We start from the raw sequence: 259,182 nt of genomic DNA, 5'->3' as shown, positions 1-259,182 counted from the left end.
AAGAGTTCTGAGTAAGTGGGCTGTTTGAATTTCTGTCCCTTAATCAAAATAAGACAGAGAGAGAGAGAGAGAGAGGGAGGAAGGGAGGGAGGAAGGGAGGAAGGAAGGAAAGGAGGAAGGGAGGAAGGGAGGGAGGAAGGAAGGAAGGAAGGAAGGAAGGAAGGAAGGAAGGAAGGAAGGAAGGAAGGAAGGAAGGAAGGAAGGAAGGAAGGAAGGAAGGAAGGAAGGAAGGAAGGAAGGAAGGAAAAGACTATTATACAGTTGATAATTCATGTCATTTATAAAACTCAAATTATTAAAAGCAGCAATTTTAGAAGATATCTTGACTACTGTTATACTTTTGAGTCCTAACTCAACCAAAGTGAATGACAAGACTTCCACTGACTTTACAAAGTGAGTATTTCCATCCTTAAAAGAAAAGGGCCAGTGTTTTGTCTATATATGTATATGTACATGTATGTCCATACTAATGTTATTATAATGACACTAGTACTTACACATTACATATGTAAGAGTAGATAGCACCTCATAATATTCTTCTGATCCAAATATTCAAGCCACTTTTGGGGTTCTATTTTATTGTGCAATGCCCTTTTGAAGATCTGGTAGCCAGATAGCTTTATTTCCTATACAGACACCAAGGAATCCTAATCTAAACGATCTTGTATTGGATGAATTAATTTTCCCAGAAGACTTTGTGATCCAAGTGAAAACTGCCATTTCTGATGTCATCATGCCATTAAGATGTTTCTACACCTGACATTGCTTTCTGCAATCCCAATATATAAATTATAATCTAGTGGAATTAAATACTTAATAGAATTACATAAAGGCTGTTTTCTAAACATGGGTCTGAAGAGATTGAAAAATATAGCAGAGACAACTAGACCATCCTGCAGCTAGCAGCCAGGATGCTGCAGTAGCAGAATAGGAACAGTTCTTGTCACGTGTCCATGCAATCACTGGTTAGCTGATAGCTCATAAAATCAGTGGTTGGCACATTAGAAGAAAGCATCATCCCTTGTCACCCTTGTCACATAAGGCATACAGAAGTTTGAACAGACAACTCTATTTGAAATAATAAGCTTTAAAACAGCACCTGAACTCATTGGTAAGGATTCTCATAGGATCAGATTACTGACTTCTTAGCTTAATGGACCGAGCGGTACATCGCTCTGCAACAGATCACAGACTTTTGCTGAATGACAAGCATGATACAACTGTCACAGAGAGACACATAGACACACTAGATAATTTCTGCTACAGCTGTATGTAACATATGTTGACACATATATGATGACATATGATGACACATATGTTATTGTTGCCTGTGTCAGAAGATAATCTACCACTATTTGTATTATGCTCTTAGCTGACGAGACTGGAAACTGTTTTTGACCTAAACATTCTGATACGTGAGAGAAAGTTTTTTATTTCAGAGCTGCTACAAATTGGACCAAATATAAAGTGAAACTTAGTCTGCCATGGCCTTCTCCTACCTTGGAGTCATAATTGTATTCTAGTTTACTCCAAAATCTTAACCACAAGTAAGATTCAAAGTTTCTTACCAATATGACAATTGCACTCTTCAATTACGGAAAGGGAAGACTGGAAGACAAAGCTTACAGTGAAAATTATTTAATGTTTTTGTGGATCTGAGTGATATCACTTCTGCCTTAAAAAAAAAAAGGTTCTTCTGATAGGTTAACTAGGAGATGTCCCACACAAAACCTTCAATTCTACCCACTACAGGTGAGTCGGTTGACCTGAAGTTCCTTTTTCAAGAATAATCTGGAACAAATAAGCATCCAAAGTTGTTCTTCTTAGAGCTACTGCTTTCTGTTATTTACAAAATCTAATCCTCTTCATTTTTGCCCATTTAACATTTCATTACTTGTTGCTCTGAGATTTTGACATGTTCATCTTCAGTACTGAAAATATCTGTGTTATATCCAAAAATTAATTCAAAGAAATTTAGTTTGACTCTGTGTCAATTGGGCTGTGAGCCTTGAGGCTGCAGCTGAGTGAAAATTTAACTTATGTGGCATAAGAGAATCATAGAAGTGGTTATGTCATCTAGTCCAGTCTCTGAGGAGTTAGCTGACAAATCCAGGTCAGATCAGGGTCAGATCAGATCAGGTCAGATCAGATTCTGGCACGATGGCAGGATTCACTTCTTTCCATACATACACTTCTAGGTTTCAAGACTACTTTCTCTGCTCACCAAAACAAAACCTACCTTCCTGGCAGAAGGTCAGGAGAGGTATCCACAAGAAAACATTCCAAGATCCTGTCATCCCTGATGTTGTGATTTAACCTCCTCAAATGGCTAAGAACCACAAAGCTGTTTGCATAGTTTCCCAAAGTAGGATGTGAGAGAGAATTGGAAAGGTGAGTGTGAGAATTTACAGGTTGAAATAAAGACAGTTTTTCTAGGTGGAGCAAAAGTTGTGCATACAATCAAAGCAAAACAAGAAATTCATTCACTACTTCTCTTCAAGATGTAGATACTCAGCCATTTCCCGGAAAGCAGAGCTCTAGTGGTTACTTGGCAAGATGAACAGCATCACTCCAAATGTCTCCCTTGTATCCCACCCTCTTTTCACCAGCTTTATTACTGAGCATGACATGGCATGGTATGGAATGCCTCTTTGATCAGTCTAGGTCAGTTATTCTGGCTGTGTCCTCTCCTATTTTCTTGTGCCTCCTCACAGGCAAAGTACCATTAGACATGGAAAAATCTTTGCCTCCACATAAGCATTGCTCAGCAACAACAAAATCAGTCATGTGTTATCAACACTGTTTACATTACGAATTCAAAACTTGGTGTTGTGGTTTAACCAGGCAAGAAGCTGAACAGCGTACAGCCTTTCACTCACTCTCCTCCCACTCAGTATGATGGGGGAGAGACACAGGGAAAAAAAAAAAAAAAAAAAGTAGAAAGCTTGAGATAAAAACTATTTATTAGGACAAAAAAGGAAAAGAGAAATAATAGTAATGATAATAATAATCATTATATATATGTATCTCTATATATCTCTATATATGCATAAAACAAGTGATGCACAAAGCAATTGCTCACCACCTGCCAACTGATGCCCAGCTGGTCTCTGAGCACTGACAGCCTCTCAGGCCAATTCTCCTCAGTTTTACAGTTTTCTTTCACATGATGTCATATGGAATGGAATATCCCTTTGGCTAGTTTTAGTTCAGCTGTCCTGGCTGTGCCCCCTTCCCAGCTCCTTGGGCATTCTCAGCCCCCTTGCTGGCAGGACAATACAAGAAGCTTAAAAACTGAAATGTCCTTGGCTCTGTACAGCACCGTTCAGCAACATCTAAAACACTGGTGTCTGATCAGCATTGCTTTTCTTCTAAAGTCAACATACGGCATCAGATGCAATGGAGAAAATCAACTATGTTCCATCTGAAAGCAGGACACACAGAATTACAAAATATCTGCAAAGAAAATTAACTCTGTCCTGGACAAAGTCAGGACATCTGGTGTCTAGAGGTTTCTACAAGATCCAAGAGCCCAGACTGCAGGGAGGTATAGTGTGGTATGCCTGGAGAAGGGTGAGACAGGACCAGTTCAAAAGTGGAATAAAGTGTTGTGCATATATTAATCCTCAGAGTATGTGATAGGAGGGTGTTTATTTGGAACTAATTTTAAAAACATGGTCTTTTTTGCAGTGCAGAAAATGCTAAGGATCTCTGGGCTCAAGTGTAGCCTTCTTGATTCTTAAGAATCATTCATAATGAATGATTTTCCCAGAAAGAATGACACTCCAGTGCAATAGGAACATATGCCTTATTCCTTATAACCTTTGACTTATCTTGCTACATGAAATACACTACTCTAATGTTCTGCAGAGGTGGTGGTAGCTACAAGTATGATCCTAATAACAGGCTTTAAAGATAAATAGTCTTTAATTTCTTTAGCTTTAGCCAGCACTGCAAGGAGCTGTACTAGTGGCACTGATTACGTAGCCGTTTTGCAACACTTTCATATGTGGACAAGGCTATGAAGTAGTGAATTCTGCTTCCCAAAAGTCTTTACCACACAAACAGATGGACTTTCCTCTAGGGGTTTCCACTCCTTCTGAAGCATTACTGATTCTTGAAACATAAAAAATAATGTACCTTTTTTTTCTAGCCCTGTTCCCTTGCACTAACACCTGCGATTTTTTAGTATTTTCATTTAATGCTATGCCTGTGGATGCCCTCTCCCTGGGAGCATTCAAGGCCAGACTAGATGGGGTCTTGAGCAACCTGGTCTAGTGGGAGGTGTCCCTAGGCTGTCCCTGCCTAGGTGCATTGGAACGAGATGATCTTAAAGATCCCTTCCAAGCAAAACCATTCTAGTCCTAGAATTCTATGATTCTGTGTGAGCATATACATGACATACTTTCACAACAAGGTTTTCTGTCAGGGCAGCAGTATCTTTCCACAATGCAGCAACTCAAATGACTTTGCCTCTGCACTGCCAGTTACTCTGCTTTCTGCTGTAACCACCCCATAGGCTATTGCCACAAAAAAAAAAAAAAAGAAAAAAGAAAAAAGAAAAGAAAAAGAAAAAAAAAAGAGAATATAGAGATAAACCTCATGTATTTTTGCCAGCACACCACACCTGTGGAACTACAAGAGATGAATCACTGCCACTGTCACCACAGCTGAAATGTACCACTCACTGCCCCACTGCACTCACATTCATTGCTTGGTCTCCAGAAACATTTGGCAAGAGGTGATGAATGTCAGTAGGTGCCATTGCCACTTTTTTTCTGCAAGGAGGTATTCTGTACACCTTCACTTCAGAGGCGCTTCCATGCCAGATGCCATTTTGTCGGACTGCTCCTCTGCTGCCATGTGTTGTACAACAACAAAATGTAACAATACTGGTGTAAGGTTCAACCTCTACAACATCGTCAACATCGATCTCTGACATATTGGACCAACAGAATAAAACAGGAGGCATTACTTTTTGACCAGCCCTCATAGAACATAAAATATAGTTAATGTACATAAATAAAAAAGCTTATTTTATTTTTTATTATTTTTTAATAAAACGTAAATGAGCGAGTAACAAAAAACATATAACTAGTGGGATATTTGACCTTGCTTTTGTGAATCTAGTGCATCAGGTTGGTTTGAAGGAAATGCTTGCTGCTCTTAGTGAATTCTCGTGGTTTTGTCAGATTTTTGATGAAATATCACTCTTCCTGTACTTCATTCTTTAAAATTGTTTTTCACAGATGTACCTACTGGCAAAGAGCAATGACATGAGTAAGGAATTATTGTGAATCAAGAGAGATCTTTCTCTGATAAGACAGATCTTATAGAAGCCTAATGAAGAGACATGATCAGATTTTAGAGTTAAATATCTGATTGCAAATATATATAAATCTCATTGAAAAATTTGCAGGTAACGTATTTATGCCAAATGAAAATGGAGTCACAATTATGCCAAAAATTGATGATTTTTCATCAATATCAAAACCTATCCTTTATCAAAGAGGAAAGCGAGATCAAATATTCTTTGCTATTCACAGGGCCGTGTTTAGTCAGTGTTTCAAAATGCATAAAATTATATGCCAAAACTTGAGTTAGCATTGCACTTCACCCTCCCACTTCCTGGTTTCAGCTCAGACAACATAAATACACTACTGATTTGGTTGTTGCTGAGAGACAGGTCGGTGCCTGGAGCTGGGCCGTCTCTCAGCTGGGAAGTGGATGGTGTCACATATGGCCTCTGGGGCAAAAGTTGAACATGTTTGTTACATGTTGGTAAGACAAAAAGTGAATATTATCCTAGTTTAGATGAGATGGGGTTAATTTTCTTTCAAGTAGCTGATATGGTGCTGTGTTTTGGATTTAGAATTAGAAGACTGTTAATAACACACTGATGTTTTTGTTGTTGCTGAGAAGTTCTTGCACAAAGTTGAGGACTTTTCATCTTCTTACACTGACCTGCCATCAAGGAATTAGGGGCACATAAGAAGTTGGGAATGGACAGAACCAGGATAGCTGACCCTAACTGGCCAAAGGGATGTACCATGTCATATAATGTCATACAGAACAAAAAACGGGGGGACTATGCCACTGCAGAGAGACTGACTTGACAGTAAGTGTTGAGAAACTGCATTGTACATCACTTCTTTTGCATATTCTTTTATTATTTTTCCCTCTTTTTCTGTCCTATTAAACTGTCTTTATCTCAATTCACAAGTTTTACCTTTTTATTCTATCTCCCATCACGCTCTGGAGAAATGAGTAAACAGCTGTGTGGTGCTTTGCTGCCTGATGCATTAAAACACAAGAAAGGATATGGTCTTGAGTGCAGAGAGGGTATTATGGAAGTCAGGATGCAGCTGGAGCTTAACTTGGTTAGAGATGTAAAAATAGCAAGTGTTTCTTCAAGTACATAGGGAAACAAAATGAAATAAAAGAAACTGTATGCGCTCTAAGGAGTGCACTCGGTACACCAACATGAAGAAGGATGAGGTTTTCAACAAATTCAATATTCAGCAGCAAGTTCTCTACTCATACAACCCAGTTAACAGAATTCAAAGACAGGAACCAGGACAACTACGTACCACCCACCAGAGAAAAACATAAGGTTCAAGACCATCTGAGGAACCAAAAGGTGCACAGATCCGTGGGACCTAATGACGTGCATCCAAGTATCCTGAGAAAATTGACAGATGAAGTTGCTAAGACAATATCCTATCCATCATATTTGAAAAGCTGTGGCAGTCTGGTGAAGTTCCCACTTCCCACTGTGGCAGTCTGATGAAGTTCCCACTGGAAAAGGGGAAATATAAACCCCATAATTAAAAAAAGAAGAAAAAAGTAGACCCAGGGTCTATGAGGCCATTCAGTCTCATGTCTGTGCTCAGCAAGACCATGAAGCAGATCCTTCTGGAAATTGTTCTAAGACACGTGGAAATTGAAGACATGATTGATGACAGCCAGTATAGCTTCACTAAAGGCAAATTATGCTTGACAAATTTGGTGGCTTCTATGAGAGGGTTGTAGTTTTAATGATTAAGGGAAGATAAAATCATGTTGATGGCTTTGATGTCCAGGTAAAGATGAGTAGTATCCTTTAGAGGTTTGTGTTAGGACTGTTATTAACACTGCCGGTATAAATAGCTTTGTCAGCAAGATGGACAGTAGAATTGAGTACATCCTCAGCAATTCTATGGATGTCAACACGCTGAGTGGTGCAGATGACATATTGTAGGAAGAGTAGGTACTATCCAGTACGTAATGGAGGCTTACAGGAAAGATGTGGAGAGACTCTGTCAGGGACTGTAGTGATAGCATGAAGGGTAATGGGTTTAAAATAAAGGAGTATAGATTTAGCTTACATACTAGGAAACAACTACTAACTATGAGGATGGAGAGGCACTGTAATATGTTGTTCACAGAAGCAGTTGACTGCTCAAGCCTGTAAGTGTGCAAGGCCAAGGTGGATCAGGATTAGGGCAGTCCATTTATGGAGCAGAGAGGGTTGGAACTAGGTGATATTTAGGGATCCTTCGAAAGCAAAGCATTCTATGATTCTATGAGCAGAAGACAAACATTTGAAACTTAGCAAATGGTTATTCATTTAATGCAGATTGCAAGAGTTTCCCATGATTATAATGTGTGCTGGGCAAGCTGTTCCTTTTGCCTTCCACTCTCATTCTTTCTGTGGAGCTTGAAGAAATCTTTTATGAAGTCATAGTAATCATTAATTTGGGCATCTTCTCTCCATGGTAGTACTCCACGGGGAAATATTTGTTTCTGTCTGTGCTGATTTCAGTATCTGAACTCTTACAACTTTGCTGTTAGCCCATTATTACAGAAATTATCTTTTATCACATATCAAAGAAATTGAATCAGGTAGATATGATGTTAGCATTATTTTAAGGACAACCATACTTAGGAATTTTTTCTATGGAAAAATGAAATATACATTACTACAACTGCCTACATTTACAGAGTATTGGATGTAGAAGCAGTGATACCTTATAGGGAAAAAAGTTTCCTAACTTTAGTCATTGATTGTCCTGCTGATGTCTGTTTGAAGAAAACACCAGTGCAGCTACAGTTTAGAAAATTTCCCTAAGTCGGTATGCAGTCTTACTTTTTTTCTTCTTTTAACTGAAAAATAATTTAATGATAAAATTAAATTGATTAGTAGAGAAATAGGAAGGACTAGAGATTTGTCACTCCAGTTATTACAGTAACTACAGTCTAGTAATTATAGTAATTACAGCCTAGTTCCTCACTTTATGAAAATGATATAATCATTGCATGTTGATTTTATAGTTGCTTAGGGAACATAAATTAGCAGCACTTCATTTCTGCTAGTTCTGCAGAACAAGCAACAGAATCTGGGCAGTAGGAAGTATTATGGATTTGGCCTCTTATTTGCTGAAGCCCAGTCAAAAAATGAGCAAATATGCACATCTAATTATTGATATAATCGAAGAGTGCGTAAGGGTTCAGAAGCAAGAGCTCAGTGATCAAGAGCTGTTGAGGAGACGGTGAAGTTTCAATTACGTCATGGAAAAAAGGGAGGTGGGAGGTAAATGGATGAGGCCAGGCTCTTCTCAGTGATGTGTAGTGATAGGACAAGGAGCAGTGGCCTAAAGACTGAACACAGGAAGTTCTATACGAGCATGTGGAAAAACTTCTTTACAGGAAGGGTGACGGAGCACTGGAATAGGTTGCCCATAGAGATTGTGGAGTCTCCATCTAAAGAGATATTCAAGACCTGTCTGGACACTGACCTCTGAAAACTACTGTAGGGTACCTTCTTTATCAGGGGGAATGGATTTGGTGATTTCTTGAGGTCCCTTTTAATCCCTGCAGTTCTGTGATTCTGTGAAATTGATATTCAAGGATGCAATATAAGCTCTTTACAACTGTTCCTTTGCTGCTCACCTGGTTTTCATGCCACAGTTTTTTTTTCACCAGAATAGCACGTGACCAGGAAAGCTTTAACACCTATATCTGTACTGCACTGGAGCTTGTAAGATTCAGATCTGAATCAAAATCCCAGAGAGTCCAATGCTGTTCAATATATTTAAGAAAAAAATGAATTGTGGAAGTCGTGCCTACCCTAAAATGCTTCTGCATGTACCACATATGAGCAGTGAAGTGCCTAGATATGCTGTTTCTCTCTGGAATTGTATGTTTGCACAATGAAGAGGTAACTGATTTTTTCAGTTATCTGTCTGGAACTGAAAATAGTTCTAACAGATTCACATTGCTTTCTTTTAATCAATAGAGCAAGTGCAGCCCTGCACCTAGAGCAACACATCCACATAGCGTTGTACCATATCTCCCTATTCAGCTTTCAGCTCTGGAGTAGGCATAATCTCCCATTCTCCTTCTTTAGACATAGTGAAAATAAAGCAGCCATCTGTAAAAACATTGCTATTTTCTCTTAGTTAAATTTGAAAGAGCAAGGGCAGGTGCAATGTCAGGATGAGTTTATTATTTGCTATGAAAGGAAGAAGCATTTGAGATATATCTTCCTTTTAATAAGTCATTTTCTTCATTAAAAGAAGAAAGGCTATATGTAAAAATAGTCAATCACAGTGAAGTAAATCCTCTTGTTCTGTTAGGGGAATGTGTACACAATGATCCCTTCTCAGAAGCGTTCCCTGAACAGTAGTATTTGGCTCTGAATTGCATTATGAGTCTTTTTTTTTACTGTTATTATGCAAGGGAAAAGATATTAAGCTGCTGTATTTTCAGGTTTTGGAAAAGTTCTGAATAATCAAAATATGCACATTTTATTTATCTGCATCTTAAGTGCAGATAAGTTACAACTTACTATTGCATGTTCACTGTAGTTTGTGGATTGTTGTTTGCAAATATTTTAACACATGCTTAAGTTAAGAGAATATTTAAACTGCTGTAGTGAATTGAAGAGTTCTGCAGAACCAGAGTTGTTTTTGTACCTGTGATGCCAGCTGTTATATCTTCAATTTATAGAACCTGAATAGTGACTGAACTACTATATCCTCTGTTAGAGACTTGGCTTACCAAATTCATTTACATCTCTGGTCACTAAAGGATGAATGCTATCTATCAGCAAGATTGCTGTGTCCTTGCAACTTTCAGAAGGAAGTTGTGCAAGACAAAAACTGCTGACTCTTGTGAAAACTAGTTTTCAACTAGAAGCATTTGCAGGTTCGTAGCCAAGAAATCCAGGTGAGTTCTTCCAATTCAAATGTATGAGCTGAAGAAATCAGTTCTCTCAGTTTGTGTTAAATATTGAATTATTTTGTATTTTTCAGACTGCTGGGGTTGGGGTGACTGTGAATGTGGTCAGAAGTTTGAAATTTACTTCTGTAGGAGAAGATCATCTCAGGACATGTACAACTTTCAACTGAACACAGCAGGAATTAAAACAACTTGTCTCTTAGGAGACAGGCTCTGAGAAAATCAAAGTCTAAAAAGATGTTTTGGTAGGCAGTTTATTTTTGTAGGCAAGTAGACTGACCCATCCAGACTGAAATAAAATCTTATGCAATTTAAACATTAGAAATCTTCAGGTTAAGCAAGGCACACTGGAAATTTGTAAAGTAGGAGTTCAATATTACCACACCAAGCCACGACCCTTGTTAAAGAATTTAACATATGTCTTATGTAAGCTGCAGGACCAGAAGTTGATCTGTTCTCTTTTACTTGATTGTAAGTTTTCTCTCAAAACTTATTTTGGAGACAAAATGTATCAACTGACTAAAGTGAGAGAAGTACCTGAGCTTCAAACGTCCTACCATGTAAGGTTTTGTTCTCTCCTTGTATTTCAGATGTGGTAAGTCTTTCCCTTGTTATCTGAAAGCCAGAGATTTAAATATTTATCAGTTTTGAGAGTAAGATTAGAAAAGAAATCTATCCTGATAAAGCACTTGCTTCTCTTTGTCCTGCTACATTTTTCACATTTCTGTCACTCTACATACTCAATATTGCTGCTCTTCTGACTCCTCAGTAAACCACCACTTCTTTACTTGACAGACTGATTTTCTATTGCCTTAAGCATGTTGGAGACGGCACCTTGAATGTCTCCAGGAAAGGGTATCTATCACCTCTCTGGACAACTTGTTCCAGTGCCTCTCTACCCTACTGTTGAAAATTTTTTACTCATATCCAGTCTAAATCTTGCCTCTTTTAGTCTGAAAGTATTTCCCCTCATCCTAACACAAAAACCCTGCTAAACAGTCTGTCCTTTCTTACAGCCCTCCTCAAGATGCTGAATTTATAAACAAATTCTCTCTTATTTTATTCATAGTCTCTCTATAGTATTGATGACACCTTAGTTCTTTCTGTTCTATAGTCATGTATAGAAAGGAAATATTATTTAGAAAAACAAAAAAGGAAAAATCTGATTTAAAAAAAATCATATATAAATTATATGTATTACATGAACAAGGAAAATGGAAACAAAGTTCTTCTTGACTTTAAAGCCTTCTCTGCAAGCAGTAAGAAAACAGTTAACTTTTATCATCACAGACAAGCTGTTGCATAATTGGGTTGGGCAGACAGTGAGGTGGATTGAAAATTGACTGGATGAACAGATGCAGAGGCAGTGATGCAGACTAGTTGGAGACTACTGAGTGGTAGAGTACCCTAGAGGTCAACAGTGGGTCCAGTCCTGTTTAACACCTTCACTGCTGATTTAGCTGATGGGGCAAAGTTTGAAGCAAGACTGAAGATGAGATAAAGCTTGCTGATTGATCAGAGGGCCCTGCTGACGTTCAGAGGCAGGCTAGAGAGACAGGCTGACAATAACCTCATGCAGTTCAACGTACAGTGAAAAGTCCTGTATCTGGGGAGAACAACCCATGCAGCAGTATATGCTGAAGGCTAACCAGCTGGGATGCAGTCTGGTAGGAAAGGATCTGGGAATCTTGGTGGTCACCAAGTTGAACATGAGCCAGCAATTTGCACTTGCTACAAAGAAGATTGCAAGGATATTCTGGGCTACATTAGGCAAAGTGCTGCCAGCTGGTTGAGGGAAGTGATCCTTCCCCTCTACTCAGAAGTACCTGGAGTGATGTGTTCTGTTCTGGGCTCCCCTGTATTAGAAATACAAACATACTGGAAAGAGTCAAATGAAGGGCTGCAATTATGGTAAAGAGTCTGGAGCATCTCTCCTATGGTGAAAGTCTGAGAACTGTGACTGATCATCTTGGAAAAGACAAAACTCAGGGGAGTGTTATCAGTGCCTTTAAATGCCTGAAGGAAGGATGCGCAGAAGATGGATCTGGGCTCTTTTCTGTGATGTCCAGAGGCAGTACTAGAAGAAACAGGTACAATCTGAAACACTAGAGGTTTTGTCTGAACATGATGAAGCACTTCTTTATTGTGTGGGTGACTGAGCACTGGTACAGGTATACCTGAGAGGTTGTGGAGTCTCTCTTCTTGCAGATAGCTGGCAAGTGGCTTTAGGTAGCTCTATTTGAGCAAGGGATTGGACCAGACAACCTCCAGCCATCTCTTTCAACATAAATCTATTTTGAGATTCCATACCTTTCAGAAAAGCAACTGTTGATTAGCATTTATGTATTTCACTCAGGAAAATAAGAATACTTCCAAGGGATTTAAGGTGCTGAATCCTGTTGGACTAATATTTCCATAAGGTTAGTGAATGATAATATTCATTTTTTATTCTTCGTCTCACACTGTCAGCATCGTATCTACTCATAAATAAATATACATCAAATAGGATTTAATGATCCTTATTTTCTAGTCACATCATCCTCTAGGTTCTATTTTTAATTAATTGTTATTTTAAAGATGATATAAAACTTTTGTACTTACTTATGAGACTTTGTAAAGTTTTAGTCGAACCTAGCCAACTAATTTTTAATTGTCTGTCCTGAAAGTCACCCTAAAAATTTTAACTTGCCACAACTTGAAAACGATCCCATCTATTTTCACCACTAGATGTCATCATTGCTTTAGCTGCCTACTTTGCAGGGTTTTTTTTTTCTGATCTGCTGAAGAAGCAGCTGCAAATTTTTATTCCTGTTGACTGAAACTAAAGTTGTAGCTTTATGCCTTTTGGTGATCTGTGTTACAATGGCCACTTAATAGTAAAGGTGACCATTGACCTAATGTTAATATATAGATAGATAGATAGATATAGATATATACAGATTATATATAAGATTATATATAAGATTATTGTTCTTTTTAAATCCAGATTCTACAGATATGTACTAGTTAAGTACTGCAGGATCAAAACGTGATCTCACAAATATACCATCTTACATATATGAGAATTTTATTTACCTTGTTTTCTTCTAGAGGATATAAATAAATGTAATTAAAGGAGCTAAAGGAAGGATAAAGTTAGGTGCTAGAAGATTCATTGAAGTCACTGCAGTTAAATCACAGTAGTTTCCATTTTATTTTGCAGTTTTCCTTTACTATCCTTCTAGGAGCAAAGTTAAAGAGTCTCAGTTCACAACAGGAGCAAATGTTTTTGGTGAGAAAACAATACATGAAACAGAAATGAAATCATATATTCAAAGAGATGTTGAATCAATATGATAATGATGTGGCTTTTTTATTTTCTTCCTTCCATCCAAGGAGATTCTTCCAAGTGGTAACCATATGGATGCTTCTTCATACCTTTGTTGAACTTGGTATTCTCCAGGTCTCCTCCAACTGACAGTGTGTGCACATGATGGCAAATGCTTGGCATTTTTTTGGTCACTTTCTGAAACCACTGATACCATCTCAGTTGCCAGTCTTGCAGCTTTTCAATGGCCCTGCACATCTGATTGTGACACATCCTGCCAGGCTTTGTCCTCACAATAAATTGCTTACGTTTCTTATTCATGGAAGAGATTTCAGAAAAGACTGTACTCATTTGGCTATGTATGAACCTGGGCCAAATAAACTCTGTTATTTACCTTACTAACAGCACCACAGCATTTCTGAGGTTTAGAAAAGAGGTTTGTTGGCATTCATGCACCACTTTCAGTAGATCTTTTGTGTAGCATTCAAGATGTATCACTACCTCTCAGTAACAGTTTTAGTACAAATTCTGAAATGAACATTACTTAGGGATAAGTCCAACATTTGAGTATTACCTTTGATTGGATGAAGATGATGATTTCTACAAAATTCAGATCAGCTGATCAGTGGAAAGTAATACCTTGAACATGGACAAAGCTGTAATGGGAAAAGTCACCACGGTGTTTTCTTTTGAAACTAGTCTGTACCTTGCTGGGAGATGACAAAGCAAGTTTGTACTATGACTGAAGTAATTGAAAAGACAGTATGAGCCAGAGGGAAGAGACATATCCTTGAAATCTCTTCTGTGTTTCTGAAGAAAATAATAACAGAAGCATTGAGTTTCAGGAATATTTGTTCTGTATTTTGTATTTAATAAAACTGTTATGGAGTAAGGCAGTAATTACCTATAGGAAATACCTGATAGTTTAAAATGTTTTTCATGACTTTTGTTGAAAAATTTGACATAATAAATCATCTCAATGCTGACTGCAGTTTGGAACAGCTTTTGAAACAACCTATCCCCCCACTGAAACAAGACTGTTTGGCAGCACTGGGCTTTATGTTCTATCAGAGCTGAAGATTGGAAGAGCAGTTCTGTTAAAATCCCTGAAAATCAAGTGGACATTATCTTCTAAACACACACTTCAAGCTGTCAACAGAAAGACATCAGTGCAAGGTTTGTTCTCTGTTGCACCAACTCCTAAAAATCCCAATTTAAAACAGGGCATTTCTGTCTGTAGAGCTACTTGTGCCATTTAAAACATTTCTGTGCCATTCAAATAGCATTTATATGCAAGTGAAAAACACCTTGTCCACTGGCACATGTGTAGTTAGTTACATGAGAGAGCAAAAAAAAGTGAAACATGTCATAATTAAACAAGATAAGCAGATAAAATCTCTTTAGTCTGGAGGATGATGACTAAAATATGAATAAGGGGAGGCCTGGCAGGTAGATTACATCCTAATCTCATAAACTTACCATAGCAAATGCCATGTGCTTATAATGGTAGAATCAGCCACCAGATGGCTAGAAACACATCCTGTGCCCCATGCCACCACCCAAAATACTGTCCTGGCTGTTGATAAGCAAGTCTTGTGGTGACATGGCATCCTAGAAAGAACTGAGTCAGAAAAAGGTACAAATACCTGAAAAAAATACTCATCCACCTGGGCCAAAGAGTGTGGCGTTCAGTGGGTATGTCACACCTGCTATCGTGCACCAGCCTCTAGAAAAATTGAAAAATGCAATGGACTGTTCAAAACTATACTTAGAGTAATGAGTGTTGGGACTTTCAAACTTTCGAGAGCCTGGGTGGTTAATGCATATGGTGGTTAATGTGGAAGGATAGGGATATCCATTGTGTACCTCAAAGTGATTTGATGTTGTGTGAGAACAGCCAATGATTTAAATTGTAAGATGTTAAATTACTTCATAATATTGTATGCCATCAATGATATTACGGTCTAGTATGACAGATGGAGCTCAAAGTTAGGAACTGAATGAATACCATGGACCATGTACACGGATAGCCCATAGACTATGGGAATAATATGTGTGTATATGTATCTCAAAAAGCAAAATAGGTGATGGTAGTTAGTTAGGATGTGTAGATGCTGTGGGAGCAGAGAACATGCAAGTGGTATGGAATAAAGGGTGGATATTGTCTTAGATTTAGCTGGGACAACATTGTTTTCTTCAGAGTGTCTGATATGATGCTATGTTTTGGTTCTAGGAGGAAAACAATGTTGGTAAAACACACATGCCTACAGTTGATGTACAGAGCCTGAAAGGCATGAGGAGCTGAGAGGAAACAGAACTAGGACAGCTGACTTAAACTGACTAAAGTTATATTCCATATCATATGAAGACATATCAAAGGAGAGTTTTGAACAAAGTGGGAATTCAGCTGGCTCTCTTCTGCTTCCTGGGGGGACAGCTGGACATCAATAGGTGGGTGATGAGCAATTCTTTGTGCTTCACCTTTATATACATATATATGAAAATATACTGTCATAACTACTATCCTTGTCCTTTTGGTATCCATGCTCGTAAACAGCCATTCCCCCTCCTGTTTCTACGCTCCCTCCAAGCACTGGAAGGCCACCATGAGGTCTCCCACAGCCTTCTCTTCTCCAAGCTCAACAAGCCCAGTTCCCCCAGCCTTTCCTCACACAGAGCTGCTCCAGCCCTCTGCTCATCTCAGTGCCTCCTCTGGCCCCGCTCCCAGAGCTCCACGTCCTTCCTGTGCTGGGGCCCCAGGCCTGGACGCAGCGCTGCAGATGGGGCCTCACAAGAGCCGAGCAGAGGGGGACGATCACCTCCCTCTCCCTGCTGGCCGCCCCTTTTTCATGCAGCCCAGAGCACAGCTGGCCTTCCGGGCTGCAGGCGCACACTGCTGCCTCATGGCCAGCTTCTCGCCCACCAGGACCCCAAGTCCTTCTGCGCAGGGCTGCTCTCAAGGAGATCTGCCCCCAGTCTGTATCGATACCTGGGGTTGCCCCAGCACAAGTGCAGCACCTTGCACTTGGCCCTGTTGAACCTCATTAGGTTTTCATGGGCCCACTTCTCCATCCTGCCCAGGTCCCTCTGGATGCTTCCCTTCCCTCCAATGCATCGACTGCACCGCTCAGCTTGGTGCCATCTGCAGACTTGCTGAGGCTGCACTCGATGCCATCGTCTGTCACTGATGAAGATGTTGAAGAGCACCGGTCCCAAGACCGACCCCTGAGGGACACCGCTGGTGACCGGCCTCCACCCTGACACAGAACCATTGATCACAGCCCTTTGGCTGCATCCAGCCAGCCAGTTCCTAATCCATCCAACTGTCCATCCTTCAAATCCACACCTCTCCAATCGAGAGAGAAGGATGTGGTGATGGACTATGTCAAAGACTTGCAGAAGTCCAGGAAGATGACATCCGTTACCCATCCCTTGTCCACTGATGCCATCACTCCATCATAGAAGGCCACCAGATTGGTTAGGCACAATATGCTCTTGGTGAAGCCGTGCTGGCTCTCTCGGTTCATCTCTTTGTCTTGTATGTGCCTTAGCTTGCAATAGCTTCCCTGTATGAAATTAAGAGCCATAAACAGCAGAGAAAATGAAGAACTTCAGTTTAGAGTCTCTTCCTACATTGAGAAAGCTTATCTTAAAATTAACTCTTACTCTCAATTCATAGATGTGATTTGGAGAAGTCTTACCTTCTATGACCTGAGCTGCTGAACAAGCATGGATCGACAAGCCTAAGAACAGTAGCAGCACATTCCAGCTCCACCAGGCACGACTGAAGCAGGTGTGCAGGAAAAAAAGAAAAAAAAAGAAAAGAAAAAAAGGAGGAGGGTAGGAAAAGAATGAGACAAAAAACGTAATACAGAAGCATGAGGGTTAAAAAAATAACGTAGAAGTGAGAATTCTTACCATGACAGCATTTTTTGAAAGTCAGTTGAAAGACCTCAAGGGCGGAAAATGTTCAGTGAACATGAATTTTATACTTCTGAAAATAAGTTACAGAAAACTGGAGCCTGCTGTTTCTCCTCCAACGTTCAGACACAAGTGGAACAAAGGCAGCTCTCAGGCTCTCTGTGTGACTCACTGCAATTCAGGGCTCCAACTCTGAAATTTGACTCCACGTAGACTTTCCGTCAGACCACAGCCTAAAACTTCCCACCTCTGCACTGTAAGGATGGATGGACTCCCCTCTCTGCCGTTCACCACCCCAGGGCCGTCGCTCTGTGGCACTGCCTGAAGTTACTGCGTTCCCTGAGAAACAGCAGCACAGCATTTCTCTGGTTTCAGAAAACTCGTTGACAAAGGAAGCGACATCTCTGCTGCTCCCACAGATGTGATGCTGTTGTGCAGATGATCCTCACAAAGTGCTGCTGAAAGAGCCGTTAATGTGGTGTGGGCACATCAGTGGGGATTTCTGACCAGTGCTGCATATTTTTAACACCGCTGGATAAAAGAAGGCAAAGCAAAGCATTTCCCCTGCATTCCGTTAGTTTTAAATCCCTAAATGTAAGCAGTCTATTAATTCACTCTTGCTGGATCTTGAGATTCTGAGAGTTTCTGATGGTCATTTGTAGCCTTAAGAGCCAGGCAGTACTAACAGGTCCCTGATGTCAGCTAGTTATACCCTGCTCTCAACGCGGGCAGTAAGACTGGTACGTATCCACTCTGATTTAACTTAGCTGCTTGTCTCTTTTTTTTAGATCCAGCAAGTCTCATTTGAATGAGGACACGAGTGTGTAACTTGTGTACCGTTTCCAGCTGTCTTCATCTATGCTGAGTTTTCCTGCTGGTTAAAAACCTCTGTCTTCCAGGCAGAAGCTCTGTTTAATTTTCTCAGCTCTGCCAACTCTTTGCATTCCTTAACATTTGAAATGGAAGACTACAATTCTGCTCTTGCAGTTCTTGTTCACTGAGTTTGTCAGGCTGGGTGTTCTTACACTTCTGGTCATCTCTCTGTTCAGCAGTTCAGCTTTTCCTCCTCACTCTGCAACACAAACTTTTTGCTGCACACTTTCAGCCTCTATATTCGTAATACTAAAGAAGCATGAGAATATTCTCTTGTAGGAATGGCATTAGAGAAGCAGTATGCACCAAGGCTCCAGGGAATCAAGAGCTGTGCTAGACAGAACAAAGGGTTTTTCTTTGGCCCAGAGCACAGGTAAATAAACGTCTGACATTCACAATATCCAGCCACAAGGAGGCCCACTGCTCAGTTAGGCCTTTCATGAAGAAGTCCCCTCTGTCCTGTTTCAAACTCCTGCCCTGCTGATGTTCTTTGATGCCCCCAGTTTTTAGTATTAACAAGGGATTGCCTGTTCACTGTCACTTCTCTTTTCTTTATGCTCTTTGTGCTTTCAGAAACCTCTTTCCTGTGCCTCTTTCAATTGGTTGCTTTCTGTGCAGCAAGAAATTACAAACTTTCTTGGTCATTTCTTCTCCTGCAGCCATTCTAATACCGCCAGTCACCTTTTTTGCCTTCTTCACAGTTCCTTCTGTTGCAGTACATCATTTTTGATCTTTGGTGGAGATGGAGTAATTATGATTATACAGATGCAAACAATCTCAGGATTGATCAGAGGATCAGAACGTAGCAATGTTCCCTCCTGATAACAACAGTTTGCCTCCTGATAACAACAGCTTTACTTTCTTGACTGCAGTTGAGATGAAGTTTTCACGGGATACTCATAAGCCTAACAATTTACTCTTGAGAAGTAACTTTGTATGATTAGCTTTTTTCTTCCCTCTGTCAATACATTTATAACAAATAACAGGAATGAATTTCATCCACCATTTGATTTTCCGTTTGTTTACACTTAGAAGTTCCCTTTGTAGTTCTTTGCAAACTTCCCCTGTCACTGTTGCAACAGCAATGGCAACTACAAAACTGGTATAATCCGCAAACGTAACTGCACTCCCTGGAATGAGCGGACAACGTGCTGGTGTCCTTTCTTTAGGGCAGGGACCGACCGTTTATTCTTCATTGTTTTATCTCTCTTTTAATCAACTGTTCATATGTAAACCTTACTTCTTGTGACATGACTTCCTGTACTACTATAGCTTTTTCCTACAGGAAAAGCTATTTCCTGTCTGGTTTTCAATGGATGGCAGCACAGCCTTCTGGTTTGTCTGCCACTCCTCCCAGTTTTGTGGCATCAGCAAACTTACCGACTGTGCACTCTCTTCCTCCATCCATGTTGTTGATGAATATATTTAATTGTACTTATCCCAGTACTGAGGGACTCAACCAGACACAGGCTGCCAACTGGACTCTGTCTCATTGACCACAGCTCTCTGGCTTTTTTCCTTCCAACAATTCACAGTCTACCTCACTACCCAATCGTCCAGACCACACTTCCTCAGTTCATCTGTGAGGATGCTCTGGGATGCTGCCAGATGCTTTACTAGAATCAAGATAGACCACACCCACTGCTTTGCCATCATCTATCCACCTGATTATGTCTGCTTAAAGTGCTATCAGGTTGGCCAAGCATGATTTCCCTTTTGTGAAGCCATGTCGACTGTTCCTAATGGCCCGCTTGTCCTTGATATGCCTAAAGACAGTGCCAAGGAGAAATTGTTCCATCATCTTTCCAGGGATGGAGGTGAGGCTGTCCGGTCTATAATTATCCAGGTCCTCCACACTTTTATAAGCATAACAACTGATTCACTACTCCACTTCTTTGCTTTTCCCTCCTTTAATCAAGATATCTTTTAAGAAAACAAAAATTTATAAATATTGTTTTTAATATACACTTATTAAGTAGTAAGGGAATACATTCTTGTAACTGAAGCTTATACCATGTCATATCTTGCAATGGGTTCAGATGAAGGTTGTTGAGGCAAAGAACTGTGGCATTTTCTTGTCCTTTAGAGCTTCATTCCATGTAACTTGAATCTTTCTGCCTCCCCTACCACTCTGTCACAGTACTATAAAAAACACTGGGAAAAAAAGGTAAAATTTTTCACGTGGTCAAGGCTAGCAAAGATATCAAAGAGGAGTCAGGGACTTGAAGAAGAAAGGGATCTCCTTCCACTTCTTATATTGGAAGATGAAGGGTTGAGACCAGGTCTGCTTGTCTCATGGATGTCTTCGAGGGGAATCAGATGAGTGAGGAGAAGCCTGCATGCACCACTCATAAAAATCTGCACCACAGATGCAGAGGTGAGCCATGATCACTGTCGCCATTGTTGAAAAGCACCACTCACCTCACTGTGCTCACATCCACTGTTTGGTCTCCATAAATGTTCAGCAAACATCAGGGAATGTCAATGGGTGCAGTTTTTCCCACAGATGGCTCATCCAGAAAAAATCATCTTCAGTACTTTTGCTGTCTGTTTACATGTTCAGCTGAGCTGAAGAACTATTTTATCCTACACACACACACACAGGGCATAGTAAGTAAAAAACCCTCACAAGTATCTCCCTATTCTGTGTTTGATCCTCTGTGTTGGAGAAATTTACTTCTTCATAAAATGACAATTCTGAATTTCTCTCTTGTAACTTGCCAGAAGTAAATCTGAAAGCCAGCTATTTTATCATGAAATACATTTTGAATTCACTGTTTTTGAATTAAAAGCCAATTAAAATCCGTGTTTTTTACAGTGCTCTGATTAGTCTTTCTGAAATCACTGCAAAAAACATTTTATTCTGTTAATTGAATGTATATTTATTGCCATACAAGCATTAAAACAGCACTAAAAGACCTTGAATGCTGGAAAGTCATGGAACTTACTTTAGTCAAATGTTTCTAAGTGATCTGTCATGATTTCCTCTACCACTAAATAAAGTATTAAATATTTAGTAAAATATTTTTGACATCTCTGAATCACATGGTAACAAATCCTTTCTTCAAACTTTGCTGTGTCTCCAGCTAATCCTGCTTTCCTGTGGAGAACCAGTGCCACGGTTCATGGATTCAGGCTTTCTTTTTTTTTTTTAAGTAAATCCATTATAGAATATTTTGTGAATAGCAAAATAAAATTCCTAGGTATATTTCATGCAAAATTTACAGGAAGATATATTCAGGAAAGGAATATATTTATTAATCTGTATTATTCTGATTTTACTTTTGCAGGTTTTTTGTTTGTATTAAGTTAGCTTTACTTTCAAATATATGAGCAGCATTACTAAATTACTAAAAACTGTGCAAGGTTAAATAGATAGAACTTGCGTACTTTAAGTATTTTTCCTCTTTTTTTAACTTATGTTCACATGTGGCATACAATGATATCTATGTTTCTGTATTTTGTGCAGTTTTGTAAATGATGAAAACAGAAATATGTACCCGGTTCGTGTCTAACAGGAAAAAGGCACAAATAGCTTGCATCTTGCATCATTTGTAAGTACAGTTCTACTGTATTTCAACATTTGAACAGGCAGTTATTTACATAAACACATTTTAAATCTGCTTACCTAGTTTATTCTAACACTCCGAAAGTTCCAAGATAAACTGCTGTATCAGTGCAATATGATGTAAAACATGAAATACCTGTAGCAGTTTTAAAATATGAAAACACTATTGCTTGTCTGCTGGGGAAGAGAGTTTGAGATTTATTTATTTATTTATTTATTTTTAAAGAAACAGAATACAAACTTTTTGCTGCGTTACATTTGTTATTATCATCTCACTGGTGCTGTAAGTTCCCAGTGCATTTCTCGGTTGAAGTTTAATCTTTCATACTGGCCATTTCAAACAGCAAGGTGAGGCATAGCATGGATCTCAGGTCAATAATCTGGATATGAACATAGCTCAAGACAGTGACAGTTTCACCAGCCAGGCTTATTATCTCAGTTAGTTTGTACAGGTAGCATTAGAGAGATGGAAAATGTGGAAGATGCAGAGATTGCAGAGGGTGGAAGGTAAAGATAGTGGCTTAGGGAAGAGAAGGGATGGTGGATGTGAGTTGGGATTGCAAGCATTTGCAAACTTTCTAATTTTATTGTATTCAAGAATTTTTCTAAGTGACAGAGGAAAAATGTAGTTATTTACAGGATTTTTTTGCACAGTTTTCAAGATATCCCAGTAGATTTTGAAATCACACAGACAAAAAAGAGGAGGGAATAAAATACACAGCACAAAACATCAAGTGTAAGGCATTTATGCATATGCATATATGTAAAGTCTATTCTATAATGTTTGAAGTAATTCCAAGCTATGCTCATACCCTTCTTCGCTGGTTGCCCAAAAAAGGCAGCATAAATGACTGTATGTCAATCAACTGCCAGGTGGAAAGTAAGAACCTTCATCTCTGCTATTATTAACAGGTAATAGACTTCAAATATTTTCCCTTTGTGTATCATAATGAAACCATGATTTCTCGTATAATAGGAAAGAAAAGAACATCTGTTGCTCAAAGTAACAGCAACGGCATGCTTGCCTAGAAATTGAGAATGTTTTCAATTTGTGCTCTGTCTCGTTCACTTTATCTTGTTCTTAAGCCTAAGTCTCTCACCAAGGCAAGTGTTCTAGTCACAAAAAGTCTGGGCTCTTCTAATATCTCTCTTCTTTTTGCCTGGAATCACCCTATTTAACTATTTCTTGCTGAACAGGACAGGCAAAAAAGAGGGTTATTTTGTAGCTCAGTGACTGTAGCACCACAGTTTTTCCTTACAGCTATAGTTTTGAGGAGGAGTACAGTGCTGAGACATCTTCTCTGTTGAAATCAGCATGTAAAGGAAACACTTTGTTTTTATTCATCTTAGTGTAGCATATTTCATGAAAGGAAGTGGAATAAAGATCGCTTTGTATAAGTTGGAACCCCAAACACATTTTGCATGGCATGGGAAAGATACAGAAGTTTTCTTATATATATACCTTGTTCTGATCTTAACATTATGGCTCGTTTATGCTTAGTTGCTAGTTTTGTTATAAATATGAACATTTAAATGAATTAATGCTCTCAAAAAAAAGGTCTCTTAGAAGCTATGTGCTGCAGACTCGGAGTAAGAGCTCCAAAATAGAAAGCAGAGGATCAGCATGTGATTCTTCATTCTACATTCCCAACAAGGCTTCCCTCAGTAGCAAACAGCAGCTGTAGTTAAAAATAGAAAGTGATAAGCAACTAGGATCTTTAATTAAACCCAGAACTCACCCTCCGTAACAGCAAGAAGTTCAAAGAAACAATGAAGTCTCTCCAGTTCCTTAGTGCTGAGGCGTTTGTGTCAGATGCTGAGTTTGCAAGGAAGAATCTTGGCAGCGTTGCCCATAATCTTTTTCCTCTTCTTTTTAAAGCCAGCTATTTACTGGAGCAAACGGAAGTGATTCATGACTTGGTTGAGACCTGGCCACTTGCTGACTTTAATATAGGAAAACTTTTGGGAACTACTGTGGACTACCAGGAAGATCTGAGCCATAGAAGATGCTCAGTGTGCTTGGAGAGCTGTCTAACAGGGCTGAGAGACTATGTATTGAATCATCCTTCTCCCTGTGTGAAAAGGTTGAAAGTGGTGGACCTGACAGGTATAAAGGATGTCGAAGTTCAGCTTTGTGAATGTAAGAAGACAATGGGGAGGTGGGCCAGGACTAAGCTGCTCTCAAAGCTTTGTCTAGAAGTGCTGGTCCACCTGCAACAAACGCAATGTAAGCCACGTGCCTTTGAAATCAGTATTGATGTGCTAATAGACTTGTTTGTCACAGAACGCAACTATGAGCTGGTGGTGCAGGCCCTGCTGCAGAAACGTTATTGTCCACTGAAGATCTGCTGTGTGGCATTTAGAGCTGACAACCTGGCTTTGCAGAAATTCTTCTACATCATAAAGCTCACTGATCCTTCTTTGTTGCGCAAACTGGAAGTAGTTCACAATGTTCGCTTGGAAATGGAACACTTGGAAATACTCTTCAACAGTATTCACTTCCCTCTACTGATGTCTTTGACCTTGCCAGCTCGCACATTTAATGTGCGGAGGCTCACAGCTACAGATGAACTGATGCTTACTGCCATTGGAAAAAAGATGGGTGAAATGACGCAACTGACTGAGCTCAGTCTGGCATTTTCTATACTCACAGGAAGAATACGGAAGCTGCTCAGGTAACTTGCTTATCTTACTGTCAGTCAAAATGTAAAGAACAGCAACGAGTGCCATCAGCAATTTGAGAGCATTATAGAATATGTGAAGTGAGAATATCTCATTTCAGGTGCGTGAGTATGAGAAGCAGAAAACTAGGAAAGAGTATTTTGGGGGGAGAAGTCAATATATTGTCAAATGTAATCAGAAAAGCTGATTGCTCTTGTTAGTCTACCAGAGCCCATCTGATAAGTATGATTTGAATACGCTTTTGGCTCCTAACACAAGATAGAGATACACCTAGGTTTGTCACAATCAAGCTGATATCTCAGTTAGCTTGGGCTGGCCTTTGATACAAGATCTAAGTCATACTTGGTGTTTTTTTCAGGATTTCTAGTGAATGTTTTTCCTCTAAAAATTGGACAGTAAATACAGATTTCACAGATAATTTATTTTTACACAGCTAGAGGAATATTAGACTGATTAGAGACTGATTTCAATTGTTCATTGCATTTTCCAGTCTCAGGGTAGGAGAGATCTGATGCCTTTCTCTACTGCAAATTAAGCTAACCCATGAATATTCATAATTATTTCCATAAAAGAATGGCCATTCCTAAAAATATAACAAGCTACCAGTGAACTGTGTTCATATCTGAACTGAAAATCAAGTTGAAAATGTGCTTTCCAGGGCATCGGAAAAAAGGACAGACAGAAGTTTTGAAACAAATCAGCTTGGTCTAAAATTCCTCCTGTACAAAGAACACACTTCACTTAAATGTTGGTAAGAGATCCAACAGTGGATATTAGCAGAGGAAGGTGGTGGTATGTTTCAGCAGTGGCAACAACGATGTGAAAAACAAGCCATTTTCCAGACTTCCATGCAGATTGTCATGGTCACAGCATGCAGACTATTGCCCATTACTGGTGAAAATGGTGGCGACTATGTTGAAAAAATAATTTTTTGGAGCTGAGAATTTACTCACTATTGTGCTCTTTGTAACTGTTGTAGTTTCCATGGAAATAAATAAGATGCATTACTTTTGGAGCGACATGCATAAATGATGAGTTTCTAATCTTTTTCCATTAGAGACATGTGGAAGAATTCTTGTTGAGGTTCTTTTTCCATTTTCATCAGTTAATATTATTTTATATCCAACCAAAACATTTGCATACAATCCCAGGTACACTTTTCCCAACCATCTTCTTCATCAGAATGTCTGTTTGAAAATTCAGAACAAAATTACATGTAAAACTCTTGGGCAGTTAGACATAAAGTAAAAACAAAACTAGAAATAAATACCGATATGTTAGAATGCTGATTGGCTTTCCTCTTGGACTGAATCCTTCCTTAACAGACATGATTGAAATCTCATGAATGATAACATCTTCGTGAAAGAAGTCACTGATGTTTTTATTGTAGTAATGATCTGTTATTAATTCAGCAAGTAATGGAACCTGACAACATATAAATGTTTACAAAATATACACATAGATTGTTACAAAATCAATTCCCTTTAAACCAAAACATTTGGAGTTATGAAAGGCTTGGGAAGCAAAATATGTTTCCCATTATTGGCATATGCTTCATTCTAAAAGGAGATTAAAAAAAAAATGATTGCAGCTAATAGCTGCACTCATAATACAGAGTGTGAAATTTTGTGAAAATAGTTTTTCAGAGTTTCATGGCATAAAACCTTTTCTTTTTAATTCTACAGCCCACTAAAAACTCCACTGAAGATGCTGGATGTTTCTAACTGCTCATTGAACCATGCTGATATGATCTATTTAGCCAATAGTATCCATTCTTATCACTTGGAAACACTGGACCTGAGCGGGCACAATATTCCCGAACTTTATCCATCAGCATTCTTTAAGCTTCTTAGCCATTCCTCTCCAGTGCTTAGGAGTCTTGTCTTGGAGGACTGTAACATCCAAGACACTCATGTCAACATGTTGATCATAGCATTAAGCCCTTGTCAGAAACTGCAGGAGTTTAAGTTTCTTGGAAATCCACTGTCATCCCAAGCACTTAAACACCTTTTCACATTTCTCTGCGAGTTGCCAGTGCTGAAAATTGTGGAGTTTCCAGTTCCAAAGGACTGCTACCCTATTGACATCACCTACCCAATTGACGATGCCAGTCTCTGCAGATTTGATCATCAAAAATATGACAGTATAGCAGAGGAGCTTAACTTCATTTTACTACAAGCAAATCGGGAGGATGTGAAAGCTTCAACTCCGCTCTTTGGCAGTTATGATGCAGCCGTTCAGGAGACAAATGATGAACTGGGAGCTTATTTGATCAAGTCCTTCAAAGAGACTTTAGAAAAGTTAACTACTTCTCTTAGCAAAATGAGTTAAATGTGTAACATGTTTTCAATGTTGGCCTGACAATCAGAAGGTAGTTTATTCTTTTCTGGAACAATGTCCTTCATTGATCAGTCTTCAGTTTTCTTTAGTTTCTGGGCTGAATTTATGTTGTTTTAATAGCTCATGGTCATCAGAGGTTTTTTAACTGTCCTACTGCATAATATTTATGTAAATACAGCTTGTTCTCGAAAGAGGGGAAAACCCTCAATGGTTTAGTATTTTACACAAAAAGCATTTTGTTTCTTAGTAAAACAAGGTGTCTGAAATTGGCTACTTTCTTCTACAGTTTTCTCCAGACTTGAGAATGAGGCTTGCAGCTAAACAGAACAGACAAGAAAGTCTTTCCCCAGGTCCAGCAGGATCCCTCAATGACTGTATATTCTCGTACTGAGGGCCCCAGGCCTGGACGCAGCGCTGCAGATGGGGCCTCACAAGAGCCGAGCAGAGGGGGACGATCACCTCCCTCTCCCTGCTGGCCGCCCCTTTTTCATGCAGCCCAGAGCACAGCTGGCCTTCCGGGCTGCAGGTGCACACTGCTGCCTCATGGCCAGCTTCTCGCCCACCAGGGCCCCGAGTCCTTCTCCACCTGGCAAATTGAATGACTCACTGATAGCAGAGGATTCCCCTTCACCTCGCTCCAGCAATACAAAGTAAATCTGGCAAAACGTATTTTACAAAGAAGTTCTGGCACAGTTCTGCACAGTTGCGCTTGTGATATCAACAGGCAAGCACCTCAAGATGCTCCCTTTGTGGAATTTGTGGTTTTGGCCATTAGAATATACCCGGCTGCTCTCAGCTGTTTTTCAAAGATAGCCTAGGAGAACAGTAGTAATAGAAAAATGAGTCGTGTGGAAAAAAATGAATCAAAAGACAGTTTAGAATTGTGGAAAAGGGGTAGGGAAGGCTGCTAAATAAGTACATAACTTACATTCTTCTTTTTAGTATATTTGATCCATTGAATGTATGATGGGAAGACTGCAATGAATGGACTTGAACCATTTGTGTTTACATAGTGCTAAAAAAAAAAACTAAAGGAAATCCAAGTTGCCAAGCCAAACATTCATGGCATAGAAAAAAGAAAAAAGTCTAGTTTATATTTGCACAAAGTTCCAGATCAGCCCTTTTTCTTGCCTCCCTTTGACCTTTTGTATGAGGACTGACAGCTGACCTAGGCAACTGACTACTAATCTTAACATTTTCCTCCCTCTGATCTTGCTGTTCTTTCTATCCTGGTCTAGACTCAAGTTTTCTCAGCCAAACCAGTAGATGGTTTGAATTTTGTGAGACCGAAGATCTGCATCTTTGGTGTGAGAAGTAGCACATTTTGTTGATCAGAGAGATTATTCCCTTTAGAATAGATGTAAACCTACAGGTAGTAATTTCTGCATACTGGCAGCAGGCTAGCTAAAATACTGTGTCTGAAAGTGAAGACTGTTTTAGAAGCATACTGTGCTCCAGCAACCTGGCCCTGCCTATTTCAATGCACACAAAATAGTTTGTTCATAGATTACTTCTTATTTAGGAGTATTTATATGCCTTATGAGTACTGCAGCTTTCTCACTGCTTTCTTCTTGCCAAAAAACAATCCTTACCCACACTTTTGTTTACTTATTTATCACAAACTTCTCCCCATTTTCCATTATCAATAATACGCACACTGTGCTGTCAATTTATGTCTGTCTGGGCCAGAAGGATGTGGAGACACTAAAAAGTTTCAGTGCCCATTCCACACTGAGGATTAGTAGTTGTTAAGTCTTTTTCAAATATTCCCTTTTAGAATGAACAATGGGGGACACAGCATTAAAGAAGTAATGCACATGCATCACTACATGCAGAGTGGTTGCGAATGACTTACATGTGGTGGAGCACATGGATCCATGTGTCCAGTATCCTTGGATCCTGTTTTTGTGAAGCCATTTGCTCTGCAGCATCATTTTCAAGGCTTTGTGAGTTTCTACATGGGCTGTTCCAAAAGTAATGGCTCCTATCTTATTATATTGGTCTACAACATCAGAGGTGGATGTTCATGGTATGGCAGTAGAGGTCAAACCTTCCCACAAAGATTCCATTATATTTCATTGCAGTGCAACAGATGACAACAGAGGAGCAGTTTAACAAAATTGTGACTGATGCAGAAGTGCATATGAAGATAAGAATTGGAACTTAGTTCCTTCATGTGGAAAAAATTGCAGTTGTTTACACTCATTCATTGACACTTGCTGAATATTTATGTAAACCAAACTGTGGACGTTAGTACAATAAAGCAGTGGGTGATGTTTCAGCAGTGGCATCAAGGACATGACAGACAAGCCATGTTCCAGATGGCAATGCACAACTGTCACTCCATGAAATGAAGTGTGTCTCAATCAGCTAATCCATGCAAATAGGTGGATTATGACCAGGAAACTGTATATGGAGCTGAATATTGGCTTCAATGCATTAGAAATGATGGCGGCAACACTGGGATATTGCAAAGTTTGCACCAGGTTGTCCCATGAACACTCACATGGGGAAAGAAAGAACACCATATGCAAATTTGTCAGGACCTATTGAACCAGTTACAGACTAAAGGTGACAGTTTCCTGGAATGCATCATTACTGGTGACAAGATGTGGTGTCACCACTACAAGCTGGAGTCAAAACGGTAGTCCATGGAGTGGTGACATGTGAATTCTTCATGGAAAGGAGCATTTGAGATGCAGTCCTCAGAGGGTAAAGTAACATGTAACGTCACTGGGGACAAAAAAGTGGTGACCCTTTCAGATTTCCCAGAACCTGGACAAACCACTTCTGACCACTTCATCACAATGCTGACTAAGATGAAGGCTCAAACTTGCAGTCAGGCCAGAGATGGATAAAAACTTTCTCTTGCAATATAATAATGTCAGGCTCCGTACCAGTTTGAAGACTGTGGAGCACATTGACTCTCTTGTTTGGACTTTCCTACCACACCCACTTAATAGTCCAGATTTAGTACCTTGTGATTTCCATCTTTTCAGACTGGTGAAAGATGTACTCCACAGGCAGCATTTTCCTATCATGGCATCTGTAAAACGGTGTGTCACCTCTGCTGGTGCAGATTTTTAAGAGTGTAGCTCTTGTTCATTGCTGGTGATTAGGTTGAAAAATAGTGTTTTGTCGCTGAGAATCAGCTCAATCAAGTAGTACTATGTTGCTCTCTGAATCAATTGCAGTTTCCATGGAAATAAATAGGAGGCATTTTTTTCAGAGCAGCGACATGAAATGCATTCTGATAGGACCGAAGCAAAATTTTTATTGTTTACAGTTACATGTTAAAGTTGTAGTCTATGAAGTGTAGTATTAACTAAAATACCTGCTTTGGTAGTGTAGAAACCAAAAGGCAGAACTTCAACAACCGTGAGACCCTGCTAGTCTGATTTCCACCGTTATGGAATGGAGTCGGTTTTGGCTTTGTTTTGTTTGCTGTTTGTTTTGGTTTGGTTGTTTTTTTAAATTTTGTTTTTTTAAATTTTGTTTGTCCCTTTACAGCTAATTTTTTTCCAAATTTTGAAAAGCTTCTACTTTTGCTTTGATAACAGTTGCTTCTTTGCAAAAATCCCATCTTTAGCTCTCAGGCATTTAACTTTCATTTCTTCAGTTTCTTCCTTAATTATGGTTATTAGTGATGCTTTTAAATACAAACCAAGACGTACATTTTCTTGCTGACCAGGCTTACTGTAACAAGAACGTGTGCTCTCTCCCAGAAGGATTCCTGTGTATCTCCTGTTCAAGAACTGCTATTTATATTCTGGGCCTGGTCTTTATTCCTCTTGCCATGTGTGTGGGACTTCGCATTTTGTTGTTACAGTAGAAGCTCCAGTGCAACAGCTACCTAAGTATTAAAGGTTATCCTGTGCAGGAGTAGACAGGTATCAGTTTAGTCCATCTCCTCCCAAAGGACAATCTTTCTATGTTGCACCAACCTGGAGCCTTGTAGTCGATATTGCTAGCTATGGATATTTTAAATTATGGAACAGGACTCAAAATGCTATGAGATTTTTAAAATAAATTTGTTTTATTGTTGTTTTACTTCCATGCTGTTAATTACAGGTTTATATGGTAAGCAATTCTCATATTTAGATTTATTATTGAGCACAAAGTTCAATAAAGGATCAACTCCTTTTGCTGTTTTTGCAAAAGATGAAATTCTTATGTTTGCAAATTTTGAGCTGTCTTAGGCAGTAAAATAATGCAGTATAGGACAAAAATGTGTACAGTTTCACAATACTGTGATACTAACGCTCCATTTATGCAGCATTTATACTAAATAAAATAAGATTTCTAAAGTTGTGGTCACTCAACAGTTCCAAATGCTTGTAAATACTAAACACTATGAAATGAGGTATGTGTAGATTTATTTTGACAAAATCAATGGAAGTTGTTATAAAGATCCTTCCTCTTTGTGCAGAATTTTGTTTTCAGAAGCCCTTCATGGCAAAACAGCCACACGCCATGAAGAATAGTTTCCATTATAGGTGAGATGGTTGGCAATTCCTTGGTAGCAAAGAAATTTTCCCTTATGAATTAATATAATGCTGGGGCAGGGACAGAGTACAGCTGCTGTGAGAAACAGAAGCTGTCTATGTGTGTTCTGATTTCAAGTGTGACTGGGCAAGGGGATCTTTCTCCCCTTTGGGGGAAAAGAAAAGGAAAACAACACAGTCAAGATAAGGAGAGAGAACAAATTTACTACAGATGGTAGAATGTAAGATAATAATAAGAAAGATAGTTACTATTAATGACTCAAACGGGAGAGAGAGGAAGGCTACAGCTGTGCTGCTCACTGTGCTGCTGAAATCTGGAAGTGTCTCACCCCCATCACCTAGAATTGGGGATCATGTGGAGGCTCCTTAGGAACGTAGTACATCTCAGTGTAGCTTCTTCTTGGACAGCCAGAACTTACGTGAGGCTGCTAAAAAATCAAGAAGCACTGCTCTGCAGTGCACTGTGCGTCTGCACACAACAGCCTGTGGCAAGATGTCATGACATGGAATATTGACATAACCAGGACAGCGTGTGTAGGGAAACCTTGTATAGCATAGAGGATTTTGAAGCAGAATGGGAAAATGGAAGAAATATTGGCTTTTAGGAATGAACAACAGGTCTGAAAGATTTTCACCGTTTCAGCAACGAAGCTGAAGCAATTTTTTCTTCTGAGCATCCTTGCTGCCTCTTTCTGAAAGGTTATGTTGCAATCATCACCATCTTCCTTACGGGAATCAAGATCAAATAAAAGTGAAAGATGGAAAAGAAGGTAAAGGTGGCAATTAGCAAAGTAAGTTATTAAATAATTGGTGACAAACTCTGAAGTAATGGATTGACACATAGACTATGGTGCTGTATCAGCCATGCAAAGTGTTACTGTCTTCTGTAATCCCGAAGACTCATATTGGCTTTTTTTAATTTATCTGCCTTAACAGTTTCAGCTGTGCACATTTCTCTTTAGTGCAACCACTTTCAGAAATGGCATGCTGCGTGAGAAAAGCTATTCATCTTCCAATTCTTTGGAGGAGTTTGGGAGCAAAGCCAACCCCCTTCCTGAAAGTCTTCCTTTGCTATTACATTTTATCTGCCTTGGTGAAGAGCATCTCTGCAGGTAGCATAACTGCAAGACTGAACAACAGAGGACTGAAAACAGGAGGGTGCTACTGTGGCAATGAAGATAATACTCCCTTTAGATGAGATAATAAAATCATGCCAACATAAGTGATAGAAAGCTATGGTTTGTTTTTTAATTGAAGCTACTGACTACACAGATTAGCTCATAAGACAAAGCTTGCTCAACAGCCCCTACCTCGTTTGCTTTAGAACTCTGACTTCTGCCTCTACAAAGCAGAGATCCACAAGTTTACCAATTGACCGCCCTTCAGAGTGTGAGGGAAACTACATAGGGTTTCTAGGGTGAGGATTCTATAAAATAGAGGATCCAGGTGGGCTGAGAGTTTTGGAAAGGTGGTAGATTGCTCTTTTGCAGAATCAGCCTTCCTCAGTCTCACATGGTCTGCAGTGGTATGAGATAATCTGAATATGTTGTAGATAGTGTGGGGAAGGAAAAGTGGTTCTGTTATAGGAATTCAAAGAAGTAACAGGTCTGACAGATGGAAGAAGTTCTCCAAAAGTGTGGGCTAGTTAACTTGGAGTTAACTAGGATGGTTAACTCCAAGGAGACAGCTAAGCAAGACACAACTGCTCACTCATCCTCTCCCCTAGTGGGATGGAAGAGAAAACTGAGATGGTAAAAGTGTGAGAACTTGTGGAGTAAGATAAGGACAGTTTAATTAGGTAAAGCAAAATCTACGTACACAAGCAAAGTCAAACAAAGATTCACTGTTTCCAATTGGCAGGCTGATGATCAGCCATTTTCAGGAAGTAGGGCTTCACCATGCATAATAGCAAATGCCATAACTATGGATGCATTCCCCGCTCTGCCTTTTCCTTCACCCAGCTCTTAGGCTGAGCATGACATCATGTGGTAGCAAATACATCTGTGGTCACCTGGAACCAGATGTTCTGGCTGTGTCCCCTCCCATCTTTTCGTGCATCCTCAGCCTACTTCTGCTGGAGCATCATGAGAAATGGAGCCTTTGATGCTCTGTAAGCACTGTTCAGCAATGACTAAAGCACCTGAATAGGAACAGTAGAGTCAGTTTTGAAGATTTTTATGCAAATTAATTGTGAACTGAGTGAGTATCATGAGAGAATGGTTGGTCACTGGAACAGGGGCCCTCTCAGGACAGTAGTAACCAAATTCAGGAAACATTTGGACAATGCTCTCAGAAAGATGGCTTCAATTTATGACGGTCCTGTGTGGAGCCAGGATTTGGACTTGATGATCCTTGTGGGTCTCTACCAACTCAAATTATTCTATGACAGTTACTTTTGTTCATCAGTGTATTATCAACACTGTTTTGATCAAAATCCAAAACATAACAGCATACAAATCACTGTTTATTATTTAAATTAACTCTATCCCAGTCAAATCAGTACACACGGAAAAACCAACTGTGCATTTGCAGAAGGAAGAAAATGAAGGAAAATTAGGAGGGAGAATGTAGTAAAAGAGTGAGAACAGGAAGAAGGTTAAGAACCGACAAAAAGTGCTGGATTAGGAAGGGCTAGTGAAAGAGGAGAAATGGCTTCTTGTCTTCATAAAAAAGACATCTGGAAGTCTCTCATTATCCCTCCTACTCAAATCAGAGCCAGCTTTCAAGTTAGATTAGGTTCCTTATTCTAGATTCTATGCTAGCTTTGAATGTGTATAGGATTAAGGTCTGAATATCACATCAGTGCATTTCTATTTTCCTAAACTTGAAGCAGACTGTAAAGTGAACATAGTCACTAGGTTTGCTTGTCAGCTTCATAGCTGTATTAAGAGAATGCTGAGAACTGAATAACAGTCAATGTACTCTGCATTTGGCCACACAGCTTCTGGAGGTGCCATTCATGTAGTTCAGTCTCCTGTGACAAGTTGTGCCTAACTTAGAAACAGCTTGCTTCCGATTTCCTCTTAAGAGGAGAGTTTAAACCTCCTAATTCCTGACACTTTTTTATTCTCCATTTCATAGCTGCAAGCTGATAACTGTTTCACTGTACAAAAGTTTTCACCCAGTTTGCTCTCTGCTGTCAGTTTATCATACCTCCATTCTCCGAGTCAGAAAACAGTGAGAGAGCTACAGTGTAGGTCCTAGAGTCCAACCAGAAGACAAACTACCATTAAGGTAGGTCCAAAGCCAGCTCAGGTGGCAGTAGCACCAGAGATGGGCAGTCACACTTGTAGCATATATCATAGATTGAAATGTTTGGTCTGATCTTCAGTAGAGTTCCCGGCACAACAAGGAGAGAGAATGTGCAGAGGTTCCTGATGAGGCTTCTTACAATGATCAATTGGTATGCTTAATATCCTAATAGTCTGCTACCTTTTTTTTTTTTTTCTTTTTCATCAAAATGAAGGGAAACTAATCTAAGAAAAGAACAACTCAGAATTTAAAGAACTTGGCAGTATTGTCTTTACACCCATATTAAGAGTGTCAGAATCTGCTTCTTAGCTGTGGTTCGGGCTTCATTGTTATGGAGGAAATGAAGAGCTGATCTTGACTGCCCTTCTTTGCCTAGATGTTATCATGTTGTGACTAGAAATAAATTACCTGAGAGATTAATGCATAAGACTGTTTTTCAAAAAACTTCTGGTAAGGCACATTTGTATAAATTTATTAGTATGTGTAAACGCTGTCCATACTATTACATTTATTACTAGTTTCATCTCTCTTATTTTCTTTTGTAACTACTCATTTTGACTTCATAAATATGAGCTGTTGTCATTGTAAGAAATGATAAAATAAAAACACAGATCTCAGTTTTTGCTTTAATCACCTCAATATTGTACGCAATTTTACAGTTTACAGTATAGTGTTACAGTTATCTTGTAATTTCTTCACATATTCAGCTTTCTTTCACACTATTCTGAGTGCTCGTTGTCACATAGAAGGAATGAGAAAATTGAGGTCAAATTAACAAGGGGATAATGAATTCCTGAGAAAATGTTACTGAGGAGTTGCCAAGAATGAGGCAAATGAACATCTGCACTGGATTATAATGCTCCAGGAAATCTAAAACGAGTCTATGCTAAAAGAACACTGCTAATCTTATTGGTTTCTTTCCATTTCTTCTTTGTTTATACTTTTTTGGATCCAAGGAAACACCAGTTTCTTTATTAGTACCATGACTGTCCAGATGTGCAAACAAGTGCTTGTAAAATGCCATTTTTATATATGCTAAAATCAGGACTAGTAGCAACAATGAAAAATAATGCAAAGCTTCAGTTATTTTTTTTTGAGAAGTCACCTTTGTAGATGCAAGCCTCAATTATGCTCAGTCGTAACAGCTAATATAACCTGGAAATGATTCATTTAGTGCCCTCTCTCTTGCTGTTTTTAGCACTTCAAGGGAGAAAATTACTGAGTAACAGAGTAGAACAGAGTAGTTCTGTGATCAGCATGCATCTTGGTCTGAGGAAGAACTTCATGCATTTGCACAGAGCCTGTGCTGGTTGCAAATTAGTCACACGACGCTTAATGCGCTAAGTTTTACATTAAAAATTCAACTATTTTCTGCTTTTTGCAACTGCACCTGTGGTCCAAAAATCATATAAAGATTTTACTGTCACAAAGTAAATCAAGAAAAGTTATCTGGGTTGCAGATGGGGGCTCAGTCCCATTGAGCAAGGAATCTCTGATTACTAAGACTTCACCATTTTTGGTGGCAGTAGTTTTAATGCGATTCCTTAGTTGACCCTGCTCGATATGCTTGCTGCTTCCTGGGCTCTGACTGGTATCCAGATACTCTGAATCCCTTCTGGTGCAACTTGAGCCTATTCCCTCTAGTCCCTCCCTCTAACAAGGGAGAAGAGGCTGACCCCCACTTTACCACAACTTCCCTTCACGTAGTTGTAGAAAGCAATAATGTCACCCCTGAGCTTCCTCTTCTCCAGACTAAATAATCCTAGTTCTCTCAGCCACTCCTCATAACACTTGTATTCCAGATCCCATACCAGCTTTGTTGCCCCTTTTCTGAACGTGTTCCAGGGCCTTAATGTCTTTCTTGCAGTGAGGGGCCCAAAACTGAACATAGAACTTGTGGTGTGGTTTCACGAGAGCTGAGTACAGAGGGATGATCGCTTCCCTGATCCTGCTGGCAGTGCTACTTCTGATACAAGCTAGGATGCCACTGACCTTGTTGGCCACCTAGGCATAGTCTTCACTCATGTTCAGCCAAGCATTGACCAACCTCCAGGTTCATTTCTTCTACACAGTCTTCCAGTCATTCTGCCCCAGGCCTGTAGTGTTGCCTGGGATTACTGTGGCCGAAGTGCAGGACACAGCACTTGGTCTTGTTGAACTTCATCCCATTGACCTCAGCTCAACTATCCAGCCTGTCCAGATTCCTTTGTAAGGCCTTCCTACCCCCAGGAAGATTGATGCATCCTCCCAATGTGGTGTAATCTGCAAACTTAATAAGGATACATTCAGTGCCTCATCCAGGTCTGACTCCTGGGGAACATCACTAGTGACTGACCACCAGCTGGATTTAACTCCATTCACTATCACTCAGCCCAGCTGTCCAGACAGTTCTCTACTCAGCAAAGAGTGCACTGGTCCAAGCCATGGGCTGTCAGCTTCTCCAGGACAATACTGTGGGAGACAGCACTGAAGGCTTTGATGAACTCTAGGTAGACAATGTCCACAGCCTTTCCCTCATTCTGAGAATGACAGCTAGATCTGGATGAAAAAGTTACTATTTTCTCTGCTATCATGCCTTCATCAAAAATACAGTTATTAGAAATACCACGTTTCATTCCATTAGTGATTTAAATATATATCTGTATCAAAGTATGTTGGTTGAAATTGTCAAACAATTGATGTCTGACAACCTTTGATAACTGAGGCTAATTTTTAACTTATATTTAAACTAAATACTTGTAAGTTCATTTTGTAAGTTAAAATGGACTATTGATTGTGTATGTTATCAGGATGATTTACAAAGAAAACATTACAGACAAAGCCAATATTTACGTCACCTTCTGACTGACTTATAAAGCAGTGCTTTTTTTTTTCTTCAGAAAAACCCTATTTCATATAAAACAATAGGATAAGAGATTTCTCCCATTGTAGAGATGTTGTTTACAAAGAATCACAGAATTGTAGGGGCTAGCAGGGACCTCTAGAGATCATCTAGTCCAATCCCCCTGCAAAAGCAGGCTCCTCAGACAGGTTGCACAGGTATGTGTCCAGGCAGGTCTTGAATGTCTCCAGAGAAGGAAACTCCACAACCTCTCTGGGCAGCCTGTTCCACTGCTCCATCACCCTTACTGTGAAGAAGTTCTTACACGCATCTGTGCGGAAGTTCCTGTGCTTCAACATGCTCAACTCAAGTGTAAAAAGTAGTCACTATAAATATAGCATCTACAAATATTTTAAAAACTGAAATATTTCAGTCAATTTCATTTGCATAGAATGCACTTTATTTTCTGTGCATTTGTCAGACTCATTTCTCAAACATTCTGAAGATGAACTGAGCATGCTTGATGAAACTGCACAACTAGTACAAATTAGCACTAGTGTGAAAGCTCCCTGTTCAGCCAGGTCAATCCTCTTCTCTGCCAGATTGTCTCACAGCACAAGGTAACGGCCTGCTCTTGTGCCTTTAAGATCTCCCTTCTTGGTCAGTACTGTATTTTTGGCAAACATCTGGGAAGTTGAAGTTCCCCACAAGAGCAAGGCCTAGCAATACTGTGACTTCTTCCAGCAGCTTGTAGAATACTTTATCTGCCTCTTCATCTTGGTTGGGCAGTCCATAGCAGACTCCCACAAGGATGTCAGCCTTGTTGACCTTACCTGTAAGGATTCGACTTTATCAATACCAGCATTGAGCTGCACAAAATCAAAACACTCCCTAACATACATAGCCACTGCACTGCCTCTCCTTCCTTGCCTGTCCCTTCTGAAGAGCTTATAGCCATCAGATGTTGCAGCGCTCCAGTAGTGAGTGTGATTCCACAAGGTTTTTTGATAGTGACATGTCATAGTTTTTCTGTTGCACGATGATTTCTAGCTCCTCCTGTTTGTTGCCCATGCTGCATACATCAGTGTAGATGCACTTCAGCTGGGCTGTTGATCTCACTGTAGAAAAGGAATGCATGACATTTTGTCTGAATAAGGCCTTTCAATTCAGTACATGCCCCTAATATAGCAAAGACTTCTTTCCTGAACATGCTTTAAAACTATGTACATTTATGCCAATGATAAATTAATGTAGCAGTAGGATCAGTGTTAACATGCAAGTGAGTTTAAATTATAGGCAGAATATCTACTCATGTTCAGTTGTAGAGTTGTCTCCCATAAAGCACTGAATAATTTCAATCGCTTTTGCATTTCCTGGACACTGAGCATTTTGCATTCTGATTTTGTGTCTCATGCCCTGTACAACAAACTTCATCAGGAAGAGTTCAGCCATTTCTGGAAAGCATAGTTTTTGTGTGAATAAATAGCCACAGACTTGGTTAACAACTCTGGTGTTTTTGCCTTTCAGAGCACAAACTTAAAATGTAATGGTGAGTCTTGTGTGTGCCATCAGAAGTGCTGAAATATCTTCATTCATAGTATATATTACTACAACTATTAAAATACTGCCCAAGCACTGTGATGTGCTTTGCTAGTAGGTTTCATGGGTGCAGGCTTATAGCAGAAGTATGACAAGTTATGACAGTAATGATTTAGTAGGTGTGACTCACAGCAGGAGGGTAGATGAGTCTACCTTATTACCATACCCCTTTTAAATCTTTTTCTGGCTATGTCTCTAGTCCACTTGTCACTGCCTACCCTTTTTCCATTCCACAACTTTCTCATTTTGAACACAGTGTTTTCCCTTCTAGTCAAGCTGTCTAGTTGAAGATTGAGTCAGAGTTTATAGAGGGGAAATATGTATGTCTGAATATTTATACTTGCTTTCTTTGCCACCAAGTGACAGTTAACATTTCCAGACATCCTGTCCTTCAGTTTTCTAACTGGCTTTCAGTGCTCTTCTTAGTATGTCCTCATTTTTTCCAGTTTCTTGTCCCACACTTTCCACAATGGATTAAACTTCTTTCTGCATGCTTTTCTTTGTGGTACTCATCCATTCTCCCCACTTATCTGATTCCTCTCAAAGCTGTCCATGTGACAAGCAGACCTGGTCTCATACCTCCTAAAAATCATCTTCCAGTGTAAGTATTGGTAGGAGATTCTTTTCTTCTTCAAGCCCTGACTCCTCTTTGATATCTTTGCTTGCCTCACCACATGAAAGATTTTACCTTTTTTTTCCCAGTGTTTTTTATAATACTGTGGCAGAGAAGTAGGGGTGGCAGAAACATTCAAGTTATGTGAATTGAAGCTCTAAAGGACTAGAAAATGCCACAGTTCTTTGCGTCAGCAAGCTTAGTCTGAACCCATTGCAAGATATGACATGGTACAGGCTTTGGATATGAGAATGTACTCTCATACTACTTCATAAATATATATTAAAATAATCATTTATAAACTTTGTTATGCTTATAAAATCATATATTCAAACCACTGTGGAAAGATTAGCTAACGTTAGCTGATGATATACAATGCCAAAGGGTCATTCAGTGCTTCTGGACGAACTTGTATCTCCTGCAGCAATGCACCACTTAAATGCAGTAATGCAGTACACATTATGATTGGCAACAGCTTTGCAGTAAGTCATGTCACAAGAAGTAAGGTTTACATATGAACAGCTGATTAAAAGAGAGATAGAAGAATGAAGAATATGCAGTCAGTCCCTGCACTAAAGAAAGGACACCAGCACGTTGTCCGCTTATTCCAGGGAGTGCAGTTAGGTTTGTGGATTATGCCAGTTTTGTAGTTGCCATTACTGTTGCAGTTATAATATTGACAGGGAAAGTTTGCAAAGAACTACAAAGGGAACTTCAAAGTGTAAACAGAATTTTCCGAATGGAAAATCAAATGGTGGATAAAATTCATTCCTGTTATTTTTTATAAATGTATTGACAGAGGGAAGAAAAAAGCTAATCATACAAAGTTACCTCTCAAGAGTAAATTGTTAGGCTTATGAGTATCCCGTGAAAACTTCATCTCAACTGCAGTCAAGAAAGTAAAGCTGTTGTTATCAGGAGGCAAACTGTTGTTATCAGGAGGGAACATTGCTACGTTCTGATCCTCTGATAATTCCTGAGATTGTTTGCGTCTGTGCAATCATGATTACTCCATCTCCACCAAAGATCAAAAATGATGTACTGCAACAGAAGGAACTTTGAGGAAGGCAAAAAAGGTGACTGGCGGTATTAGAATGGCTGCAGGAGAAGAAATGACCAAGAAAGTTTGTAATTTCTTGCTGCACAGAAAGCAAACAATTGAAAGAGGCACAGGAAAGAGGTTTCTGAAAGCACAAAGAGCATAAAGAAAAGAGAAGTGACAGTGAACAGGCAATCCCTTGTTAATACTAGAAATTGGGGGCATCAAAGAACATAAGCAGGGCTGAAGTTTGAAACAGGACAGAGGGGACTTCATGAAAGGCCTAACTGAGCAGTGGGCCTCCTTGTGGCTGGATATTGTGAATGTCAGACGTTTATTTACCTGTACTCTGGGCCAAAGAAAAACCCTTTGTTCTGTCTAGCACAGCTCTTGATTCCCTGGAGCCTTGGTGCATACTGCTTCTCTAATGCCATTCCTACAAGAGAATATTCTCATGCTTCTTTAGTCTTACGAATATAGAGGCTGAAAGAGTGCAGCAAAAAGTTTGTGTTGCAGAGTGAGGAGGAAAAGCTGAACTGCTGAACAGAGAGATGACCAGAAGTGTAAGAACACTCAGCCCGACAAACTCAGTGAACAAGTAAGAACTGCAAGAGCAGAATTGTAGTCTTCCATTTCAAATGTTAAGGAATGCAAAGAGTTGGCAGAGCTGAGAAAAGTAAACAGAGCTTCTGCCTGGAAGACAGAGGTTTTTAACCAGCAGGAAAACTCCAGCATAGATGAAGACAGCTGGAAACGGTACACAAGTTACACACTCATGTCCTCATTCAAATGAGACTTGCTGGATCTAAAAAAAAGAGACAAGCAGCTAAGTTAAATCAGAGTGGATACGTACCAGTCTTACTGCCCGCGTTGAGAGCAGGGTATAACTAGCTGACATCAGGGACCTGTTAGTACTGCCTGGCTCTTAAGGCTACAAATGACCATCAGAAACACTCAGAATCTCAAGATCCAGCAAGAGTGAATTAATAGACTGCTTACATTTAGGGATTTAAAACTAACGGAATGCAGGGGAAATGCTTTGCTTTGCCTTCTTTTATCCAGCGGTGTTAAAAATATGCAGCCCTGGTCAGAAATCCCCACTGATGTGCCCACACCACATTAACGGCTCTTTCAGCAGCACTTTGTGAGGATCATCTGCACGAACAGCATCACATCTGTGGGAGCAGCAGAGATGTCGCTTCCTTTGTCAACGAGTTTTCTGAAACCAGAGAAATGCTGTGCTGCTGTTTCTCAGGGAACGCAGTAACTTCAGGCAGTGCCACAGAGCGACGGCCCTGGGGTGGTGAACGGCAGAGAGGGGAGTCCATCCATCCTTACAGTGCAGAGGTGGGAAGTTTTAGGCTGTGGTCTGACGGAAAGTCTACGTGGAGTCAAATTTCAGAGTTGGAGCCCTGAATTGCAGTGAGTCACACAGAGCCTGAGAGCTGCCTTTGTTCCACTTGTGTCTGAACGTTGGAGGAGAAACAGCAGGCTCCAGTTTTCTGTAACTTATTTTCAGAAGTATAAAATTCATGTTCACTGAACATTTTCCGCCCTTGAGGTCTTTCAACTGACTTTCAAAAAATGCTGTCATGGTAAGAATTCTCACTTCTACGTTATTTTTTTAACCCTCATGCTTCTGTATTACGTTTTTTGTCTCATTCTTTTCCTACCCTCCTCCTTTTTTTCTTTTCTTTTTTTTTCTTTTTTTCCTGCACACCTGCTTCAGTCGTGCCTGGTGGAGCTGGAATGTGCTGCTACTGTTCTTAGGCTTGTCGATCCATGCTTGTTCAGCAGCTCAGGTCATAGAAGGTAAGACTTCTCCAAATCACTTGTATAAATTGAGAGTAAGAGTTAATTTTAAGATAAGCTTTCTCAATGTAGGAAGAGACTCTAAACTTCTTCATTTTCTCTGCTGTTTATGGCTCTTAATTTCATACAGGGAAGCTGTTGCAAGTTAAGAGCTTAAATTGCTGTTCTTTCTGAAAAAAGGAAAATAGATGCATTGGTCCCCATGTGTATGATAGCCTATTATGGCTGCTCTTTCAAGATTGCTTCGGAGTGTAATAGCCAACGGAAAGCATTTGAAAGAAGTAGAGAATACTGGATATTTTTGCATGTGTCAAATTGGGAAAAGGTAGCAGAAAGCAACTTGTGTGAAGATGTGTGTCTCTCTGGCTATGTAAGAAACATGCCAGGCGCAGTGCAAGCACTGATGTGATTGGTACTTTCCAAGATGTACTGAGATTTCTCTCACTAACTGTCTGAGCAAATTGTGATTTTCTGATTTCTTGAGTTACATATTTATTTTTACCAGCCTTTTTGGTGTTTTAATGAAAAGTCTTTCTATAATTGTGGATCACATATTCCCATAACTGAGCCAAATCACTTCTCTGGAAGACAGAGCCTCATATGTCAGTTCAATAAAGAGAGCACTGTTTTAAAGTCTATATAAAGTTTTGAAAAAGATGAAAAAACTTCGTATATTACTTTTGCAGTGTGGACAATTATTCTTGTATCAAATATGCTCTTTTTTTTTCTTGATTCAGACTTAAACAGGCTGTGAATTTGTTAAGTATATGACTGCTAGGTAACTATCTGATAAGAGAATTGGAAATAATCTAAGCGAAACAGGTACTGTGATAAAGAACTCAGTATTACTCAGAACAGGTTGTTTTCCTCTATCAAACACAGTGCACAAAAGAATCAAAGATGTAAGTAGCTGTCTCAGTTGTAAGTGCTGTAAGTGCAATCGAGGAACACGTTCTGCTGTATTACAGATAATTAAGAGGACAAGCTATATTCAGTTATTAGAAACAGAAAAAAAATTGTATCTGTAGATACAAAGTATGGATATACATGTGTATTTCTAAGATACCTCCATCTCTTACACAGTAAGTTTTTCTTGAGCTGATGAATGGCAATGTGGTGAATGGGATCTGAACTGGAGAGAGCTGTTGATTATTTTTTCCTGGTGCTTGGTTTGAATGTTTTCTTCTGCTAAAATTAGGCACTGAGTGCTGGAAACAGGAATAAGATCTTCCTTGATCTGTGATGCTGCAAATATATGAATGCTATAGTTCTCCCTGTCACTGCTGAATAGTTAAAAGAGATCAACTGACCTGCCATTAAACCTGTTGTTTCTGTTGCTGAACTTACACAATATCCTTTTTTTTTTTTTTTTTTTTTTTTTTGTGACTGTCTCCTTTAGTATTACTGCTTTCCAGGATTCTCCAGCCCGCTGAATATTGTGCTATCTTTCTGTTGGCTGACTTCTCCTCCCTGTCCTCATAATGCATCTATGGCTGAATGGATATGTTTAGCATTTTTTAAGGAAGTTAGGTATCTGTTATGTAATACTAAGATCATGCTATGTGTTGTGCCAGGATGTAAAAATGTAAAAAATAAAATATTCATAATATTAAAATTCTGTTGTATCTTCTGCAGATGTATGCTATTTGGTCATTGTTTTATTAAAACTTCTAAAAAATGCTTGGGTTTTGCTTCAGAGTGAAAATAAATACAAGTTATGGAATCTTATCAGTTTCTATGAGTTAACATCCTGATTTTTTTGGAAGGTTATATCCTTCCACATTCATGAAATCTGTGCAGATGAAATACTCCGTTCTGCTTGGGTTTGTGTGTGAAGGTTGAAGACATGTTGGGGTCTTACTGAATTACCTCATCATTTCTCCTTTCTTCAAATGACAGTTTAGCACCTGTACATAAAATAAAAAAAGTCTGGCTTTATCTGGTCTCACTCATGGTGCAAGTTCTTCACCTTTAATTACACATCTTATCATGTGACTTGCTTTACCTTGATTATCTATGGCTGCTTTCTGTGCATTGCTTTGAATTTTCAACCACAAATTAATTTAGCGAATAGAAAATTCTTGGAAGGCAATCCCAAACATTCCAGATTATGAACAGTATTAAATATATAAAATCTGAATCCTAACACTGCTGAATAAGAGGATCTTCCCTCTGATTTGCTCTAGCCTCTTGCAGAAGCCATATTTAATTCCTCCAGGAGATCTATGCAGTTACCAATGCTATTCAGTTCCTGTCATTCAAGTTAGCATGAGCCTTTTTTCAAATAAATAAGGCAGATTGTTCAAGTGTGCGTGATACTACAGTTTTGTCATGCCTCTGTTCTTTAAAAGAAGCTTTACAAGTTTCTCACTAACATCTGCATTTTATTATTATTAGCCAGCTAAACATCATTTTCTTGCCCTAAATAATATGCTCAGCAATAGCTTGGCTGTCATTAGGTGGCTAACTTGATGAGCTGAATGGAGAAATGCTGAATTATTGATGTCCTTTGGCTGTTGATCAAGTAGTGTAATGATACAAGTGGTTAGCTTGCATTTTTAATCCAGGATGAACTGACACAGGTTGCCCAAGGAGGATGTGGATGCCCCATCCCTGCAGGCTGGATGTGGCTCTGGGCAGCCTGGGCTGCTGGTTGGCGACCTTGCACGTAGCAGAGTGGTTGAAACTAGATGATCATTGTGGTCCCTTTCAACCCAGGCCATTCTATGATATAAAGGTTCATTTCTCTCAAGTAATTATTGTATGTGCTTTGCATTGCCTTTACACGTGTAAAATCACACTGACATATGCATCGATAAGGATGGCCTAGTGTATTCCTTTCTAAGATGGGAAAATTACTGTAATTCCGTTCTGTATGGAGCACATTGTTTTGTTAAAGTAGTTTAGACGCCACTGTATATTCTTGTTTCACTTTGAGCATTTGAGCAACATCAAGCTGCACTTGAATTTAAACTGAACAAGGCACCATATATTTTTCAGACACATCTTCAGCCTGCTACTGGCTGTTGGGCATGTAGTTAACACAGAATTGAACCTGATTTCCTAGCCATTAAAAATATCTTTCCATGCAGAACATAGGTAATTTACTATAGAAAATCATTTGGTTAAGTTGGCATCATCTGTATGAGCAGCAGAACAAACATGATTTAATAAATTTGTTCCATTTTCTCACTTTTCTAAATGGATTAGTCCTCTGTGCAATACTTTCTACATGATAATTCTCTAGGACAATAAACTTCTTGTTTGCTAAGCGCTTCTACCACTTAGCAGATGTTCTTTCTTGAAGGCTCTTAATAGAAAACCACCTGGTGTGGATACAGTGTTGTAATAGCTGTCTTCATTTCCACTCTGAAGGAACAGAGGAACACAGGAAGCCTGCAGCAAGCAGCTGTTTCCATGATCTAAACAGAAATTAAAATTTCAATTCTATGTTCATGGGTGTTTGAAGGATGTATTCTGCTGAAAAGTCCATCATGAAGTAGTTTCTTTCTGTATTGCTCTGACTCAGCTGTAGATGGTGCAGCACAGTTTCTTGAAGTCCTATTGGCCATCCAAATGTATGAATGCATATACATCTGTTTATTCACCATCATGCCCATTCATAGATTTCTCATAGCTTTATTCTGTAGCCCTGTTACTCAGTCTGTGTCCTATGGAGCAGTTGCTGTGTACAAACTGCTAGCTCCTGGTACTCTTTGTAGTACTTTCTAAGAAGTATCAATTGAACTAAAATACTTTAACTCTGATTTACTTTTTATACACTAAGCACAGTGCCTGATCTTGGTGATCTTGTGTTATATATCGAACTACAGCTCCTCACTGCTGAAGTGGATGCATGACTGGAGAGAATGAAGTACTGTTTCAGGTGACTGGGGATAGCAGAAAACAGTGGTTTACTTTGTGTGCTGGCTTAAGAACAGCCTTGGTTCATGCAGTTGAATGCAGACACAAATGCATATTTCAACTGCCATTTCAATCAGTGAACGGGGAAAGGAAAGATTTTAGCCCCTTTTTGTTGTTTCTCATAGTCCAAATTTTTTTTGGATGCAAACTACTGGACTCCTACTGCACAACTGTTAATCTAGGCTAAAAGTCGCTTCAGTGTATCCCTAAGACACAGCTGCTTTGAATCCTTGGCCCTGCTTAGTGTTTCTGAGGTAGGTGGGAGAAATCCTTCTGCATAATAGATGCAATTTCTACTAGAAAAATCTGAGGTTGTTATTGCATCAAATGCAAGCTTCAGTGTGCAGAAAACAGGTCATATCTTCCTAATGCTGCTCCTCTCTCCGTTAGGTGAATCTTTTAAGAGAAGAACAACAAAAAAAGTTTCATGTCTGAAATGTACAAAGAGCTTCAAAGAACTTATTTCTTATTGTGACATGTTTTCCAAATTAAGTACTTCCTTTGAACTTTGCTGTTCTTCTGGCTATGATTTCTTCCCCTTTCCTGCTTTGTTTTGTGTGTGAAATGTGGATTGATTCTTTCCAAATGGCAACTCACCGTTGCCCAAATTCATGCAGTACTTTGCCAATTTATGCAATGTGCCTTGACTAGAAAGATACTGTACTGTTTAGTGAAATCTGACTGCTTTGTTTTTAAATTTCATTAATATTATCTATTTAAGAGAAGTTGCCTAATTATCACAACTATTTCAATGATTTTGTCTCATTTGACCAACACACAGAATTGCCGCTGGTTTAAAAACAAACAGAAGTTAGCAATTTGGTCTGTGGTGCATTCTGTCTACCCAAATGAATTAATTCTTTTTCTGGCTTTGTATTTCTCCTTGGTGAGATTAGATATACACCATTATGCAGCAGACATGGCTACTAGTGAACACGTTTTGCCATCCCATATTTGTGCTACATCCATACAGAGCATGTTCCACCTTATGTGAAGTGGATTTATGCAAAGTATAGAATCTGTTTTGCCCTGCTTGTGTCAGCTTTTTCTGTGCTATTATGGACCAAGTGTGCACTGTGAGTAGGTGAGAGAGATGCTTACCTCAGCACACCAAGAATTTTATACTGCACCCCAGGAAAGGGAATCTGCAAGGGCTTTCCTGTGTAAGAAGACTCTGTGATTATACATAATTTCTCCATTATAGAGGGAGATACCACATCATACCCCTTTGCACCTGCGCATCTTCTCAGTCAAGGGAAATGCTACTTTTAAAATATTTCCTCTTTTTATTTTTATTCAAGCTTGTTTGAAGTAGATTTTTGGATGGACTTTTGGAAGTGATTTTTTTTTTAAACTGTTTTGATACCCTCAAAGAACAATCTACCAGCACTGGGGTATGCGTCCAAATAGTTTGACCAGGATCATTTGATTGAGACACAGAAAAGAGGCTCCACTGGCTATAAAGTCTTCACCCCGTGGTTATCAATGAACAGGTTTTAGGTATGTCTTCTATTCCATTTAGGAATCAACCATTTATTGTGGCACGATATTCTTACATGCAGCCTGCTTTGCTTTTAACTTTATAAGTCAGATGCAAGTTCTAAACACTTTATTTCTTGCTTGAAGTATCTTTATGGCAGCTTTGTCTTCATCTTGAAATAACAGGGATGGAAATGGCAAATACAATGTGTTGTGTTTTCACTGAAATTTTCCTGGTTTTGGAGCACAGTTGTTTTGTTAATGACTCGGTGCTGCAGCCTTACTAAAAGTGAAGACTTGTTCCTGGAGAAAGCAATGCATTCTCCATTGCTTACTAGGTCTAGTGCTGTCAATCATGTCCTTGGTTAACAGTGAATGACAATCTTGACACAAAAAAGTAAGTTAATTGTACTGATACAATACATGTGCATTTCTGTTCAAAACAGTCTGAATGCTTACTAAAAACATCCACACAATGAAAGTTTAGAAAAATAAAATCTTATCTGTGGAGATTTAGGTAGACTTTAGTTCTTGAGACAAATGTTTTACCTTAAACTTACATAAGTCTGAATTTAGATTTTAATGTAGGAAAATGTTGAGAAAAGTAACGCATGTGAGCTGTTCCATATGTGCTGCTGAGAAACAGCGCAGAATAACAGAATCATAGTATCCTTACAGTTGGAACAGAACTTAAAGGTCATCTAGTCCAACTCCCCTGCAATGAACAGGGACATCTACTGCTAGATCAGATTGCTCAGATCTTGGTCCAGCCTGGCCTTGAAGACTCCAGCAATCCAGTACCTCTCTGGGCAGCCTGTTCCAGTGCCTCACCACTTTCACTGTAAAAGATCTTTTCCTTATATCAACCTAAACCTATCCTCTTTAAGTTTTTTAACCTATCCTCCTTTTAAGGAGTTCCCCTTCTCCTAACACCATAGACCCTGCTAAAGAGTCTGTCCCCTTGTTTCCTGTAGCTCTCATTTAGATACTGAAAGGCTGCTATCAGATCTCCCCAGAGCCTTCTTTTCTCCAGGCTGAACAGTCTCAGCTCTCTCAGCCTGTCCTCATAGCAGAGGTGTTCCATCCCTTGGATCCTTTTTGTGCCTCACCTCTGGATGCACTCCAAGTCTGTGCCTCTCCTGTAGTGAGGACTCCACATCAGGACACAGTACTCCAGGTGAGGCTTCACCAGTACAGCAGCACTTTATGTTTGGGTAGGTGGAAGAAGTAGTATTTTCCATCCTGCAGTATTTTTGCTACACTTTTTTCTTTTTCTTTTTCTTTTTCCATCTGATCTGGAAGCACTTGAAGAATGCTGCAGTGAGTATTACAGGGCATACATGTTCATGTGAGATCTCTATGCCTTGATGGTGCATTGGGTTTACACCATAAGATCTGATTAGAGTGTTGTGCATGGAGAGAGGACTCTGAAAAGAGTCTGACTCCATCTTTTTTTCTGCCCTTACTTCAGATATTTTATTCACTTAAGAGATTCCCCCTTAATCTGCTCTTCTCTAGATTAAATAGTCCCAGCTCTCTAAACCCATTCTCATAGAAGAGGTGCTTCAGTACTTCAAACATCTTGGCACTTTGTTGCACTCTGTCCAGTAGCTCTCTGTACAGGGAAACCCATAGCACTGCAGATGCAACCTCACCAGTGCTGAGTAGTGGGGAAGGATCACCTCCCTCAACCTGCTGACATCACTTCTTCCAGTGCAGCTAAGCTAAGATGCTAAGCTGCTTTCCTGCTCACTGATCTGCAGAGTATATTCATCCATGAGATTGTTCCTCCTCAGGTGAAGAACTGCGGTGAGGCCGGTACCCTGAGAACTAGTGAATGAAATAGTCTCCTTTCATGAGAGTGAGCCCTGAACTGCAATTTATTTTGAAAGTGAAATCCAGCATAGGGATCATGGGGCCTTGAAGGACTGTGGTATATCCCATAAGCATTTACGTATGCTTCAACACCCACAGAAGTTATGAAAGGCTTTCCAGTGACTGGAAAGGAATTAGCAAGAGTTGCATGTGGTTTTACTTTTCCTCAGTAGTTCTTGTGTGAGAAATGAAGAGAAAGCAATTAAAATTAAACTTGCTCACGTTTTAGGTACGTAAGCGATGTAACTGATAAAAGGGACTGCTTTTTAAATAATATTGTATTTCAGTCAGATTTTCCTTTGTTGTGTATTTATTTTGCAGTGCATATCTGAAGTATACATTGAATGAGCACAGAATTGGGACTGCCTTGGGATTGTAAACATTGTTTGCAAAATCTGTGCTTAAAATTGTGAGAATTATTAAACTGTGAATATAAAAGAAATAGTTTCACTCCTGGCCTCTCATAACCCTTAGCATGCTGGAGATAAATGAAGTGTAGCTGCACAAAAAAAAACAAGTTAACGTTGTGGAAGATTTTTTTTAATAGGTCTGCACCTAGAAAAACATCTTTTGAAAACTCTGAATCCACACCACTGTAATTCAAACAGTAACTCCATTGATCAGCCTGTGGAATGAAAGAGATTCCTATGGAATATAGGAAAAGAAAGGTAGCCACTGGAGCAGTGTATATAAAGCAAAGAGTCTACTGGTGTGTGCTTTGAAAAAATCCTTTCACTTTATAGATATGTTTTAGAAATAATGCAGACTGAAGCATTTAGCATTTAGATAATATATTTAATGGATGATATGGTGTTAAACTTTGTTTTAAGAATTGTAACATCTTTTGTCAGAAGTGAATTTGATTACAAAACTAAGCAATAAATTACTATTTATTTTCACTTTAAAATGAAGATTTGTAAGGGAATTTTAAATCTACTTGCCAAGAACACAACTGTCATAAATATGTATGATGAAAGGATAAAGACATGAAATCAAAAGTGGAGGAGAATCATGTTTAGGCATTCCTACCCTGCTTCCTCTCTCAGCTTGGAATGCGCTTGGAAATTAAGAGGAAAGATCTGACAAGTATTCAAATGCAGTTTGAATTTATCCTTCCATTGCTTTAGATTCCCAAAAGCTAAAATGATGCATTTTAGTTCTTCTCTGTAGTATAGGATGTTTATTTCATTAGAGAAGTTGAACTTTGGAAATATTCTTACTACATGAATATATATGTGATGGGGTAGTATGTATTAGTTGTAAATCTTCCACAGGCTTGATTAAATATCACTGTTTTCTACAGAAAATAAATAGAAAGCAAAAACTGAACGTCTGTCAGTCAATAATTTCTATGATTCTATGTGATAGGCATAGACCCCTTCACCGGGACACAACTCTAGATATCTACACCCTCTATTTTAAAAACCTGTCTGTTTCTTACTTATCAGAATGCCCCAGTTCACTTGAGGTCACCGTAGATGTTCACATACCAGATGCATTCACATCTGTGTAGCTTAGGTTCTGTGGTCATGCAATAGAATCACAGCATTTCAATTTTAGGGACATCCAGGCACACCCGAGATAAATGTCTTGTCCCGCTGAGTCCAATGTTGCATAGCTGCATTCTGTTAGCCAAAATTACTTTGTGTTTGCTTTCCTTTCTTTAAAATAATATTAAAAACCCTCCAAAGGCTGTATTAACTAGTTTGTTGGTCTTTCCTGATCAAGCAATACAACTGCCAAACAGACCGCTGGGGAGCTGACCAGGCTTACAGAGAAGTTAATTTTTGTGGGCAGGTGACTTTCCTGGACAGGGTGTAAGGGAATTGATACTTTTCATTTCAGTGCTGTATATTTCAATATTTTGGTTTTACTTTCTACTTTTAGTGACAATTATCATGTAAAATTAATGTTTCTATGAAACATACCTAGCACTTAAATGAAAATAGCTGTTGAATACAAGTTTAGTTTTACCAGCAGTCATGTTTTTACTTTTACAGAGTCTCAGTTTGTGTATTGGGTGTAGATCCTAAATTGTATAAAATTGCCACAACTGTAGAGAAACCAGCAGAACTATCATAATTCACCACATCTGATTTAGTTTCCTTAACCTGTTTTTCCCAAAACAGCTCAGATTTTGATAATCAAGAGAGCAGTTAAAGTCAGTCCTTCCTCCTATTTTTCAAAATTGTTTCAGCTTTAATCTACTGCGGTATTCTGCCAATACTTGAATTATTACTGATAGATTTTGGATATCTAGCAGATCACACAGTGCCACTAGAAATCCTGATGCCTGGATTTCAGGGGATGAACTCAAGTGTGGGTGTTTAATTGGTTATTTGCAGGATGATACATTTGCAGTACTTCTATAGCTTGTTGACAGACTAAAAAGAGAGAGGAAACATCTAGATCCTGTTCTCTTTTAGATTTTCTTGACAGTTGTGTAAATATGAGTAGGAAACAGGAGAAGATGGAGAAAGACAATGATTCCAGTTGATGGTGGAAGAAAAAGGAGCTAGCAGGATCTGGAGAACTCACTGCTCAGAACTTGGAGAGCATAGAACCTAGCTTGCATAATGCTATAAATGCAACTACGTTAAGATTTCTGTAGAAATTCTGACACATCGAAGTACATGCTTTAATTCAGATATGATTAAAATTTTATGCATCATAGTTATGCTACTACTTCATGACACACATCTGTGCTTATCACCAGTAAAATTGTTAAGACTTCTGCTATTCAACATTCTAGAGGATATTAAGTCACTTTTGGCTATACATGTGCAAAACATTACATATTCTTTCTCTAATTATATATATATATAATTATATTTTATATATATATACAATTATATATATATGTATAAAACTTCTAGTCATACAACTTCAAATTTAACAGACAATTCAGTTTTTCAAGACAACATCTACTGGTTATTCCATGTTTGGTGGACAAGCCATGGAGAACTGCTGGCAGTGTGTTGCAGAGAAAAAATAATTGTTTCAGTAATTCAACATGCCCTCCTTTGGACCTGCTCCAGCACCTCAGTGTCTTTTCTGAAGTGAGATGCCCCACACTGAACATAATACTTGAGTTGAGGCCTCACCAATGCTGAGTCCAGGGGCAGGATGACTTCCCTGGTGCTGCTCACCACAGCATTCCTGATCCAAGCCAGGATGCCATTGGCCTTCTTAGCCACCTGGGCACACTGCTGGCTCATGTTCAGCCCACTGTCCATCAGTACACCAAGGTCCCTTTCCATCAGGCAGCTTTCCAGCCACTCCTCCCCAGGCCTGTAGGATTGCCTGAGGTGGTTGTGACCAAAATGCAGGACCTGACACTTGGCCCTATTAAAACTCATACAGTTTACCTTGGTCCATCAATCCAGTCTATCCAGGTCCCTCTGTAGTGCTTTTCTGCCATCTGGCAGATCAACACTCCCTCCCAAATTGGTGTCATCTGCAAATTTACTGAGGATGCACTCAATCCCCTCATCAAGATCATTAATAAAGATGTTAAATAGAAGCAGCCCCAATACTGAGCTCTGGGGGACACCACTCATGATCAGCCCCCAGCTGGATTTAACTCCATTGACCACAACTCTTTGGACCCGGCCATCTAGCCAGTGTTTCACCCAGCAGAGCACATGGCCACCCAAACCATGAGCAGCCAGCTTCTCCATGAGGATGCTGTGGGGGACAGTGTCAAAGGCTTTACCGAAGTCCAGATAGACAAACCACATCGACGTCTTACCTTCATCCAATAAGATGGTCACCTTGTCATAGAATGAAATCAGGTTTGTCAAACAGGATCTACCATTCATGAACCCATGCTGACTGGGCCTGATCCCCTGGTGGACCTTTGATTGATGGAATTTAATGGAATATTGGTGGGAAGGTTCAAACTCTATTGCTGTATCAACAGGGGAGAGAAATACAGAATCATGAAAGAATTATAGAATATCCCAAGTTAGAAGAGACCCATAAGGACCATCAAGTGCAACTCCTGGCTCCACATAGGCTCCAGATGTTTCTTGAACTCCAGTAGCTTCAGGTCATTACCTTTGCCTGAGAGGCACGTTCCAGTGCCTGACCACTTCTTCAGTGAAGAACCTTTCCCTGATATCTAAGTTGAACCTCCCTTGTCACAGCTCCGTGCCATTTTGTTGGGTTCTGTTGCTGTCACCAGAGAGAGTAGATCAGAATCCATCCTTCCACTCCCCTCCTGAGGAAGCTGTAGGCCACCATGTTATCTTCCCTCAGTCTCTTCCTTAGGCTGAACTAGGGATTTTAGCCACTCCTCATACTTACTTACTTCCTCTAGAGTTGCCGTTCATTTTTGGGAAGAAATTCTAGCAAAATTAACTCATCTTTCTCTGTTTCATCTTTTTATGGTGCCTTCCAAAATGTACATCTGCAAATCTGATGTCCTAGAACTATGATCAGTCCTGCTGATCAGGAATTTAAACTGAGAAAACAATTTACTTGTCATTGAACTTGTGCCAATTAATACACTTTTTCATTCCAATTCATCAAAGTAAGGAGGAGTTTGAAAGTGTGGTCCAGGATACATTTCCCTCTTTCTTATTTGATGAATGGTATTTGCTCAGTGCTGCTTAATTCTACTGACATTCTAAGATTCATATGTGAAATACTGTATGTTGGAATTCTGCCTTCATTGGTCACTTTGCTGATGAAAAGAATGATTAATTATAAAATTGCATTTTTAAAATTTCTCATTTCCTTTTATGCTTCCTTAGCAAGTGACCTTATGTCTTTGTTTTTCTTTTTTCCATTCTTTCTATTTTTTGTTCCTCTTACTGGATTTGGTTTGAGGAGAGTGACATTGCTTCAATTTGTGACACTATTATCAAATTGGGTATTTGATTTATATGTGTATGCTGTCATGATTTTATTATTTTTGTTGCATGTATTCCATATCATAACATCCCATAGTGCACTGGGAATTATGGAGTTAATGCTCCAGTTCTGTGGATTGTTAATTGTTTTTGGGCGTCTTTCTCAGCAGAGAAAAAGAACTACATATCCCAAAAGACTTCACTGTTCCATTTCTGTTTTCCATTCAGAGGGAAAGATCAAACTGCTCGGGAGTCACAGTGCTGCCCTTCTTTTTATTCCTGCTCATGGCTGTGGTGTGTCTCCCTAGCTGTCTTGCCTTCTTGGAGTAAGGCTTTTGGTGTTGGACACCATCTCTCTCATTTTATTTTATTTATTATCTTTAATTCCAATTATATTTTGTTATTTTGCATTCCTCTGTCATATTTAGTAAAGTAGTCTTCTCCGATTAGCTTGCTGTCACTGTATGATGTCACTGAGAGCAGCTCTGTGAAGAAGGATTTTCGGATTCCGATGGACAAAAAGCTGAATATTGTCCAACAGTGCGTGCTTGCAGCCTATAGGACCTACTGTATCTTGGGCCTCCAGCCAAGGAAGTATACAGAGCTGTTCGAGCAGGTCCAGAGGAGGATGAAGATGATCAAAGGGCAGCAGCATCTCTCCTATGAGGACAGATTGAGAGAGTTGGTCTTGTTTAGTTTGGAGAAGGGAAGTTCCTAGAGACCTCATTATGGCTTTCTAGTAGCTGAAGGGAGCTTACAAGCAGGGAGCTTACAAGCTTTTTATGCTGCCTGATAGGATAGGGCAAGTAGAAACAGATTAAAACTAAAAGGACAGAGATTTAGATTAGATGTGAGGAAGAAATTCTTTACTGAAAGCGTGAAAATTGAAACAAGTTGCCCAGAGAAAAGAATGGATGCCTCACCCCTGGAAGTTTTCAAGGCCAGGTTGGATGTGGCCCCAGGCAACGTGATGTAGTAAGTGGTAACCCTGCCAACAGCACAGCAAGGGGGTCGGAAGTCAATGATATTTAAGATCCCTTCCAACTTTAGCCATTCTATGAATCTAACTTTTGTAATTTTCCTAGAATGAACTCTTATTCACAATTCCTACTGGCTCGTATAACCCCCCTTTTGTCACTGATCTAAGGACAGGAACTTGTAGCGAGGGGCTAGAAAAGACAGCATGAGCAACAGTAGGATCTTCCGAGTAACTGTTCTCTGTCCTAGGTTCCCTTTAAGTCTGAGATGAGATCAAATATGAGATGAAAATTTTGCTCCAGGTCAGTGTGCCAGACCATGTTCGGTGTCTTTAAACACATGGAAGTTTTTCCCCATTTAGGCAGACAGCTCTGCTGGCACCTCTAACTGTTAAATCTGGAAAACTGTCAAACGCCTCTCCCAGCACTTTAAAAAAGAAATGTCTTCATAATCTTGAAAACACATATTTTGGTAATGAGAGCATTAGTCATGATCCAGTGGGAATTTGTGCCTTTAACATTCAAGAAACAAAAAGAGATAGGCAAAGAGAAAATGAGAAAACCAATGTAATCTTCCCCCGTGAAAATACACAACAGACTTGGTTAATAGTATTTTGCCTGATTTCCAAGGTTATTTTGAAACAAAAAGGACAGGGTGATAATTCACATCTGTTTTGTTATGAACATAATGGAAATTAAACATGTATTAGTTTAGATGTTGTGAAAGAGCAGACACAGGAGACATAAGCACTGATGATTCATAATAACTTTCTCCCTTCCAAAACCAACTCTAATCTGATTTATGAAATGCTGTATTGCTGCCTAGTGGTGAAATGTAAAAGCATCTGCTGCTTTGCAACCATTAAAGACTCCTTGTCCTTCAAGCTGGAAATTATATCAACCATATCACAGTTTATGTAGTTTACATATTTGCACTACACACAATTTTCATTCCATGAAGCATGACCAAGCGTGCCACAGATCCATTCTATTGGAAAGCTTGTAATATTCAATACAGATTCTGTAATTCTTACAGAATCTACACATATCCTGGTCAGAATTGCTACACAAAGATAGAGAAAAGCTTTAGATTTTAAATTCATATTATTTTTTTTTGCAGTCATCATTATTATTTTTAAATACAGATAGTGTGTTCTAGTAAAGCCTAATATTAAAAGTGCATTGTCCTTCAATGTCATCCTTAGCTGAAGGCAAAGCTACCATTTCTCATTTAACCTGGCAGGTGGTTCAGCATCACACAGTTGTTTGCTCACTCCCTTCCTTTCAAGAGGAATGGGGGAAGAGTATTGAAAAAAAAACACAGAGTAGTACTTGTAGATTGAGAGAAAACTTTATGCTAAGATGGAGAAAAGGAAAAGGATAATAATTTTGACAAATATATGTATATATATAAGTGTATATAACATAAAGTGCACAAGAAATCAAACCCAAACCAATGCCCAGCTAGGCCCCCTGTGTGGCAGAAGAGAGGGAGATGCATTTCCACTCCCTACAAAATTCCTTCTGTCTGATGTCATATGGTACGGAATAGCCCTTTGGCCAGCTTAAGTCAGCTGTCCTAATTCTGTTCCCTCCCAGCTCCTTGAGCCTTTTGCTAAGAATGTCCATGACTCTATACAATGCTGCTTAACAGGAAGCTATACACATCAGTGTGTTATGAACATTGTTTTTCCAACCAAAAAAAAAAAAAAAAATAGCATCATACCAGGTGCTGTAAGAAAATAATTTCATCTCAGCTGAAACTAAGGTTCTTCCATATCCAAGATTAGGGGTGAAAGCATTGCCTTGAAAATGTCCTTTAATTCAATGAAGCTTGATTATGTGGCATTTGTTTGTTTTGAAAACATCCCCCTCACCTTCTTTGACTCAACCATTTCTCCCACAGCCAGGTATTTCAGACAAGGAAGGCAGTAATGATTTATCACATGGATGATGGCTAAGTTGGCATAATTACCTGCAGACTGCCTTCTCTGGTAAGGTGTAGTAATCTGATTTAAAATCCAGCAAAGAAGGCTCCTTATTGTGATCTACTGAGTGACAGCATTAGGCATAAAGAAACATGAGCTGCATTACCAGAGTTAGACATCTAGAGTTTTGTATGCTCACTTTCAGAAGAACTGGGTAGCCCTTTCATGAAAATTTGCTGAGCGTAGGGTTCTGCTACAATATTTTGCTACTCATGATCAATGCATTTTCAAAGGGTATAAACAGTGCTAAAATCTTTGCAAGATCAAAGGTCACACTTGTTGAAATTTATGAGAACATTCGTACTGAAGTCAAAATCAGTTAACAGGACTCTAAGGAAAATCTGACTTTTTTAAAGGGCAGTGATCAGTGAAAGCATTGTAAATTTGAAGTTCAGACAAACTTACTGATCAGTTCTGATTTCTCCTTGATCTTAAAAAATCACCAAAATGTTTTGCTGTGCTGCGAGAGCTCATTTGAGATAGCACTTAGTGAGCTGGATGAGTTAGAATGCTACCCAAGTTCTCAGAATGAATTTCACTGGGAAAATTTATCTCTATGAAAAACAATATATCCTAGCAGAACAGAATACTTTTTTATTTAAATGTGAAATATTAATTAGCAAAAAAATATATTAAAAATTAATATTGCAAGAAAATACACAAAACCCTTAATGAATATAAATAATAACTTGATAATGTATCTGTATTGCCTACTAGCGGGTGAAAACATTTTAAACTCCATATTAAATTGAGCTTGCAGAGGTGCCTTCTGCATATTTCTGTGTCTATCATGTTTTATAAAACATCTGCTTTTATGAATGTGAATGTCTCAGTAGATGGCGTAGGTGAATACATATCAGGGTTTCTGTTCTGTACAGGGCTATGTGAGTTTGCTGTGTACTGCAGGTGATACGTAGTTTGCTGCTGTTTGCCAAGATCAAAATTGTGCGTTCACAGCAGAGCCAGGGGATCTTGCTGTATAGTATCTCCCTTGACAGTGAATAAGAATGAAAAAATGATAGGTAATTTTCAAGGTCAAGTGCATGATTTTGCGCTTAGGGCATGGCAATCCCAAACATGAGTACAGACTGGGAGAAGAACTCATTAAGAACAGCCCTGTGGGGAAAGTCTTCAGAGTTCTAGTAGACTGAAAGCTAGTATGAGCCAGCAGTGTGCACTTGCAGCCCGGAAGGCCAACAGTACCCAGGGCTGCCTCAAAAGAGAGGTGGCCAGCAGTGCGAGGCAGGTGATTGTCCCCCTCTGCTCTGCCCTTCTGAAGTCCTATCTGAAGTACTGCATCCAGGCCTGGGGCCACCAGCACAAGGAAGACGTGGATCTGTTGGAGCAGGCTCAGAAGAGGACTGGAGTATCTCTCCTACAAACAGACTGAAGGGTATGGACTTGTTCAGCCTGGAGAAGAGAAAGCTCTGAGGAGACCTCCCTGTGGTCTTCTATTACTTAAAGGGAGCTATAATTAGAAGGGAGACTGATGTTTTACTGTCTGACAGTGATAGGGCAAGTAGGAACAGTATTAAACTAAAAGAACTGAGATTCAGATTAGATGTTAGGGGGAATTTTTTTTCACTGGTGAGGCACTGTAATATGCTGCCTAGAGAAGCTGTGGATGCCCCATCCCTGGAGGCATTCACAGCAGGTTGGATGGGGCCCTGGGCAACCCAATAGTGAGTGGCAACTCTGCCCATGGCAGGGAGGTTGGTACTAGACAATATTAAAGCCGTTCTATGGTTCTATGATAATAAATAACTGGACGTTAAATCTCTGTACAAAGCTCAGTTATCTTTCAGGATACGGGTTGTCAACAAGTCTGTGCTTCACAGCGGTACTTCAGATACCAAAGAAAGAAAATGACTCCTAATTCAAAGCAAGATTGATCTAAGCAGAAGGCCTCCACATAACTAAACACATTCTGATGCTACAGAGCAATTCTTTGCTTGAGATCACAAGCTTTCCTTTCTCAAGAAGGAAGAAGTTTTATGGTACATCTGCTATCTGATGTGGTTAATATATGATTGCTTATGTTGCAAGTAATTAAAGCTAGCTTTAGTTTACAGCAGCAACAGCTGCAAACTGTCCACAGGCACATGTCATATAAATACAAAAAGGCAAGAGAGAAAAGGAACTTTTGTTTCTTTTCCAGTCTTTTCCTTGGTGGATACACAGATAGAAAAGTAGATTCAGAGAGTTCATGCACTCCACCAACTCAAATCATGAAGTCAGTTAAGAAGATGAAAGCTATACAGGAAGTAATTAAAATTATAACTCCTAGTGTAGCAAGCTGGAAATATTTGTGGATGCCTGATGCAATTCACTAGATAACCTTACTGGAGTAATGAGAAAGGGTAAAGAATCAGTATTTCCAAAAACTCGAAGTTGGTACAAATTAGAAGAATTCAGTCAGATTTCCAAAAGACTGTTTTTTAGATCTTCACTGTTACTAATATTTAAAGTAGAATAATGACAGTATTCTCCATCACTGTCATCTGACAAGTTACAGATTCCATCACAGTTGACCATTTAGCCTGAGTATTTATTCTACTACACCATTATGCTACCCAAGATATCTATTTTTGGTCAAACAAATGTTAGTTCAAATGGGAACTGTAACCAGCACCAAGACTGTATGTTTGCCTAGCCAAGTCCAGAAAACCTCCAAGGAGAATATTCTACAGTCTTTTTTGTGGTAGGATTGCTCCATCCTCTTAACAAAGAAGTTCATCCTGAAGTCAAACTGAATTTGTCATACTGCAGGTTGTGGCTGTTTTTCCTTACTGTGCCACTGGTACTCTTTAAGAGTTTGCTTCATCAGCTTTTTAATAGGTTTCAGGTAGGTACATGCTGTTTGTTCAAGATAGAAATGCCCAACAAGAATGTACATGTGTCACTCAAAAAGTGATGTTTCCCATTTTTTTCCATGGAAAATACAACAGATACAAAGAGCACAATCACATTATTGGATAGAGCAAATTCTCAGCTACAAAACATTATTTTTAAACATTGTCACCACTGATAAGCAAGAGCTTGTAAAAATCTGCTGGCCATCTGAAACATGGCTTGTCCTTTATATCACTGTTGCCAATGCTAAAATGCACCACTCACCACTTCACCGTATTAATATCCACTGTTCAATCTCCATAAACATTCAGCAAAAGTTGAGGAGTGCCAGTAGGTGCAATTTTTTCCACATGGAGGAATTAATTTACACACCTTTGCTTCATATTCACTTCCATGTCAGCCACCATTTTTTCAGGCTTCTTCTCTGCTGCCGTTTGTCACACGACAAACAAATTTAATGAAATACTACCATACCACCACCATCTGTCTCTGACATCGTGGGCCAACATCATAAGACAGGAGGTATTACTTTCAGAGTACCCTTCGTATTTACTGTTAAGCAATAATGAAAAGTGTAAAGAAAGAAAGTTTAGGCATGGTGTATTGTATATGCTTGAGGAATTTATTGAGCGTAGACATCACATGACTTCTACTACTGAAAGGAAGTGTGGAGGAATCACTTACATCCTCCTGCAGAAATTTGGCAGCAGGTGATGACAATAACAATTCCAGCACATAGAAAGAAGGCTACTTCATCTTTAGAAAAGTTTGTGACTGCCAGGTATAGATCTGCAAAATGCTTGTTACAGTGCTGCAGAACTGTTATCGCTCTGGTTGTGAAAATACAGATGCAAATAATAAAAATGTAGGTTGCTTCAAAATTTTTCTTTCAGAAGGCAGTGGAATTACTACTATGACATTACAAATATGCTTAGAATTATAGAATAAATAATCACTGAGATTGAAACAAACCTCTGAAGACTCTCTAGTCAATGCTTCCTGCTCAAAGCAGCTGAATCTACTCGCATCTCTTGATGCAGTACTTGCATTTTCCTTGTTTCACCTTCTCATCCTCTGGAACATGTTGTGATCAGAGCAGGGAAGGTTGCCCCCAACTTTCACATCCCCCATAATTTCTTCCTTATTTGTGGCATGAGGCCTAGCATACGTTCATCAGATCCTCTGTAGTATCTACTAGCAGATTATTGTTAATGCACCTGGGAAGTCTGCTAGACTACTTGTGATCTGCTGTGCTGTCCCTGTAGGTTTCTAAATTCATGTTTTGCAACGTTCAGAGGGAAAATTTGGTGAGATGGGAGGGGTTGTGGATTGTGTTTTATGGAATGTCTCTTAAAGGAGAAATATCCCTGTAAGCACGGAATCTTTTTCTGCAAAGGGGATCCTTATTAATTTCTCTTTGTATTTTGCTCTACTGCACATGAAATCAAAGTACTCGTTCTTCTTGCGACCATTTCCTATATTTGTTATTACCCTCCATGCCTCGTTCATGCTCTGTGTATGACACCTTGTAAGCCATATATTTATCTGTGTGCAGAACTCCTTAATAGATAATTCCCATGTCCTCATTCTTTGGGGTTCTTTCTTTTTCTTTACAGTCGCATACATACTTATGCACACAGCCATTCACGATGATTAAAGTAGGTGAATGTTTATATTAAATACAGAAAGTCCGTAACATTGCCCTAAGTACTGCAACAAACAATTGATGAATTTCAATCAACTGGTTAATAGCTCTGTTGGCTTTATCACACACTGTAATCAAATTGTTAAATATTTTCCACTTTGACCTCTCATCTGTTCTGATGAAAGAAGGACAGTAACTATTTAATGCCTATGCTATAATTGATAGCTTATACTTCTATGGCTGAAAAAAAAAGGTTATCTTTTAAACAGACTTCTGTCTGTTTAGGAGAATATTCATGCACATTAAAAAGTGGTTCTATAAACAAACAGCCATAAATATATATGTATATGTGTGTGTATATATATATATATATATACATAAGGAACAGCCAACAGCAGTCAAGTATGTGATTATAGTAGAAAAACTGAAAATAGCTTGTATTCAAAAGAAACAAATCTATTGATTAGCTTGAAGACACAGTAATACTGAAACAACATTTCTCCAGCAAGATCAGATGAGAGAAAAATAGGAAGAATATTCTATGCAGTATAGATGCAGTATATATTTTATGTAATGTATTAGCTACAAGAACTACATGGTTGTTTTTTTTGTCCAATAGAGGGCAGAGTGATAATGACGTAACAGCGGGAGCTGATAAAAAGTATTGAAAAACATTTTGCAGAAAAGAATGCTGAGCCTGATTCTCCGTGTAAGTATTACAGCTCCCACTGACTGCAGCCTTCCTTTTGGATTTACAGTATCACTGTAAAAAAAAAATAAAAAATAAAAAAAATAAAAATTTTTGCATGGATCTGGAGAAAAAGCACTCTAGCAAACACAAAAGAATAAAATAGAACACAACACACAGCTGGAATGGATCTTCAAAGATTGTCAAGTCAAACTGCCTGTCCATTTTAAAGGTAATCAAAAGTTAGAATGTATTAGTGAGGGCATTATACAAATGCCCCTTGAACACTGACAGGCAACTGGCATCAACCACCTCTCTAGGAAGCCTGCTATAGTCCTTGATGACTCTCACAGTAAAGAAGTATTTCCGAATATCAAATCTGGACTTTCTTTGGTGCAGCTTTCTGCCATTCTGATGTGTCTTGTCATTTTAGTGACCAGGGTGAAGAGACCATCACCTCACCTGTACTTCTCTTCAGGAAGTTTGAGACCAGTGAGTTGCCCCTGAGCCTGCTCTTCTCCATACTGACAACCCTAGTGTCCTTGGCCACATATGACATTCCTCCATAGAATCACAGAATCATAAGGTTGGAAAAGATCTACAAGATCATCTACTCCAATCATCAGCCCATCACGACCAGGGTCATTAAACCATGTCCTCCAGTGCAGCATTTATCCTTGTCTTGAAAACCTCCAGGGACAGTGACTCCACCACTTCCCTGGGCAGATTGCTCCAATGCTCCATCGATCTTTCTGAAAATAAATTTTTCCTAATATCCTGAACCTCTACTGGTGCAAATTAAGACCATTACCTCTTGTGCTATTGCTGTAGAGTGTCCTGCCAGTGACTTTCTTGAAGAAGTGGAAGGGTGTGGCTCCACTAGCTGATCTCCCTTTCATGTTCCCTGATGCTTCTTAATTTTTCTACCTCCTCTTTTAGCTGTGCAGGTGTTTAGATCACCCACCTGCTCACACTGCACATAAGCAGTATCTGTCCAATACTTGCGATAGCCTCAAGCACTCCCTATAGCCAGAGACCTGGACAGCTGCGTGTTTGTGTGGGTGATTGGTTGAGTAACCACGTTGTTTTTAGCAATGCCTTTTGGCTGAATGTAGACCACTGCTAGATCTAATTCTACTGAAAAGATGAGGACCAATATTTGAGCTGGCCTCTCAAGTGGGGAGAGGAAACTGCATCCTCTCTTCTTGCCCTCCCACATGAACTGGCATGCAAACTGCTGGGTCATGATCTACTGACATGCAGTGCCCTGTTTATACATCCTATTTGCCATGCTTCCAGTTACTCACGCTCCCTAGGGGCTGCCTTTGTATATGTGGGGAGCTTCTGCCAGTACTACTGACTTTGCTCACATCATGTTAGAGTCACGTCTCATCAGGGGCTCCACCCTTCCTGCTCAGGAAAGGGAGGGACGTGGAGCACCCCAACTCTCCCTGTCCTTGTTTTCGTGATATTTTGCTATGGTTATGACCCTCAACTAAGAGTCTCCCATCACAAGCCTCCACTGTGAAGTTTATCTGCTTGAGATCTTCAATAAAATGGCTTGCTATAAATAGCTTGACCTGCTACATAATGGGATTGCTTGTTCCTTGTCCTTTAAATGTGGTATTGGGGCCAGTTCTCATGGATCCCTAAACCCTCTAGAGCCAATTCCTAGTGAACACTGCTAACTAGCTCTCTTAGTCACTTAAAATTTGTTCTCTTAAGCTGCCAACTGGCAACTCTGCGGAGTTTTTGTCTCATTATACCAAAAAAATTTTGAACTATTTCATGATCGCTGTGGCAAAGACTGCCACCTACCATCACATCTCCTCAAGGTCTTCTCTATTCTCAAACAGATCTAGGAGATCATCTTTTCTAGTTGGCTCACTATGTGTTTATCAAAGGAAATTTTCTTCATTGTGCTTTAGGAATTCTTCAGACTTGCTTGTCCCAGCAGTTTGATATTCCCAGTTTCTGTCTGGGAAACTGAATTCTCCTAAAAAGACTAGGGCAACTGATTCATAGATGTATCCATATTGCTTGCAATTCATCCATGTATTTCCCTGGGAGTGTGGTTAATAGTAGACACTCACAATGTCTGAGTGTCCTCTTCAGTTCATGGAGGAGCCCATAAAGGGGCAGGCTCCCAGCTAGAGCTGCAACTGTGGAGAGAAGTCTATGTTGAAGTTGGAGTTTGGGGGAATCTGCTTATGCAGGATGGGCCCCAGGGTACAGACCCAAGTTGGAGCAGTTCTTCAACAGCAGCTTGTAGGAAGTCCAAGTATGATCAGTTTGGGAAGGACGACATCTATTGGAAGGACCACATACTGAAGCAGGGAAAGAGTGAGAAGGAAGGAGCAGCAAAGACAAAGCTTTACAGACGGACCTTAACTTCCATTCCCAGTTTGCCTATGACTCTCAAAGGAAGGCATGTAGAAGTGGGAGGATGGGAAGGAGTTTATTTTCAGTTCTCACTGTTCTAATCTGTCATCAATAGGCAATAAATTACTTTCATTTCTCTTATGATTAGTCTGTTTTGCCCTTGGCAGTAACTGATGTGTGATCTCTGTCTTTATCTCGGCATGTGAGCATTTTTCAACATTTTCTCCCCTTGCCCTTTAGAGGAGTTGGAGTGAGAGACAACATGGTAAAGCTAAGATACCTACCAGTGTTAAACCACCATAAACACTAATATTCTTTTCACCTAAAGATGAAAAGGAAAAAGATGTCTGAGGAAAAATATCTTCCAGAGAAGGAGCTAGTTTTTCTGTTCCTAAATATAGCTTTGATACTTTCTAAAAATTATGTATGGAGAATTTCAGACTTCATCCAGTCAGTGGAAGCAAGCGAATGTTGAAGCTAATGCACAGAGATTAGAATTGATTTCATCTTTGGGACAGGGAAAACATTTTTTATATCTTTGCAGTGACACTAGGACAATGAAAAACGCTGCAACACATAGTCTGATACTCCATATGAGTAATGAATAAGAGAAGTATAGTTCAGGTGAAAAACCTCTCTCTATTTTCCTCTTTCATCAGAACCATCTTGCAAGGTTTCAGAACACAGTGCAATCTGTACATATTTTACCTGACTTTTACTGGGTATTCTAAGCAAAGCTTTTCAGTTCCCTTTGTTGGCAGGGTTCGGATAGACTAGCACACCTTTTCCATTACTATTCCATTTGGATTTTTTCAGCCTATACAACTGCTGCAGTTACAATAGCTGAATAAGTTTTAAAAAAGGTAAGATGCTGTATCAATCCACGCTACAAAAATATACACATTATGAAAGACTTGGGAATGCTTAAAAATCATGGGACAAAAAGTCATTTTATAAATGACTTTTGTATTATTCCCTACAATCATTTTTTTATTGTTTTGTACAGTTTTGTTTCAAATTGTCAGCCTGGGGATAGGTCGTTGTCTCCCTTGAGGGATTAGACTGCAGGCAAAGAGGTGGCATTGTCAGTAAAATTCTCTTCATTTCAAATAATTTTGTCCTTTTCTCCATTTATTTTCATCTCATTAAGTCCTCTGTAACAGAGGATTCCCTATGTAAGCAGATAGTAGGCATACACCCTGTTGTATGCTTGAAACCTCCAACCTCATGATATGCTAGTAGCACCTTAGTACCTTAATGAGAATCTATGGTGAAAGTTGTGAGATTAATTGTTCAATTTCTCATTCTGGATGGCCAATTATCATGCATGAGTTGATTAGCTAATACAAAAACACAGTGCTTGGAACAGTGGGGCAGAGGGGCGTGTAGAGATAGTACAGTTATTGGAAGCAGACAAAGGTCTGAACTTGAGGTATTTCAGGTTGCCAGGATGTCCTGAGCTGAAATTAAAATACTGACTTAGAACATAGATTCTAAGAAACCAACTGTTAACTATTCTGAACCATGTACATCCCGTTAGTTTGCGTACAACCAGTAAACTTCAGCTCAAACCATGACTGTAGTGTATGTGGATAATTTCAGCATAAAGTGTATCAGAATCTGGGGACAGGCAGGTAGAAATAGAAGCCAGCTCCATGTGCCTCAACATTACTCACCTCAGGTGAACTTTTCAGTTTCTGTAAGTACTTTTACAAAAAAAGATCTAGGGACTAGCTCCCATCTGTTGTGGCTAATGTACTTGAAAGCAAGCGGTCTGCTTGCTGGCCTCTGTAACATAGGTAGCATCATCCTACTATAGGTGACACCAGTGACCACTGAGCAAGCTGATTTTGCTAAATGTCACGTCCATTATCTTTATCAATTTTCATAATACAGAGATGTCACAAGAAAAAGCCGTAGGAACACTAGTAGTGGTAGCCATGGTGAACAACAGGCCAACTAGCTACAAAGAAGCACCTAAAAACCATAGATTACCTGGAAGTTGTTCTTTACATCTGCCATGGTAGACAAATGGAAACGTGAAGCTTGGATCACAGGTTACATTTGTTCTTAGTGATGTTTTAAGACTGTTTGCCTCATCTGTATTTTTCTAACACAAGACATGTTTTCCATGCTGCAGTTTTTGTGTGATGTACTTCATATGATAAATGTGGCATTTGAGGCAGAGAAAGAAGGGAATTACACAATTCCAAATACCTCTCTTCTTTATCTATGGTTTGAAGATATTCAAGAAAGAAGAAGAATTTAGAAAAAAAGCTAGGGTGCATTTGATCTTGAAAGTGATTTAAAAACCTGAATTTCATGGAATTAGGGTAATTTTTTTTATGTCTGCTGAGAAAGTCAACAGTTACCTAGTTACTGGAGTTTACAGCATGAGTCATTACAGTTTTATATGGTGTAGCTACATTAAGACATACCCTAAGAACTTTGTTTGCTTTTGCATAACATAAATGTTCTAAAACCAGTGAAAATATACACCAACCTAAAGAACAGGGACTTTTAGATAGAATTAGATAATTAAAAATACAAGATTAGAGGAGACTGCAAAGGCGAAAGAAAGAAGGGAAAGGCTTTAGTTTTGAGTGGAACTCTGAATAGATTCAAATATGAATCACTCACTGGGATTAAAAATGGCACCTTTTTCTGCTTGTTTTTCACTTCTTAGTAGGATGCTAGTTTGCATGTTTGTTTTTTTTCCTGTTATACTGTTAAAGTATGCCTGCCCAAAACTTTAGTTAAAATTGGATGTTATCAGCGTTGCTGCATTGCCAGTAAGGAATCTGCTCTCTGGGCTTGTTTGCCAGAGATACTTACTTCTGTATGTTAAGTAGAAATTCTCTCATTCTGATAATGAAGGGTTTTCTTACGTACATAGTGAAACTAAGGAGATAAATTTGAGGGGGGAAAAAAAAAGACTTAAAATCTGAAATTGGCTTTGGAAGATGGGCTAATTGCAAGGGTTACAACAAGCCCACCACAATTTTTATCCTGGCTTAGTGAAACTGTGCTATGCACTTTGTATAGATTTCCTCTTCTCTGTTCTCATCTAATTTGAAAAAATCTTTGCTGAATAGATGCTGTAAGCACTTGCATAAAATTTATTTGCAGTTTATAGCCAGCTAAAATAAAATATCTTTTGTAGGAAGTACTTGTTACATCCCAGTTTCACCAAATGTTTACATGGACCTTTTTTTAGCATGTGAGTAATCTCAGTTTAGTCAAATAACAAAAGTTGACATATACACATAACTGGGCATGTTTAAGCACTAATTGAACTGGGACATAAAGCATTAGCAGCATGTCAACGGTAGCTTAACACTGCTTCACAGTTTTTAAGATCTTCATTAAATGATTGAAATTAAATGGGTTGTGAACGTCAAGAATAAATAATTTTTTTTTTTTTTTCTCATACTTTACAGAACGAGGCTCAAAAGAACATCTTGATCTCACAGAGTTAATAGGAGTTCCACTCCCTCCTTCTGTCTACTTTGTCACTGGCTACGGAGGTTTTCCAGCGTATAGCTTTGGTACAGATGCCAACATTGGTCGATTGACAAGTGCTATAATACCATTGCCTTTCTATAGAGATTTTGCAATTGTAGTTACAGTGAAACCAAACAGTGATCGTGGAGGAGTGCTATTTGCAATAACAGATGCCTTCCAGAAAACTATTTACTTGGGAATTAGACTTTCACCAGTTGATGAGAGCACCCAGAGAATAATTATGTATTATACCGAGCCTGGCTCTAGTATCTCCCGAGAAGCAGCTTCATTTAAAGTGCCAGTGATGACTAATAGGTGGAATAGATTTACAGTGACTGTTCAGGGAAATAGCATTGCTTTGTTCATGGACTGTGAAGAGTATCAGAGAGTTCAGTTTCAGAGGTCGGATCGAGCCTTGGTATTTGAGTCTGGCTCTGGGATATTTGTTGGTAATGCAGGAGCCACAGGACTGGAAAAGTTCACAGTAAGTACCATGCAATAAATTCACATCTGATCTATATATTGAGCCCAATGCTCGGTTTTTGTACTACGAATATCAAAGTAAATATATCACTTACATTTGTATAGTCTTTTATCTGAAAGGCAGATTTCAGCATATACATTTGTTTAATTTCTGAGAACAATACCTTTGTAAAAATTCAATATTTTAAATTCTTACTAGCTAGATACGTTTATTTTACACAATATCAGGAAGAGATAAAGATATACATAAAATAAAGCTGTTTCTACAATTTATATACTAGTTGAAGCTTTTCAGTTCTAGAAAAATGGAATGGACCTAAACCACTATTGCAAAACTTGAATGTAAGCATCTTTCAAGCTGCATTCAGACTGGAAATCTCAGCCATTGAGCTTCCAAGGTTATTGAGCAGGTGACCAACTCATTGCCAAACTGTAATGGAAATGTCACACCTTTTATGTCTTGCTTTTGTACTTCTTCTGTACTTCAAAAATTGCATGGTAGTTTATGATATACCTCTTCCCAAAAAGAGGTAGAGCAGTACAAAAAGTAAAAAAACATATTTGTTTTAGGAAAACAAGATATTATTTCCGAAGCTCAAGTGTATTGACAAGTTGTGAGCTCCAGTAGATAAGCAACAAAAATGATGTGTTTCTGTAATTTATCTGTCTCTAATAGGAATCTGTAATTTAGCTGATTCTAATAGGAATTACACAGATATATTGATTAGTAGCAAATAAATGGTAGAAAAGGATGTGTAGGATAATGCCTGCTTATGCTTCCCCACCCAGACCGTTAGAATGACTGGACTATTGGAGCTCCCTGATTACTAGTAGGAATAAGAAACATTCAAGAAAATCAGTTGATTTGGGTACCCTACCTGGACAACTTATGTTTGATAATCAGTTTCTGAGATTATCACCAATAAATCTGTAAATATTGAGGAAGGAATGCATAGTGGATTACACCCTAAGGTATTTCCCACTGAAACAGGCTTTTTTTGTATGCTATACTGAGTACACAAATTTCAGTTATTTGCCTGTTTCATTGCTATGAATTGTGATGCATGCTTTAGTTCACACAGTGCCCTTGTGTTTTTATTTCTTCATGCATCATATGTCAGAATTGTTTCAAAGTAGAAAAATTACGTTGTTGATTAGCTGCTCAGACAAGAACATTTTGCCCCAAATAGAAACAATTCACAGCACATTGAACAGATGTCTCTGTAGGTCAGCTGCTATTTTGTTCTGGCTCACAGGAATTCATCTGTCCAAAGCCCTGGTTGCCAGACACAAAAGGACATAACTATAATCAGATTTTATGGAACAAAAAGGAAATTCTCACCCTTGCTCCTGTAAAAAATGTGCGAAAAAGAAATGAACCGAATCATGCTGAATTAGTGATGATGTGTCTGCAAACAGCTTTAACTGAGAAGGCACCGCAGGCACAAGACCTAGAGAGTGTCTACAGTACCTCATACCCATCCTCTGTATTGTAACAGATTTGACCATTACTTTCTTGGTTGGAATATATGGCTGACAGTAACTTCTCTTGGAAAAGCTTAGGGCTCTTCATTTTGCTTCCTTCACCTTCCAGAGCTGCAGATAAAAGCAAGAGAGGAAAATTTGTTTTCCAAACATAATTTACTCATAACGTGAAAATTACTCATCACTTCCAAGAGATAGCTCAGGTATCTGTTTGCATATCCTTTCATGTGTAGTTTTCAGTAAACTGGTAAGTTTAACATTGTTCAATATCTGATCTGGCCACTGTCTAATTATAGGAGAAAAAAAGGTGACTCAAATCACTGAGTTGCTATCTAAGATTGTCTGCAAATTCAGGAAGTACCAACATAATAAGTTTCATGGCCTTTGATGGTTACAGGACAACTAAAGAATCTCAATCTTTGTTTCTTTTTCCTTTCTGGAATATTCTCAAATCCAGCAGAAAAGTTGCTTTCAAAATATTCCCTTGCTTATAATTCCCCAAAGCTTTTAGGAAAGGGAGAGAAGACAGCAGCAGTGGAAACAGGGAGCCAGAAAGTAGGACATGGCAAACAAACATGGCACTGGAATTTGCTTTATTCTCTCTTTTTATTTTATTTTATTTTGTTATATTAAACAACAGCAAACCGCCCTATGATTCTTATCTCAACAAAGCTTGCAGTTTTCCTCACCAAGACTCAGGCTTTACCTCTGAACAAGCAAATCTGCTATGTGTCTGTGACCACAGTCAGCGCACAGAACACAACCAAAATGTCGCTGCGTAGTGCAAACATTATAGTTCCTTGAAGTCACCAGATAAATACGTTTTTAGGAGTTATGTGGAGACAAAGGCTAAATCTGGCAGCTTCTTCAGGCTGTTGCCTACAAAAAGTGCAGGAGTAGGAAGGCAAAATATGTAGAGTGAGCGGAACAGGAAGACACAGATCATGGTGATTGACATCCATACTTGTCTTTCTACCCTATGTGTCTATCATGCCCAACTCCACAAAACCTCGTAACAAGGGAATGTCCTGCACATTTCTTTGAATCTTTGCAATCTAAAAGACAAGATTTAAATGATTAAAATGACTGTTCCTGCTTCTTCAGCATGTCAGAGTGAGAAATGTAAATCGCAACTCAGAAACATTTGTTAATCAAAAATCCCATCTCCTTTCTTTCTGATTTGAGGTTTACAGCTTGTTTCTCCCCTGATTTCTTCACCAATTACCTGTATTCCCTCACAATCCTTTGCCTGTTTTTTATGGATTTTCACTTGCAATTTTTGCAGTAGCAATGTACTTTTTAACCAGGAAAAAAAGCAGGCTGTACTTCAAAGGCTCTAAGTCAGAATCTAGAAATCTATCTTTCAGATGAAAGACAAAGTATGTAAACAATTTAACAGTTCTCTTGACCTAAAACTCATAGTCTGGCAGCTTCAAATTTTATTGCAAGACCAGAACATGAAAACATATTTATACTTTTAAATTGAGTTTATTTAAAAATATAAATAAATTCATGCCTCAAATAATTTTCCAAGCAAGTAGAGGATTTTATTGTCTATTTTCCATTTGTTTTTCTTTCTTGTGCATACTCGATGAAATATTACTTCCTAGAACTGCTTTTCTTGTTTCATGTAGGGTTCAATTCAACATCTGACAATCAGATCTGACCCAAGAGCCACTGAAGATCATTGTGAAGATGATGATCCAGATGTGAGTATTCTTACAAATATTTCTTTATCTATCCTCAGTTCCTGTATATCTGATTTCAAAGTCATTTACTGTAGAATATTTTTCATAGGCGTAACTGTATTATATCCTCTTGTCAAGACAATACAATTTTAAAAATTCTCTATACAAAAGTATCTTATCTTTTTTTTTTACTGTGCAGTCTGTAAAGCTGTGATTTAATATAAAACATCCTTTTCTTTTGTCTGTAACATCCTTCAAAAATGGAACAGTGTTTAATAGTTATCTGAAAGCTCATCTTCATGAAATATCCTGAGCGTCAAAACAGGTTAACATCATAATGAGACTGAGGCTTCCCTAATCTGGGAAAATAAATAATACATACATACGTACGCACATACGTAGATATAAGGTTTTTTCTGCATAGAAGTAGGTAATTCCTTGGAGAACATGGTTTTTCCTCTGATTTTTATGAACTGGCTGTTCTGATTGGATTATCACAGGCTTCGGGGGATATCAGTGGCAATGGCAGCGTTCAAGAATATGAAGACATTACTGAGACACAAGAACTTGTGCCTTCTCACCTTCTCATGAGGGTAAATTTATTGGATTTATTCACTTTACCCTTCTGGTTTAATATTGCTTCTTCAGGTAGTAAGGTGTAGATTCTGCCACTAGTTTTTCCTTTATAGCAGCTTCCAAAGGCACCTCTGAGAACAATATGTGCTCATCCACAAGAGTGACTGCACTACATCGGATCAAAAGGATGGTTTATTTGATAAGGATCAACAAGTGCCTTGAGAAGAATATAACAACAAGGAAAGAATGCAAATATGACAGTTATCTGGAACAATTATCATTTGCTGTGTTTTAACCTGGTAGGTGGCTAAGTGCTACAGACTTCCACTTACTCTCCCCTTTCCCAGTGGGATGTGGAAGAGAATTTTTAAAAAGTGGAATTTGTGCTGTGCTACTTTTCCAGCAACTGTCTGGATGGTTGAGGTCCCTCACCAGGACGAGTGCATGCATTCATGATGCTTCCTGTAGCTGGAGGTAGAATGTCTCATCCACAGGCTCTGCCTGATCTGGTGTCCTACACTGATTCATCGATTCATCGATTCATACATTGGCTTCCTTTGCTGCCTCAGTTTCTAACTGTCACCCATAGACCTTCAACTGGCTCATGACTGTTCTTCAGGGACAGCTCTTCACATTCCATTCCTTTCCTGATGTAGTTAGCAATACCTCCTCCCTTCCTTCCTTGCCTGTCCCTTCTGAACAGCTCATAGCCATCAACAGCCACACTCCAGTTGTGGGAACTATCCCACCAGGTTTTGGTGACCACAACTATATCATGATTTTCAAGCAGCACAGTAGTTTCCAGCTCCTCCTGCTTGTTTCCCAAGCTGTGTGCTTTAATGTAGAGGCACTTCAGCTAGGCAGTTGCTCTTGTCACTTCCTTAAAAGATAACTCCTTAATTCTTTTTAGGCTTTTTCCTTGCTCTTCCCCATTACTTTCTCCTGTTTCACCAGCAGGCATTGCCTCATTACAAGAAGAGGAAGACAGAAGACGTTCTGTTCTGCATATTGGATGCTCAGCCCCCTGTAGGCAGGAATCACCCACAATTCTCATCTCTTTTTCAGTGTAGTAGTCTTGCTGTTGGGGGAAGGCCTTTCCTGGTTTGGTTTTATCAGCATGTCGGGACTGAGTGGGCTGTTACCACCTTCAGACAGGTCTTTCACATTCAGGACCTCATACCTGTGGTAGAGAGGCACCTGGAGGAGTGGAGCAGGCAAGGAGAGTTTTCATTTGCAGCTTTGGGCACAGAGTTGCTTCCATCCTCTCTTTTCCTTTGTGTTCTTGCCTCCAGCTTTGCAGTTTTTTTCTTCAACCTGATGTGACACAGTCTGCCTTGGGTTTAAATACAGACTGCCATGGGTTTGTGTTGTTTCCTTTGAAACAACCTGTTTGTACATGGCTGAATTGTGGTTTCCCTGTTCCTTCTTTTTGTCCCCAGTGACAATCTTAATCGACATATTTCATCCTGTAACCTGGTCACGAGGCAGAGCAAACTGTCTACCTGCTCACACCTCTCACACAGCTGTTTTAATTGCTGCCCCACGATGCCAGTTAGAAACTCATACACTCTAAGCAGCCAGAGGTCTGAACTGCTACATTATTGTCTCTGAATTCTAATGGTTGAAATACTGGTATGTACAGGTGGATGAGTCGCTGAGCCTTATTTCTTTCTCTTCAAACTTCTGAATCAGTTTCTTCCACAACAGATACACAGGCACATAGGGAATAAGAGAGTCTTCATTTTGCCCACGTAGGGTGGCCACTTCATCCACTGTTGGTCTTTCATTATCTTTCCAGTTCATTCCTGACAGGGTGCTGGCATACAATGATGGTACATTCCGTACAATTCTCCTCCACATCAGTCACATACGTTTAATGTCATCTGGATTCTGGGAGTTGGTATTATCAACCAAGTTAATTCCATACACCACCTTTACCAAAGCTACTTCCCTCAAGTACTGAATGCCTTTCTCCATTGTGACCTATTTGCCTGAGCTAAATACCAGGTCTTCCTTGAAGAGACATCTTTCCCGCATGACTGACAACAGTGGCTGCCGTTCTGTGAAAGACTGTGTCTCCTTTCCAATTGCTTTGTCAGTGCCAGTTTCTCTATAAAGGGATCTCAGCTGCTTGGCTTCACTGCCAGCTAGGTCCAGGATAATGGCTCCACCATCACCTGTACAACAGCCATAATCTTTTCACAAATCTCGCAGCTCATTCAGTGTTAGGAGTCAGATGGTTTCTGTTTTTTCCTCTTTTTGCCTTTGTGATGGATCCACTTTCATCTGCTGCTTCTCTGAATTTATAAGTTTCTCTTTGCTAAATGTTCTGACTTTCATAGACTTTTCTTCATCTTGCTGATACTGGCACTGATTGATTCTCTGGTTGAACCATGGAGCTTGTTACAGGGATTGAAGTGACCACAGGGCTGATTGTGAGGGTCATGGCACCTGCAAGGCCCACCAGAAGGGTTAGAGCAACTGCTGGTTCTGTCATAAAAGTCAGAGCAACTGCAGGACCTATCACAGGGGTTAGAGCAGCCACAGGGTCTGTAACAAGGATTGGAGCAGCTGCAGGACCTGTCACAGGAGCTGGAGCAACAGCAGGGCTCATTGAGTGGTTTTGAGTGGTCCCAGGTCTCATCACATGCTTGGATCAGCCACTGAATCGGTATCAGATCTGGAGCAATTACAGGGCTTAGTGCAGGAGTTAGAGTAACCACAGGACCTGTCAGAGAATTTGGAGCAGCCACTGAGTTCACTGAAGAAGCTTGAGCAACCACAGGTCTGAACTTCTGGGCATGGTGCACCTCTCTTGGGAGGAATTTTGTTTGTTTGTTTGTTTTGACACAGTACTTGGAACAGGCACAGGACGTGCAGCAGAAGCAACCACAGGACTCATCACAAGGATTGGAGTGGCAGTAGGTGAGCAGTGATCACAATGCTCAGAGCAACCACAGCACCTGTTGCAGGAATTGGAGCTGCCATAGGAGTTGGAGGGTCCATTGCATTGTTATCAGATCCAGATGTGTTCTCTTTGCCTTGAGGATGCTGAATAGTGTTGAACAGAGCTCAGTAGGCACAGGCCAGTTCAGCACACTGCAGTGTTTTGTACCTCTTTAGGATTGCTAGGGCAACAGCAGACTTTTTCCAAATGTTTTATTAATTTTTCAGGTTTCTGCAGTTGTTCAGAAGTGAAGTTTCAAACCACTGGGGGTGCAGTGCTCTAGACAACTGCCCATACCATTCTGCACTCTCTGCCACACAGAACTATCCCACCACAGGGCAATCTCTGGGCTATATTCTAAAATAATTGTTTAATCTCAAACATAACCTGAAACACATTCATGATACACTGCAACAGGAGCACTCTGGTTTGAACATCCCACGGGTATTCATAATTCTCAAGAGCTGTAGTAGCTTGCTCTTGAGCTCTAGGCGAAGAAAGAAAGTGAAAGAGAGGCTGAGGAACTGCTGGAAAGCGCCCTCCTCTATCACCTTTATAGCTAAGCTCCCTGAGGAGACAAAGCAAAGGCTGTAATTACTAATACTATCAAACAGTTTGGTTTCCATTGCTCAAAGACAACTGCAATGCCAAATACCCACACAATGTTAGTTTCTCAGCTGCCAGTTTTATCATAATATTGGCAAAGGACACACAGCTTAGCAAAAGAGAAACCTTAATGCAACTCAGAGAAGACAACAACAACACAGAAAGGAAAATAAACAGCAAGCCACATGCTACATGGTAGTATGAGTAGTCTCTCAAAGAGTCTAAATAAATTAGGGGGAAAATTAACATAATGATCAGCAATTACTATCACAACACCTTTTGTTAACACACTGCAGTCAGATCTGCTGTTATCTCAACACTTTGAGTCCCACACTGAGTGCCAAAATGCCTTTTGTGGTTTAACCTGGCAGGTGGTTCAGCACCATACAGTCATTTGCTCACTTCTCCTCCTTCCCAGAGCAGTGATACAGAAAGTGCTTGAGGCAGGAGTGTGTATGTTTGTGTTTAGTGGATCTCAGCTGCATATGTCCCCTTGAATCTCTTGGCTTGTTCTTTTCAATTCATGGAAATTTTTGCATTCTCAGTTTCCTCCTGCAGATTTCCTAACCCTAATCACCCTCCTTGGCCTCCTGGCAATACTCTTCTCATTGCAGACCAGGATGATGCTGGCCTTCTTTGCCAGAAGGGCACACTGATGGCTCTGCTTCCAGTTGCCTTACTGGAGCCCTGGAATAGATAGCATTCTTTGGATTGTTTCAGCATGTTTCCATTTAATGGACCTTACATAATTTTTAGCTCAGTGAATCAGCAAAGAAAGAGGTGTTCATAATCTCTGTAAGAGGTCTTATTTTTGTGAAGAATCTTTCTGTGTTTTCCCTGACAGTTTGCTATTCAGCCAAAAACTGTCTTTGGCACATCTATAGGAATTCTCAGAAAAAAATACCGCCACTCTGTATGTCAGAAATGCAATGACAGACAATGCCAGAAAGGAAAAGTAGGAAAAAAAGAGTTTTCATTTTTAGTTCATGAGTCTTGAAGCCATTTGGTTTGTGTTGGAGTATTGGTTTTATAAGGATATTTTTTTCCCTCTCAGGAACAGAGTCCTTTTCTTCTCATTAGCTTTATGTATTCATCAATTAGCAATCATAAAAATACAATCAAGTATCACAGAACATTTCAGGTAGATGGAAGGTTTGTTTAGTCCAATCTTCTGTCCAAAACAGCATCGACAATCAGGTTAGATCACACTTCTAAGGGCTTTTTCCAATCTGGTCATGGAAACAATGGAGGTTGTTGATTATACAGTCTCATTGTACAACCTATTCCAATGCATGTCTGTTCTCATGGTGAAAATATTTCTTCCTACATTCAGTCAGACCATCACTTTTTTCAGCTCAGTTCCCATTGTCACTTCTGCCGCCAAGCACTACTGTGATAGCCTAGCTCCATATTCCTCATAATCTTACTGTGGGCATTGGAAGGCTGCCACAAGATCAGCCAGAAGGCTTCTCTCCTCCAGACTGAAGAACACCAGTTCCTTCATTGACTGCTCATGGAAAGTGCTCCAGATCTTGTCTGTCTTGCTGGGCATATGCTGGACCCATTCCAGTTTACTAATATTTGTCTTGTAATTGGGGACCAAAATTGGATCAGCATTCTACATGTGGTCTAACCAGTGCTGAATGAAAGAAGTTTACAGTATCCCTAGATCTATTAGTCAGAACTCCTGCTAATATATATTTCTTTGCTGACAGAATGCACTACTGGCTCATTTTCAGCTTTCAGTCCACTGACAACCCCAGGTCCTTCTTTGGATAACTGATTTCCAGTTTCATAGATTTATAGAATATCCTGAGTTGGAAAGGGCTCACAAGGATCACAGAACCATAGAATATCCCAAATTGAAAGGGACCCTCAAGGGTCATATTCTCCAACTCCTCACTACTCACAGGACCACCCAATAAAGAAACCATATATCTAAGATATCCAGAAGCTTCTTGAATTCCAGCAGGTTTGGTGATGTGACCACTTCTCTGGGGAGCCTGTTCCAGTGCCCAAGCACGCTCTCAGTGAAGAACCTTTTCCTACTATCCAACCTGAACCTCTTCTGGCATAGCTTCATGCTGTTCCTTTGGATCTTATTGCTGTTCAGCAGAGAGAGATCAGTACATGTCCCTCCACTCCTGTCATCAGGAATCTATAGACCATAGAGTCACACCTCCACCTTTTCTTTAAGCTGAACAAATCAAGTGACCTCAGCTGCTCCTTGTATATCTTGTCCAGTTTAATAATTTATTAGCTGAAAAAGAAGTATCCAGAATACTCATGTGGTGCTGATGCATTTTCTATTTTTCAAAGTCTTAAAAAGCTCACAAAAACTATAAAATAATCTGTTATATGTTTTTAGTTTTTAATATGTATTTGATTCGTTTTTCTGCTATTTGTGACATATGGGGGCAATATACATGTGATAATTGCTCAAACCAGTTCAATAATACAAGTATACTAAAGACACCATTACAGAAGATGGACATTATACCTGCATTTCTTCTCTTTTTCACAGAGTTTGTAAATTTACTCAATTGTGTATCTAGTGCACCCTCTTTTTTTGTATGAAAGTAACATAATAGATTAAATGTTTTATGATAAAATCTTGCTTTCCATTTTGATAATGGAACTTGAGAGTAAGTTTCAAGATTATTGAACAAATAATCAGTTTTTTGTATATTTGCAGTTCCATTTTCAGTTGACATATATACCAGCACATTTTTTAATAGAATGTGTGGAGTTGCAATCAGACATAAAACTCAAAGAAAAATATGATCTTGTCTCTTTTTTCATGAGATATACCTTACCAGAGAAAAAAATATCTCATGATGCAAAACCAGTCCTTGTTCTTGTCATTGCTTTTCTGGCAGTGCATACATTTGTGAACAGATGCTTTCAAGGATGAAGTACAGGAAGAGTAAAACTGGCGCTTGTAGCTGCCTGGGCACACTGTAGACTCATATTTAGCTTGCCCTGAACAAGAATCCTTAGATCTCTTTCTGTACATATATCGAGGGTTGCTCCAACCCAGATACAAAATTATGATTTTTTGTCTAGCTGTATGCTGGACAGTTTATCCAGAAGGACACTGTGAGAAACGGTATTAAAATCTTTGCTAAAATCCAAAAAGATTGTATCAGCTGGCTTCTCTTACTCACCTAGATGGGTAACCCTGTCATAAAAGGTTAAATTAAGTTACTTAAGTATGACTTTCCCCTCGTGAACCCACGTTGGCTGTGATCTATGACTGCATTGCCTTTCAAGTGTTTTTCAGTAACTCTCAGAATAATCTTCTCCGCAATGCTAACAGACACTAAAGTGAGACTGACAGGCTTGTAGCTACCAGAGTCTACTTTCCTATTGTTCCTAAAAACAGGGACACTTTCCAGTCAATAGGCACTTCTTCAGATTCCCAAGACCCTTAAAAATTTACTGATAGAAATGTCACAATGACATCAGCCAGCTCTCTGTACTCAGGGATGAATCCTATCAGGCCTCATAGATTTATGTGCATCCAGGTGGAGCAGCAAATCCTGCACAAGTTTGGAGTTTGCTGGGAGTTGATCATTACTGCAGCCACAGTCTCCCCAACTTAGGAGAGAACCTCCACAGGGCTCTGGGAACCCGAGAGCCCATCATCAGTTTTGAAGGCAGAAACAAAGGCAGCATTAAAAATATCTGCTTTTTTGGCTTTCCTTATTTGTGAGCGGTTCATCCTCATCAAATAACAGAGCAGTATTATCTCTGGTTCTCCTTTTGTTGTTTATATTTCAAAAAGCTCTTCTTATTGTCCTCTGAGATACTGGTCAGCTTCAACTCTAATTGAACTTTGGTCTTGTGAGTTATCTCCCTACAATGATGAATAGCATCTCCGTATTCCTCCCACGTCATCTGACCTTGCTTTCAGTGGCCATGTGTTTTCTTCTTCTGCCTAAGCTCTAGAAAATGATCCCTGTTCAGCCAGGACAGCCTTTTGCCCTGCTTGCTTGACTCCTGACATTTTGGAATCACCTATTCCTGTGCTTTTAAGAAGTGGTACTTAAAAACTGAACAGCACGGATGAACCCCAAGATCATGAAAAGCTTTTTCTCAGGGGATATCACCAACTTATTCCCAAGCAGCCTGTAGTCTACTCACTTCAATGTTTTGAGTCAATGTTTTTCTGGAAGTTTTCCTCTACTACCGAAGATTTTAAACTTGACTATTTCACAGTGACTGTGGCCAAGATGGCTAGCAGTCACCTCTTCACATCTCAGACACCCTCCATTTACAAGTAAGAAATCTTGGCAAGCCTATTTTTGTACTTTACCCCTAGCAAGCTTGTTTAAAGTTCTTTCAGTAGTCACTGCACAAAAATTCTTTTCCCTCCCTGGGAAAGGTGTATTCCACCAAGCACCAGCAGGTCTGGTATTGTGTAGACCATTCCACGGTCAAAAAAATAAATCTAATTCTACCAGTCAGCAGAATCAGAGCCATTTTTTGATCAGCTGAATATGTCTGTTTCTTCCAATATGATTCCTTGCTACTGAAAGAGACAGAAAAACACTACTAGTCTTTTAACCAATCATTTCAAGGCCCTGAAATCTCTTTTGATTGCCCTAGGACTGCTACTTAATTGCTGCCTTCATGAAAAACAAAAATAGCTGAGCGCTCTGTCAGGATAGTGAGTTTTCTAGTAACATCTTCTTCCTGAGCAGCTTCCTATGGGTTGGGTTTGGTTAGCCTATTGGGCCTCTGTTACCCACAGAAGGAAGTAATCTATTGCAATAATCTTTCTTTTTTTCTTGACTGCTCATCAAGTTTCAGAGCCTTTTGCCTGTTGTATAAGGACACTTGGGGGACTAAAGTAGGTTGGGAAGGGATATGCCTGCCACCACAAGTAGAAACATGCTTCTATTCTCCCTGTCTCTTAGGTCTTCTTTCTTTTTGTGTGGTTGCAAGAAGGTTGAGGATCCTTTACTTCTTCCATTGCGGCCAGCTGATGCATGTGTCTCAAGGATGGCAAAGTATGATTTCAAGTTGATTTCATTGATACCAGTTCTTCTCTGACTCCCTGATGCTCCTCAGCCTGTTCACCTTCTCCCAAAACTCTGACCCCAAGCTGAACAGTTCTTCTACCTGGGCACAATTCCCACAGGGATGTTGATCTCTGCCATTAGACATTGAAACAAAGCTCAGGCACGCTCTGCAGCCTGAGACATGGATGGCTGTGTGTTTCTCTTTCTTCTCACTCACAAAGCCAGTCATTTTATAACAAAAGGCAATCAGGTTGATCAGGTATGACTTACCTTTCATTAATCAGCATTGACTGTTCCTGGTTAGCTGCTTCTTCATATGTCTAGAAATGTGTTCCAAGAGATTTTGCCTCATGATTTTTCCAGTGACCAAAGTAAGGCTTACCAATCTGTACTGGTGAGGATTATTCTTTTGGCTTTAAAGTAAATTGAATAATCTACAAGTAAATGTTCCAAATAGATTTTATCATTTTTAAAGCTATTTTTGTATTATTCACATACTGATCACAAGAAATGTAAAAAATTAAAAAATGTTACATATATATAAATATATTTTAATGGAGATTCTAAGGTATCTTCTGGGTTGTAATTAGGAGTCTGCGTCAGAGCTTGTATGGTTACCAGGGTTAAAACACAACATTCAGTAAATATTTTAGCAATCCATATTACAAATTGTTGTACTTGTTGATCTGGTTCAAGAGAAGAATTCTTTGCCCATTAAGTCAGTTCCAAACTACCATGGCATCACATCTAAATTTTAATTAAATGGAAAATTCAGGTCCTCGTAAAATAATTGTTATGGCACTGAGCTGACACTTCTCCAGATCTCTAACTCCTGCAGAGAGTAAACTAGTTGTATTCCTCTTCACAGGTTATACCAGGTTACAAAACTGACCACTCTTTACCGACCCTGAGACAGTTTTGGGCTTAGTTCTCTAGTAGTACCTTTATATTTCTTGTATTTTTTTCCATCTCCATAGGCATGTCAAGTGTAGATCACTTGGTCTGGAAGAACAGATCTAACCGTGTTAGTTTTTCTCAAAATCCTGACCAAATCTGTGTGACATCTGATGCTCAGCAGAAGCTAAATGTGTACTGTCAGGAAGAAAAAAAGAGGTGAAATAAAAAATTTTAAAATAAAGAGTGTGTATCTCCTGACATTTAGTAAATTTCAGTTGTAATGATAGCAATTGAAAGGTATTATTTGGGAGAGATCTGGATTTCTGGTTTACTTCATAAATGTAGAACTTTTAATTACTATGCTTTGAGAAACATGATCAGTTGATTCTTGCTTTATAGCATGTGCTAAGACTTCTTTCTAAACTGTTTTTTGGGATTTTACATTTTTTAGCCTGAAGACTCATTGGCTGAGGCAGTGGAAGCACCTCCAACCATATTATCTTATTTGAAAGAAAATGATTTCTCAGGACATCACAGAGCAGAAGAAACTTCTGAACCAGCTAAAATTGAAGAACAAGGCACTGCCTCTTTTTTGTCTGCTTTCTTGTTTGGGAGCATGGGAGGAACAGTTGTCATTTATGTTATGTAGGTCAGAGTCAGTAGTTTTCCCATACATGAAAAGCCACTGACATATTTTAGATGCTGTCAGAAACTGAAAACCCTAAGACTTTGAGGATCTTGTGCGTTATAAAAGGATTGGCTTCTCAAACACTGAAACTGCAATCTCTTACACTACAGTTTCTTAACAGCAGCAAAGATAAGTGTTAGCAAATACAGTCACCATTCAACTCATCTCTCACTTCACTCCATGCTTACATCGGCCGTTGTTAAATATGCAGAGAATAAATTTACCCTTCTACAGTATAGAAATTTAAGTCATGGAACAAGAGTTTATATTTTAAAGTTCAAATTTAAATACATAGGTAGATAAATAAACAAAGCTGACGTGGAGCTATGGTGCAAAACTCTACAGCACTGAGCAGGAGTTAGGCAAAGGAAAGGAAAGGAGAAAAGTCCTCTCTGTTCTGCTCAGGTCAATGAGAAGCATGGCATTTGGCATTACAAAGGTGAAAAATAGGATGCTGTTAGACATGATCTTGAGGCAAATAAGATGTTTAAAGTAAACTTTTAAAATATAATTCTATTCTCTCTTTTCTTCTGTTTTTCTGTCCTTTTAAATATTTCAGAATTATAAAATGACTAACACCAATTCTTGGAGTGTTTCTCTCTGTGTATTTTGGTAATGATCTAAGTAATTTATTTTTCTTGTAACTAAATGCAATCAGAATGTTAAGATAAATAATCTCTGAATTAGAGTAATTTTCCTCTCTCAGTAATAAGTGATTATCTTATTTAGACTCAGCTGTTGTGGAAACTGGACAAAGCAACAGAGAATCTACAGCTGTCATGCAGAAAATCTTAAGAGAAGAAGATGGCTCTGGTGCTAATGTCTTGCTAGGAGTGAGCAGAGAAAAGGTCTGTACTATGGATTTAATATCTACCCTGTCTTTTTTTTTCTCAAGAGCAGGAACACATGAACTTTAATTGCTTTTGTGAGCTGTTGCCTTTATCTATTACATCACAGCAGCATACCAAAAAAGCACACTGCTTTGTACATTTTTGAATGTCCTCTCATTACAGCAAATTGGAAAGTGTTCACACTATGCCAAAGTTCAGATCTATAATGATTTCTGCTATTGAGAGGGGATTTATATTTTTCATTCATATATAAAAATTTTCTATGAGTTTTGCACCACTTCCATTTTGCATTAAAGGGAGTGAGAAGCAAACAAAAAAAATAACCAACATAAATCCTCACCACAAAAACCCGTGATTTTTAATTGGCTGAAACTAGGCATCTTGTTCTACCCCACAGTGATTACCTTGCAGCTGAAAGTCCTGCTTTTTTTTTTTAAGAAATGTAGCATATAAATAGATTTAGAAGGACACTCTGTGGGTGCTCTTCAAGTACTTCTGTGTGAAGGACCAAATGCAAAGAAGCACTTTGTTATGTCAGTGTCTTATTAGCAGTTGAATCCATGCAGAAAACCAAAAGGAAAGAGGACTAAACTCCAGAATGATCCATGCCTGTATTGCATGCCACTAGTTTTCCTTAGTTGTCCTCAGACTAATGTGAAAATGTAGTTATAAACTCATTTTTAATTGAATGACCAGCCAAGATGTAAATCCTATGTTCTTCATCTCGAAAAGGCAATGACAGAGTGGACTGCACTCCTGAATGTCTGCAGCTCCTATTTATTCCTTTATGAAAGCAGTGTGGGCTGCCTCCTGACAACTGAACCTGGAGCTGAAAAATTCTTGAAATGTAACTGGCAGGCATCCTGATATTTACAAGTAAAAGATGCTTTGATTAATGAACTATTGAGACTGTACAACTAGGACACTTTATAAAGGATCAAAGTTGAGTCAACTTGATCTACGGCTTGGTGTTCCTCGTATTACATCTCTGTGTTAGATTAATTACATGAATAGATGCTGTTTACTTCTATACCTAGCTTCTTTATAGGCTGCCAGTACATTTTTTACAAGTGCTCAAGAGGAGGAGATAACTGGATAGCTTTCAGCTATCAGAGATGACTTCCAAAAATCCAGATCAGGCTCTTTTTTTTTTTTCTTTTTTTTTTTTTTGGAAATGTCCAAGTAGAAATACCTAGTAGGGTCCTTCTTGATTGAAAAATAATCTAGAAATTGTGTGTACCTGTACATTACTGAACGGAGAAGACAAAGATGGGTTACAAGTTCAAAATTTATCAATATGATAGCAACAGGTACAACTATGATGGATTACTGACCAATATTATGGTAGCAAATATATGAGGTTTGCTCCAAAATAAATACCTTCTATTTAATTATGTTGTTTAATTATTGACTCACTGGTGATGACTATCCTCACTCTGTAAGCCATTTGCTAGGATTTCTCTCTTACTATCAGTAACTTGCCCATCTTCCCCGCATTCCCTAGCTGCTTAGAATTTGTAATAAATCACTGGACAGCATTTGGCCTCCCCTGCCTTAACCTCAGCATATATGTACGTTGAACCATCTCTTCCAATAACTGGATCAAGACATTTAAATTGACCTCACAGGACAGGATATAGTCTGAGGTGAGAGTGCTGTTCTTTGAGTGTTTGAGTGCACCCCTTGAGACAGAGCCTGAGGTAAGAGGATTGGTTTTTTAGAATATGTAAGTACCCTTTGGGGGATGCAAGGAGCAAATTTTTTTATTTGTTGATAATACCTTTTTCTCCCTGGAGATCACTTCACTTTTGAGGCTTTAGAATACGTGTGTGCCCCTTGGAGGTATAAGGTACAAATTGTTGAGTTGTTGAGAATATGTTTTTCCCCCCAAAGAGATTGCTCCACATTTTGAGGCATGATCATTAATGAAAAAAAGAATAAGGGTGGGAATCTGCTCCTCAACCTTTTAGAAAAACATGATGCCAAACCCTTCTCACCTTGCTCCTTTCTCTGGAATCCCTGTGGCATCATCAGTGTCACTGTTTTGGGCAGCCGTCTTCTTTGGATTAATATTTGCAATTGCTTATGTTGACCCTATCACACTCACTGGGTAGCCATGGTCCCATGCCCATATGGGGTATAGTGGGAGTATGGGACCAAATTCTGATTCTAACAGATGCTTAACCCTTTCATCTGTGGTTATGTGCAGTAATGAAATATGTTCAGGAAATGAAAGGGACTGCGATAGTACCAGCCAACTCCCCCAGTTCCTGGGACATGTAGGATGAAGAACAAAGATGGGGTGTCAGATGCAGCAAGTGACTGATACACGATGCAACAGCCCTGCAGTCTTCCCTGTCAGCACTGGGCATCAACCAGCACCTGTTATCTGATGTATTACCTCAGTAGGAAAGAACTAATATAGAAGATCCCCAGTTAATTCTAGATGCCTTTGCCATAACTCAAAATAATGTATCCCTAGTTCTTGGTTGTAACCAAGCACAAATATGGATACAAAAACAAACAAACAAACAACTTCTGCTCTGTACCTGGAGCACATCCTGCCTTCCTTCTGCACTGACCTTGGTGGCTGCAGGGCTGTTTCTCTCACGTCATCTCACTCCTCTCTCCCAGCTGCTGTTGCATAGCACTTTTTCCTCTTCTCAAACATGCTCTCACAGAGGCACTGCTCAAGGCTCAGCTCTGGCAGCAGTAGGTCCATTTTGGAGCCATCTGGAACAGGAGCTGATATGGGACAGCTTCTAGATTCCTCACAGAGGCCACTGCTGGGAGTGAATGGAGTTCTGCGTCTCACTAGAAGTAGGGATCTCTCTGTCCTTGACTGTCACTTTTTCACTTCGATTCTTGTGCAGAGATACAGTCATGAGGTGCTCGTAAAGAATTGATACAGTTTGAGTTACTAGACATGACTGTGACCCAAATGTGAAAACTGGATTTTTTTTCATCATTGTAGTACATATAGAGTAGTAAAAATTCCAGAAAAACAAGCACAAAATACTGACAGGAGTTGTGTGGATATATCAAAGTGAATGGAAATGGACATGATGCCAGACAGTGAAAACAGACCTAAATTAAGAAAATGTGCTCCCACTATAGCAACCATTTGGGAAAGATACAGGGAGGAAAAGAATGGATGAATGCATTTATCCAGTGAATTCTCAAATGTAGAGGGAAAGAGACCAAGATGCAGCTGAAATTCAGATCTTGCTGCTCTGTAAATGCAGAAAAGATAATTAAAATACTCAGAAAGAGTATTTTCTCTTTCTGAGGAAAGAAAAAGGAAAGAGATGTAAGTCCAGGTGAGAAATTGGCATAACTGGGGTTGAAGCATAGACCATTAAAAGCTAATACTGTGAATTGTATTTCTCTGACTTCTGTCTTTTAAGAAAGCTTTATGCCAACCAGGTTGTTTTTAATGCTGCTGCAAGGTGGGAAGACCATACCTTGTGTCCCTGCAGTGTCAGGACAGGTGGGCAGGAATATGTACTACATACATGCATTTGTAGAGTAGCACAAAGGCTGAGTTTTCCACTCCCAAAGATGAGGGATGCCCTGTGATACAAGCAGACCTACATTTGATTTACTTTTCCTTTAAATATACACCTGTCCTGAAACCAGGACCATCATGCAGGGCAGATGTCCAAAATGTGCATTGAAGAACTCCACAGAATTGAATTGATGAATGTCAAATGCAAGAGAAGTGAGATGGGGGGAAGACAACAATGTATTTTTTCTCCTCATTCAGTCCATCAGATGTATCAGGTAAAAAAACAAGTGGGATCAAACACTTGCAGTTATATACAAAACTTAAAAAAAAAAAAAATTGAAATTAAATGAGTGCCAATTGTTTGATGAGAAACAACATGCATATTAAGCAAACACAATGTTTTGCAAGTATGATTTGTTTGGTCTGCCATTTGTTTATTGTCCTCAGTTTGAGTGATGCGGAGACACATCACTTTTCCAAAAGATTTTAAAACATGAAGGCCAAATCTATCTTAGTGAGTTCTACAGAAAAAGACACATGCATAGATGAGAATGAAAAGATACATTATTAAAGATTTTTTGACAGAAGTTGAGAATAAATGGTTGTAAAAGCCACGAATCCCTTAAGTAGAGATACTTCAAATTAACCTCAGCAAAAATGGCAGAGATTGTATAAGAAAGAGAACAAGAGATGGTAGCAGTTATGAAATAAAATGAAGAGAGACATTCATAGTGTTGACAGTAGGTAAAGGTAAATGCACAGATAAATAATGATTACGTGATTGAAGTGGAAAAAGCATTACAGGTTGTAGTGATAAAATGAGGAAATCTACTTACTAAGTACCACAATGTAACCAAACTTTGTACTTACTCATTTATTCTGGGGTGACATACAGTGCACAGTAAAATGTGAGATGCACAGTAAAATGTAATTGTGGTAAGAAATATCATAGATTCACCAAGGTTGGAAAAGAAAATTCCATTTGGATGAGTACAGTCAAACTGTAATACTAAAACTAAACAATATTTTCAAATGAAATGTTTTGGAAAATGCTTTGGTATATCAATTTCCCATTGTAAAAAGTTTCTTTGGATTGCAATTGTGAGAATCTCAGAATTTGGCTTTCAAACTAGGATATTGTAGGAAACAGTTGCTAAGTTTGGGATGTGATTTTTATTATATTCTTAATAGTGACAGGTGTCCTTCTGAAGTTAAAATTTGTCTGAGATATCCTTTTGTCTTCAATCAGTTTAAATAGTTACATTCTATGTGCGTCCTGAAGGACTTTGTCACAACTCATAAAGCATGATTAGGTAAATACAGAGATGGGTATTCATGAAATACAATAGTATGAAATCACCAGACACAACTGAAATATTTTTGTTGAATTATAAGTTCTTTCATCAGTGACATTCTACTACAGTTATATTGACTAGAACAGTATTGGCTGCAACTGACAAGTGATATTTTTTCATCTTTGGAAGCAGTATTTTAAAACTGGATTGACTTAATTTCAGACTAGACTGAAACCTGAAGAACTGGGTTCTGGATATGCTGATAGAGAGACTGAGATTTTAAGAGTAAGTATATCGTGAAGCTTATTTCACATGAGCTTAACAAAGAGCTTCATTTTACCCATCCAGATCGTAGATGATCCATTTTCTTTTCTAATTGACAATATTACAATTTCCCAAAGAAATATAAATATATATTTAATACCTCGCGTTCAGAAATGCTTTGTAGGAAACACTGAGGATTTCATGTAAAGATCTCAAAGACATAAGTGTACATAAGTGGGGAAGAAATGTGAGAAAGGAAAAGGACAACAAAGAAGTAATTTCAAGAAAACTCCTTAAAGGAGAAAATGCTTTTGATCTGGCATTGAGAAGGCAGTAAAAAGGAGATAGGAATTACATCATTTATTTATTTTAATTCAGAGTGTCTGCTATAAAATGTGTGCTTGCTTGCATGAAATATTTTACACAACACCTTCCACTGTTATTTGATTTTTACTGCTGTTTGCACTTTCCTATATTTTTGCCTTTGTGAAGAAGAATAGTATTGTTGTATGAAGTTTGGCTAGGAAAGAGAAATGTTCTGGCTCAGCAACAGTTAAAAAGGAGCATTCATGCGGGGTAAAATTTGAGTCTTCGGCCATTAACTTATACTTGACCACTGGTTTAATTAGGGTAGTGAAAGCATCTTCTGGAGATGGCTACCTCAGCTTCAGAAGGAGCTTGCATAACTTAGGAATCAACTAAAACACTTTATTTTGCAGCTACACTATCTAGCTTCATTTCAGTAGGTAGCGTTGTAAAATGTAGTAGTTGAGAGCTGGTTGTGCAGGATCAACAGGCTCCACACACAGAATGGGACAAGTAGGATGATGAGTACTTCTTTAATACAGCTGAAACTGTCACTTTCACCATACTGTGTTAACAACCTCAAGTAAGCCTTGTTTTAGAGACTGAAGTGCTGCACTGTTGTATTTCCCATTCACTGAGAGCTGATACATTTTGAGAGACAGAACTCACAAAAGCAGGGTTCTGGATTAAAAAAGAGCCAAGTACAGTCAGGTCTTAGCCACGAGTAAGGTCCTGAGTGCTCTATTAATAGCATAGAAGAAGTTCTTGGAAACCAGTGGTAAATACCTAACCACTTTCCTTTGTTCAGTGACGCCCTGAATTCATTTCAGATTAATCAGTGGAATATCTCTAAGATGTTTTTGTGATTACAGAAAGAACTTCTCATTTTTTAATTTCAAAATATAACATATTACAAAGAGGCACAATTCAGAGAGCGAGAATGGAGAAAGTCAGTATGATCATGAGTAAAGAGTACATCTGTGAAACTAGAAGTGGAAAGGGGATAGGGACCAAAGCCAAGAGTTTTATGAACATGAACAGTCTGTATGAAATACTCCCATTTTTGTGCAATAAATAAATGAATTTGGCCAAAAGAGAACTGAACATATTTGTCAGGGCATTCTAACAATGCTACCAATTTAATTAGGGCAGCCCAGGATCGCGTGGCCTTCCAGGAAAACCAGCCCCTGATTCAGATGTAGGGCATCCTGAGTCATCAGGGGAAGACGGATCCGCTGTTGAACTGAGCCCTGAAGTGAGTAACAATTCACAGACAAGCCTTGATGTTGTTCCTGCCCTAAAGCAGGATTGTAGAATCATAATCATAGAATCACAGATGACCTGGGTTGAAAAGGACCACAATGATCATCTAGTTCCAACCCCCTGGTGTGTGCAACCATCAGACCAGGCTGCCCAGAGCCACATTCAGCCTGGCCTTGAATGCCTGCAGGGATGGGGCATCCACAGCCTCCTTGGGCAACCTGTTCCAGTTTGCATAAATTGGCTATTGTACATGCAAACATCATATTTATATTATATAATATTTAATTACTTTTTGTTTTCTTATGTGATTGTTTGATATAATTTACTACTAGTATACATTTAAATAATGCTTTGATACAAAACCAGACTGTCAGAAGACAAGAAATACAAGTGCTAGCACTTGTGAGCTGCTTCCTGGTGCCATGTGAAGGACCATCACCTTTAGTATTTTATACTGCTGTTTCATGAGTTGGTCCAAAATAACTTCCTAAGAAAAAGATTATCAAATCACACCTGCTATAGATCTGCTATCATCTACAGGGTCCGCAAGGTCTTCCTGGACTTGATGGAGTGGTTGGCCCACCAGGACAGAAGGGAGAAAAGGTAAGGTAAACATCTGTGTTGCTCCTACTTCAGTGTGATATCTTTAAGCTAAAAAAGCCATAAATTATTATCCTTGCCACACAGTGTTGGCTGGCTTCATTTTTTTTCATAATCCAGATTATTACAACATATCATAAAAGGCATTTTGAGAAATCCAGATGGTTGCAATCTCATTTTCTGCAGCGTGAAATGCTCTAAATGCAGTATGATTAGGATTGACCAATAAAAAGCTGGCAAGTCTGTAGGAAGAACTCCAGCTCCTAGTTGTACGTGTATATGGGCATTGGAATTACTTAAGTTTGGATTCTGTAGTCTGATCCACGTGCTTTAGCCCAAGCTGCACAAGAGCAGGCCTGCTGACCACTAACAGCAAGTTGTGTGTACTTCTGTAGTAGTTCATACCTGTCTTAACTGATGGCTGCTGCAGTGCTGTCACTCAGCCACGATATCCCAACCCCACACTGGTGGCAACTCAAGCCTTCATGTAGCATTTGGTGAGATACTCCAAATGGTAGCAGGGGACTACTTAGTTTTCTGCTGTGCTGAATGGCTTCATGCAGGATTAAATAAGTACTACAGCCAGCACAAGGGGAGGAGTTACATTTGGCTGTTACATCTGGCTAAAAGCAGACAAAGGTGTGACCTAACAGCTGTCTGCAAATGTCTGAAGGGCCCACGGCAAAGCTGATAAAGCCAAACAGTTCTTCACTGTGCCAGATGATGCAGCAAATTATAATGGCCACAAACTGCGTCTTAAGAGGCCTTTAGGAGGATCCTATTCACTACCTGGGGAGCAGAACTGTGGCATGTTACCCAGAAAGGATATCTAAGCCCCGTTCTCAGTGGTTTTCATGCCCAGTCTGGAAAGAGCCATAGCTGACCTGATGTAGAGATGGTGATGTTTCTGCTTCAAGTGGATTGGAAGGCCTACAGAGGCCCTGTACAACCCTCTTTCTGTGATTGCATCTCCCAGATTTAAATAGCTACAGGAAAATTTCATTTTTCAGTGACCTTATATACCAAGGTTTATGCACAAGAGTTGAAAGTACGTTCACAAGAGCACATTGAAAGTTCACATACCACAAGGAGATGAAAAAGCAACTCCTAAACAACCAGAACATTGACACAATTTTTTAATTTATTAAATAATAAGGTTTTTTTTAACGTGACACGTGAAGAATGAAGGTTCTAAACCGTGATTTCAAAAGGTTGAGGTTAGTAGAACTGCAGCACAGATGGGATCTGGTAGCCATCCAGAAAATAAAGAATGCATGTTTGAATAGTAACTATTAGAATGTTCCTACTATAATCAGTAGTTTAAGCAGAAGGAAGTCTACCGAAAGAACAACGGACTTGAATTTCTGTTTATTGGAAAAAATCTTGATGTGGAAATTGTATTAATTGGAAGAAAAATTGTGGCAATCAGGCACGGACTCAGATGTGAATGATCCAAATCATTTATTACAGGTTCTCACATCACTTAGGTACACTCACAAGTTTCCTTTTTTTTAACTTTCCCATCCACCCTTAGAACTTTCCTATCTGCCTTTACATGCCAACAAAATCTTCCACTGACACTTCTTAACTGTGCATGTAGGCACACATCCAGCTGCTTGAGCCTTTCCTTTTGCTTTTTTCTTCTTCTAGAGATGTCCTTGGTTGTCAGTCTTGCTTTCTCATGCTGTTTATCTTGCTCCACAGCGTCAGTTCTGAATAGCCTCTCTTGAATTCCCACAAACAATAATAATTTTCAAAAAGAATATAAAACTCAAAGAGCAAGAAGTTGATTGTTTCTCCTTGCTGTACCTATTTCCTGATTATGTTTTCTACATATATTGATAAAATGTAATTGAAAGTGAAGTACTGTATATTTGCTCCTGCTCCATACAATCCCCAGCACCTTGGAATAATAGGATTTCTCATTTCTACTATTTTATTTTATTTTTTTTAAAGCCTTGGCTTAATCTATATTGCTATATCTAATTATAAACATTTTTCACGGTTAATATAAAGAAGACTAGTGGGAGAAGCTGCTGAAGGTACCGAAGATTGGAAAGTAAAGCCAGTTTGTTCCCTGGACTGATATTTAATATATTTGGTTTTTTTGTCATTAATTTTGGAAGAAGTCGTTGCTATCATTTTGATGCTGATGATTACCCATTTTTTTCAGATCTCATTCATGCAGTTTTTGTTGAATGTGTAAGGACAAGAGATTGCCAGTATAACAATTATGCCCATTTGCTTCAATGCCACATAAATATTTGCACGCTGCATTTCTGTCCTTTCTATACATTAGAAAATGATATTTAAGGGAAGTATATAAAAGCAAATCAAATAACTTAATTACTGCAGAAGAACCTAAAACCATACTGGTAATCATCTGGTAATCATACTGGTAATCCTTTATTTGGTGTCCCTGACAACCTCCGTGGCATCAGTTTCAGCTTCTGGTTACTGTCCATGAGGATTTTCCTCATGTAAGTGGAGAATCATGAAGAGGTGATCCATAGTGTTTGATTCTCTAGACCAACAAAATCTCCAGCAAAACTGAAATACGACATTGCCATCTGTATGCATACCAGACCAGAACTATTCACCTGTTACTATAACTTCTGAAATATGGGTTGTTTTCTTTTTAATTAAGGGGTCTAATATTTCCTGGAATGCACATTTTGACATCAAGTTAAACAAAACAGAATTTTGTGGGTATTTAAATTAAGCAATCACACAATTGTTTTTTTCATGATTAATATTCTTACTTTAAATAATAAGAATTGCTTTTCTTTTACAGGGTGATAGAGGTCTTCCTGGTTCTGTTGGTGCAAAGGTAAAAAAAAAAAAAACAGGACAGTGACTTTATGGGAAAACTGTATCACTCCAATACAACATGTTACTTACAATTTACCAAAGGAAAGGGCTAAGTGTAATAGGTTATGATTTTGAAACCCAAGTGCTTACTTGCCTCGGCTTGTGCATGTTCAGTATAACTAACAGTAGACTGATCTTCTATTTTAGGGTGACACTGGGGTCACTGGATCAATAGGCCCTAAAGGAGAAGCTGGTGCTGATGGTTCTCCTGGGAAACCTGGACCCCCTGGACCTCCTGGACCCCCTGGGCCCCCTGGACCTCCTGGACCCACAGGTGTAAGCTATAGTTTAGGATTTGAGGTATTTTACTGTCACTTTGTTACAGCTGTGGATGTACTCTCTTAAGAAGGGAAAATGTAATCATCTCTATATTTACAACTGTCTAAGAAGAAATTGATGAGTCATTTGTTAGAGACAGAATCATTTGTTACAGACTGACACATTCCTATAGGAAACCTGCAATTCCTTTTACTATGGGCACTTGGGCAATGTAATTGATCATGCAAGGAATGGATTTATTTAATGACTGGAAGACAGTCAAAGTTATATCCATGTACAAGAAGGACATAACAAAAGATCCAGGAAGCTACAAAAATGTGTCTAACCTCAGTCCTTGAAAAAGTTATGTAGAAGATTGTCCTGGGAGATATTGAAAAGCATGTGAAGAACAAAGATATTATCAGGCATACTCAATATGGGTTCATTAATGAATCTTGCCATTCATCAATTATTCCTGCGTTAGTAATTTGACTTCTTTCTGTCAGAAGGTCAGCCACGTGGTGTCTGAAGGGTAGGTGGCAGAGATAATCTTTCTGGATTTTAGTAAGGCCTTTAAGATCGTTCCTCCCAGTACACTTTCACACTATGCTTGGTGATTTACTGGTTCAACAGCAGAGCACAAATGGTTGTAGTAAATGGAGATTCATATAGCTGGCAGATAATCACTAGCACTGGTCAATTCTAGGGTCAGTTCTGCTCAACATTCTTATCGATGATTTGAATTCAGCAAAATAGAGCAAATTCCATTTTGACATGTGTTAAATACAGCATAGCCAGCCAGCCAAAAGAGTTGATTACTGCACTATATTTAGAACTTGTGCAACTTTACCTCGAATATTGTGACCTCTGCAATACAAAAAGGATGGTAAGGTACTTGAAAGCATCCAGAGGAAGGCAACGAAGTCAGTAAACATGCCTTCTAGGCTGGAAAGCATATTCTATGAGGTTGAGGACACTTGGGATGTCCAGTCTGGAGGAGACAGATAGGCAGTCTCATTGCTCTCTACAACAGGGAAAGCAGAGAGGGAGGTGCCAGTCTCTTCTTCCTACTAACCAATGATAGGATACATGGGAACGACACAAAGCTGCACGAAGGGAGGTTCAGACCAGGCATTAGGAACTGTTTCTCGACTGTGAGAATGATCAAACACTGAAACAGGCTCCCTAGGGAGGAGGCTGATGCCCCCTGCCCGTCAGCATTCAAGTGACTTTTGGACAATTCCCTCAACAACATGTTTATTTTTCAGTTAGCCCTGAAGAGATAAGGCAGTTGGACCTAAAGATGTTTGCAGATCCCACCCAACTGAACTGTTTTATTCGATTCTTACTTAGGCAGTTTTCATTAAATTGTTCAGTAATTAGCCATTAACATCGTATGCTGTACATAATTATCATTACTAATATTGGGATCTCAAAGCTACTACTGTATTACGAGGAAAAACTTTGGTACTATCTTTCACACATAAATAATTTGAAGATTTAAATATACATACAGAATGGCCAGCATTCATTAACATCAAGCTGCATGTCCCATTTAAATTACTGCTTTTCCTATGCTGTCGTATTTGAAGCCACAAATTTAGCTTCTTCTGTAAGATGGAAATACAGAGACACATTTTTTACATTTGTGACTTCATAATATGTTATACTCAAAAGAAAAATAATCTATTCATAGAGTGATATCTCAAATGCTACATTCTACTTGTGATAATGATATCTTCATCACTTTAAAATATGAGATCTGGTCAACTCAAGCTGAGTTTTACATGTTATTAGAGAGCTGTTTATTTAAATTATCTTTTTAGAGCAGAAGGTGATTGCAGTACTTTGCAGGAAGGCAAAGGGAGCACACTCAGATTCAGGAACTTGAGCTACCACATTAACATTTTCACGAAGCAAATCTAAGAGATTGTCTGCATCAACAATTACATTTGTTTTACCCTTTTCTCTTTTTTAATCTAGCTGTTCTACTCAGGAAATCTTCCCCATGTTTTGTTTTGTTTTGCTTTGCTTTACTATTACTTATTTTATAGGATACATTATAAGGCTTCATATAAACTGAGGACAGTTTCACAGGAAAAAAGCAGTGGTCAAAATTACTGGGTATCTATAGAATTGCAGTGGTAATTTGGAGGTGGTTAAAAGATTCTAGTTAACCCACAGATAAATGCTTTTGTTTTCTGCTGGTATCTGCACTGTTCCTTTTGTATCTCTCTTTTTATTCTAGAGATACTTCAAGTTCTCCAAGAACAGATATGAATGCTATTGTTTGTTTAAAGAACTATTCTAACATCTTGAGGAGAATCTCCCCTCTTTATTGGATGTGGCAGGGAATGTTTTTACTGAAAATGAGTAAAGGGCTGAGGTTCTCAATGCTTTCTTTACTTCTGTCTTTAATAGTCAAGCCAGTCATCCTCTGGGTGCTCAGACCTCTGATCAGAAAGCCAGGGATATAGAGCAGAATAAACCTCCACAATTCAGGAGGAAACAGTGAACTGCTACATCACCTGGTCTGTTGTAAGTCCATGGGGTTGAATGGAATCTCTCACAATCCTGAGAGTACAGAGGGAACTGACAGAAGGCTGCTCTTAGTGAGATTCTTTTCCAGTCTGTAATGCTTGGGGATGCCCCTACTCAAGTGCAACACTTTGCACACTGGCTTGTTGAATCTTCTTCAATTCACATGGACCCACTTCTCAAACCTGTCCAGGTCCTTCTGTTTGGCATCCCTTCCTTCTATTGTGTCAGTTGCAGCACTCAGCTTGGTGTCATATGCAAATTTGCTGAGAGTGTACTCAATCCTACTGTCTAGTCAATAAAGATGTCAAAGAGTACTGGTCCCAGTACAGACACCCAGGAGACATCATTCAAGACCAGCTTCCACGTGGACACAGAGCCACTGACTGTAACTCTCTGGCTATGACCATACAACCAATTCTTTATACACCAAATATTTCACCCTTCAAATCCTTATCTCTCTAATTTAGAGATAAGGATGTGATGTGAGACCATACCAAAGGCCTTGCAGAAACCCAAGTACGTGACATCAGTTGCTCTTCCTTTGTTCACTGATGCCATTGCTCCATCATAGATGGCCACCAGATCGGTTAAGCATGATCTGCCCTTTGAGAAGTCAGGCTAGCTGTTGTAGATCGCCTTGCATGTACCTTAACATTTCTTCCAGGAGGATCTGCTTCATGATCTTCCCAGACTCAAAGGTGAGTCACCACTCTGTCATTTCCCAGGTCTTCCTTTTCCCTTTCTTAAAAATGGGAGTAATTATTCCCTTTTTCAAGTCACTGGCACTCTCACCTGACAACCATGACTTTTCAAATATGATGCAGGGTGGTCTGGCAGCCACATCAGCCAGTTCCTTCAGGATCTTGGAATGCATGTTGTCTGTCCCCTTAGACTTGTACACATCGAAACTCACAAAGCAGTCTTGGATTTGCTCTGTTCTCACAGCGGGAAGAATTTTGCTCTCTCAACCCCCGGGGAGAGGTTCAGAGACTTGAGAGACTTAGGAATCCTGACTGCCAGTGAAGGCAGTGAACTTGCTGAGTACCTCAGCCTTCTCCATGTCTGTTGTAGCTAGTTCTTCCTTCTCATTTATCAGAGGGGGTGCACTCTCTTTTCCCTGTCTCTTCTCTGATGACAATAGCAAAAGAATCCCTTATTATTTTTTCATGTCCCTTGTCAAGCTCTGTTCCATCTGCGCCTTGATTTTCCTGATCCCATCTCTGCAGGTCTGAAGAGCACCCTGATATACTTCCCAGGCTACTTATCCATGCTCCCCTTGCTTATACTTATCCTTCTTATTCCTCAGTTTGACCAGCTGGACTTTGCTCATCCCAGCTGGTTTCCTGCCTCCTCAACTTAATTTTTTCTATGCTGGAATGGAGAACTCTTGTGCTCTCAGACAGGTGTACTTAAAGAGCTGCCAGCTCTGATCCATTCCTACATCCCTAAGGAGGGGATCCCAGGGGATCTTTTCCAGTAATGCCTTCAACAGCCCAAAATTTGCTCTCCTAAATAATAATAATATGCTCTTCCCTGACATTTACATAGACTTTTGTAACTTATAAGATGTTATGGCAAGGGGCTCTAACAACTTAGCTACACACTGAATGAATCTCTTACAGTTGTCTTCATTTGATATTCAATATTTCTTCTATTAGAAAAGTATTATCATTTTCATGGTAATGTCTACAGTGAAAACCCAAAAGTATTTTTTGAAGCAGAGTAATATGTCAGAACAAAAACAGCATTAAAACAAACAAACAAAAAGCAATAAAATGAAACAAAGAAACAAGCCACTACTGAAGAATACAGTGCTAGTTTGGCACTTGGATCAATCACTAGGCTGTTCTGTGCAATTTCTTTTGCTCTTTCATGTAACTTAGAGAAAAACAGACTTAAAAAAATAAGGTAGTTTTCTATTTATCTATTCCTTTAAGAATTTTCAGCCTTCTTTTATCTATTTTTCTCTAGGAAACTGCATTATTATTACAGTGTAATACTTTCTGTTTTTCCCATAGAGTGTAATTGATTGGATTCTTAGCACTAAATTGCAGTCTTCCATTGAACTAGAGAAGAAATTACCAAATTTTTACCCCAACATCCCAACATCCCTACCACCCCCTCCCATTTACACTCAATGCCTCTCCCACCTCTACCTCAGGACTGAGAGTCACTTAACTACAAATGGAAGTAATGCACAAAATAAACCCTATGGGAAAGTAACAACTCACCCTTTTGCTAAGCAGAGGTAGGAGCAATGATGAAGAATTATTGAAGCTGCATTGGAAAAATCTTTCCTGGAGACAGGGAAACAGCAGGATCAGTGAAGGTCTGTTGACTAATAAGAGCAACTGATTCTGACTTTATGGAAACCCCCACGTATCCGAGTAGTTCACCCATGCATGCATTCTTGTATGAGACTGAAAACTGATTATCTTGGTTAACAGTATTTTCTTGTGTGTATCAGAGAAGGCCAAGTACAGAAGGAAAACCTGGCATCGCTGGACATCCTGGAGGTGTGGTGAGTTGGACTATCATATCCTATGATCACCCTACACATACTTCCTTTCAAACCTGTATCTGACAGTTGGAGCCTTCACAATACTTGCTAGCTGCGTGTGGAGAGCTGGGTCTGAATTTGTCCCATTTAATGTGGAGCATTTATCTTAGACACCAAACATAGGAGCAATATTCTTTGCCAATGCCCCCCTCACCAATCAGAAGAGATACAGAGCTCTCCACAGGCCACTTCTCTTTCTTTGATGATCCTTATACTTTTAATTATTCAGAATTTAGCTCTGCTTTTAATTATGTGGAAGTCAACATGCTCATAGGTAATTTAAGTGCATTTTTTCCTGCTTAATAGCCCCAGGGATTATAGAATTCTTCAGCTGGAAGCTCATTCACTGCCACCTTCCTCTCATTCATGTCAAATGAACTGTCTATATCCCCAGCAGAGTGAATCTTGAGAGGCTAATTAAGCTTAGAAATAATTATTGATGAAAAATGACTCTTCAGTTCATTTGTGTTTCCCTGCTCAGTTCATCAGGCAATCTGGAACATAACTAAGGTGGTCAATGATGAAAAAGGAAGAAGCAGCCAGGCACATCTGATATCATTACAGTGAAATAAAGGCTTGTTGAATCAATGCCCAACTAATCACATGGTGTGTTTTCATTTGTTTTTTGTGAACATTGTCAGATAATTTTAAACATCAGACCCACGGAGGATCTGAGTCCCATTTGTGCTTTCAGAAAGCTGGGGATTGTGATGTAACTGTGTTTCGCTCTTCTGCATTTTCTGAAGTTAGAATGAAGTTTCAACATTTTCTGTTTAAAATCATTTACACCTGTTGTGTTCTTTTTTATTATGCAAAGGGTCCAAAAGGGGAGAAGGGTGACCCAGGACCTCAGGTGAGATTGGATGGTTTAATTCTTTTTGAGAAACCTATGTGAAGTGTAGCATTTACTAAATGGGATTTTCACGTGTAATGTTGTTGAAATAGGGTGAACCAGGACAGGATGGGAACAATATTGTGGGTCCACCTGGACCACCAGGACCACCAGGACCAGTCATAGCCATACCAGAGGTAAGTGCATTTGTCAAGCATCAAATTCTTTGTAACTCTACTTAAAGATCTCAAGCAGTTGCCTAACTGGCAATTGTGGTGTTGATGTTCAGATTCTAATTCCACTCCTTAAAATGAACAAACAAAAGAGCTTAATATCTCTCTGCATCTAATGAGTGTATCTTGAAAAGATTAAAGAGGAAGGGAAAAGGGTAAATAGCTTGCATACAAGAATTATGGGATAATATTGAAAGCTTCTCTCAAACTCTCCAAGTGATTGTGCACAAATCATGAAAGTCACATAAAAAAAAAAACCTGAGAAATACAAAACTGGGTACAATAACAAGGTATGTGAGTCACATCACCATGCAGGAGAGACACGTAACATTGTTTTTTTCTAACAGGTATTCACTATACAAGCCAGAGTACTGACTCTGTAGTATAAGCAAAAGCTAAAAGTATCAAAGGGTAAAATACTACAAGCTTCAGCTTCTAGCTAAAGCTAAAACTGCCCAATATCCTCTATCTGCATGTATTTTGTGGAGTCAGGTTTGTTTTTTGTACATGAGCCCTTGCAAAAATACTAGTTAGAAATAATGATAGCTAAAGATTAAGATGAATCCCATTTCAAACTGACAAAAGAATACCAAAACATCTTTAGAATCATAGAATCACCGTGGTTGGAAAAGACCTCCAACATCATCTAGTCCAATCTTTCACCTACCCTATTTGCTGTTGACAGCAAATATATTGACATCCCATGGACTAGCCAATCCTAAACAACTTCTTTTGTTTTTTTAAACTATTACCTATTCTTAGCATCTCACATAGACTTGTCGTGCTAAGTCCTTGGTGAGCAGAAATGTAGATAGAAAGAAATGTTGGTTGGAAAGGATATCTGAAGATCACCTACTTCAAACTCCTGTTCAAAGTGGGAGTATCACCAGCTCTGTACTTCATAACGTTTCTATTGAATTTCTGGGAATTTCCCTAAATAGCTGTGACAGGAAAAGGAATTGACAGAGACCTTGACTTAAAACTTATGTTCTTTCTCTCAGCCCTGCTACTTTGGGGCCTTCATTCCTAATAGTGACTAGATAGCTCTGTTTGCAGTTAATAATGAACCTAGCTTTCTGTATGTTGTGATAGCCACAGTTCACACATCTGTCTAATGTTTCTGGAGATACCTACTATGCATCCTTTGAATTCTTCATAACTTGTGTTAGGATTACATCCACTGTGTTAAAGAAATGTATAAATCCCACTAGAAGCTGTATTGCATCCAGTGTATTACAAATCTGTACAGAAAACAGTTTTCTTTTCTAAACACCTTGGAGTTTAAGCAGTTGGTTCCTTTACGAAGTAGGGTGGCTTTATGAACATTCCTAGTGAACAAATATTCTGTGGATGTACAGCAAGAGCCTTCTATTCTCATGCGCTACAAAATCTACTTATGGATAATCAGATGATTTCTCCAAGGACTTGCAATTTGCTGAAATTTGAAACAGTTGATTAAACATGTTTGTGGTTTTAAGTATCTGTAAATATTTGGGACACTGAGTTCTACCAACTTCACAGATGTTTGTATAATGACATGACCTTTGTTTAAAATACATACGCTGAGGTAGAAGATTAAATTATCCAAATAATTCTTTCACTCTCGTGTTTTTCTGACAGTCAAATATCAAACATCTGTGGTTCACTTCAGAAATCTTTCCTACCCAGGTCAAACCAATATCTACATCACAACAGCTGATTCTGGTATTTTAGCTCTGTGATTTTAAATGAAGTTGTTAGTTCTGCTTGCAGTAGTTCTTTCTGTTTAAGATAGAACTGAGGCCCTGGCTATTTCCAGGCTTCTTCAGTACTTTTTGACACCTCAGAAGCTAGCAATCCTTTCTACTTCTTCTACTCTCTTCTGCTATATCAATCAGAATCTACCCTAATATACAAAAAAGTCTCATTTTGCTGCTGCTTGATATTCCAAAATACTACACAATCTAATACCATATACAGTGTATATACAAGGAAGGAGAGGGAAAGGAGCGCTGCCTGCAGGACTTAAACATGCTTTTTATTTTCTTTAATGACAGCTTTCCAGGTTTGTTTTGTTTGTTGGTTTTTTGGTGGTTGTTTTTTTTTTTTTTTGGTAGAACTTGAGGGCACAGATCAGAGAGCAGCACCTGTTAGAAGTAACAGGCTTTTACTGCATGAATCTTGATACCAGTAGTACCTCACAGCACAGACAGTTGGCCATAAACTGCCATGCTTGGATGGATAAGCTAGATTAGCTTAGTAGAACATACAATAAGACAATGCAGTTGTGTCCTTCCTCACATCCCAGGTTAGAAAAATAGTATTCAGAGACTTGTGCAGTAGTTGGAAGGAAGACCATGTGGTCAAGCAGCCATTCAAAGCAGTGATTTAAATCAGAATTCTTTTCAAACCAACTTCAAACTTAAGTCCCACATACTTCATTCGTAGCAAATGATGCAAAGGACTGTGATCTGACAGCTATGATTTGGACATAGTTACAGGCTGAAGAGGCATTCAGACTGGACAGTACCTTCAGTACAACATACTTCTTCTTGTGCTGAGTGAATCCCAGCACATGAATGCATGCCCTGCCCTGCTGTTGTGAAATTCAGAAGTATTTCATTCCATTGAATGGGAATATATTGCTGCACACAAATATTGAACTTGAAATAGGTGGTGAGGCTTGCCTGATGAACAAGTGGACTGGTTCAAGATTCTATAAGTATTCGGTTCATATTTCTGAATTCAAAACAAGGTTAGATTATCACTCTGTTGGGGTGTTGTCATGGAAGAAATGAAACAAATGACAAAAATAAGTTAGTATATCTTTTCATCTATAGCTTTTTTGTTGTTGTTGTTGTGAATGTACTTAAATACTCTTCCAAAATAATGTGTGACTGTATTATGTAGCATTCAGAACACCTATTTAACTAGAAAATTAGCTTATAGGTTTTAAACCATAATGTTCCATGGTCTTATCACCAAGCAGTTGACCTATGAATTAGATAAAAGGATGATAAGATAGGTGAAAAATTGGCTCAAGTATTGGGCTCAGAAAGTTATGGTGGGCATTCGTAGAACCACATCTGGAGTACCACATCCATCTGTGTCCCTGTACAAGAAACACATTACCACAGTGAAGAAAGCCCATGCAGGACCCCAAGATGATGAAGATCAAAAATAGATGGTATATGAGGATGCTGAAGAAACTGCCTTTGTTCAGCCTGAAGAAAAGAAGGCTAAGGAAAGACTTTCTTGCTGTTTACAGCTACCTAATTAGGGGTTACAGAGAAGACGGGGCAAACCTCTTCTTAGAGCTACATAGCATTACCATGAGACCTGAATGGATACAAGTTGGAACATGGGAAATTCTGATTAGATATAAGGTATTTAAGGTGGTTTGTTTTGTTTCATTTTGTTTTTCTCCAAGGATGCTCAAATACTGGAATTGGTTACTAAGAATAACTGGCATTTCCATCCCATAAGGTGTTCAAGACTCTTGCACCTGATCTAGTTTGACCAGATTTGAATGGACCAAAAGTCCTGGACCAACTTCATTAATTTAATTCTATCCTTAAAATCATAGTCTTTAAATGAGGAAGACACCTTTAAAGGTCATCTAATCCAAATCCTCTGCAGTGAACAGGGACATCCACAAAGTAGATCACGTTGCTCAAAGCTTGGTCCAGCCTGGCCTTGAATGCCTCCATGGACTCGTGCCTTTCTCCACATCTCTGGCCAACTTGTTCCAGTGCCTCACCACCCCCCCTGTAGAAGACTTTTTCCTTATATACAACCTAAATCTCCCTTTTTTCAGTTTGAAACCATTTCCCCTAGTCCTGTCACCACAGACCCTGCTAAAGAGTCTGTCCCCTTATTTCTTGTAGTTCTCCTTTAGATACTGAGAGGCTGCTACCAGGTCACCTTGCAGCCTTCTCTTCTCTGGACTGAAGGGCCTCAGCTCTCCCATAGCCTATCCTCAGAGGAGAGGTGTTCCACTCCATGGATCATTTTTGTGGCCCTCCTCTGGATGCACTCCAACAGCTCTATGTCTCTTCTGTACTGAGGACTCCACACCTGGACACAGTATCCAAGGTGAGTCCTCACCAGCACAGAGTAGAGGGATCACCTCCCTCAGCCTGCTGGCCGTGCGTCTTTTGATGCAGCCCAGGATACAGTTGTCTTTCTGGGTTGCAAGGGCACATTGCTGGCTCACATTTAGCTTCCCATCCACCAGTATCCCCAAGTCCTTTTTGTCAGGGCTGTGCTCTATCCTTACATTCCCTACTTTGTACTGATAGTGTGGGTTCCCATAACCCAAATATAAGACCTTGCACTTGGGTTGATGAACTTCATGATGCTCACCTGGGCCACTTCTTCATCCACAGAACAGTCCACCCTTCAAATTCTTATCTTCCTAATTTGGAAAGAAAGATGTTGTGGAGAAACATGTCAAAGGCCTAACTAGTACAGATAGATGACATCAATGGCTCTTCCCTTGTCCACTGATGCCACTACGCCATCATAAAAGGCCTCTAGTTTGGTAAGGCAGGATTTGCCCTTTGTGAAGCCATGCTATTTCTGCCATATCATCTACCTTGTCTTCCATGTGTCATAGCATGGCTTCCAGCAGGATCTGCTCCATGATCTTTCCTAGCACAGAGCTGAGACTGACAGGTTGGTAGTTCCCTCGGTCACCCTTTTTATCCTTTTTAAAAATGGATGTGATGTTGCCTTTTTTCCAGTCTCCAGGGACTTTACCTGACTGCCATGACTTTTCAAATGTAATTGAGTGGCTTAGTGACCACATCAGCCAATTCCCCCAGAACTCTGGGATGCATCTCACAGGACCTTGTGGATGTTCAGGTTCTTCAGGTGGTCATGGATGTGATTGTCACTCACAATGGGAGGGACACTGCTTCCTCAGTACCCTCCTTCCAAACCAATTGTTCAAGATCTCTGTGATGAAAAGTTATCAGAGAAGACCAAGGCAAAAAACTCATTGAGTACCTCAGCCTTCTCCTTGTCTATTGTTACCAGTTTGTCACTTAGCAGCAGGGGCATACATACCCTTTTGGGCTTTCAGTGTCTGAAGGGATGTCTGAGCTAATGTACAGCTTACTAATACCAGGATAGAAAGAAGTATAAAAGCATTGTTATTACTTTTCTCTCTTTGGGCTTCTGAAGACTCAGAACTCATTAGCTATGGTACTACTCCAGATAAACTACACAGTTTTGGGAAATCTAGATGATTTCATTGATTTCTCTGCACTGCACCAACTACACACAGAAGCGTGATCAGAGCTAACTGAAGAATCACTACCATGACACTGCACTGTGTGATGCAGACATGTTCAGAACATAATTCTTACTTTGAATTTACACAATAGATTGTGGTCAGATAGATTCGCCATCTCAGAATGCCAGTGACACACTAGAGTATAAAATTTTTATTTTAATCTTAACTGTGGGGAAATGACCACAACACACAAAGTCCCAGTTTTCAACTTAAGAATGTATGAGAGTCAGTTAATGAAAGTTTTTAAAACATTCTGAAATCCTTACGTAATGAGTGAAATGCAAGTGCTGTATATTGTTATTCCAGATCTGTAACAAAAGTTGTATTAGCTAACATTTCCTGTGACCTTGTGATTTTCTTACCACATTTCAAACAAGATGTTTTAACTTTCTGCAGAATTCTAAAAATGTACATCTACGCCTATGTGCTTTGTTTGGTATTTGAAATAAACTGTTCCTTAACCACTTCTTTAGCTACTTCTCAATGATACAGAAGGAATTCTTAACTTCACTACAATTGAAAAACTGCTTGGGCCTCCTGTGAGTATATGCTGCTTTATTAAATCTCCAAAACTGCTCTGTCTTTAATTTTCCCTTTTAAGTATCCAAAGCTGAGAGTTTTCTGTGCTTTAAAAATGTGTATAATTACTGCTAGTTTCAGCAGTAAGCTATGTGAGAGTACTTCAGGGAAAAATATATTCTGTGTGGATTAATTAGTTCTTAAACTTTTGTCTACAAGAAAGAAATGGAAGCAGTTCCTTTAGTTCTGAATCTGAACACGATCTGAATACGACCAGAAAGACAGAAATATGAAACTGATGCAGTAACAGGGATGCAGATGTACATGCAGATGATTTTTTCTACTTTTTTTGTACTCTTGTTTTTCAAATCATGAAATCTTGGGATGAAATATTTCACTCATTTCTTCCTGAAATTACAACTAGGAATACTAGACTCTTGTGTATAATTTCACAGCAATTACATCTGTGGATGATAATCTGGAAATCTCATAAAACAACAGATGTGAAATTTCTGGCTCTGTTTTGCAGCTAGACACGTAGCTTTAAAACAGTTTGGTTAAATATTTGATGAGTTGGATGCTTCCTGGAAGGGTTTTTAAATTACTAGGACTAGATCCTAGCAATTAGGACTAGAAACCTGTCTTCTCTGAGCTGCAGTCTATTCAGTGATAGGACTTGCATGAAAGTCTATAATATATTGCACTTCACAAAATTTGAATTCCACAAACTAAGTGTCTTGCTTCAAAACCAGTTTCATTTGCAGTCTGTTGTTTGTTTATTTTACTTTGCTTATTGTCTTACTTGTGAGCACCCCTCACATTCAGTCCCTGACAAAAGAAGGAAGGTGTATGTACAGAATGCCAATCCCTGGACAGACTAGGATGCCAGCATAGGATGGCCCATTTTGTGTGAAGTCTGTTACTGCAGCTAGTTGCCTTTCAAACCTTAAAAGACCGGATATCAAAAAGGCATAAACATGATGCCAGTAGAAATTTATTGATTTGTAGTAGTTTTTACAGTCCCAACAGAAAGAAATAGACCCTGTAGCTTGAAGCCTAGTTACAATTGGAAGGGTTTCACAACCTCAGTCTTGTATTTGACCGTAGATTGGGAGAAGATTGGAGTGTCGTAGTGACTTAAGTAATCCATGTCCACATGCTTTAAACAAGCACTAAAGTGAATCTGCAGATAACACTGTTGGACAGTCTTAAAAATGTCCAGTACAAATACAAATCTGTGTTTATAGTCATGATCTAGCAGATATGCTGTTTTTTATCTACTGGCAAACAGAGGTTCAGTGGAAAAGGTGACAGGGCCTCTGTGGTTTCTATGTTGGATTCTGTAAGACTTTAAAGAGTCTGAGTTGCAGTTGCATGCCTTTCATATGGGGGAAAACGTCACGTTCTTTCAGACTTTCCTGGATATCCTTCAGTTTTGGAAAGTAAATCTGAATGTCTCAGAAAAAGGTAGAATCATAAGGTATTGTGAAATGACCACAGCTTTACCGCTGGATGAATGAAGTTCTCAATCCAGTTTCAGATCAGTTAATATTCACAAATTAGACAATGCACTGAAAACCCACACCATTTTGCAAGTCTGTATTATGTGGTTGTGAGTGAGTTTTTGCATTTTGCAGGGACCAGATGGTAAGCCAGGTTTACCAGGATTTCCTGTAAGTATTCTGTTTCTGCAGTCTAAGTAAGAGGTTTTCAGTATGTTTTAAATACTTCAACAATTATATTGAACAGAATTCATATGAAGTCTGATTAATTTTCTTATGAGAGAGTATTTTTTTAATCAACGTGTAGAGTGGAAATTAGCTTTGGGAAATATACTGTTCTGTGCCCAACTCACGTTTCTGCTCGTCTCAGAGTCAGTTCTGTAGTTTAAATACAGTAGTCTAATGAAAAATTAGTACCTAAGGAAAAGTTCTGTGCAAATTAGGAGGAATAGAAGGTACTTATGGGCTTCTAAACACTGTGTTCAAATGTGTGGAAGTATATTATTCCTTAAGCCTTTTTTTTTAATCATTTTTTGATCACCACTGTGGAGAGCTGCTAGGTTTACTATTCCTCTAGTCTTTTAGGATGATACAAAGAACACAAGAGGTTATATTCTTATATCAAATTCAACACATTTTAGAATAACCCCTTTTTTAAGGATGCCACATTGGAAGCATTACACAGCCAGACTATCAAATGATGCATTATGTTATGCTCCCTATTGTGCTCCTACTGCTATCCCATATAAGCATTATATGGTTTGTGACTTATAATATTGCTTATATTATCAAACTTACTTATATGATGTGTAATGTAATAGCATTATTTTCCCTTTTTACGAGTGTTTTACAATTTGGATGTGTGCATATGAACTCAGGACCACTTGTATGGCCTGAGAATAAGGACAAAACTGGGGAAGTTGATAAATAATGTTGGCAAATTGCCCAAAATTATACAAAAGATTGTTTTATTGGGTCCTGTGTATGGTAGGCTGCACAGGAAACCATACAAAATAAATAACATTTGAAAAAAAAAAAAATTGATATGCTTTTCAGTTAAAAAGAACCGTCAATATTTAGTAAACAATATAATTAATTGTCAGTCTTTCAAAATTTTTACATGGAAATACCACCCCTACTTCATGTCTTTTCTTTACCATGGATTTATGGATTTATGGATTTATGGATTTGATTTTGCTTAGGGCCCACGGGGACCAAAGGGTGATATTGGTTTGCCAGGATTGAAAGGACTCAAAGGACAACAGGTAAGAGAAATTGCTTAGGGAAAAATACGTACAACAAAATATGCTTGATAACAAATCCTTAGTGACATTGTAAGTTTTATTATTCTAATTTTACTAGGAACTGGAATGTTAGTAAGCTTGTGTGAAAAAATGTAATAAGTGGAATTTGAAAGAATGCTGAACAAAACCAGCTGATATAATACAAGGGCTGCTCTGAAAGTAATGCCTCCTATTTTGTTGGCCCAGGATGTCAGAGGCAAATATTGGTGGTATTGAAGTAGAGATAAGGACATCACATAATGTCCCAAGGACATAGAAATAAAGATTCTTGCTTTCTACTTAGTGTTCTGTAAAGAATTTACAGTTATATTAGGATTTACTAACCAATATCTGAGCTGACAGTACACAGGAAGATGCCAGTAGCCCATTTCCCTTTAGCAGAGATCTTATGAGTACATTTCATACAGATGATCTATTGAGAGCAATTGAAAGTCTTTTTTAAAAAACAAGTATTACTACTTTGACAATAATTGCAGGGTGAAAAAGGAGAATCTGGAGTTATCATTGCTGCTGATGGGTCTTTAACTGAATTGTTGGGAAGAAAAGGGCAGAAGGTGAGTTAATACTGTTTTGTGTTCTTCCAGAATGTTTGGTGGCCTTGTTATCTGCCACCTCCGCTAGATACTGCAGATGTTCTCCTTGTAATTGTTGCATGTGTCTGTCCTCAATAGGGTGAAGCTGGAGTGGTAGGACCAATGGGACCAATGGTAAGACTAGAACTAAATTATTTTCTGATGCTATTTGAGTTAAAACAACAGGCAGTATCAGCCCCAGTTTCTATAGGAAACAAGAATTTGCATCTAACTCCCTTGGGTTCAGAGGAAGCCGCACATTAGGCTGTAGCCTCAGACCATTTACTGAAATTGGGGTTTAGTGTCTTTGTTTCATTAACTTGGCCTAAAATCTTTGACTGGACACAATGTAGTATGAAAGCACAACAGTAATTTTGTTGTAAAATATGAAGAGTTGCACAGACTCAATAGTGTTAGAGCAGAAATGTATTTGCTGTAGTCTAGTATTTGTCAAAGATCAAGAATACTGAGTCTTTCTTTGCTTTTGATCTGCTTTTGATGTAGCCTGATCTCCATTGTGCCTCACTCGTTAGTAGCTTCTTTGGTTACTGGACCTGACACTCCCCAATGCTGCTGAGCTCATGAAAGGGGTTAAGACTGGAGGCAATATGGGCTGTAGCAACCACATCCTGGTTGAGTTGAAGATCACAAGGAATGTTAACCTGAAAAAGTCCAACTTCAGGACCATGAACTAGATGATCTTTGAGGCCCCTTCCAAGCCATTCTATGATTCTGTGTTTGTTTGATTCTACGATTCTGTGATTTCTGTGCATTAAGATAAACAGGACACTTTGCCATCAGTTGTTGTGGTCTCTAGAAACAACTAGCTGGATGTGTTGATAAACTGCTTGAATACTGTGTAATTTAGAATGAAAGTGAACTTCAGAGTCATCTATTACACCCCTCTAGCCAAAGCAAGTCTCTTTAATTCAGGGACTTGCCAAAGTCAAGTCTTCGACATCTTTCAGAAGATGTTGAAGCCTCTCTGGCCAGCAAGTTCCTGTTACATAATGACCTTCAAGATAAATAAGCTTTTCTTTACATTTGTTTGAAATTTCTCATTGTTCTAGCTTGTGTAATTTGCCTTTTATCCTGCTGTTATGCATCCTTCAGGACATGTCCTTTTTTCTGTCAGTCCCAAGCTCTGTGTTTACATCGCCACTGCCACGAGATGTTTCATACAGTTTAGTGCAGAGACAGGGCCATTCATTTTTTGCCAGACTGGTGAATGATTACACTATGGGATAATTTTGTAGACAGGGCCTGTCTCAAGATTTTGACCAGCCAATTTCTGATCTTAGTGTATTCTTAGTGCCTAGGGATTCTTAATGCATAACTCTAGCTTCATCATTGCTGCAGACAAGCGTGATTCTTTTCAGCTTTTGCTCCCAGTAAAAACCCTTTTGTAGTCACTGGGAGTCCCATGCAGCAATAATATACAAATTTCAGAATACTTGGCCAGTCAGTCTGCGGCCCAACTTATCAAAGTATTGGTGCCAATTGTTCTGTACCACTTTGTATAAAATAAAGCTCTGCCCCAAGAACAGTCCAGGATAGCTGAGGACTCATCATCATTCCTCTGTGCTAGTGGGGCAGAACAAACTTACAGACAGGCTTCCAGAATTTAAAATAATTCCCCAGCTTTCCTCCTCTTTGAGACTTCATCTGAAAAGAAGTGAGGATCGCAGGAGTTGGAGCACAACAGACAAGCAGGTTTTTGGCTGGGGGTAGTTAGGAGGTTAGTGCTGTTAGTAGAACAGGTGGAAGAGACAGACTGAATCAGAGCTCCTGGTAAGGAGGAAATGAGGAGTTTTTACCAGCTTGATTTTGCTATTCACTATCAATAAAGCAAACCACCACATTTATGTAACAGGAGCCCTGAGCTATAACCCTAGTGTCAGCCTGCACAAATCACCTCCCCTGCTTTTGCAAATGAAATTTTCTTTTCTGATAAGCATTTTTCTGCGGCTTCCTCACTTCCTACTTTCACATATAGCTGTGACTGCTGGTTTCTGTCTCAGGGAGTCATTAACATCTGCTTGGTGCAGGCTGAGACTTTGACAAAGGAAACAGTAAAGGTGGCTTTGGTGATGTCCGCTCATACAATCTTGATATACATTTAAAGTCCTAGTTATTCATGAGTATCTCACCAGAATGGGAAAAAAAGAAAAATAAACTTGAAAGATTGACATGTAAGTAAAGAGATTGTCTAGACAGTTGTGGTTTTGGTGAGTTTTGGGAAGCTGACAGAAGACAAAAGCTGTCTGCAGGTTTACCGCTTTTTGTTGATCTGCTACCTCTGGTTGCCTAGAAGATTTATGTTTGAAATAGCAAATCATCGATCATCCATGGCACTGGACTATTTTTTCTGAGTGACCTACTTGACCTTTCTGTCTGAAATTGCTTTGATCAGTCTGTGAGGCCTGAGGGGTAACTCTTGTATAAAGAAGGATCTGTTTCAGCTGCCAGCCCAATGAGTCCACATATCTAAACTGTCAAGAGACATGTAGAAGTCTGGAGCTATCTGAAGTCTTGGTCTGATTTACAGACTTACAGCACAAATAACTAATGAAACAATGCAAACCAAAAGCAGATGCACAAAGTATATACCACTAGCAGCCTTTTTTCTGCTGACTAATACATTTAATTTTGCTTTGATTCATGGCAACTTACTCTTGAATTGCACACACTACAATGGCTGAGAATTCAGGTTTCATTTCAGATGATCAGTATTTTCCAAACCAGAGTACAGAGTTATATGCAGCCCTCTAGCATTCAAGATCATTTAGAAGAACAGATAGTGAGAAAATTCTGCACATTTTCAACAATCGCAGACTACTTTTTTGTGCAACTGTGAAACTATGCCTCTTTTTCTAATAAAATATGTCTCATAGATATATTCCATATAGCATTTTTTCAATATTTTTCTTTTTCTCCTTTTTCCATAATCACATTTTTCTTTTTTTTTTTTTTTTTCCAGGGACCAATAGGACCTGCTGGACCTAAAGGAGAACTTGGTTTCCCAGGACGCCCAGTATGTATTAAGATCTCAAAGTGAATGAAGACAGAGCAGCTCATTTCTGACACATACTATGTTATTTCTACTTTTTTTTTTTTTTTTTCTGCTTATATATACTCATTTCAGGGCCGTCCAGGACTGAATGGGCTGAAAGGTGTGAAAGGTGAACGAGGAGAAGCATTAAATGTAAGTTCTTAAAGTTAATTGAATATGATTTTTTTCAATCCTTTTAAAATGACAACAGGACTGAAAAGCTGAAATGGGCTTGAAATGATTAGATGTTCCTGCTATTTTTCCTGTGTGACAACAAGCATTAAAAGTCAACTTCGGGTCCATCTGGACTATTCTTACATGTATAGCTCTTTACTTCAGATCCCAGATGTAACAGTTAGTTATATGTGAAATTCACTACACAGGTGTTTCAAATAACAAATGACCCGAGATTGTCAATCCTTTTCAGAACTATACAAGTATCTTCATTGTTTGAAGATTTCCCCATGGGCTTTTAAATAACTAGCATATGTCCAAATAGTACATAAGTATGTCATGAAGTATCAGCTATCCTACAAACAAGGAGATGCCTACTGACATACATTACCTGCTTGAGTTGTCGTGTACATGCATCCAGAGTAATGACTACTGCATAGTGCTCCCAAGATGATAGCACATACATGCCCACCCACATCCTGTAACTGTAGAATAAGAAGTGATGAACCAAGGTCCTGTTGCTGCAACTCTGTTCTTATGAATAGAATTTATTCCACTGGTTTCATGGCAGACATGAAGACTGGGCTACACAACAATAAGCATTACTGAGGATAAGCAATATGTTTCAGTCTAGTGTATTTATTGTAACCACTCTGATATGGACCAATCTGTGCTGGGGAAAAAAAATTGCACTCTTACTACAACAGCAGCTAATAATATTTTGTCTGTGTAAGAGATGTGCTGGAAGAAAAAAGAAGACAGGGACCTCTTATTACTTTATCATAGAAATCATGCAAAGGTAGGAATCAGCTTCAGATGAGATGATCTAGTTAATAGAAACCTAGTTGCTGGAAGATGAAACCAGAAATCAGGCAAATTCTAACAGGAGAAAAACAAACAGAAAACATGAACAGTGCCTGTCAGTAAACATTGAATTGATTTCTCTGTATCTTCAAACAGAGCCAAGGTTAATTTTCTGGATTGTCTACTTTAACAAAAACTATTAAAGCTTGCATCACTAGATTAAGTTTATTAGGCTGGGAGATCAAAGCAAGCAAGCAAGCAAAACAGACTACATCTTCTAATAGCACTTCCTCAAGTGCTTGGGAAAGATAAAAAATCCATTAGATCTCTGGCTATTGCTGAGGTGCTGCTTCACTGAAGCTCGCATCAATGCAGAGTGAAAGCTGGACATGGTGTGGTGCTAAGTTTTTAAATGACACAGTGAAGAGTTGATACAGTTTTTTGTAAAGAGCAGCCATGCTAGCAGAGTTTCTTGAAGATGTTAAGTAGTGTGTGGCTACCTGACAAACACTTTGAACTATATGAATCTCATCAGTCCTAGGGCTCTCAGATCAATCTTGGAGACCTAATCAAGTTTTAATGCTTTTTGTTGGGTGTTTGTTTATCTGTTTATTTTTCCCTGGAAATAATAATTTTAGACTGCTTTGTTCTCCATAGATTTAGGCTAAATACTAAAATTCACCTTCCAGCTTAGCTTGGTCCCTGTCATGGAAAGATCAGTCTTCCTTCAAGTCATTTCACACAAAACTTCTTGGTTAAACAGTGCTCTCTGATCCTGTGATCCTTTGTTCCCTAAGCCCATATGAAAAGATCTGTCTAGTTGTTCTTATTTCACTTCCTTTTACAGGGCATTCCTGGTTTGCCTGGGCCCCCTGGACCCCCCGGACCTCCAGGACATGTAGTTCACATCAAAGGAGTAAGTACATTGAATAATCCAATAATCTGTAACTCTTCTTCCTCTGAAAAAGAAATATGCTGTTCTTAAAATGCTTTGCAAAATATAATCTCAAAATTTGTTTCAAGCAAGAGCATTTAGAGTGGGTTAACTTGCTTGTGTGCATAGGAGGAAATTTCTCAAGAGGAGCCACTGTCACATAAGAGTTTTTCCCCATGCGTACAGATTGAGACATAGAGGAAGACATCCTTGAGAGCAGCCCTGCGCAGAAGGACTTGGGGTCCTGGTGGGCGAGAAGCTGGCCATGAGGCAGCAGTGTGCGCCTGCAGCCCGGAAGGCCAGCTGTGCTCTGGGCTGCATGAAAAAGGGGCGGCCAGCAGGGAGAGGGAGGTGATCGTCCCCCTCTGCTCGGCTCTTGTGAGGCCCCATCTGCAGCGCTGCGTCCAGGCCTGGGGCCCCAGCACAGGAAGGACGTGGAGCTCTGGGAGCGGGGCCAGAGGAGGCACTGAGATGAGCAGAGGGCTGGAGCAGCTCTGTGTGAGGAAAGGCTGAGGGAACTGGGCCTGTTGAGCTTGGAGAAGAGAAGGCTGTGGGAGACCTCATGGTGGCCTTCAGTGCTTGGAGGGAGTGTACAAATGAAATTAAACTGAGACAGGGGAGGTTTAAGTTGGATATGAGGAGGAAGTTTTTCCCCCAGAGGTGGTGAGGCACTGGAACAGGTTGCCCAAGGAGGCTGTGGATGCCCCATCCCTGCAGGCATTCAAGGCCAGGCTGGATGTGGCTCTGGTCAGCCTGGGCTGCTGGTTGGTGACCTGCACACAGCAGGTGGTCATTGTGGTCTTTTTCAACCCAGGCCATTCTATGATTCTATGCTGACAGAACCCTGAGAGCTCCCAGGCAGCAAGCAGGCTCTGTTCAGGGGGTGCTGATTTTTGTTTCTTGCCTTTGTCTTGTCATGTCAACTGGATATTACTGTTAGGTATATTATGTTGCTTATTATTGCTCACATTCATTAAACTTGTTTCCTATCCTATTTTGAATAGGCAGTTTTCCCAGTCTCTCCTAGACCTCATTGCAAGAATACAGTAAGTACAAAAATAATCTGCTCTGAGCAAGCATGGCCATGATGATGCATAACCGAAGTAGCTATGTGCATAACCACAGTAGATCTGCAGCTTTTTACTCCACGACTTCTGCTTTGCAACAGAAATATGCTTTACTTAGCATTCGAGATAACAGATTTTCAAGTGTTTAGATACTCAACGTTAGCCACATGTGAAAAATACAAGAGAACTGAAAACACAGAAACCTTTCCCTTAATGCACTGTAATTAGTTGGTTGTCCTAACTCTTTCAGTGTCTTTCAAAACTCCACGTTTTTACAGTCTGAGAACTGCTTTGAGAAGCTAATGTTTACACATACATATGCATAAGCCTTTTAGATGTACATACAAGTAATGCTTCCATGTTGTTATGTCTCCAACTGTTTCTAATTTCTCTGTTCAAAATAAGACTTTTTACATATTTTAATGTGGCATGGAAAGTGCATCAGGAAAGAATGATCACATTCCTTGTTTGTCACTCATATGCAGTCTATTCACATATAATTCATGACTGGAGTGTTGAAAGTATATAGGCTCATCAGGAAGGACAGGAAGGGAAAATTAATAAAGCGGATCACCTTCTGTGTCAGTGCTCAGCTGGAGCTCACGAAACTCTGCTAATGGGTAGAGGAGCTGACCAAAAGCTTATGGGTTAGGATTAAAGGGAAAACAGGGTTAGATGACTTTATAGTGGGGGTCTGCTACATGTCACCTGACCGGGAAGTCCAAGCAGAACGGGCACTCTATAGACAGATAGGAGCAGCATCATGTTCACGAGCCCTGGTCCTCATGAGGAACTTCAGTCACCTTGATGTCTTTTGGAGGGACTAATACAGCAGGGCATAATCAACCAAAAGGTTCCTGGAGTGCCTTGAAGATAACTTCCTTTTCCAAGTTATAAGGGAGCCAATGAGGAGAGGTGCTATGCTGGACCTAATTCTACTAATAAAGAGAGACCTGTGAGGAACATGAAGGTCAAAGGCAGCCCTGGCTGTATCCTTAGGGCTATGAGGAAGATGCACTGCAAGCTCACCTCCCTGAAATTCAGGAAAGCAGACTTCAGTGTCCAAGGGGATTTCCTTGGTAGAGTACCATGGGATGAAGACCTGCAGGGAATAGGCATCCTAGAGAGCTGGTCAATATACAGCAATCACCTCCTCCAAGCTCAGGAGCAATGAAGCCCAACAAAGATAAAGTAAGGAAAAAATGCCAGGAAGCTTACGAGGATGAACAAGAAGCTCCTGGCCAAACACAAAAATAAAGCCTGCTGAAGGTGGAAGCACAGACAGATAGTCTTGGAGGAATGTAGATACATTCAGCCAGGGATGAAGTTATGAAAGCTAAAGCCAAAGTTGAATTGAAGTGGCCAGGGACGTCAAGGGCAGTAAGAGGGATTTCTGCAAGAACCATCAGTAATAGAGGAAGACTAGGGAAAGTGTGGACATTCTGCTGATGGAAATGACTTATTTACCTAGAACATAGAGTAGGCTGGAGTACTAAATGCCTTTATTTTTTTGCCCCGGTTTTCTCCAGCAGCTGCTCTAGTCAGAACGCCCAGTTCACAGAATTCAAAGGCCTAATCCAATGGATTAGGAGAATGAAGTATTGCCCATTGCAGGAGCAGATCAGGTGCAAAACTATCCATGCAACCTGAAAGTACATTACCTGATGAGGTGCATCCAAAGGTCTTGATGGAACTAGAAAGACAAAACTGCTAAGCCATTATCCATCGTACTTGAGAAGTTTTGGTGATCCAGTAACGTTTCCACTGACTGGAAGAGAGGAAAGATAAATCCCATTCTAAAAGGGCAAAAAAGGAAGACCTGGGGAAATACAGGTCAGTAAGTCTCAGTTCTGTGTCCAGCTTGATCATGGAGCAGATCCTCCTGGAAACTGTGTTGAGTCACATGAAAACTAAAGAGGTGATGTGATAGCCAACATGGTTTCACTTCATTACAATTCATGTGTGACAAATCTGGTGACCTGATATAGCAGGATTACATCACTGGTGGGTAAGGGAAGAGCAGTTGATGCCAGCTACCTGATCATGTGCAAAGTTTTGATGCTGTCCTACACAACATCCATATATCTAAAATGGAAAGACCTGAATTTGACAGATGGACCACTCAGCAGATAAGGAATTGGCTGAATGGTTGCACTGAAAGACTTGTGAGAGGCAGAGAACAATGATGAATGATGTCCGCAGGGGGTCTTTGTTAGAATTTGTATTAACACTTTGTTGGTGATGTGGACAATGAAACTGAGTGCACCCTCAGCAAATGTGAGGATGATACCAAGCTGAGTAACACAGTCAACGCAATGGAAGGTAAGGATGCCATCCAGAGGAAGCCTCTGATGGTCTTGAGAGGCAGTCCTACATGAACCTCATGAAATTCAAGAAGACCGAGTGAGTAGTCCTGCACATGGGCCAGGGAAGTCTCAAAAATGAATGCAGACATGGGAATTAGTGGATTGAGAGCAGCCATGAGGAGAAGACTTGCGGGTTAAAAAAAAAAAAGAACACGACGTCTGACAACGTACACTTGCAGCTCAGAAAGCTAGTTGTATCCTGGGTAAAAAAACTAAAATGTGGCCAACAGGTTGAGGGAGGTGATTGTCCCTTTCTACTCCACTCTCTTGAGACCCTATCTGCAGTATTGTGTTCAGCTCTGAGGCCCCCGACATATGAAAGGTACTGACTCTGACGCGATCCAGAGAAGGGCAGTGAAAATGATCAGAGGGCTGGAGCAGCAGTCCTATAAAGATGTGCTGAGAGGGTTGGATTTATTTAGCCTAGAGAAGACTCCAGGAAGATATCTTACAGCAGCATTCTGCTACTTAGGCGGGGGCTACAAGAGAGAGGAGAGACTCTTTGTAAGGCAGTGTAGTGATAGGACAAAGAGTGAAAGTTTTAAACTAAAAGAGGATAGATTTGGATTCGATGTTAGGAAGAGAGCACTATGGGAGCAATGATGCTCCAGAACGTGTTGCTCAGAGAAATCTTGGGTGCCCCATCATTGGAAGTGTTCTAGCTCAGAATGAGATCTGATCTAGTGAACATGGAAATGCAAATGAAGCAAAGGCGTATAATTGAATTTCTCCATGTGGAAAAAATTGCATCAATTGACTTTCATCATCACCTGCTGAACATTTGTGGAGCCCAAACCGTGGATGCTGACACAGTGAGGTGATGGGTGGTCCGTTTCAACAGCAGCAGCAGTGACGTGAAAGACAAGCCATGTTCCAGACAGCCATGCAGATTTTCACAAGTGTGACATGCAGGCTGTGTTCAACTCTGGTGAAAATGTATAGCTAATGGTGGCGACTGTGTTAAAAAGTAGTGTTTTTTAGTTGAGAGTTTATCAGATAGTACTGTTGTGCTCTTTGTATCTCTTGCGTTGTTGTATCTTTGTATCTGTTGTTTCCAGAGAAATAAACAGGAAACATTTAGGAGCTATCTATGTACTTTCTGTGATAGCATGCAAATATTTCAGGCTTTCTAACAGTACTAACTGATGCATTTCCATCAGTTAATGGGTATGGATAATTTTTAAGTGAGTTTTCTTTGCCTGTAGGTGAGCAATATTTACCCTGGAAATCAAAATGTTCTTAATGTCCATGGTGAGTAATTCTTGTAACATGATTTAAATAAGCTGTTCTTGCTGTGAACAAACAATTTTTTCTTGGCTGTTGCATAACTGAGTTCATGAAGTTCACTTCCTTTTCTTTTGAAGCTGTAATTTTATATCTTGGTCCAGTCTCAATACATAGACCAAGGAACAAATGAGCATATGTCTGCACTTTGAAGGCTAAGACTTATAAATAAAGCAATGCAGCACAGGTTCCATAGGTTCTAATCTTAGGAGCCCGCAGAGCAAAGAAGCACTGTGAGAGAAGCAGGCATCACACACTGCTGTGACAAGTCATTCTCCTCAGATTCAAATTCTAATATCCACTTGATATTACATCCCACCAACCAGCCAAGTTTCTCATTCCTCCAGTGCCTTATTGATGAGGTTTGAAATACTTCTTTCCTCTGAGTAACTGATAACAAAATACACTCTTTTTATGATTCCTATCTGTTTTGGCAAAATGGGGTCAGCACAAAGGACACAGGCACCAAATTTAAATAAGTGAGTTTACCTTTACTTAAGCTTAAAGCAATAAAGCAACAAGTGAAATAGTACCGCAAGAATAAAACAGAGCGAGGTCTTGCACCTAATCATTACTACCCAAGATTAACTATAGTGATCACAGAAGAGACATCACCAACTGCCCAAATGCTTTACCATCATCCAGATCTACAATCACTGGGGAGCCCTGATTGCAGCAAGGATTTGGAGAGCTTTTCCTGGCAACTGGGAGGTCCTATGCAGTGCATCCACTCATCGGTGAGGTCTCTGAACTTGCTACAGCGGGGTCCAGTTTTTATATAGCTGAATAAACAAGCTTACATAATTTCAAGTGTGGAAACATCTGGTGTCATCCTCCTGTTGGATTTCACCCAAAGCCTGTCCAGGGCTCAAGGGAGTGTCTCAGTCTGTTTGGGCTTTAACCACAAATTTCTCAACAAGATCACATGTCTGGTTCCACTGCTCACAAGGTTTTATTGCCTTGTAAACATGGCCCTAAATAAAGAAAAATCCTCTATCGGAATTAGTGTAGCACAGTAAGTGTTACAACAGACCTCATATAGATTGGTAACAAAATATTCATGTCAAAAGAGCAAAATAGATAAAGATTGTATTGCATATGTGATATAGCATTTGGTAGTGAAGTTCATCTAGAGGTCAGCTGTGGTTCAGAGCCTACTGTTCTGCCTAAGTGCTTCTCTATCTTATTGCTCAAGAGAAAACTATTACAGAGTGAACAAATTGCTGGAGCCAGAGAGAATATTGCTGAGATAAAGCACAAGATATTGGTACTTTCCCTAAAGGAGTTTGAGTTTTTTGGGTGAGACAGAAGAAATGTTGCCATACCACTCATACATTAGGAAGTTGAGGCCTGTTCAAAAGAAAGTAATTCTTGGGGTTCAGGAACAGCTAGGAAAAAAAACCTGAAAGGCAAACTAAGTAAATAAGGGAAAAGGAAGTTGAGAAGTCCCACACGTGGGACACCTGGAAAAATTCTCTGTTTCTTTCTGTACATAGGGGCTCTTCTGATTTCTTTCTACATATCTTTGCTTTTGACAGAGAAGAATGCATGATCCAATGGAATAAATGCCCACAGAGAGCCTGAAGTTCATGTTTTTTTCCCTTGGTTCAAAGAGTTAATTCCAATTAATTATTCTTTGTATCAGTCCTTTAGCCTGTACTTGAGAGGATGACAAAAAATGTTAATTAATTTATTAATTAATCAAAGAAATGAATTCCCTACAATATTTCAAGCTATTAAAAGGACTTCCTTCTCAGACTGCAGTCTAAATGAGATCTTGAATGTGAGAATTTATACTATGACAATGTTGCTTAAACCTTCTGGATTTTATTCAGTTCCTCATTATAGTTTCGTTTCTCTAAGTGCATACTAATTCCCAGCCCAAACAGTAATTACTTTGGCTTCAGGAAGAAAAGTCACCATTTACATTAAAATTCCTTCCCATTTAAAAATTATTGTAAAATTACTTACTTTTCTATTCTGAAGCTGGACTCCACCAGATAAACACAAAGTTGCTGCTTACTGGGTGCCCCAGGCATTAAAAATAAACCAAGTGATTGTCTGCAGTTTGGCCTTTTGCCCTTTCCCAAAATCCTGCTGCAGGAACAGATTCAATTGCATGTGAATTGTGGAGGGAAACAAGTTGCAATTCTGTGTGCATGCACATACAACACAAATTTTTTTAAGTGACTGTTGACTGAGGCAGCAATGCCATGACCGAATACTGTAGAAGTTCTTCAATTCCAAGAGTAGCACAAAGTTCTGTGACAGTTTTGCTCCTTCACAGCTTTTTTGAAGATACAAAAGTGAAGTTCCACAGCATCCGAAGGAAGTAGTCAGCTGATGCTCCAACAGTATTCAGGGATGAGGAAGGTCTTCTTGAGATTTTGGAGGACATAAGTCATAAATGCTTGATCTTCCTCCTTTTATTTAGCTTACTTTAAAGATCTCACTGTACAAAGGAGTTTGAAGAGTTTACAGTCTATTTTATCAGAGCGTGTACAAGTTGAATATTGAAGAAGTGGAACATGGTATCAAATGCTGGGCTTTGTGGCTGTTTCTGGAGGAAGAAATTACTACCTCTGGGCACCAGCATGGTCCAGAGAATAGTCAGTGGTCTGATGTCAGCAGTTCAAATAGCTCCTCTCCCTCTGCAGCAACTGAGATGATCAGAAAGACAAAACCATTTTGGTCTAAACAGAAAAAGAAAGGAAGAGAAGGAAAATTGAATGCAAGGGATCAGGATCAGGGGAGTGGATTAAGCAGATGAGAAGTGACGAACTCCTGAAGAAGAGAAAGCTAGAGGTTCCTTGTATAAGTTCTATGTTTATCTTGATGTTTTAAGACTGCCTAAAATACTGATGACTGAACTAGAAATCTGCCTTGAAAATAATTCTAAAGATGTCACCCCAGAATGTACTCTGACTATGGACAGTTAGTGTTCAGCTGGCAACCTGCAGAACTGTCTAGCTGAATAGATGATGTGGTTGGCATCAAACCATAAAATGAGACTCTGCTTTCTATCAGAAGCCATCTTAACGTGGACTTGTAGACGAAGGACAAGAGTCATCAAAAAAGCCATGGTGATATCCATGACCATCTTTCACTTTTTAGGAAGAAGGGCAGAGGAGATCTGTCTGGAAATCTCTGTTGTAAAATGCAAATCTGAAAGAGAAATTAATCTTGATTCTTCCATATTTATGGTAGTTCCGCACAGCTAGAAAAAAGGAAAGATATTTACAATATTTTTCACCCTAAAACATGTCAGGGCAAAGAGTGAGACCAGTGCTGTCACAGAAAGCTAATAAGGAGGCTTTGCTACCATTAAAATCTTTATTTCTTACCATAAAAGTCTTATTTAGAATTAGCATCAGGTCATGGAACATAGATTGAGTAGCCAAGCAAGACAAATGTTGTATCTGTGTTAGTCCCCATGAAATTCACAAATGCAGTTGGATCAGATCAGAGAAGAGCCAGTACTCTTAATGATTCATTGACTCTCAGCATAGGTCACAAGTGAACACAGGCTAAAGATACCACAAGCGAAAATGGCTTCAACAGATGTGTCCTGTACCTCCTTGCCATCATACTTCAGTGCCCTTCCTGCTCATCACTCAGAATAGGATCACCTCACCTTAAACTGGAAAAGGCATTTCTGCCCAAAGAAAGCAGCTACACGATGTTATTGTGGCAGAAAGATGTTTTACATGAATTTTGTAAATATATTGACAATTACTAAAGCAGAAAGAAAAGAAGTAAGATGGAAGAAATCTAAATACTAGGAGTCAGTTTGCCAAGATCTTTAATAGAGTAAGGTTGAATGAAAGCTGAACAATGCCTAGAAAAAAAAAAAGTTTATCCAGATGTATTTGCGTATAACTCTATCCTCAGCTCACCTGGAAGGAACATGATGAGAAAAGCTTTTCTGATCTCAGAGAATCTTTCCTTCATTAATAATGCTTTTATGATGTAAGGGAGCAATAAGGTGTAATATTTTTGACATTCATAGTTACAGATACCACATTGATATCTTCTGTATTACAGAGACATGATAACAGATTGATAACAGATTTGTTATCAAATATGAAACCTTAATTTCAAGAATCATTTCTGCTCTTGTCCCATTAAATTTACAAATGCAGAGAGAACACGCTTATTCAGTGGATCATAGGCTAGGTGTTCAGGCAGACCAAAAGACTGATTTGTAAGGGAAGGATCATTTTGCACTTGTTGGGGTTGATAAGCAAGGAAGGACAATCAGGTAGCTGTTCAGCGTTCATGAGGAGAGTGAGACAAGCATATAGAGACCAGAAGTGACATCCTGCAGGAAAATCTGCTCTTACTTTAAATGGTTTGGGTGTCACTACTCTAGTCTCTGCTGCTTGAAAGTTCTCATTAATTTTGCTTCTTTGTGATGCTTTTATTGCAGGGGCTAAAGGAAATGGAGATTGCTGGAGTCTGCACAGTTCAGTGGACTTAAAAGGAGAAAAGGGAAACAGAGGTGCTCCAGGACCACCAGGTACATTAAATCTGTCATTGGCACCCTGTAAAGGCATGTGTTTAACTTAAAAAGCAGTTCAGCAAAGTACTTTGGTATTTACCACTACAGCTTTGCCTATTTGAAGACTTATACCTAGTTTCTTGTTTAAGGAGTCCAGAACAAAAAGCATGTAATGGTATCAAAAATATTCTCTATAAAGAAGCGTCTGTACTGGATTTATAATACTTGTCCTCTAATGTGGTCGTAATTAATACAAAACTGTAACTTGTTCTAAAGCCACAATTCACTTGACTGAAGACATTTTGTTTATTTTTAAAAGGACATCTCTTTGGATTTCTTTATTTTTAAGAGGACATCTAATCGAATCTGTTTTCGTGTCCTGTTCTTATTAATCTTTACTGGTCAATATCCAGTGCTTTGAAATAGAAGTTAGTACTACCTAGTCATTAATAAATTCGGAAAAAGAAAGAGCAAGAAACATTCCTATACAGAAATTAAGAACATTTCCTCTGCTGTGCAAGTTTATTCACAATCTACATTTCTGTTCATTCCCAGGCTTTGTATTTAATGCAATTTAATGCCTACAGTTGTGGTTTTTTTTTTCCATACCTGATGACTTAGGTACTCAAGAAAGAAATCATGATGCTTATGATTTTGTTGTAAAGCTGCTATCTTATTAAAGATAGACAAAACAGTAATTCTGTTTAAATTGTCTTGCCTCTATCTTTCTCCTAAAAAAACCCATATTTATTCATTTACTTACCAATTAAGACCAATCCTATTTCTTCTCTAAAAATTTTCCTGTATATTTCTTGCCCATTGCTGCAGTTGCTAAATTATTCTTTCATACAAATAACTTCTCTAGGTGTCACAGATATCCACATAAGCTCTGACATTGGAAATTCACGAGCTAGAAATTGCAGAATAGTAGAACATGATTAAAGTACAGGAAATGTCTGAATTTTTTTCCGAGGGCAGATAACTGAAGGGCCTCCCACTGAACTGTCTGTAGTCACAGCAATGAGAATAGCTTCCTGAACTCCTCCAACTGTTCATTCAATGGATTTGTCTATTGCTTTCCCAGAATGTCATCATTCTGACTTTACAAACAAACTCTATTAATAGATTCCATGCAAAACTATGAAGCCAACACAAAATGCCTGGATAAAAGGCAGGCTGCACTCTATTTTGCTACTCCTTATAGAGATGCAGGCATAGTAAGTACCCAGAGCAGAGATGCCATGTTTCAGTCACCTATCTGTAAGAGGTGTGTAGGTTGAAATAAAATCAAAATAGCTGCACTAGCAGCAATACATTTAGTCGAAGTAGCAATGTATCCACTGTCTACATGATTAACTGCATCTAAGATTAAATACTGAGATCTCAGATCTGTGGCTGGAACAGTCTAGGGCCCAAAGTTCAGAATGCGTTTGAAGAAAATGTCTGTAGCTGTAATGGGCACCTGGAAAAAGATGTCATTTTCCAAGTATCTGCCGAATAGAGAACATTTAAAGGCTTTTTATATTTTTTTGTGCTGGCTTAACAGCATTGCAGGACTACTGTTGACGATGAGCTGGTATAATCATTGATACTGCTACTAATTTTGGTTGCAGGAAAAATGTCAGCTATTCTATGATCAGCAGCAGAGCAGTAACCCTGGGTCTTTCTGTTGTTGGCTATGGAACTGTCCTTCCATGAAAGATAGCACAACTGTAACTAATTCATAACTGAGCACGGACAGACTGGCTGCCCCACTGCTGGCAAAACATGTAGAAGACTTTCCTTGTCTCTTGGTTTCTGCTAGCAGAGTTAATTTGGAGGCCTCTCTTTCATCCAACACCCAGCTGACATTTATTTGAAAACTAGGAACTTTTCATCTTTGAGACATCTTTGCTTTCAAATTTGAGTGCAATCTACAACAAGGTTCAAAAGTTAAGTTGGAGTAACAGACAAGACCAGGCGTGTAAACCTGGCTTTGTTAGGAAGCAAAACTAGCAATGGGAGATTTAAATGTTCATATTGATATTGTGAATCATTTTCCATTAAACTTCTAAGTCAGAAATACCCAGAGCAGTGCTTTTGAAGAGGAAATGACAGATAATTATCACACTTTTCTGTATTTTCTCCATTTTTCAGGTCCACCTCTACCTCCATCATATTTCAGCCACTTTATTAATAGCATAAAGGTAATCTTATCCCGTTTATATTTGAGTTCTTTAAGCTTTTTAAAAGTATTCTTTATAACGTATTAAGCATGAAATAGTATATTACGGTGAAATATATAAAACAGATAACTAGATTAGGAATCATAAATTATGTTAATTTATTAAAATCCAGCTGCAGAGACAAGTTTATTATGAAGATAGAAACAGTAGTTGTCAGTAATATATAAAAATAACTTCTTAAAAAATATATTAATGAGGCTTTTTGCCTTCCCAGAGGTATTAAAGTGAGCCACAATTCACTGTTATCTAACAAAGATTGGTACCAGTCATTTGCCATAATTAATGCTTTTGTTTTCGTGACAATTCATGTAAGAGACATACATTTTCTAATGGGCTTCTTTAAACAAAGGTAGCAACTGTCAACATTCAAAAAGAAATTCAGTTCTGTTTAATACTAATTATCTTTCCAGCACACTGAATAAAATAATTTAGAGTGATGGAAAACACATTTCTGCTTCTTGATGCTTGTCTCCTGAAATCTCCTACAAGAAATCATATTCATACAAGATGCACTTAGTCTCTCTCTGATCCTCTTTTCACATGACTGTGTTGATGACAAAAAATGAATACATATACAACACAGTTTTAAGTGAACAAGGCTGCTATTTATCAGTAAAAGATACAAAAAAAGTAGAATCAAGTTAATCAATCATTTAGTTAGGAAAAAAAAAAAGCTATTATTCATAACTGTACTGTCAGTTTTCTTGAAAGACTCCTAGTGCCACCTTGTATTCAGATTTTGTTTCTGCTTGGCCGAGTGCACAGAAGACATTTCTATGACTGACATAGAAGGTCCCATGTATGCATGGATTAATCGATGTAATAAAGTAGTAGCTAAAGCTGTAAAGCTACAGACACGGTTTCGTATCATTCTTAACTCTACAAAATTCCATGCCACAAAGAAACCTTTATAGTTTTGCTTACTGGGAAACTGAAAAAGAAGTCGGAGGGGGAGCTACGTACGGACATCTCTATTGGCTTTCTCCAGCTACCTGCTTGCTTTGACCTTCACTGCTTCTATCTACAGGTTTGTTTCCCAGAAGGGTGAACAAAAGTAGACACCAAAAAATTGAAAGGAAACAAAAAAAGGGCAGACAAAGAAAAGGAAATAATGTGCAGCAGAACCTACAATTGCTGTGGCTCGTTTTGCACAAATCTAGAATTTAAATACTTTTTATCTGTCACTGTTCTCCAGTTAGCAGTTAATTAAGCTTTTAATGAAGTAGGACAATAGAAGAGACACAGTTCGAAGTGTCTGCAGTTTTCTGTGGTGTCTCTTCCATTATCTTGGTGTATTCCCCTGTCCTTTTGTGTTATCCTATGTGCTGTCATTATCACTTTATAGGATTCCTTTAAATTGAGAATTTCATATCAATCTTAAATTGCTTTTTCCTCAGTGGGGGAGAAAAACAACAAACATGGCTTTTATGTTTCTTCCGATTTCCTTTTTCTTTTTTTTTCTTTTTCTTTTTTTATTTTTGCCTCCAGCTACAGCACGGAACAAGGTTTTGCTAGGTAAAATAGCAGGAAACAGCAACAGAGGCACTTTCCTCTGTTTCCACCTAGGTCCCACCTCCCCTATTCTATACACTAAGAAATTCCTGCAGCTTCAATAGAGGGAGTGTTCCTTTTTATTCCATATCATGGAAGAAGGAAGTGGTGTCAAAAAGATGTTAAGCAGATGCTCTTCTTTATTAAGCTTAGAATTTTCAGATAACTTAGATAACTTTAAAAGATTAGTGCATGAGATTCTGATCTTGCTTCAGCTGAATGTTTTATACTATTTTATCTTTAAAGGGTGAAAAAGGAGACAATGGTGAAAAAGGAGAAAAAGGAGAACCAAATGGAGGTTTTTACCTGACAGGACCACCTGGACCACCTGGAAGACCAGGATTAGTTGTAAGATACACAAGTTGTATAATATAAATATTTGTGAATACAAATTGTTTTAATTTAGAGGGCACTAATAGAGACAAGCATCAGATGGTATTAAGAATTATATGCATACTTATATGCTAACCACTAGCTCAATAAGGCAGAGTTCCATTAGGCATAAACACAGAAACTTCACTATTGTGAATTGAATTGATTTGCTTTGAGAAATAGATGCTATGCTCAGCTGCTAACACAACTGTATCAGTATATAGATACATGCTATCGATAGCAATGCAAACCAAGGAAATAGATACAACCATGCAAGAACTATCAGAAAGCTATCTAGTCTGAAATTTCATGTCTTGAATCTAGTTTAATATATGAGTACATTTTTCAGTTTCCATGGCTCTTTGGAAAAAAAAATGCTTACAACTTAGAAAAAGTGGTGTGGTTGCCTGCCGTCAGAAAATATTGCCATCAGAGATGAAGGACCTGCAACACTGATATCATCACAGATGGAAACTACAGTGGTATACATTTCAGTCACAAGAGAAGCAGGAAGATACTTATTGATATAAAACAGATGCAGTAATTTAAACAATGAAGGCAGTGATTTCAACAAGGTTTAAAATGGCTGCTGACAATTTGCTGCGTAGAGGTTGGGGTTGCACAATTGATCTAAAATTGAATCTCAGTGAAAGTGCTGCAGCTTAAAACTATGAACTGAGGGTCTGTGTCAGAAGACATCACCATGTCTAGGCGTAAGGGACCTCTGCGCAAGGATAAACAACCTGGAGAAGCACTGCCACTCAAGAGGACATCCTGATGTGCAGCTAGCTGAAGAGCTAGGAGAGCTTAAAGGGGCTCTTGGTCTCCTTGCTTATGAAGTAAGATGATTGCTTCATAGCCATAGATTTGGCATCTGTTGAACCAGGGCTCTGCTCTCATTTCTTTGAGCACCCAGTTTGAGACAGTACTGCAGTCTCCAGTGATACCTTGATTGTTATCAGTTCTGAGGTCAGGGGCTTTTGCACCTCACTGCATGAGCAAGGCCTTGGGCATAATGACCAGGATGAAGGAGGAAGCTCAGGACAGAGTTGTGGAGCATACCATAACAGACATTGATACAGTCAAACAAATACTTTTTATCATTAATAGGGACCTAAAGGGGATTCAGTTGTTGGACCCAGAGGACCTCCAGGGTTGCCTGGCTTACCTGGTTTACCAGGTTATGGAAAAATTGGACCCCCTGGCCCACCAGGCCCACCAGGACCCCCTGCAATATATGGATCAGGTGAGAGGGAGTGATTTTGCCTTTCATTATGTATGTGAGCACATATGCACACTTACATATCCCCCACACACTCTTTTCTTTTTGTATGTATTCTTCCATCTACCTGTCTACTCTCCATTCTTGAATCAGGTTGCTCCCCACTTTCCTGAATGCTGCTTTTTTTTCTGTAGGGAGAGTGAATTTGAACTGAAAACACAAAAGGAACAACTCTACACTCAGTTTTCCTTGACTAGTGCTAAGGGAGCACTAATGCATAACATAAGCTTTGTTAATGAGATGGTGCTGGAGGTTCCCTCATATTTGCATTAAAGGTATGCATGGCTTTATATCAACTGTCAGAGTTCAAGACAGTAACACTTCTGATTCATTTTGGGTCACAGGTCTGCTAGTCACAAGCCTCATACTGTTAATGTCCAGTGCTTAGACTAGGTTCTGATGGACAGGATCCTGGCTCCACTGACATCACATCAAGTGTAAAGCCAGAGGATCAGCCATCAGTGAGAGACCCTTGTTCCTCTGTCAGGAAACTCCAGCAGAAAGCATTCCCTAATATTAGCTGAAGGAAGGAAGCATACTAACAGCACTGTTAACTGTGTAGAAAGATTATAATGCAGATTTGTCTTGCCTAACGTTTGGGTTGGCTTACTTAATAAAGACCTGTTTCTGAGACCTAATGATCAGACTGCTTTCAGCAATATCTGTACTTTCAGTATGTTGGTTTGGGAAGCCGATCCCTGTGTTCCCAGTTTGTTCTCTCCAGAACAATCCAGAAATTAGACTGGTTTATGCAGCTCCCAAAGACAAGGCGAGGCTTTCAAACTGTCATTCACTGAACGTTATGGATGGAGTGTCTGCCAGCAATGTTCATCCTCTGAATGTGTGAGGAAGAAGTAATCCTTGCTATGTTCAACACTGGAACATAGGCATGTACCTATGTATTAGCCTCTGATGATAATAAAATGGACATAATCTTGGCATCCATAAAGTTCACAGAGGCCTTTAGATCTTTCCTCACGTAATTTACACCAAGTACTTCTGAATATTGGCTAGTCAGACAAATATATATATGTGTGTTTGCATTCCATCTCTTTCACTTTAGCTTATCTGCTAGTCTCCATCATCCTTCTATGCATCTTCCTCTTTGCTTTGTAAGAAGCTTCTTTTGGCAGCACACTGATGGATGGATACTTTTACTAAATGTCATGAAGACAGGTGTTTGTTTATTTAGTATCTTTAAGGCACCTAGTCATCACTTTTAAAGCTCTTACTGTGATGTGGGGAATGAGGAATTTCTTATCTGTAGCTTTGAATGCTAATGAGAAATGAGCCCCCTCTCCCTGCCATTGGTACGAAGGAATTGCTCTGGAGAATCCTCAGAACATAGATTGTTCTATGTGTGAAAGGAAATTTCAACGTTTCTCAAAGCTTCACCAAAAAATAAAATTTGAACACTAGAGTTTGATTTATTGGTATGGAATTGCAGTCTCCCAATTCAGAAGTTCTAATTCAGTAAAAAACAAATTCTAGAATGCAGCATTGTTGGTAGGGCTAGCTTTTACTGACTGAACAATCAATATTTTAAATCTTGGGCTGTTCTATTCAGATTATCAAACTACTTCAGAGTGAAGAGATACAAAAAAGCAGATGTTCAGTATGCTCATTTTATCTTAATGCAGGTATTTGCAGGGGAGGCAGAATCCATAGCTCCACTCTCACTCAAAATCACTGTTCCCAATCCTTTGAAAATTATGAAGGCAGAATATTTATTCTCCTTTAGCTTATCTTCCATTCCTCTCTGTCAATGGTTTAAGGGCTGATTTGGCCCAGTTCTGTGACTACCAGTGTGGGGGGAAAACCCTGGAAAGGGAAAAAGGGGAAAAGGGGAAAGGGTAGGGAGATGGGCCTAAAAACAATACAATGGGGATGATCTGAGGGGAAAGAAACTAATTTACTAAATGAGATAACAGAATGTAAGATTACACACTATAATACAATATAATACATTATAATTAGAATTGAAGCTAATAAAACAAATAAAATGAGAGAGAGTGTCCAAAAACCAAAGGCCTTACTCTAAGTAAGCAGAAGTAATACAGCACCCGCAACAGAGACGAGCCGGATGGTCAAAAAGGGAAAGGGAGGGCTTGTGGTCTGTGAACTGTTTTTATCTTTCCCTCTGAGTGGAAGCAATAATAGAGCAGTGAAAGTCCTCTGGGGTATGTAGTTGTTCTTCTCTTCTGTGACAGGCACCTGGAACTGGAGCGTTGACTCTTTAACTCCCAGTAGACTACATGATGTTATGATGTGGAATTCCAATAACCAAAAATCATAAAACCATGATACTCTCCTTCGGTCCATTTGGTTCCAAATTATTCAGTAACCTGTGGATGAGCAGAGTTAAGTCATTGCAAGGAGAACAACTGGATGTGTGCAGCCAAATTTCTCCTAAGTGTGGCTCAAAGAACATTTCTACATTCCTCCATTTCTCCTTCAGCTCTGAAGAGCAGTTCTGTCCACATTTGGGATTGTGGAACTATTTGAATAGCTAAGAGCAGCTGGAGACTTTGGAAGTGCCCATCATAGTAGGAGTTGGGAAGTGGCTAAGAGCTGAACCTTGCAGGTGTTTGTGCTTATTTCATAAAACAGATTCACAAGCATGCTGAACACTAGCTGGAACTTCTCCATGCTCAGATACATAGGTCACTCTGAAAGTAATGCCTATTTATTTCCTTGGTAACTACAACAGATACAGACAGAACAATAACTCATTGATAGAGCAAATTCTCAGCTACAAAACACCATTTTTCAACATAGTCACCATTATCACATTTTTGCCAGTGATGAACAAAAACCTGCATGGCATGCTCAGGAAAATCTGCACCAGCAGAGGTGACCACTGTTTCACAGCTACTATGATGGCATTGTTGCTAGGAAAATGTTGCCCATAGAGTACATCTTTCGTCAACTTGAACAGATGGAAGTCAGAAGGCTCCAAATCCAAACTATGTGGTGGGAATGATAGGACAGTCCAGACAGGATAGGCAGAGTGCTCCACAGTCTTCAAACTCATCTGAGTCCTGGCATTATCACGTTGCAAGAGAAAGGTCGTATTCTTCTCTGGCCTGACTCTGGAAGTTTGAGCCTTCAGCTTAGTCAGAATCACAGTGGTCACAGTTGATGGTTTGTCTGGCTTCCAGGAAATCCAGAAGAATCATCACTTTCCTATCCCAAATGCCATTACACATTACTTTACCTGATAAGGGCTGCATCTTTAACTTCTTACAGGCAGAATTCACATGTCACCACTCCACGGTCTGCCGTTGTGACTCCAGCTCGTAGTGGTGACACCACATCTTGTTGCCAGTAACCAGTAACCAGTGCATTCCAGGAAACTGTCACCTTCAATCTGTAACTGGTTCAATAGGTCCTGAGAGGCTTGCATATGGTGTTTTCTTTTCCCCATGTGAACGTTCATGGGACAATGGTACAAACTGCAATATTCCAATGTTGCCAACGTCATTTCTAATGCACTGAAGCCAATATTCAGCTCCATATACATTTTCCTGGTCATAATCCACCTATTTGCATGGATTAGCTGATTGAGACACACTTCATTTTATGGAGTGACAGCTGTGCATTGCCATCTGGAACATGGCTGTCTGTCATGTCCTTGGTGCCACTGCTGAAACATCACCCACTGCCTCACTGTACTAACATCCACTTTTAGGTCTAAACATTCAGCAAGTGTCAATGAATGTCACTGACTGCAATTTTTTTATGCAGGGAGGAATTCAGTCACACATTTCTGCCTCCTACACACTTTTACATCAGGCATCATTTTGTCAGACTGCCCTTTTGCTGCCACTTTTCATACAGCAACCAAATTTAATGGAATTTTGGTGGGAAGGTTCAACCTCTACCACCAGCATCCACTTATAATGTCTCAGGACAACATATAAAATAAGAACATTACTTTCAAAGCAATCCTCATCGTTTGACAGCAATCCACCAATTATTCTCTTTCTTCTGTGTCATACCAGCTCATATCACAACTTTCTGTTTCTAATTGTATTTTTTGTTGAGCCTTTTACCTTCACTCCCACAAGTATACTAATGTACTCCCGTGGATACCCCTGGACCTGTTTTGTTGCTTCCACTTTTGTCTTTCTTTTCCTCCACATAAGGAGTTTCTATTTGTGGTTAATGTAAGATCTGTCTAGATACTACTGCTGACTTCTCTGGGATTTGCCATGATTCTCACGAGGGAATGTGGAAGCTCTTTATTCCAAGCAACTTCAAAGTGCCGTTGTCATAACATGCATTCACACAGTATTCTTGCTTTCAGTCTTTTAAATATTACTTTGCTTCCTCCCTGTAATTTTTACCCTAGAAAGCACTGACTTTCAGTTCAAGGTGAAAAAAATTTAGTACTGGAGTAGAGAGGGATGCTAGGTAATTTGTGCTGTGGATTGCACTCCTAGAGCTTCAAGTTCATACCACCAAAGAATAATATGTTGCTTTCAAACATAAGCTGAACTTACAATTGTGATTTTTTTTTAATCTCATAAAAAGTTTGGTTTTGTTTACTTTTACAGCAAAGGATAAAATGACTTTCAAAGTCTACATGGGTAAGAGCTGCTTATCTTTAAGCAGATGAGTGTTCAATTCAAGTTGATCTTTATTTGCAGAATGCCCACAACATATTCCAATCTGTTAATTTAACCTTTGCAAAGAACAGGGAAAAGACTTAAGTTTCACTATTACTTTAAAGAAATAAATAAATATCTTAATAAATATCTTTAGAATGCATTTTCTAGTAGTAGTTGACTTGAACACAGCTGTTCAGAACTTGGCTATGTATGGACTACGGCCATTTTAATTTTTCACTACTCCAAGGCAACACTGCCAAGTGCTTTCTTTCTGTCGTTCACTCACTCTCAAAACAGATGACCTTCAACATGTGCCATATTTTTGTTGTGTTTTAGCAGCCACAATGCCTGGACCACCAGGTCCTCCTGGAGAACCAGGGTCACCTGTAACCAGGAATCTGGTAAGATGACGAAAGATGGAATTTTGCTATTGAAACTTGTTTTTCAATTTCTATTGATGGCCATTATTAGCAGTCATAGAGGAGGGAAAGCTCAGTCCTGTGTTTTTATTATATTTTTTCCTTTTTTTCTGAACCTCTTAATTTTAAAAAAAAAAAAAAAAATCCATACAGCTGGGAAAGGCAATGAGAGTAGTCTGTTCATTTCCTGTTTGGAGAAATGCAATGCGATGTGATGGAGTAATGGAAGTAAGTAATGGAAAGGTGTGCGCATTCCAAGTTCAAAGAAATAACTCCAAAAGAGTTTGGCAATATGGAAAAATATGAAGCAAACAACCTCACATTCATAGAATCACAGACTCATAGAATGGCTTGGCTTGGAAGGGACCTCAAGGATCATCAATTCCAACCCACCAGCTTCAGGGAGGGCCTCCAACCTCCACACCTAATACTAGACCAGGCTGCCCAGGGCCCCATCCAACCTGGCCTTGAACGCCTCCAGGGATGGATGGGGCATCCACAGCCTCTCTGGGCAGCTGTTCCAGCAATTCAGCAATTCAGCAATTTAATTTATTTGATTATAAGATAAAAACTGTGATTTTCCCTAAGAAATCTAAAAATTGTTGTGCCAGAAGATACACTGAAATTGTTTCCTTTTGTTACTAGATGACTCAAATCAGAATTGTATCCCAGGTATCCATGAAGCAAAAATGACAACATATGTCTTGTTGATTTCTAAATTTTTAAATGTTTTTAATATTCATTTAAGATTCAAACCTGCACAGGTTTCACTGCCATTTTTTATCTTTTCCACATTCTCATGCTATGTCAGAAGTTCAGATTACCTGCATACCTTTGGCAATCATTTGGGAATGCACTAATAAATGATCAGGTTTTCAGATCACCTATCACATATAATAAACTAATGAGAATGTAAATGCTTTTGCACCATAGTATTGTCTCTCTTCTGTTTTTTCTCATGGAAATTCAAAACCTGACAATTCTTATAATATTTTAAGAAGAGGGGAGAAACAAATGTTTAAAGACTGGTGCCTCAAGGTAGAGAAATGTGATCATAGACTAGGAGCTAGAAGCCCAGTTAGGTCAAAATCAACATTAAAAAAATCAGTATGCAAATTGCTAGTAACATCTGCATGATTCATAAAGCATTAATAGAATCAGGCAATCATGGAGGATGGAAAAGACTTCTAAATCACCAAGTCCAAGCATTTACCTAGCACTGCCAAGTCTATCATTAAAACACATCCCTAAGGAGCACATCTACACATCTTCTCAATACTTTCAGGGATGAAACATTGTTAGGCAACCTATTCCAAAGATTCGCAACTTGTTTAAGTGGAAAAAAAAAAATTCTGATATTCAAACTAAATCTACCCTCATGCAACTCCAAACTGCTTCCTCTTGTCCTATTCATAGAATCATAGCATGGTTTGGGTTGGAAGGGACCTGTAAGATCATCTAGTTCCAATCCCCTTGCTATAGGCAGAGGCACCTCCTGCTAGACCAAAGTCCCATCCAGTCTGGCCTTGAAACACTTCCAGGGTGGGGGCATTCACAACCTCTCTGGGCAACCTGTTCCAGTGTCTCACCAGCCTCACAGTAAAGAATTTCTTCCTAATAGCTAGCCTAAACCTACCTCCTTCCAGTTTAAAACCATTTCCCCTCATCTGTTGCTACATGCTCTTACAAAAAGTTACTCCCCAGCTTTCCTGTAGGCCCCCTTTAGGTACTGGAAGGCCACTATAAGGTCCCTCCAGAGCCTTCTCTTCTACAGGCTGAAGATCACAAGCTCTCTCATCTATACTTACAGGGGAGCTGCTCCAGCTCTCTGATCGTCTCTGTGGCCTCACCTGAACCTGCTCCAACAGCTCCATGTCCTTCTTGTGTTGAGGGCCCCAGAACTGGATGCAATACTCCTGATGGGGACTCACAAGAGCAGAGTAAAAGGGTAGAATAAATTCCTTGACCTTCAAGTCATGCTTCCCTTGATGCAACCCGGTATGCAATTGGCATTCTGGGCTGCAAACACACACTGCCAGCCCATGTTGAATGTCTCATCAATGAACACCCCCAAATCCTTCTCCTTGAGTTGCTCTCGAGCCATTCTCTGCCCAGTCTGTGTCAGTGCTTGGGATTGCCCTGAGCCATGCGCAGGACCTTTCACTTGTCCTTGTTGGACTACTGGTATAGTTCTGTTCAAATCAACAGAATGACTATGTCAATATGCCAAAGTGTGTCTTTGTTATTGAAGTTTTTTGTATGAAATGATGTAATTATATTTAATGATATATATATATTGGTATATAATATATAGATATAGATATATATTTAATGATGTAATTATATTTAACTTGCAAAATGTTTGTTTTGCTGTTTGGCAGGTTACAACATTTCAAAACATTGACAGTATGTTGGAAAAGGTTCATTTGGTAACAGAAGGTACACTAATCTATCTTAGAGAAACCAGCGATGTTTTTATCCGTGTTCGAAATGGATGGAGAAAATTGCAGGTACTATTGCACTATGTCCTATCCTTTCCAGCTCTCTTACTCAAAATAGAATTGTGGATATTTTTACAGGGATGGAGAAGTATGTATGGAAATATTCTATATTTTTTTAGTTCAGCAGCTACTACTGATACTTTTTTCTTTGTTTTTCCTTTTGTGTTCTATCAGCTAAGTGAGCTAATTCCTGTCCCTGATGAGAGCCTTCCTCCTCCAGCTGTATCAAGTTATGTAAGTATAAAATATTGGACTGTGAAAAACTGAGTCTAAATGTGTGAAAACAGGTGATACACTTGGCAGAAGTTGCAGGCTCCTGCATAACACGATCTTCTACTGAGAGCTGTCATTTCAAAATACCACTAAACAAGCTTGCAAACTAGTTCATGCTGGCCAGCCATTAGATTTTTACATTATATTCTGCAAATCCAAACATGACAGAGACAAAGCATCCTCTATAAAAAGCAGGACAAATAAGACTGCCTACTAAAAAAGAAAATCAGTGTTCTGTTTCATAACACTGAAGTCAGTTGTATCAAGCTGTGGTTCCTGCCAAGGAATTTCAGAAAAGTACCTCTGAAAAGAAGGCTTTCTGTATAAGTTTATAGCCCTTTATTCATGATACATCTTCATCATCTTTATACAGCTTGTTGAAACGTAGGCAGATTAATTGATCTGACTGCTGCAATAATGAAAGGGCAAGAGAAGGCTAGAAAGGCAATACTGGCTGGGTGTTGTGCTTTAACCCAGGAGGCAGCTAACACCACACAGCCTTTCTCTCACTGCACATTGTCCAAGTGGGATGGGAGAGATAATAAAAAAAAGTGGAACTCACAAGTTGAGATAAAAGCTATTTACTAAGATAGAAAAGAGAGTGAAGTAACAATAATAATACATATACTCACAAAACAAGTAATTCACAGTGGAATTGCTCACAATATGCTGACTGATGAACAGCCTGCCCTCGAGCAGTAGAAGCCCCCCAGCCAACTCCCCTCAGTTCAATGTTTTCCTCTCGTGATTCCATACGTATGGATTATCCCTTTGGCACTTTAGGACAGGTGTCCTGCTTCTGTCCCTTCCTTGCTCCTTGTGTCCCCCAGCCCTCTTGCTGGCAGGACAGCACAACAAGGTGAGAAAACTGAAACGTCCTTGGTTTTGTACAGCACCGTTGAGCAAGAACAAAAACATTGCTGTTTTACGAACATTGTTCTTCCCTAAAGCCAAAACACAGCATCGTACCAAACACTGTGGACTAAAACAACTCTGTTGAGGCTGAAATCAGGGTGCTGAGACAGCATTCATTCAAACACATATTTACGTGACAGACTAAATTTGTGATACGCAAAGTGTACGTGGATACACGATTCGGGTTTATTTTTCTGAGACAGGACAACTCCAGACTCTCCAGTGTTCAGTGTTTGCTTTATTTAGAATATCACTGAATGCCTAAAATTCTGCTCTGAGTGGCATGTTTAACGTATATGTCTGCATGTGTTAAAATAACAGGGATTTCAGTCTCTTCCGGTCCCGAATCCGATATCAAACATGAACAACAGAAAACCAGCAGTAAGTATGAGTTCTGTATTGCAATTGTGTGCTTTGTTTTGAAGCAAGATAATTTGTGTGCGTAGGGAGATGTGTAATATTTCATCTTCAGGTTCGCAGATTTTGCTTTAGAAAGTTAAAAATGCCTTTTTAAAAATTGGTTTAGATATCTCAGAAAATTTCAAATGGTTTCCTGGGCTACTTTAATCTCCCTGGCTTCTTTCATATCTGAAAAACAAGCAAACAAACAAAAAAAAGCAAAAAAACCAACAGATTTTGAGTTAGGAATAGGTCTTCACTTGGTGATTGTACCAAGAAAACTGCAACACATTAATTTTTAAGCTAGTAATTGTGTCACAATTAAATCACTAAAATATTAGTTCAAATTTTTTCTGTCTTTATGATGCTGCTTGTTTTTAAATAGATATTGTAGAATATAAGCTTTCATTTAAAATACTTTAAATATTTGTCAAGGAAAGTAAAATAAGGATTACACGTAAAAACAAAAATACTGACTAGTTCTTGCATTTGTACCCTTTGATTCGAGTCTGTTACCACTTGTATTTGCTAACAGTCAATTTTTGAATGGTCACCTCTTACTATTTGTTTCCAGGCCTCTGTGATTTGGGATTTTATTTGTGTGATAACTCCAAGATTGTTGTTTAAAAATACCAGCTACTTTTAAAAATTTTATTTTTTAGGAGCATATAGATAATCTTTACTGTTTCCCAGCTGTTCAAAAATAAATAAGTATATTATTATATACTGCACAGATTTAAGAAATGCAAACTTATGATGGCAAATAACTTTGATATGGTATGGAAGGTACTATATGTTGTGCTAGCAAGGGGTGGGGCCTAGGTTTCTTCAAATATATATATTTTTCATATTATAAACTTCTTTTAAAATTGTGGTTTTCTTCTCTTTTCCCCAGCTGCACCTGGTGGCTTTAAATTTACCATTTTCTGGTGACATGAGAGCAGATTTTCACTGTTTCCAACAGGCCCAGCAAGCAGGTTTGATGACTACCTATAGGGCCTTTCTCTCATCACATTTGCAAGATCTGGTCACGGTTGTCAGAAAAACAGACCGATACAATTTGCCAATAGTCAATCTTAAGGTAAAAACAAGTGCTTAGTACTTGCTAGATTATGTTAAGTTCTGGGTGCCCCAAAATCTTGGAAAATAGCAAATCACTCAAGTTTCAACACAAGCTGCATTTTATAAAGTTTTGCTTCACATTTTGGAGTCAGGCTCCAAGATGAAAAATGTAATGATGAGGTTACAGGCTCACATTTCCTTTGCATTACCAAGGGTTACTTTTTTCAATGTCAGAAAGCATGTGGGAGAAAGAAATAAATCTGTGAGAATGGCTTACTTCAGGTAGACTGCTGACAAAGCAACAGCATGGTGCTCCATGTTCTGGATGTGTTTTAGATCAACACAGAAAAGTGCTTTTTTTTTTTTTTGTCTCACATGTAGTTTTTATGTTCTAGTTTCTAGTATGACTACAGAGCACAGTAGACTAAAATGACTATTCTTCTCATTTCTTAAGATAAAAGCAAATTCTATGCTTAGGAGTGTTTCTAGATTTACCCCCATGAACCTGGGGAGAAAGACTGAGGAGAAGTCTGCAACATGAGTCAAATTGTGATCTCACATAAAGACATATTCCAAAACTGAGGAAAACAAACCATATCTTTGCAGTATTGGGTGGCTCCCAGAGAAGAACAGACAAATAAACGAAAAGAAATAACTCATGATGATTGGAAATGCTGAATAGATGAATATGGGTGACTATCTACCTCCTCCAAGGGACCAAATTCTCTTCCCAGGAAAGTTTGCTGCTCCCTGGGGCTCAGATCAGGGATGGTAAACAGAAGGATTATCAGCAGCCTTCAGATCATTACCCACTTCTGATGTTTCATGTGGATACCGACAATGTCAAATCAAGAAGCCAGAGGTGTATCAAAAGAGATTTCAGGGCCCTGGGAGGTGGCTAAAGGACTCAGGAAGAGAGATAAATGTATTCCTCAATTGTCCCATTAATGGGGAGAGACTGGAAAAGAAACAGGCAAGTGCAGGTCATCCATGCTGGGCTCCAAGAATGATGCCTCCAACAGAATTTTGGATTTCATTGTCACAAAACACACTTGGTGTCTTTTGCTGGGGCCTGATGGGATAAACCTCTTAAAGGGGGAAACATCTGTTGGCCCCAAACGTGGCAAGACTGACTGAGAGAGCTTTAAGCTAGGATCAGTGAGGGAAGAGGAAACCATTAGGAACACTGAGGTCAAGCCAAGAGATGGTACATAACTGTGTGAGGGTGGCAAGGTTAAGGGAGGCATCTATGCCACTCCAGGGAGCGCATTTGAAATGCCTGTATACCAGTGCATGCAGTATGAGGAATAAATGGGATGAACCAAGGGCACTACAGCTCTTGAAGAAGTATGCAACAGCAGAAGAAATTGAGCAGAGGAGGTGGACGACCAGCATGGCTAAGCAAGTACCTGCAGCTTGAACTGAGGGAAAAGAGAGACATGTACAGGAAGTGGAAGCAGGGTTGTGTAGCCTGGAAAGAAAATAGAGATGTTGTCTGCATGTATAGAAGTAAGATCAGAAAAGCCAAGGCACAGATAGAGTTGAACTTGGAGATGGATGTGAAAAATAACAAGAAGGGGTTCTATAGGTCCATAAGCAGGAGGAGACAGATCAAGAAGAGTGTTCCCCCTCTTACAAATGAGGGCTTCCTCAGACATGGAAGAAGCTGGGGTGCTCAATAAGTGCTTTGCCTCAGCCTGACTGGTGGTCAGGCTCCTTCCCATGTCTGCCAGGACCCTGAAGGTGTGGGTGAGAGGAGCAGATTCCTTCTTACTGTAACAACAGAACAAGTGTGAGACCTCCTCATAAAAATGAGTGTATTTAAGTCTGTGGGGCTGGATGATATCCATACTAGCATTCTGAAAGAGATGGCTGATGTGGTTGTTGAGCTCCTCGCCATCACATTTGAAAAATCATGGCTGTCTGGTAAAGTCCCCAGTGATCGGAAAAAGGAGCCCTCCTGGATTTGTTGTTTGAGAATAGAGAAAGCCCTGTGGGAGATGTGATGGTAGGTGGCTGGCTTGGTCACAGTGATAATGAAATAGTCGAGTTCAAAATTTTTCAATCAAGCTGAACATCTGGAGTGACAATAGGGCAGAAATGAAACTATAAGGCAAAGGTGTGGATCAGAGAGGTCTTTGCACAGAGATGATAGATGAGTTCATTCAGGAGCATCATGCAGAATCTGAGATGTGAAAGCTAGAATCCAAAGTGTTTTTAAAAGAAAATAAGATTTTAGATTTACAGAGGAGTCTTATAAAAATGAGGTGTGATGCAGTTTTCAGATTTATTTTGTTTGTAAAAACTGCACTGAAATTTTAACAGGGAGAAACACTTTTCAACAACTGGGAATCTATATTTAATGGAAATGGTGGACAATTCAACATTCACGTTCCAATATACTCCTTTGATGGTAGGAATGTCATGACAGATCCATTCTGGTGAGTTTATATTACTGTCTTTTAAATTGGCAATACATTGAGTTACTTGAAACGTGGTAAAAAATTCTCCCTTTTCTTCTGCAATCTTTCTTCTCCACTTCAGATAGGCTACAACTGAGATACCAGATTGTGTTCTCCTTTTCCTCCTTTGCATTCTGTCTTCATCTTTTCACACTCACTCTTTGCTTCAAGCAGAAGGAGAATAAAAAATAATGGTTACATAGTATGAACAGAACAAGGTCACTATATGTAGGCATGCAGTTAAATTAAAATATGTGTATGTTAAAAATGATTTTTTTCAGCAAATAACTTTTTAACATCACTTTTCAGGCCCCAAAAAATAATATGGCATGGTTCAACTACAAATGGGATCCGAATGGTCAGCAACTACTGTGAAGCCTGGCACACAGCAGATTTGGCAGCTATGGGACAAGCATCACCACTGAAAATGGGAAAACTTCTTGATCAGAAAGCATATAGCTGTAACAATCAGTTTATTGTTCTCTGTATTGAAAACAGTTTTGTATCTGATCCCCAGGGAAAATAACTCATCTGTTGCACATAATATTCTATGTTATGACAGAAAAAGCTGACACAGAAGTTTCATTTCCAATGATGTAAATATTTTATTTTTTGTAATTGCACATTTCAGGAAAAAATAGCCAAAGAAAACATACCTTAACACAAACCATGTTCCAGTTGGGTGGAACATTCAGTGTTCATGAGGCACACTTAAAGCTTTTCTTTCCACTCAACCTTCGTATGGTTCAAGGTATGCCAACATTTCACTCACAGCCTCTTGTCTTTCTGAGTTGAAGATTCATGAAGGTCACTAGTCAGGTGTGGGCTACAAGGAAGATTCAGTAGCCTGCCTTCATGGCTGCTGTTTCTTTGCAGTTAAGTCTTCTTTTCACTGGTATAGATTTTGAATATCCAAGGCACTATTCAAATATATCATAGATTGGCTTGAATTGGAAGCGACTTCACATGGGCATGCTTGTCAACCACTAGATCGGGTTGCCCAGGGACCCAATCAACCTGGCCTTCATCATTTCCAGGGAGTGGAAGTCAACACTTCTATTCCACAGCTTCTCTGGGCAAGCTGTTCCAGTGCCTCACCACCCTCTCATTAATAATAACAATAATCCTTTTAATATCTAATCTAAATCTCCTTTATTTTAGTCATTCCCTTTTGCTCTATCACTATCTAACCAAGTATAAAGTTGTTCTCCCTTCTGATTATAAGCTACTTTTAAGCACTGGAAAGCCACCATAAAGTTTACCCTGAGCCTTCTGTTCTCCAGGATGAATAAGCAAGGCTCCTTCAACCTTTCTTCATTGGAGAGGTGCTCCAGCTCCCTGATCGTCTTTGTGGCTCTCCTCTGGACCTACTCCAACTGCTCTGCATCTTTCTTGAGCTGGGGATGCCAGACCTGGAGGCAGTATTCCACGTGGGACCTCACAATGGAAGAGTAGAAGGGAACAATCTCCTCTCCCACCCTGCTGGCCATCCTTCTTTTGATGCAGCCCAGGCTGCAAGAACATACTGCTGGCTCATTTCAAGCTTTTTGGCCATGAGGGCCGCTAATCCTTCTCTGCAGGGCTGCTCTCAATGAGTTCTTCTCTCAGTCTGTACTCATATCTAAGACTGTCCCAACCCAAGTAGAATACCTTGCACTTAGCCTCACTGAATCTCACTAGGTTCATGTGGGCCTACTTCTTGAGCTTGTTAAGGTCCTTTTGGATGGTATCCCTTTTGGTTTCATGCCATCCTCAAAACTTGCTGAGGGTGCACTTGATCTCACTGTACATCTTTGATAAAGATGTTGAAGAGCACCAGTCTCAACTTGGACTGCTGAGGACACCACTCATCACAGACCTCCACCTGGACACAGAGCTGCTGAATGCAATCCTCTGACTGTGATCATCCAGCCAATTCCTTATTCACCAAATAATCCACTCTTCAAATCCTTATCTCTCCAAGTTACAGATAAGGATGTGGTCTTGCAGAAACCAAGGTACATGACACCAGTTGCTCTTCTTTTGTCCTCTGATGCCATTGCTCCTTCCTAGATGGCCACCAGATTGATCAAGCACAATCTGCCCTTGGTGAAGCCATGCCAGCTGTCTCAGATCACATCCTCATCTTGCATGTGCCTTAACATACTTCCAAGGACGATCTGTTTCCTGGCACTGAGGTGAGGCTCACTGGCCTGTAGTTTCGTTTTTCCTTAAAAATGGGTGTGATGTTTCCCTTTTTCAAATCACCAAGGACTTTACTTGACAGCCATGACTTTCTGAATATGATGCAGAGTGGCTTTGCAACCACATCAGACAGTTCTTTCAGGACCTTGGGTTGCATGTCATCAGGCCCCATTGACTTGTTGTACACATTCAGTATCAAGTGGTCTTAAACTTGCTCTTCTCTTATTTTGTTCCTCCTACTCCCACCTAAAGGTTCCAGGACTTGAGAGATTTGGGAAGCCTGACTGTCAGTGAAGACTGATGCAAAGAACTTCTTGAGTACTTGACCTTCTTCATGCATTTTGTAGCCAGTTCTTATTTCTGATTTATCAGAGAGGGTACATTCTCTTTGGCCTGTGTCTTTTGACCAATATACCTGTAGAATTTCTTCTTGTTATTCTTTGCATCCCTCGTCAACTTCAGTTCCATGTGTGCCTTGGCTTTCCTGATCCCATCTCTGCACATTCAGAGAGCATCCCTGTATTCTTCACAGGCAATATGTCCCTGCTTCCACTGCTTGTACTTCTTATTCATCAGTTTGACTTGCAGGTCCTTGTTTAGCTTTGCTGGTTTCCTGCCTCCCCTGTTTGATCCATGTGTATATACATACTGCCCCATGTGTACTGAGCAAATAAGAGGATGCTGTTAAATTTTACAGGGATGGACTTCTCAAAAAGCTTTAAGAACAAAGGGGCTTGACTCTTTGGAGTCTCAATGGAGACTCAATACTAATACCTAAATACCTAACTCCCAAAATATTTCACAGATTTCATCCTGGTGCTTACACAAGAATTTAGCAACCTGACATCTTACTTCTACTTTTTTCATCATAGATTCTAGACACAGTGTTTTATGCAGGAGGACTGAACCTAGACAAAATGTGGTCCTTATTTTGGTGCTATTGTTATCAGGAAATCTGGAGCAATGTTAATAGAAAACATCCTGTTTTAACTGGCAGAAATGTGCACATAAATGCAGATAAACAAGCCATCTGACCTTTATTTATTTAATTTAGTGTTAGAGGAAGTCATTTCCTGTTGTGCCAAACACGGCTGAATGAAAAATATCTGTCATGGTCTCTCTACAATAGGTTCTAGGCACTGTTATCTTACTATGTTATACGTAATTTTCCTTCTACTCAATTTACCCCTCTGGCATTCAGACAGTGAAAGATTAATATAAAATCACAGCATCAGTGACAGGAACAGCCATTAAATGTTATTATTCCTCACAAGCATTATCACCATAATATCTTAAGTCTCTTGCCTAAATATTTGTCTACTATGTACCTTAAAAAAAGCATTTACTTGTTTTTTTTATCTGGCAGTAACTATGGTAGTCAAGCATCACATTATCATTTTTAAAGATTTAACCTGGAGATTAGGATGGAAACACCAAATTGCTGACAAATAGACTACTAAATTATTAGACAGCTACTTTCAAAAGACAAGAGAAGCCAAATCATATTTACTATACTAAACTGATCTAATTATTATGTAACAGAAAAATGTGAAATCCAGCCTTATTTCTTTAATTTACTATAAAAGCATATAAAACCAGCTGAATCATATCTTCTTTTTTCTTTGAAAAGACAATATTTTCATTATTACATGTTAATGAGACAAAAAAATGTTTATATTACACCTTAAATGTATGCATAACAACTAATTTCATTCATTTATAGTCTATCTCTTCCCCTAAAATGCTGAGCATTCTTGAGAAATGGAAAATTCCTTCAGTTTGAAAACTTGGAAGATGTACAGAAGGGTTTGATTCTGAGTCAAGGAGGAAAATAAATTGTTTTCCAAGCAGATCTCAGCTTCTCCAAGTCAGGATAGTGAGTATTTATGATCGCAGCCAGTAATTATTACTAATTAATAATTACCCTAACCCAAGCCCTAACTCTAACCCTACCCCTGATAGTTAAAGTCAGTTCTTATGCTTCTACTCCTCAACTTGAGCCAACAGTCATAGGGAGTTGGGTATTCCTTGCCTAGAATTGTAATGGTGTGTGTATGGGGGAGGTGTAGGGCAGGGGGGGGTGAGAGATGAAATCACAGAGAAGTGCCTAAAGGGGGAGGTCCCCAGAATAAATACATGCTGAATTCTGCTTCTATCAGTCATTCATGGAACTAATTTCTCTCTGTATCCCGGATAGCTAATAGAGCTTAGCAGGGAACTGAGATAGTCAAACACCATCAGTGAGGTGCTAGGGAAGCCTTAACAGTTGCTTCCCCCCTCTAACATTAATTGACAGGCTATAAGAATCTATTGTACATTCTTCAACTTAATACATGAACTTAATGCATGAACTGTGTATTACCCATGCTGTCCCAATGCCAAGTACACTCACTGTGTTTAAATGCCTGCTAGGCAGCTAGCTGGAATCAATAGGAGAGACCTGTTAGGAAGCTGAGGTTTCTCTTCAAAAAAACTGTCTCTGTCACTGCAACCAGAGCCAATGAGGTTCTTTATGCTTCCTGGTATAACCACAGAGAAATAGTAATGTTTCTCAAGTGTATGACAGACAAATTTGACCCAGTACTTAAAAATAAATTAGTTTCTATTGAAACTGAATACCCTTGAAGTTCAACACAAAGGTGAAGAACACTTGAGGAAGATTTGCTAATTCTGGTAAGCAACTGTGTTTAAAGCAAATGAATATATCATCAAGACTAGCACCAGAGCCCTACTGAAAGGTGTAATGGCTTTGTTGCTATTGGCATTCCACACCATAACATTAAGCAGTGCACTGGGAGTTAAAGAGTCAGTGCTGCAGCTCTGGTCTTGGAAGAGAAAGAACAAACTACAGCTTCCAGAAGACTTCGTTTTTCCATTCCTGTTTTCCATTCAGCAGGAAAAGATAAAACTAACTGGGAGTCATGAGACTGCTCTTTTTCTGCTCATCTCTGCAGTGTGTGCTTCCTAGCCATCTCACCTACAGCATTAGAGTAAGGCCTTCAGTTTTAGATGCTTTCTCTCTCATTTATTTGATTTATTAGTTTCAATTCCAATTATATTGTGTTATCTTGCATTCCTCTATCATATTTAGTAAATTAGTTTTCTCCCTTAGCTCACTTGCTGCTGACATTCCATACTCCTGTTCTGGCCCACTTTGTTAGAGGAGGTATCAGGAGACCTTATGACCTATTGAGTTTAAGGACCTTTGTCACAAAACATGACATGTCATCACTGATCAGTAGAGCACTGCTTTGCCTGGATGAACTACAGTGAGATGAGCAGTTTCTCCTTCGACTGCTACAATATGCAAGCCAAAGCTGAGTTTTTGAAGTGCAACACACACATTTCAAAGGATTGACATCTAACAGAATTAGCCTAGATGCAGTCCAAGAGCATGTGGTTTTGTTTTTGAGCTATGTATTCAACTGAGAAAAAAAAAAAAAATAAAAAGAATGTGTTGCAGTGTGCTGTTCTTCAAGGATACTGCAGATATTCTGCTTCTGTACCTAGGTTTAGATAGTTTTCCAAGTTTTGCTTTTTTCTCCCGTCTGCCCAGACAAGAGAACTTGTCTCCTAGATTTTAAAGGAATTGGATGACAGAATTTCAATTTCACTTTGGAGTTCAAATATCACAGTTAATAGTAAGCACATATCTTATTAAAAACAAAACAAAACAACAACAACAAAAAAACCCACATCTGTTTAGGGCTTGGCTGTCATTTGATGGTCAGATATCCAGTTAGAGCCTATGTTATAACAGTTCCTCTCTGCTGCCTGTCCATAATGCTTCTGCAGCAATTGGCTAGAGACAGATATATTTCCAGATGAGCAATCATTTTCCAACTCAGCTTTCATCTGAATTTAGCCCTCCCTTTGTTAACCTGCCTGAGGGTCAATACTTGTTCACTTAAAAGGTCTATTTTGTAACTTAGTGCAGATTCCACTATTACCAGTGGTTCCGACCTTTTACTTGTCAGATCCTCTTCCGTTTTGTTTGTAACTAAAAACAAAACAGAAAACCTGTTCTACTCATAAGTAATGGTCATGGTCATGTGTACACAGCCTAACTTGAAAGTGCGCCCAAAGTGGATGGCTCAGCTCTGGCTGTACTAGTCTTTGCCAGGGGGAGAGAAAACTGTAAGTCAGAACACATCTTCATCCTCTATGGGCAGGAGAGAAATTGAATGAGACTTTTTGTCCTTTATCCCATCTTGTGATTGACCTCTTTCTTCAATTCTTCTCCTACCATTTATTTTTATCTAAAGCTGCTGTTGTTCTTCCACAGAAAAGCTCAACACCTTTCAGAGCTGTCAGCTGCAGTGGTACAGCATGCTGCACACAAAGGTTCTACCTTTCACGTTACATCTGCTGCATCCTATTTTACACAGCACCCCCCTGAAGACCAACTTCAATTTGTATGCATTGTGCTGGGTGTACAGAAGTAGCTTGGTAAGGAGTTTAGAGAGGTCCAACAAGGAACAACTCCTTCTGTTCCCCTTACAAAGAAATGAATGTATGAATTCCTGTATGCTCTTGCAAAGTACTGTATCACTTTCAAGCTCAGTGCACATAATAGACAACACAAGCTGTGGGAATTTCTATGTGAGAAGTGAGTTCATCGTCATGCCTTAGCACTGATCAGGAGTAATATTATAATCTGTTCTCTTGAGCTGGTCTCAGGACCAGAACTAGTGATGGTTTCACAGAAAAGAGCGTGATAGCCCTGCCTGACCTTAGAAGAAGGACAAGATCACAAGCAACTTCAATTCAAGCCAAGCTGATGACAATAATGCTTCTTCAGAAAAGATGTTTTGCATCCTGCTCTGCAGAACAACAAGTGTGTTCATAAGAACGGCAGAAACACCTGTATACAACTATGTTTCTCCACTGGTTGGTACTGCTACCACCCCTCAGCAGTTTTGTTCAGCCTTGTCTCTAAACATTCACGAGGATCCCTAACGTGTCAATCATGTGAACCTCAGAAAAACAGTTCATTGATGTTTAGCTCTGCTTTAGTTATGTATTTTAACTTTTCAGGCCACAAGGTCTTAACTGAAGCTAATTCAGTCTCTGAGGCTACATTCATACTAGAAAATTATCAGAGCCAGGGTACAAGCATTAGCACAAATGGCATTGCTGACTGCTGAATTACTCCCTGGCATAGTTCTGGCTCATGTCACTGGATTTGCGGTATGTAGCTGGGGACAATATGTTCCAATCACTACTCTGGGAACACAAAGGTTTAATTACACTAACAGGTACTTAACCATTGTGTCTGGCTTCAGGGCTAACTGGAGTTTTCACTCAACAAAAAGCCTGCAGTGAACATACTTATCTGATATTCATGGGACAAACAGCAATACCTGTTTATGTAAGTTTCAGACCTGTGAGAAATAAAGGGTCCTGTTATGGAGATACAACTGATAACTACTACCAAGGTGTACAAGACTAACAATGCAACATATTTACCCACGTCCTTTATTCCAGCTCCTGTTGGATCAGGTAGCATGTTAATGCATGTGCACGTTGGGTTTAATCACAGATCACAGAACAATTTTTGTACTATTTTCTATTATTTGTCCCTTTTAAAAACTAGTTATATTTTAATGTTCTACGTAGATCCTTAGTGTTTTGGGGTGTTTGTTTTTCATTACAGCGCCTTTCATATAATCTCAACTATTTCACTTTCCACCTTAATAATTCTTGACAGAAATGAAACTAGTACTATCTCCCTGTGGGTGCTGTTTATTTTGCATAACGTGTCTAAATACCACATAATAGTAGAGGCAAAAAATAATCCTGTGTTTAATTTGCAGATATTCCCTGTATAACTACTTGATTTACTCAATTCAGTAAGCAAGTCTTAAAATTAGGTTTAACAACTTTGGATGACCTGAACAGATCAATCCCAATGGAGCAATGGAGCCATCCTGATCGTTTAAATTTCTCAAGCTTTCGTTCGTATTTTGCTTTTTTCTTTTTTCCTAACTGCTCCAATCTTGTACAGCAAAAAGGTCCTACCTAGACCACCTTCACTGCGCTAGAGGCAGTGATGCTCATACAAAGGAATCGGAACACAAATAATATAAAAGACTAGCTGGGTACAGAAGTAATAGTGGAAGAAAGATGACAGAAGAACACAGGGATCAATCTAAGAAGAAAAAGAGGGACTGATCTTCATGGCCAGTGACCTTCCCACATGAACAAGATCTGATCCTCTACCAGAACTCTTTTAAGGTCAAGAGGCCCTTGGCAGGAAAAGGAGCTATTACTATTTTTCTATATCCACAAATTGAACTTAAGTAGCTTCATAGTTGCTGCTTCTGCCCTGGGCTTACTTTGGCTCTTCAGTCTGACACGGTACCCAAGGTTACAGCTGGTTAGCTAAGAATCAGGACAGAGTGTGACTTGACTGCAGATATTTCATGTGGGTATAGGTCTTTGCATAGTGTGTGTTATGAAAGAACAGTAAGGCCTGTTGAAAATAATTTGCGCTGGGAGTGATCATCACTTGAAAGTGACGTGAAACCATCTTGGTGAGCTGTCAAATGCAAGCTACTGACCTAGCCAAACATTGCTCAGGATGCCAATTCACTGTTTTCCCTAAGACTGAACTGGAAGCCCTCAAAGAGATCCTTCACTTACTCATTGTTTCCTGTTCCGTTTTCGTTCAGAAAGATTTTTTGTGGTCCACACGTAATTCAGATGGCCTGTGGTAACAAAGCAAACAGTGGGTGCTTTTCCAAGTATAACATAACTTCCTTAAGCTATAGTTTTAGTGTTTTATGATTTTAAAAGATGCCTCAGTATTTCTTACTGCTGCTAGCATATTACTAGGATTAATCCCTTGCACATTTCTATATATGGATAACTAAGAACATGCTTGCGTGGTGATGTCAACTTCAGTAACTCCTTACAGCATGCGTTTGTATTGAATCCAGATGTTCAGTCTAACATACTGTCACTGAAACAGTATTTGAGAGAGAAAAATCAAGTAGGTTCTGTTTGTATGTAACAGTGATCATTGCTGGGAGAGAAAGGGAAAAAGACTGAATTAACAGTTACTTAGTTCACTTTGAACCGTTACATTATCAGGATTTTTATCCAGGTGAACTGTACTGCAGGAGAAATAAGACTTTTTACAATGGATCTGTTGGCAGAACAACTGCAAATAGGAAGAAGAAAGCAGATTGCTGTGATGTGGAATTGAGTGTGGTTCTGAAGAGCGTGTAAGTTTTTGTCCAGAACCTGGACCTGGCAAGACATCACCTGGCAGAGACAGTACATAAAGCTTGCAAAAATTTGTCAAAAACAGTGACTACAGGAAGCAAGTAAAAAAGCACCTGTGACTTGTGTTGGCTTGTCCTATGTTACACAGCAAGAGAGCCTAGCAACAAAGGTAGTATAAAAACTTCTATTGAATTGTGAGACCTTGCAATGATTCGGGATCTGAACACAAAAGCTGGATGCAGGAGCCTAGCACCAAGGAGGCAGGAAAAGGTAAACTTCCAGAGGGAGCAGGCAACCACCGAGACAGTGGTTATGTGATCAGAAGAAGGGACGAAGTGGGTCTGTCTCTTTTCCCATCACATAATAAACATCCCCAGCTGGTAAAGCTGGGGATAAAAGCAACAACCCCAGGCAGATCCTAGCTGCCACAGCTTTTAACCAGAATTTCGGACAGTTTGTTGGATCACGCAGGTTTGCTTCTGACTCCCAAACAATTCCTGCACTTACACGGGGTGAGCAAACAGACGGTGAAATAGCGACGGAGCTGCACACCGCCACCAGCACTGCTTTATCTCCACAAAGAAACCATGTGTGCGGGCTCTACTCTAAGACTCCGTCCTTTAGCGAGACCCATGCTTTCCTTCTGAACTGCTAACAGGCCGCAGAACCAGCAGCACAAACAAACGCGAAGCCGTCTCGTAGGTCCGCCAGGTGAGCGGACCAGCGAACGCTGAGTGCTACAGCTGCTCCCGGCTCCACGACGCCGCTCGGGAAAAGCATCACGGCGATGAAGCCTCTCCCAGTTCGCGTCCCACCCGCACTCTGCACAGAGGAATCCCTCACGCGTCGTTGTTGTTTTTTTTCCCCGCTCTCTTAAAAGAACCCGCGAGCCGCTCAACTCCTGCGCGCATCTCCTTCCGACGGAGTCAACCGCGGCCTCTCGGGAGCGCTGTCCGAGCCGGGAACGCGCCTCGGTCGCTCGCCTTGGTGGCTTCCAGCCGCTCCTTCTCAGAAAGGCGACGATTCCCGCGCAGGGAGCTGCTCGAGGCTCCGCGTGTGCGGAAAGCTCGCTTCCCGCCGGGAGTTCTCTCCGGCCGAGAGAGAGAGCGACTGCGGTTCCCGGCTCCGGCCCCACAACCAGTAACCCCGCCCGGCCGCCGGCCTCAGGCAGCGCTTTGCAGCCACCCGTCGTCGTCGGGGCGCCCCCCGGCCGCCGCGAGGGCGGAGCGGGGCGGGGCGGCCAATCAGGGAGCGCCCCCGCAGCGGTTACGCCGGCGGCGCGAGGGGAGGCGCGAGCGCGTCGATGTTTCTCTCTCCGGCGGGAGGGGGGAGGTGCGGCGCAGGGGGCGCGGGGCGGATTTGTCGCGCGGGAGCGCGCGCGCCGGGTGTGCGTGTTGAGGAGCGGAGCATGGCCGGACGGGGCGCTCGGCGGGCACGGGCCGCGCTGCGCCTGCTGGTAGCCGCGCTCCTGCTGCCCGGGGCGACCGGTAAGCGAGTGTGTGCGCGCGTGCCTACGGGCGAGCGGGGGAGTCGGGGGGGAGGGGAGAGCGAACGATCGGCGCCCGTGGCGGGGGGAGGAGAGCGGCGGCGGAGGCGGCGGCCCGCGGGTCCACGTCGGTTCCTTTCAACAACATGGCGGAGGGGCCGGCTAGGGCGGAGTCGCCGCCTCCCCCGGCGTCCGAGCCCCGCGGGGCCCGCGCCCCGCTCGTCCCTTTGTCGACCGAACGCGGTGCCTCGGATCCGAGGGAGGGGTGGCCGCGCTGTCGCGAGGCGCCCGCCGCCGTTCTGCCCGGCCCGGCGGGACTCCGGGGTTCGGCGCGGTGGAGCGATCCTCGTGTCGGAAGAACCGCGGAGGAGCTCTGTCGGAAAACTCGCCTGCTGCCGCGGGTGCCGCCGTCGCTGTCGTCGGACCGGGCGACCTGCGAGTCCTGCGGGCGTCCCGAGGGTGCTGGCGGGCGGCGTGGCGGGCTGGGGCGGGCTGCGAGCACCGCTGTGGAGCTGCGCTTCAATCGTGATTAGACGACGGTAACACGCGTACAAAAGCTGCTGTTTGAAGTCAGTTCCTGAATTCTAACGAGTCTTCTCATGAGTTGTGTTTTGCGTTGGGTTTTGCAGAGGAAGGGGTGATGCACCGCAACTTTATTCAAGCTTTAAGGCGTCTGGGGTTTCTACAGCTCGCTTTAAGGTGGTGCTTATAGAGGAGAGGAAGTATTTCTTAAAGCAAAGCAATTTGCTAAACTAAATGCTGCCTTGTCACCATTCGTACTACAGAAGGTGGAGCACCTTTGATATAGGAACAGTGAAGTAAGCTTAAGTTACCCGTTGTTTTATTTTCTTGTGTATTAGGAAAGGTGCAGCAGGCTTTAATAATTGATAACTTTTGTGTGTAACATCCAGTCTAGATGAAGGACATTTTGACTTGATTTGAGTTCTGAACCATTCTTTTCCCTTTTGATGCTTCTAATCTGTCAAGAATTCCCATTGACCGTGTGAAAATAAGGTAATGAGTTTCCATACAAAACCCGAAGGTTGGAGGTGGCAGTGTTAGTTCTCTTTGTTTTGGTTCTGTTGCTTTAAAAAAAGGAAGGGGTAGCGGGAAGAGATGCGAGTCCTATTCAAGGCAACAGGAGCTCCAGGGCTCTTTATCCGTAGCTCATACACAAGCCTTCTGCTGCTGAAGGGATGAATTTGCTCACTCACCATGGTGTAAGTTAGCAAAGAAGATGATATAAGAATGCTAAGTAACAGTGGGCAAATCGTATGACCTACTTTGATGAAAGTTAAGCGTTTGGTGATGCTTTTGTTTTGCAGTGCGCTGGTGTTATTGTGCAGGTGAATACTTTCCTGTTGTTTAGATGAAGATCAGACACGTCATGAATCACAATGGCCAGCTGAACTACTGTTCAGATAGTTCTGATCTGTGAAAACATGACTAATCTGCAGCCTGTGAAAACATGAATCAACTGAGTGAGCCGAAATTGTCTTTAATCTTTCAGAAGTTCTGCCACAGTCCTGCTGCAAACTTGTATTCATGCAGTTAGTCCTTAAAAAAAAAAATAGAAATCTGATTTGTATGCTGAAGTATATTTAACAGTACAAACGAAAGCTTTCCTTTCTTTCATATAGTAAAACTAAAAGGTAAATAAAGGTTTTAATTTAAACTTCCTTTGATTTTTCTAAACCATGCTTTTCTATGGAAGATAACCTAAACTCTTTTTATATATTTTGCTGTAAGAGGGATGAGTGGATGAGTTGTTTAACAGCTATTACTGTTCTTTCCCTGCATCAGAGAGCAGAATGCTGCTTCATTGAAGCTAGGATTTTTTGTTGTAAGGCTTTATTGTTACCTGCAAGTTCTAGGTAGTGCCTCAGTGAAGTAGTTTGTCTGCTTGCTTGAGTGCATCACTGGTTGCCAAGAACTGTTGTTTTCTTTGAAAGCTTTGCTTACATGCATGTAAAAGCTGTCCTGATAACTTGATAACCAGTGCCTTCACCTTACAGCATTTAACCTGATTAGTGCCTTTGTGAGAATAATAGCTTTGCAGTCAACCAGAAGTATCATGGTTGAAAAATGTCTCAGCTGTATTTCAGATATTGTACCTAAACAGTTTTGTATGTTCAGCGTGAAAGAGTTCAGAGGTAAGTCAAGTGTACTGTCTGAGGGAAGTGTATGAATAGGAGTATAGGAATCTGGCATCGCTTGTCGGAGTTACATTTTTGCTTTTGACAGACGGAATTTATTGGAGAGGGGAAGAAGCTAACAGCAAATGCTGCTGCTCGCTTGGTTGTCTCCCCCAAGATCTTTTGCTGTCTCTGATATACCGTAGCCTTGCTCCTTTCTCCACACAGCCGTTACAGCTTACGGAACCAGAGTGCTGATTTCTTTTTCTTCTGGTGGTAGTTTTTCTACTTAGAGTTTGCGTTGGTGGTGGTGGTTTTACAAGATGTCACTTGTATTTTCTATGGAAGAAGAGATGATACAATGACAGGAAAGATCTGGAGTTTCTTGTTCAGCATAATGCTCCTCGTGGGGCCTGAAGTCACGTCTCTACTGATTTGACTTTTTGAAATTACTGAAAGATAGTTGAGAAAACTATGGATACTATGAAACTGGCATTGAGATGTGATGTGCTCTAAAAAGTGAAGGCACAAGCTTTGTCTACTTTTTAATACTTTGTTAGCATGGTTTGAAAGAGCATGTGAATTTCAGCAGAAGTTCTTTGCTTGAAGGTGATCTGTGCTGAACTCTGTGGATGAAATAGTTCTGCAGGACATGAACAGATAATACACAGAGATTCATAGGCTTTTATGTAATTTCAAAGTAAAGATTTAATGTGATTTTGTCACTTTCAAGAATACAACAAATACTTGAAAAATCTCTTCAAACTGAAGCAAACAGGCTATATTTAATTATCTTCTGGTCAGGTTTTGTACATAGTATAAATAATGGAGCTCTTCTTGACAAGCTGTGTAGTTTCTATCTTATTTACGTTCCCAACTCATCTGCACTGTGGGCTTTGTGCTAATTGTTGCATGCACACACTGTTGTAACTTTTACATAGTAAAATTATGCATTGCAAACAACTGGCAAATGTATGGCAGTTGAGGTGGAATCTTTCCACCAGTATTGCATTGCGTTTTGTTGCTGTGCAACAGAGAGCAGTAGAGGGGTTGTCTGACTAAATGCAACTGATATGGAGGTGCAGATGAAGCAAAGGTAATTGAATTCCTCCATGCTGAAAAACATTGCACCCTTTGACATTCATGGATGTTACTGAATGTTCATGGAGACCAGAAAATGGATGTGAGCACAGTGAGGTGGTGGATGGTGCTTGTGTAGGAAGCCATATGGCTTTTTGTGAAGCGTGCTTGTCTTGATAACAGACTAAAAGATAATGGTGTCAATCTGGGACAAAAGTATAAACTGTAGAATAAAATCACACTGGGAGCTGTAACAAAGCAGAGGTGGGTGAGCCACTTAATAAATGCTTCAGTGTGAGTGGGATTAGTGTATCTTTAAAGTCGTGTTGATCAGGGAGATAGGTAAACATTATGTCTGTTTTCTCACTTTGTGTAACTTATCCTTTGTACCATGACCTAGTGTAAATACACAAATCACTGCAGGTCTGTTACTGTAGGCATTCAGATGCATCTGCAGTTCTGTTGAGGCAGGATGATGGTTTAATTAGGGAAAGTATTGGATGAAGCACGTCAGATAAAGGCCTGCAAGTTTTTGGTTCTTTGTGTGTTGTTAAATAAAGCTATGTTCTGAAAACCTCATGGGGAAAAAAAGAAATACTAATTTGTGAATGTTGTAGAAATCAGTGGATTCAAAAATAATTTGCTGAGGTGTAATCAAGTTATTTTCCTGTTGATGTGCCTTTGGTAAATGTTTCATAGTTCAACTCTGAACAGTAAGAATTTCCATACTTCTTTGAGAATGGAAAACATTGCATCTTGGTTTGGTTGAAAATGATGCAGTCAGAAGATGTCAGAGAAGGGGTACGACTTAGAGTCAAGAATTTGAGATCAGACTGTCTTTTCACATTCTTTTGTCCATTCAGTGTTATGCAAGAGTAGAGAAAAGTGGAAAATCCAAGGCGGTTCAGGCAGTGGTTATCTTAAACTCAGTGAAGTAACCAGAGTTGCAGCGAAAAAACAAGTACTGTGTTTCAGGGCATCTTCTGCTCTACTCTCCTTAATATCCATTCGATGTGAGATTTTTGTACCCTTTAAGGAGAATTGCTTATGGTTTATGCGTTTTTTGTGTTGGTCACTGGTGATATGGTATTTGTCGAAGTCCCTGCATTTTGGCCTTCACGTGCACTGGCCATTTCTGTGCTAGCTGTAGTTGAGAAGTAAGCACAGCTCAGTGCACGTGTGCACAGATGATTCCTTTCCTCCTTAGTCTACTGTTTGTTCACTTCTGCAATAGCAATAGCATATTCTCACTTCTGTTTCAAGACCATCATGCAGCTTTTCCTGCACTCGCATGAACAAGCAGAGTCAGTGTATTGGTACCTTTACTTCTATGGCACTGTTTTCTGGCTTTGGCACTGTGTATATGGAAAGGAGTGGAGAAAGTAGTTTGTAGTAACAGATTTCCCAGGAATTTTTTCAATTTAAAAAATGAAACCAAATCTTCACATCTTGTATGTGATTAATCTGCTGCATTGTCCCTGCCCTCACATTTCTAGCTCACTTGATAGCTGTAGTAAACTTCAGTATGTTAATGCATTGTTTTCTTGCATTTTCATAAAAAAAAAAAAAGTCTGTCATATGCTGCTTGTGTGAAATGATATGTTCTTAGGTAGTTTGGAGGTTGTTTAGGATTTGGGTTTTGTTGTTTGCTTTAATGAGGGTTAAGCATCTATATGTTCTTTCCTCAACAGAAAAATAAAGCTATAATGTGAAATATAAAGTACTAATCTACTTAGGTAGCCAGCAGCATCCTGTTTTTTAGTTACTGAAACTGCTCTGTTGGCTGTTAGAACAAAAACAAAAGGCACTGTTTGTATTGCTCTTGAAAAAGAGCACTTATGCAGTTATCTTTAGAAGGTAGTGTTATAAAATATACCTGACTTTAGAGTGGGAAATAACGGGATTCCTCTACCTGGAGAAACATCTTGCGTGGCAGACTACCTCCATAGTTGCATAAGGAGAGGTGACTGTGTTTGACATTCTTTCACATGTGTATCTCCTGGTTCTGTTGTCCCACTAAAAAACCTCACAGCATTTTTCTTCAGGATGAAGTTTCTTCCGTAGTTGTGGTTGCTTTGTGATTCCAAATGGGTGCCAAGACTAACATTTGTTTTTTTCCTCAATACAGCATTACAGTGTTACTGCCATCTATGCACAAAAGACAACTTTACCTGTGTGACAGATGGGCTTTGTTTTACCTCAGTAACGCGGATTGCAGATAGGGTCATTCACAACAGCATGTGTATAGCAGAAATCGATCTGATTCCCCGGGACAGACCGTTTGTTTGTGCACCATCCTCCAGAGATGGAGTTACTACTTTGCCTCATTGCTGTGACAAAGACCACTGCAATAAAATAGAACTTCCAATTCCAACTCCAGGTAATAGTTTTTGATGTGTTTGTTATTTATTTTTAGCAATGGAGAATTTGGAAAGAGTTCTAGTTTTGAAGTTGCTGATGAACTTGAAGGTCTGAGGTATACCCTGGATTCTGTAAGTAAAACTTCAAGGGTTCTGGAATAAGACCTTCCTATTCTGGATAGGAACAGTGGGGCCAGTTTCAAAGGCTTCAATGCAAGTTGAATGTAAACTGAATTTGCAAGATGATCAGACACTGGAACAGGCTCACCCACAGCACAGTAATCTTGACAGAGAGCATGCTGGAGTTCACAAGGCGTTTGGACAATGCTCTCACGTGTAGTGTTCGAATTTTGGGTGGTCATGTGTAGGAGCCATGAGTTGGGCTTGAAGATCTTGTAGATCCCTTCCAACTCTGGGTGTTCTTTAAAGTAGTTACTTTTGTCCATTGTAATTTTGTGTGTGTGTGTGTGTGTGTGTGTGCAGTAACTTTGTGAAGAACAGTTCTTAAGAAATGTAATTCAAATATCATTAAGTAAATAAACTGGATGTATTTCATGATGTTACATAGAAGGAAATGGTGAAACTACCTTATTTGTGTACCACCAGGTCCTACTCCAGGAAGACCAGCTTCTAGTCTGGGACCTGTGGAACTGGCAGCTGTTATTGCTGGACCTGTCTGCTTTGTCTGCATTTCATTGATGCTGATTCTGTATCTTTGTCATAACCGTACTGTAATTCATCACCGTGTGCCAAGTGAAGAAGATCCTTCATTGGATCGTCCCTTTATATCTGAAGGAACTACTTTAAAGGATTTAATTTATGATATGACAACTTCAGGCTCTGGGTCAGGTAATGTCATACTATGTAATAACCTGTTAAAAAGCTTCCTAAGAGCTTTGTGATCTTTATTTTTTTAAAAAAAATATCAAATGTACTTTAACTTCCAAGAAACTGGAAAAGGTATTAGAAAATATGCTGATTTCATATAGATTCATTTGGTATCAGAACTGATTCCAGTACTGAGAAATAAGTGAAGTAAAATCATGCTGAGTTGCTGATACTAATTCTCTTCAATCTGATGTGGAGCAGGAATGTTGTACATTCAGTTGTTGTTTCTACTATTAATAAGGGTCCAGTCGTATATGTTTTGTTCTGCACAACATGATTAAATTCCAATCTCTTGCATTTCTGAAGTAATTTGTGGAATTGTTTCTTTTAGCTTTACACTAAAAAATTTATATAGCTATAGGTATATGATGAATATTCTGAGTTGTAAGTGCAAATTAATATTTTAATCCATTCTCCCCTCGGAGAAGATGTCAGTTACAAATAACTGCATACTGTGTCCAAAGAACTTCTATCCCTTGACTTCATAATTCTTTCTTTTTTTTCTTTAAATTCTGACTTCAATAGGTATTCCTCTGGGAGGATGAGGTAGAAGTCTTGTTTACTGCATGTAGTTTTTGCTATAGTTCTGACATAGTTTTCAATGGCATTATATTGGTTTGTCATATAAATATGGCTTAGTAAGCATCGATACGGGATGATACATCACACAAGTCATAGCACAGATTAATTCTCTGATCCATGTTAAGTTACTTATATCCTGTGGGAGTGAGGTATCACGTCAATTTCTCATCAGCTTTTTACTATGTGGAAATGAAAATTGATCCTTCTACTAATAGATGTATGTGCTGAAATGTGTGTACGCTTTCATGGTGCTGTTTTCTTCCAGTGAATGTTTGTATTTGATTATTTGTTTCTGAATCCTTCAGTCCCACAGAAGTAGGAAAAGAAACATAACAGAAACAAACTAAAAACCTAGTCTGTAGTTCTTTACTGATGACAGTAGCTGGTGAAAACTATTCAGAGTCCACTGCTCTGTCAAATCAATATAAAATCAACGTAATTTGCTGCACGTGTTCAGAATGTAGATTAAAGTAAGTAGTCTTTTGGTTACATTTTCATTGAGGTTATACTAAGTGTAAACAATTAAGTTTCAGTTGAGAGTTTTTTGAGTGTTCAAATATGACTTGGTCATGACAGAGTAAATTGATTTCAGGAGAGCTGGAGCTGCAGCAGTTCAGGTGTATATCAGTTGTCTCATTCATTAACAAAAATACTAAATTCAGGTAATGAAACTGATTAATAAAACATATTGAGGTACAGTATGATAAATGCAGTTTCTGAACATGGTCTTCCAGTTACGTTCTTTCTTGTAGGGGTGTACAGAGGAGTTTTAATAAAGAATGAGAATCTGAGACTTACAGGAAGAGTAGGGGGTTGGGTTTCTTTTGTGTTTTTTTGAGGGGCAGGGCGGTGAGGAGTGAAAATAGTGGGAGTGTTAAAAACATCAAGCCAGGGGAATTTTCAGAACAGTCGTGCCTGGTCTGGAGTCCCAGAACATCCTAAACCTACTGTTGTTTTTGAGCATTGCCTCTGTTGGCTGCATCAGAAGAAGAAAAACAGCAAATAAGGTTGAGTTTGAGTTACTGCTAAGGAAAACTAATCTGTTCTGTGTCTGAAAGACAAAACCATATTCTCTGTAAAACAAGGAGAGTGTTTTTTAACTTTCATACACAGTCCAACTTGAGCCACAGTGAAATCCATGTTACTCTGCTGTTATTCAAGCTGTTCAAGCATTAGCATTGTTGTTCTATGGTGTTCTGTTGCACTTAAGTTCTGTACTTCTTTTGCTATGGGAGTACAATGTGAAGTGTTTTTTTTCCTCTGCTGTTAGTAGTATGTGTATTTTCCATGACATACCCTTTTGTCCCCACATTTGTCAGTCTTTCTAAAGACTTTCTAAATTATCATCCTTTTGTGCTCCACTACTTAAATGATAATTTCAGTGTCCTGAAATGCCTGCAACGACTTGAATCTAGGTTTTCATTCTGCACGGTTATAAATTTTCACTTTTGAAATAAACTGGGAGTGGGAATGGAGGTGCTGAAGGAGAAAAAGTCAGAGCTCCTAATGAAAGTAGTTTGGGCATAAAAGCACTAGTTAATCAGCGCAGAGCACGGCCCAGAAAGTGATCCTGCAAATGGACCGAAAGCACTGGTAGTCAAGTAAAAAGGATTCCCTCAATTTTGTATTACGGTATTCTCTGATAATAAGCACATCAAAGCTCTGAAAGTGAGCTCAGATATGAAGGGAATTAGGATTTATTGTCTGTGGTGGTGACACAAAACTGTTATTAAAGGCAGTAGTGCTAAACCTAAAACGATTAGAGGTTTGATGAAAGAAATTCATAAAACATTCAAAGTAGAAGCTAAGACTTCAACAGAAGGATCTCAGGGAAGAATTTTGAGGTCTTTTGGAGCTGTGAGTGATTTGTAGATCATGATGTAAATCTCTGAAATAATGACGTTTTACGTAGGTTGGAATGTGCAGCTGTTACTCTCCAACTTAGAAGTGTCCAAGGCAACTTGCACGCAAGGAAGCAGAATCATATAAAACCATAGAGAAGCTTCTGTTGCTAGTAGGTGAGTTCAAACAGGAACCTGAAGCATTTAAAAGACAGAATATCACAAAGTCAGTGTCAACCTGAGTCAGTTGAACTTGGTGTAAAGCTACTTCAACTTAGTAACATTTCATAGAGGATTGAAGAGAATGAGACTTCACCAGTTCGTGGGGTTTTAGGAAAGGTCTTCTAGGACAGAATCTTACAAGGTAAATTCAGCATTGTGTTAAAGTGTTTGAGAGTATGAACAAAAATGTGATGTAGTGAGTCTAGAGGAGGGCCATGAAGATGGTCAGAGATCTGGAGCACCTGTACTTGAAGACAGGCTGAGAGAGTTGGTATTGATGAGTCTTGGGAAGAGAAGGCTTCCAGTACCTGAAGGAGGCCTGCAGGGAAGATGGGAAGGGAATTTTTATTAGGTGATGTAGTGACAAGATGTGAGGTAATAGCTTTGAAGTAAAAGAGGGTAGGCTAAGGTCACATATTCCAAAGAAATTTTTCACTATGAGGATGGCAAGGCTCTGGAACAGATTGCCTAGAGAAACTATGAATACCCCATCCCTGCAAGTGTTCAAGGCCAGGTTTCTTGGGACTTTGGACAGCCTGCTCTAGGGGAAGATATTCCTCCCTCTCCAGCAGCTGCTTTTCAGGCAGTCTGGTGTACATTAATATAGTTACTCAAGTTACTGGTGATACTGGTTGGTATGAGGTGATACTGGCTCTTTCATGTAAACCAAAACGTGGAAAGTGCTCAGTTGAAAAAGTGTTATGTGGTGATCAATTCTTATGGACTTAAGATAAATAGGAATTCCTATTGGCAATCAGAATAGAGAAAGAATGATTAGTTGCAACAAATGGAAGTAAATGAATCTTTAAATAAATGTAAAAAACCATAGAGTTGTACTATAGCACCTTAATGACAAGGGGTTTGAGGGCACCCTCAGTAAGTATGCAGGTGACACAAAGATAGGGGTGTTGCATGAGGGTGAGAGGAGGAAGGCTCAGAAGAGGAACTTGGATAGATTGGATGAGAAGGGCCAAGGCAAACTGTGTGAGGTTCAGGAAGGCTCAGTGGTCACCCCGTGCGGTGGTACGGAGTGGCAGAAAAGCTGCCCTGCAGAAAAGGCCCTAGGCATGATGACTGACAACCTGCTGAAGGTGAGCCAGTAGCGTGCTTAGTCGACCAAGAAGACCAACGGCATCCTGGCTTGTATCAGAAACAGCACAGCCAGCAGGGCTAGGAAGGAGGTGTCCCCTGTTTTCAACTGTGGTGGGACCAGGCTGCATTTGGAATACTGTGTTCAGTTTCGGGCTTCTTACTACAAGAAAGACATTGAGGTACTGGAGCACATCCAAAATAAGGGCTGTTAAGCTGGTGAAGGGTGTAGAGAACAAGTCTTAAGAGGAGCAACTGAGGGAACAGAGGTTATTTAGCCTAGAGAAAAGGGGACTAAAGTGAGACTTTTTGCTTTCTACAGCTGCTTCAGAGGAGGTTAAATGTCCTGTCAGTTGTTGCCTGGGACAAGAGGAAATGGCTTCAAGTTGTGCCAAAGGAGGTTTGGCTTGAATATTTTTTGTGCTGAATGGTTTGTGAAGCTTTGGAACATGCTGCTGAGCAGTGGAGTCACCATCACTGGAGACAGTGAAAATGTGTAGATGTGGTCTTCAGGGTCATGGCAGAGTTGGCAGTGCTATTTTAATAGTTGAGCTTGATGATCTTAGAGGTCTTTTCCAACCTAAATGATTTTATGATTGTCTTAATGTGGTCATCTGAGGGTTTGTAAAGCAAAACTGATGTCTCTCTTTTAGAAGATGTAAAGCTTAGTATCAATTTCAAGGTTAGCTGATATTCTTGGATGCGCTATCTTCCTTTATGCAAGCAATATTCATACCAGTACAGCACAAGGAAAGCAGTGCATCTGAAACTGAAGATGTACAGTTCTTGGAAACAGCTGCGGTAGAAGAAAATATTACACACATCACCATTTCCGAGTGCAAAAAATCAGCTTGTATTCCAAGTCTGAATAAGTATTTTGTCATTGTAATATGTAAGTGTTAAGAAAGAAACTTCTTGCTGGCAGAGTTAAATTTTGCATTTTCAGGAATGAGTTTGGTCCTGTCATTATCTGGCCTTTTCTGCAGTTCAAAAATATGTCCATAAAGAAGGCAAATTAGGCTTCATAGATAAGCACTTGCCTTTTGAGCAGACAATACAGTTGATCTGAGGATAGCTATTTCACAACAGAAGTTTGACTTTTTTTTTTCCTCTGCAAATAATATTGTCGTGCCTGAAATGTTTAGATCTCTGGTATCTGCATTTTTCCCCTTTTATCTTTGTGTAGAGATACACACATTATCAGTACAGCTCATGCAGGAAATACCTTTATATCTGAAACTCTCAAGGGACTCCTGAACTCTCTGAAATGTTTTAATTTGCGTTTCTCAAAGACTGAGGCACAAGCATGGTAATGCTATTGACCAGATCATCTGGTCTCCTAGTGCTGTTATTTACAAAAGAATGTTCAGAAATAAAGGGAAAGTAGTTACTCAGTCTTTTAGTTGTGATCTATTTTCAGTAGTTTAAGGAAAGTGAAAATGTGTCTTCTGTCAGCTACTGCAACAGTGATTATGGAGTAATAGATCCAGGTGTTTGATATAAGTGAAATGACCCAATGTCAAAAGACCTTATTGTGAGCAGATAACTTTGCTGATGGATTCATCCTGTAATGTAGTGTCAATGCAGAATTCTACAACAAGCCTTTTAGTTACAAGAGACTTAAAACCTACCCTGCCTGGGGAATACCTTCTTGTTTATTGTGTAAGTTTATGGCAGCATGTTATGAGGTGCTGTGAGTTAAAAGCATGCAGATGTTCTGAAGCTGTAAAACCTGCATGAATGTAAGCGTTTTTCTCAATATAATGTTAGTGAAGTGCACAAGAGTGACCTCTGAAATGGGGAAAATGTTGCAGAGATTTTCTGGTGTTAGAGGTGTTTGAGAGTACTAACATGCTGCTAGTGTACTTGGGCATCAGCATGAATGTTTGACAGTGTTGCTGATAAGCATGTTTTAACTTCAGCTTAGAAATTGATCGAGTCTTGTCTAGCAAGAAGTCAAGCAAGTGGCAGACATGCTCCTCAGTGGCTTTGCCAAGAGAGTGATGGGCAGATCCTTAACAAAGAAAAGCCACCCTTACTGTTTCATGTTCTGTATTTCGTTTGATTGTGTTTCATGTCGTGTCACTGTCTGTTGTTCATCTCTGTGTCCCAGATTCCTAAACAGAAAGTCTATGCCTACCTTTGAATGACTGTAGAGGCAGCTTGTAGCATAATATGTTTCACCTTTTGTATTGTTGGCATTTATGATTGCAGGCAACATCTTACTACATGCTTGTTAGAAGTTCCCAGCAAGCTGTCAAAATCTTGAGAAAGTTTGTGCATTTTAACAGAAAAATGGAATACATATACTACTATTCTTATAAACTAAGTGCTTATTTTGATACTTAAATTCAATGCTAAATGTTAATGTTAAATCTTCTTTTTAGGTTTACCTTTACTTGTGCAAAGAACAATTGCACGAACTATAGTACTCCAAGAAAGCATTGGTAAGGGTCGCTTTGGAGAAGTATGGAGGGGGAAATGGAGAGGAGAAGAAGTTGCTGTGAAGATCTTCTCTTCAAGAGAAGAGCGCTCGTGGTTTCGAGAGGCAGAAATTTATCAAACAGTTATGCTACGACATGAAAACATTCTTGGATTCATAGCTGCGGACAATAAAGGTTAGAGATGTTACTAATTACTTTTGCTGATTGTTGTATTCTCAGAGTGATAATTACAAGAACTATTTTATAAATAGACAGTTAAGATTTAAAAAAATGTTACTTGAACACTTAATTTGACATGTTTAATAATCAAAACCTGCTTTTTTTCTGGAAAACATCTTTATGTCTTACAAATTAAAAAAAAAAAAAAAAAAAAAAGATTCCCTATAGAGGTATAATTTCCACAAGCTGCTGGGGCCATGTGTTGCCTTGTTTTGAACCAGCTAAGCATGTAGTTTAGGTTTTTGGTGACTTCTTTACTTGTTTTGTTTGATACCCAATTTTACAGTGTGGTCAGTATCTGCTGTAGTCTTCTGTTCCCACTACTCATGAATTCCATGGGTTTAGCTTCTATAGAAATAATTGTATTCGTACTGTTAGTAAGTTGAAGTTATGCTGCATGCTTCTAGGTAAACTTACGCATTAAATGTTTCAACTTCTGTTCCTTCATCTTAATTAGAAGCTGTACCTCTGTAGGTAAAGGTTAGCTTTGTTCAATCAGCCTATCTTATGTGGTAAGTGTGTTTCTAGGAATGTTGGGCAATGTACTGCAGAGGAATGAGTACAATTACCTTGCTCTTGAGAAATGCTTTTGTCATTCTGTTTGAAGCTGTGATGTTAGCAGGGAAGAAGGAATTTGACTGGATGGTCTCCCTGATTTACCGAAATTGCATGTCATTAATTAGTTTATCAGATGATTATCTTTAGTATGATAGTCAAGCTGTTTCACTTCAAGGAGGAGAAGTTTCAGTTTGAAAAAGTAGTTCTTCAAAGTTCAGTGGGATACATTTTACTGTAAGATACTAGAGAACATAAGCAATAAGGCAGTTTTCATAGCTGCTTTTTAAACATTTGACTTGGAACATGAATCTGGGGTTAGAATTCTAATTACCCAGCAGTACTCAAACTTTAAAACTTAGCATTTGTCTTATGGACAAACATGCATTTAATTGTAGTTGGCATTTGGTTGCATAGGTTAGATGAGGCGCAGGTAATCTATTATATTCTTCTGAAGGAGACTGTCTAAAATGAAGATTACTTGGAATTCATGTTCTATAATCAGTGTCCTAAAAACAAATCTGAAAGATTCTTTATTTAGAACTTCAAATTTTATTGATCTTATGAAATAAACTTTTTGCTTCTGAGTTGTTTTGATTTTAAAACGTTTTCAGAAAGTTTCTTGCAGATGTGTGGAATTATTAAACTTTTAAATAGGTTTCCAAGATACCTAGATTCTTGCGTTATTTTTTTTTTACCATTCTGGTACTGCTGGAGGTTCCTGATCATGTTGTCTTAGATAAATTAGGTTACTTTGTCATGGAAGGTTGTGCTACTCTATGTAATTGTGACCGAGTGTAACTACTTTTTCATGCTTGATAATGTGAGTGGTATAATTGGGAACTTTGTGGCAGATGTTGTTTACTCTGCAACCAGAATATTCAGGGTCACCAAGTAATAATTAACCACACTGTCAACAGCATGAGACTTAATAATTTGTGTTCTGCCAATGCAACTAAAGAAAGATAAATGCATAGCTTGTCAGATAGAGTAAAGTGAAGTTGTAGTAGTGGTACCATCTAAAAGCTGAACTCCAGTGTTCTTACTGCTGCATTTCAACTGGTCTGTATCTAATAATATTCATGTAAGCTTGTATGTAAGACCATGGCTTGTTTAGAATCTAATAGAAGGGCCACAAACATACATAATTCAAAAAAAGGCTTCTTTCAGAAAGGGTAATATGCCAAGCTTTTATTCTTCTTCCTTTGGAAAGTAGATAAAAACACTAAATATTAAGATGAATGAAGTAGCAAAAAGAAGTCCAGGAGCAATCAAAAAGGACATTAGGTGAAAGGATCAGGTGGTGTTTTCCTCTGTCCTTCAATGAGCAGGGAACAGTACTTAAAGGAACAGGCAGACCCAGCTGATCAATACATGGCTCCAAGGCTGGAGTCACCAGCAGAATTTTGTGGTTCTTGATCATGGGATTTCCTGTACAACATCAGGCCTGCTGGCACCCGAAGGGAAGCACCTTTCTTACGGGGTTTGAAAAGAATTTTTATTTGCTGGAGTGAGCAGGACCAATTTGTAAAGCTTTAAACTAGATCCAAAGAGAGAAAAGGGAAAAACCAGGCTTACCAGTGATAAACTGTGGAATGGAATAGCAGCATTTGAGAGGCTGCATGCTAATGATAGTCTTCAGTCTGCTCCACAAGGTGCTAGGCACACTGGATCAAAATGTTTCTGCAGCAGTGTATGCAACATGAGGAATAAAGCAGGAGGAGCTAGAAGTCTTGGCTCTGTCCCAGAGCTTTGATCACAAATAAGTGAAACCTGCTTGGAAGACACCTGTGACTGGTGTGTCACAGTGGGAAATTTTTCTATCTCCAGAAGGGATAGGAATGCAGAGATGCTGTTTGCCATTGCAGAAAGAAAATGTGTGTCAAAAGCTCAATATGAGTTGACACTGGTCAGTACTATGGGGAACAACCAAAAGGGCTTTTTAAAATGTGTCAGCAGCAAAAGGAGGAGCATAGATAACTTTATTTCAATTGATGAGGGTGGATACCTTACAAGTAGGGGTGCAGATAAAGCAGGGATGTTTAAAGCCGCCTTTGCTGCTGTCTTGAGCATCAGTGAACATCTGGAACCCCTGGAGCCCTGAGTTAAAGCCCTATGACTGTCTTAACAATAAACTCCCAGTCAGTTTTGACCTTGTGTTGGATTTGCTGCTTCAGCTGGATGCACATAAATCTATGAGATCTAATTCATCCGAGGTTCTTATAGGGATGGGTATCAAAAAATAACGTCAGCCTTCAGTTATTTTTCACTGTTTTGGGAATCTGGAGAAGTGCCAATTAAGTAAAAGCAGACAAATGTTGACTCGGTTTTCAAGAAGATCTAGAAAGAAAACTAGTAATTAAAAGCCTGTCAGTCTCACTTCAGTGCCTGGCAAAATTATGGAGAATATTCTGTGGGTTACTGAAAAACATCTGAAAGGCAGTGCAGTCATTGGCCACAGTCAGCAAGGGTTTGTGGGGGGAGGATCCTGTTAACGAACCGAATCGCTTTGTATGATAAGGTTACCTGCCTAGCTGACCAGACAAAACCAGTTGATGTCATATTTTTGGATTTCAGTCAAGTTTTCAAAACTGCTTCTCTCAGTATCCTTCTGAACAGAACAGTCAGTGTGCAGCTAGACAAAAACATAATGGGATGAGGGAGATGAGGGAGCAGTTGACTGATGCTCAAGCCCAGAGGGTTACAGTAAATGGCTGGTGGTCAGTCATTAGTGGGGTTCTGCAAGGCTTTGTTTTAGGGTCAGTTCACTTTAATGACTTGAATACAAAACTCGAAGGTATACTAAGTAAGCTTGCAGGTGATACTAATTTGGGAGGGACTGCTGACTCCCAGGAGAGGGTACAGAGGTCTTGCAGAGAGATCCTGACAAATTGGAGGGTGAAGTGACTACCAACCACGTGAAGATGAAGGAAAGTAAGCCCTGGATTTTTATACCTGGGACAGGATAACCCTGAATAAGTGTACAGACTGTGGAATGAGAGGTTGGAAAGGAGGCTCCACAGAAAGGGATCTGGGAGTTTTGGCTGATGGCAAGCTGAATCTGAGTCAGCAGCATGCCCTGATGGTCAAAAGGCCCAGCTGTATCCTGGGATACATCAGACCTGGCACTGCCAGATGGTTAAGAGGAGAGATTGTCACGCTGTGCTCTAAACTGTGAGTCCTCAACCTTGAGCAGCATGCGAAGTATTGGGCACCACAGTGTAAGGAGGACATGGAACTATTAGATGGTGACGGGTCTGTAGCAAAACTTGTGAGGAGTGGATGAATTCCCATGGTTTGTTCAGCCCAAACAAGAGGCTGAGGGGAGGCTCTATGGCAGCCTACAGCCTCCTTATGGAGGGAGCAGAGAGGCTGGTGCCGATATCTACTCTCTGATGGCAGTGACAGGACCCAGGGGAATGGCATAGAGCTGTGTCAGGAGAGGGTTGCACCCTTCACCAGAGGGTTGTTGGGCACTGTAACACCCCATGTCATGACATATGCCTGCAGGTGTTGTTCAAGGAATGTTTGGATACGGTGCTCTCAGAAACATGGTTTAAACTGTGGGTGGTGATGTGTGCAACCAGCAGTTGGAAGGGACCCACAAGGATCATCGAGTCCAAATTGGGATATTCTGTGATTTATTTATTTGTTTATTTTTGCACCTTTCAGGTAGTAGAATTGTACAAAAGAAAACAGAAGGATTTGTAATTAGAAATTAGATGCTTCTTAGGTAAGCATCTGGAGTTCAAAGGAAAAGACTTTATGTGTAGGCAATACAGTCTTGACTCAGCACAGTGGTGGTTTTTCATGAACAATCTAGTGTCTTTGGAAGATCTGTTTCAATGCAGTAGACCTGGTAGATAGCTTAAATTTAATTGCTCCTGGATATCTGCTGAATTCTGTACTTACTGTTGTGTAGCTTAAACATACAGAAATCCCATCCATAAGGAACACAGAGGATGAGTCAGCGACTGCATGACTGTGCGTATGATGCTAATGGCCAGGTATTGTTTCAGTCAGAGTGGGGATGAAACTGGTGAAGCAGTAAAATGAAAGTAAGAAAATGTTCTGACGTGACTAGGTTATTTCATTTTGAACTCCTACAGCTTTTTTGAGCTTACTGAATATGTGCATTGGAAAGAGCATCATTTTATGTGCCTGTAAATGCTTATCTAATGGTTCTGTGAAACTGGTTCAGTGAAGTTCCGTTTGAAAGTAAGCTGTGAATGTAGGGAGCTAGAATTCTTTTTCTAGTATAAGAATTGTTTTAATGTAATTTAGACTTTTATGTTCCTGCTCTGAAATGTTCAGATTATTTTAAAAATGCGTTGTTACTGATGTAGTTTCTCCTTTAATGGTAACTCTGACCTCTCTTGAACCACACATGTAGAAGTGTTTCTTTAAAGTTTTCTCACCCACTCAACAGTGCTTAAATATATAGTCTATGATCTGCAGATCTGGCATGTTGTGCTTCTGACTTTTCTGAGCCCAGCGTGTTTTTGAGGAGATTGGAGGAAGAAAAAAGAAATGTAAGAAGCTGCAGAACTTTCAGTTTGATTAGCACTATACTTATGATAGGAGCTAACTTCTGCATTCGTTTCTTCCTGTTCTTCATATGTTTAGCTCGTGTTGTCACCTGTTATTAGGAATAATGGCTGTGTAGTTTGGGATAGAGGTCCTGAACTACAATTTTATAATTGTGATTATAGAATACAGCCATAAAAGTAGCTATAAAATACTTCTGAGATCTGTCTTGAGAGCTTTAAATTAATAAAGAAATAACTAGAAAACCTACATGGTGGCAGGACTGTTCTTCTGTGGATGTACTTTCAGCTTCCTAGGTCAGAAAGCCTTTCTTAAGGGAAGATGATTTGACTTGTTAAATAGTCTTCTTTCTGTAGATGAACTTCAAGACATTGTGTCCAGTGTTCTTGTAGTTTGAGCAACTGGATTCTTGCCTGTCACTTTTCTATCTTGAGGTGTTTATGTATTGCAGCCTGTCTGTCTGTCTGTCTCATAGTTCAGTGGAAAATCATACAGCAAACTGGTTTTCTCATAACTGGTGTTTTTCATTCTCTTTATCCCTTGTTCTCTTTGGAAACCACAGTTCTGGCCAGCAACTTTGAGGTCACTGGTGGTGGGATTTGGTTTAGTTCTTGAAATAAAACATCAGGCTGCTGCTTGCAAGTTCCCATTCCAGGAAGAAAATCCAACATCTGCTCATAATTATGGGCAGTGTGTCACAGACTGAGGCTGGATAAGTAATGGGGAGAGACTGAAAGAGTTATGAGGCAATACTTGATTTGCACAGGCAAATAGTTGCACAGAAGTATGGTTGAGGGCAGGAGATAACTGGTTATGTTTTTTTAACACTTACTACCTGAAGTAATTAGCCTGGAAAGCAAAAATAGAGTAATAAGTGAAGCAAGTTAAGCTATAGACTCATAATAAACTTGCAGAAGTTTTTAGACAGGTATTTTTTTCTACCTGTGGTCTGGATGATTTTGGACTGGTACTGGTGTCATTAGCTTTGCATCATGCATTCATACCATTCCCTAAGCAGGAACAATAGCAACATAGGCTTTCTGCAGTTTGCCTTTTAATTTAAGTAAATGAATATTCCCTAAGCTGTTCATAATGTTTTTGCATTGTAAGACCTTTACAGAGGCATTTAAATGCTACAAGGATAGAAGTAAAGACTTGAAGTCTACCTGGTGGAGGTTACTAAACACAGTTTGCAATCCCTAAGCACTGTATAAGAGGTGGGTCTGTGGGTGCAGTTTTGTGTGTGTGACATTCATGCCGGTGTTGTTTTGCAGACAATGGTACATGGACACAGCTGTGGTTGGTGTCAGATTATCACGAACATGGGTCACTCTTTGATTACCTGAACAGGTATACAGTAACCGTGGAAGGAATGATAAAATTAGCCTTGTCTACTGCCAGTGGCCTTGCTCATCTTCACATGGAAATTGTAGGCACACAAGGTAATCTTTAAATGATTCAGTCTGTTACGTGGCTAAAATAGATTTACGGGTTTTTTTTAGTGACACTGAGCTCTTTGTACTTTGTCTTAATTAGAACACTGAACTTTCTCAGACTAGCTTTTTTGCAACTGCTTGCTTTTGTAATCTTCTGAGGAGCTGAGTTAATTGAGAAATGTTTGTTTAGGACCTATAATAATTTCTGAACTAAAATAAGATCTTAATTTGATGTAGACAGCGTGTTTCAGTATACGTTTCTACTGAGAACAAGATGAAATTGGAAGTTTTTCTTCTACTACCTAATAAAAAGAAAAGGGTGAACTTTCTGAAAGTCTATTAGTTGTAAAAGTGTGCTTATCCCTTGTTCATTGATGATAACAGGCTTTCTCTCAACTGTCACCCACCAGCTACACGCCTTTACGTGCTAAAATGGCTGCTCTTGTACTACTACAGCAAAATCATTTTGTTTTCCTTCAAAAGCTTACTAAGAGAATAAACTGTCAGAAACTTCCTTACTGTTAAGACGTATATAAAGTTTCTAGTTTTACTGATGCACTTTGTGGTTTTTCTAACTGCTGATATTTTGAGGCATTCTGGGGGCTTGGGTCTTTTTTAACCTTCCCTTCTGTGATGTATCCAGTTCTTGTGATTATGTAATTATCTTTCATACACTACACATATGCAGTGCCTACTTCTGATTTGTGGCAGCGTTAAGGAGCTGTTTCATGAGATAGAAGTCTTTTGACAGCAAGTAGCACTTATGCACTGCATATATGTACGTAGGATGAGGGAGGGAAGCAGCATAGACTAGAGTAATACCATAAGCATTTAGTGCACTTTTCTGGTCAGCTAGCTGGTCCACAAAGAATGATTTCAGGGATTATCTTGAGGATGAGCTCAAAGTAGCAGATCTGGAAAGAATTCTGTAATTTGAAACAAAATCTGCACTAGGTCTAGAATATTAGCAGTTGTGTTTTACATATGTGTTATTTTTGTTTTCTCTTTACAGGCAAACCAGCGATTGCCCACAGAGATTTGAAATCAAAAAACATATTGGTAAAAAAGAATGGAACATGCTGCATTGCAGACCTGGGGCTGGCAGTTCGACACGATTCAGCTACGGACACAATTGACATTGCCCCCAACCACAGAGTGGGAACAAAAAGGTAAAAACTATTAGTGTGATGTATCAGATGTCTTCTTAATAAAATGCTTTGCTTTTTCTTCTGTTTCGATTTGTTTTTTAGCTACAAACTTAAAAAATAAATATAAACAGTACCAAGTAGATTTCTGTTGCAGGCAGTTCAGCTGGTGAGTTAGACTGTATTTAAAGCACACAGTGGTGCTTTTGGCTTCTACTGCTAGCATGTATATAAAATGCTTGAAAACGTGTCCTGCTACATTTTGCAGAAGTATACATTAAATGATTAGAAGACCTCAGAAATGCCTATAGAGATTTCACTTGCTCTGTCTTTGTATTTTATGCCTTGTTGCCATCTGGGTGCATGTAAGTTGGGATGTTGAAAGTAAAGCGTGTGCTTTTCTTTTTACTTGGAAATTTTCCTTGTTTTTTGGGGGGCAGTATTTTATTTGTTTCAAATTTGAATCCCACATGGTAGAACAATGTGCAGAGTCTTGAGTATAGACTTCCATGGAGTTATATTTTTAAGAGGAAAAAAAATCTCGAGGCAGTCATCTGTTGCATAAACAGAATTAACAGTGGATGGATCAATATTGCTCTCTTTTTTTTAAAAAAAAAAAAAAGTCTACCTCTGAATTTGGATATGTAGATTTTTCTCATTCTCAAAGTAACTTGAGATATGCATAATTGCACTTTTAAGTGCAAATAATTAAGTGCTTCAGTGTTAAATCAGTGATGCTGCTTGTACCAAAGTCTGTCACTGAGAAATGTATGGAAACCCTGTCATATGGGGCTGTGCAGTATTAAATTCAGCCATATGCTCTAGCTGCCTTGGCTGATATCTGTACTGATGTTGTCTGATCTGATTGTTAAATCAAAAATGATTTTTTTTCTCTTCGCTTCAGTGAGTGATGCTATGTGTGCACGTGTGAACAAAGCTTTTAGAACTTTAAATGCAAGTTGTTTTACTGACAATTACGTTGCTGAGATTACTTCATTCTAAAGCTCTGCAATTCTTGCTCCCTTACCAAATTAAAAATGCTACACAAGTGGCCAGATGATTTACTTCCTGAATTTGTGCTAGATTACAAAATACTGGGAATTACTCCTCCAAAATCCTCACTAATCATTGCCTCGTGCTTCTTCACAAGGTTGAAGATGTAGCAGCTCTCTTTCTGCAATGGGCAGCATTAGGACTAAGTCCACTGCCCGCTTTAGACTTTAGTCACTTCTTTGACAACTGTTCATTTTCATAGAAAGGCTTGGTGCCTTCTTCCTCCCTTTTGTGTATTTTTAGGTAAGTAACTCTGCATCTTCACTTATTTTTCCATAGTAAAGCTCAGCTTGCACCTATTCAATAACAACTATACTTCAGTTGCTGAATACCAGTGTCTCTTCTTTGCATGGAAGCTCTCTGTGCAAATTTAGAGAGACTAGACTAAGTTAATATTTTTTTTTGCAGTGATTATCTACAGTCTAGGGAGGAAGCCACGCTTCCTCTTAAAAGTTTCAGGGGTGAGAATATCCTTGTTTTTCTGTTCTTCCTTGAGGGCATGAATTCAACCACGGGCCTCTGAGTTTTTCTGTTAAAATTCTTGTCCCTAGGATGACTTAAAAATGGGACAGCCTTCATTAGTACTTGTTTAAGGGATTTTGCCTAACAGACCAGCATCATGGTTGGGGTATTTTGGTTTGTGCTTTTTTTCCCCTATCCTTCAAACTCCTTCAATATTCTTGTCCCCACTGTCCCCATATGATCTTGAGATAGATTAAATATTTCCTTAGGACCAGAAGCTGAGCATTATACTGCTAAGGACATGAAGTAACGTAAGATTATAGTCCAGTATGTGTGCAAAGTCCTTGAAATAAGGAAATGCTCGCTATAATCCTGCATTTTTCTTGATTTAAGTTTTCAATGTAGATGTCCTAGAATCATTTGAGACTTGTAAAAGACTGACATACAAGTTTATAACCACATTCACTTGGTAAATGCAGTCAAGGTAAGCCTCATGTTCCTGTTCAGACAGTTGTTCTCTGCTTGTGCTGTTATCATGTGAGGGATTTATATGCCTATACTTTGCTCAGGAGAACCTTGTCTTCAACAACCCTTATTGGACTATGCATATTTTTGCATTCTTATTGATAGCCCTTCCTTCTTTGTATGTCACTTCCAGTCTTGTATTTTACATGCTACCTCTGGTGCTAAGAAAATGGGAGTCCTAGTATATTTAAGTCTCTGCTGTACTATTGCTGATTGGATATAGTTGTGTATAAGCTTCTCTGACTGTTCCAGAAGTAGAACTATTGGCTGACATTGCAGTAATCTATACATGTTAATTATCTGAGACCTCATGCATTTAATACTTAATCTGTAGGGGCCGCTGCCGCAATCCTATCTTCTCTCTTTGACAGAGAGCCCTTACTCTGCTTCTCTGATCCCAGTCCTGCAGAAACTGGTACCTGTCAGCTGGAACTGTGGGCCCTGTGACCCATGGTCCCATTGCAGTGTCTGAAGCAGTGACCTTCATTTGCTCCTTCCTTCTCGCTGGCAGTGAGACAATGACTTGCTCCAATTGCTGGCAACCCAGTCCCAGGGATGTCTTCACCCACTGTTTGACTGCAGTTCTGGCCCAGAATTCGCTCGTACTGTTTCCCCCACAAGAGCTGTCACTCCAGATGTATGCTCCAAAGACTTCTAGGACGTGCAGTTCCATTTCCAGTTGCTGAAACATTCTTCCTCTGTAGCTGATGGCACTCCAGGCCCAGTGGCACCTTCATCCCTGGTCTGATTCCAGTTACTGGCTCTGATTCACACCTATTTCCAGCTGTGGCCTGTAGAACTTAGAGCACATATGCAGTGTGGGAGGGCAAATGAGATTATACAGAATGATAGTTTTAAAAAAAGATTTAAAAAGACAGCAATGAGCAGACAGAGGCAGGCCTTGATCAGAAAAGCAGATGGTCTGTCTGCATGCACCTGGCCCCTTTGTCAGGTCATTTTATGTATTCCCTCAGTTTGGCTCCTTTTGGGTTCCCTTCTAAATATTGCTTGATAAGTTTCATGTTGTCCCACAGTACAGTGTGAATATCCACAGTCCTTGTATTTCTCTTGTTTTCACGCTTATTAGCAATTAAAAAATCCAGACTGGCCTTCTCCTAAACTATGCCTGGAGTTTCTTAATAGCCCATCAGTCAGTGACTGGAGGCTTTTGGTCATCATTACTGTTTCTGTTACATCTACCAAGTTTATGGCTCTTTTTGTTTATCTTTTCACATTTTACTTATTCCCCCTTTTTCTTTGCTTATTGCTTTCTGTTTATCTGCTTTACAATGAAAGGTCTTTGGTTGGATAACCTTAATGAAGCAGGTGCTCTTCCATATAACATCCATATATCCACTGATCATAGATAAGGTTATAACTGAAAAATATACAGGGAAGTTAGGCTAAGCAGGTTATCACACCAAAGAACAGGTGGAAAGCTTACCCTTGTCCTGGGCTCGCTGAGAAGGCTCCAAGAGGAGCGATCTCAAGATCCTGCCCTCGTCATACTCAGCTCTTCAATGGGGTCTAGGAGAGGTGCAGCCAGGCTCCACTCCTTCCAGTAGCACAAGAGCATTGCCTTCACCTGTGCTCCCAGGGCTGGCTCATGGCTCGCCTCAGGTGCTCAATCAGAGGTTCAGGCTGTGATTCAGCAGTTCCCATACACCTTACAACCTTTTAGTATAATCTCCAGCAAGTCTTTTCCCCTGTGCCTCAGCAGCATTCTCAGAAAATCCTACTTTTGCAGGATTCTGCATGAAGGACAACAAGTGTTCCTGTAAACTGCTGTCTGTGTGTTTTTATGTGGGAATTCTTTGACTCTGTCTTTTGTGAAAACTTAAGACTTTTCAGCCTTGTAGCCCTGCTGAGAGGGACCTAGGGGTTGTGGTGGATGAAAAACTGAACGTGAGCCGGCAGCGTGTACTTGCAGTCCAGAAGATCAGTGGTGTTCTAGATTCCATCAGGTGGCAAGCAGGGCAAGGGAGGTGATTGTCCCTCTCTATTCTGCCCTCACAAGGTCCCAATTGGATTACTGCGTCCAAATCTGGGGCTCCCAATGGAGGAAAGATGTGGAGCTTATTGGAGAGGGTTCAGAGAAGGGCCATGAAGATGATTGGTGGGCTGGGTAGGCTGAAGGAGCTGGGCTTGTTCAGCCTGGAAAAGGGAGGGCTGCAGGGCGACCTCTTTCCAGCCTTCCAATATTTAAAGGAGTTAATAAACATGAGGGAAATCACACAGGTAAACGGGTAGGGAGGAGAAGTTTAAGGGAAACAAGATTTAAATCAGATGTCAGGGGAAAGTTATTTTCTGAGAAAATGGTGAGGTGCTGGAACAGACTGCCCAGAGAAGTTGCAGATGCCCCATCCCCGGAGGTGGTAAAGGCCAGGCTGGATGGGGCCCTGGGTGATCTGATCTAATACTTGATCTAGCAGCTTGTTTCCCTGCCTGTGGTGGGGCATTGACGCTTGATGGTTCTTGAGATCCCTTCCAACCCTGGAAGGGGTTCTTGAGGTCTCTTCCAACCCAAGCTGTTCCACGATTCAGGCTCTCTGCTCTCCATTCACTTGCTCTTCAAATTGGCACTCAGTTATCTTTCTGTATTCTAAATTGTGAAGTATATTTTCTGTTAGTAATCAAATCTAAATATCCCTCATAAATTCTATTTAATTTACATTAAATCTTACAGCTGTTTATTTCAATGCTTTGATTTTTTTTTTTTTTTTTTTTTTTTTTTTTTTTTTTTTTGTAAAAGTATATGCCAAAAGCAGGGAAACTTTGAACATCTTAATGTAAAGTGCATTATTTCTCTCTCTCTCCTTTTCCACATAAATGTGTTTGAGCTGAACAGTAACACCGAGTTTCTTCTACAGGAGATATTTATGAAATCACATGTTTTCTGTTCTTTTATTGCAAATAGGTACATGGCACCTGAAGTTTTAGATGATTCCATAAATATGAAACATTTTGAGTCATTCAAACGAGCAGACATCTATGCAATGGGATTAGTATTTTGGGAAATTGCTCGTCGATGTTCAATCGGTGGTATGTAGCAATCTTTACTTAAAATTCTGTCAAGTTTTGTAATTTACAGATCCTTGTGAACAAAAGCTTAAGAAATTTTCTTGAAAAACACTGCAGTACGTTTCAGACTCTCTAATTGCTAATCCTGTAAATGATGTCTAGTTGATTCCACCTCTGCATAAAATAATGAACCATAGCAGGTGAGGAATATGGGAAATAGTCCTGCCTGTATTGTTTTTTTTCTCTCTAAAACTTTTGATGTAAAGAGAATAAAAGAGTAGAGTTAAATGCCCTTGAGATCAACACTGCAATTAAGGCCTAGACATCACTGTTTAGATGTGTACGGTTTATTCAAAATGGCATGTTTCCAAAAAGGACTTCTTTGGATCAGCCTATGAAAGATTTGGCATGGCTTTCATCTCTTCCAAATGCATACGTTTCAAAATCTGTTCAAAGGTAATGTAAAGGTATGTGTAAGGATGTTTTTTTAAAATGTTATTGTAGATCACAATGTAATGTTTTTTATAGAAATAAAAGTAGAAAAATAAAATGGCGCCAATAAGGACCGTAAGTAAAATTAGAGTGCATGTTTCAGTGTTAGGTAAAAATAAAAGATTTTTTTCAACCAATTACAGGAATCCATGAAGATTACCAGTTGCCATATTATGACCTAGTTCCTTCAGATCCTTCTGTTGAAGAAATGAAAAAAGTTGTTTGTGAGCAGAAGTTAAGGCCCAATATCCCAAACAGATGGCAGAGCTGTGAGGTATTGGCTAACCTCTATAAAGCTGTTTTATGAACACTGGAGTTTTTATTGATTTCAGCAGCTTGAAAGTTGTGCTTGTGGTGGAAGGGAGAAGGGTTGCCTCTGGGAAAACTTTCTTTCTAATCATCGTGGCTTTATTGAATGCTCTATAACTTTGATTATGCCTAAATATTTAATGAAGTCCTACAAAAGCGAATAGCTTATGTTCCACGAAGAATTCTAGTATTCCTTCATGTGAAGCATAGGGGAAGCTAATATAAGTTACAGCTAGTATCAGTTACGTTGTCTGGGAAGTGTCATTGTGAATAAATAGCTTAATAGGAGGCTGTACAGCATCTGGCTAGGATACAGTTAATCTTCCTAGAATCATAGAATTACATCTTATCCCGAGTTGGAGGGGATCTGTAAGGATCATTGAGTCCAACTCCTGGCTCCACACAGCACCATCCAAAAATCAGACAGTATGACTGAGAGCATGTCCAGGCACTTCTTGACTCTAGCAGGCTCAGTGCCGTGACCGCTTTGCTGGGGAGCCGTTCCAGTACTCAGCCACCCTTGTGGTGAAGAACCTTTTCTTGACACCTAGCATGAACCTGTTGCAGCTTCACAGTGTTCTTTCGGGTTTTGTTCAACAGAGAGATCAGCACCTGCCTCTCTGCTCCTCTCATGGAGAAGCTGTAGGCCACAATGAGGTCTCCTCTTCTCTGGACTGAACAAACCAAAGTACTTCAGGTGTTCCTGATAGGGTCTCCCCTCTGGACCCTTCATCATATTCCTAGCCCTCCTTTGGACACTGATAGTTTTATGTCCTTTTTGTACCATGGCACCAAAAACTGCACACAGTACTGAAGATGAGGCTGACCAGCTAGCAGTGCCGTGGTTCATGTACCCTGGGATACACTTGGCCCTTCTAGCTGCCTGAGCACACTGTTAACTCAGCTGTGCCCCCATGGCTTGTAATTTGGTAGTGGACAAGAGGCTGGAAGGAAACACAGGACAAAAATACAAATTAATCAGTGGGATACACCATAACACTCAGTGTCATGCTCAGCAGCTTAATTCTGGTCAGGCTGCTGTTGTTGCTTGGTGGCTGACCAGGTGTTGCTCAGCTAATGGTGAGCAATGGCTTCTAAATTGTTTTTGTTGGATTTTTTTTTTTTTTTTTTAAATTATTATTATTAAACTGTCTTCACCTCAGCTCATGTTTTCCTGCTTTTATCCTTCTGATTTTCTTTCTCCACTCCATGGTGAGTGAACAGGCAGCTCTGTGGATTGGGAGTCAGTTTCTTGTCAAGATTAACACACAGCTGAGGCAGTAAAAGCTTTTTTTGTTTGTTTTAATCAGGAAAAATGTACAGCTTCTCATTAGGTCTGTGCCAGTTGGTTTATACCTAGGCTGGCTAGTACGTTTTTTTGAAAAGCAGGCGTAGTTTCATCTCAGCATTCTGCCAGGACAACAGTACTGCTTGTCTTCAACTGTGCTGTCCTGCCTGATGTGAAGCCAGCCTGGAACTAAGTCAGGTGCCTTTTCCCTCTCGTTTGACAGAGGCATATCTTGCAGAATTTAGACTGACTCTGGAATGAGTTTGTTACGCTGGTAGCTACTGCTTGCCAGAGCATAGGAGAATAGCTGCAGGAAGCTAGAACAGGAGTAGGTTGATGTGATGTCCATTAGATGGAAGAGGTAACTGGGTTGTGGAATGTATGAAGTTAATACACACATGAAGGCCTGAGAAAAAAGAGTTGGCAACACAGTGCAGCTTGGAGAGAAAGGCAGTACACATCTACTGCTTTTAATGCTTCCATTCAAATCTTGCAAATCAACTAAGCAATTTCTTGTCATATAGCTCTGAGTGTAAAATCTGTGTATCTATCCTTTATTTCATCAATTTTTGTTCTTTCCGTTGTGACTTGATAGTAGCATTTACAAATTTCAAAAAATAGGTTTTTGAGGGATAAAAAGGCTCCAAGTTTTCTGAATGTTATAAAGTTCAAATTCAGTGGAAGTACCTGATTTAAAAAAAAAAAAAGTACTGAATTGCTGTATATTTAACTAACTCTTTGAAAAGCATTTAATGATTGAGAAAGTGTTTGTGTACATGCTCAGCTACAGAGCACTTCCATGCTAATATTGAGTGCCTTCTGGTTCTTTACTATTGCTTTTTACCTGGATTTAAAGCACAATTAGTGTGTTTTTTCTAATTCAGAACTTTAGGTTAGAAAATAGTTAGACAAACTATTAAATTTTGTTACAGTATTTTTGCACATGCTGAATAATACCAGATCTCTTACTTACAGGAAAGAAAATCTTCAAGATTTGAATGTTCTTACACAACATGCCAATGTAGTTCTAGTAATAGACTCCAGAAATATGTACTATAAGAGGCTAAGGCAGTACAGAGGTTTAGTGGGAACAGAAATGCATGTAATAATTTGTTTCTTTTGCAGGCATTACGAGTAATGGCAAAGATCATGCGGGAATGCTGGTATGCCAACGGAGCTGCTAGGCTAACAGCGTTGCGTATTAAGAAAACACTATCACAGCTTAGTCAACAGGAGGGGATAAAGATGTGATCCTGGATTTGCTACCAAAAACAAACACAAAAAAAACTGTAAAAATCCATACCTGCACCAGAGTGGCGTGTTAAGAAGGTTAATTGTTCTACCTCACTGGGGGAACAGAAGGATATTGCTGCCTTTTAATACTGCATAGGAACGTCACTTGTTAGGATTTCTGTGGATGTGCTGAGCAGTTGCTTTGGGTCCTTTCTGTGCACTATGAACCTTGTTCTGAGGTTACTTACAAAACATCGTGTAGACTAGTTTTGCTTTTATTGACCTATGATTTTTTTATTTGGAAAGTTCATAGCTGGTCTTAACTTCTAGTAAACTGTACTGAAAACAAGATTGCTTTTAAAATGGCAACGGTTCGCTGTATTGTTCTAGAGTGCATTGAAGGCTGCTTCAGCGACGTTATTCCTGCCTGGTACATTGAGTATTCTGAACCACTGTTACAGTTCTTTGATTCAGATTTTGAATGTACTGTTGGAGTATGCTTTGCTGCCCATTAAGGTTGTATGTCTTTGGAATGCTTACCTTAATTTGCAAATTGACCTCATTCAGTAGTGGGGAACATAAATTATGCAACTATCTACATGATTACTGTTTTGTTTTTTTTTTTTTTCTCCATATTTTCAGAACACTACATTGCCTTTAAAATAGATTGTATTATATCAGTAAGTGCTGCTTTTGAGTCTTTTCATGCATACCAGCAAGTGTACAGAGCCCATGGTACTTTTGATTTCCAAGAATGAACTGTTCCTTTCCCTAGGTAAGATTTAACTCGCACTCATTTCAGCAAGTGAGTGTGTAGTTTGTGAAAGACCTTGAATTTTACCAAAATCTAACTCTTTAAACTATTGTATGAGTCTCAAAACATGTAAACTGGTTAATTCATTGTCACACTTTGTAATTGCCAAGTCATGAGTCGTAATTTAAGCTTTATTTTATGTGGTAATTCTGAAATCTTGAAGATCAACCTACTTCAGAAAAATAGCGTGAAAATTAAGATGATCTCAAGGAAGATTTTCCCCCTTCAAATTAAATAACAGAAGCATATATTCTGTGCAGTTCTGTGGAGTCTTTAGGCTTAAAAGCTAATATTTGCAATTAAATGAGCGTGAAGTGTACTTGTAACTAGGGAGACTTATTTAGGCTTTTGTACAAGAAAGATAGAAGCTGCCTGTAAATCTTATGTGCATATTTTCTGTGTGCCACATACAAAGAAAGGGATGAGCTATAGAAACCAGTGAGCTGAAGGTCTTTAGATACAAATACCAGAAGACTCCATCGATGTTCTTCAGAAGAACAAAGCTTATGATGGTTTGTGTTGTCGTAAGGATACAGAAAAGCATGCCTGGCTTTAGTCAGACTTTGCCTGAAATGTAGGGACATCACAGTATCTTCGCAGACTTGTTTAGAAATTGAATTCCTTCCTGCCCAACTTCTGAATGAGGGTAGGGAAACTTTTTAAAATTGTTCTTGCCAGGATATGTTTTACTTGCAGTGGTAGGAAGAGTGTGGTTGATCTTTGGCTGGTAATTAGTATATAAACTAACAATTAACCTTTCACTCTCCAGGAGTGTTCTTGGCTAGCAACACACAGCAACCTTTATTCTGCTTTCTTTTTGTTTTTCAGCATATAGCTCCTCGAAGGCTTTTTACAGAGCTAGTAGGGATGGCAAGGTGATTTGCTAATGGTAGCATAGCTGAGATTGTGCCCCTTCGTCTGTGATGCACAATTGGTAACAGCAGTAAGATGGGCAGAGAGCCTAGTGAAAAGGCTGTGTAGGTGGCAAAAGTCTTGGCCAAGGCTTAGCGTTAGGTAGGTCTTGAGCAGTGCCAAACTCTTAATGCTTGCTTGGAGATGGGATTAAATGATGTGGAATTACAGACTGGCAGAGTTTGAGCTGCGTGTGACGCAATTCTTTCTTCAGCCACCACAGTGGATGAGTTTAGAGAACAGAACACAATGACAGAGAAGTTCTCAGTAGAAAACAGTTGGGTTGCAATGTTCGTACAACTGTCCCACCTGTGTGTTGTGTTTCTTTTTGGCACGCTGCTTTCAGGACCCCATCAGTCAAAGTTAAATCAAAATGACTTCACGTAGGGATTTTAAACTACCTTTATGCAAATGACCAAATGTAACCAGACTCTTCATTCTACTTATTTGACATGCCCCTTTAACGCATCCTGTAGATGCAGAAAAATACTTACAGAAAACAAGTCAGCATCAAAGGAAGACTTACTATTTGCTCCATACTAATTTTAAAGACTTACTATCTAAATAATGTTAAATTTTGACATTTGTCATAGCTTTACCTGATTCCTTATCATAGATACAAATGGTATAGTTCATAATTTAGAAACATCATGCCATGGGAAGGACAGTCAATACTGTGTGACATTACAAATATTATTTTAGAACAACTATGTTGTTCATATTGGAATGCAGTACAGGAAAATTCTGAATGGATATGTATGTATCCTCAGTTCGGATACCACGACTTCATGCTGTGTTCTTTTACATTATAAAAACTGAACACCTTTTACAAAGGCTGTGTCTGTATATATTATGTAACTTTAAGTGTTACCTGTGCAAGATCATATCTTATATGTATGGACACAGGTACACATAAGTATTTTTTAAATTAAGATTTTATTATCACCGGATCTGCTCTTGGAAATCCAGGGGGACCAAAATATTTTAGCATTCAAAATACTAATTTTATATCATTTCAAGTATATACCAAAACAGTTTGAATACTGATGCAAATGTTTATTGTAAATATACGTACCTTATATGTTCACTTAAGTTTTATGGATTCAATCAATTTGATATTTTAGTAGCATTGGAAGCCTCGGCGATCAGTTGGATGCATACTGACATGTAGAATAAAGAGTGGGGAGAATTTTCTGATGCTGAAAAGCCCAAAATAATGCTTTTGGAATGCTGGAGTTCTTCAGGGACCTTCTAATGTTGAAAGCTGGAATTCTGAGATGTTTATCAAGCTGATTTTCCAGGCGTGATGATCTGCTGTCACCCTCCTGTGGTCTCACTTGTAATCCTGAGAAAGACTGTGTATATAAAAACATTGACTGTATGGGAACATGAAGGTGTCAAACAAATAAGAGGCTATATTATATTTTCAGTCATGGTTCTGCGTGTGATTGTCGTGAATTCCAGCTTTTAGTTAGTTCCTTGTTTATACTGTTCCATTGAAACGATTGTATGGCGTTCATCATTTCATGTTTATAAAAAAAAAAAATCACTATCAGTTGCTTTAAACTCTAATTACCTCTTAAAAGGCCAAGGTACATTTACCTCGTGTATATAATGCTTAATATTTTCAGAACGTTTTCCAGGTTTGCAGTTACCTGTTTTTAGAATATGGCTAATCCTAAATTTTTAGCTTCAGTGGTACTAAATGTATTCTCCCGTGCCCCAAAACACTTTCATATTCCATATTTTGTTGTATTAGCAAGTCTGCTGCTTTGAGTGTAGCACCTACCCCTTTATGTAGCTGTGTGGATGGATACTGCCTTGTAAATTTTACTTCTTGGATGATAAATTTGATGATCCTGTACAGATGGCTGTCGCTTTTTTAAACCTTAGAAAATTGTGCATTTCCCCTTACATTTCTGAAACTGTATTGTATTTTTAGAGTATACATTTCAGTGGATTGTAAATAGGATGACAGTAGAAGAGTGGATGCATATATTAGGTGCTAACACTACAACAGAGAGATTAAAGGAGTGAAAATGAGTATATATATATATATTTTTTTTTTTCATTTTTCCCCTCAAAATGTTTGAATTGTCTTTTAGGGGAAGACATTACAGGTACGTTCTGAACTGGCAAAGAGTGGATTTACAGTGAGGTACCTGTGAATTCCTTTTCTCTGAAGAAATTTCTGCTGCCGTGAAAATGATGAGAAGGGGTTTGCTGATGCTGAAGGAGTCCATCCCATGTATGCCATACAGATGATGATAATGTGCCCAGTCTTCCTTGTATCCTATAATACGTTTTGGATAAATACAGTGTTGGTGTCTCTGATCTCTTAGCTAAAACAGCGTGACTGGCTGTAAATTTTGCTGCTTTTTTGTGTTTACGTAGAAATAAGCTAGCATTTAAATGTATGTTTAAGAGGATTTTAAGACTTGAGCAGCTAACCTCAGTGCACTGCAGAATAGCCAGTAAAGTCAGCGTGTGTTGAATTCAACTGATACCACAACAGAAATTAAGATACCTTGCAGTTCTACAGTGCTGTGTGCACCTATTTTTATTAGAACTGTTCAGTTGGAAAAGGGCCTACAAAGGCCATGTCCACCTGCCTGACCTCTCTAGGGCCATTATTCTCATAGCTCTTGAACATGGACAGGCGTGAGGCATCAACACCTTGCTCGTAAGCCTGTTCCAGTGTTTGACCATGCTTGCAGAAAATAAATACTTCTAATTCCCAGTCCTTTCCTTCCACAGCCTTGGGCTGTCCCCTTGCACTTGAACAGTGGTATCATTGCCTCATTTGACTAGCTGGCTGTGTTGGATTTAATGCTCACCAAACTGTGGTTTTGCCCTCTTGGCTGCCAGGGCATCAGCACAGCTTCCAGTAAAATCTCTCCAAAATAGGAATCATTAAGGTGTCCAGAGAAAGTCAAAAGCCACATCAAAATGTGTTCTTTAAAAACTGTCACAGGAGATTAAAAAATACATATATACATTTGGCTGAAAACATGCCTCTATGCTGTAAGCTGCCAAAGGAAGGCCTAGCACTACAAACTACTAAAATGCAGTAAAATTCAAGGTCCCACTCATAAATCCGCTGGCGGAGGAAAGATATGGCTTCTAAATAGTATAATGGTGTTACCATCTACCAAGCTTAATTTTATCAAATATGGACTTCTAAATCTTATCTTGAAGTTGAAATCACGTTATAAAAATACACTTGATAGCAAGCAGTTGTTCTTCTGGCAGATGATTTTTAATCTTGAGAAATACAGACCTGTATGATCATTTGTATATATATATATTTTTACATTGCTGCAAGGACTTGACAAAACGTACGTGGTCTTTCTGGGTCTGTGCTTTGGTTTATGCATAGTTTAAAAAAAAAAAAAACACCTGTAAGCTGATAATCTGTGATCAGGAAACATCTGTGAGGCTGTTTTAAGATAATTTAAGAGGAGCTGCTGAATGCATGAGTTCTGCATTCTGTCTTACACAAGTCATTCGGTAGAGCTGGGGTTTGCTATCAAAGTTGAAGGTGGAAAAAATGATTTCGGAAAACTTGAGGGCATTTTCTGCTTTAAAAATCAAAACCTCCTACTAGTGTGATGAGGTAGGATGATGAATGTGTGTGCCACTACTTCTTACACTGTTCTATTACAGATCTATGCACTGAGAGGCCCCCAAAATGTCCAGTTCTAGTCATGCTGCAGATCAGGTGCCTCTTCCTCTTTTTTTGTCACTGTCCTAAAAAAAGAAAGAACCATAAGTAAGTTCCCTACGTTTAAAAATGAGTCAAATTAATTGAGTCCAGTATAGGAAGTGTTCTTGCTTAAGGTAGGCTGAACACAAGTTGTTATTTCAATCACTGTGGGTGGTAAGTGAGTGTAAAGGTCTCGTAACTAAAAAAAAGAAAAACCATAATAAAGGCTTATTTACAAGACTTAGTGCTGTCTCTAAAGAAGAACAACACCACCATGTTTGAAATAATTTAGCACAAAACACTGTACAAACCTAATGGTGGTTGTTGTGATTTCTCAGACTTCTTTGGAAGATTGAGTAAACTCATCTCCCTTCAAAGTTCTGTATGTGGTCTTAGAATAGTGGAAAAAATCCCCTAAGTAGAAAAACATGTAGAACCCAAGGTAAATGTCCACTTTCTATTTGAATATGATGACTTCTAAAATTTGCAATGACCAAGGCAAGTCGAGGACAATTTTTCCTTGACAAAAAAACCAACAACAACATAAACACCTCTGCCCTATTTTATTATCTTCTTTGTGTTTGAATGCAGCATGTGACCAGCCAAAATGTTGATGGGTCATAACTGGATCACTGCTTGCTAATGCAGTTACATATCATTTAAAGTGGTATTAGTTGACCAAATAATGACTGGTCCAAACCACTGGAAAATAAATAGTCACCTGAAACTTTAGAGTGGTGCACGCTCATCTTGGAAGGTTCTGGAGTGCTAAGAGGATTAGGCAGAAAAGAGCAAACAGGGCCTGCAAAATGGAGAAACGAAGCAGTGGAGGGGACAGGACAAAAAAGGATGTGTATGGAGTTCATTGTAAGTTCAAAAATAAATATACTGGAATGAGAGCAATGGGAAAAGAAGATCATCTAATGTTTATTGAGGAGGAGAAAAATGATAAACTTTTTATTCTAGCTTGCTCGGTAGATCTGAGCTTCTTCGGTTGAAGTATTAACCTATTTGTTTCTAAGGATACTGTTGGCTTTTAATGACTGGTGGTTTGTTGCTGCTAGAGAAAGGATGCAGGCAGTTCCCACTCAAAGCACAAGTTCAGCAAGAATGGTAGGAAAGATGTCGGTCTCAGTAATTTGTAATGGCATCCTTTCTCAAGCAGCTTGATTCAAAATATCTTTGACTGTTTGCTAAACAGACGGTGACGGGTGCATAATGAATCTAAGATCAAATCCTAGCAAAGCTAGTATGGGTTTTAAAAAAAATGACTTACCAAGAATCTGACATCAAGGCATCAACACATCACCCCAAGGAGGTGATGCAACCAGGTGCAAGTGTGCGGTCTTCCATGTGGGCAAGAACAAGTCCAGGTACCAGTACAGGCTGGGGACTGACCTGCTGGATGCAGCACAGGGGAAAGGGACCTGGGGGTCCTGTGGACAGCAGGATGACCACGAGCCAGCACTGTGCCCTTGTGGCCAAGAAGGCCAACGGCACCGGGGTGTATTAGAAGGGGTGTGGTTAGTAGGTCCAGAGAGGTCCTCCTCCCCTCTCCTGTGCCCTGGTGAGAACGCATCTGGAGTATCGTGTCAGTTCAAGGACAGGGAACTGCTGGAGAGAGCCCAGCACAGAGCCACAAAGACGATTAAGGGCGTGGAGCAGCTCCCTTACGAGAGGCTGAGGGAGCTGGGTCTCTAGTTTGGAGGAGAAAGAGGGGTGTCCTCGTTAATGTTTGTAAGTATGTTAGGGTGAGTGTCAGGAGGATGGAGCCAGGCTCTGCTCAGTGACATCCAGTGATGGGACAAGGGGCAGTGGGTGCAAGCTGGGACACAGCAGGTTCCACCAAAATATGAGGAAAAAACTTCACAATGAGGGTAACTGAATACTGGAACAGGTGGCCGAGGGAAGTTGTGGGGTCATCTTATCTGGAGGCATTCAAAACCCACCTGGACACATTCTTGTGACACAGTTCTTGTTCAGTCTTGAACCTAGGTGTTCCTGCTCCAGCAGGGGGTTGGACTAGACGATCTTTTGAGGAGTCTCCCTGGATGAATCCTGACATTCAGGAAGTATGAGCTACAAGTCCTAGCAACGTGATTGTGATTGTGGGCCCGACATACAGTACCTGGGCAGAAGTGACATTGACTTGACAAGTTTTCACAAAGAAAACTTAGTGAAACTTGAAGAATTAATGGAAGCTGATCCTCAAGCAAAGTTGTTCATGTCGGGCCTACTAAAAGCAAAGAGAGGGTATTTAAAGTCAGAGATGATCACAGAGAGAATAAGAATGTGGAAAAGCTGGCCGTCATTAGGTGTTGCTTAAGCACAACGTGATATAGGCTGATGGCTTTGTACCCAGACAGTGAAATCAAGGAGGAAAAATCAAGGCAGAAAGAAAGAAGCAAAACTGTATGTACAACAGTTCTCATGCCATCTGTGCACATGAAGAGGTGCTAGACAGAAATTTGCTGATGTATCCTATTTCAAAGGCAATGTTGAAGATAATGCAAGCACTGTCAGTACTCTTATTTTTCTTTCATATAGAAAATCAAAACAGAATTACTTTGTTTTCACTTGGCTTTTGGGAAAAAAAAAGAAAAAAAAAGTGACCCTAAGACATGGATCATTGTAATCTGAGCAGCTAGAACATCAAGACAGGGAGAAAACACAGATCTTCATTAAAGAAAAGAGTGAAATTGCAATCATTCAAGGAAAACATGCTTCGTAGGTAGAAGGAAAATGATTCTTTTCATACATCAGCCATCTCTACTATAAAGGACATAAAGCAAACTGAAAAATACTGATGTGATGAAGTATGTTTTTATTGTAAAGTAGCAGAGAAATTATTTCTGATTATTCCATGCTGCAAAAGTCATGTTGCTTATGGAAGCCAGAAAAAATAGCAAGCTTTATCTTGCTAGTCTATGATGAGGCTGATTCCTTGCTTTCACAAAAAAGCAACTGACAGCTTTATCTTGTAGCAAGTTGTAACTTCCTGTTGATAATTGCAGTCCATGTGTTAGTCTCCCACTGCCATTTCATTCAGTTACTCAGAATATGATCATTATTAATATATATAGTGCAGTTACACAGCACATTTGAAGCAAAGTAGCATATCAGAAGATGCAGATGTGAAGACCACATCTGTATGTTGGACAGTGACTGCAGTCGGGAAGATTTGAGCATTGCTGTTTCCAGACTGCACCACAGTAACAGTGGTGTTGGTCACAGATGTCAGAGAGAACATTATAACCAAAACAATTTTTTCTGTTGATCACTTTGTAAGCTTGGCTTAAAAGGTGCAAAACAGGAATCTCATAATGGCTTGAGCCATGACTGTTCAACCTTTTGGCTTCCTGGGCTGCACTGAGTGAAGAGGAATTATTTTGGGCCACATATAAAGTATGTATTGTAGCTGACGTATGAGGGCTGTTCTGAAGTAATGCATCCTATTCTGTTATGTTGGCCCACCATGTCAGAAGCAGATGTTGGCAGTAGAGGCGAAACTTCCTGCAAATACCTCCCGTTTTACTGCTGTGCCAGGGAGGGCACCAGAGGGGCAGTCTGACAAAAAGGCATCTGGCATGGAAGTCCATATGAAGCCAAAGGTGTGTCGCTGAATTCCTCCCCAGGAATCACTTTACCTGCTAAGGGGATCCTGGTCAGGTCAAATATCTTACAGTAAAAATGTATGTTTTGACCAATAATACAAAACGACTACCCAAGAATCTTCACTTAGTGCTGAAGAAGGCTTCAACATAAAATCTAAAGTTCAATCTTCTTAATTTTTCATCTTTTTTTTTTAAGCTAAGGAAGCTGGATTAAATACCACATGTAACAAAATACAATGAACTAACCAAGCTACTCCAGAAAACAAAGTAGCTGAATGATCAGGATTTTTTATGTTCTAAGAAACAAGGATATAGCATATAGAATAAAATATTCATTTTCTCTTCACCATTAAGAGGAACAGCAAAAAGAAAGATACTGTTGCAGAAAGTTTTCTGTTTTACCACTAGACTTAGTGTACTGACAGGTTACCTTCTGACAACAATCTGTTTTACACCACAGTATTTGATTAGTTCAAACCCCAGGATTCCACTTCTCACTGTTGAGCCCTGGGTAGGAATTGATTTGAAATGGGTTCTGTTTTTATAAGGTCTACTTGGATGGTTTAACTGAAAAACAGTAGCATGCAGATAAACATACAAAGTCTAAGGGAAGAAGTACTTGGTCTCTAGAAGCAAGCAGGTTAAACAATAACCTGTTTTAAGAACTTGAGCTGTTACTACTGAAAATCAAATTGTAAAAGGTTTGTATGATTTCCAAGATGAGCTTGCTTCCTCAGAAGTGAAGGAATTACTTTCAGCGGTTTCGTTTACTTCTTCTGGACCTGCTAGAGTGTCCTGGTATGAATACCCAGAGCCACTAGCTTACCAGAAGTACCAGCATCTTTCTTCTGCCTTTTTGCTTGTGGAATTGTTAATTATCATTTTGCATATTTGCAAAATAATTTTGCACTTAAAAAGCATTCAGGGAAAATAGTCTGCACAGCAAAGAGCATTCACCCACATGTTGAACTGAGACAAATTAAACCACTTAGCATAACTGGGGCAAAGCGTATCAAATTCATTCAGGCCTCCTTGTATTTCAGTGAAACCGAAACAGAGTAAAAATTGGCTTTTTGGCTGATGCTGCTTTTGGATCTGCTGCTATCTAGTGGACCCCTGGTGAATTATAAGGACGTATATAAGAAGTAGCAGAAGTTAACCTTGGGTTTAGGGGGAAGAGCCCAGCTGTTCAACTTGCATGCAAGCACAGTTATATATTGGCAGCAAAAGAATGAAAGAAAAAAAAAAAAAAAAAGGACAATTTTTTCTATGGTCAGACTATACTGGCTGCTTTTCATGAATTCACATTTAGAGCAACAACTTTAATTTGACTTCAAATTAATTTGTAACTAAGTGTAGTGTTACTTCTTTTGGCTTTGCTCCATAAAGACGTAATACGATTTAATTACTCTATAGGTGATGGCCAGGATATAAAACTTACATTTCACTGCAGTGTTTTTCGGCATTGCCTCTCTGCTTTCTTTTTTGGGACCTTTTATAATTTGGATACTGGAGCTGAAGAGTATTCAGCTGCTACAGACTCTCGAGGCTGTAAAAATCATGGAGTCACAGTAAGCTTGGTGGTTTTTCAGATTGTCTTTGGAGGAAGAAGTCCATTGGGATGACAGGCTGGGGACAGGGTAAAAGCAGAACAAACAGCATCTTGCAAACCATGCTTTTAAGACTCCTGTTTTGCTATTGCCTGAGTCTGACTCAGAATGGCCATGGCGCTTAGCCAACAACCATCCAAAGTCTGCCTACTCAACTTTGAAACAGTCGGGATTCTCTGAGACAAAGTAGTTAACAGTTACGAACTGAGCAGTAACTTAAATCTGCTTTGGATAACTTCGATTTAATTTCTCATGTTTTCTATATATATATGAAGCTTGATCGTCACAGAAAAAAAAGAAAAAAAAACCACACGGCTGCCGTCTTTCCTTACTTGTCTCCATGGGCTGAATCTCCACGGGTTATCTTCCATCCGCCGCGGCCGGGAGCTGGAACGCAGGGAGGGATGCTCGTGAAGAGCCTGAAGGACGGAAGAGCAAAAGCAGCAGCAACCAGCAGGGCGCTTCCGGCTGTTTCCTAGAATTGCAGCCCACAGAGAGCTGCGGCCGGCGCTTGGCTCCCGCCAGGGCCGAGCCCACGCTCCGCAGTAGCTCCAGCCCGCCGGGTCGCTTCGCGACAGACCGCGCGAACCCCGGCCGCTCGTCGGAATGTCCGCGGCCGTCCAGGCGGCGGGGCGGGGCCCGGCGGGGGAACTGCAGCCAATGGGGACCGGCGGCGTCACAGCCCGCCCGTCGGCCCGTCCGGCCCTCTCTTGGCTGGCTGAGGGTTCGCGACCGGCCATGGCGGCGGCCGTAGCTGCGTGGCCTTGGGCTCTGCTGTGCCTGGCGGCGGTGCCGCCGCCGCTGTCCCCGGGAGCGGCCGGTGAGTAACGGGGGAGCGTGGCGGGAAGGCGGCTCGGCGGGACCCCGCTCCGCAACATGGCGCGAGGCCAGGCCGGGGGTGTCGGAGCCTCGGTGAGGGGCCGGGGCCGCTCGTTTGTTGTACTGAGGTCGTGCCGTCCGTTGCGGCTCGTCGCGACGAAAGAAGGCGCCGCGGTGTAGATGGTGGCAGAGAGCTTTTATTAAGCGCGTCGCGCCGGCAGCGCGAGTGGGAACGGTGAAAAATGTAACGCCGTAAAGTAGAAAACCTCGATATCGGAGGCGTTTGAGGGCACGGCGTGGTTGAACCGCGGTTCTGATCTCCACTTGTAGGAAGAAAGTCCGCTTTTAGTGAAAAACCGGCGAGTTGGGACGTGGCGTAGTGTATTGCAGCTCTGTGATTAGGCTGACGGTGTGACGGGATAGCAGACCTCAGCCGAAGCACGGAGTGCGAGGGCTTTGCCGTGGTCGGATGTAAGTTCTGAAGTGAAATCTGGAGCTTTTATTAAAACAAGAGGCGGCTGGGTGCGAAAGAGGCTGGAGGAGAAGTCATGGGGCGTTTCGGAAGAGAGGCAGCGCTCTGAAACCGTGTTTGCGATGAATGCTGTGCACAGCCCAGCCTTCTGGCTGCAGCACTGTGCCCGGTGCATTGCTCCTCATTCCCAGTACCGTTACTTGATCGGAATTTCTTTTTTACTCTGAAAGTAGTGCCTCCTATTTATTTCCGTGGCAACTACAACGTACAGAGAGCACAGTCGCCCTGTTTGATAGGCCAAATTCTCGGCTGCAGAATACAATTCTTCAGGCTCACCACCATTGGCTGTGCATTTTCACTGGTGATGAAAAAAAGCCCGCCTGCCATGGTCATAAAAATCCCCACCGGTGGAGATGACCCACTGTCACCACTGCTGAAACGCTCCACCAGCCTCCTCATTGTGCTTACATCCACTGCTTGGGCTCCAGAAATGCTCAGCGAGCACAGATGAATGTCAGTGGACGCAATTGCTTCCCCATGAAGGTATTCAGTGACACACTTTTGCTCCAGACAGACTTCCGTGTCAGGTGCCATTTTGTCAGACTGCCCCTCTGTTGCTTTCCGTAGTGTGGCAACAAAACGTAGCAGTATTTGTGGGAAGCTTCAGCCTTGATGGTGAGCCAACATAATAAAATAGAATGCATTACCTTAAGAGTGGCATCATATAAAAGGAATTAAGTGACTGTAAGATTTGGCGTATTAGTATTTCATCCTGAGATACCTTTGATATAATTGCTAAGACTTGAAACCCAGTGATAGAAGTGACTGAGAAGAGCAAGCCTGGGTATCTGTTAGTTCCTTGTAGAAGGGATATGAGCCACTTGGAACTGATGGATAAAAGGCCAGAGAGCATTAAATAACTGAATGTTATCTAGGATATTCATGAAGTGACATGCGCTCTTAAACATATGTGTTGTCTTAGTAGCCAATAAAAATTCTCTCCATAGGCTGGAAGCTCTAAATTCTTGGGTCTCTCAAGTGTAAGGGTTACTCTGAGGGGAAATTTATGTGATGAAAAATGTCTGAGGCGGTGAAACAAAACGAGAAGGTTGACTGAGTAACCACTATTTCTGGTTTTCAGTAAAGCATACCTTTAAGTACATCTGATTGGGGAGGGGGAGGTTGTTGTTTATTTTGACTGTTAATTTGGTGAATATTTTTTCGTTATGAATCCTTTCCCCATCATTATGTTAATATGTTTTCAATCTGATGGCATTACCAATTACAATTAGTGGAACGCTAATTAATGATGAAACTTGGGGAGGGATGATGATGCTGGTCAGATTGTCCTGAGGAACAATGTGCAGGGAATCATAGAATCATAGAATTGCTCAGGTTCTAAAAGATCCTGAAGATCATCAAGTCCAACCTCAGCCTAACCATCCTACCCTCACTCTTACAACCCATCATTAAATCACGTCCCTGAGCACCACATCCAAATGGTTTTTAAATGCATCCAGGGATGGTGACTCAACCACCTCCCTGGGGAACCTATTCCAGTGCTTTCTGTAAAGAAGTTTGACCTTATAGCCAATCTAAATGATTTCCCCTCGTCCTGTCACCTGTCAAGAGAGAAGAGACCAGCCCCACTCTCGCTGTAAGCACCTTTCAGATATTAGAAGAGAGCAATAAGGTCTCCCCTCAGCCTCCTCATCCCCAGACTAAACAGCCCCAGTTCCTTCAGTCTCTCCTCACAGGCCATATTCTCCAAACCCTTCACCAGCCTTATTGCCCTTCTTTGGACCTGTTCCCGCACCTCCATGTCCTTTCTGTACTGAGGTGCCCCAAACTGAACACAGTATTTGAGCTGAGGCCTCACCAGTGCCGAGTCCAGGGGCAGGATGACTTCCTGGTGCTGCTCACCACAGCATTCCTGATCCAAGCCAGGATGCCATTGGCCTTCTTGGCCACCTGGGCACACTGCTGGCTCATGTTCAGCCCACTGTCCATCACTACACCAAGGTCCCTTTCCATCAGGCAGTTTTCCAGCCACTCCTCCCCAGACCTGTAGGGTTGCCTGGGGTTGTTGTGACCAAAAGGCAGGACCCGACACTTGGCCCTATTGACACTCATCCAGTTTGCCTTGGCCCATTGATCCAGTCTATCCAGGTCCCTCTGTAGTGCTTTTCTGCCCTCTGGCAGATCAACACTCCCTCCCAGCTTGGTGTCGTCTGCAAACTTACTGAGGGTGCACTCAATCCCCTCATCAAGATCATTAATGAAGATGTTAAATAGAAGCAGCCCCAGTACCGAGCCTTGTGGGACACCGCTCGTTACCAGCCACCAACTGGATTCAATTCCATTGTCCACAGCTCTTTGGGCCCGGCCATCCAGCCAGTGTTTCACCCAGCAGAGCACATGGCCACCCAAACCATGGGCAGCCAGCTTCTCCATGAGGATGCTGTGGGGGACAGTGTCAAAGGCTTTACAGAAGTCCAGGTAGAAAAACCACATTGACAGCCTTATCGTCATCCAATAAGATGGTCACCTTGTCATAGAATGAGATCAGGTTTGTCAAACAGGATCTACCATTCATGAACCCATGCTGACTGGGCCTGATCTCCTGGTTGACTTTTAATTGATCCATATAACATCTCCCAAGATTATCCATTCCATGACTTTCCCTGGCACCGAGGTGAGACTGACAGGTCTGTAGCTTCCAGGATCATCTTTCTGGCCCTTTTTGAAGATGGGTGTCACATTTGCCAGCCTCCAGTCCCCAGGACATCCTTGGTTAGCCAGGACTGCCAAAGGGGGATGGAGAGTGGCTTGGCAACCACGTCTGCCAACTCCCTCAGCACTCCAGGGTGCAATCCATCAGACCCCATGGACTTGTGAGTGTACAGCTTTGAGCAGGTCCAAAACCATCTCATCATGGGTTATGCAGGGCCTACTCTGTGCCCCATCCCTATCTACGAGTGCAAGGGGCTGTGTGCCCAGAGAGTAACTAGTCTTCTATTAAAGACTGAGGCAAAGAAGGCATTAAGCACCTCAGCCTTATCCTGATCCTTGGTCACTGTGTTCTAGCAATGGATGGAGATTCTCCCTAGCCCTCCTCTTACTTTTGATGTATTTATAGAAATATTTATTGTCATTCACCTTAGTGAGCAAGTTCAGTTCTAGCTGGACTTTGGCCTTTTTAATTTTGTCACTGCACTGCTTCTCTGTGTATTTTGAACCTCATAAGCAGCTTGCTCCCTCTTGCAAAAATCATAAACTTGCCTTCTGTTCCTGAGTTCCAACCAAAGGTCTCTGTTCAGCCAGTTCGGCCTCCCTGCCCATCGGCTCGTCTTCCATGACTTGGGGATGGTCAGTTCCTGCGCCTTTAAAACGACTTCCTTAAAGTATTCCCTGCCTTCCTAGGCTCCCATGCCCTCCAAAATTTACCTCCCAAGGGACCCATTCATCCATGGTCCTACAGAGGCTGAAGTCTGCCCAGCTCTGCTGACTCCCTTCATGATTCCACAAGGATTGAGAGATCTGACATCTCACGATCACTACGCCCCAGACAGCCTCCAAGCTTTACATCCCCAAGACTTCTCTGTTAACAAACAGCAAGTCCAGGGTCTTGCTTCCCCTTGTTGGCTCCTTCACCAGCTGTGTCAGGAATTTATCTCCCACACTCCAGGAACCTCCGGAACTGTTCTCTTTCTGCTGTATTATAAATGCAGCAGATGTCTGGGAAGTTGAAGTCTCCCATGAGAACAAGGGGAACAATCCTGCAAGGTGTGCCACTTTTTGCCTTCAAATTTGAAAATGTTTTGAGCCGTCAGTGTTATATCCTTTTTCTGTATTTGTAGATCATTATGTTCTTTCATCTCCCCATATCATAAGCAGGGCTTCTGCTTTCTACGTTAATTACAGGTGTTTTGCTGCACTGTTTCTATTTATTAATGAAAACATTCAGAACTTATGAGTTAAATTGCAGTTCATCTCCTCTTCATGAATTATAGATTTCAGCGTTAAAATGTAGTTCAAAAATGTAGTGGCTATTTTAGATTGTGGCAGCTTTTTGATTGGTGTTATAATTGAGTTTTTTTTCCAGTTCCTTGACATTTTCAAGCTGAATTCTTCTTTTTTGTTTTTTTTTAAACATCCTCTCAGTGTTGAAGAATTTTGGGTTTGTTGATGGCTGTTTTCTTCTGACAACTACAAGTTTTCAGATGAGAAACTTTGTAAGCTGTGAACATATCAGAGTTCATGCCTAAGACCCCTCATATTGATCCCATGAAAATCAAACTGATTTTCATAACTGCGTATTGCCAAATACAGTTTCTATACATACAGCATCGCTTTTCTATCACGTTGCCTCCTGAAGGCATTTGGCAGGTGCTAGGCTCATGCAAATGGAAGAGCAGAAACATGGCTGGGAGCATAAAGCACACGGTGCTGCTCCTGTGCTGGCAGCAAATGTTCGGTGTGAGGCTGGGCAAACTGAGTCAGTGGCAGCTTTGGAACAAAAATTTCTTGGATTTTTTTGGTTTTTGTGTTTTGTTGTTTTGTTTTCTGGGAGGGAAAATTTCTCACAGTACTCAGATGGTTCTGATAGGTCAACCATCAGCTGAGTAATTCTCTTCAGAGGAAATGGTAAAGTACTTCAGGTCTTTTAAACACCATCTTCCCTTCCTTGCTTTTCCGTAGGCCTGTCTTGTTGTTACCACGCGAAGGACAATCTAATGTGCCGGGATGTTTGTGAACAGGTAAGCTTACTTTATCAGTTCTTTTATCCCCCAGAGTTAAAATCATGCTTTTAGACGGTGACTTAGCAAAAATAGTGGTATGAGTAATTATCTACATGTAAGCACTGCATGTGAATCATGACACTTAATATTGTTATCTGAATGAGAACGTAAAGGTTTGAGGTGTGGCCCTCTTCCTTTTCAAAGTGGATTCTTCATCAGGTTCTACTGAAGTTCAGAAGTCAGGGTTAAAATTCGAATTCAGGATTTTGCCAAGAAGTGATGAGCACGTTGGGAAATGTGAGGGATGAGGGCATTTTACTGCATTTCTGGATCACGTGTCTTCTTGAGAATTTGAAATGAAGAGCAGAGTGTTGGTACTGTTCTTTTTTTCTCCTAGTTGTTGCTTCTTAACTAGCAGTGAGATATTCATTATGATGTATAGATTTGTGAATCCAGCAAAAATGTTCTTACTCTGTTCATACAGTAATTGTAGAGCTGGTTGTGTTGAACCCAAACTTGGAAAATATTTTCCAGAACTTATGTTTAGTTTTTTTAGCTTTGGAGAATGCATTGTACATCTTAGTGTGCATGTGTATATATTTATGTAAATGTATGTACCTAGAGCTTTTGTATTAATAAACTATGCATAAACAAATGCACAAATTCAGTATTAAATTTGTGCCCTTGCATCACAGCTGCCTTTTTTCGATTGCCTGTTTTGAACCTATCAGCACTGAACCTGGTTATGGTTAAGGTCATCTTTACTTGCAATTTTATTACTGAAAGTTTTGTTTAAATCGCTCTTCTGCCTTTTTGATACAGAGTACCAAATCCCCTTTCAGCTTTCCTATTGTCTTAAGAGGTCTTAAGATCCTACAGACGTGCTTTTAGCCCTTGCAGCTTCATTTCCTCTCTTTGAATACAGGTAAACAAAACTGTACACGCTACTGTAAACAAAAGTGTAACGCTGAGGTGAAGAACTGTTAAAACTTTATGGTAAGAAACAGTTACCAAATTTGGCCACTGTATTGAGATAGCATTTGGAATACTCTGTTCAATTTTTTCTTTTATTTCACCGACTTGAAGTTCCTATTAGCTCTTCCTATTAGTTCTTCATAAAAGGTCTTCAACTTTTCATTGTCAAATTTCATCTCATTTCTGCTACACAAATTCTAATTAGCAGGTGGGGTTGTTTTTTTTTGTGCTGTTTACTTGGTTGGTTTGTTCTAGTTGTGTGTTGGTTTTTTTATGATTTTGCCTCATCTGGATGATATCTGTCTACTCATGGAAGGAAAGATTGCCAGATTATGTGGTTATTGAATATTAAATTTCACGCCTTCTGACAGTAGGAAGAAACTTATCTGTCTTTGGATGTGCACTTAAATAATAGATCTGTGGCCTTGTGATGGGTGAGGAAGAACAGGCTCTGTCAAGGAGCCATATGTACTTAACTCATGGATTGATAACAGTACCACCAGAGCAGGGACTTCCTTCTGTATGGGATGGAGGGAATCGTCTCCTGACTAGACTTGCTCCCTCATCAGGTTTGTTTTCTGGGACTTAGGATATTGCAGAAATTTCCAGCTTTGTTTGGTCTTGGACTATTTATGTTCATGTGCTGATCTGCTTGGACACCCATGCTCCTGAGAAAAGCCTCACATGGATAAGGACAGCTACAGAAAGAAAGGCTTGGGTATGATTAAAGAATCCTGGTAACTACTAATTCAACTTCCTTGTGAGTGTCACAGATTAAATGGGTTACGCAGCCTGTGAATGTATGGTGATCACAACAGTGGGTTCACAAGATTCTGAAGTACACAAGCACATGTAGACTACTTCCTAAATGTCTTTATTTTGTTACAGATTGCTACGAATCCCCAGTAGCAAGTACACTTATGATTAATAAAGTTATGATATATCAAGTTATTACAGGACTGTTAACAGCAACAATCAGTAGCAGCTACAAATATATTTCCATATTGCAAGCTACTACAAGCTTATCACTAGTAGAGTAGTACATGTATGTTTAATTATGTACATTTAATTATGCATATTTTATGCTCTTTTTTTTAGTAATTTGTGTTATGTGACTGGAACCAATCATTTATCAGACCAGTCCCAGAAGTGGGGCCAACTGAAATCAGAGTTTTCATCATGGGGAGGGATGGAACTAAATGATCTTCAAAGTCCTTTCCAACTCAGTCATTCAGTGATTCTTTGAAATTGCACGCTGGAGATGATGTGTGTCACTTGGTTTGGAGTCAGCCAGGTGTCCCCAGCAAGGTTACAGTCTGTCTGGGAAATTGGGTAGGAAAAATTCCTCTGCAGAAAGTTCTCAGAGACAGAAGTTCCACTTTTGTTCAGAAGTGAGAATTTAACAAGGATGTTAGCAAAAACAGTAACCAGGAAAATTCTCCAAGCCAAATGATAGTTTAGGAAGTCAACACCAGTTTATTACAGTGCATGAGGATCTCTTCACAAAGCATGCACACCCTGCAGCTAAATTATCCTCATTTTATACATCTAATGTGAATATTCATAAAATTTCCATGAAGTTCCTGTTTATTCCCAGAATTTCATACGTATTAAACCTAGCACCTGCATTTGTCAGTCAAGGGATTCTTGCATGGGGTCTTTCTGTTTGCCCAGGTGTGGTACTGATGCTGAGGTACACAAAGCATAATCTGTCTGTGACGTTTAAGTCTTTGGTGTCAGAGGCTTAAGAGGACATAATGTGACACCACTTAGAAGTAGCCAACAGATGCTGCTAATTTCTGTGTTTTTCAGAGACAGACAATAGATTATGCCACTTTCTTCTCTCAGACAAAATTTTACTTTTCTCAGACTATTTTATCTTTTCTTTCAGCTAGAACAGCCAGTAGCTGATTCCTACTTTATGAGAATGTTTCCCTAGTTCTGGATGCTGTTTCTCTCCTTTCCAGCTAATAGGCTGCTGTTACAGTTGCTTGTTTTTGTCTTTCCTGGTGGTATGTATATTCAGGGTGTCTGTGGTTCTGCACTTCAAAGATGTCACCTGAGTTTCTTGTGGATGCTCTGAGTGCACAGGCCTTGTTCCCAGAGTGGCAGACATGTTCTTCTGCCAATGTTTTAGCAGATTTTCCATAAGCTTTTTTCCCATTATACCCACATCGCCTTTATGGCTGCACTCACCACTAAAGAAGGAAAACTCAGGTTACAGGTTAGTTTGATTTTTTTGTTTGTTTGTTTTTTTCCTACTAACTAACATCAACATCTCAACATCTATTTATTTTTTTTTTAATTCTTAATAAGCACTATTAAAAGCTTCATTACAATATTTTCTCCTTCTAGTGATTATTTGATTCTGTCTGTTAGATAGTGTAGAAAGAAATGTGGGCTTGCCTTTCTTTAGCTAACCTTTCTTCCTAAGCTTATGAATGGGAAGTTTTGCAGTGATGCTTTTCCTGACTGTATTCATCTCTGTATCAGTTCAGAGGTTTCTGTCCCCCTTGCAGGATAAGAGCAGTCCATCTCAGTCCTCAGGAAGACAAGTAGATGTTTCAGGAGCCTAGCTTAATTAAAGAAAAAAAAGTCAAATTAGCTACAGTGCAGAAAGGCAGTACGAAGTATAGAGAATGTTAAAGCAGAGGAAAGTTGTGGAGGAAGAATCAAGAAGTTTTGCAGATGCTATAATAGGAAAGACAAGATCTCAGCTGCAACTGAGACTTGCAAAAGGTGTCAGGGCAGCAGAAAGTCCTACCTGCTGTAGGCAGTAGTCCAGATAGCATATGTGACCTTGCAGTGACACCATCCAGCTCTCTCAGATGCAGGCTATCATCTTTGAAAGGTGGAATTCAGGAGATGTCCCTAGTAACTGGAGAAGGCTACATTGTTTACCTGTCTTTTCCTCCTCCATTACTGCACTCCAGGAAGAAGGAAAAAAAAAAAAATATCGGGAGGAGAAAAAAAAAAAAAAAAAAAGAAAGCTGAACTACTCTTTCCAAACCAGAAAACCATCCATCTTTCCTTAAATCTCTGGAGAGATTATAGAGGGAGTCCTGGAACACATTTGTGATCATGTGAAGGGTAAAGTCATGCCTGACAGACTTCATTGCTGTTGATAATAAAATAGCTGGATTTCTGGGTGAGGGTAGAGAAGTGGATGTCATTTTCATTGACTGTAAGGGTTTCAACACTCAATATTTTTGTGTCCATTTTAGCATATTATGGCTTTGATGGATGGACAGGTAGATGACTCAAAAATTGTTTGAATAATTGGGTTCAGAGAAGAGAAGTTATTAGGTCATACTTTATTTGCAGGGCAATAAGAAGTGGAATACCAAAGGGATCTGTACTGGGACATATCCTGTTTATCATCTTTATTAATGACATGGAGGAGGCAGTTGATTCACTCTTGCTGAGTTCTCAGTTGATACCTAACTGACAAGAAAAGTTGATAATCTCAAAGGCAAAACTACCATCCAGAGCAGTCTGGACTGTTGCAAGGAATTGGCCAACAAGAAGCCTATGAAGCTCAGCAAGGACAAATGCAAAGTCCTGCACCTGGAAATAATTACTTACAGCAATACAGGTTGGAGGTTGATTTACTGGAGAGCAGGTTTGTTGGACAGGATCCAGCGGTGTTAGTATACTGACAGCAAGCTGAATGAGAGCCACTGTGCCTTGGCAGAAAAGAGGATAGCCTGGGATATTTTAACAGGAGCACAGCATTTCTAGAGAAATGATTGTTTCCAGAATTTGTTACACCATATCTAGAATACAGCGTCCAGTTTTGGGCCGCGCTGTTACAAGGAAGACATCAGTTAACTGGAGAAAGGTGCACTGAGATGATCAAGGAGCAGATGCCATGTGTGGGGAAGCCGAGGTAACAGGTTTTAGCAGTGGAGGAAGAGTACATCAGCAGCCTTTTGATACCTGTAAAACATGGTTCAGGATGTAGAGCCAGGCTCTTCACAGTAGTCCCTAGTGGGAGGCTGAGAGAACAGGCATAGATTGAAAGCAAAGAATTCTAACTGGTAATGAAGTAAAACTTCTCCACTGTAAGGACAGAAGAATGTCTGTGCATTCTTTGCCCTTGTGTGTTTTCAAGATCTGACTGAGCAACATGGTCTGACATCAGAGGTAACCCTGCTCTGAGCTAAAGGTGGGAATAAATTATTTTCTGAAATCCCTTCACATCTGAACTATTTTATTCCTCTATGACCCTGAAAGACCCCAAACATTACTGCAGTTCTTTCCTTGCTGTCTGTTCTGAAACCAGCAACTGTTGTTATCACAGAATCATAGGGGTTGGAAGGGAGCTCCAGAGATCATCGAGTCCAACCCCCTGCCAAAGCAGGTTCCCTACAGCAGGTCGCACAGGTCGGCATCCAGGCAGGTCTTGAACATCTCCAGAGAAGGAGAATCCACAGCCTTCCTGGGCAGCCTGTTCCAGCGCTCCGTCACCTCACTGTAAAGAAGTTCTTGTGCACATTGGTGCAGAACTTCCTATGCCGCAAGTTTCTGGCCATTTCCCTTCGTCTCGTCTCCAGAATGCTGAAAACAGTCTGGCCTCGCCATTCTGCCCCCGCACCTTAGATATTTATAGACCTGGATCAGGTCCCCTCTCAGTCTCCTTTTCTCAAGGCTGAACAGACCCAGCTCACTCAGCCTTTCTCCATAGCAGAGATGCTCCAGGCCCTTCACCATCTTTGTGGCCCTCCACTGGACTCTTTCCAAGAGATCCCTGTCCTTCCTGTACTGGGGAGCCCAGAACTGGACGCAGTGCTCCAGATGAGGCGTTACCAGGGCAGAGTAGAGGAGGAGGATCACCTCCCTCGACCTGCTGGCCACGCTCTTTTTAATGCACCCCAGGATGCCGTTGGCCCTCTTGGCCGCAAGGGCACACTGCTGGCTCACGGCCGACCTGTCATCCACCAGGACACCCAGGTCCCTCTCTGCAGTGCTCCCCTCCAGCAGCTCATCCCCCAACCTGTACCAGTGCATGCAATTATTCTTCCCCAGATGTAAGACTGTTGAACCTCAGCTGGTTTCTTATTGCCCAGCTCTCCAGCCTGTCCAGATCTTGCTGAATGGCAGCACAGCCTTCAGGCATGTCAGCCAATCCTCCTAACTTCGTATCGTCAGCAAACTTGCTGAGGGTGGCCACTATCCCCTCATCAAGGTCACTGATGAAGATGTTGAACAAGAACGGCTCCCTGAGGAACACCGCTAGTTACAGGTCTCCTACTGGACTCTGCACCGCCAACAACGACCCTCTGTGCTCTGTCTGTCAGCCAGTTCTCAACCCACCACATCTATCCCACACTTCCTCAGCTTTGCTATAAGGATGTCGTGGGAAACAGTATCAAATGCCTTGCTGAAATCAAGGTAGACTACATCCACTGCTCTCCCCCCATCCAGCCAACCAGAGACAACATCATAGAAGGCTACCAGGTTGGTCAAGCATGACCTCCCCCTTGTGAACCCGTGCTGACTACTCCTGATAACCTCCTTTTCTTCCAGCTGTCTGGAGATGGCATCCAGCACAAGCTGTTCCATCACCTTTCCAGGGACAGAGGTGAGGCTGACTGGCCTATAATTGCCTGGATCTTCCTTCTTGCCTTTTTTGAAGACCGCAGTGACATTGGCTATCTTCCAGTCTTCAGGCACCTCCCCCGTCCTCCAAGACTTCTCAAAGATGACAGAGAGCAGTTCATCAATCACCTCTGCCAGCTCCCTCAGCACCCGTGGGTGCATCCCATCGGGTCCCATGGATTTGTGAACATTGGTGTTGCCTAGGTGCTCTTGGACTGCCTCTTCCCTGACTCAGAGGAAGTCTGCCATTCCCCAGGCCCTCTCACTAACCTCCCGAGGGGGAGCTTTTTCACTGAAGACAGAAGCAAAGAAGGCACTCAGTATCTCCGCCTTCTCAGCATCCCCCGTTACCAGAGCACCCCCCTCACTTAGCAGGGGAGCCACATTCTCCCTAGTCTTCCTTTTACTATTAACGTACTTAAAAAGCCTTTTTTATTATCCTTTATCACCTTTGCCACATTCAATTCCAGGCAGGCTTTAGCCTTCCTCGTTGCATCCCTGCAGGGCCTGACAACATTTCTATATTCTTCCCAAGTGGTCAGACCCATTTATCTTAGTTATCTTGGTTTCCTTGATGTGGGTTACCAAGCTGTTAATGTAGAATAGAACTGCAATGTATTTCTTCTTCCTAAAGATATGAAATGCATGTGTCAGTTATTTCTGTATCTTCCAGTTTTCTTCCCACATGAATAGAAGTTCCCATTTCATTTGTTGGCTGGCTTCTTATTTTAATTTAGAAGTGTTTTACTTGATTGGAGTGTTACAAGGAATAAGAACTGAAGGCATGATCACCGTGGGAACACACAGCAATTTAAAATATGCTGAGAACTCAATTTAACACATCCATGGTTTTTTTTTGTTTGTTTTCTAAGGAAAAATTTATGAGATATAGGAAATGGGAGAAGCAACAGTACAAAGTAGTGTGAAAGAAATTTGGGGGAAAAAAAACAGAAATGTACATGATTGAGAATTGCTAATAAGGTAAGATAAGATTTCTTTCCAAGTTTGTCTGTTCAGATATTTTCACTTGTAAGATACTGCTGGTGGCCATTTTGTCTGACCTGCTGCTCAGAGTGTGCTAGTGTCAGAATTAAATCAAGTTTCTCTGGACTTTAGTTAGTGAAGTTCTGAATGCCCTCAAGGATGTGCTTTCCACAGCCTCTTTGGGGAACCTGTTCTAGTGCTTAACTGCTCTCATGGTGAAGAACATTTTTTTCTTCCTTTGCATCCCTTCAAAGTTTATTGCGAAATTATTACTTTTGCAGCTCATCCTTCCACTGTGCAACTCTTGAGAACGGTCTGGCTCTGTCTTTTCTATAATCCAGCTTCAGGTAGTTGAAGACAGGAGTTCAGATACATATACCTTATCCCCTCCTAATCAGCCAACAGCTTGTCTTTTTATGTCATAAACTCCAGCATCTTTGTGACTTTTTGCTTAACTCTCTGAAGTTCATCAGTGTGTTTGTTGCACAGAGGTGGCAGAAGACTGGACGTGGTGTTACATTGGTCCAGATATGGCTTCATCAGTGCCCTTATGAAAGGGAGTGGTTGTCTATGACCTACTGATGATGCTGTTGCTAATGAGGAATAGCGTGGTGTATCTTTCAGTGCTGCATTGGTGCACTGCTAAGCCATGTTCAGCTTGCCATCAACCAAGACCTCAACACCCCTCTTTGCAAAGCTCTTTAGCTAGTGAGCACCCAGCCTGCATAGGATTTTTCTGTTCCAGCTATAAGATTCTGTATTTGCTTTGGAACCTTCTGAGTTTCCTTTCAGCTCATTGCTTCGTTGATTGAGCTCATTACTCATTGAAACCAATCTGTGTAGCAGCTCCACTCTCCAGTATGTCAATGACAGCTCTCAGTTTAGGACCATCTTTGTACTGTCTGAGGATTATTTCTGTAAAGCGATTAAGTGGTATTGGTGTAACTGCTGCTGTACACCTCTTCTAAGTGGCCAGCACCTAGATAATTTAACTGCTGGCTACTAATTTTTGAGGCTGACCATCCAGGCAGTTTGTCATCCACCTCACAGTCCTTGCATCTCATCCACACTAATTTCCTGTAAAATACTGGAAAAGACCATGCAAAACCCTTTTTAATGTCAGGGTAAGTAACACATTGTTTTTTCACTTCTTTACTGAATTAGTCTCTCTGGTATGGAAGCAGTCAGGCTTAATTTGCTGTCGGTGTGTGCCTGTGCTGCGCGTTGTGATTGTTGCTGGTCACCTTTCTTGTACTTCAGGTGGCTTCCTGATGTGGCTTCCAGGAGGATTTACTCCACAATCTTTGTGTGGTGAGCAGCCTGTATTTCCACAGATTATCTTTGTTGCCTTTCTTATGGATACGAAGTTTACCTTTTCTTTTTTCCAGTCGTTAGGAACCTTGTCCAATTGCCATGATTGTTCAAAAGTGATAGTAAGCTGCCTTGCAATGATAGTAGCCAGCTTTTCATGTCCCATAAACTTCTGGATGATCTGTTTGATTAGATGATGCTTGATCTTGCTCCACTGTTCATTCCCTTTGTTTATTTTGACAGTATCTTTACCTTTTGTTCACATTTATTCCATAACAGTTGCTTTTTCTTTTTTCCTTCTGGAAGGAGTTAGTTGCCTGAGGTCATGCAAGAAGATCAGTTAAGTGAACAGAGTTGTATGATATGTTAAGCAGAATTTCTTCATGTTTTTCACACTGCCTATTCTGTAGAAACTTCCAGATGTAAGAGTTTTAGGAGAAAATTCTCAAAGTAAAAATCCCTCCTTCATAAAAGTATCTGGGGGACTATAGATATATAAAAGAAAATCTTAAATGTGCATTCTTTACATGCTGACTGTTAGCAGAAGTTTTCAAAAGATGGGCAGTAGTGAAACTAAAAGAGGAAGACATCAATTGATATTCAGTGTGTGGTTACATTTTCTGTGTGTTTTGCTTCTTACAGATTTTGTCTTCTAAGAGTGATTCCCGTTTAAAACATTTACTGCAACGGGCACCTGAATATTGTCCAGAATCAATGGTAAGGCTTGCTAGATTTTAATTTAAAACAACAACAAAAACCACTAATCTTATGTTAACAAAGTTTTGCTTACAAAAGCAAAATTTCAAATTAGCTTGCAGAGTAATTTTCTTTCTGAGTTTTGAGCTGGTTTATGTTTTCAAGAGTTTTCTTTGTTTTGAAGGCTAGAAAGGTACTTAAATTGAGATTTGATCCTCAGGAGTAGGATTCCTTTTTAAAACTTGCCTGTTGTGTTACTTGGTGTTCATGTAAGCTATGAAATGGAATGAAAAACTATCTGATATTATGAAAATTTGCACTGTGTGATTGTCGTTTAGAAATTAATAGCAGTGATTTACAAGCAAGAACGCATGATCCAGTTTGTATGGGGCAAAGCTGTCAGGTCTTGGTTATACAAGGGCATGGACATCCATGTAGCTGCTCTGAATGGCCCGTAGGCATTTCTGACAACCTGAAAAAGTGCTTTTGTTGGATCACGGTTTCCTAAAAGTTCTGCAGTATTTTAAGTGTGTGTGTGTATGTGTGTGTGTGTTCCCTATCTCTATGGAGGAAATGATATTATGGATGAAGAGATGAGTGCTAGCATTGACATTGCCAAGAGAGAAGACTCTAGAACAACTTAAAATATCTCAATTTGTTTTTAAAAAGGTTTGATTTCTTTCTTGTAATTTTTGTTCTAAATGGTATCGATCCTGTTTTCATCCAGTAGGAGTGGTAAATCTTAGTCTATCATTTTGCAGGCTTCTTCCCATAATGTGTTTGCTTATAAATTCTTCCTGTGCCTCAAAAATATGTTTCTCAAGGTTTGGTTTCTGTGGATCCCCAGCTCTAAAACCTTGGGAAACTGTAGACATCTGATGGCATGAGTAAAATCGTGGTAGGAAAACATATCAAAGTGGTACGTAGCATTTGCTTTGGTACTATTTCTCATCATTATTTGTGCCCCGATGGGAGGAATGTGATTTATCTGTAGGCAGTAGATTTTTAGAAGACAGTACCACAGAGATTAGGAAAGGGGAAAGTGACTGATGCAGTGTTGTTTTTTTTTTAAACTCCCGATTGCTGTGTTTATAACTGGTAGCTTTGCTATCCAGTGTGTGCTTAAGTTAATGTTGCCACACTAGTAATATTTTAAAAGACTTCTATTTATAAAGCAGTTGACAGTTCATCTTAGTGCTGTTTTTGCTGTGTTCAGATACCGCTCCGCTTTGTTGGGCAGGTGTTCTAGTGACACTCCACAGAAGAGTAAATAAGTTGTAAAGGTAATCAGTTGGTCCATTTTCTGGCATACTGATTACCATTGTTATCTCTACTCTATCATGTGATATAAGAACTTTGCCTGATATAAAGTGATACATTAATTACCAAAATGAGATGCTACTATTCTTTCATGAAATAAGGGAGATCAGTCGAACCAAAGGAGCAGAACTAGGAAGCAGCAGCTCTAATGTTTTTCTTTTGAGCTGACTTTCCTCTTCTCTGATGTGGGAAACTCCACAGACAGAGGAGATATTTTTTGAACATTAGATACAGATTGACAGTATCTTTGGACAGTATTCCTGTGATGACAAAGTCATGACGTGACAGTGCAGGTTGCTTGTGTGATTGAATTGAACTTTTCTCCTCAGGAATATTTAACATTATGTCATTTAAAGCCCCTTTAAGACTTTTAATTTGCCTTCAAATGCTGCAGAATTTTCCTCTGATTTCACCTATTAGGCTTTTCCCAGTGCTTGTTCCAAAAAGTTTGAATTCAGTTAGATTGCACTAAAATACATGCCCAGAACTGAACACAGTATTTGAGGTGCAGCCTCAGCAGTGCTGAATACTTGAGTTCTTACCTTAGATTGAATCCTTCCTCTACTGCCTAAACCTTGTTATCCCAGGACATTTGTAAATTTGTAAATTTACAAATTTGTAAATTGGTGTCCTGAGGAACACCAAGCCTTTGAACAAATTAAACTTGAGTGTGTATCGTAACCTTTGAAGAATGTATGTATTTGTGTCATTTTTAATTAGAATGCAATAAAATCATATTGTCTAAGTAAGGTAAGATTTCAGTTGTTGGACATTAGCCATCATACATATAGTATATGGAAAATTCCATACCTTTTATCTCTTCAGCATTTTAATACAGCACACCCACTGTAATGTACTTCCTTCTGACAGTGGAAATTACTGTAGAATCATTAAAGTTGAAAAAGACCTCTAGGATCATCTAGTGCAACTGTCAGCCTGTCAACACCAGGCCCACTAAATGATGTCCCTCAGTGCCACATCTTGTCTTTTCTTGAAAACTTCCAGGGACAGTGACTCCACCACGTCCCTGGACAGCCTGTTCCAATGCTTGAGCACTCTTCCAGGGAAGTTTTCCTAATATCTGACCTGAACCTCCCCTAGCACAACATAAGACCATTGCCTCTCATTCTATCACTGTTACCTGGGAGAAGAAGCCTACACCCATCTTGCTACAACCTCCTTTCTGTAGAGAGTGATAAGGTTTCCCCTGAGCCTCCTGTTCTCCAGACTAAACAATCCCAGTTCCCTCAGCTGTTCCCTGTAAGACCTGTGCTCCAGGCACTTCACCATCTTCACTGCCCTTCTTTGGACACGCTCCAGGGCCTCCCTGTCTTTCGTGTAGTGAGGGGCCCAAAACTGAACACAGCACTCGAGGTGCAGCCTCACCAGTGCTGAGTACTTAAATTCTTACCTTAGGTTGAATCCTTTCTGTACTGACTACCTGTGGTAAGATGGCATCTTACCTGAGAGTTCTCTTATACAAGCCCTACAGTAAAGAATTCCCCATGATCATTTCAGCCAGTAGTCTTGCTAACACCAGTAAGACCAGTAACACCAGGAGATGAGGACAAAGAAATCTGTATCTTTTTTTTTTTCCCTTGGGTTGTGGGGAAACCCAACAGATCTGTATTTTAACCTTTCCTGTTAGTAAGCTTCACTTTTACAACTCTCTTCCATACATCTGTCTTTTCATGAAGCTGCCTGTAATCTGGGGTACCTAAAACACCTCTTTGATTATTTGTTGTTGTTTTTTTTTAGGACGGTTTGGTTTTGTTGTTGTTTAGAGGAAAAAAAAAAAAGAAAAAACGTAGTGGAAAGGAGCGCTAGGGTAACAAGCTTCTCAACAGGTCTTGGTCCTAGATAAACTTTTCTCTTTTAAAACAGTGACTGTTGTGTTCTCTAAATACTGGTGGGAAAAGCTGACTGTCTAGCATAGGAGAGATAATAACGGTATGTTCTCCTACAAATATGCTGCTGTTGATTAGATTCTCTGGAGATGACAACCTTCTTTTCAAAGCAAGTGAGTGGTGCACAGCTCAGGTAACTTCTCCTTAGAAGGCAGTGTAGACAAATGTTCCACTGGAATAACTCTTTTAGAATACAAAGCAAAATGACTGAAAATACTGTTTTGTGTATGTTAAAAACACTTTTATTCTGTAGATTGTTTATTGCTTTTTTACATTTTAATTTTCAGGGAGAAGTTTGGGGTTGTATAAATTCTTCTTTGCCAGGTAAGAAATACTAGTTTATTACTCTGTTGTGATGCTTTTCCCTAAATGTGCATTTCAGTGTTCTGACTGCTACTTGCATCTGTAGGTTTCATGATGGTTTAAGTTTCATTAGGCTTCTGTTACAAACTATGCTTTGATTCTAGTTTCTTTTAGTCTACACTGGGTTACCTGAGCATCTTCTTAAAACGCTTCTTTTCTTTTCCTAGTTAGAAAATATTGAATAAGTTTTTGTGATTTTCTGTGACCCATCCAGGAAATATCAGAGAATTCCTTTCCTTTAAAGGCTTTCAATTATTTTTAGTTTGAATATACCTTCAGTTTTAGATCTATACAGATTTCTGCCACTGTTTCAGAGGCAAACCTAAGCCACATGCAGAGGGATTTGCTGCTTTACTATAAGTGAAAGTGGTGAAATATGTAGTTTCTTAAGGAGCTGTAGTAGTTTTCTCTCACCTAAAAACTTTCAACCTTTTGGTTGCTACTGGTGTGACCTCACCTTGAGTACTGTCAGTAATTTGGGGGACACAAGATAAGGAGAACACAGAACTATTAGAGAGCATGCAGAGGACCATTATGAAGATGATGAAGCATCTAGATGGCAGGGCATTTGAGGAGCAGCTGAAGTCACTCAGTTTGTTCAGTCCAGAGAAAAAGAGACCAGGGGGAGACCTCATGACTACCTGTGTCTCAGTCACAAGGGAAGAAGAGGGGCAGGCACCGATCTCTTCTCTGGTGACAGTGACAGAGCCCAAGGGAATGGCATGGAAGATGCATGAGGGGAGGGTCAGAGTGGGTCAAGGAAAAGTTCTTCACCGAGGGGTGGCTGAGCACACTGGAACAAGATCCCAGGGCAGTGATCACAGTCCTAAGCCTGCCAGAGTTACAGAAGGATGTAGAAAATGTTCTCAGAAATACAGTTTGAATTATGGGTTGTCTTGTGTGGAGCAATGAGTTGGACACATTGGAACCTTTCCAATGCAGGATATTCTGTGAGTCTGTGGTATTATAATGCCTAAACATCATTGTAGCTTAAGAGCTACATACAAATGAATAGTAATGGTTTTATTCTATGTAAGCAGTGTACATTTTAGTTTGAAATTTAGGTTTGTGTAAGCAAGAAAAAAAACCGTTTTGTTGTGTTTTTTTTTTATGAACCACTTGCTAATTGTCTTTCTGGTCTGTCTGGACTGATGTGAGGCCTCTTCAGCTTCTATATGGTAGGATTTGTAGGGAGAAGCTCCTTAGTAGTGATGTACCCTGTTCTCTTTTTTTGCATCTTCGTAGACTAACTGGTAAAGCATGGATTAGATAAGTGGAGTGAAGATGGATAGAAAACTGGCTCAAAGGTTTATTATCAGTGGTACAAAGTCTATGTGGAGGCCAGTAACCGAGGGGTCAGTACTAGTTCTAGTCCTGTTAAACATTTTCATTAATGATGATACAGCATGCACTCTCAGCATGTTTACAGATGATAGAAAATGGGAAGGAGTGTTGATAGATCAGATAGTTGATCTCTGCATTGATGATGTCCTCATGTTGGGCAGCTTTTTTGAGAATGGGAAGAAAATAATTCAAATCCTTCTAAAAGCTAGTTTTGCATAAAGCAAAGTAAGGTCAAGGGACCTTCACAGGAGATCGATTTAGTTCCTAGGAATAACATGGCAAGATGGATGTTGTCAAATTACAGTGGATGTGATCAATAAAATAACTGCTATGTCTCCACCAGCTTACAAAAAGAAAACGGAATCTTTCTGAGGTGTTGTGGGCTTCTGGAGAATGCATATGCTGGATTACAGTCTGATTATAAACCCTGACCATCAAGTGACGCAGAAGAAAACCGCTTTAACAGAGAGTCCTGAGGAACACCAAGCCTTTGAACAAATTAAACTTGAGATAGCTCATGCAGTAGTCCTTGGGCTACACAGCACAAGGTATAAAAAAGGTGCTGTACATTGCAGACAGGGAGAATGGTCACACTTGGAGCCTCTGGCAGACTCAGGGTTTACTCCTAGGGTTTTGGAGTGAAGGATAAAGAGGATCTGAGGCCTGTTATACTGCAACTGAAAAAGAGATGTTGGCAGCATATGAAGTTGTCCAAACAGCTTTGGGAATGGTTGGCACTGAAGCACAACTCCTTTTGGCACCCCCACTGCCTGTGCTGGGCTGGACATTCCCCTCCACACATTATCCAGCTGATGCTACATGGAGTAGATGAATCACACAGAGGGCTTGGATTGAGAATCCCAGTCATCCCAGCATTTTAGAATTGATATGGACTGGCTCAAAGGCAAAGAATTTGGAGTATCGTCAGAAAATGAGGTGACGTGCTGAAGAGGCTCCACTACACAGTAAACTGCCAGAAAATGAGAAGAAATAAGCCCTGTTCAGTGATGGGTTCTTTTGCATTGTGGAAAAGCTTTGGAAGTGGAAGGCTGTTGTATAGTGTCCTACATGACCAGTTGCAGAAGCTGAACCAATTTACAGAAGTGAAGGCCATCCAGCTGTCTTTAGACACTGCTGAAGGAGATGAAGTGGCCAGTGCTCTACCACTGCATAGACTCCTGAAAGGTGGCAAATTCCCTATAGCAATGAAAGCAATGAAAGCAGAACAACTGTCAGCACAGAGGCAAATGCATATGGGCTGCTGCCCTGAGGAAAGATGCTGCTGCCCTGGTAGAGAACGTAGTTGTATAGGTAGGTCACGTAGGCGACCACGTACCAAAGAGCCATATCAAAACAACCAGTAGGTGGATTGAGTGCTGGGATTGAAGTGGGCGAGGTAGATGTGGACTGGCAATGTAAGGGTGAAGTTTTTCTGTCAGTGGGCCTATGATACTGCAGGTTCTCAGGGAAGAGATGCAACGTATAGATGGGCTTGAGATCGAAGGATGCTATTGCACAGATTATCCATGAATGTGAAACATGTGCTGTAGTTAACCGAACTAAATGGATAAAACCTCTTTCTGTGGGGGACAGTGGTTGAGATACAGATATGGAGAGACTTGGGATGTGGATTATATCACACTCCCACAAACTCACCGTGGCAAATGCTGGATGCTTACAATTGGTGGAAGCAGCTGTCACATGGCTGGAAACATATCTCATAAACATATAGGTTTATTCTTGCCTTGGGCAAAGGCAATCCTATTTATATCCTAATCATGGGACTGCTTTTGCTCAAGGACCTGGGTGCTCTTAGCGGGTAACGCAGAAGGATAGGGATGTCTGTTGTGTACCTCAAGGTGATTTGATTTTGGGTGAGAACAGCCAATAACGTAAATTGTATGATGCTAAATGGCTGTGTATTACTGTATGTCATCATCATTATGGTTATTATATGCCCGGGTAAGAGTAGCACAGTGAGAGCTATCCCGATTAAAAAAGAATGGCCTCAAATGGAACCAGAACTAACTTCTGCATGCAGTAACCCAAAACTATGAATCAGCCCTCCTGCACTGAAGGACTGTTTTGACAGATGGAACTTGAAGTTATGAATGGAGTGAGTACCGAGAACCATTGCACATGAATGGCCCATAGACTGCAATAATATGTGAGTGCATACATATCAAAAAGGAAGATAGGTCATGGTAATTAGTTAGGATGTGTACAAACTGTGGGTATGGTGCAAGTGGTATGGTATAAGGAGTGGACATTGTCTTAGTTTCAGCAGGGATGCATTTTTTCTTCAGAGTTTCTGTTATAATGCTTACGTTTTAGTTCTAGGAGAAAAACAGTGTCAGTAACACACTGATGTTTATAGTTTGTGCAAAGCAGGAGCTGGGGGGGGAGAGAATTAGGATAGCTGTCTGAAGCTAGCCAGAGGGATATTCCATACCATATGACATCATACAAAAGGAATTTTGAAGAGGGTGGGATTTCATTTTCCTTTCTTCCACTGCCTGAGGGGCTAACTGGGCTTCGGTCAGGGGATGGTGAGCAATTCTTGTGCCTCACTTCTTATATGTATTCAGATGTATATGAATACTATATGCATAGTAATAACTATTATCCTTTTCCTTTTCTCTATCTTAGTAAACAGTTTTATCTCAACCCAGGAGTTCTGTGGGGTTTTTTTTGTTTGTTTGTTTGTTTGATTGATTCTCTCCCCCATCCCACTAGGAAGGAGAGAAGGGAGCAACTGTGTGGTGCTCAGCCACCTGCCAGATTAAACCACAACCGTGTTGTATTCACTTTCTTTTATGGCTCATCCTCAAAAAACAAAACTATGTTGTATGTTATTGTCCTTGCCAATGCAGTATTATTAGCTTCAAAACAGTACTAAATGTTTAGAAGCAGAAGTTTAAGAAAAGAAGTTTAAGAAAAATATATTTTCTGAAGGTGAATACTAATTAGTGTTCTAATGGAGGATTTTTTAAAAACTGTGAGTCTGTTGTTTATGAAAAATAATAGGCCTACAGTATGTGAATTACTTGGCATTTCAATAGGAAATTAAAATTTCTTTCTTATTCTGCATGCATTATACTACTGAAGGAACTACTTGCAAGTGGGAGGGCAATGGGGGTGAATAGGGCAACCTATAATTCTAGATGGTAACTATGCTCTGATTTTAAACTTTCTCATTTTCTGTAAGCAGACTGTAGAAGACTTCTCCAGAGACAGCAAAATGCTGACTTGATCTTTGTTATTCCGCATGAAAGCTATGATGAGCCTAGTTGTTTTTCGGTTTCTCCTTTTTCCATCTTCCTTTTTATTCTTTCCTTTTGTTTCCTGTGAACCACTGTGATCAAGTTTCTTTTAAATTTTCAATGTGTACACGGTTGCTTTCATCATAAAATCATCAGAAATCATATTCTAAGTCTTCACATTTGAGCAATATTCTATCTTTGATTCTGACTTGAATGCTCTTGTGGATGGTATAATAGAACATTTTTAATAAGGAAGAAAAATGTTTGTCTTTTTATTCATCTCAGTAACATAGTGTGGCTCCTGGAAACTTCTTTGAAAGGGGATCTTTGACAAGAGGATGCATTGTACAGCATGTAGTTGTATGGATTTTGATACACTGGCTAAATGCAGTCCTGGGAATAGTGAAAAATATGCAGCCTTGCTTTCCATTTTCATAAAAGAATTTGAGAATGGAGTTTCAAGATTGCAAAAAAAAGAAAAAATTATCAGTTTGCTTGCAACTCCATTTTCAGTCAACATAAATACATGACCTGTGAGTTTTCAAATGGAATGTACAGAGTTGCAGTCGGATATTCAGCTGAAAAAATTGATCATGTCTTTTTACTAGACTTTACTAAGAATTCTCTTAGCAGAGAAAAGTATCCCTTGCTTCCCAATCATGTCTTATTCACATAATCGCTTTTTGGCAGTACACACATTTATGAACAACTGTTGTCAAGGATGAAGTGCAAAAAGAGTAAAATTTCTTCAAAAAACTCAGATGAGCACCTTGAGAATGCCAGAACAACTGCGGGCCCTTCCATCAAACTGGCCTGGTGCTTTGGTTTCACAAAAACAGGGTCAGCTATCTTACTTGTTCCATGGTTTTGCTGCTTTTTAAAAATGTTTTAATAAAGATATTAGTAACTAAAATGTTACTTGTATTTATATGAGGGCAGCTCTAAAAGTAATGCTTCCTCTTTTATTATTTTGGCCCATGGTGTTTCTCAGAGGCGTATGTCCATGGTATGGCACTGGAGGTTGAACCTTCCTGCCAGTGTTCAATCACTGTTGCAGTGTGCTGTTGCCATGCGACAGATAGCAGCGAGAGTCAGTCTGCAAAGTGACATCTGGCTTGAAAGTGTGTATGATGCACAGGCGTGGAACAGAATTCCTCCGTGCAGAAAAAAAATGGCATCTGTTGACTTCATCAGTGTTTAGTGAACATTTTTGGAGATCAGAGAGTGGATGTGAGCACAGTGAGGCGGTTGTGGTGCATTTCAGCAGTGGCATCAGTAACAGTGGGTCAGCTCCATTGGTGCAGACTTTTATGGGCATGGCATACAGCCTCTTGGAAAACATGCACAGCTGATGGTGGTGACTGTGTTGAAAAACAGTGTTTTGCAGTTGAGGATATGCTCTATCAAACAGAATTATTGTGCTTGTTTTAGCTGTTGTAGTTTCCATGAAAATAAATAGGAGAAATTACTTTTGGAGTGACCTACATATCCACAGCCCAAGGCAATTGCATTTCACTGAATGTAGCCAGAATGTTGGACACCCTTAAGAAATATGATCTTAAGTCAATTAATTGTGCACTGAAGGTGCATTTTTGTTAAGAAATGCTTGTACTTCAATTATCTTGATTACAAAATTAATCTTTAAATGCTAAAGTTGCTATTTTAAAATTGCAATGCAGTATGTTATGGACATGTACCATAGCTTCTTTTTCACAAGCTTGTTTGATAGGCTGAAATACCATGAGTAGAGGGCCACTTCCCAAGAAAAATGTAACCATGGCTGAAGCTTACCAGCATTCCTAATTTGGCATGCAAGTTTGCTTCATTCTTCTAGCAGAGTTCATTGAAACGTGTTTCTAAAACACACAGGCTCTGTCTTGCACAAGATAGGAATGCTTGTGGGGTCTTTTATTTCTGTCTTTTGGTTTGTTTTGTTTCTCAGCTGCGATTATTCACTGGTTGATTTATTCAGTGGTGACGTTGCCACTAAAGCTGTACAGATTAATTTATCATACTTCTTCTCCAGCATGGGGGTGATTACTGCAAGCTTTTTTCTGGAAAACTTGTTTTTATACTGCACATGATATTTAATTTTTTTTAGATTTTATTTTATATTTTTTATTTTATATTATATTATTTTATTATATTATATTTTTTATTTTATAGAGCTGAAACAGCTAGCTGCTATGTTATCATAGAGTCATTAAGGTTGGAAAAGACCACTAAGATCATCTAGTCCAGTCTAGTTATTTATATGCCTGAAGTGGAATGTAGAGAGTAATTAACAGATGTGTTGTTAAATGTATTTGCATTACTTAAGTGTAGACACGCAGTTGCTTTTGGGATTAGTTTAAAACAATGCATCAACTCAGAATTTCTGAATGTTGTTTCCAAACTGTTGATGTGTACCACAACAGTAATCTCCTCAACACATTTCAGAATGATTCTCAGTCTTTGAAAAGTCAAATCTTCACCCCATTTGTGGGAGAGTAGGGTGACCTGATTCTGCTGTTATTTGTGGCCTTTCCTTCTGCTTTCAGCTCAGCTGAATTGGACAGTTGAGCTAAAACACTGAGCAGAGGTAAAGAGAAAACGGATCAGTCTTCAAAATGATGATCAAGGCACTGGTCTGCAGTGCATCGACACGGGCTGGCACAGACAGATGTAGTGCCTCTTCAAGCTGACTGCAGTCAGGCTGTTCTTCACCTTTGCCTCCTGTTCCTTTCCACTCAGATACACAGTTCTGCTACCGTGCTTATGCCAAGTGTTGATGTTGTAATTTGCATGAAAAAAAAAAATTCTGGAAAATGTTCATTTAGCTGAAGATTTTGATTTTTCTTTATAAATTTACTTATTGCAGAATTCTCTGTACTGTGTAAAATGAGAGTAGCAAATTAAATAGAAAAAGATAGAAGACGGAAAATGTTGAAGGCATTTGTGAATATTAAAGTACGTTATTAAGGTAGAGAAACTACAGGCAAAGCTTGAAGAAAAAGTAAGAATGGTATTCTGTGTTAAGAAGTGGAGAATTATAGAAAAGTGTAGTGCTGTTGAAGCCAGTAAGAGGATGTATCAGAACATGCAGTTTTGCTTCTTTTCTAACATTTTTTTTTCTTTTGATTTCTGTTGGCTTATACTTCATATTACATAAGAACATACTGCTATGTAAATACATAAAATGGTTTGGATAAAAGACCTGTAAAGTCAGTGTGTAGAACTTACGTATTTGACAAATTCTAAATTTGTTAAGTACATGGATTTGCTTTTCTTTTCTTGCTTAAAGTTAGTTTGGAATCACTTAATAAATTCTAACTAAAATATAATCTATAGGCAGACTTCTTGAGCAAAAACAGGACTGTCATACTTGGAAAGTAACTTATGGTGAGGAAAGGAAAAATAGCACAGGTTCTCTTGCTACTGTAATTTGTACTGTAATTTTATTTTTAAAGGAGTTCTGAAGAAGTCTGATGGTTGGGTTGGTTTAGGTTGCTGTGAGCTAGCTATTGCTGTGGAATGTCGGCAAGCATGTAAACAGGTAAGACTTTCTTGCTATTTTTTGGTCCATTATTAATGTCAAATGACTCAGCATTGAATTCACTCGTGTTACTGTTTGTGATTTACAGGCTTAATGAATTTTTAATATGAAACTTAAACTATCGCACAGATTTCTTACAAATTAGAATATATGCTAGGGTAATAAAATATCACCAACCAAATTTCAAGAATTAAAACAGGGAATTTACATTCTTAAGAGTTTTCAACAAAAAGAAGTAACATTTAAATTCTGATGAGATGAAAACCTAGTTAAAATGCAGTTTCTTTCTTTCTTTTTGTTGTGGGTGGTGGTGGTTTTGTGGAGTTTTTGTGTGTGTGTGTTTTCAGCCACTCTGGAGGACTGAGCTTCTGGGTGCTTGCCAAGACTTCATGACCCTGAAGTTTGAAGACCTTTCTTGTTAGCATTTCCACAGAGAGAATTTGCTGTTCTCATGAGTATTGTGTTGCATGTACATGTGTAAGAAAGTATGCAGCTACACTCCAGGAGAGGTTTCTGGTTTACAAGACCTGTTATTTGTTGTCTGACATACTCGGTATTCATGGCCATCTCTTAGCACTGGGGAGGTGGTGGAAAGCAATCATTTGATTTTGATTCAATTCATTGTAATCAGATGAATCAGGAAGTGTTTAGATCCATGACGTAAACCATGTTTTTTCTCATACTGAGACCTGATATTTATAAATTTGAAGGCTTTGTTATTTTTTACATATAATCTAGAAATTATTAGAGGAAGGAAATAGGTAACAATTAACATCTTTCCCTTTGGTGGTGTAGGTGGTAACAAATTAATGTTTAATGCCTACCAGTACGTTTTGACCTGAGCGCGATCATTAAGATCGCCAACACTTAGGAAAAGTACCATTAATAATTAATCATAACAGTTTTGTGCCAGAATTGCATTGGGATTCAGTAAGAAGCTGAATTTCGGTGTATGTCAAGTGTCTTGATCTTCTGCATTAAATGTTTACTGCTATGACATGCTAGCCTGCAGCTGTTAGGTAGTTACTTGGGTTTTTTTGGCATTTTTACTTTTTTTAGTGGCAAATCAAGACAGGGAGGCAGTTCTAGACAATAGTTCTTGCAGTGACAAATTGCTGAGTGGTGATTTCACCAAATTGTTTTAAGGAGTTATCACTTCTCATGGCTTTTTACTCAGTTACCTGAGTTAAAAGAATAACATTCAGTCACGTAATTAAGTGCTGGTATCACTATTAAAAAAAAAAAAAGAAGAAGAATCATCAAACAAATATATTTTATTTAGTTCTGTAAGGCTCAGGAAGTCATAGAGCCAAGAGTGGAACCGACCCCAGGTATTGCGCTGGTAGCATACAGCTCCCCGTGGATAATGGTTCCCAAACAAAACTGTCTCAGATCTCTATGAGATCTCAGTCACGACGTGCAGGTAGGCAGTGCCCTTAAGTAATGTCGTGTAGAACCCAGTGCGCTGTCATGGAAACCCACCCGGGCAGGGAATTGGAGGGCCTCCCTGAAAATACTCCAGTACGTGCTGGAGAACTCACCTTTCTTCTGGTCCCCAGAGAGCCTGGAGAGCTTGTCCTATTTAGATTGCTCCTGCTGGCAACACTGTTTCTGGTGCAAGCCATGTTTTCTTTGATTCTGCCCCTGTTTTGGATTCCATTGTCATTTGTGCGGCATGAAAGAGCAGTAGTGGATAGCAGTCTGTTCTGTTGACAAGCTGTGGCACTCTCTAGGCAGTGTCCCAGATCTTGGCTCCCAGGAAGCAGCAGATGACTCCAGGCACCCTGTCAGGCAGCAGAGAGGAGCCTCAGTGCCTTTTAACAAGGAGTTATCCACTGCAAGCATGAGGCGTTTCTTTGTTAATGCTGCAATGATTTTTCCTCACCTCTTCTTTGATACAGCATATGAGATGTGCCTCTGGCAACATGAGGCAGAGAGCAGGGGAAGCAGAGAGGAAGATCTTGCCATCACCTTCGTAAAAAAAAACCTTATTTGATCTGTCTTAAACTGCACCTGCAGCACTGCAAACTTGCGTCCCAAAATTCTCCAACATCAAAACAGAAAACATGTCTGAGAGTGGCGCTGTGCCTTTTTGTCTGTGTTTTAAAGCCATATGTAATGAAGATATAATTGTTAATAACTATAAGATTCAGCAGCCATCTTACCACTACAGAGGCTCCAGTGTGAGTGCTGGGTGGTTGCATCATGTAACTTTGCAAATTGAGATAACAAGTTTAGTTTTTCGTTGCAAACTGGAGGTATGTGATTGCTGCTGATGTGCTCTGTTTTGTTGTTTCGTAGCAGTATTTACTACATCTGCAGAGATTCCAGAGCTCTCTTTACTTTCATTACGATAAACATAATGTCTTGATTATTTTTTTTCTATTTTTTGCAGTCTCTGAATGAAAGTTTTTACTCTGCAGTAGGGCAGACTGGAAGGCAGCATGTGAGGTGGCAATTGTATGTGAAGTTTCATGGCACAGTGAGGAAAAGAGAAACAGTAGACAAATGTAACTGTAGTTCAAAAAGTGTTTTTGTTCTTCTGAAAAGAATATGTGTCTGTACCCAAATGCATATCTTAGCAAAGTTTTCAGATTTATCCTAATGTTTCTTTTCCAGATCTTTCATTTATGGCTGTGTTCTGTGAAACTTAATTTAATCTTATGATTGCTGTGTCATTTCTCTTTGTTCTCAGTATCAAATGCCGTGTTGCTTGATTGAAGACTGCTGTCTATGTATCTTGGCTGTGTCTCGTACTGACTCTGGTTGATATGATTCACATGATTTTCATTTAAACTAAAACAGACATGACTTGGGATTTTAAGGATATTCACCATTAAGGATAACGGTGAATAACTGGATGTTAATATTGATTCTTAAAACTTGAGGGGGTTTTGCAGGCATTTTGAAGGTGATACTATAGGTCATATCTTACCTTTGTTATTTTAAATTGCTGGAGGGAGAAATATCTAATGTGAGTAATGACCATAACATTTAATATCTGACATGAAAAAGGAGCAAGAGTTAATCTACAAAAAAAAAAAAAAAAAAAAAAGCAACTTATCTACACTGCAAAAGGGGGTTTTCTGCAAATTGCTTTTACAAAAGTAATTGTAGAATTTCATATTCTAGAGGGAGAAGAAAGGAATAAAACAGATTAACATGATTGAACATACAAAATGAAGAAAAGTGATGAACAGGCTCTTGCATTTCCTTGGTTTTTCCAATATTCTGCTCTGTCTGGAAAACCTCTGATGAAAACTAAGTTGCTGTGTCTGTGCTTCCAGTGTCGACTAACGTGATGCAGAAATAAGTGTTTTGGGGTTTCAATCAAATGTAATGGAGACAAAGTTGTAGCTTCTACTTTTTTTTTCCTTAAAGCTTTAAGTGGATTCTTCAGGTTCCTAAAACGGAATGTTAAAGTAGATCTTGTATCCATGGTTATCTTAGGTAACAAAGTTAGAATCATTTTTATTTTGCAACATGTTTTTATTGTTTTCTACTTCAAATTGGGGCATTTTCTGTTTTCAGGCTTCTTCAAAGAATGATATTTTAAAAGTCTGTAGAAAGGAATATGAGGTACGTATGTATTTATATGCACATATATCTTATTAAGTCATTTGTTATATAAATAATGAGGGAAAATCCAATCATCTTACAGTAGTATGTCTGGATACTTCCACCCAACTGCAAATTAGCTGTCTGCAATTACTGTAAAAGTACAATTGCTTTCTGTAAGAAAGGGGCTTCCCTTGCATATATCTTAATTTGAATGAAAAAGATACAGCTTTCAAAATGGAGATTCGGATTGTAAAACTGTTTCATAAGAGTTCTGATAAAAGTAGGCATTTTTTGTGAGCATTCATTGTCAGCAAGGTATTGACTTCTAGAATGGCATATGTAGCTTAACAGGGACTAAAAAACTAAGGAAATAAATACAGGAAAGAGTAAGCCTTTATGTAATCTATCCTCATTCAAAATGAATAATTTTTGCTAACATCAGTGAAAGTGTGCATGCCAGCACTTAGTTATACTGTTCTACTTTTAAAATTAACCATTAGAATGTTTTCAGAAATGTGTAAATGAAGATTTGTGTTCTTTTTGTGGGATTCTGTAGAAATGTTAGTTTGCTAGGACTTCTTCCCTTTCAATGTTTCATTTAAAAAACAGAATTCTCCTCCCACCCTTTCATCCCCTTTCATCCCCTTTCATCCCCTTTCATCCTGCCTGCTGTCCCGAATTAGACAGTCCTGTGTAAGTTCTGCCCGTATTGAATGGTGTCACACAATTCTTTTTGATTTGGGAAGAAATATAGCAGGTTTCTCATTTTCCAGAAAACATTAAATTCCTTGTTTGTCTGATTTTCCTTTGGTCTTTCTATATAATCAATCTACAGAATATTTTCCTAGACTCCTCTCCATTGAAGTTACTATAGTTTATTGTCTTTAAGATTATTTTTCATTTTAAGTAGTTCTGTCTTTCCTGATGCTATAATATGCTATACTGTCAACATCTGTAAGCTTCTCCTCTATTATGCTGGTCTGTTTCCTTCTTTTTTTCTGCATTTCTGCATTGCTGTAGGAGGTTGGCCAATATGTGTTGAAGGAGAACGGGAGAGGAAAGGTAAGAGAATAAAGAACACCTACAAAATAGTGATAGTCATCTTACTTACTTTTCTTAGGCTCTTTCTCCAGTTTTTGTCTGGAATTTTAGGAAGTGGGATGTTGCTGTTATTGCACAGAAAACCTTAACTCTTTTTATCTGTGCAGTACTTTAAAAGACTAGGAGAGACAGCAAAATAACAGAAGGAGAAATCAAGTCTTCTGGTTGATGAAGAAGAAAAGAACTTTTTTAATGAGCACTGGGATTGGTAGGCACAGATATTCTGTTAGGGATACAAATGAAATTATCTGATATGGTAGATGCTCACTTATTACATTTCTTTGTATGAAAATAGATTTTCCTGTGTATCTTAGACGTTATGGATAGTCATGAAAAGTAGTATTTGCTATGCTTTCAAGAGGTCTATTGCATGCATAAAATTTAAGGCCGTTTTGTCTAAGGTGTGAGATTTGAGAAGCTGCTTCTGGAGGGAACGTGCCTTCCCTCTTTCCCTCCTTTCTCTTTGTTTATTTTTAGTAGTTTCCATGGTGGATGTTGCATGCTCGTTGTAGTCTTCTGAGTAGCTTCCATGTCTTTGGCTAGTACCGTACTTTGTATTCAGTTGAGTTACTGGGGAAAAACTGAATGACTGGGAGGTGAGTGGCTAATTAAAACACTGGATGACAAGATCAGAAGCAGCCTCTGAATCACATAAATGCAATGTTTTATGTATTGTGTTTGCCTTTTTGTTTAAGAAGCCATGACTCACTAAAAGTAAGGATCCAATTTGAGAAATAGTTCATTGAGAACTAGCTACGGGGGTGCTGAATATGATAAAGGCAACATGTAGATAAGAACGAGCTGAATTAACAATATGAAAGTTTATCTTGTGAACCCTCTCCTAGCTTATCAACTGGTTAATCTCATACACTCACACAGGGATTTCAGAGAGTTTGCACAAGGTTCTTACACCAGTAAACCAAACTTTGCGTAGTACTTTTCAGTAGTATTTTGAGAGTAGGAAAGCAACTTCATTAGCTTACCTTCAGCTTCCCACTGTTAGTGAGCACAGAGAATGAGAGAAGTCTTCAAGAGTAAGGCGTAGGGATCAGAGCAGTGAAAGCAGGAGAAAAAAATAATCTCCAAATGGAAGATGTTAGAAAGTGAGAAGTTGCTAAGCGGAGTCCAAAGTTGTGCAATAAGTGAACCACTTTAGCACTGATGTGCCAACTTGTCATAAGATTAACTGAAAATGCTTTTATTGGGTTGCAGTTACTGTTAGTAAAGTTTGTGATTCTTGTGATTCAGAGATTGTACTTTTTAGAAATGATTTGTGGCGTAATAAGCTGTTAATTCTTGATTGGTGCATTGAAAGTTTTAAAGCATACCCTATGAAGCGTGTTCTATGTGCAAGAAGCACTGCATGCAGAAATTTTATTTAAAAAAAATGCATAGTATCCCTGAAGAGTTTTGAATGTTACTTGAGTATGCATTATTTGGCTTCTTTTGAAAGATGTTATTGTGGAATTCCTTTTTCCCATCTTCTGCTTCTCAGACACTCATTTTTGTCCTCTTTTCTCTTTAGCTCTGTGCACCTCTTATCTTTTATCTTTCACTACTACCAGCTTTCTACTGTCTCGTTCATCTTTATCTAAAAAGAAGGTAGGTGATAATCAAAGGACGAAGAAGGAAGTGGGCTGCTTGGGTTGTGTGTAGGGTTTTCTAATTTTTCCTATTTTTAAAAGTTTTGTGTGAAAATTCATTTTTTGAAAAGGCTACATGGAATGATGCTTGAAAAAGTAGCAAAGTAATATATGATGGTTGAAGTAAGTTGTGAAGAGTTTATTACCATATTTAAGATGCTAAGGACATAGAAAAGATTACAAAATGGTTTTAATGAACTCCTAAAGAATGCAGCTGTGTGTGGCCTCTGGAAGCACAACATCACTTAAGAATTTGCAGCAGACTCGACCTCTGTCTACCACACACTGTAGTTAGTAATAATGTGATCTTGGGGTGCTTCTTGTTACTGTTCTTCACAGTTCAAAGGAAGTTGATGCAAGACTCAGAATTCTTGCCAAAACTTAAATTCCAGTGATCATGTTCTACCTTACTCTGCAAGGTTTTCTCCTTTTCCTTTCTTTCTTTTGCAATTGTTTAACGCAATTCAGGAAAACCTTGGCCTTGATTGTTACTTGTTGAAAGTTTTTTAAAAATCTGAACAATTGTGCACCATAATCTGAAATTTCTACTCCACTCCACTAAGCCTTAGTGTGTTACCTTCTGACTTCAAATCCTGTTGATTAAGATAAGATTAAATTGAGGAAAGGTTAGCAGAACTTCAAATGCTTTTTTTCACATGGTTAGTATGCTCAAGACAATAGTACTAAACTAATTTATTCACAGGTTCATAGAACATGTATACAACTGTAATTTTCAGGAAGAGAAGTAATATTTTTAAAAAAATCCTCTGTTTTCTTGTGTAAATGAGCAGCTTCACTGCCATTTTTCATTCAAGGTACAAGAAGAAACTGTTTAGAAAAAGATGCAAAAGCATGCCTTGCAATGCGACAGACTTTCCCTTTAGCAGTTGGTTCTGCACTGTCGATGTGCATGTGCTTCGGGGTCTGAGCCGTTACCTGCAGCTGATGAGCTCCAAAAAGAGCGAAACCAGTTAGGTCCTGCAGTACTGGCTGAAATCTTTCTTCAGGGAGCTTCTGTTGAGGAAGACTGGAAAATCTTTTCTGCTAGACAAGCTTGAGTTACCTTTTTCAATTTTCATCATGACAGAAGGTCTTTGAGACTGTTTTCTTAATGCATACGCACTTGTTTTAGCTGTGTCTGTCTGCTGCTTTCCATTTCTCCTACTTGTAATCTCAATTAGTGACCAGTTTCAGCAGTGCTTGTTGTTATGGGTTTTTTTAAAGGAGGAGTCTGAAAGCTGAGGTTAATCAACAAGTAGAGCAAGTAATTATACGTTTGTCCTTTGAAGTTCAATATTGCCATCTTTGTTTTCTTAATATTTTATTCATTAGTTGAAAGAGGGAGTTCAATTTTTAAAATTTTTTTATATTTTTTAATCTTCATTTCCACAGGTCTTGGTGAGTTAGTTTTTTCTTACAAGGCAAACACCCTTTTCTGCTGATACTGGTTTTTGTGCATGGGAGGGAGCTGTTTTGCTTTACATATATCTGTTTCATCTTTTCTTTTGTTGTATCTCTCTTTTCTCACAGTACACTATTTCAAGAGATTTTGATGGCAGATTCAGGAAGAAGTTTGAATGGGCTGATGAGGCTTAAATATGACTGCTACTTAATACTGTAGATAGGGCTTAGCTCTGTGTTCTGTAATGAAGTTAGGGTCACTAACTGAAGTCAGACTATGACTATTTAAAGCTGTAATCAGCTTTACTTACAAACAGGTGGCATTATGTTTTCTGAGATTTTCTCATGTGTGTATAGTTGTGCTTCCAAGATGTATAGATATATTTTCTGAGACAGTGAATGGTTTTCCAGACCTACACAAAGAGCAAAGTCAGCACAGAATACTTAGCTACCACAGAATACAGTGATATTACAGGCTACAGTTTCATGAGGTTGAGTTGCTTTAACAACTCAGTGCAGCTGAAGTTCCTCCTGTTCTCTGCTGAAGCTGCCTTTTTTCCACATGCTCTCTCCCTCTGCTAGCCATGCCAAATCATTTTTGCCTACTTTATTCTGGAGCTGGCATCTGGCAGGTCCTTCTAGAAACGTAGTATCATCTGAGTTGGAAGGAAACCTTAAAGGCCTTCTGGTCCAACCCTCCTGCAGTGAGCGGGAATGCCCACAGCTCCATCAGGTGCTCAGAGCCCCATCCAGCCTGACCCTGGCTGTCTCCAGGGATGGAGCATAATCTTCTACTAAAAGATTTTGTAAATTCCTAGCACAGGAGGAAAATGTTCTTCAGGGCTACTGAGAAAAATAAGGTCATTAAAAGATTATTGGAGTCAGAGCTGATGTGAAGGCATAAAGGAGACTATACAATCAGGAGCAGGGAAAGAAGAGTTGAAAACAACATAGGAAAGGGAAGAAAGACCGAACTCTTTTAACAGTAGTATGAGTGTTATTACAGTGATTCAGCCATCTGCAGAACTCCAGTTTTGAATTACAGAGTGAAGACTGATTACCTGGTTAGAAGATCCTGCCTGTCTTGGGGGGGCTGGGGGAGAAGATGTATAAAATAGTTACAAGAGGATATAATATTCAACTTGATAAATTTTACCTGAGTTTCTGATCACTCTAAATATTGCTTATGCTGTCTGAAAGTATGATCAGTACTTGGACATAACCATGGCAAACAGACCTCAGGCTTTTCAGAACCCTTTACTGTCTTAGTGCAATTGTTCCCCTTTACTTTGCCCTCATGAGGCCTCATCTGGAGTGCTGTTTGCAAGCCTGGGACCCCAGCATTAGAAAAATATGCAGACGTTGAGCCAGGTCCAGAGAAATACCACAAAGGTGATCAGAGGGCTGGAGCACCTCTCCTATGAAGAAAGGTTGAGGGAGATGGGCTTGTTCAGCTTGGAGAAGAGAAGGCTCTGGGGAGACCTCACTGCAGCCTTCCAGTGCTTGAAGGGAGCATATGAACAGCAGGGAGATTGACTTTTTACATGGACAGATAGTGATAGGATAAGAGGAAATGTCTTTAAATAAAAAGATGTTATGTGGAATTTTTTCACGCAGAGGATGGTGAGGTGCTGGTCCAGGCTGCCCAGAGAAGCTGTGGATGCCCCATCCCTGGGGGAGTTCAAAGCCAGGTTGGATCCCTGAGCAGCATCATCAAGGGGATGGCAACTCTGCCCATGGCAGGGGAGTAGGAAATAGGTGATCTGTAGGGTCCCTTCCAAGTCAAACTATTCTGTGATTCTAGGGCAGTGTTGCTTCCTACTTTGCTGCTGTGTACGCTATGTTGCAGTGCTTGATACGGCTGTGTGTGTAGGAGTCCATCCTCAGAAGCATCTGAAATTAGTCAATTTTGGATCAGACTGATGTTGTGTGCGACAGCAGATCATTTCTGATTGTTCTGTGATACACCAGAGGTCCCGAGCCAGAAAGTATGGTGCAATATAAATGACATGCTCCTTTATGTAACAGTATAAACCTGTTCTTTACAGATGTAGGATGGTTATTCTGTCTGCATGTTGCTTCCATTAGTTCTTGTGTCTGTCATCCCTGTTACATATGAATGGATGGCAGAAGTTGCTTTGCAAATAGTTCCTGAACTGAATCAGATGAAAACCTGCTGCTGGGATGAGTAGTTTTGCCGTGAAGTTGTTCGTACTCTTAGAGAACTTCTGCAGTGTTCTTGCCAGTAAGGATCTAAAATTTGAAACAGGCTTCTAGAATTTGACTTAGTGAGGTTCTGTGTATTATTTTATGTAGAGCAGGCTTATGAATTCCTTTATCTGTGCTTTTATTCATGATCAATAAAATGATAAATAGTAAAGTTTATAGGTAAATCTAACTTACATTTTAAAGTTAGCTTTTTTTATTCTCTTACATTGTATCATTGTTCTATCTACCATGGTTTACCCAGTAAATAAATTCCTAACTGTTAATAGAAGAAAGCCACTCTGCTCACTACAGTATTGGAGGTATTTTCTTTAAAATCCTACTTATTTCACCAGCCAAGAATAAATTATCCAAAAGATTATTTCCTTATGATGCTGCAGAAAACAGGATTATAGGACTATGTTTGACACAACATAAAGATTAGCTGATGAGTTGGTACTCGTGACTTAAATTTGAATAAAATCAAATCATCAATGACATGATACAAACTGAAACTTTAAGACTTGAGGCTTTTCAAATCTATGTTAAAACATCAACCATCCATCATTTGGTACTGTAAATGTTTCTTGTGGCTTTTCAGATTTTCATCAGAACTGTCTATTTGGGAATGCTAATTCATGTGTAGAGAGCCAATCTGTGTACTGAGAATTCTTGCTTTTAAGTGAACAACAGAAGATAGCTATGTAGATAGCTATGAAAGTAAAGAACAACATTAAAGAAAATCCTTTTTACTTGGGTACATACAAAGCTTTAATTAGGAAAAAAGTTTGAAAAGGGGAAAGTAGGTTTGTAGAATCCTACAGTGTTTTTTAGTGAAATAAATGTGAATAATGAGTAACATACCAACAAAATAAGAGATTAGGGCTTAAGGTTTCAGTATCAGGAGTTAAGGTGTCTCTGAAGGTGAGTAGATAAGGAAGAGGGTACAGAAGTTGTAGGTTGTATACTTGCCTGCGCTGAATCTGTCCAATAAATGTGAGACTGCCTGTTTGTTCTGCTCTTGTGGAAGGAAATATGTTCTATATTTACCTTTCCCTGTTAAGCACAACCAAACGTGAGCACGCTGCTTGAAAGGAAATCATCAGCATTCAGAAGTTGCAGTTATTTGTGTTTTTATGAGTTAGCCACAGGGGAGGACTGGTTACTTTGATATTGACTTTACTTATTCTGTAGTACTTCCCAGACCGGGATTCAGGGGAGAAAACAAGGATATAATGCCAAATCAGATTGACTCAAATGATCTCTGGGAACAAAGCAGAAAGAGAATTTGAATTGGAAAAACAAAGTCCTGCACTGTAAACAATCTCTGAGAGAAAAAGAAAAATCGGGGTGATTTCTAATAGAATGTTTAAATATAATTAAGTGAAGAAAATGTAACATTTTGATCCATTTATAGCAGTACAGATTTTTGAAAAAACAAAACAACAAAAAAAAAACCATTATTGGGGATACCCACTTCTCTGCAATGTGGTAAACATGAGGAAATAATGCAGAGGAAGAATCTCAAGAAAATTTTATATACTTACTTACTGTTTGCCAAAGAGAAAGTGACAGCTGCTGCCCTCTGGCCAGTTGATAATGGAAGACCTCAGCATGCTGCTTTTTGACTTGTAGCCCACTTGGCATCTTTGTGCTTTGTCTTGCAGTGCAGGGAGGGTTCCCACAATCAGAAGATTCAGCTGTAGAAAATCCAGCTGAGGAAAGGATCATGAAGTCTTCTGAGTAAACAAATTTTAAAGTAGTGATACTGAGGGAATTTTGATTTCTCCTAACAGAAATCCTGTTAGATGGTGATAGGAGAAATGGAGGAGATCAGGAAGTTTATGAAGATGTGGATTATATTGTCTTTATGCTAATGGTCTTGGTCACTTTTGATAACCTTGCAAGTGTAGAAAGGCTTCATATTTCTTTTTCAGAATCGTGTAATTTTCATCTTTCATAACTGGCAACTGTATTTTAGAACTTCAGCCTCAGAACTTCACCTTTCCATTGAGTTCCAGAAGGCTTATATGCAGTGCTTGATGAAGAAATGTGGGGAAGACAGTGGTTATTTTGGGCAGGAGTTCACTATGCAGTCTGTCAGTCAGTCGTCCTGTGCGTTATAGAGCCTCTGAAACCAAACAATTGGATGTGTGTGTTTGCCTCTTTCTTCTGCAGTTTAACATGTTGAGTATCCCCCAGGTGTACTATTTGGTGACTGTAATTCAATGGCATTGATAGCATGTGTTAGATTTTAAGGTATATTGCTGAGATTCTTGAAATTTTCTGTTTGCACATGTGCATATGCAAATCTTCCTTTTTTTTTTTTCCTTCCACAGATATCCTTTAAAATTGTCATGCAAAAACGTGTTGGTATATCCTATTCTGACATGTTCTTTTGAAGGTAGTCTAAAAATCTAGAGAAATCATCCTTTTGCTTGAATGTACTTCACTAGTATTGTTCACAGTACTTAGGTGATACTTGATCTTTCCATTTCTTTCATTCAGGGCTTTTGTTTAGCATTCTTATTTGTTCCAGTTAAACTGAACTAGTTGAACAAAAACATTGGAAATGAGCGGACACCTAAATGTTTATTTGGAAGTTTTCAGGCTTGTAATGCTATTTTTGTTTTGATTTCAGAATGCTCTCTTTAGTTGTATTAACAGAAATGAAAGTAAGTATGTAATGAATAGTTTTTTGTTTTTTTTGTTTTTAGTTTTCCTTTTATAAGCTAACAACTCTTCCTCTGAAATGCAAGAAATTCTGTAGGTGAACATGTGCGCAAATCACATGGATTTGGTTCCACAGAAGGGCTAGGCAAATGTCTAATTTTTTTTGCTCAAGTGGTAAGAAGATTGGGCTGTTTGGATAATTGCTATCAATTTTTAATTTATCTGTATATGTTTGGGTTTTTTTTTAACAAAATAAAGCAGATATGTTTGAAGTCTTGTGCCATGCAAGTGCTGTGTTGTCTGATTTCTGTCTATTAGAAAATGAAATAGCTGGGCACAGAGAACTCAATGTCTCAGAATTAATTCCAATAATAGTATTTAGTGGTTGGCAATCCTGCCCACAGCCGGGGCACAGGAAATAGTTTGTCTATAAGGTCCCTTTGAACCCCAGCGATTCTGTGATTCTGCTTCTCAAGAACAGTCTATTTAATAACATGGCAAAATGTGTGAATCGCAATGATTCAAGCTCTCTCTTATTTGGTTTAAATGAGTTTTGAGATACTGGTTTCATATTTATTTGTTTACCATTTGTATTTGTCTAATAATTCAGTTATAGAGAAAGATTAGTTACATTAAATAGGAGCAGAATATCTGAGGATATAATTCAGCTGGCTTATTAATGATTTAAATGTGAATTCAAGATAGGTGGGAACCAGAAAATGTGCTTTGACTAATTACAGGTATTCCCATGCATTCTGTAGACAGATTATTTTGCTGAAGATAATTTGGTCTTCTGTGTTGCTTTTTCTGTGTTGTTTTTTTTTTCAAGTAGTATCTTGTGCATCATTATGTGGGGTACAGGGGTACAGACATGGTCACATCTTTGTTCCCCTGTGTAGGAAACCATGGGTTTTTCTTTGTCTTTCTTTTTCCCCAGTGGGGTCAATCTGTTGCAGTTATGCAGGTCATCATACAAACTGTCGAGAATATTGTCAAGCAATTTTTCGGACAGACTCCTCTCCTGGTCCTTCACAAATAAAAGCAGTTGAAAATTACTGTGCATCAATTAGCCCTCAGCTGATACACTGTGTGAACAACTATACGCAATCCTATCCAATGAGAAATCCTACAGATAGTAAGTATAAAAATTCTTTTATGAACGTTTTTCCTCTCAAAATGTGTGTAAGGTGCTCTGAAAGCAATACCTGCAATGTATTTCAAACCACTGTTTACAACATAGTCAACACACCATGAGGTGTGCATTTTCACCAGCAGTGAACAGGAGCCTTCATGCCAAGCTTGTAAAAATGTGCATCCATGGAGGCGAACTACTGTTGTTGTCACTGCTGAGACATACCACTCACCACCTCACTGGGCTCACCTCACTCTTTGGTCTCCAGAAATGTTCAGCAAGCACTGATGAACATCAATGGGTGCCTTTTTTTTCCCCACACCTATTCTGTTCCACACTTTGCATGGTACACGCTTCCTTGTCAGACAGCATTTTGTCAGACTGGCCCTCTCTGTCATCTGTTGCACAAGAACAAAAAGTAGTACAACATTGGTGGAAGGGTTCAACCTCTACTGCCATAGCACCAACGTAAACCTCTGACCATGGGCCAAAATAATAGCATTGGAGGTATTACTTTTGGAGCAGTCATCATATTATTGAATATTGTTTATTCTATAAACTATATGAACACACTTGTTAGTAATATGTAATTATATTAATTTATACAATGACTACTTTTATTTATAGGTGCACTTGGTTATTATTATTATTATTATTATTATTTTATTATCCGTACTGGTTCCTGTTTTTCTTGTTTGCATTTCCAAGAAGCAATGTTATCTGAAATAGAATAGAAGTAGAATAGAAATGCAATAGAAAATAGCTTTAGTTGGAAGGGACCTACAAAAATCATCATACTACTGCAGGGCTGACTCAAAGTTAAAGTTTATCATTAAGAGCATTATTCAAATATCTTTTAAACATGTACAGGCGCAAGACATCAACCAGTTATCTAGAAAGACTGTTCCAGCATCTAATTACTCTGTTTTTAAATAACTTTTTCCTAATGTCAACTCTGAACCTGTCCTCACAAGTTTAGCCATTCCCATGTATCTTGTTAGTAGATGCCAGGGAGAAAAGTCAAGCACCTTTCTCTACTTCCTCCTCCACAAGAGGGCAATGAGGTCAGCCCTCAGCCTTCTACTCTCCAAGCTTAAGAAGCTCAGTACCCTCAACCTCTCTTCATAGGGCATGCCTTGCAGGTACTTCACCATTTCTGTTGCCTTCCTCAGGATGCAATCAAGTATCTTAGTATCCTTTTTATATTGTAGAGTCCAGAACTGCACAGTGTTCAAGGTGAGATTGTATCAGTGCTGAACACAGTGGGGTAATCACCTGTTTTGACTGGGTGACTGTGCTGTGTTTAATGCACTTAATTCCCAGTCTGTACCTGCATCTAGCATTACTCTGTCCCAAGCACGGTCTGATATTTGTTATTCTTAAATTTCCCAGCATTGCACCAGTCTTTCTAGATTCCTTTGCAAAGCCTCTTCCTCCTGAATCTTGAGTCACAAGCACCTCCCAGTTTAGTAGCATCATCTAATTTACTAAGGATGTGTTCAACTCCTGCATCCACAGGCGATCTGTAAAATGTGTTGAACAGAACTGGCCCCAAGGTTGAGCTCTAGGGAACTGCACTAGTGACTGTCTGCCAGCCCCACTTATTACAACACTTCGAGCCCTGCTGTTGAGCTGATTTATCCATCTAGAACATCTGATGGCATTCTCCGGAACCCAGGTTAAATTTCATAAGGCCCAGTGGACTTACAAATGTTGAGCTGACCTAAGTGGTTCCTTACACTTCTGGCATCCACAAATGGAGAGAAAGTTGCTTCTCCCCCAGTTAGGTCGTCTAGCTCAATGGACTTGGGGAACTCAGGAGCCCATCATTAATATTATAGACAGAAGCAAAAAGGACACTGCATGTTTCTGCATTTTGTAATTCCTATTTATCAAGTGATTGGTTTCATCTATTAATGGTCCAGTATTTTCCATAGACGCCTTCTTGCTGTTGGCATACTCAAAGCCCTTTTGTTGCTATCTGAAAAATCACTGGCTAGCTTTAATTCTGATTGAGCTTTGACTGTCTATGTTTTCTTCCTGAAAATGCAAACTGCACTTCTGTTATTTTCCTGTATGGCCTGACCTTGTTTAGGGAGATGATAGACTTTCTTGAGCTTGAGTTCCAGGAGGAGTTCCCTGTTCAGCTAAGTTAGTCTAACGCCCTGTTTGCTTGGCTTGTCACACAGTGAGATTGCCTGCTCCCATGTTTTGTAAAGGTAGTTCTTAAAAAGTGACTGTCTCTCATGGGACTACGAAGTCTTCAAAAGCAAATTCCAAGGGCACTCAGCTAACTAAGTTTGATTTCTGCTCTCTTAAAAGCTGGGGTAACGATGCTGCTATTTTTCTCATTTCACCTCCCAGCTAACTAACTAACAAATTTTTTTTAGAAGAAAAATGCCCTATATATGCCTTTCTGTGAGGGCTTTTATGTCATGTTTCTTGGTTGTTGCTGTATGCTTGAGAATTAACTGTTATTTCTTAAACAGGTTTGTATTGCTGTGATAGAGCGGAAGACTATGCATGTCAGACTGCTTGTAAAAGAATTCTAATGTCAATGAAAACAGAGCTTGAAATTGTTGATGGACTTATAGAAGGCTGCAAAACGATGCCTCTTCCTCAGGATCCACTTTGGCAATGTTTTCTTGAGAGTTCAAGGTCTGTTCACCCAGGAGTCACTGTGCACCCTCCACCTTCAACAGGCCTCGATGGAGCAAAACTTCATTGCTGTTCTAAAGCAAACTCTTCCACATGTAGGTCAGTATCTCTCTACCTTCCTCTCCAACTGTGGAAAGGCTTCAGAAGTTGTTTTATGTCAGGCCTTTGCCCAAATCTAACTGTGTACATCTAAATAATGAGTTCTGTGAATTCGTGGAAGCAAAATAGGTTTAGGTAGTCTCATGAGTGTCATGTTTACTTAAGAACAAAAACAAAAACTGTTCCATTGGAAAAATCAAACTTCTCATTTTTAGCACTGGCAGAATGTAGCAGACACACTGAAATTAATGAAAGCTATACCTTACTTGTGGCAATACTAGTATTGAAGTAAGCTGAAGAGATTTTATCAAGATGCTGATGACAATGAACAGCATTCTTGCAAATAATTGCTATTGGGCCCTTTTTAGTTCAGAGTGATTGTCCATCCACTTTGAAAAGATAATTGCCACATTTTAAATTCATCAGTTTGACAATGTGAAATTTAGTTCTGAGCTGTTGCTTTCTTTTATGCGTAAGTTTTCATTAGCAGAGCAGCAGACCTCCTGCTTTATGGTCCCTTTTGTGGTGTAGCCCTAGAATTTTGTTATTATGCAGAATGCTGTAGCACAGGGCAGTTAATACAGTAACTTTTAGTTGCTTCTTGTAATAATCATTTCTTTAAAATTGATCCTTTCTTAACGTTTTCAATGTGCAGTAGACTTTAACATTATAACAAAGTACCATACCTTCATTTGGTGGGGACAGTCGTAGTTTATGGGATATTGCTGTGAACAAAGGGGCCCTGGGTGTTGTTAACACTAGACAAATCTCAAACACTTGCACTTGTTTCAAATATCATGGCAAAGGAAGAAATGCATTTTGCTTGCTGGTCTTTTCTGTAACACGAATAGGTGTGATCTGAAGATAAAGGGTGGGATTAGAAATTGTTTATTGTTGTGTTAACTAGATTTATTATCTATCAAAGTTCAGACTCCAGGTATTACATTTATGTTGAATGTTTTATATTCTGAAGTCTTTCAGTCTTAGTGGTGTAAAATTTTGCTAACATTCTTAAGCAAAACTGAACCCATTGGGAAGTGGCTATTTGCTTAGAACACATTTGGATACTCCTGCAGAACGGATTGGCACTACCACAAATTTCTGGTCAGTGCAGGCTGTTGCAATCAGCAAGGAGACTACAGGCTCTGCTATAGCTGAACAACTGCTGTTCTTTTCACTTGATTTTACTTTTCTTTCCCTCCAAGGGAGCTCTGCACTAAGCTTTATAGCACGAGCTGGGGCAGTTCACAGAGTTGGCAAGAATTTGATCGCTTTTGTGAGTATAATGCAGTTGAAGTTTCCATGTTGACCTGTTTAGCAGATGTACGAGAACCTTGTCAGCTGGGCTGTAGAAATCTTTCTTACTGCACTAATTTTAATAACAGGTAGGAGAGAGACACTGGATATTTTAAAAAATAATTTTTGTGCTTTGATTAAAAAATATGTTTTTCAGGCTTGATTATATTTAGCTTTCAGATATTGTAAAATCAGTTATTGTTTAGAACATTAGAATAAACTCATGAGTTTGTAAAATGCCACCATATATTAGCAGTATATTCCTCTGCCTTAATATATAGGCAAATAAACCATATTTGGTGCAATATTATAATATTATGCATTATAAATAAGTTAAAGAATTCTCAAGTTTATATGTTACTTAATAACATTTTCCTGAGAGTGTTAATTTTCTTTCAAAATTCCTTTTCTTTTAGAGCTATTTGTGTGGTTTTATTCTCTACAGGACAAAATGTATAATTTTAAGTGCTGCCTGAACAAGTCATTGCGAGGTTACTAGTTAAGTCATGTTTGAGCTTCAAAAGTACATTTGACATTTTATCATTTAGCTGGCAGGGATTTATGGCATTTCTTTGAAATACGTCACCATGCCACTCTGTGGTCATACAGCCACTATATACTGAATAGTAAATGTGATAAATGCAGCCCAGGCAAAAATTAAATCAACTTGCATTAGTGATTTGCCACAAAACGTTCCAGCAGATTTTCAGTGCATTTAAATGTTTGCTCAATATGTCAGTTTTCTTCAGGCAAGAAAAATATGAACGATGCGTGATCTGAGAGGGAAGTGAAGAAGGCATTTTGGCCTTGAGCCTTCAGGAGACTATTTTTCTTAAAGATAGAAATTAAACTGATTTTGGTCATGCTTAACTTTGGAAAGGATTCCTGTATTTTATGCTACGAAAGGCAAGCCATTTCAAAGCTGTAGAATTCATATAGTGAAAGGTAAAATGTGTGCTGTTTTCTTTCTCTTGTATACCTGCAATTTCTTAATTTTTTTTTAAGACCAACAGAACTTTTTAGAAGCTGCAATTCGCAGTCAGACCAAGGAGCCATGAATGACATGAAGCTTTGGGAAAAAGGGAGTATTAAGATGCCATTTATAAATATTCCTGTTCTTGATATTAATAAATGCCAACCAGAAATGTGGAAGGCAATTGCCTGCTCACTGCAGATTAAACCTTGCCACAGCAAATCTAGAGGAAGTATTATCTGCAAGTAAGTACCAAGAAAAAAAAAAAAAAGAGGTTTTGCTAAGGATTTTAATGAAAACTGAAAAATTACCATAGAATTGTGTATGACTGCTGTTAGGAAAACATGGCAGAGCAAACACAGAGGAAGTATAAGCTTTCATAGTTGCTTCATCCCTGTAAAGTTTTTCTTTGAAGTGTTCCACCACTGCAAATTGAAGATGCTTGCCTCCAAATGAAATGGATAGGTGTTGAAAATTGATTGTTTGTTGTTTTTTGTGTTTGTTTGTTTTTTTTAACTCTTATCTATGAAACTCTCTTTTTTTTTTTTTTCATTTGTGGATCTATTTTCAAATGACAGACAACTCTAGAAAACACATGTTTTAAAGGAAAAACAAAATTTGAAATACATGACCAGGTAGAAGAGAAACCAGTTAATATGTACCAGTAGTGAGATGTGATTTCAGCCCATAAGTTGAACCCAAGGAAATGGTGGATCTTGAAAGATACTTGCAAATGAAGTCACAGAAAACAAACAAAGCACACCAAGCCCAAAAGAGCGTGTGTGTGTGTGTGTGTGTGTGTGTGTGTGTGTGTAAAGAATATCCATTCCTCTGCTGTGAGGCAGCAGGAATTAGAGGAAGAGAAGAATAGTAATACAAGACCTTTTCTTTTTTAAGTGGTGTTCATGAAGTTCTTTTTGTTTATTCACCTGCAGATCAGATTGTGTGGAAATACTAAAGAAATGTGGAGATCATAATAAATTCCCTGAAGGCCACTCAGCTGAAAGTATTTGTGAGCTCTTGTCTCCAACAGATGACTTGGAGAACTGCATTCCTTTGGATACATACCTGAGTAAGTACTGACATATGTAAACAACAAATTAGAAAACCAGCGTGCTTTGAGTGCTTATCACTACTGTTAATCATTTGTTATTTCTTTCAAATAAAATGAATTCTTGTACAAAATTGGAGCTTTGTAAAATTTTGGTTAAAGCTACAGCTGAAAGTATTGCTAAACTTATAAACTGATTCCAGAGAGATGGTGTATTAAAGCTTTGGGTGGTTCTTTCCATTTAGTTGCTTTGTTTTCTTCCCTTTCTTGTAATAGGAGAATTGGAGAGTATTACTAGTGAATTTGATTCTGAAGAATATAAATAAAGAAAGAATAAAACTTTATCAGTGATACCAGACTTGGTACAACATAAAGTCTACTTCAAACCAATAATTTCTTTATTATTGACCATAAGAATTTTCTTGATTGAACTAGCAGTCATTGTCAGTTTGTCTTTTTGTAATTTAGAGGAAAATCTTAGAGAAACAAGATAAGGAATTGTATTTTGCTTGTGAAGAATCACTTGGGTCAGTACTTCCATGATTGAGTACTAAATTTGACAAACCATGTTGTCATGTCAGGGTTTTACAAATATAATTAAAAGTTATATATAAAAAAGATTTAATAGTGTTCAAAAATAAGGTTTTACTGTCTGTAACAAATGCGGTGTTTTCCTGTAGATAAATTAACCTCATTTAAATCATTGTAGATGCTGTATACTTTGCTTTCAGGTCCAAGTTCTTTAGGAAACATTGTGGAAGATGTTACTCATCCATGTAATCCAAATCCATGTGCAGCTAATCAGTTGTGTGAAGTAAATAGAAAAGGATGTCAGTCTGGAGAATTGTGTCTTCCATATCTGTGTGTACCAGGTAAGGGTTTGAACTTCTGTTTGCCTAAATTTTGGTGGTAAAAATTTTACTGAAAAATTTATGAAAGCTTTAAAATGAATTGCTGATATCCCACAAGAACTATTATCACAATTATCTGTTCAAAACCTGTAGCACGCTTTGCAGATCTTCTTGGTTCTTATTTTTGTATTGTTATTCTTGACTAAAATGCAACATTTAATTTAAAAATACTGTTAATTACTTTTTCTTCAGAAGAAATAAATATCCATATATGATCTCTAGCCATCCTGCCTGCTATTTAAAATTACAAGCATACAGTACTGAAAAATACACTTCAGTTCACTGCAGCTCCAAACACAATAGTGTGTTACCCTGTATTTGTTAGCCATATCCATATAATTTTCCTCATTGGTCAAATAAGTGCACATTGTCTCTTGCCTTGAAATTAATGAAAATTTGGCTGTCAGCCTTGGAACAACATTCTGAGAGCTCTGAGAATCTGATCAAATGCAGGAGGATGAAGGATGTGCACTTGCCCTGGCACAGCAATTCTGATATTACATTGAAGTTCAAGATGGTATCTTATGTGGAGTTGTCCCAAATCCACCACAGACCAGAACAACATCTTGATCTCTCTCTAGTGGCTCAAAGGCGAGTAGTTCAGCCCAAGTGAATACTTTTGCATAACAGCTTCCTTGTTTCTACAGTCTTTTACTTCACAAGATTCAGAGTTCCAGGACTTGAGAAGAAAGTGGCATGGATGTAATTTATTTGCCTGTCCTTTCTCTCTACTGTTCAAGCTAGCAGCAGTGATGAAGCATCTTTGCCCTATAAGCTTATTGAGTCAGGAAAACTCCAAGTATCAAAACTCCAAGGCAAATGAACTCCATGTCTCTACAAAATCTGTAGGCTTGTACTTTTGAGGAAAGTGACACTAAGCTTGGGAAACAACAAAGACACGAGTAATGAATATTGTATTGCTGTTTTGTCCTTCCACATAAGGCCAATGGTGCTTCTTATTAAAGATGAAGAGTGGAGATGCAAAAGTACACGACTGACTGCATTTTTGCTGCTGTTTGGATGAGTGATAACGTAGCTGCATCTTACTAGAAAGGAATTCATGGCCATTTGGCGGCTACTTTTGTGAACATAGGAGTTGTCTAACTTCTGTACTGAGCTTTAACTTGAGCTGATTTTGAGAGAATGCCTCATGTAGAATGAGCTTGTTATCTAACTTCAGAATAGTAGGCTTCGATGGTGATGGTATGTGATGGTGGTAAGGTTTGAATCTGCAAAAAGAGGTAGGAGATCATACTGTCCAGATTCTACGGCCCCTTCTTTGTTCTACCTTAGACATCAACAGTGCTTGCTGAAATTCTTTTGCCCCCTTTCAATCAGAAGGTATCACTGAGTGATACGAGGAATCACCTGTGGATCTTGAAGCAAAGAGGAAAGCTGGCATTTGGTAACTGCTTAAAAGCGTGGTTTGAGTGAGGGAGAGTGAGAAGCACTGATATTTAACCTGAATTGCTTGCAGCAGCAGCACTTTTACTAGAGGAGATGACAGAGAATGTGGAATTTACCACATCACATATGTCTCCTACTTCTAAACAACTGTGGAACATAAGGGTTACTTGACAGATGTTGAAACTATGAGTCTTTTTATCTTAAGTGGTGTTTCTGCAAGTACTTCATGACACTGCCTCAGTTATCTTCCATCTCTCCTACTTGTTGCTGTAATGAGGGAAGGGTAGAGAAAAACTGCTTTGGCTTTTTTTTCTTTTTCTTTTAAACAAATCAAACAGTAGTGGTTTTCGTAGTGGCACTCCAAATTTTAAATATATTTTTGGTTAAATTTGTCTTTGTGTACAGGCTGCAAACTGGGAGAAGCCTCGGATTTTATTGTCCGTCAAGGTACACTTATTCAGGTTCCATCCTCAGCTGGTGATGTTGGTTGTTACAAGATTTGTACTTGTGGACACACTGGATTGCTAGAAAATTGTGTAGAAATGCATTGTGTTGACCTCCAAAAATCATGCATTGTTGGAGGACAAAAAAAAAGTAAGTATCAGAATGGTAATTATATCTTTACAGAGCACCTTTTCCTTAAGTAATGAAATTTGAGTTGCAGATGAAGATCAGAGGAATAGAATGCAAAGTTTGTCAGAAGATACAGCGATTAATACCTGCTTCCTCATATGTAACACTTGTTTAATACTTTTATATGTGGAGTTGCATTATTTAAGTCAGTACTGAATAAAGTCTGACTAAAGTAATGAAAGTTCTTTGTAAGTTGTTCTTAGTGTGCCATTTTTCAACCAAAAGGTCACTGACTTCCTTCACATGCCCTGTATTTTATAGTACTCCATAGCACCTGGCTTCTTTTCTGATAGCAGAACTTGCTCATGAGAGCTTTGTCAAGGAAATGATCTGAGGAGAGTCAGTAGGCAGCAGGGATGAAGCAAACACAGTAGAACAAATTTCTCTGCTTTAAACACGCTTGGTGCTGAGGTTTAAACCAGTATGCATTGCTCTGCAGATACAAAACTAGTGATACTTTGTGTAAATCTGCTGTAAAATATTCAGGGACTTTGAACATTCATGTGCTGAAAGCAGTTGTTAAATCTTTGTTTTGTCGGACTTTACTTTTTTTCCTTCTATGTTTGCACTTAAGCACTCATGTTACCATAGCAACTGAATAGCTTGCTTTCCCTGGTATATTTCTCACAGAGCTCTCAGTCAGTAAGGTATTTTAACCTCCACAATGTGACATCATAGAATCACAGAATCATACAATGACTCAGGTTGGACTGGCCCCTACAGATCACCTAGTTCCTACTCCCCTGCCATGGGCAGAGCTGCCATCCCCTTGATGATGCTGCCCAGGGATCCAACCTGGCTTTGAACTCCCCCAGGGATGGGGCATCCACAGCTTCTCTGGGCAGCCTGGACCAGCACCTCACCATCCTCTGAGTGAAAAAATTCCACATAACATCTGTATCTCCCCTCTTTTTATTTAAAGACATTTCCCCCTCTCACCAATTCTTCATCCAGTCAGTCTATCAAGTAGTCCAGCCTGTTATCTACCGCGTTCTGTCTTTGATCATGGAAGCTAACAGTCTCTGAAAGCTTTCAAACAGATTGAAAGTCAGTTACTTTTTTAACTCTATAGAATCACGTAAGAAAATATTCTTTTAGTATATGCTCCAAATCTTGGAAACTTTTCTTGGAAACTGCTGCAAAAAATCCTTTCTTGTCTAGTTCTGTGTTTTAAACAGCTTCTTATGCTACAGGTGCTTTCTTCTTTCACTCTCTGTTGGTCAGTTGTCATTTGCCTTGGAGTATCTCTTCCAAATTGCTCAAGTGCTGAGGATTTTACTTGTGCTAGATTATTATTTTTCAAGAATTGTAATCTTTAAACTGAACCCTCTGAAAAGGGATTAGAGAAAATTGCCTGATTTTCGTGGGGCATGGTTACTTTCATGCTTTTTGCCTCTTGACGAGCCAAAAAGTAGCACACTAAGGATAGAAGCACACAAACGAGACAGCAATTGCAGTTCTGAAAGAAACTGAAATTAAGGTAACAATAATTAAAACATTTATCTGTGCTTACTGTTTTCTGGTATGCTTGTGTTAATCGGATACATTTACTTAATTATTTTTGTTATTAAGGCCATGGGACATCTTTTAATATAGACTGCAATGTCTGTTCATGTTTTGCTGGGAACTTGATATGTTCCACACGTCAGTGCTTAACTGAGCACAGTTCAGAAGATGAACGTCGGAAGTTTACAGGTAATAAACAACAGAAACTGTAAGTTCTTTGTTCTTAGAGTAAGGATTAGCTTCTAAATTCTTTCTATGGAATGATTCAGTATAAAGATTTTCTTTCAACTGTTTATTTTTTAATGTCCAACCTGCACTTCTGGAAGAAAACGCATTCTAAAAAAATTATTTTAGTTTTTAAATCAGTACAGGGAAATTAAACCTCAGGTAATCTGTGGAAATAGGCAGACAGGACGATGCCACTGGGAGTGACAGACAAGGAGTTTGTGGAAACGATAAAGAAAGTTGAATAGAATGAGGAAGTGGGTAGAACACAGACTTCCTTTCCTACCACACCTGTGTATGTGCCACAGCATTGCTTAATTAATTGCTAACAGCTATCAGCTGTGAGGTTGAAGAGAACAGTATGTCTCCATGTTTCCTGGATGTTAGGATGGCTTAGTGACCTCGAGTGTGTCTTTCATCTGAGAAAATAAGTGTGAACCATACCCTTGCTCTGTGTGTTGCTTTTGCAGGTTTGCCATGTAACTGTGTAGATCAGTTTGTACCAGTGTGCGGTCAGAACGGGCGCACGTACCCAAGTGCATGTATCGCTCGATGCGTTGGCCTCCAAGACAATCAGTTTGAATTTGGATCGTGTATTTCCAAGGATCCTTGTAACCCTAACCCTTGTAGTAAAAATCAAAGGTAAAACCAAGATACTCTTACGCTTTGACATCTGCTGAAAAGGCAAACGGACCTTTTTCTTTGGTGAACGTCTATTGTGTAGCAGTGGTTTGCTTTGGAATAGTTTGATAACAGTAGTCTCTTTTTACATATTAATTTATCCGCTTACCGTAGCAATGGACTGTAATACCTGCCAGTTCTTGGTTCTCTGTATAGTGCTGTATCATTTATATTTCTTACTCACATCTCAGTTCTAGAAATAGACAGTATTCATGTGTAGTTTTAAAAAATGGGAGAAAAAAGTTTGTTGGACATTTTATTACTCTGATTCATAATTTCTCCTAACACCAAAGAAAATCAGCCTGAATTGAAAATTTTAATTCATTGCTGCTTATTCAGTTAATGATCTGTGTTTTTAATTTCTGAACTTGGAAAATATCTGTAACTCTGGAAGGTTTTCTCTGACAGAATTTCATTGTTGGCTTGTGAAAACCATCTCTGTACACTCTCTGGATTTTTTTTTATGTAAGAGAAAAATCTGCATAGAGAAATACAACAAAAACTGACTTATGCCAGTGGCAGGACAAAGTCTGAACATTCTTCAAGAGATCAAAGTCCATGGCTTTTACTTTTAGTCTCTGTCTTCAGACAGAGTTCTTCATTTTCTCAGTCTTGTGCGATTTGGAATGGTAAATTTTCTGTTTGGAAAGAAAACTACCATAAGAGGTTGTGTAATGCTTTGCTTTCATGACAAATGATGAAAACATTTTTTTCCCTATATATTTAAAAGCAGAAAACTGCAGACAAAACAATATTGTTTTGCAGCTGTAATAGAAGTTGAGGTATTGAGAGTACAAACTTTAAAGCTGCATTGTTGGCATGCATTCTTTAACTTACATATTTTTAATCTGGAAAGTATTGAGTTGGCTTCTTTTCAGATTTACAGAATAATCATTTGCTTAGAACTTCAACTTATTTAAGACTGTACACAACAGGTTATTCTGGGTATGTCTGATAACATAACTGAGCATGTAAAACTTCATTTTAAAGCATTTCTCAAGTGCTTAGAATGTATTTAAAACTTTATGTTCCATTAGTATTTTTAAAGCATTTGAATCTCAGAATTTCTGAGTCTTTCCTTTTATAAATAATGCTTAAGACAGCAATGCTGAGGAAGAGTAAGGGAGCACTGTATGTGATTACTGTAATTTGTAGAGAAAGGAGATTGTTGGAAAAGCGATTTGGACTATTTTTCAAATCCCCTTGGTTGTCTTGTATCTAGTAGAGGATATCTTGCCAGACATGACAAATGTTTCAGAGATGAGACCATGGAAGGTATGCATTTAATACAACAGGAAAAGTACTTCTGGTGTTTACTGCTCTTGACTTGTCTGTGAACCTTGAGGGGGATGATAGGCTAAAAAGGAGATTGTTAGTACTGATTTTTTGTTTATTTTTAGTCATCCCCAGGATTGGATGTGATGTAGCACACCAAACCTACAAAGCTGGAATCAAATTGCATGCTTGCAATTGGCCCCATGTCATCTTTTGTTGTCACTATTCTCTCAGCACAGGTTAGACCTCTGCAATAGAATCATTTTCCCTTGCAGTTTACTGTTTTGGTGTTTGATCCAGTTGTCCTTCAATACACCTTTACAAAGTGAGGTTTGGGAGTAAGAAGTTTTTCGAAGACTTTTTCAACAATCCATTGAAAAATATTTGATGGAAGATAAAATTTTACAGAAACTATAGCTGTGTGCACATACATTGACTAAATGTTTTGTGGATCGTTTTCAGGTGTGTACCAAGTTGTAACCGGTTATTCAGGATGTTTTGTCACATCATTTCCTGTAGTCTTGCTTAACCACAGTTAGCTCTAAAGCACTGGGAAAGTCCTTACTGAAAATGTTTCCACCGAGTACTTGGAAACATTTTGATAAACTTGTGACTGTAACTTTCTTTAGATGCATTCCAAAGAAACAAGTTTGCTTGACTAGTTTTGGAAAGTTTGAATGTAGCCAACATGAATGTGTGCCAAGGCAATTAAACTGTGACCAGACACAGGATCCTGTTTGTGACACGGACGGCGTGGAATACAGTAATGTCTGCACTCTGTACCAAAAAGGAAAAAATCTGGCCTATCGAGGACCATGCCAGGTAAGGAATACGTAAAGAAATGAATATTAAACCTCTGTTCTTTTATTTCGATCGTACAGGATCCTGCTTTTGTCATTTAGAAAATGTTTACGTCGATAGTGATCCTTTATAACGAATTTTGACTAGTATAAGAATGCATCAAATGATATCTGGGATTTTAAGTGTGGAGGTGTTTGAGACAGACATCTCAAAACCAACCAAAAGCTTTGCTTCTCCTTTCTTAGGGGATGCTTGTATTAAGTCTTCTTATTAAGTCTTCTGCGGCAAACACACAACGCAAGCTTTAATTAAAGCAGTTCCTTGGGTAGGAATCCCAAATAACACCAAGTTGAACTTTTTCTAAGTGAAAATTATTGCTTCATCGTGTCTCTTTTGTAGTAGATCTTTTTTTTTTCAGAATATTTTGGAACAATTTCACTCACATGTTAATTTTCACTATGCTGATATTGGGAGTTTGAGGCTCAGGGTCACTCCCATCTTGGCAGTAAAAGGCTTTCTGTGGAAAGTCATTAGCCTTTTGTTTGATTTTGTAGTATTTTCTTTATGCAGTCTGTATTTGATCGTTCTTCACATTAATCCCTCTTAAGGAATAGAATTAATGAGATCTTCAGCCCCACCATTCCCTGCAGTGTTGGCAGATGGGCTGTTTCTGTTGCTCTGCAGACAGGCTAGGAGCTCCTCTTTCCAGAGTTGCTGGCTTTACCATTTGTAGGCTGGTTATCTCTAGATTTTTCTCAAACAATGGGGATGAATCTGAAATGAGTCTGTGAAGAGTCACTGATTCCATTTGCTTTTGCCTGTATTCAGAAGGTTAAGTCTGTTGGCTTTTGCCTTCCTGAAAATGCTGAACAAACGTATCTGCGAAGGTGAGATGGAGGGAATGTTACGATTTTCTGTTATTTTGAGGCATATTTGAATCAAGTGATGCTGCACGTGCTTCTGTGAGGAAAAAATGGAGACAATAAATACATTTATTTTTTTACAAAGGTCTCAGTCATATGTATTTTTCCCCAGAGGTGTGTAGTAATAGACTTTATTCCCTTGAAATAAATGTAGACATGTAGCTTTTCAAATAATGTGTTAGAAATACTACATTCTAAGAACATAAAAAAAAACACACGGAGATGAGTGATAGAAATAAATACACTTAATAAATTAAATGAAATTACAGTCATTATTAGTACAGAACTAAAATTCTTCTTCTCCAAACATGTCTTACTGCACATTTCTTAGATTCTAACTTAGATTCTTCTGTCACCTTCAAGTATTTTTCTTCAATTATTTTCTGTGCTTATTACCTGTTCCTAAACTGGCAGATACTCCTCACTCTAGATTTATTTGTTGGTTGTTTGTTTTTATCTGAATGTATTGGCCACAAATACCCATGTATTTTGACTTACCTAATGTTAACAATGCTTCCTGCTTGCAGCATGAACAAATTGATCTTCAGAGCATTTCTGTGTGTTTCAGCCATTCTGCAGATCAGTAGAACCTGTATGTGGACATAATGGGGAAACCTACAGCAGTGTGTGCGCTGCCTATTCGGACCGCGTGGCCGTTGACTATTATGGACCCTGCCAGGCTGTGGGTGTGCTCTCAGACTATGGCTTTCACACAGAGTGTGCCTTTGTTAAATGTCCCCAGCTTTCTGCTGCTGGCTGCAAACCAGTGGTTGCACCAGGTACGTTAACTCAATGTTGAAGTTTACTGCACGTCTCCAGGCCATCTGCATTCATAAATGTGTACTTAGAATTAAACTCATGGCTTAAAATACTGAATTCTGTTACGTCTTTGAGACATCCAAGAGGAAGAATGAAATGGAGATCTTTAGTTAAGGCTGGAACAAGGCAGTGCTGGGACTCAGCTAAGTGATTTCAAAGTGGAAAGGCCTTTGGCTTTTAGGAACCATGTTCCTTCACTATTTAGAAACTTGCAGTTGTGCCCACAGGGAGAAATGAATGAGGTCTGTGGTGCATAGGGTACAATGTCAGTACAATCCAGTAGGAACCAGATGAGTAATTTTTCAGAACTGACAGTACAGATGCACCTTGGGAATGCCAAGCTATTCTCAAAATAGAGTTCCCAGAATAACAAAGATTATATTTAATTTAGAAGACAGAGTAAGATATCAGTTGTATTTACAGTACTGTGAAGAAGGAAGTAGGAATAGTCCTGCTATTTTGTATTTTCATTCTTCTCACAAGTACTTCCTCAAGGAAGCAGTAATTAATTATTCACAGAGGTCAATTTTCAGAAAGCTTCATGTGGTTTTTCTCATTCAGTACTTTAAAAATGGCTTATGTGCTTTACTGTTATATCTAATATAGTAACAGTCATTCCTAGAATGTGAATTACTTAGGGGCATGAACTGATATGAACATACAACAGTGGGTAGGCAGAAAGTTGAAATATCAGCCCTTTTGTTTCCAACACAGTGAGGGAAAGTACAGGGGAAGCACATGCTTCTGTGTTAGAACAGATCTATGGGTTTTCCTCCTCTAGCTGTATAAAGATTCTAACGTGCAACTCATAAGGAAATGTTTGCAATGTGCAGTTAAGCATCTGTTATATCATCACTATTTCAGCTTCTGAAATTCATAACTTCTGTAGTTGCCTATGACTTCATACAGTATCTTGTCTTGCAGTACCTATGCCTTTTAGCTTCAATAATGTTATATTGAAACAGTTTTTTGTCTTGTTGCTTCACTTTGTAGTTGTAAATATGTGACTACTTATGCACTGTGAAGATTTTCAACATTTGAAAAAAAAAGGTTGTGCACTTCTGCTATCAACGTGAAAAGTGTTTGTTTTTCTTTCAGAGATTTTATTGTTTTTTTCACTTAATCCCACAGGAGCCTGCTGCCCACTGTGCGCTGGAATGCTGAGAATATTATATGACAAAGATAAGCTGGACAACTTTGCAAGGGTAAAGTTCACTCATTCCTTGTGTTAAAGGGTACATGGAAAAGTCAAACTATTTTATACCCTTCTGAAAAGTTAAATATTATAAAATCAGTTATTTTTCAGGTTTTTTAATATTTCCCATTATTTCTTAACATTTGGATCTAGAAATTGAACAACAGTGCAAAACAAAACCGAATTGGCATAGACAACAACAAGCACATTAAGTTGCAGTTTAAATGACTTTTAACATAAAGGCATGCTAAGAAAACTCTGTTTAGCTATCTCATGGCACCAACACAGTTTGTGTTTGTTGTTTATGGCACTTTTAATAAGATTATTCTGCTGACTTAACTATTTTCTAATGTGGGTAACTTAGTTCTGATGTTGCCTTTGGATAGTTTTACACTCTTCATGTTTATCTAGATGGTTATTGATGATTTGTTTTGCTCTTCAGCTAGAATGTCTTTGTAAATGTTCTTTTTTTAACATATCTATAAGTTAGATGCTTGCATTCTTCATTGCAGTTCTGTGAAAACCTCTAGTTTAAAATGGATCTTATGCTGACTGGCCATCACTGAACACAACATTCTAAGTCCAGCCTCACCATATGATGTGTAAAAGAATTGCATTTCTCTTTTGGCCTCTGCTTTCATGCTTCAGTATATGGAACACAGTATAACACTTAGAGTCACAGAATCACAGAATTGCTCAGGTTGGAAAAGACCTTAAAGATCATCAAGTCCAACCACAACCTAATTATACTACCCTAACTCTAACAACCTTCCACTAAGTCACGTCCCTGAGCACCACATCCAAATGGTTTTTAAACACATCCAGGGATGGCGACTCAACCACCTCCCTGGGGAGCCTATTGCAGTGCTTAACAACCCCTTCTGTAAAGGTGTTTGTCACGATATCCAACCTAAACTTACCCTTGTAAGGTAAGTACTCTTGTGAGGTGTAACTTGAAGCCATTTCCTCTTGTTCTGTCACTTGTGAAGAAAGAAGAGACCAGCCCCACTCTCACTGTAATCACCTTTCAGATATTGGAAGAGAGCAGTAAGGTCTCCCCTCAGCCTCTTTTTCCCCAGACTAAACAGCCCCAGTTCCTTCAGTCTCTCCTCATAGACCCCAAGCCATATTCTCCAAGCCCTTGTTGCCCTCCTTTGGACCTGCTCCAGCACCTCAGTGTCCTTTCTGTACTGAGCTGCCCCAAACTGAACACAGTATTTGAGCTGAAGCCTCACCAGTGCCGAGTCCAGGGGCAGGATGACTTCCCTGGTGCTGCTCACCACAGCATTCCTGATCCAAGCCAGGATGCCATTGGCCTTCTTGGCCACCTGGGCACACTGCTGGCTCATGTTCAGCCCACTGTCCATCAGTACACCAAGGTCCCTTTCCATCAGGCAGCTTTCCAGCCACTCCTCCCCAGGCCTGTAGGGTTGCCTGGGGTTGTTGTGACCAAAATGCAGGACCCAACACTTGGCCCTATTGACACTCATCCAGTTTGCCTTGGCCCATTGATCCAGTCTATCCAGGTCCCTCTGTAGTGCTTTTCTGCCCTCTGGCAGATCAACACTCCCTCCCAGCTTGGTGTCGTCTGCAAACTTACTGAGGGTGCACTCAATCCCCTCATCAAGATCATTAATGAAGATGTTAAATAGAAGCAGCCCCAGTACCAAGCCTTGGGGGACACCGCTCGTTACCGGCCCCCAACTGGATTCAATTCCATTGACCACAGCTCTTTGGGCCCGGCCATCCAGCCAGTGTTTCACCCAGCAGAGCACATGGCCACCCAAACCGTGGGCAGCCAGCTTCTCCATGAGGATGCTGTGGGGGACAGTGTCAAAGGCTTTAACTGATTTTTGGCACCACATCACAACAAAATGTGCTGCTTATTGAAGTATATTTGTATCTGCATGTGATCTTCATTTAAAAAATCAAAAAGAATTTGCTCAAAACATTTCACAAGTCCACTAACCTATTTAGACACTCAGAAGTAGAGATAATTAATAATTTCCAGGTAGACCTGAGCATGCAGGCAGGTTCGCTGTGCCCAACGCTGAGTTGGGCAGAGGAACCTTACAAGATTCAAGGCCAATTCCTATTTCTGGGGAGGAAAAACAGCATGCATCAGTACAGGTTATGGGCTGACCTGCCGGAAAGGAGCTCTGCAGACAAGGTCCTGGGTTTCCTTGTGCACAACAGGCTGGCCAAGAGCCAAGGTGTTCTTGTGGCCAAGAATGCCAGTGATATTCCAGGCTGCATTAAAAAGACTGTGGCCAGCAGGTTGAGGGAGGTCATCATTCCCTTCTGCTGTGGTGAGGCCACATCTGGAGTACTGTGTCCAGTTCAGTTCTAGAGATCATTTATCTCTAGAGGTCCCTGCCAACACCTGTGATTCTGTTTCTCTAATTAGCTAGATAAGAACACAGGAAAGAAAAATAGATGGAGCAGGAGAATGGTGCAAAGCATGAAAAGCTAAGCATGGGAAGTGAAAAGCTCTCTTACTCCAATAAGGGAGAGGCAGCAGGGGGCCAAACTAATGAGAACCAAATTAAGTTCTCTACTTGCCTGGGGAGCAAATGCCCATAGGACCTGTCTGAGAGAAATGATAATACTATTTTGCATTAAATCACCCATGAAGTGCTTTGTTTTTTTTCCAGGTAACCAATAAAAAGCCTATAACTGTACTTGACATACTTGAAAAACTCCGCCTGCATGTTTCCGTGCCACAGTGTGATGTGTTCGGATATTTAAGCATAGAATCTGAAATTGTGATTCTCATCATTCCTGTGGATCAGAAACCCAAACCATTGCAGGTAGGTTATATTCTTATTTTATTTACCCAGCTTGGATTTACATCATTTTAGTATGTATGTACTTCACTATTTTCAATACAGCAGTTTTAAAATTGTTTTCCTGTGTGCTGAATACATGGGGATCTCTCTAATGACTTGACTGCAAATGGTAAAACATGCCTTGAGAATCCTGCTGTCCTGGTAAGAGGCTTTTGAGTGTGGATCATCGAACAGGTGAGGCAAAGGAAGGCCAATGATCCAATAACACAGTTTTTCTTTTACAGTGAATAAATGCAGAACTTTCAACTTTGTATGGCTAACACAGCAGAAAATATACTTACTAGTGAAGGACATCTTCAATTAATATTGTGTAATAAGTGGATTTTTGCATGAAATGGCACTCCTCTGTGGCTGGTGTCAGGGTTAAAAGTAGGTGGGTGTACAAGTAATATTAAACTGAAGCACATCTGTGTACTGGTATCACAGTAATATGTTGTGCTATCTTGCTGTAAAGCAGTAGCTCTTACCAAAGAGGATTTATGGACACTATATTCTGAGATATGTAAGGACATCCCAAAACGCTGTTGTATCCTTAAAAATGAAATAATGCAATTAAATAAGCTGCCCAGCATGCTGTGTCATTCATGCTAGCAAATAAGAGCCAAAAGCTCACAGTAATAACCTCTAAGTGTAAACCAGCAACTGCAGGTCAAAATTCTTGTAGTCTTTTCTTAGGAATGCTTTAGAGCGGCAGCAAGACTCTGGCAGTGAACTGCACTTTTATTATCGTGGAGCTGTTGCTTCACTTCTAATTTGTTAACCTGTGCAAGACCAATGAGGATATCTTCTTCCTATTCAAAGGAACAAAACTCCTTGCCATTTTATAGTTGTTCCCAATAGTCTCGTTTTGCCCTGCTGACAGCATGTTACAATGGAGTGCCATGGAGATGCTTTTGTGGTTTCAGCCAGCAGGCAGCAAAGCACCACACAGCATTTGCTCACTACCTTGCCCACAGTGGGATGGGGGAAGAGAACTGGGGGAACCAAGTGTAACTCACAAGTTGAGATAAAGACTATTTTCTAAGATGAAAAAAGGAAATAGTAATAATGATAATATATGAAACATGTATGCTTACCAAATAAGTGATGCACAACACAGTTGCTCACACCCACCAACCAATGCCCAGCCAGACGCCATGTCGCAGCTGCCCCCTGCAGCCAATCCCTCCTAGTTTCACAGTTCTACACGACACCATATGGTGAGGAACATCCCTTTGGCCAGTTTAGTTCCACTGTCCTGGTTCTGTTTCTTCCCAGCTCCTTGTGCTCCCCAGCCTCCCTGCTGGCAGGGCAGTACAAGAAGCCAAGAAGCTGAAATGACCTTGGCTGTGTACAGCATTGCTCTGCAACAGCTAAAACTTTTGTGTGTTAACAACATTTTTTTTCTCTAAAGACAACAAAACAGCACAACACTGGTGACTGAAGAAAATTATCTCAGTTGAAACCACGACAGATGCTCTGGTGGTTCCTTCTGTCACCTTACGTATCAACGTGCACTAGTTGAAAAGTGAGAATTTAGCTTCGAAAAGGAAGGGGGAAAAAAGGAAATCTGTCCACAGTCTCTCATCTTTTACTATTCAAACAATTTAGGCAGGTTGCTTTTGTTGTGGTGGTTTTTTGTCGTTGTTGTTTTTGTTATTTTGGGATTTTTTTTGCTATTTTATATTCATATGTGCTTCCTGTTTCTTTTTCATTTCTGCAATCTAATTCTGCATGGTCAGAATTGCTTACGGGTTGGTCTGAAGTTATCAGTGTATAAAATGACTGTCATAAATTCTGCAAGCTGCAGTATCAAACAGGCCATTTGTTTCTCAAGACAGAAACACTGTAGGTATTTTGCTACTGGAGCAAACAGCTGTTATGTCCAGTTCTGCTCCGACGTTTTTCTCCTGTAACAGAAACAGCTCAGAATGTTACCAGCACTCAGGAAATGAGGTCTTGGGCCTTTGTCCATCTCTTCACACTGAGTGAAGAGGAATTGCCTTGGGCTGCATATACAGAAGTTGCTCGGAAATTAATACCTCCTATTTATTTCCGTGGAAACAACAACAAAGATCACAGTCACACTATTTGACAGAGCAAATTCTCATCTCTAAAACACTATTTTTCAATGCAGTCATCACCATTAGCTGTGCATTTTCACCAGCGATGAATCTGCATGCTTCACTCATAAAAGTCTACACCAGTGGAGATGACCCACTTCACCACTGCTGAAATGCACCACCTCACTGTGCTCACATCCACTGCTTGGTCTCTAGAAACTTTCAGTAAATATCAGTGGGCACAACATTTTCTGCATGGAGGAATTCAGTGGCACGCCTTTGCTTCACAGGCATTGCCATGGCAGGCTGCATTGTGTCAGACTGCCCCACTGCTGCTGTCTCTGAAATGGCAACAAAATGTGAGGGAACACTGGCAGGAAGGTTCAGCCTCATCTGCCTCCGATGTTTTGGGCCAACATAACAAAACAGGAGGCATTACTTTTGGATACAGCATCATTAATGAAAGCATTTCATTTTAAAATATTTTCTTAACAAGTTAAAAGAGAGAGGAAGAGACCGCAGAACCAGCAGGCTGCTTGATCCTGTCTTTGTGGAACTAGCACGTCAGGGCAGTTCCTCAACATTCAGAGCTTTGGGCCTCCAGGCACGAAGTTTGTGAAAGCACAGACTTACAGGAAGCAGCTCTCAAGGCTGCTACAGATCATTAATTCTGAATTTATTCCTGGGATGCGGTAGAAGGTAAGATGGAAAAAGCAATTCTAAAATGAATTTGTTATTTCGTCAATGGGGGAATTAAAAGCAAACGACTTTACATCTCAGTTCCCTCAGGCTTTGCTTTTATTTCCTTTTCTTTTTTTCTTCCTTTCCCGTAAAAGAAATCAGCTTTTGCTGACTGGAGGAAAAAAAGCCCATTAAGTATAAAATCCTGATTTCCCAGTTGCAGATTTCAAGGCACTGTCCTGCTCAGTGTGGAAGATCTCGGGTACTTCTAGTTCTAATTTACTGTGAGCTTTTTGGTGCCAACATTCAAAACGCGTCACCCTCGATAATTTACAAGGAGCTTCCTTCCTCCTCTGTTGCTGCTTCCGCAGTAGTTTCCCAGTAGCAAAGCCCATGATGGGAGCTCCACCACGTCTTAGCAGCTGCACTGAATCACTGTTACAACTCTTACACGCTGATTGCAATAATTAGACTTTTCTTTCTGAGTTTTTCTGCCACCAGTGAGATGTTTGCATTGCATTGCATGTTACATGACAAGAGAAACAATAACTTTTTTCTTCCTAGATTGAAGCCTGCAATAAAGAAGCAGAAAAGATAGAGTCGCTGATCAATTCAGACAGCCCAACATTAGCGTCACACGTACCTCTGTCAGCCCTAATTGCATCTCAAGTACAAGTTTCGTTTAGCATTTCTTCTCCTTCTGTTAAAGTGGGGCCTGTGCTGCACTGCCTGTTCATCAGTTTCTCATTTACCTTGCTAAAATTAATGCATTACATATAGCTACAAAGCAAACACACAACTATCAAGGTATTTTACGTTGTGGAGAACATTGGGAATTGTTGATCACCGAAGCGGAAAACACAAACTGTAGGAGACTCGACGCGCTGACGTTTCTCACTGAAGAAGGAAGAGTATTTGGAATAAGCTGAAAGATGATTCTTTTATTCCTCACTACCAAAGTGTTTGTTTCAGCACAATTCGATCATTTTCCACAGATGTACATTGGAAGGTTCTGACTTCATGGATCTCTATTCGTGAGAAGGTTCTCAGTGTTCATTTCAGCAGTGAACAAAGCGTTGTGAGTTCACTGAAAAATGGTAACTTTGTGTTATTCAGACAAATCTCAGTGACTGCAAAATGTACCTGCCTGTTCTAAGCATCATTTTTTGAAGAAACAAAGTGCTGCTACTTCATTACCTTACCAAAAATATGAGTTTATTCTCATGTAAATACACTTTCGTATTTTATTATGAAGGAAACTAACCAGGCCTGAGCCTATTTCAACAGACATCTTTACTTGGACCAGTGAAGATTCATGGGACGTTGGGCTCAGTGCTTCTGAAATGACAATCAAGCTCTATACCTGAAGTACCTGAAGAAATGAAGAAATGTTTTCTTTTTATAGTTTTGTATATTTCAGAATCTCTTATTAGATGCAAATTTATAAAGAATCTCATTATCTCTATTTAAGTGCCATTTAAAATATTGCAGTATTTGCATGTTATCTAATGAAAATTATACTTTGAATATGTTTACACAGTGTTTTATTTCTTATTGTATTCTATGCACCTGACCTTACTCTGCATGAAGTATTTTGTATCAGTATTATGATAACCAACTTTTGAAGTATTTACAGATTTGTTTTGCCAAAATGCTGAACTTTGAAAGCACTGAAAACTTTTTGAACATGTATGTTATTGTAGCATGTCTGTAGCAAATATTTTATGCTAAATCTTTTAAATTTAAAAGTATTAAAGCTTTTTTATCTTAATAAAGCTGTTATTTGTCCTTATACAGGAAAGCACGTTACAGAATTCTGCACAACAGTAATTTCTTCTTTCTTTCTCAAATCAATACATAGAACTAATTACAACCATTACATACATAAGTGACTTACTTAGCTTAAATTTTCCAAAGAAAGTGAATTTCAAGTGCCTGGGTTTTACTTTTTTCTTTGCCACCATTCTGTGTAATACGTATGCACACTTTCAGTATGTGTCAGACTTGACGAACCACAGAGGAAGGATATTTTTTGGGACCATCATCATAAGGTTATGGTCAGTCACCCATAGTTTTGATTCGGTCATTCTGCACAGTAGTAAATCCTCACAAACATTAAGGACAGATTCAATACCTTATTTGTACCCAAAATTTAAGGCTCAGGGTCTTCCAAAGCAATCCAAGTCTTTAGCTGTGTTTTCTTGCAAGCCCACACAGTGAAGTTCTTAGAAAAGGATTCAAAGTGAATCTCTTGCCATTGTGGCCTATTAATGAATGAAGAGCAGTTTTATAAGTGCTAATTTACTGTTTCTGAGCAGTGAGGGCAGATGAGTACAAAGGAAAGTGTTCTACAAAGTATCTTCAGGAAGACTGATGCACATAATCAAAGCCTTGATAGAAGGAAACAGTTGAACATCTCTGTGGTTTCTTTTTGCATATTCCTTAGAAACTCGGACCCGAGTATAATGAATGAATGCATCTGAAAAGCTTTTCTTTCCTTTTTTTTTTTAAAGCTGAAATAGCTTTAAATGATCTCTGAAACTGCATTTCTTTTTGTCAAATCATTAGTATCTACAAAACAGTTTTTCAACACAGTCACCACCATTAGCTGTGTACTGCTGCCAGTGATGAACAAGAGCTTTGTATGCCACACTCATAACAATCTGCATGGCCATTCAGAACATGGACTGGCTTTCATGTCACTGCTGAAACTCACCACCCCCCACCTCACTGTGCTCACATCCATTACTTGGTCTCCAGAACCATTTGTAAGTTGATGAATGTCACTGGGTGCCATTCTTTCCGCACGGAGGAATTCAGTTACACGCCTTTGCTTCATGCACGCTTCCAAGTCAGACACCATTTTGTCACACTGCCCCTCTGCTGCCCTCTTTTGCACAGCAACGAAATGTAAGGGAATATTGGTGAGAAGATTCATCAGATTCATCCTCTACTGCCATACCAGCAACATCCACCTCTGATGCCACGGGCCAATAGATAGGAGCCAAAATAGAGGCATCACTCCAGGAGCAGCCTGTTCAAGGAAAGACTGAGAGTTTGGAATGTCCAGCCCAGAGATGAGAAGGCTTAGGGGATGTTGTCAGTTTGTACACATATGTGACAGAAAGTAATATGGGAGTGTAAGTCAGACCCTTTTCTGTATTGCCTGCTGATAGGACAAGACATAATGGGCATAATAAGGAATAAAAATAATACCAGCTGAATAGAAAAAAATGATTTTACTGTGAGTGATCAAACGTAGGTACTGGCTTCCCATAGAGATTATGGAATCTCCCTCCTTCAACATGATTGGACACACAGTTCTCTGCAACTTGCTCCACACGTCCTTGTGTGAGCAGGCCTGATTAAATAATTGGGAGAAGTCTCCTTCCAGCTCATCAATTCCGTGATTTTGTAATAAAGACCCGAATAGCCAGAAAGGTAGTTTTATACATGCTTAACAATTTGCTGGTCTCCTCACTTATTATGCACTTTAAAACTCTGGCTGTCTCTAGAATTTGAAACTCTCACCCATGTCATATTTTCTTTTTGCATGTTAATTGGCCAGGGGTGCAGGGAGAAGGAAGCGATCATCCCCCTCTACTCTGCCTGGTGAGGCCACATCTGGAGCACTGTGTCCAGTTCTGGGCTGCCAAAGCACCATCAGGTTAATTACCAGGAGAGGAGCCTCT

The 259,182-nt window shown here is 39.6% G+C and overlaps 4 protein-coding genes and 1 long non-coding RNA gene across 6 annotated transcripts; 4 read left to right on the top strand and 1 right to left on the bottom strand.

The window, feature by feature from the left end:
- The first annotated feature begins 23,600 nt into the window (after nucleotides 1–23,600).
- Nucleotides 23,601–31,072, top strand: LRRC14B (leucine rich repeat containing 14B). Its single transcript, XM_052697693.1, has 2 exons — nucleotides 23,601–24,565; nucleotides 26,258–31,072. Exons 1-2 carry the CDS (start codon nucleotides 23,661–23,663, stop codon nucleotides 26,901–26,903), a joined length of 1,551 nt encoding a protein of 516 aa, XP_052553653.1. The 5' UTR covers nucleotides 23,601–23,660; the 3' UTR covers nucleotides 26,904–31,072.
- A 9,968-nt stretch (nucleotides 31,073–41,040) lies between these two features.
- On the top strand, nucleotides 41,041–145,970 carry COL15A1 (collagen type XV alpha 1 chain). The gene is made up of 36 exons (XM_052697730.1): nucleotides 41,041–42,336; nucleotides 42,471–42,553; nucleotides 68,661–69,208; nucleotides 72,327–72,401; nucleotides 72,881–72,973; nucleotides 82,885–83,011; nucleotides 83,851–83,971; nucleotides 89,000–89,060; nucleotides 90,493–90,600; nucleotides 91,149–91,211; nucleotides 94,003–94,038; nucleotides 94,227–94,355; nucleotides 99,346–99,399; nucleotides 100,256–100,291; nucleotides 100,384–100,467; nucleotides 106,255–106,320; nucleotides 107,938–107,973; nucleotides 109,005–109,067; nucleotides 109,583–109,660; nucleotides 109,778–109,813; nucleotides 112,659–112,712; nucleotides 112,824–112,883; nucleotides 114,556–114,624; nucleotides 115,647–115,688; nucleotides 119,281–119,326; nucleotides 123,789–123,878; nucleotides 125,997–126,046; nucleotides 127,883–127,984; nucleotides 129,119–129,254; nucleotides 134,240–134,304; nucleotides 136,704–136,832; nucleotides 136,998–137,057; nucleotides 138,333–138,392; nucleotides 139,306–139,491; nucleotides 141,798–141,913; nucleotides 142,244–145,970. The coding sequence occupies exons 1-36, from the start codon at nucleotides 42,326–42,328 to the stop codon at nucleotides 142,458–142,460; spliced, it is 3,390 nt and encodes a 1,129-aa protein (XP_052553690.1). The 5' UTR covers nucleotides 41,041–42,325; the 3' UTR covers nucleotides 142,461–145,970.
- Nucleotides 145,971–152,728: 6,758 nt separating this feature from the next.
- On the top strand, nucleotides 152,729–182,364 carry TGFBR1 (transforming growth factor beta receptor 1). Its single transcript, XM_052697688.1, has 9 exons — nucleotides 152,729–152,835; nucleotides 158,178–158,423; nucleotides 159,010–159,258; nucleotides 165,419–165,649; nucleotides 172,072–172,239; nucleotides 173,246–173,402; nucleotides 178,336–178,460; nucleotides 179,075–179,205; nucleotides 181,654–182,364. Exons 1-9 carry the CDS (start codon nucleotides 152,757–152,759, stop codon nucleotides 181,777–181,779), a joined length of 1,512 nt encoding a protein of 503 aa, XP_052553648.1. The 5' UTR covers nucleotides 152,729–152,756; the 3' UTR covers nucleotides 181,780–182,364.
- A 6-nt stretch (nucleotides 182,365–182,370) lies between these two features.
- Nucleotides 182,371–193,043, bottom strand: LOC128087807 (uncharacterized). Its single transcript, XR_008210018.1, has 2 exons — nucleotides 192,750–193,043; nucleotides 182,371–187,237 (listed from the first exon to the last, which is right to left on the bottom strand). It is a non-coding gene; the product is annotated as an uncharacterized LOC128087807 (long non-coding RNA).
- A 77-nt stretch (nucleotides 193,044–193,120) lies between these two features.
- Nucleotides 193,121–257,815, top strand: RECK (reversion inducing cysteine rich protein with kazal motifs). Of its 2 annotated transcripts, XM_052697667.1 has the most exons (22): nucleotides 193,121–193,237; nucleotides 198,410–198,468; nucleotides 207,964–208,038; nucleotides 211,532–211,568; nucleotides 219,664–219,749; nucleotides 223,281–223,328; nucleotides 224,331–224,372; nucleotides 232,302–232,335; nucleotides 233,271–233,468; nucleotides 235,955–236,222; nucleotides 237,428–237,607; nucleotides 238,524–238,736; nucleotides 239,427–239,563; nucleotides 240,274–240,414; nucleotides 242,266–242,454; nucleotides 244,066–244,188; nucleotides 244,695–244,866; nucleotides 246,810–247,002; nucleotides 248,473–248,683; nucleotides 249,855–249,928; nucleotides 252,573–252,728; nucleotides 256,055–257,815. In XM_052697667.1, the coding sequence occupies exons 1-22, from the start codon at nucleotides 193,156–193,158 to the stop codon at nucleotides 256,268–256,270; spliced, it is 2,934 nt and encodes a 977-aa protein (XP_052553627.1). In that variant the 5' UTR covers nucleotides 193,121–193,155; the 3' UTR covers nucleotides 256,271–257,815. The 2 variants fall into 2 exon arrangements, with proteins under 2 accessions (XP_052553627.1, XP_052553628.1); XM_052697668.1 differs by lacking the exon at nucleotides 224,331–224,372 and having other exon boundaries at nucleotides 256,055–257,814.
- Nucleotides 257,816–259,182: the final 1,367 nt, after the last annotated feature.

This window comes from Tympanuchus pallidicinctus, unplaced genomic scaffold (assembly GCF_026119805.1).
Source record: "Tympanuchus pallidicinctus isolate F22 unplaced genomic scaffold, pur_lepc_1.0 scaffold31, whole genome shotgun sequence".
NCBI lineage: Eukaryota > Metazoa > Chordata > Aves > Galliformes > Phasianidae > Tympanuchus > Tympanuchus pallidicinctus.
The sequence above is the reverse complement of the archived record's forward strand: the minus strand, read 5'-3'. Positions and strand labels throughout refer to the sequence as shown.

What these genes read in the sequence shown, in the direction of transcription:
- RECK (XM_052697667.1), top strand. Translation starts at nt 193,156, where the DNA reads ATGGCGGCGGCCGTAGCTGCGTGGCCTTGGGCTCTGCTGTGCCTGGCG. An exon ending in GCTGTCCCCGGGAGCGGCCG is followed by an intron (nt 193,238 to 198,409) that starts GTGAGTAACGGG and finishes GCTTTTCCGTAG; the next exon opens with GCCTGTCTTGTTGTTACCAC. An exon ending in TGAACGTCGGAAGTTTACAG is followed by an intron (nt 244,189 to 244,694) that starts GTAATAAACAAC and finishes TTGCTTTTGCAG; the next exon opens with GTTTGCCATGTAACTGTGTA.
- COL15A1 (XM_052697730.1), top strand. An exon ending in GGAGTGAGCAGAGAAAAGGT is followed by an intron (nt 83,972 to 88,999) that starts CTGTACTATGGA and finishes TTAATTTCAGAC; the next exon opens with TAGACTGAAACCTGAAGAAC. An exon ending in CTGGTTCTGTTGGTGCAAAG is followed by an intron (nt 94,039 to 94,226) that starts GTAAAAAAAAAA and finishes CTTCTATTTTAG; the next exon opens with GGTGACACTGGGGTCACTGG.
- LRRC14B (XM_052697693.1), top strand. Translation starts at nt 23,661, where the DNA reads ATGAAGTCTCTCCAGTTCCTTAGTGCTGAGGCGTTTGTGTCAGATGCT. An exon ending in AGAATACGGAAGCTGCTCAG is followed by an intron (nt 24,566 to 26,257) that starts GTAACTTGCTTA and finishes TTAATTCTACAG; the next exon opens with CCCACTAAAAACTCCACTGA.
- TGFBR1 (XM_052697688.1), top strand. Translation starts at nt 152,757, where the DNA reads ATGGCCGGACGGGGCGCTCGGCGGGCACGGGCCGCGCTGCGCCTGCTG. An exon ending in AATAGAACTTCCAATTCCAA is followed by an intron (nt 158,424 to 159,009) that starts CTCCAGGTAATA and finishes TTATTTGTGTAC; the next exon opens with CACCAGGTCCTACTCCAGGA. An exon ending in GGAAATTGTAGGCACACAAG is followed by an intron (nt 172,240 to 173,245) that starts GTAATCTTTAAA and finishes TTCTCTTTACAG; the next exon opens with GCAAACCAGCGATTGCCCAC.